We start from the raw sequence: 243,151 nt of genomic DNA, 5'->3' as shown, positions 1-243,151 counted from the left end.
CCATGAGTAAAATGACCCATAAAACATGTGTCGCACATGCCCTTTTCTATATTTTGTTTTTGGTGACCTGACCTGACCTGACCTGACCTTGACCTTGACCTTTGAATGACATTGTGTGCAACGAATATTGTCTTGGTAGTCTAAGAACACGTTTTGGGCAATCAGTCTCAGTCCATTATTCGGCAACTACGGTGCAAGGCCGATACTGTAGAAACTTGTATTTTGTACCCTTGACCTGACCTCGACCTGACCTCTGACCTACTTAAGCAAAAAAATTTGGGCTCTTAAGATCCGCCTTGTTGAGAGCTTTCGATTGCCGTTTTCCCCGTCTTTCTACGACCATCGGTTCGGAAGTTAGACAGGGGGGGCAGAATCTGCCCCCCCCCCCCCAGCAGGGCGCGTATGGCTGAATAGCCCAGCGGGGCGCGGGTTAACTTATTTATCGAGATAGCGGGATAACCATGCCGGATGCCCTCGCCTCCTGTAGGCCCAAATGTAAAAATGGTCGGTTTTCGTCAGTATTTTATTTTAGTGATGTATGCGACTGGTTTACCGGATGGACTCTGTGAGAAGGTGACAACACAATCTAACTAACGACAACTTGAGACCACAGGAGCCGGTGCAGTGTCCACTAGTGACGGGGGAGCCGGCCGGCGTCACTGCCGGCGATAGGCAGTGACGGGGAGTGCTGGCGGGCACGGTACTCCACCGGCGCCAGGTGGATGATGCCGACATCGCAGAGGGCACGGTCCGGTAGGCATGGGTGACTGAAGTTCCTGATCAGCAGCGGCTGTTTTAAAATAACATATGCCTTTGGGCTTTGGTTCGAAGTACCTAATCAGCTCAGGCTGACTCTGAAGCGCGAAACTGTGACTATAAAGGGCAGACTGAGTGACGCGTATGGACAGAACAGAAATGCTCGAATTGGATCAGTCGGATGAAGACAATCAAGCGTGAATGTCTTGATAGAACAAATGGCATTTCCTAAAACAGTCTGATAAAAACATCGCCTTGTTATTGACGGCGGATAGCGGCCAATGAATGTCTGAGTGCTAGCTCGGAGCCTCCGACTCCGCTGATTGCCCTGTCAGGGCCAGACATTGCAATCTCACTCCAATATATCAGAGCGTGAAATGATTGTGTAATGGGCTCTATCGCCTGGAGAAGACCTGTGCTGAGTGTAAATCTGCCTTCAGAGCTTAGGTGGCGAGACAGCATGGTTCACCCAGCGCTAGATCACTATCAGAAACTGGCAAATAGGATTGTTGTTGGAAGTACAATGGCTCTGGAAATGTTCGCTGCGAGAATCCCTCGGCAGACGGTGGCTGAAAAAGCACCCTGTCAAGGATCAGCATCACGCCTGCCGAGGGCGGCAGAAGACAGCATTGTGCCATCAGCTGGGAACCTTGAGCCGGCGTGACTTTGTGGTCGGAATCTGGGTGAAAACTCTTCCTTTTGTCGGCGACCAGTGACCGCACACCGAAGAAGATGGGACGCCTGTCACCTGAAGGAGGCCGATCTCCCGTCGCTCCTCTAGACCGGCAGCCGGCTACCACAATATTATGGAACCGGAGGTGACACAAGACCCAGCACTCGGCCAGGTTCCGACAAAAGACTCCGATAAGATCCCCTGGGCGTGCGTGGCGCCGGGGGCCGATCCTTTGTCGTCGTGTGGCGGCCGGCGCGGGCGCACGGTGCGTTTCGCCACCGTTCCCGGGCGTTCTCAGACCGATGCGCGCGGCTCGACAAAGCGGGCCGCCCGCCGGCTGCGCTCCGCGCCGGACGCTGAACCGTCCCAGTTGCGACAGACCGACGACCGCGCAGCCACTGCGGCTGCGCCGGGGGTAGAAGGGCCGGGAGCTGAAGCCGCCGGCCTGGCCACCGGCTGCGGTGAGAGATGGTCTCGTTTGTGGCCGCGGATACCTCGGTGGGTCTTGCTGCGGGTCGTCGGTGGGTGTTTGTGGCGGTGTGTGATGGCTCTGGGTCCATGAAATGGTACGCGCAGTTGATTCCATGCATACGAGATGATGCGGACTCAGAGGCTCCCCTGATAGCTGTTCATGGTGGGGGGGGGGGGGGGGATTTTGGTGGACTCGCTTTCCATGGCATGTGCCTCACATAAGTACGAATTAGAGGCTAGAGCCGTTGAACTTTGAAGTGCGTGGAAGTTTTACAAGCATTTTGTTTCACTGTAATCCGTTTTGATTATGCACGAATGACATGGGTCATGGGAACAATAATCGTGTTAGCATTTAGCGTCATATACAATCTCGTGAATTATTGTGCTAGTTTATTCGGTTGGTGGGTTTTATGGGAAATACAAAACGCAGAAGAGTCATCTGAGCCTTCATTGACCTGCCAAGAGTTTGCTGTTCTTTGTCGAGCTGCAACGGGGTTGCCCAAGTCAAACGTAACATTTCCGGCTGTCTAATACCTCAGAGCAACACCGATGGGTTCTGATTCATACAGACCAGTCACGCTGTCACTGAACCGTCCCACCTTTCGGCACTTAGTTTCACACGTGAGCGGCTGCTAACCATGTCGACACCGGGACATGGGTGGCGAAACGATGTCCGATTTAATTAAACCGCTTCAGCGGATGGTCCCGGGTCACTGCCCGCTTGTTATTTGTCATACTTTATGACTTTAGTAAGTAATTTGCCAATAACATGGCTGTCGTCTCGGCTGGTGACTGCCATTGTGGGCCGACCCGTGTCTGAGAGAGGTCACAGGATCAGTGGCGACTTGCTGTCAGCGTAGAACGCGTTAGTTCTCACGGCCCTGGAGGGACCTCCGGCGTCCCACGCGCCTCAGTCGCCTCAAGTGGCTTCGCTTCACCGGCCGTCTTTACCTGCCGGCGCCCCGGGAGGTTCGGTGGCTGCTGGTGGCTTAGATTCCGTCACCGGGAGGCCATCCGCCGTGACCGTGAGGGAGTCTGCTCGTGACCGTCTCGGGGTGATGGGGGTTCGCTGGTCACCGCGGGCTCGTGAGGCAGGGCCGTGTGCAGGGCGTTTCACCACTGAGTTGGGGTCGAGGTCAGGGCGACCGGGTCACGAGAGCACCGGACCGGACACGGGACCAGATCTGGGCCGCGGACGTCTGGGCCGCTGAAGATTCATCGGCGAGATGAACAACATGGGACTGAAGAGACCGCCAACATCTCGGATAGAGCCGCTATTGACGAACGTGGTCTAAAATTCTAAAGGTGGGCGTCCTTCACAACGGTGACCCACTGCGTGTGGTAATAGTTTCAGATCTGTGCGATACAATTGATCGAATGCGTCTATATGTGTGTGGCCTTCGCAGCGACTATGGTCCAACAAGCTTTACACGTGGGCGAGGATAACCTTCGGCACATTCAAACATGCTTTACAACGTCGTATGTGATTTTCTGGCATGCCATACTGAAGTGGAATGTCATCAGTCATCATTCGAGGCCGATATTACATTGCAGTTGGCCCGACCATCGATCATATCGCTTGATAACTATGAGGGCTGCGGTATTAATAATGAATGCCTCAATCAATAATGATCTCGCCGAATGCTGAGACGGAATTCGAGCCGTGAATGTGGACGTGAGTCTCGGTTCCTGTTGACCTACGTATAGTTGTCGCAAAAAGAGAACACGCCGATGTCGTTATCAAACAAAAGCCTTGCGTTCTATTCAGTCCGCACTGATAGCCACAGGCCGACATAGCTGGAATAACGCCGTGGTGATTATACGTTAGCAACATCAGCCCACCTGCCTCGTACGCAAGTATCACATATCAAACAAACCAGCACCATTCCCTGATTTCCCAGCACCGCTTCCGAGAGGCCGTCACAACAGCATCATCTCATACCTTCAATAATTAATCGGTGTTCTTCTCCGCGCCACGTGATTCAAGCACCGCGCGGCTCGCGTCTAGCGGCACACGGAGCACTTTCTCCCTCCGTGGAGCCGCAGGTGCCGCGGTTGGATTCCGACCGGCTGGCCGACCGGCAGCCTCCGCCACACCCCCAGTCTGCACCGGTGCTGGGCCCGGCGGGAACCCGGTGCTCCAGTAGCGGGCCTGCGGTGTATCCGCCCATTGTTGGTGCCACGCTCCGGCGCCGCCACGCTTTACGACGGAAATCGAAAGTGATCGTTGCGGGATAATGTTACCACTAATTGCGGGACCCCTGAGCGTAAAACTAAATGGATTTTGATGTCCATGTGCTTGTGCATCCTTATCATGTTTGTCTTATTATTGCTATAATTCCGGTAGGATATCTCAGTTGTTTTCAAATAGCGATGACCCCGTTTGCAGTCACGGGCTAGGTATTAGCACTGTGCAATAAGCAAACCCCTCCCATCACTCGCTGTAACCAGAACTTTGTTTTGAAGCAGGATATGTGAACATTTGACTTAAAATTAGCATGTATCATCGAATTATCCCGATTACCTGTATGGCACCACAGGCACCTACCCAATGAGTTAGGACTACCGACTAGTAGCCATAGGGCTGCGCAACAAGCTTTAGCTCTGCCACCGTGCCGGTGCCCAGCCTACCGCGGACTCGAGCTCTGTCGGTCTCTCCATTTAAACATTTTAGCGGTAAACCTGTGTAAAAAGGTTGGAAAAGCAATAGTGAATTGATTGCGTTTTTAAGCAAGTGTCATCAGATGCCAGGTGGGAGCAGGGTCAGTCGTAGGTAAAAAGCAGCAATCCTAATTCCTAGCAGCCTAAGCGATTTCGCTTTCGTGTAATACCTAACTGATAACTGATACCTAACTGTTAAATTCAACCATCAGCCGGTCCCGTAGCTCAGTCGGTAGAGCGTTGGACTCTGCATGGTGAGAGCACTCGTTCCTGGTTATAACAGTCCGGGTTCGAAGCGCAACGGGCGCTTGACGTTTATGGGTCTCATGACAGATATAGTTGCGGTTGGTGGCAGGCCTTAGCCAGGCGAAGTCAGTGAGGGGACCGGCCGTGCGCGGCTGTGTGCGTACGTTAAACTTTGGACTCCAAATCCTGCCATAGAACCGGCATTGCGCGATTGGAGGGTAGATGGCAGGGTCACCGGCAACCGCAACAAGTTTCGCTTAGCGGGGGCTCTGTCTATGAGAGTCCTTCCATTCAAAAGGTTCGGACTAAATTAAAAAGTTTTGTCCATAAAAATATGGAAGTGTTCTATGGACATATTTTAAAATGATTATCATTTCTGGTTCATACCCGTCTATTTTTCAATTAATCATACATATTCGAGTCCATACAACGTGTAAAACGATCAGTTTATAATTACTGGCTGTGTATTTTATTTGTATCACTATTTTGAAACAAGCGCGCCAGAGATGGATCAAAAGTAGATAAACATTTGCTTTGAGGCGTGTCGGCGCTTTAGTATTTCATTTAGTATTTGATTGGCCTTGATTTGATTTCCTTAAATGTGAGGTAAGTGAATGGTTTTATGTGTTGATTTACTATGAGTTTAATTGGAAAATGATGAGGAATAATTCTGTGACACTTATAAGAGCTTCGCTTTTCCAAGTTGGTGATAAAATACAGTAGTCGGGCGACACGCCGGTCGCCGCGTGACTCGCCGGGTCAACTTGAACTGTCAGGACGCGGTCGTGGCTGGTGCCTTGTGTGTTATATTTGCTTGTGTGTATGTATGTTGATGTATGTATGTATGTATGTATTACCATCACGGACAATCCACACCGGGCGTGGCGATTACAGTCCACATCAAGCCTTGCATCAACAGCCTTACAGCCTTACATCAACATTGCAGGTTGATCATGAGCATGGTTAGTACGTCTCCTTTCTGTACCTTTGCCAGCCAAGATCCTGATTTTTAGGGTACAAGATTGGATTTACAATTCATATTTTCCACCTTCTTTCAGCACTCTTTGCCCTGCTGGCCTGGATCTGAGACATTGCTGAAATAAGTCCAGCTTTATGATTTAATATCGTAAGATATTTCTCACCCATTCCGTTTAATCTTTGTTGAAATAATATTGCAATTGGGCAGGTATCTACCTATGTCAATACATAGCTTGAACTACTATGTAGACTGCTTAGTGAATATGACTCATACTCTGTGTCAGAGTGAAAAGCTCTATAACCCCCTTTTTTCAATCATCAATATGTACATTGTATGACGTATGTCATTATTGATTTAGGTAGTCATTTGTTACTGAACATGGCGCATACTAGTTGTGACTGATAACAATCAAGATTCAGCTAGGTACTCAACAATTGGATATATTTTTCACCTGTATATTTGATGTGATCTGTGCTTGAATTCACATCATCCTCTTTTTGGGGGGAGGGGGATTTGCTATAAATCAGATTCTTTTTAAACATGAAGTTTAGATACAGAAAAAACATTCCAGATAAATGTGACAATGTATACAAAGCTGACCCATATTATGAGCTGGGGTTATTCAAGTCTTTTGGCTACTGTTGTACCAAAATGAATAGCATCCTGCCCGATGTTCATATTTACCGCTAACTTGTATTATATCTGTACCTGTATAAAATTATGCATTGTTTTGTACTGATACTGTTCAAGATTCACTCACAGATTATCACTGGCAAATAGCATCAGTGATCAAACAGTGTCCACAGTCAACATATTCATGATCCAGTCTTTACTTTATTTTTAGATCCAGGAGCTCTGCACTTTCCACAGCATTTGTATTATTTTACTGGCAGTGACCAACATTTTGGATAACTGCCAATAGCCATCACCATCCGCTGCCTCAGTATGCCAGAAAAGCTGATCCATCAATATCTCCTCCTTACCATTGTTCGAGTGATGCTGTCACTTTCTGTTCCAACTTCCAACTCTCACAGCTGACAATCATGGGCCAAACAATTCACATGTTACTGTCAAGTGTCAGCAATCCTGCATGATGCATCCTGAACCTTAATTTCTGCTCCATGTTAAATGTCATATTGACCTCACAGTGCAAAATCCACCTTAGACTCCACTCTCCACAGACCAGTGGATTAAAAATACTCATGCATCCTCACTCTAACACTTGGTCCCTGACCTGTCAGTCACTAACACCCCGTTTTCTGCCTTTCAGATGGGGGCAGCACGTGCAGCGGGCATTCTGGCGGCGGTGGTAGCAGCGCTGGTGCTGCCACCTGCCGTGCTCGGCCTCGACAACGGCCTGGCACTGACGCCGCCCATGGGATGGCTGGCCTGGGAGCGCTTCCGATGCAACACAGACTGCATCAACGACCCCAAAAACTGCATCAGGTAAGTCGGACCCGACAGCCGCGCCGGGACACACTCGGACGCTGCTGGCTCGTGGTTGGTCGTGAAATAGGCTACGTGCTTGGCTACCTACGTGCCACCTGCAGCCTTTCGGCCGTACATTAGCGTTTACACTTTCATTCATCTGCATTGCCATGCATTGCTAAGTATATTTTCCTATCCGCATGCTAGTTACACAGCAGAACCCTGGAAAATGGATTCGGACTCAAGCATACCCCCGCTTTGTGCCAGTGCTCATGATCCAGGCGTTCTCGTGTCGCTAGTTCCGGTTCAGAGTCCCGCTGGCTCTCACGGTCGTGATCATGGGTACGTGACTACCGGATGGCTGGCGGAGCTGGCCGACGCGGGCGAGGCAAATTCGCAACGAGCTGCAATGTTTCGGTGCTGTGTTCTGACCAGCGCCATTAGGACGTGGAAACGGAAGAAAACGACCACCGGCGTAGTTTTATGATCTGTCCAATCACGCGAGGTGGTAATCGGGCAAGATCATTTTTGAAAACAATGAAGATAGATATGAACACAGCAATGAACACATTTCTATTTTTCAGTTTTGTGCTTAATTTATTGTATTCATTTAGCGAAATAAAACATTAAAAAGCGCATTTGATGGCGCATCGGCTCAATAGCAACTGAAATTGAAGCCTCCGCCATACCCTGCCTCCGCAATGCCACCCCGTCGTATCCCAAAATTTTAACTCCTAGAAACAAAGGCGCGTGCTTTTATGACACATCAGCTGCAGGGAATCAGGGGCAGATAATTACGATTCATCAAATATCATTCACCTAGTCGTTCTGTCATGCCTACTTCATCGGAAAATTAGGATGAAGTCGTTGAACTAGATTCGTCTCCCTTTATCGTCCGTATCAATCTAGAGATGTAATCAGTCGCCGTAGCGTCGCCGCCTCGCCCTATCTCTGTGCGATCGTCAACCCCCTGCAGGGGCCACTCCAGATGTTACCCCACCTCTACAAGCCCACCGAATGTGCACTACATGGCCGGATCAGATTAGCCCGGTATAACGGCGGTGATTGAGCCGCCTTACGCCACTCCCGTCCGGCCCGTAACCCGATACCCAACAGCGGAGTGCCGGAGCGTGCGCGGTCGCCGCCGGGGTCAGCTGGGTCACCGGCAGGGTCACGGGCGGGGTCGGACCGCCGCCGGCGCCGGCCTTGACTCCGGCGACCGCGTGACGGACGCCCGTTGGAGGCGCTCCGCCGGAGTCGGTCGGTCGGTGATGTGTGGTCTGTTGTTGGGAGGTTCAATTGGTAATTACCGCCGTCACACTCCGTGGGGATGTCACCTGTCACCACACCGTCACCAATTGTCACCGGCGTGTCACCACTCGCGTTAGGTCACCGCCCGCCTCCCTGCCTCGGTTGCCTCAGTCGCAGCCGCCGCCGTGAGCCGCTTGCCTCCCGTCGCGTCGCCGCATGCCGCGTTTCAATATATCGCCGGCGCCGGCAGGGTTGTCGGCTCTCTTTGGGCGCACGCGCCGGCTCTTGATGGATTGCCCTCTGTTGGGGTGGGTCGGCCCGGTTAGCTCGGTTACAGCCGCCTCATTGTTGATTCAGTCTGCGGCGGTCCGCTGCGGCCCCGCGCTGGTAGACGGCGAGGCTCCATGGGCCGCGCCGTGGCGTTTGCGGCGGTGTGCGTAACTCGATGAGCCTTTGTTACGAGACTTGTCGAAATAGAGGGATGGGAATTATCATACAGATTGAATACGGATGTATGAGCCGCTTTAATCACGCGTTGACAGGTCCATTGTGTCTGTGAGAGGCCGTTGGACGGGGTGAATTTTCATCGTTATTCAGTCGTGAACTGTGAACAAGGCGCTGTCAAAACCCCGACACGGCTCGCTGACTGGCGACCGGTGAGGGCAAACAGCTATGGGTAATTTCTTCGCAGAGTAACGGTGATTTCAAGGTGTCAATTTTACCGTCTTCGCCACCCGCTTATCTTCAGCCGAACACGACTTGAAGCAAATGGTCTAATTATCCCCGGCAAATTACACATAATTTAGGTAAACGGCGTCGGTAACTGCTAATTAGAAACAATCTGCTGCTGCCTCGGCAGTCTATTTTCGTTACCAAATTGATAACCCCGCTCTGAAACTGAACCGAACATTTGGAGCTATTGCTCAACGGATGCATTCTCATTTGGACGAATAATTGGTGAAAGGCATGATTGCTGGCTTAGGTGTTCGGCTTTGCTGCTCTGACCTCTGATTCCCGATGATTGTGCATTATGGTAATGGGTGATCTAGCTGACCAAAATGGGCTGATTGTTGATATGAATGATGTGCCTTTCTTCACGGGCTTTGATATTGTTTCCATGGTAATTTACATTTTGACACACTCAACGTTATTTTGTATGAGTGGGGGGGGGGGGGGAAATAAAGTTGTCCCCGTTTGCGTTTTGTGTGATATCTCCGAAACCTCATAGGCTACGAAATTGAAACTTGGTATAGCTTTAAATGAATATCTAGGCCATAGGTGTTTGAGGAAAGTTTGGTGGTTGTAGCGCTTAAGATGACGTCACAGTGGCGTCATAAAGTTTTGTCGTTTTCTAATATGGATAGCTTCTGATGTCACTGAGCGTGAAGCTCGACGCCCGACGGTAACTGAACTAAACAGCACCTGCTGTCATCCTGACACATTCAATTATGTACACTTTAAACTAGTTCCTGACCAGTGATCGGTCCTTTATATTCGGTCTCATATCGACACCTTTTTTTCTAAACCCCACATTTGTTCTCCCGTGAAGTTCAGACAAGTTGTTTAGAAACCTTCAAAAAAGGTACAGTCACTCGATTTTTCTCAAGTTTGTCTGTCTTGGCAGGTCAAGCAATGCCAGAGCAAGCTTACGAACACACAAATTTGATCAGGACCGGACGATTGGACACTTCTAAATAGAGATCTTTCGTGCTTCCCGGAAATTCACCGGAGAACAGATGTGGGTTTAAAAAAAAGGTGTCGATATATTGGACACATACTGAGGAAACGAAGAGACGCAAATATATAATTGGACTGCTGACGTCATTGTGACGTCATTTTAAATGGAATCGCCACTAAATTTGGACACAACTTTTGCTAGCTATTCAGGAAGATGTGTGCAAAGTTTCGCTTCTATATTTCTTCGCATCACGACGATATCGTCGGAGGAGTAAGGGGGCAATTAGTTGCCCCCTCACTCCCCCCCAGCGGCCGGGGGTGGCGAGGAGGCCCAGCGGCCACCGGGTTAACCCGCGCCTCACTGGGATCTGCGTATAACACGCTACTACTCTGAAACTACTGGGCCGATCGTCAAAATTCAAACGGCGTCTGAAAGCCCCGGAAAAACTGTCGAGCGAAATCTAATCTCATTGACCTCGAGGTCACCGATGACGTCACAGGTCAGGTCGAAGTAAAAATTATTAGCATTTTGGCTTGTTCACGTTTTGGGCTCTGGCCGCCGTCTTACAAGTCAGATCAGGCTCATTTTTGGTTCACACACTCGTGAACAGATGCTCTAGATGCCCTGAGGGTACCAAACTTGTACTTTGATTTTCAGGTCAAGGTCAGGTCATCACAGGTCACGAAAATATTATATCATGCGTCGGTCACGTAACACATGTTTTATGGTCCATTTAGGCCAAAGATTTCGAATTTGATGTCATCTGTGTCATTTGAGGTCATTTTGAGTCGAATTTAGCTGAGGTCAGGTCACTTTCAGGTCAAAAAAGGTCAAATTTTGAAGTTATAATTTTTCAACAGAAAAGGTATCTATTGGATGCAGTTTGAGCTCAGGAACACGATGGTGCTATTTATATTGGCGTACGATGTCAAATACGTGGTGAAAAATTGATTTGAAAAATGAATAATTGTGAATTTTTTGCAATAATGCGTATAACTTGGCCATTTTTGAAGATATTTAGCTAAAACTTGCTAGAGTTAGTCATAATAACGCGTTCTATCACACATATTCCGTTTTTTTTTTTCGAAAAGTCAAAAACTTTTTGAAAAAATGTAAGAATGTAAATTTTGAATTTTATTATAAATATTTTTTTTCTTCGAAATTTTCAAAATTTCGAAAATCCGAGGTAGCAGTTTGATAGCGCAGTCTATTCTGAGTCCTCTCATGCAAAGAAATTGGATCTAGCTTAAAAACTGAGCCCTTGGGAGCGATTGCCGTGGTTCAATGTTTTGCGTCGAAATCGGCCGAACATGACGTCACTCTGACGTCATTTCCGGCCGACCTATGGTAGCTACGAAATTCAAATTTTGACACAAGGTGTCAAATTGATGTAGCCGAAGGTACTGAAAGTTTAGCGTCGATACGTCAAGGGGTTTGGAAGTTACTGCAGAAAAACGGGAGGGGGGCTATAAATAGCCCCCCCCCCAGTGGGGCGCGGGTTAAATCTCAAACAGAATATTGGTGCGAAATTACACATGCTGAAAAAGACGTGCCACCAAGTATCAAGCATCTAATGCCATTGTTGATACTTGTGAAGACTGCAATTAGATATTGTCAGTCTTCATTGACATTCAAATGAACACGTCAAACGACGTTTACATTTTGCTCGGTTTCAATGTCATAAAATGGTCCAGCAAACAGACGGCAAGGCGACGGAAATGAAAGGATGCAGAAGTGCAGAGCGATGCACGTAACGTGTGCTAACCGGGCATTAACCCTCGCCCATGTAGGGGGGGGGGTTGGTGCAACCCCCCCCTGAGGTTTTTCGGAAATAGTGCAAAAACGGCGGCGCGCAGCGCCGCCAAATTTTGGGTATCTTATGGGGCAAACCTTGCGCATCTTTTGATAAAAAAAAATTTGACCGGGTCATGTCAGGTCACGGAGTTATGACGTCACAAAGGGAACAGCCTCCGGCCGGATTTTCACAAACTGAGTGCCAACGCCCGAGGTTTCCTGCCGGTGGTACGGACATCGGTTGATGGATCGTGATGAAACTTCCCATGCATGTTGGGGCAAGTATTGGCTATCATATGGTATAAGAAACTTGACCGGGTCAGGTCAGGTCACGGAGCTATGACGTCACAAGAGGAACAGCGTCCGGTACTATTTTTGAAAAGCGCCCGAACCACTATTTTGCTAATTCTTGTCACCTCAATGGGAATATGCAGCAATATTAGCTTCTATAGGGAGCAAATGGACCTTCCAAATCCAAAAATACAATCAGATTTCAAAAATTAAAATTTTGATTTTTCGAATTTCTGCCGCCGACTGTGACCTTGCCGACTTCCGGCGCTCCCAACGCGCCATTTTTAGAGCTAGGGAAACGAAATACATACCAAACGATAGAGAATTGATCAAGAAACACGATAGTGAAGGTTTCAAGTCGATATCTCCCATCGTTTTGCCGCAATCGCCGCGGAAAGTCGAAAAAAGTCTATTTTTTCGAAAATTTGACCTTTGACCGGTCAAAAGTAGGTCAAATGTTGACCTAGGACCAAAAAATATACCACCAATCGCGAGATCTCGGCGAGAGCAATCCGTTGGTCTTTTCCGCTAAGCTCTACGACGCTCCGTTTTCAAACGCCAAGGGGGGGGTCGCACCAACCCCCCCCCCCCCCCCCTGCATGGGCGAAGGTGGCAGATCGCCGTTTACGGGCGAGGGTTAAAGGAGCCAGCTTCTATTGGACGTCGCATAAAACTCCTTTCTGTGCACCAGGAAGCATGTCTATTTTAACAAGTTGTGTTTGTCCAAAATTAGCAAACACATTTCAGCAACGTTACGACCGTATTGAGACAGAGTTGCATTTCGGGCACTTTGGCCCCATATGACCTGAATCGCTTCCATCCATAGTTCTGTCCGTATCATTTTGAAGACATTTGTTCTCATCGCTTTGGTTGGATAGATTTTCGAAGTCAGAGCCCGTGCGGTCCACAACGTAGTGTGAGGCCCACACCACCCTCGTCGTAATCTAGAAATTTCAGGGAATTTTGAGACATCGGAAGTCAAATTGTTCCTCTCTTTTGCCAAATATTTCGTCTTGTACTTTCCACGCGTAAGAAGCAGTAATCTTCAATCGTAATCGTAATCGTAATCGTAATATATTTGGAGGCACATCCACTAGGTATAAGGTGGTTTTTACGCACCCGAGTCAATTACAATGCATAAGACACATGAGATAAAAATAAAATGAATGAGATGTAAAATCACTCTCCAAGACAGACAGTCAACCAACACTCATACATATATAAAACACCGCATACCTTCACCTTTCAATCATCTGGCCAAGCCTCAATGAGCAGTAACTTCTTGAGGTTACGCTTGAAGGCGTTTCCGCTAAGACACCGTAAATCAGGAGGCAGCTGGTTGAATGCGCTGCTACAGAGTGCTAACATCCGTGCACCAGAGCATGTCCTGACTCTGTGGTTTTGAAGAAGGCCAGTCTGGCGGGTCTGGTACTGAGTATTGACATGCGAAAACATTGCTGCTATGTCGGACGGCAGGCCAGTCTCTAGGGCAGTTTTGACCAAACACAGTCTGTGATATCTCACAAGCTGTGAGATAACTGATGATATCTTCAAACACATCAGTTAAGGACCTCTACATACCACGAGTAAACAGAGGTATGTACTTCGCGAATATTCAACTGTACCGTTAGCTCCCTCTAACCAGGCGCGGATACAAGGGGGGGGCCATGGGGGCCATGGCCCCCCCCCTTGGCCGATTTTTTTCAAAAATAAAATAAAAAGTTAAAAAGTTAAAAAGCTGAAAAGGGGGCCTCCTGAAAATAAAGTGGCCGAAATCCGATGAGTTTTTTTTTTTAACCTACCCACTTAGTTATTTCTTAGAAGACTAGCTGAGAAGACTTCTTTGTTAGAAGATTGGTAAAGCTTTTCATAACTTGGAGGTCTCTTATACTCACAGAGATGACCACTTTTACAGGGCCTCCTAACCTGCACAGAGGGCCTCCAAGCCTGCACAGATGTTGAGATGTTGCCTGAACAGCTAGATAAGCTCAATAGACGCAGTCTTTTTTTTGGGGGGGGGGGGCCCAACAAGTGGGAAGATGGGGCCTCCAACAGGTGGGATTATGGGGGGGGGGCCTCCTGGTTTCTAATGGCCCCTCCCTTGGAGATTTTCTGGATCCGCCCCTGCCTCTAACTGTCACTCTCTCACCCACCGCCACCTCTCACCTCACCCGCAGTGAGAACCTGTTCTTTGAGATGGCTGACCGTCTGGTGGCTGACGGCTACCTGGCTGCCGGCTACGAGTACATCAACATCGACGACTGCTGGTCGTCCCGCACCCGTGGCGACGACGGACGGCTGCGTGCCGACCCCGAGCGCTTCCCCAGCGGCATCAAGGCGATCGCCGACTATGTGAGTGTGATGAACAGAGGGCAGGAGGCGCAGGGAGAGCATGATGGTGGGCTGGTTACCGGTCAAACCTTCTATCGTTTTATCAAATGTAAGGAATGCAGAGTCCAAGCTGAAGATATTGGCCGGACTCTCGTAGGATGAATGTGTCATCCTGGCGATTTGTCATAGCATGTGTCATTGCAATTTGTGAAACCGATTTTACGTGTTTATCATTATCAGAATTTTATCCTGGAGAAATCACAGTTGACGTGGTCGGTTCGGTGCCAAAGAAAGACAAAATCAGTTTCTTGTAGCCCGAGCTGACGTCTCTAACCCAGATAACCGATTCCACACAAATTGGACCCGAGTGATGGCACATTCCCTTCTGCTCCCTCTGCCAGGTTCACTCCAAGGGTCTGAAGCTGGGCATTTACGGCGACTACGGCAACTACACGTGCGCCGGCTACCCGGGCAGCTTGGGACACCTGCAGACGGACGCGCAGACGTTCGCCGAGTGGAACGTCGACTTCGTCAAGTTCGACGGCTGCTACGCCCACCCCAAGGACATGGATAAGGGTGAGTGCGCGGGCTGCGTGGGCGGGAGTCTGTTCGAGGCTCGAACAGGCATGCTGCTTAGTGTTGAAAGTAGCTGTTTTAGGTTTTGTACAAAACGATCATTGTATCGTAATCTAAAGAATTGTAAACAATCATACGTATTCACTTTTTTCAGTAAGACATACCAGCTGCTATGTCGCCGGTACATAATTATATCGTCTGACCATTCTCTGACGACTCGTTTGACCGTGGTGGTATCGTATTTTCTCTGACAGGGTACCCGGAGTTTGGGTTCCACCTGAACCAGACCGGTCGCCAGATGGTCTACTCGTGCTCCTGGCCCGTCTACCAGATCTTCAGCGGAATGACGGTATGAAACAGGGGCGCGGGAACTACTTTCCGACTGGGGGGGGGGGGCACACCATAATAGAGATTAACCTAGGATACCCCCAAATCTAGTTTTCTCACCGGTTTTAGGCCACTTATTTTTCACCCCTCGGCTTTTTCAACAAAAAAAGAAAACATTTGCAAAAAAAGTGTGGTATTCCGTCTCAAAGCTGTGGGGGCACCGCCCCCACGGCCCCAGAGTTGGGGGGCAAGCTGCCCCCACTGCCCCCCCCCCCCCCGGCTCCCGCGCCTATGGTATGAAAAATCGCGGTGAAACTGGCATGTGGTCAGGAGTCATGTCACGTCATGCCAGGACCGTAGTCAGTTTCCGTCAAAGTTCAGTACTGTGAGAATGCTATCGCACTGAGGAGGTTTAGCATGATTTTGGATTTTTAACCATGAGCTGGTTTTGATGTTTATGTAAATATCATATACTTACGACTTGGTTGTTACAATGGGTGCTTGTTATATGTCATCACGTTGCCGAGCATGACAAGCCTGACTTGACCTCTAGGCTCTAAGAACGTCACACTGTTCAGTTTCGAGGTGGTCCAACGCCGTCCGTTCCCCTAACTGCCGATCTAACCACTGACATCCCCCACCCTCTTCACAGCCCGACTACGCGTCGATCGCCAAGCACTGCAACCTGTGGCGGAACTACGACGACATCCAGGACTCGTGGGCGTCGGTGACGACCATCATCGACTACTATGGGGACAATCAGGACGTCCTGATCCCGCTGGCCGGGCCCGGACACTGGAACGATCCCGACATGCTCATCATCGGTAGGTGGCTGCGGGAGAGGGAGGGAAGGATGGATATGGAGATGGAGGGAAGGAGGGTAGTGGACAGAAGGACATCGACTGGGGTTCTTGCCAGAACTTAGAGTTGCTTAGTGACTAGTGACGTCAGCTGCAGATTTTGTGGCTGTTGGTGCTTTGTAGAGGTTCTATTGCATCAGTCATTTCGGCTAGACTGTCGTTCATGCCATTCAAAAATAAATAAGGCTTAGTGCTGAAAAATCTTTTTTTTTTCATCACTCCATATGGATACTTGTATGTTGTCTTTCAGTTCATGTATATTGTAACCATGACATTACTCTCTCTCACTTTTCGACCCGCTGACCGCCCCCGCGCGCCCCCTGGCAGGTAACTTCGGTCTCAGCTACGAGCAGAGTAAGGCGCAGATGGCGCTCTGGGTGGTGATGGCGTCGCCGCTGCTCAGCTCAGTCGACCTGCGCACCATCGGACCCGAGTACCGGGCCATTCTGCAGAACCGCGCCGCCATTGCCATCAGCCAGGACCCGCTCGGCATCCAGGGCAAGCGCATCTTCAAGGTGGGTCACTACACTACCGCGCCGCCGCTGAGGCGGGAGGTGAGATGAGGTGGACTTGGAGTCGCTGGTACTTGGTGGGAACTGGCTGAATAGCGATGGTGGATGAGCTGGCGCGAAGCATATTGCTGTAATGTGAATTATTTTGAGCAGCAATAGCTTCCAATATAAGCTTTGAGATGAAAATAAGAGTTTACTGTGCTTTCTAACTAAACTGGGATGTTATTTTACTGTGAAATTGCCTGATATTGCATAGTGACTGTGGGCTAGCAATCGCTGAAGAATAACGACAGGCACTCATTTAACCAGGCTACCTGCACCTTCACCTCAGCAAACCTTTACCCGCAAACACCCCGAGTAACACCCGCCGCCCCCACCTCGCCCCCAGGACAAGGGTATTGAGATCTGGGCGCGTCCGATCACACCCGTGGTCGGCGAGTACTATTCATACGCCATTGTGTTCTTCAACCGGCGTGTGGACGGCACTCCGAGTCAGGTGTCGGTCACCATACACGAGCTGGGCATGCTAAACGCCGCTGGATACAGGACAGAGGTGAGGAGAGGGAAGGGAGAGAGAGAGAGAGAGAGAGAGAGAGAGAGAGAGAGAGAGAGAGAGAGAGAGGGGAGAGGGACGGCACTCCGAGTCAGGTGTCGGTCACCATACACGAGCTGGGCATGCTAAACGCCGCTGGATACAGGACAGAGGTGAGGACAGGGAGAGAGAGAGAGAGAGAGAGAGAGAGAGAGAGAGAGAGAGAGAGAGAGACCCCTCTAACATGTCATATCCCCCCCCCCCCCTCTGTAGAACGTGTTTGCCGGGCCGCCGGCCAGTCGCGTGTTGTACCGACCCCCTCTGACGTGCGCTATTCTCCTCTACAGGACGCGTTTGCCGGCCAGTCTTACGGCGTGTTGTACCAACCAACCCCTCTGACGTGCGCTATTCCCCCTTTGTAGGATGTGTTTGCCGGGCCGCCGGCCAGTCGCGTGCTGTACCGACCCCCTCTGACATCATCATATTCCCCCTCTGCAGGACGTGTTTGCCGGCCAGTCGTACGGCGTGCTGTACCCGGCCGACCGTCTGAAGGTGGATGTCAACCCGTCCGGCGTGGTACTGGTGCGCTGCAGCGCGGTACCGGCGCGCGCGTTCGGCCGGCCGCCGCAGCAGCAACTCCAGAGAGGCGGACGGCCCTTCTTCACCACGACTCGCCCCAGGTTCTTCTGAGGTGAGAGGGGGGCGGGATTGGGAGAGATCGGAGAGGGATGGGTGGGATTGGTGTTCGTGTGCGTTGAAGCGGTGATATAACTGATAGCTGTCTTCTGTATTTTTTACTCGTAGTTAACCAGCATGCTCAGTTAAAAACAGTCGTGTACCGAAGAGTTGAAGTTTCTGGCGGATCCCTGACGCACGTTACGTTTCTCGCCCGGTATCTAATGGTTTTGTTATCTGTTCTCAGATTTTCAACGTAAGAAGAGATTATGAGGTGCTAGCGCTCTCCGTGTCGAGGTAATTGAATACATTAGATCGTGGGGTCACTTGCAATGCATTTGAAGAGTAGTGTAGTCCAAAATGCTTCTAAAAAAAAATGCGTAATAAGGTATAGTCGATGTCAATGCCTTCTAATGTAAAGACATTGTTTTGGTCACTTTAATTGATACAATGACATCAATTTTTGTAACGTATATTCATTACCTTCCAAGAGTAGGTATTGGATTCGTCATTGGTGCCCCAGCTAACCCGCGCCTCCTCTCTGTCCGTTTCAGACCTCGGCTACGGTCTCGTCGCCGGGCTGTCCACCAGACGTGGTCTGCCGACCCGCGCTGTCTACCAGTCGTGAGACCGACCCGTGCCTTACAACGGTACCGACCCCCTGGCCTGTGTGTGGCGTTCCCCGGCCCGCCGGACTGAGTCGGCAGAGCGCGCTGGGGACTGATAGTTGGTGCTGCCTCGCGGGGCTTGTCCGGTCTCCCACAGGTTGGAGCTGCAGGCTGCCATGCCGTCATTCATGTGCATCGTCTACTTAATCATTGTTCGATTCTCCATTGCGTGATGTGAGCGGTGCCTTGCACGTATTCAGATAGTGTTGTGACGCGGTGTGAGTGTGAAATGCTACGGATAGTCTTATACGGGAGGGAATATGAATTGATGTGACGCTTTTGTAGGTAATTGAATTCAGATCTGGAGATTACATTGCTCATTCCATTGCTGATAGCACGTGAGCATGCGTTGGTGAACTTTATCACGTGTGTTGAGTGGAATTGTACCAACATTCCGGTATATTTGTCGACTGCTGACCCGTGTGAACTAGCGCTGGACAGGCAGGCTGTTGTGTACTGTGTCGTGGCTTAGCAATACACTAGTGGCTGACACATCCGTGAGGGCTCTGGACGAACGCTATACGTTCAATGATCAGGCAGTTAGCAGAGTGAATTGGTATTTGTACTGTCACAGACGATCTCTATGACATCCACTACAAAGTAAACCCACCACATTGCTATATATGGCTCTGCGCTTCGGCTATAGGGTGTTAAGCCAACATCATTACCGTACGCTGCATATGAAAAAGAATGTATCGTCTTGGAACAATGAACTGTGCTGGGCCGGTCTATACTGCACCTCAACACTGTAAAGTGTAAATTTGCACTCGTAAATTGGGAAGGCCACATCTGTTAAAATATCCGGCAACGTAGGTGGGTAGGAGGCAGGCCTATATGAATGCAGGTCATTGATCGGGCTCGATTACGAACAATTCATGTGAAGTGACGTATGGACTGCTATTCAACGAGCTGCGATCGGGATCACATGGGTTGTAAAGGACTTGAAGAGGAGCGGTTCATCAAGCCAACAGGCTAGCCTCCGGGCTCCCAACGTGTGAGCGTGATGCATTGTGATGTGTCACGATTGGAATGTTACTGCCGCCTACTGCGCTTGACAACGGCGATTGCGCAAGTTTGCGCGCAGTTAGGGACCGCTTACGTGGATGTTTCACTCTTATACGGGTCCTTGGAACATTACTCAGTCTGAGGGTCTTAGTTTACACGTGCAGAAGTGCATTGCCATTACACGGATCTCAGTAGCTGGACAGATGCACTCAAACACAGTAGCACTAACAAACAAACACAGTAACACAGTAGCACACCACACAGGACAGCAGCACTCAAAGCTCGTACTAAGAATTACCTAGGTGACCAGGACAAATCGTCAGGATCTTACTTTTCACGTACATACGCACAAGGTAGCATCTGCATGAGCGCCGAGCGGCGACCTGCGATGCAGCGATGCATTGAGTTTGTTTCTTGTTTTGTTGGGTTAGGCCCTTTCGGTCTGACGAGACCATTTTAGAGCCGGAAGGATGATAGGAATAAGGGGGATAGGAACATTGGTCTGGGCGGGCACCCTATTGAGTGGTGACCTGTCGGGACTGAGCATCACGTGGACAGGTCGCCCAGGCGCCACCCAGTGCAGCCCCTGACGGTCACCGAACCAGGCTACGGGCCTGCTTCGGTGTCGAGCTATCCGCGTGGGATAAACTTGCCGTCCAGCCCGGAACAGGGGGTGGAATGTGGAGGCGTGGGGGAGCGGGATTTGACTACGTCTGATGTCACTATCCTGACTCCTGAGGATGGATATGACGGAACGGAGGAGCGGAGGAGGCGTCACTTTAAAGACGTGTCCTGAACGGAACGTTTTTTTTTGCAAATGTTTTCTGTTTTTTTTTTTTTGTTGAAAAAGCCAAGGGATGAAAAATAAGTGGCCTAAAACTGGCGAGAAAACTATATTTGGGGGTACCCTAGGTTGATTATGGTGTGCCCCCCAGTCTGAAAGAAGTTCCCGCGCCCCTGAAGGGTGGACTACTGCCGTAGTGCTGACGGCGCCCTCTCGAAGGCCCAAGCCCTATCCTCAGTCTTGCCAGGGGTCTTGCTTTGAGGCCGTCCCCCCCCCCAACTGCGGCAGCCAGTGTGTGCGCACGTGCTCGTTCCAGTCAACAGCCATCCAATCAGAGACGACACCTCTCGTTGCTTGGCCCCCTGCGGCCACTAGAGGACGCTCTGTCTGCCCCGTGTCCCATTCAAGGTCACATGCGTGACGGGGGGGCGCGGGGGTTTCTCCAGTTTCCTCAAGTTTCGTTGTGCCCGGCGGGTGTTTGCATTGCGTTAGCGCAACGCAACCGCGTGTGATATGTGTCGGGAAGAGTGTGTGAGTGGTGATTGATTTAATTAATTAGCCAGCGTGTGTTGACGTGGAAGTGAGTGCTCCACACGTGGTTGTGCCGCGACTCGTGAATTGTGATCCGTTGAACGCGCCATCACCGCTCCAGTCGTGTTTTTTTTTTCTGGCTGTGACGCGTGTTCAGCGAGTGCCCAGTGATTCGCCGGCGGAATACCATTGAGTGGACTGGGACGATTTATCATTTCAAATGCGTTGCAATTAGTGAATTGATAAATGAAGGGTCAAGTCGATATGATCGCGGCAAGTCGCGGTGGGAGGTGGGAGGTCAACCGACAACCGGGCTCCAACACAGGTGAGTCCTCAAGATCATGCATGTCCAAGCGATATTGTCCTGAGGCTATTTGCACCGAAAATCCTAGATCTAAAGGTGGAATCGATTTTTTTTTTGTTCCTTCCTGGGCCCTGGCCAACATATGGCATTTTCTCTTGCACCAGCTCGGGCAGCTCTGCATAGCGGCTCGATAAGATGGTAGGTAAGTACATACTTACCTAGTACCTACCCAAATTGTCACGGTCGAGATCAAGGCAGTATATACCGTCGAGATTTTCGAGTGGGCCAGGGTGTATGTACGGTGCAAGAAAATCTAACGAAATCGTTGTCAACCTATAATTCGGTGTAACAGCTGAGCAAGAGGCTTTTGCAACTTACTTGCAACTTGCACTGGCAAGTACCAGGGCTGCACAGTGCACAGTCGATGGATTTTCGGCGGTTCCGACTCCGACTCCGACTTCCAAAAGCCAACTCCGACTCCGACTCCGGGCAGAACTGTTGACTGCGACCAACTCCAGTTCCGACTCCGCAGACCTGGCAGAGCTGCGGCCTGCGGAGTCGATGAATTTTCGGTAACTCCGACTCCGACTCCTGCTCCGGCCTCCGGCTTCCAAAATCAACTCCGATTCTGACTCCGGTCAGAACCGACCGACTCCGAATCTGACTCCGCAGCCCTGCGTAGCTACTGCATATGATGCCACTGGGCACTGGGTCATTTGAGGTCGTCGGAGTTTTTTAGTCGATATCATCATTGTATCACATTGATGATTGAGATAGCGTGCCGGAAACTGGACGAACAAACTCAAAGTGAACTGTGAATCGACCATGCTGTACAGCTCGACCTGTTTGCGCCAAGGTCCAGACCTGACTGGATTTGACCTAACATCCTAACCTTGACTGGAGGTCAACGCTCAGATTGACCTTTCCCCGGTCCAAAGCCTATATCGTGACGGGGTTGGGTGCGAAAAACGCGACGGTGTTCAATGCCTTTGCTCTGCGATTATTTTCGTCAGGAGTTCGCAAAAACGTCTTTTGGGCGCTTGACCTGATTGGCCCAGAGATCACCGGTTGACCGCACACATTCACGGTATTACGAGATGGTCAATAGTTTTGCATAAAGGATCTCTCAAAAATCATTGACGCCGTCCAAATCACGTCACGGTTGTGCCTTCAACTTAAGTGCGTCATTTGTATTAGCACTGTTTCCCAGCGTTCACTCCTGCTGCCGCCCCTTCCCTATCCCGATGTCATGCCATCAATGATTCTGCCACCTATCATAATGAAGCGATGTTGATGGTTTGACTTTATTGAAAGTCCACATCATTAAGTGCATGCCATTTTTTTCAATCCATTTCACAAAGTATCGCAGCGAAAGTTTCAGTTGCACGAATACCATCACGGTATTCGTTAAAAATGTGGTGCGGTCACAAGAAGTGTGTGCATTACTGGGTGCCGTCCAGTTCACCACTGTTCTGCTCTGGGCTGTGTGCGATGTCGCCGTCGAAGCCCTGCAGGGTTCCCATCTGCATCAGGATGATGATGTACGTCAGGACGAAGCTCAGTATCTGTAAAACATAGCGCCACGTTACCTAATTGTACGGTCATATTCGTTGTTTCGGCTCTGATAGTCTGATTGCCATGATTTAGTTTTTTTTTTTACCAAACGGACTTTTTATCTTTCGCTGCTCAATGGTTTGCTAAGATAACAAATGAGTCAAACTGTTAGCATTGTCACTGAGCCCACCATTATCTTCAGAGTGCTGAGTGCAGACTTTATGATATAATGCAAATTGTAAGATTTATTTGATGCTTTGGATGCCAGATAACATTCACATCACATATTGCTACTCACCGAAAGAACATTGGACTTTTGCAATGCGAAGAACCCGATGACATCCACGCAGAACGGGCGTTTGGTTTTCTGCAGCAGGGATTTGCGCTGTCGGTTCGCTCCTTTGCTCAGCTTCGATCCGCCCACATCGACGAGTGCGTCTGTTAGGGCTGAATTCTACGGATGAAGGGAGTCAGTCATGGGATGACATTCATCGGAAAAACATAGAAGCAAACGTCGAACGGTAAAAGAGCTCAACCGGCATAATTTGCAACCTCATTAAACCGTAAACTTATTTATTTCTAACGACGCTTAACACACACTATGCAAGGCCTTAAGAGCGCCAGTGGAGACAACCGGTGTCAACATTGCCGTCGCATTACCATATGAAGCGACCAGAGTGACTTACCCGATCCATGACGCCAAACCCGTGACTTACCCGTTCCATGATGCCCGAACCGTCCACCGAAAGCAGTATGGCGCGGATCAGGAAGAGGCTGACGTACACAATGACAGCGACCGCCTGAACCATTACCAGCTGATTGCAGCGCACCGACAGACTGAATATTAGCTGTCGGCAGATACAGGCAAAGTATCGGTCAATACAGTCAGATCAGTGACAGGTCAGCCGCCGTGCCGGTTACTGCGCGAACGGCGATCATTAGAATAGGGAGAATACGAACAAAGGCTGGCTGTTGAATGTGACAATGATCTTCGCGTATCATGATGGTCCGCTCAGTAACCTAGAACCACAGACAAATACATAATATACGCCTATTTTGGCTAAAGTAATCGCTTCACTATTTCCAGTGAGTAATTGATGAGGTGTTGAAAAAGACAAAGTAAGCTGCTGTCATGGTCCGATCAAGCAGGCATCTATGCGATATGCCTTTGATCTGTTCTTACACCAATCACGTAGTAAGCCGCGAACAGGATCGCCGATACGGCAGCGGCGTGCGCCATGAACAGCGACGTCCCACAGACCTCGTTCACGGACTCCAGAAAACTGCCAAAAGAAACACGATCGACGCGATAGCAGTCACTGTGTGCTAATCCCGCCAAAGATAAAGGACCAAGAAGAGTTCTCAAGAAAAGCTGAAATGTTTCGTGAAATGAATTAAGTAAGCGGTAATGTTTTACGAGGCGAAAGTATGGACACAAAATCCTGAATTTCATTCTCGCGGCCACTCACCTGCGAACGTCTGAGTAGTACAGGGTGGCGAGCTCCAGTGTCCTCTCCACCGAGTCCGTGGTCGGCTCCGCCGGGCCCTCCTCCCTGCCGTCCGGCCAGTCCCGCGGCACCTGCGCGCTCTTCGTCTTCAGGTTTTCGGAGACCTCTATACGCACCAGCCCGTCACCGTCGCCCGCCGGCCGGCGCAGACCGTTCTGTTCCTGCTGCGAGCGTCTCCGCTCCGTCGGCAGGGCCCACCTCCCGTCGACGCCGACGCGCCTCTCGGCTGGTCCTGTGGTGGGTGTCGGTTTGGTGCCGTCGGCGGCGACGGCGCGACGCCGGCGATCGGCCGGGGCGCCGCTCACCAGCTCTGTGATGGCGCACAGGTGGAAGCTGATGGCGTCCATCCAGATGTAGCAGCACGAGTCGAACGTCACCGCCAGGCAGCAGGAGAAAAATATCAACACCATCTGCCGACGAATGAAATGCATACCTACATTATGAATGCTTCCTTCGTAATGCCTAAAAGAATAAAATTGTAGACATTCTGGGCGCCATTCCATTTGATGCGATAAAGTGGAATGCGACTGTAATGTTGAAATTATTGGTCAAAGGACTGACTTGTCAGATTAGATTACTTTATCTACAAACTTCACAGCCTCTCGAACTTCCTACTCGCTAGAACACACCAAAATACAAAAGGAAAAGGAAACTAACAAATCAATAATTAAACAAACGATTTTGATTGACTCGGTGAAGTCGATGCTGAGCAAGAGAGGCGACATGAGAGCAAGGGAGTTTATTGATATAGATGCCCCGTCACTCGACACATTTTCAGTTGTTGTTAGATTGCGTCAATATATAGTCCGTTTTTGCTATATGGTTGATGATTCTACGGAGGCCCAATCTTGTCAATATTTTTTTTTTTCGTTTGAGGTACTTCTTTCATAAAGTGTGTTAGCTTTAAGCATTATCCGTATTTTCCTTATCAAGCGCCTTTGGGGTTTCCAGACAAAATAATGACCATTATCCATCGTCAATATGGCTTGAACGCCGAGTTTTCAATAAGAAAACGAAATGTCAAACTGAGTGCAAACGGCCAAGCGCCTCGCACCACTACCCATACACTACACAAGTCCAACTATTGCAACCTATCACTTCTCTTCAATTCCGATTCCATTTATAACCGCGATAAACATCCTTCAGCAATTTACAAAATAATAGTCGCCATCGTGCCGAACGCACTGGCATTCAGGTCTGTTGGTATTACAACAATGGCTGCGCCTCTTGGCCAATGTTTACCCAGCCCGTCCTGGGGTGACACGCTTCTGGGCTAGGTGATGGCCTGCAAACATGGTCAACATGGGTTCCGCTGCCCATCGCCGTCACAAACGCACAGGCTGGATGGCTACTAATTGCGTCTCTTTCCGTTTGTTTGGTGTGAGGTGACTCGAAAATGAGGTGTAGATGTGAAGGTGTTGTGACCTATTTGCTGTCGTATAGTTCGATCTATAATGCATGCGTGAGGAAATACGCAAACAGCTACATGCACTGCTTCACTATAGGGTCAGTTCAGAAAGCTCGCAATAGAGGCAACGCCTCCAACTCTCATGTAAAGCTGATCACAGTTTTAGCCGTAATTAGGCAGGTTGAGACAGTAGGTAAATGCAGCAAAGACCTTTTGTGAATTTTTACTCTACATTGAATCATCATATAATCGTAAATCGTTTGACATTAATTTGTTATAAAGTTAATTGTAGCTAATGAAGTTGATTTACCTATCTAATTTTAACTTTTTAACGATTTATCAGCGAACGATTTGTAATTGACCATTTATGACGTCTCGAGGGTAACGATGTACGAAAGGCTGCTGCATTTATTTCATCAACAGTTTTTTGTCACGCAGGCCTACCAATTGATTTTGAAAAAAGTTTAACTGGTGTGTCATCGAACCCGATACTTACCGTCCAATAATTATGAAAACTCGTGGTTGGCCTTCATAAATGATAAAGCCCGTGAAGTTACTCCGACTTGAGAATAGTCTACTTTAGATAGGTGCGTTTATAACCGTATGTTCATTGTGCAAGTGAGGTGAGCCTGTGTGACTGTAAGGTCGTTGTGCAGGTAAGGAGTGTCTGTGGGTCATTGTGCACTTCTGCAGGTAAGGAGATTCATTGTGACGGTCCGCACCTGGTAGGCGATGACGATCCAGTAGGCGGGCGGCCGGTGGAGCAGCTCCGGCACGAACATGCTGACCATGTAGTACGGGTGGTGGAAGCGCGCCGGCACCAGCAGGAAGCAGTACCAGAGCGCCAGCGCGCCGGCCGCCAGCAGCCAGACGAGCAGCAGGCGCACGTGCAGCCGGCGCCGCCAGCCGGGACGGGGCCGGCCGGCGCGCCGCTCCAGCCGCGTCAGAGCCGACTCCAGACGCAGCAGGCTAATGGCACAAAGACATAGAGTAGTGAGAACCCGGAGGTAGCAAGTTTACACTGCCTACGTATCCTGCGTGCTTATGCGTATTCTACAGCAGACGCATATGTGTGACCTGGAACAACTACTGGCAAGTTGTGTAGGCACTGTGTGGCGCAAGCTCTGAAAATAATCCAGCCAGAACCGGTGCCCGTTTTCGGAGCACGCCTCCTCACCTTTTACGGCGGCGGACGAACACGGCCAGCACGGTGACGGACTGGACGAGGAAGCCGTACTGGGCCCCTGCCTCCAGCAGCCGCCGCACGCCGTCCGCCTGTATCGGGAACAGGAGCATCCCGGCGGCGGCCAGGGCGAACACGGCCACCGGCAGGGCAGCCAACAGACAGTGGTGGCGCGGCAGCGTGCGCCACTGCACGCCGCTGAACGTCAGCCAGCCGCCCACGGCCAGCGTGGCCACCGTCAGCCGGCCGTGCTCCGGATCGCGACCGTCCTTCTGTGGGTGACCGGTCGACGTGCCCATGGCGGTCCCCAGAGCTGACCGTACCGCGAACCTGGCCAGGATGGCCCCTAGAGATGGAATGAACGGGGGAGGACGTCAGAGCCCTAATTTAATGTGCACTGGCCACTGGCCAGAGCTTGCTTTGTTGTGGTAGAAGACACTGTTCTTGTGGCGTCATGTTTGTTGCAAGGGCAATGGGACTACACTAGAGACAGTAGCGGCGTAACACCTTCAATTAACCCTAGAACGCCTAGGGGGGGGGGGGTTGTATCAACCCCCCCCCCCCCCTGAGGTTTTTTCGAAGTGCACGCTAAACGGCTTGTCGTAGCGGGCTGAAATTTTCAATACCCTCTGGAGCAACCTTTGCGCATCTTTTGCCGAAAAAAATTGATCGGGTCATGTCAGGTCACGGAGTTATGACGTCATAAGAGGTACAGCCTCCGGCCGACAGTTACCAAACGTGTGCGCCGAATCCCTAGGTTTTCTGCCGGTGATACCCACATTGTTTGATGGATCATGATGAAACTTCCCATGCATGTTGGGGCAAGCATTGGCTATCGTGTGGTGCAAGAAAATTGACCGGGTCAGGTCAGGTCACGGAGTTATGACGTCATAAGAGGAACAGCGTCCGGTACTATTTTTGAAAAGCGCCCGAACCACTATTTTGCTAATTCTTGTCACCTCAATGGGAATATGCAGCAATATTAGCTTCTATAAGGAGAAAATGGACCTTCCAAATCCAAAAATACAATCAGATTTCAAAAATTTAAATTTTGATTTTTCGAATTTCTGCCGCCGACTGTGACCTTGCCGACTTCCGGCGCTCCCAACGCGCCATTTTTAGAGCTAGGGAAACGAAATACATACCAAACGATAGAGAATTGATCAAGGAACAGGATAGTGAAGGTTTCAAGTCGATATCTCCCACCGTTTTGCCGCAATCGCCGCGGAAAGTTGAAAAAAGTCTATTTTTCCGAAAATTTGACCTTTGACCGGTCAAAAGTAGGTCAAATGTTGACCTAGGACCAAAAAATATACCACCAATCGCGAGATCTCGTTGAGAGCAATCCGTTGGTTTTTTCCGCTAAGCTCTACGACCTTCCGTTTCGAAACGCCAGGGGGGGGGGTCGTAACAACCCCCCCCCCCCCTGGTCGTTCGTGTTATGAGAAATGGCCTGGTCGTGCGAGGGTTAAAGGGACCCTCCCACCTTAACATTAGATTTGAGTTGAGATAGCCAAATTGGTGGCCATGGCCTGAAAATACCGGTTTGGGCACTCACAACATTGAAAAATGCTTTAATTCGGAGATATCGAATTTCAAACTTGCAGTTTTCTGATTCCAAGGGGCTAATGCATTGGTACGCCCCCTTAGAATTTGTGACGTCAGCGGAGATGTAACGATTTTAAATCTTTTACTAAAACGTTTGGTAGCACGCGGTGGTATATGCTGCTTTGCGCGCAACAAATGCCGCACTTTCAAATAAAGTCGCTAGGAACAGCAGAGATCCCAAAAAGTAAACAAAAGTAAAAGTCTAATATCTTGAAAACCGGTGAATATTTTTTGATGAAATTTGGTAGATATTCGTTTTTGCTCTTTCTGAACCGAGCAACATCACTTTCATGCCAATTCATTAACTTTTTTGAAGGTGGGAGGGTCCCTTTAAGGGGGGGGGGGGGGGCACTGCCGACTTTTGGTCCCATTCTTTCCATGCAACGCCCATAGGGCTAATGTTAAAATGCCAAAATCAAAGGGGGGACGGTGCCCGGTGCCCTCCCCGTTCCGCCGCATATGACACTATAGATCTGGACTCCGGAGACATTGCCTTTTCTAACTATGATTTGGTCAATGCAAAAAAAGACACCCAGGTACCCTTTTTCCCCACCCACCCGCATTTTGGCCACCCAAATGGGTGCCTGCCATCAGAGGAAGTTGCCTTCCAACGACCGACATCGACGCTTGTACTTTGGCACAACGACTGAGCGATGGCTACGATTGGACAACTAATAGCCGTTTTCACGACTGCTATGCATGGTGCACAGTTAAGATAATTTTGGACTACCTAAAACACTGAAATAAATTCATGATATGAAGATGGTTGTTGCGGTGCAGATTTAGTCAAATTTGGTGCATTTGCCAGATAACCCGTTTGCGGCTAATAGCGTTTTCACGACGGGCTATCTGGCGAATGCATCTAATTTGACCAAATCTGCACAAAAATATTTTACAAAAAGATCTTCATATCAAAAATTTATTTCACTGTTTATCAAAAATAATGTCTGATAATCTGAAAAATGAGATATGTGTAACCATCTGTGCAGCTCAAACTGATAACTTTTGAGAAACACACTGAACCTAATTTGAACAAATCTGCACATAATGGCGCACGAAACGTGTACCAGATAGCCGTCGTAAAACGGATATGCACCTAAATATATTTGGCAATAGGTTGTCACGAATTATTCGAGTACTAACCTTTCGTTTTGAAGGCTATACGTATGTTAGTTTCACTCATTGAAAGACTCGGTTGCCGTATAGCTTTTACATGTGAGTGCAGCGAAAGTGAAAGTGTTTCCCCGAATTATTGTTCAAGTTCCAACTTTTCTTCTCTCTCACAAAAAGTGAATTTTTAACCTGAGTTTCTATAGAAAAATAAATAGCACGGATGCGAATCTGGCCGAGGCGCCGCGCCGTGCGCCCGCTGAGCCGACTGCGCGTGCACTGGCTCCGGTCATCCACACCCAACCGCTCGTGCACTGGCACTGGCCGTCCTGCGCCCGGGCCGCCTCTGTCCCTCCGCGGCCGCCTCATCGATCCACCCGAGACGGACGCACCCAGACTCAATAGCCGCTCACCACAGAAATTATCGGGTTATTGTCATCGTCATCGTCATCACCGCTCATGAACCGACCAAGTTACCAGCGAAACGGTAACTTTTTTACCCGATCGTTGCCGAGATCTTCAATTCAATATACAGGACGTAGCGCCAACAAAGACCCTTGCCTGCTCCAAAATGAATTGATGCAACAACTATTTCATGCTGCAACATAAGAACTCTGTAAAAGTGGATTTTTCTGAGCATAGGCGGATCCAATAATGCTGCTCTTATAAGACGATACATAAACAAAACAAAAACAAGACGTTTCTTCAAAGGATATAGGATCAGATTTGTTTCCTTTCACGCTCCTGTTACCTGTGTAATTAAAAACAAACTTTTCCTCATGCAATGTCATAGACCTCTGTACACCGGTGTACAGAGGTCTATGGCAATGTGTACCCAAGGATTTGTTTCCATTCAAGGGAAAAATCAAAATTTCACTAAAAATGTATGCAATAATGCACAAAAGCCGGTTTTATGAACAGTTCTTGCCAAATCAGAATCACTCAAACATGTACGTACCTAACTCTTTTATTCAAGGATATCCCGATTAGAGTTTTTATGTACTAAGCTTCTGCTGTTGGAATTCCGCATTTAGGTTGGTTGCTTTCTAGCTATGTTATGCAGAAATTTCGCTTTTTATTTGAACTATCAACTAACTAACCACCTTCAGCGTATTCATAATTCAGCCATTACCCTGCACCGTTAGCCCCCCCCCCCCTTCCGCAAACAGCTGAAGAGATTTTCTCAAGCCAAGCTCCCAACCAGCGTGCTGTGCTTCTGTTCCTACATTATGTCACGAATGACGTTCAAAACTAAATCCGACCTCTGAAATGACTGACTCTGTCCCGCTCCGTCCCACCTCCAAAATGACCTCTGACCTCTGAAAGGACTGAGACCCGGTCCCGATCCGTCCCACAAGACGGTGGACACTGCCTCTGACTTCTGCCTCCGTGTGCGCTGGAGCAAGTGTTTTCACATTCCTCGCTAGTTCTTAGCGTTCTCCAGTCACTGGCATTAAAAAAAAATAAATTTAGCTCGAATGTTTGAATGGACGGATTGACAGAGCCGCAGCTTACGCTAAGCAGAGCTTGTTGCGTAGACCCCGACCCCTATCGTCCGATCGCGCAATTCCGGGTAACGGGAGGATTTAGATGCCAAAGTTTAACGTGCCCTTCAAAGCCGGACATGGGCTGTCCCACTCCATTGACTTCAACTGGCTGCGGTGGCTCCCACCAACCGCAGACCATCCCCGTCAGGAGTCTCAAATATCGAGCGCCGGAGCGACTCGAACCCGGGCACTCTATACCGGGAGTCCAGCGCTCTACCAACTGATCTACGGGACATTTTCGGTATTCACCTGAAAACCGCCGTGACTCGATGACCTCCTGGCCCGAAAGCGGGTCCTAAGCAGCCTCGCAGATTTCGCGACATCTATAACACAGCGTACAGCGCTCTCCAGCGGTGGTTTGCTGCACCACGGCAGCCGTGGCGCGGCGAGGCAGACCAACCTATCAGGCATATGTTATGTCGATGGGGAATTATTGACAGGCATTTTTCATTGGTATGCGTGCAGTTAATATTTGATGTATTTACAACATTAAAATGGATCCCACTTTACACAAAAATTCACCTGACGCATAAATCTGAACAATTGGCAGCATAATCTGATATTGCACAGCATTGCATTCAGCAGCCGGACATCTGTCGGTATGGCAGCAGCGTCACCTACCGGACTTCGCCTATGCACACAAACACATGCCAAGGCAAGTACTCACAGAGCTGCAATCCTCATGCATTCACAGCACACCCGAGCTCTCCATCCTCCGGGTCAAGCCATCCTCATTCTGGATCACACACCTGTTTCGAGCTATTGTTTACCTATTACCCTACTATAGACAACCTCTTGAGAGCGGCCCCGGCACGCCCTTTGACCGTCTGTTTGACCTCTCCAGCCAACTGTAGGTATTCGTGCCTTTGATTCCATAATATATATGTAGTAATTGAACTCCTAAGAATCTCATCGAATTTTCTTCAGTCACATTTTACGCCTAACTAGCTTGAAACAAAAGGAAAAATATAATAATGTGGAACGGTATCCGCCATAAATGTATTTGAAAGAAGAAAGGCTAAGAGATACCTAAATAGTGCTTTTATAATCAAGAAGGCATTTAAATTGATGATATACTTACCTACTTACCTGAGCAATAGCATCCCCAATAAAAATGTTTGCCAAAACTGCTCCAGTGTGACACTATAAAAGCAGTGCCTAAGTTTCTGGCTAGATCTTTTATTTCAGTCGCTCACACCGATCCAAAATCTGGCAGCTCCACCAATCACGCCATGTCGACGAGCTGCAACTTTTCCCAACAATAGCCGTGTTTCAGGCGGGCTCAGGATTGCACGCCGCCTGTCGACTCGGCTCTAATGATGTCCCCGGTCGGCTCAGAACGCACTGAGAACGAACTCGTAAACTCAACCCTGCCCGGAATGGCCGTATTAAACTTTATTGCTGATATGCCGGAAATAAGGCATGCTATTGATCGCTGGGCTGAACCTTCAGCGTCGGCTGGCTACCCTGGTCACCTCATTTACTTCCTAATGGTCAGAAGTTTGCTGTAGTTCACTCCTGTTATCCAAGCCAAAGTTTGTTTTTGAAAATGTCAAGGGTAATTGATAACTAGTGAGTGTGTTGATCGGCTTGTATTTTTGGGCGGTTGACACGTCTTTTACGATAGTTTTTTATGGTTTGTGAAACGTCATTACAAACCTTCATGGCTCTGTAATGGTGGTACTGAATAAACTTATCATCTCATCATGCCATATTGGAAGCCAAATTTAATTTCTGTTGAAGTAATACAAGAATTTAAAATGGAGTTACTTTTATAAGTTGTCATTAAGCTCAAAGATAATCACGCAACGTACACTTTGGACAGAGTATTCAACATTTTGTCCGCAGCATCATGCACAGTGCGCACACCAGGCCTACGTCTCGACACCTTGGCCCCTGGCTGTTCCCATTTAATTTTCTCAAGTCATGACACCAAATGGATTAAGATCACGAGTGAATACCACTAAGGCGATATGAGCTCACCCCCACTGCACGCGCGCCCCTCTGAGGGACCTCCCGTCTTCTGACCAACTCCTCAGTCCACTCTACTGGCGGCCATATCCTCCCGTGATGCGTCACAATCCGTCAGAGGCGGCGGCGGCGGCGGCGGCGCGTCAGCCATCGGTCATGTCACCGGCCCGGCCGAATTACCCGCCGCTGTTACCCAGTCGACCGTGGCCAGCGGCCGAACCGACGCACCGCTGAGTTATGCGCCAGCTTCCCGCTGCCAGCGGAGATAAGACCACCAATATGTAACTGAGCGGAACATCGGTCAAACTAAGCACGAGCGGCTCTCATGAACAGGATGCGGCCGATCGTCCAACTCCGGTAGTGGGCTCCGCCGAAATGGCGCTTGGGGAGGTGGGTGGCCGGTATTTATTGAAACACGTTTTGTACAAGCTTCTTATCAAAAGATTCGGTGAAAATAAAGATTCATATCGGCTAAGTCGTTGCGCTAGAATATTCTCCTCCTCTGAATTTGGTGGTGTATGGATTATGGAAGTTGCACCCAACTGAATAATTTGTTTTCCTTATTTCCCTTCATTTTTTAGAGAATGATGTAAAATATTGCTTAATAATTTAGCTTCATTGAGGAAGCGCCAACAATATCACGTCCGTTGAAATAAAGGAATGTGCGACACGGCTGTCACTTTCAAAATCGTCAACGTATTTCAGCCTATCAAATCCAGAACACGCTGATTATTTTCACTCTCCAGTTTGCTGCTCTGATTGTAAACTTCACTCAGCTGCTATGGCTGAACAAAGGACTGCCTCATTCATCTCTTCTGCGCCCACTCATCACATTTACCCTATAAATATTGTCCAATTGGACGATAACATCACATAAAAACGCAGTTTCGATCGGGCTGTCCGCTAAATGAAAGCCACTCGATCGCCCCGAGGGACAGTTCATATCGGATCTTAATCACAGCCGCCGATCGGGCCGGGCCTCCTCGGCTTTCGTCCCGCCCGGACCGGCGCTGCCGACCGCGCCCTACCGCGCGAGACGGTCCGCTATGGAGCGGCGGGGTATCGCGATGGAGTGCAATTACTCGGCGTTGTTCGCTCGCTCCGATGGCTCGCCGGCCGATGAGTTGCGAGAGATTTATGAGACGAGCGGTCAGTTGGCGAGTTGAACTGCCGGCGCTCAGCGCTAGTGGTCGACGGAGATTGTTTGTGAACCACTCAACAGTGCAGGCAGAGAGTTCGTGTACCGGATGAGTTTCATTCTTTATTAACCCAGACATGTCCGAGCGATTACGTTCGTGGCTCATTTCCTCCGAAAAAGGGGCAACGCTCTTAAAAAATGCATTTAGAAACAAAGCTGTCACATCGCTCGCCATACTCACCGGGTTATACCCTCAAGGCAAAAAGCATCCGCACCAAAGTCATAGCTTATTCAATATTCAGTTTGCGACCATTGGAGCACGCCCACCGGAGGTGAGGTGACCGAAGGTGACCGAGGATGGCCGAAGGTGACGGGGGTTGACCGGAGGTGACCGCTCCCGGACCGGCGCCGGTCATCGCCCCGTGTACCGTTCCGCGGCGGCGCGTGTCCGACTCTGTCCACATCTCGGCGGCCATTATGACACCTCAGGCCGGGGCTGATTCCATTTCCGCCCGCCGCGAGTGATGCCTCCCCGAACGATCGTTGCTGACGCCACCAATTTGTTTCGGTCGGCCGCCGGCATGGCCGCTTCCGAGGCTGGCCTCCCGCTGAACTGCAGGCGGTGCTGTAACGGAGCGTTTGGAGCAGGTCGCGCCCAGACCATTTCTGATAGTTTTTTTTTTTTAAATAAAGATGTGCTGTGATGTATGTTCTAGCTGTTGACGACTCATTAGCTTCATCATTGGTATGCATGGTCTCTAACGGGCGATTCAGCGCTCAACTGTGCTACTCAACTCAACTAAGTTGGGCAATGTTCGTCGCCTCTTGCTGTGCCATTCTACGACTGACTGTTGACTCCAGTGGCCCCCGGGTGGTCCTCTTCCCTGCGACCCAGACCTCTAAGCACGCTCCTCTGTCTTGGGTAAGCCGGCGCCGGCGTGGCGACATCTCATGGGCGGCCCTCACTCATTTCCTTAATTTACCGACGCCCGGCACTGGCCGACGGCTAATGTGACTCGGGAATCCGCTCCTGAGCCCCAATAAGACGCTCACAGCCGGGACAGCGCTCCCACGAGACCATCAAAACTTGTTCTCGCCAAAAGTTGGCGAGCTGCTGACGCGTCTCGTGGATTTGTGTGAGCCCTCTGGTCAGCCGCGGTCATAAGGATTGGCGGCCTAAAAGCTTTATGATTTTCTGTCGCTAAGGATTTCAACATTTTGACGACAAAATATACCCCAATACGCAAACATTTTGAAGACTGATTAACGTTGCTGGCTTTTGATACGAGTGAGCATCTAGTGAAATAAAACGGTTTAATTTCACAATGTGTGTGCGATAACCACGCGTAACTCTAGAAATGCTTTCAGTACGAGTAATTAGTAAATAATTTTTAATAGTTGTTGAAACTGTATCTTAATCGAGGTGTGTTGACGAGTAATTAGCCGCTCCCATTGGCACCGTGCTATGTATGTTTGAATGGGTAATCAAAATCTAATCATCGATGCTTGCAGTACATTCACCCACTTCACTAGAAGGCAGCGCCGTAAAGCTGCCATTTAAATCAAGCTCAGGCTGTTCTGGGTAGCGTTTATTGTTTACGGGCGCTGACGGCTGCTGCGATTCACAGGCGCTGCAACCACTGCTTTTGAACCACTTCATAGCGCGAATTGGTGCGAAGGTGGGAAGTGGTGACCAGAAAGGTAAAGGCCTCCGATGATATTTCAAGGAAAATCAATCGTCCTAGTGGCAATGAGAATGGAGCATACAAGTCTGGGCTCCTCTTACCCTCAAAAAGCATCCGTTTTTGCGAGTGAAGATATTTAGAAGAGACTTTTTTCTAAAGAGAGGCTACAAGTATTGCTTCTGATTTTTACCCGAAACCATATAACTTTTAAGATTGCCTGAGAGGCAAGGACAAAGCAATGCAGAATTTTCCATTTTCTTATAACTGTTAATCCTTTTCATAGCTTTTTTGAAACTGAATTCAGTTATGACAAATGTAGTTTCTTTGTGAAATGCTAAACGTGCATTTCTTGGTCACCCAGCAGTAGCGTTCCTACTTCATCATAAAAATGGTATTGCCGACAGTTAAAACACGACTTTCCGAACGCAATCTTTAGCCCAATAGTATCGCTAAACAAGTTCATATGAGGGTCTCTATCTCCCTGTCTGTCTCTCCCTCCTCCCTCCCTCCCTGTCTCCCTCTCTTTCTCTCTCTCACTCTTCTTTCCTGTTGGCCCACATTTTTCACGCATTTTTTTTTTTCGATTGACCCGCGCCTTCATTCACCTCTGTTCCTGAAAGAAACGTTTTCCTCCCAGCATGTTCGTTCTACAGCGTGACCACGACTAGTAGCCGGCAGGTTTTCAAGCCCAGTCGTGGTGGACACTCAATTCTCCTCTCGCGGCGATCAGACTGGAGGGGGGGGGGGCTGGGCGCCGGGCGGGGGAGGTTCGGATCGGGAGGCGTCGCCGTCTTCGCACCAGATCCAATCTACTAAAACGTCCGCCCGGGAGGGAGACCTCTGCGTCGGTCGGTGTGAGCGAGCCACCCCTATTCGTCTCAATTAGCGCGGCCAATCCGGACGCCGATAAATAAGTGAGCCAGTGAAACAGGAACCGGCGGTCAGCGGCGCCGAGCAGCGAGCGGCGGAGGTCACAGACGGTCCGAAGGAGGGTCACAAGTTTGGCAGGTCTAAATAATCATGACATAGTCGTAAACCCGTCTGATAATTGATGCTGATTTCGTTGATATTTTGAGTTTCCCGGCCAACCGCCCAGAGTTGATGAGGGATCGGCTGGGGGCCTGACGCTCTTGTAACAGCCTTCCTGTGCTTTGCAGACTGGATTGATTCAGCGGGGCATTAACCCGCGCACCGACGGGGGTCTGCGCCAACTTAGTACCGACGGGGGGGGGGGGGGGCGGATGACCGCCCCCCCCTGAGATCTCGAGAACGAAGCAAGATAGCGACAAGCGGTAAATGGCATCGGATACGCACGGTCAAGATCTACAATTTTTACAAAGGTCATTTTCAGGTCAGGTCAAAGATGACGTCACAGGGGTCGAAAAAGTCAAAATGGCGGCGCTAAATATGGAGAGAGTTTTTCTCAAATAACTTTCGAATTAGTCAAGATAGGAACAAACTAAGGGCATCATCGTGATCCTCTCGTCAATCCGCATCGAATGATATATATGTTGACCTCGAAAGGTCAAGGTCAAAGGTTGACCTCAGGTCACGTGACCTCGAGGTCATCATGTATATCATTCGATGCGTCTTGACGAGCTGAACACAATGAGACCATCCACGCGTCTGTATCTTGTTCCTGTACGGAGTTATTGGCCAAAAACCTTTGGTGACCTTTGATGACGTCACATGACCTCACAGCTGCCCAACAGCAAAACAGACCTCAAGGTAGTGAAGGTTGATCGTATATGAAGTCATGTATGGTATATGGGGCCATTCCGACCCGTTTTAGTGGTAAAAACAGGGAGTTGATTTTTCCCCCATTGACTTATAATGGGGAGGTCGCGAAATTGACCTGACCTTAGGTCACCGATATCAAAATTCCGAGATATACAAATTGTAGCTACTAATGACCTAATAATATCCTGCGACTTTCAAAGGCCTCCGACATCTACTGTAGCTCTGGCACGGTGACAAAGTTGCAAAAAAGTGACTTGAGGTTGGGTCATTCAAAGTGACCTGGTGACCTGACCTTGAAAGGTAGGAGGTTCAAACTTGCACACCATGTGTGAAATTGATAAGGGAATAGTCATACCAAATTTCGCGGCGCTACGCGCCGCGGTTTTCCCGCTATTCGCGAAAAACCTCAGGGGGGGCGGATATCCGCCCCCTCCCGTCGGTGCGCGGGTTAATGACCTAGTTCGCAGAATATCACGAACTAGGAGTGGTCTACAAAGGCAATTCCATCAAGGCAAGTTCTAAAAGCTGTCGAGTCCATAACAACTTTAATGAATCTATTCACGGTTCGACATTGCAGCCGACTGGGAGCGCGCCGCTGTTAATGATCCGGAAAGGCGTCGGCGCCAGAACGCCCAGCGGAAATCCTAGGCCGTCCTCCGCAGCTGCAGCTGCAGCTCGTCAGTGTAGGAGCTGCATGCAGTGCAGCTCCTACTCAGTACACAGTGCATTGATGTTTGGAAATTCAGCCGTCCCCGTATCTTATGCAGAATGGATCTAACGAGCTTTCGCATTGTTTTATCGTTTATTTAATTGTATTGCAAGTAAGAAACAGATGGATGTGATAGATTTACAAGGTTTATTTATATTGTATGCAAATTTATCCCAATCATTTGATTTTGTTTTCTCAGAATAATTGATGATTGTGTTTGCGTTTTATTTTCATAACTTTCCATGAATGTTGTTTTCCACATCTTATCGTAAGCATATGCATTCTGATGTGCATCACCCACAACACAACTCTACTGGGTGGCGTAGAGTTTCTCTCCTCCCTCCAACCGATGCATTAATTGCCTGCCAGATGGATCTGTGTCCAATATGGCCTCCGCCGATCGCTGAAGATGGATCTCGGATGCGGGGTTATTGGATGGTAATTTGTCGTTGGCATCCTTATTACAGAACTGTCAGGATTAGTTAGGGTACCATTTTTTTATCCTTCGCTGAATTATGTTTGATGCCCTTCCTCCCTCCCATCCCTTATTTCTACCAGCCATTTGCTCTTAGTCTTCCTTCTTTACTCTCGCTGAGCTTCCACCGTCAGTTCTAGTTATCACTACTTAGCTGTGTTCCGGTCTTTACACTTGCAGCTCATCAAGTAGGGGAGAGTGGGGCAATGGCGACACCATAAGCATTTTGCTCAATAGCTTAGCTATTTGAAGCTATTTTATGGTGATTTTGACTGTGGTTATAGCCAAAGGAATAGGCTTTCAGATAACACCCAGTTTTAGTATCTCAGATCACTGATGACAGATTCAGAGCCTACGCGAAAATGTGGTGAAAAATGGAGGTGCAAAAAAGCGAGGGGTAATGCCGGCCACTAAGTGCAATAGCACAAAAAGTCGAAATATTGTCACTGGTATTCATCCTTAAACCGTTCTTTCGATGGAAATTTAAGTGAGAATTAAGAAACGACAATTGTATTCAGCAGTTAACAGTGCACTGCACTGCAACACAACACTGCACTCGCTGCAACACAACAGCGCGGCGCCAACAGAGCAGCAAACTAACACAACCGTAAACAGCAAGCAAACTAACACAGCCGTTAACACAGCAACCCGAAACGTTGAGCTTTAACGACAGAAGTCGCAAACAAAACCGCGTGGAGTCATTCCGGACACGTGTCCGGTATTACCCCGAGGTCAGCTTTATTTTAAGAAAGCAGGCAGCAGTCAAAGGCATTGCGTCGCAAACGCCTCACATCCAGCAGTCGCCTAAGAAAGGCTTAATTGAAGGTCATTGCAAAGCAACACTTCTGAAAATGCGTTAACACATTTCACAGTCAGCAAATAGATGCAACAAAAATTAAAAATCAGAAACGAAAAACACATTTAACGCTATAAAAATGAAAATAATGGAGCTACCGTGACAAACTTGCACCACGTGCTAGAATGGCGCTCAACTGAAATGTAAACAACATCAGCTGATTAGTGATGGACAAAGTACTCACTAGAGATGGGTGGCCGGCATTACCCACCGTCCGCCATTGCCCCGCTCTCCCCTATCCTAACATTTCAACTTTGTTTTGCCTGAGTGCTGATAGTCCTGCGCTGCGCATGCATGTAACTGTAAGGAGTTATATGCTGTGGTACTCGGTAGTTTTCTTTATTTCTGATGAATCAGAAATTTCTAGCTTCTTTGATCTAATTTTGCCTATTTGATCACGAACAACAGTCGTGCAATGCATTTTTCCAGCAATATTCCAGTGCTGTCTACATAGTTTGAAATTCAGCCGCAGCACTGGCACAAGTCGCGAGTGTTCCGATGCTTCCTTTTTGGTGTGGATTCTGTCCAAACAAAGTGATTTAACACCGCATTAGAAACTCGGCAATGCGGCAGTAAGTCTACTGCTGACAGCTGGACGAGTATCAGTCAATAAATAAGTCTCCTTGGACAGATACTTTGTTTGCATTTCATTGTGCCGCTTCAATTTGCCTGCACCGTCACGCTCTTCTCCGTGCTCCGTTCTGCTCTGCTCTGCTCTGCTCCTCTCTGCTCTGCTCCTCTGCTCTCCTCTCATCTCCTCTCCTATCCCCTTTTATCTTTCTCCCTTCCATCTTATCTTCTCCAATGTTTATCACTAGTGTCTAATTTGTATTTGCCCTTTCCTCTTTCTCTTTTTTCTTTTTCCTAGTGTTCTCATCGTTTACAGTTCCGTAAGTACTTTTACAAATCGATATAAAAAATGCTTTGAACTAAAATGTGAATACATTTTATAAATGTGAGAAATATTTGTAAAAACAATGTATCACAATATCAATGCATACAAATATATCTTGTATAAAATGCCAGATATGTCTTATGTTATTTTCAGTTTGAATGAACTGGCCCGCCGCCCGTGCACCTTATTTATTACCTAGTTATGCCCATTTTAAAATACGGCTGTGCTCTGCCTAGGCCTGTCTCTCGTCGCACTGTGGATATTCTGTCATGTCTCTTTCCGTCTCCTTCTCAGCAGTCTCGCTGGTCGCCTCTTTCGCAGACGGGAGCAGCAAAAGAGTGCTGTGACGTGCCTCTGTGTAACGACTGGTCTCCTCTGTGTCTATCTATCAGTCATCAGTCTCGTCTGTAGTCTCATCTGTCAGCTGAAAGTGACGTCCGTCTACGTTTGATGACATTACATAGTATGACGTCTTTCGCCTTCAGTCTGTCCTTAGGTGTATCATTTGTGGCAGTTACTGTTGTGGGTGCGGAAGTGTCTGTCTGTCGTCTCTCGTCTATCATCTGTCGTCTCTCCTCTCTCCTCTCTCTCTCTCTCTCTCTCTCTCTCTCTCTCTCTCTCTCTCTCTCTCTCTCTCTCTCTCTCTCTCTCTCTCTCTCTCTCTCTCTCTCTCTCTCTCTCTCTCTCTCTCTCTCTGTCGTCAGTTTAGTCCATCCTGTCTCGGACCCGTCACGACTGTCTGTGGCCGAGTCCCTCCCTGACCAGTCGACACTTCCCTGAGCGATATTGCTCGGTCACATTCCAATATTGTCCAGCGTGGGCAGGTGTGGCGTGACAATTGGACTCGGACTATGCACTGTGTAGGAGTTAGCAAACTGTGTGTGGGAACTGGCAAGACCCCTGCCGTCCTTATGACTTGGTAAGTACGTAGACCTCTGTATATGTTTTGTTGTTATGTTATGTTTGAGACTGTTATGGCTATGAGATGGTGGAAGCGCAATGGATAAAAATTGGATACTGATCAAGAGGAGTGCGTGGCTGAAAATGATTCATAACAATCAACTAATTTTCCTGACACTTCTAAGGCACTCTTCAAACTCAAGACCTCTCAATAAATGATGGATGAAATTTGCGCGAAATGCCCCACTGAGAAGGTATTTAGCTCATTTTCGATGGACGGATAATTAAATGCCCCGCTTTTCTTAGAAAGTTTGAAACACAACATTGATTGATAGCCTAAGTTATTTGCCGCATTAAAGGGACTGTCCCACCTTAACATTAGAATTGAGTTGAGATAGCCATCTTGATGGGCGTTCTTTGAAAATCAGAGCCGTGAAAACCGTTTCTCCAGCAATTACTTCATCGCAAAGAAATTTGTGTTTGATTTTGACATCTGTGCAAATAAGTGCCACAATGTATTGGTATTGGCACTTAAAACCTGTGACGTTTCCGCCTTTTCCGAAGTTTCTGTATCTGTCGACTTGTTTTTATCGAAACCTTGAAAAATAACAACGCCTCTTGGAACAGCGCCCATTCGTTCCGGTGCCACGAGGTGGAGAAATAAATTGATATGCCAAACTAATTCTAATAGTCTTCTAATTCTTGTAGTATTTTTATTTTTGTATTTAAATAGTTAAGAGGCCGTCCTAAATGTGACTGAAGAATGCAAGAGCCATGAACTTATCAATGGCAGGTGTCAAGTTCAAGTGTGCAACTCAAACTCTCTAAAATTAATCATATAGTATCAAAATGATAAATGATTTGCTCACTGCTGTTTCAACTCCATAATCAAGACATGCTCTGAGGAGTCCACAATCTATTGATGGTGACAACTAAGGAAGAGACAATGAATGTTCACCTTTTTATTTCTGAGCATCCAAGACGACTAACCTTGAGGCGTTAAACATTGATAATACCCTGTATGCTGAAGTGTGGGTGGCCTGAGGTCGACCATGCCTAGTAAAGAACTGTTGTTTGTGTAAACACCATGCAGAGGTGTTTTGAAATAAATTTTAGTGATGTAATGTTTCATTCTTTGAACTGAGTTGCTGATGGCGGATGAAAGCGGAAGTGCTGCATGTTGAATAAGAAATGCTCTGTTGTGCTTTTAAGCTTATGTTAGATTTTATAGATGGCTTAGTTTTCCTGCAGATTTCATCTTAAAGCTGTCAATAGTGTTTTACCTTTGTTTCCTGGGAACAGATCCAGCTACTAACATGAGCATGGGACTGGGCCTTTGTACCACAGTCGCTGCGCTGCTTGTCAAAACCTAGGTAATGTGCCTTGTTAGGCCATGCTGTGCATTTTTTAAACCTTTAAGAGTACTTTGTGATCATTGACACACATATTGCACCTGACAAACAGCAGCAAAACCACACCCCATCCTTACCTCTGTGCAGTGTCACCCAACAGACAACAGGGCTTCAAAACAGGCAGGTTCCGCATTCAAGTCGCTTCTTGCAACTATGTGACTAATGTTAGGACAATAGACGTGCTGTACAGGGAAGGCGTGTTCTTTGTAGCTCTTGAAAAATGAAGTCATGCCTAAAATTCAGTTAAGAATATTACAATTACAAATAACTTGGATAAAAGTTGCTAAACATGAACTCTGACTGGTCAGTTGAAATGTCTTGAGTCAGTGAACCACGCCTGGGCTGGAGGTGGTCAGTTCCCTGACTTGCGCGACCTCGGGCAGGAGCTGTGGTACTTGTACATGGACAAATTGAATAGATGCTAGCCTAGATCATGTCGTGGCCGCAGTCCAAGACATGTTCACTAGTTGCTGTTGCTGCCGCCGCCTGCTGCTGCCCTGCGTACCGGCTGGCAGCTCACTGCTGGACTGTTTGCGCGCTGCAGGCATCCTACTGGACGAGTGGGGTGGGTCGCAGATCTTTGAGAGTGAAACGTTTGGTCTATGTAAATGTAGCTGAAACTCTTACAAATAATCTAATAAAAAGGTAAAATTTCAGAGGACTCCATTGGTGTCTCAGTGGTGACAATCAGAACTTGATCAGAACTGTTATCATGCTGAATGCTGAAAGAAACTGAGAATAGGGCTGAGCTGGTGGGCTGGAATTTAATATGCAGGCTTACAAGGACCCCAGTTAATCCACAAATTTGTCAGACTTGCCTGTAGGCAAATTTATGCAGATGAAATGTTTCTGGCAGATAGCCCTGAGGCAAAATGCTATTCAAGTTTGTTCCGCAGCTCGTTGCGTTCCACAGGAGCCACTAAATCAGAGTCACACAACTCTGCCAAATGTGCTGAAAGGCCACGATTTTTCCAATAGGTAGGTATATTTATTATTTTTCACAGACACAACAAAAATACAAATGCAGTTCACTACAATTCATTCTGCTTCAATTACAATTGCTGGAATGTGTTTTGCAGACTTATTATATTGAATCTTGAACAGACTATATTATATTACTCTGCTCATGGGCCCAGGCCAGTACTGCAGAGTATGGCTCGCAGGTCGCCAAGGAGCACTGGCCCAACTCCCAAGCTCAAAATTGACACAAACCCTTCAAACAGAGCCCGAAAATTCACACCAAAGGGGGCTGAGGCCTGAGAGAACACAAAAAATGCACCAAACCCCAAAATGGCCAGTCAAAATCTGCACTGACCTCAAATCCCCACAATGCTACACATCTGCACCACAGCAAGCCAAATTCGCACCCCGCTACACTACATCCGCACCACACTAAATCAAATCCGCACCACACCACACTTATATCCGCACCAGACGAAGGAGTCCGCACTGACAAAATCTAGACAAAATTGCCCTACTTTGCAGTCTGGCTCATGGCTATATCCATTGTGATTCTTAGGTCTGATTATTGAAGTTGAGCTCACTTCCATCATTCATGTGCCCAAAACATTGTGGGCAGCATCAATAATCAAACATCATCAATATCTTGCTTTTGCTTATTAGGGAGCATTCTATAACCTTTTGAAAATGATAAATAAGGCCTTGTTGATATTCTTTGCAGTTTGCGACCTTCTTCTGGACAAAGTTCAAGCTTCAATTTTCCAATTTTCATTTCAATCCTTTCCATGAACATGTTTACCAATTTCCTGAGTTCATGCGCAATGTTTGTACTATTCGCGGCAGAAGCGTAACAAAACTTTGTGCCACCGATTTGGCAGCTAGGAAAAAAAACTTTGCCCGTTAAAAAAACAATCATATGACGTAATCGATCCAAAAGCTTTAAATTGGAATTTTTAAACAATTAGCCAACTATGGGCCGAATGTTTGCCAATTTCGTGTAAAGGGGCCCATAATCTATGTCTTGCAACACAAGAACAGTATATCAAAGCAATTTTTTGAAGGTGGGACAGTCCCTTTAAAATGAATGTGTTTAACTTTGAACCATTAATTTCAGCTTTGTCGTATATTTCTCATCAATGGTATAATTCTGGTGAAGCACCGTCTCCACATTTTGCGCATTTAAGTAGAAGTTGAAATGCATAGCCTATGAAATTTAAATTGCTTGTAATACTACTTCTGCGGCCGTGAAAACAGGAATAAAACAGGCGAAATGTCCGTTTGTGCGGTTAAAGCCCGGTTGGAAGGCGAGCTCAAACCGCTTCCTCTATTGTCGTCTCCCCTTTGACGAGCTGGTGGCTTTGCCCTCCTCCCTGTGAATGGCGGACCTCATTGACCGCCCTTTGTCCCTGTCAGTGACCTCTGCCCGACACTCCATCTCATCAACTCGGTACTCGGCGGAAACTGTCCGGCGGAAACTGTCTCCAGCGCCCCGAGCTCCCTGTCACAGGGCCACAAACGCATATCGCAAAACAGTAATCACTCCAGCAATGACGGCTGTGTAAGGTCATTGTCCGCGCTCAGACTCGTACAAAGGGTTGATAATTCCCAGTTTTGTAATTCGATATTCATAACGAGCATTTGCGATGAAATAGCTCTGAGGACGACCCATTTTCTTCTGATTGAATGTCGCGATAGAAACCATTCGCAGTATGACCACCCTTTTTATTCGGTCATCAACACTAGCTTAACCCGCGCCCTGATGGGGGGGCATTTTGGCCCCCCTGTGGTTTTTCTTAAATAGCGCAACAACGGCGGCGCGCAGCGCCACCAAATTTTGGGTACCTTACCGGGCATCAATTTGACACCTTCACACAAAATTTCAAGTCACAGGTCACCTCAGGTCAGGAGTTATTGAGGTCAAACTGAGGTCATGTTCGAGTAAAAATGAGCAAAAAACATGACATCTTGAAACGCTCACCAATTCTACAGTTAACAAGCAATTTTAAAGTTCTTTATGTGGTTGTGTAGAAAAAAGACGGCGCTACAAAACTGCCATCTCGGATTTTCGAAATTGTGGGATTTTGACCCCAAAAAATAAAAAAAAATTGATTTTTTTAGAAAAACTCAAAAAAAATCCAAAAAATTTTCGAATTTCGAAAAAAACGGAATATATGTGATAGTCCCTGCGCTCTTCGATATACATACCAAATTTTAGATCGATACCTCTTTTTTGGCCAAGTTATAGCGAAAAAAACTGTTAAAAATTGATGACGTCAAATTTTTGAACTCAATTTTTAGCCATTCTAGACCTCGTAGCGCAAAACGGAGACCACCATTGAACTTTTTATGCAAAAATATCAACTTTGAAATTTGACCTAATTTGACCTGACCTTGACCTGACCTTGACCTGACCTTGACCAAAACGTGACCTAAGCTGGCCCTAAAGTCTGTCTGACCCACATAATCGCATTTGTCATGTAAAATGGACCATAAAACATGTATCACACGACACTTTCATATTGTGACCCCCCAGTGACCTGACCTTTGTGACCTGACCTGGTATCAGTGACCTCAAATAGCAAAATATGTGTTTGAAGATCATTTCCCCATCGATGATTTTCAATGAAATGCATTTTACTCGATTTTATAACGCATTTCTTGAAATGCCTGTAAACGGTGAAAATTCGATCTTTGACCTGACCTGTGACGTCATCGGTTTGACCGAGGTCAATGAAATTGGGTCACAAGGTAGTTCTCCGTTGGGGCTATCCAACACCGTTTACCGCTTGTCGCTATGTTGCGTGGTTCTCGAGATCTGAGGGGGGGCCAAAATGCCCCCCCCCCCCCCATCAGACCGCGTTGCTCGGCAGACCCCATCTGGGCGCGGGCTAAGCGTGATAATTTAGCTGTTCTCCGTCTCTTCACATCTTTCTCCAGATCCTTGTGTCTTCATGCGATGAATGAAACCACCCGAAATCGACCAGTATGACACCTCACCATTTCTGTCTTATACTATTGCACCGATCGTGCAAGACCATCACCTCCATTGGCATGGCGGAAGGGCCTAATCCATGGGAAGGGTGAGGGCACGGCCTGCTGACCCTCGCCACCACACTCGCCCCTGTGATGTATGCCGAGGTCACGGGGGCGCCGCTGGCGACGGGCCAGGGTCGTCGGCGGCGACGTTGCCACGTTCCGGGTGACGCCTGCTGAAGTTATTGTCTGGCGACGGACCGCCGACGGGGCTGCTTGTCGCTAATTACCGCCTGATGGAGTGCCAGTTAATGTCGGCCTGGAGAAGGAGTGGTGAGGGGCGCGACAGACGAACCGGGAGACGGATGGAGCGGCCAGGCAGATGTGGTCCTACAGACGGATGGAGCCGCCGGGCAGACGTATAGTCCTACACAGACGTCCTACCCAGACGGATGGAGCGAGCGGGCGTCATCGGGCTGGACCTCGGGGCTCCAGGACAAGGCAGAACTTCATCCAAGTCGGACTGTTGTGGCGAATACTGTTTCAATGTCGCCGTATAATCCGTCCTAATGGTGGATATTCAGAGCACTCTATAACACTGCCAAATAAGGAGCGACCACGATGGACTGTCAGCAGAAATGAACCATTTTTTTTTAGATTTAGTCCGAACCTTTTGAATGGAAGGACTCACAAGGACAGAGCTGAACGAAACTTGTTGCGTTGACCCTGCACCCTCTACCCTCCGATCGCGTAATTCCGGTTCTATGGCAGAATTTAGAGTCCAAAGTTTAATTATCTTCTGGATAAGCAATTGCTGTTACATCGCTCAAAGACTCAAGACATCCAACGAAGCCCGTCCTCTGCTGTGTCGTTCAGGGAACGCCTCCCACCCACCGCTCCATCGCGCCGACCCGCGGACCCCACCGCAGTTTCCGGAAGCCGTGTCGTTACTCTGCCGGCCTGCTGCGTGGGCTGTAAATGGTGCGTTAACGACACTGGTGTGGCACAACGGCGCGGCCGGTAGGACGACCAAACGACTCATTCACCTGTCCCTCACCTGTGCGTCCGGCTAATAACTCGGTTTTCACCGAACGAATGAATCTTCTCAAACGACCCCGTGGGGTCTCCGGAAGGCTGCCGCCCCGTGTTTCCCTCTGAGCGGACCGTTTTACCTTGTCTGGCTCTCCGCAGTCGTACCCACAGCAGCCGCAGACCTGTCGCGGGTGACTGGGACCGTCTTTACAGCGGACCAATCGGCCAAATGGCGGCGGGTGGCCGGAGTAGCGCGTGGGGGACATTCGGGCCGCGGGGGAGGCAGATCGGAGCCGGTCCGATCGCCAGTCATCCCTTCGATCGACTGCGCCACTTGGAGTACTGCTGGAGAGGAGAGGGGTGGTCGGTCCCGTCGTATGACGAAAATGCCGTGGACCAAGGCACTGCCGCTGCATAGCGATTGAAGCTGTTACGTTTTAAGATGTTGATTTTTTGTGCCTATTTTTGTTTCATCATTTATCATTTCTACCTTTTCAGCTCCGGAAGATGTCACGGTTACGGGAACCAAAGAGACGCACCACGTTTTTTTAACTTTCTTATAACCACTTGAGCGATGATATTGACAATTTTTTTTCAGGGTGAACTATATAATGATGCAGTAAGGAATAAGTTCCGACCAGCAACTAACACTGAGTACTCAACAACATGGCATGAGAAAACACGTCTCCAACATCACATGATTAATATATCTTGGCTGCCAGATTTGCGCTATATTTATCGGATTTACAGTATTCGCTCAACTAGGCCGAGCAAAAACTCGTCAAGACCGTTTTTCGTTCCGCTTTTCTGTTCTAATTCGAATACGATTATCAATACAACTGAACCGTGAACGTGGTATGCTTTTGTGAATTGTTCACGATGATTCGCTGTTTCCGCCGGAACGGATTGGTGCCATCTTTTCTCATCGCCTGAATGTTGTTTATAATACGGCTGAACGAAATTTATTCCGCCTTATTTTCTTTGCGCGCCATCCCGTGAGGCAAAAGCCGGCGTAAATGTAATAACTGAGTGGCTCGGGCCGGTATCTGATGTATTCCGCGGTGGGGAATGTGTTCCGGGCGGGGAGCCGTAACCGCCTCCCCCGAGAACAGGGGCGGCCGGCGGAAAAATATTCAGCCTCGGGGCGTGTTTTTCCTCGCCTGGGGGCCGGCCAGTCTGCCACCCGCGGAAATAAAAAACAGGTGTAACGAGCTGGCCGCCGATGCTTCTGTGGCCCGCCGGACACCCCTGCTCGACGTGCAAACTGCCAACAATAACACCGAGAAGATGTACGTCCGATGGACGGCATAGTCCGCCCCGGAAAAAGGCCATTCTTCGCTTATGGTGACGGCACGTCAACAGCGGACGCTACCGCCCTCCCCGGAGCAGCCCGCAGTGTATTTTTACTGAACCTCAGGGTGATGGAGATAACGAATAATGGATGAGAAAAATAATGGCTCCGATATGCTCCAGCACGTTATCTTCAAGAAAAGTTGTGTGTGATTTCAATACTTTTTTATGCCAGATAGCGCTTCTAATGTCTTAACCCGCGCACCGACGGGGGGGGCGGATATCCGCCCCCCCTGAGGTTTTTCGCGGATAGCGGGAAAACCGCGGCGTGTAGCGCCGCGAAATTTGGTATGACTATTCTCTGATCAATTTTACACATGGTGTGCAAGTTTGAACCTCCTAACTTTCAAGGTCAGGTCACCAGGTCACTTTGAATGACCCAACCTCAAGTCACTTTTTTGCAACTTTGTCACCGTGCCAGAGCTACAGTAGATGTCGGAGGCCTTTGAAAGTCGCAGGATGTTATTAGGTCATTAGTAGCTACAATTTGTATATCTCGGAATTTTGATGTCGGTGACCTAAGGTCAGGTCAATTTCGCGACCTCCCCATTATAAGTCAATGGGGGAAAAATCAACTCCCTGTTTTTACCACTAAAACGGATCGGAATGGCCCCATATACCATACATGACTTCATATACGATCAACCTTCACTACCTTGAGGTCTGTTTTGCTGTTGGGCAGCTGTAAGGTCATGTGACGTCATCAAAGGTCACCAGCGGTTTTTTGCCAATAACTCCGTACAGGAACAAGATACAGCCGCGCGGATGGTCTCATTGTGTTCAGCTCGTCAAGACGCATCGAATGATATAAATGATGACCTCGAGGTCACGTGACCTGAGGTCAACCTTTGACCTTGACCGTTCGAGGTCAACATATATATCATTCGATGTGGATTGACGAGAGGATCACGATGATGCCCTTAGTTTGTTCCTATCTTGACTAATTCGAAAGTTATTCGAGAAAAACTCTCTCTATATCTAGCGCCGCCATTTTGACTTTTTCGACCCTTGTGACGTCATCTTTGACCTGACCTGAAAATGACCTTTGTAAAAATTGTAGACCTTGTCCGTGCGTATCCGATGCCGTTTACCGCTTGTCGCTATCCTGCTTCGTTCTCGATATCTCAGGGGGGGGGGCGGTCATCCGCCCCCCCACCCCCCGTCGGTGCGAAGTTGGCGCAGACCCCCGTCGGTGTGCGGGTTAAAATTGATATTGAACGTAAGGCGGTCGTCAAAAAAAAAAAGGAAGAAGAAAAACTGTATTGCTACTCGACATCCAGACATAAATTTAAAGTAAGTTTGGACTAAAGCATTTTGAATTATAGTTTAGTGATAGGCATACATAGCCTTTACTTTACGTCATTCACTTCAAGTGATGTCCGAGAGAATAGCAGATGCGTGAGGCGTAAAAACCTAATGCTTATACGCAATGCTAGCAGGCTAATTTGTGGCATCTTTTCAACACACGGTGCCAGCTCTTTCAGCTGTCCTGTTCTATTCAATCCAATCAGCCCCTCACACTTTGTCCGACACTCCGGGCCTTTATGTCGCTCTGATGAAGTTCTCAGCTGATTGGGCACCATTGAGCTGCTTGTCACACGGCTTGTTTTCCTCACCGCCCGCCCCTTCTTCCCGAGCTGCACGCCTCGCGCGCACTGCAGAAATCCGGGGACAATGCATACCTCTGCAGCGCGGCTGCGCCCGGGCGCTGCACTGCTCCCTGCTCACCCGGCTACTCACAGGTCCGCCTCCCCTCCTCATCAATTGGCCGGATATTTAATCAGTAGCACACAGAACCACTAACGCACTCACACACACGGTCGTCATCAAAGCGCCGTCGTTCGTCAATGGTCCGCACGCGGCGCACCGGCTCGGTTGGCTTCCCTCAGAGCACCGGCGCACAGCGGACGCCAAATTAACGGTATTACCATGACGCGCACTCGGCGATCAAATTAAAAAAGTTGAACGGAAACTTTGTTGGTTCGACCGGCTGCATCGGCAAGAGGATGGAAATTAGCGGGTCGCCGCGCGTGCTGCCGAGTATTGTGGTGGGCGCGCCGGGGAGCATTGAGCACGGCGGGCTGACTTTAAGAAGAGCGGATTCTCTTGGCGGGGGTCATTATAAAGCATAATGGTGGGAGATGAGGCGCTGCGAACGATCAATAGCGGCTGCAGATGCTCATTGAGAGCCGCCGCCAGGCGTGCGGTGGTTTTTGACTGGACTAGTGAGAATATTGCGGAAAAGGACAGATGGAGACGCATAACCAAGCGCTGTTCATCACGTGTAATCAATGCCACCTGATTAGAAGCAGACGCTAGCATTCAAATTCAAAATCAGTATTCAAAATCGCTGCTTAACGCTCCACAACATTATCCACCGACTATACATAGATTCTGAAAATGACCGATATCACAAACTGCAGAATGCATGTCGTCAAATTCAAGAGTCGAAACCTAGCGCCAAACCGGCTCGAACCGGACTGCTACCACCTCAACCATCTCGTCGTAGTCTTTAAAACCCCACCTCTATATAGCGGATCGCTCCCCCTTCGAGACTCTCTGTGTCCGCATAGTTTGTCGTGTTGGTTTGGATTCCTGCGTCGTTCTCGCTCCCCCGGTCCGTACTTTTCTTCCCGAGGGAGGACCTCACACCGGCACCCCACGCTGACAAACACACCAAAGGCATCCGTCCAACCCCTGCCCAGGGCCCCAGTTCTCCCCTGGCTACCGCGCACAGTGACGCCCCCGCGCCACACGGCCCCACCCCGGTCCCTCTTGAGACTGATTGGAAACTGCAGGCGAGTCCCGGCGAGCAGCGGGCGGGCGATCTTCTCTGTTGTCCTTTTGTGGATGATATCAGTTGCAGCCAGTTGTATGTCCGTCAAGGAGTTGGGGAGAGCCTTTATATAGCCTTCGGGGAGGGGAGAGAGGGAGAGAGGCGTTGGGATGTGGGGGACGAAGGAGACTTCCAGTTGTAAGTATGTGACAGAGGCTAGGAAAGAGAGGAGGGCTCAAGTAAAGGAGGATATCCTCTCCTTCCTTCCTGTCTCCCTCCCTTCCTCCTCCCTCTTTATCTCTCTTTATCCTTCCCTCCCTTTCTCTCCTCTCTCTCTCTCTCTCTCTCTCTCTCTCTCATCCTCTCTCTTCTCTCTCTCTCTCTCTCCTCTCTCTCTCTCTCTCTCTCTCTCATGTCCCTCCCTACTCCCTAGCGGCACCTCTCTTTTCTTGTTGTTGTTTCGTGCCTGGTCCCGCTCTTGCCGGATCGAGAGGCAGACCAGGCACTGAGGGAGGAGGCTCTGGACTAGACATGAAGTAGAGAGGATGCTTCCGTCGTCGGCGCCCCCCCCCCCCCCCCCCCCCGGAAGTGTTCTCGAGATGCGTCAGGGACAGCCTCTGTTACGGGCTCCACAAACAGACAGTCATACTCACAGCTGAGGGAACACGCCTACTGGGGTGGCGAGTCTGTCTGTCTGTCTGTCTGTCTGTCTGTCTGTCTGTCTGTCTGTCTGTCTGTCTGTCTGTCTGTCTGTCTGTCTGTCTGTCTGTCTGTCTGTCTGTCTGTCTGTCTGTCTGTCTGTCTGTCTGTCTGTCTGTCTGTCTGTCTGTCTGTCTGTCTGTCTGTCTGTCTGTCTGTCTGTCTCAGTCAGTCTGTCTGTCTCAGTCAGTCTGTCTGCCTGTCTCAGTCTGTCTGTCTGTCTGTCTGTCTGTCTGTCTGTCTGTCTGTCTGTCTGTCTGTCTGTCTGTCTGTCTGTCTGTCTGTCTGTCTGTCTGTCTGTCTGTCTGTCTCTCAGTCTATCTCAGTCTGTCAGTCCGTCTGCTCAGTCTGTCTCACTCTCAGTCTGTCTATCTGTCTGTCTGTCTGTCTGTCTGTCTGTCTCAGTCTGTCGGTCCGTCTGTCTCAGTCTGTCTCAGTCTGTCTGTCTCAGTCTGTCGGCCCGTCTGTCAGTCCTTATCGCCGGCCGGAGCGAAGCGTCGCCCGCCGGGACCGATCTGCTGCCCTGTCCGATCGTAAAGAGGCCAATTTGACTATTCGCCATAAACTGCTGGAGGCATCTGACCACATGGCCGCTCGGGCCGGCGGCGGCGGTCGCCCTCAATCGGCCCCTGGGGCGCTGCGGCTGGCCGGCCCCTACTTCCAATTAGCTGGACAGCGATGGCAGTGGCGGGTCGTGACCGCAGCCGAACGTCTCCAGGCCACCGTGCCGTATGGAACGGGAAGGGGAGGGAGCGGGAGTCTGGGAGGCCGCGCAGGGGCAGGGCTGGGGAGGAGCGGGGAAGCGATGGGGACCGGTCACGGGAATAGAAAAACAATCACTGGCCCGCTCGAATGCTTATAAGATTATGTGATGTTAAGTCTTCGGATTGCACGATGCATCACTACATACACACGCGTCAGTGATGTCATTCAAACTTTTGAAATTTAAATTTAAAAAAAATCTTAGTTGCGTGTGCGTCCAATGACTGTTCTTCGTTTGTTGAAATGAATTCGGTTATTATTACTCACCGATTATCCTCATTTCCGAAAATGGACTCGGAGACATTTCCACACCCAACAAGATACTGTAAAATTTAGCGATGCTTAAATCGTTCATTTGGCACTGATTGGTCGTGCTGAACTTTGCTTTGTGTCGTTCGTGCCACACTAATCATTTGGTTCCGCTCGGAACAGCAGTAGTTTGCGTGCCGTTATGCACCATTTCAATGCGTATGGCAGAACTGATATCATTTACGGTATACCTGAACTGCCTGATGTCAATATACGGATATAATTTACATACGGATGTTTAGATGGCAGCTCTTATCTGGTGATTCCATAAAGAGCTTTGTTGACATCCTGCGATCGTGTAGTTCACAGTTTGATCTGTTCATTGGCATCGTCCTGCGATCACGTTGCATGCGGAGAAACAATTAACCTTCACTTACAAGGTCGTAATTTTTGTACAATTATTGGAACTAGACACGCGCTAGTCAGGCCAAATAAAGGCATTCAATGGTAAATTATGTTATAATGGTTAATGTTTCATGAAATGTGTTGGGCTGTTCGACATTCACAAATTCTTAGATGCTTCTAAATGACTGTGGCCTGAGGGAAAGCCGTCGTTCTATTCGAGGAAGTGCCGGTGTCACCTTTTGGATGAAGAACTGCTCTGAATATTTCATTCGAATTTTAAAGGATGTCCCGAGTAGATCACCAGGCTGCTAAAAAATGTCTGCTTCCGAATATGTCATTCGATTTAGGTGCGTTTTTTTTTTTGGGGGGGGGGGGAAGGGCGCCCGGGACAGTAGAATGTCCGAAAATATATGTTATATTCTATAGACCCAATGCCTCCATCCTTGCCACACCTTACATGTTCTCCTGTTCACCCGAACACCTCCCACGACCCTTGTGCACGAGCTCCCGCTCATCACGTGCCGCGCCGCGTGCGCCTCACATGTGCCACGTCCGTCTGTGTCAACACGGTGGGCCGTCCGTGGTGGCCCTGGCTGCCGCCCGGATCCTCACTTTTCAGTGTTTGCTGACGGCTGCAATGCTGCTGGAACAGATCTGTGTCTGCCAGATCCTCACCAACTCTACTGTGGAAGCGACAGACTGCTAGTAAACATGACATCTACAGCTACTTACTGACGTTTTAATGATCGCACTGAGATGCTGCACACTGCACTCTGCACACTGCACACGAAGTTTGCGCGATACGGACCATCCGTGGTTCATTCACCTCACCTGCGCCTACCTTGTGTACGTGTACGAGTAGGCGTGGGTGACCCATTGTCAAATGGTCAATTCTGCGTGACATGTTGGCTATGGCGTGCTGGCTGAGGTGTACTTATGCACTTATCGACGGTCGTGGCTCATGTCCGCCCATCAGCTGTCGGTCGGGGTCCGTTTTGCGTGCGTCGCAGCGCCACTCTCCCAAGCGGTTTAATCATGGCTTACGGTTGGCGTTGGGCACCGGTAACCGGAATCGGGCCGTGACTTAGTGCAGGCACGGCCCATTACAGCCCGCTGCCATCGGCGCGCGCCGCGGCACGGGCCAGCGGCCTGACTTCTGTAGGGGCGACACGGAGCCAGCGACCAGGCTCTGTCACTGAACTACACTGAGCCAGCGACCAGGCTCTGTCACTGAAACACGGAGCCAGCACCAGGCTCTGTCACTGAAACACGGAGCCAGCGACCAGGCTCTGTCACTGAAACACGGAGCCAGCGACCAGGCTCTGTCACTGAAACACGGAGCCAGCGACCAGCTCTGTCACTGAAACACGGAGCCAGCGACCAGGCTCTGTCACTGAAACACGGAGCCAGCGACCAGGCTCTGTCACTGAAACACGGAGCCAGCAACCAGGCTCTGTCACTGAAACACGGAGCCAGCGACCAGCTCTGTCACTGAAACACGGAGCCAGCGACCGGGCTCTGTCACTGAACTACACGGAGCCAGCGACCAGGCTCTGTCACTGAACTACACACAGCCAGCGATCGAACTTGCTGCATGCCTTACCTACCTGTACGAGGCTCACCTCTGGATGCGGTTCATAGTGCGCCAAGCCAGTGCCCCTAGCGACGTGAGTTTGGTAGACGCTAAGACGGGGCTGGTGAGCCGGTGTTCTGAAACTACATACTCGCCACTCGGCGTGACAGCGATCAAAGGACAAGGCTCGGCGCTTTGCAGTCGTGTTCGGTTTTCATGGAATAAACCAGCGATATTTTTTTCTTCAACGATTTAGATACAATTTTCTACAATTTTCCTCTTATGCTGACTTTGTCTTTTCATAAGCATTTTATCAACTTTCGAGAGCCGGGAAATATGAACAGAAGCTGCTCAGATGGTTGATGCTTATACGCATGCCCGTTTGTAAAAAAGTAATTTACCAATGTCTGCCGTTTTTGACACGTTCTGTCATCATCCTTGCAATTATGTAGGCTGTAGCACTTTTCAGGAGGCATTCAGCTCTCACATGGTTCAAGTGGCCGACTTTAAACGTAATAAACGTAGCAACCCATGACATAATTCATCTCATTCATCACAGAACGGGGTTAATGGGGTACACGCTATCTTAAATGACTCGAACGTGCAGCTGAAAATCAATATCATGGGCAGTAGTTAAAGTCAGCCTAAAATGCCTTCCTTTCATTAGTGTGACATCGACCGAACGTTGAGAATTTATTGGAGAATGATATTGATTTCACTGGTGTCATCAAGACACTGCCAAAGACATTTGGAGATTCCTGCTCCCTGGACCTAGCGGTATCAATGTAATCACATGGACCATGGGGAGGCAAAATTTAGGGAAAATGTGGTGTGATGCACCGTTGAGGTTTTTTTTCCTTTGATCATTACCTATTTTCTATGCCAATTATTTCGCGTCACATCTGCTCATTTTAGTCCGCTTTCTATATTTTGACTTATGGTTCAGTTGTCTAGATGTGCTCGTAATACGATCTGACAGTGTTTTTTTTTTTTGGGGGGGGGGTGGAAGGGCGGAGACACGGTGTGTGGAACAAACGGGTCTCTGCCCTCTGGCTGGGTCAGTGCAGTGTGGGGAGGCTACTTCCGTGGGGAGGGAGGCGCGCACCGTTCGACTGGCGTCAACAGATAGGTCCCGGGGTGCCGTGAAATTGACGGATGGCCCCGTCACGGCACGGCTTCATACACACACCAGCTGCTGCGGGCGGCCTAGGCAAACCGGCCGGTTACCGACCCCGGCCAAACGGCCGGAGAACATACTAGTTAGGGACGCCAGAAATAGACCAGCTGTGCTGGCTACTGGGCAGTGCAGTGCATGTATTCTTCGCAGTGCAGAGATAAGGGCTAACAGCTTATTTGCCATCAGATTATCTTGTGAATGTGCCCAACTATCAACTATGTCATTTCATTGACGGTTCTGATCAGACCTATTAGTACATAATCAAAGTATTTTGAAACTATCATTCACTCATTTCGTTAGGCCGTCTGTTGATGTCTAGCACAATTCAAATTTGTATGTCTCGGGGACTTTTTTATGTGAAGGTACCCTAACCGATTACTCCCACTCGCTCGCTTCCTTTCCCTGGAGGCCCGGGAGGCCGCCCCGGTCTGACCGGGCCGAGGAGCGGCGACCACTAAACGTCACCGTCCCGGCCATTCCCGGAGCTCAGCGACGCAAAATTGAAACCGCTTGGTGATGCAAATTTATGAGGAGAGCGTCGGCGGCGCTCTCAGCCGACTGCCATTTGACCGGGCATTTGTACGTGACCAGGACTGCAGCGACGGAAGGAAGCCGCCGGCGAGTTTGCCCGGAGTTTCCCCGGCAACTCTTCACGCACACCTACCTGCATTTTTATAGAGCATATAGAGAGAATCAAAGAACAGGTACTGCGTGAAGAACGTCAGACAAAGTCATTAATGGCTTTGGTCCTGTCTATGCTCCTATTTACATGAACGTTCTTTTTTCATAAATTTATTATACTATTGCATCTTTATTTCTTTACCTTAAGTGACGTTTCTAAAAATAAATTAGTCAAAAAACAAGCGGACATATAGGACAAATCCAGCCAATGTTCATTAGTACCATTGAGGATAGCATGGGATGTGAATTATGACAGTGTGTGGACTGGATGTAAATCGAACACTGCTGCGGCATCTTCCTCCAATTCCGTACCGGACACCAATGTTTGTCTGTTTAGTCCGGACAGTTTAGTATGCAGGATCAGCGTGATATCGTGACCACTGGCGAGTCGTAGGGGAGATCCGTGTAAGACGCCCAGGGTCGGTAAGAGGCCCCATCGCTTTTTTTACCAAACCAATAATGTTATTTATTTTTTAATATTCTTGTAAAGCAGAAGCCCTCTTGAAACAACAACTCACGAAACCTGAGGTATCAGGTGCGTCGCAGCGACTTTTGGTAAGCCTGTTTCTGTTTTTGCCCCTTTACTTGCTAGATATATGCATTTTTATCACCCTTATATCTGAAAAAACAATGGCTATCAAATACAATCTTCTCTCATCGAAATTGTCACATGTTAGCTTCAGAATAGACCATGTTCTGGTGCGCTGCAAATGTCTCATAAACCATAAATATTGTGGACGTTAAAACACTGTATTTTTTTAAGAGGCCCTCCCTTCGAGGATGATAAGACGCCCCCCGATAAAAAAAACGCCCCCGATGCTAAAACGCCTGCACCTGCGGCAGGCGTGGCATTCTTTTTTCAAGGAGTTTGTTTTTGTTTCTTTTTTCTGTTTCTTTTCTTAGAGGTTATAGGTACAATTTTCGTTGGTCATCAGCGTTTGGTTGTGCTAGTTTTCGCATTGTTCGAGCGCTTTGGAAGTGTTATTGGTTTCGATAACACCGTATTTGCTTAGCTTTTCGAAATAAAAGGCCTTGCAGCTGTGTTCGCAAAGCGTCTTTTACAAGTCGACTTGACTTTTAAAACGCCCGAGGGGGTTTTAAGACGCCCGAGGGGGTCTTACCATACCCATAGTGTGTAAGAGGCCCTTTTGCAACTTTTTCCAAAATGTTAAAGTTTACGGTTTGTGTACCCCCTAGATTCATTTTGAATGCAAATATGTATGGGAAAATGATGCATGCTCACAGCGCATGCACACGTTAGCGCTTAAATATTATCAGTTGTCTAAAAATAGTAACTGAGCTTAAGGGGGGGCCTCCTGCACCACTCTCCCCTACTGAGCACCCCGTCCGCTCCCCCCCCCCCCAGGAGCTGACACAGGGGAGAGCTCAGACGCTGACAGAGCGAGAGAGGGAGAGGGGTGCGCGCCGCGATGGGACCGCCGCACACCGCCGGCGACAACTAAATTAAACTCAGATTTCTCTGGGGATCCTGGCGGAGACATTATCGGCCAATAAAAGTGGCAGACGGAAAAATGGCTGTCTGTTCTGGTGAGCCGCGCACAACTCTAAGACGGAGACGGTGAGAGGGGTGTGAGAATGGGGCGTGATGAGCGGCGCGGGGATCGGTCAATAAGAAGTGCAGTGACCAGCCGGTGACTCTTATCTCCTCTCCTTTATATGTGGAGTGCTGGTGAAAAGTCGATAGAAGCCGGACGTGATCTGGCCACCGCACAGTGGGGATTTTTCCGATCTAGCACGTCTTTATTCGTAGAGGGCAAACCATAGGTAGAATTGTAGCCAGATTGTGCACAGATGTTGGCTGGTGTGTCCTGGTGAGAATTTTACCTGTAAATGTGCATAATCAACATAGTATAGGGGGTTCAATTGGACCCCCCGCTCAGCCGTTTGGCCCCTGATCAAGCTAGAGCTTCGCGGAAAAGTCAAGCGTGCTGCCTATGACGAAATTAGGCCGAATATATCCAATTTCAAAGTCCAAGGTCATAAGCTGACTTTCCAAGTCAGTTTAATGACCCAACTAAAGTTGGGAAATCGAGACCTCTTGAAACTTCGCAAAGTTAGGGTGTTACGGGGTATTTTGGGGTGCTGATCACGAATTTCATGTTACTTTTGATCACAGACGATGTCTTTATGCATTTAGGCCAGGTCGGGTCAGGTCAGGTTAGATCAATTAGTAGGCGTCCTGCCGGCCATCCATAGAAGTGTCACCTACTACTGATAGCTTCGTAACATGGAACGAAGGCACTAGAACTACTTCGTAAATATTCAAATGGCTGCTAAAATCGAAATCAGCACCAAAAACTACCCTAGAAACAAGTAAAACTCGAAAAAGTGAACCAAGGTCATCAAAAGGTCAATGACCTTGACTTGACCTTCACGTGACCTTGACACCCACCATTATGCATGGCACCAACATCATTTCACATATTTGAACGTTTAAAACCACAAAAAGACTGGAAACCGCGGATAATGTGACCTGGCATACGCCGAATCGCGATTCCGGCCAAACATGGTCTCGAGAAATATGCCACAGGTCAAAGGTCAGTTGGGTCAGAGTCATGAAATTTTTAGGTTAGATGTAAAATTGATGATCTCGAGGGTACCGAAAGTTTCGGCGCGATCGGCCGCTTTTTGCGCGAGTAATTTGCGGAAAACCATGGGGTTTTATCCGACCCCTTCCCCCTCCCCCTCCCCACAAGTGCGATGGTTAATAAGGTTACGGTATGTATAATTTACGCTTGTCATCCTATTCCTAATGAATGTGTCTCAGAAAATATGCATCATATAAATCACGAAGTAAAATTATTCGCCTATGTCCGGAACATACCTACATATATCGTGCTGTTTGCCCTAGCGCTCCTCGAGTGGGGTGTTAAGATACTCTAATGTGAATATTCCGTGTTCAGGCAAGTTTCGGCAGCCAAACTAGGCGTTGTCTTGTGCAGAAGAAAGTGGCGAATTCGATAGGATATATTTCGGAGTGGAAAAGTGTGGAGAACATTGTTGATTTCCTACATTTATTTAGAATACCATTCCTTCAATATGGTGTCTGTAAGGTTTTTTTGTAAAGGGCATTTTTGTGACCTTAGTGAGGTTGTGGCATACTTTCTGTTTGCCATTCCATTCCTAATAAAGGTGCCTTTCAGACGATATGCAACCTTAAGACCTCGCAAGATTAAAACCAACAGGACAGGACAATGAAATTGAGCTATAATTTCGGGCCTTGCTGAGCCCATTGAGTAATCATGCATGAGTGTGAACTTTGGGCGCATTTTTCCTAGTTTTGCTGTGGACATACAGATAAAACAATGGCATATATGAAAAATTCAGACATTTCTTAGCCCTACTGACACAAAAAATAAACAAAAATCCAAAAAATATTTTTTGAATTAATAGGCGCTAGATCGGAAAAATCCCCACTGTGCACCGGCCTAAAAGGCTTAAATCAAACTTAATTTGAGACATTCAGAAGAATTGCACACAGCTTTGGCATACGAGTAGTTACTGGAATTTTAAATACAAAATAAAACATCGAGTATGTCATTATGCAGAATGGCTCACAATAAAGTATAGTTATTGAACTTCTAAATACAAAATAAAACAGAGCTGAAACTAAGTGCCGCTTATCTTTGACAAGGGAAACAAGGGAAGATGTGCATTAGGCAATATGCAACTAGATTGGCTAGATGACAATATGGAAAAGGATAAACAGTTTCTGCTCTTTGTTTTCCCCAAGATCATTGAATACTCATGTGGTGCGTCAGTTCATAGCGTGCTTTCCGGATTATCTCACTCCTACTGTCGCAGCCTTTACCTGTACCTAATTAACCAGCTTACACTGTTGCAAAGGTCGGCTATTACAGCCGGAAAACTCATCAAGTGTCCGGTGGTTCCTCAGGAGGCCTCAAGGCGTCAATATAGAGATCGCCGCTGTGGTCAGCCGTGCCCAATATGGCTGTCTCACAGTTGTATACATACCCAATATGGCCGTCTCCTGTTGTCCCCACCCAATATGGCGTCTCGTCAAGCGGCACTGTGTTCCCCGGGGTGTGGCGGTTCGCAGTTGAAGACGTATTCAGCGGAGGTCGCCAGTCGTAAAAAAATGCCCGATGGTCAATACCCGAAGGTTGTTTCTTCATTAGACAAACACTATTCTTTAGAATTGTGTTTTTCTATTGAAAAACAAACTGAGGGTGTTTCCATTTCGGGATAGGATTCGTGTTTGGTGCAGCGAATTGGGGCACCTTGCACCGTTTGCACACGAACCGATAGATTTTGATTAAATTTTCAGGGCAGCTGCCCCCACAGATTATCTACCACGAAACACCCTCAGCTAAGAATATAATTATTTTTCTTGCACGTGGCACGTGCACGTGTTTTAGGCCCATAGGCTTCAACATTAGGTGGATTTTCGGCATCGCATTTCTCGCAGACGGGTGCTTGTAATGCGATGGGCTTCTATGTGCTGGGTGGCCGCCCCGGCATCTACCATGAGCCGGCGGCGCCGTTTCGGGCAGCTTCGGGAAGGGGGTGCAAATTGCACGTGCAGCCGCCATTGGTTTAGTGTTACGAAATGTGCCAAAACGGGTTTTCTCGATTTGCTCAAAATCGGCTCGATAGATTTTCTTTGTTTTTTGAGTACCGGTAGTCGGTCAGTAGGTTCGTTCGTCAATGTCAATCGCTTGAAATATAATTAACTTTTTTGCACGTGGCACGCGCACAAATCTTCACGTCTTAAGTCAATGGGATTTCTTGAAAAAATTACTTAAATCGATTTTGCTCAAAATTTCCACGTTAGATGTTAAAAATGTTTCAGTATGATATGCACCCACATGTCGCCTACCAGGTGGCATAGGCCATATATGGGGCGATTGAAATGCACGTGCACGCCCCGCACTTGTTTGAGGGGACCACCTCCGTGAAAATTTTACCACTGCTGGTATGATGGCCTGTGCCGCGCAAACAATGCGTGCCAGCGGAACCAATCGAGGTCAGTCGTCAAAGGGATGCTCTAGGATAGTTGTACACCTCATCACGTGGTGCACGTGTTTTCGCACGTGCGCCACGTGGGTGTAGCATTTTGGGATAGGTAGCCATTGGTGCATAATTAGGCTCAGGTGATAACCTCACTGCATGGGTTTGAGCCAGAGTTCCAAGTCGGTTGCGATAATGACCATTGGTGTTGGGTCTACCACGTGTCAAACACGTGGCCGCCCGGGGTTCTCCATTCCGGAGATATTGTGACCGATAGTGAGGTAAGCCCTTATTTAAAGATTGGCCAAGTTTGATCGGCCGCTGGGAGACAATGGTGGCGCACCCGAAAGTCTACCAATGGGCACTGACGACCCCTTTCATCTGGTACAAAAGGATGGTCGCTTTATGTCTTTAGGCCACACGTGGCACGTGGCACCCCACCTCGAGTGACCACGTGCACTCTCAATGTAAGGCGTTTTGGCCATAACTTTGCCATTTATGGGCCGATTTCGACGAAAATTGCAACATTGATGCATTAAAATGACCTGTGCCACAAACGGCGCTACGAATACAACAAACTCATGTGCGTCGTTTTTGTCTCTAGTGCGCCACTTAAGCTACAGTGGCTAAAAGTCGAGGAATATTACGCGTATTTCTTTCAACGGGCCGATTTCGTCGAAACTTGCAACGGTAGTGCACGAAACTAGGCAGCGACACATATGAAGCGAGACAAAAACAGGCTGTTTGTGCGCCATTTTTGTCTTAAGTGCGCCATTAAATGCCTAAAGTGGCTAAAACTAAAGAATCTCATCATTTTCATGCATTAATAAATTACTGTGAGGTATGCATGTAACGTCTCGCGCCACTTTGGTCTTAATTGCGTTAGCGTTTCGGGCGTGTGATTTGCGCGTTTTGCGGTGTTTGCGTTTTGCGGCGGGCGGGTGTTTTGTGTTTTTTTGCGGTGTTTGTTTGACGGCGGGCGGACGGGCGATGTGGGCGTTTTTTGCGTCTTTTTCGGTGTTAAGTTTTTTTCGGTTTCCGGCGGCCTGGCGCTTTTTGCGGTGTTTGCGTTTGGCAGCGGGCGGGCGATTTTTTAGGCGTTTTCGGTTGGTGTTTAGCGTGCGTGCGATGCGGGCGGTTTATTGTTTGCGGCGTTTTTGCATTTTTTGCGGTTAGTGGTGGTCGTGCGATTTTTTCGACGTTTGCTTTGGCGTTTCGGACGTGCGTTTTGCGCGTTTTGTGGTGTTTGCGTTTTGCGGCGGGCGGGTGGGCGTTTTGTGTTTGGCGGCGGGCGTGCGGGCCATGCGGGCGGTTTTCTTTTTTGCGTCGTTTACGGTGTTCAATTTGTTGGCGGTTGGCGGCGGTTGGGCGCTTTTTAGGCGTTTTCGGTTGGCGGTTAGCGTGCGTGCGATGCGGGCGGTTTTATTTTTTGCGGCGTTTTTGCGTTTTTTTGCGGTTTGCGGCGGGCGGGCATTTATTTGTGTGTTTTTTATCTTCTTGCGACATTTGCGTTGGCGTTTCCGGCGTGCGTTTTGCGCGTTTTGCGGTGTTTGTGTTTTACGGCGGGCGGGCGTTTTTTCACAATTCAAAGTCCCAACCTTCGGGCCGCAGCGCTGCTCGAAAAGCGCTGCCCTCGAGTATAGCTAGGCCTAGAGCGACGAATCCAGTGATGGTAATCCTGGGTCGACAAATTGGACGATTTGTGAAATCTGCGCACTGAAGCAGATCGACAGGATGCTCAGTGATGATATGAAATGCCTCGACAAGTCTGTTTGGACGAACTCAATTGAGTGAAAATGAATAGTTATTGGGCGCCAGTTGTTCTGAATGTTGCTGATGTTGCTTGTTTCTTATTCTCTTCATTTTTATTGGAAAATAGTTATTTTACCTTCGATTGAATGCTATTTACCTAAACGTCTATTTTTACTCTGATAAGCTAGCTCAGCTTTAGTCGACTTTGTGTCATAGGCATGCTTTATGGTATATAAACCGTAATACTTGCGTGGCAAATACACCTATGCACAGACATATTTTCAGTTTTTTTGTCATCTCATCATTGAGCAGCCCAAAACAAAGCTTCAATATCCTTTGTCCATTGTTTGCACTTTGAACATTTTTGGGACATTTTTCATCGAACTGAACAGTAGGTAACTCTTCCTCAGCCGAAGTCAAAGCAGCACAGAAGCCAGAAGGCACGTCATCTTAAATTGGGTGTCTTCCGTATTTGAACTCGCGTTCTCTGCTACCATTGCTATAAAACGGTGGTGACTGGCGCTTTTGTCCTGCTAAAGCAATTTGCCTGGCGCTGCTGTTGTTCCGTCCCATCTCCGTTGTTCGCGGAAAATGAATGCAAATTCCTCACTTAGTCGCGCCGCGCTCGAGTCTGTCCTATTCAAACAGTCCGCGAGCAAAAATAGCGTCCTGTCTCGGCGAGTCGACTTTCATGCGGTGCTTAATGGGCCCCGCGGGCCGAATTCGGGGCGACACCGGCGCGCCGCGCCACGACCAAATGGCCGCTAAAGGCGCGCCCGCCGTCCGCGCCATTAGCATAAACGGCGCGCCGTTTTCGCGCGCACTCTTGGCGCCTCCAGAACTCGCTTATAATGTCGTGCGGGAGCTGTGTCCCGTGTGATATGTGACCATCAGTAGCAGTCTGATGTCCCGCTATATCAGAACATTGTTTTTGTTCGCAAAATGCTCTGGGGCTGGTGCTTTGATGACCTTACACCAACAAAGCCAGAAATGTGTTCGAATTCATCCCACGAAAGTGACGCATTTTTTTATTCTGATTGACCATGGCTTATTGAGATAATGACGGCAACATGAACAATGAACATGTTTTAGTTATCTTAATGGATTGCAAATGCATGGCATTCCACTCGCTCAAAATATGCATATAGCATGCCATACAATACAACTCACAGTTTTCTGCAGACAGCGCGGCGCCTCTCCCCCCCGGCACGTCCGGCGCCGTCACCCCGTTTTCAATATCGGCAGTCATCAGTCACCGGCGGGACGTCATTGGGGAAAAACGGACCGCCGGCGGACCATCAGGTGGCCGGTGGTGAATTTCGACCAGCCGCTACACCCAGCCCCCGTTCACGAGCTTCAGAATTCCTTTACCGTGACGTCATCACGGCGCATGAATTTTCCTTCACCCATAGAAATGCATGCAAAGCATGGTGTGTTTCAGGCGGGCTAAGGAGAAATCTAAGGCCTACATGTGTTCAAAAGACGTACCACTAGGCCAATGGATTCGTCTCATCACGATGAATGGGGTTGAAATCGAAACATTCGGCCTATATTTATCTAAAATGGGCCAATCAAATGGTCCCTGCAACTCATAATGAAGGATTTCCTCTGCGTTGAAAAATTTGTTCCAAGTGTTTTTTATCAGCGACAGGGGAAATCCTTCACAATTGCTACCAGATTACTACCATATTCCCTCGCATTTCCGTTGCGCATTGCCTCACAAATCAGAGTTTTGTGAAGTTTATACTAATTTAATTGTCATATTTTGGCTGATTTTGGCGATTTTTAATTATTTCAACGCAGCATGGATCACGTAGATCTAAAGTTTGCTGAAGAATGTGGCTTTTGCTTGGTTATTATCAAGTTATCTGTGATTTGGTGCGTCGTGATCGTAGCATTATGTAAAATGCAAATTATTAAATCAATTTTTGAAGTAAAGTTCACATGAAAAACCAATAGTTCAAGCATAATAATTGTTTAAACATAATGATGCAACATGTGTCTCCGAGATGGAACTCATATTTCAAATGAAAACTGAAAATGGAAAACAGAAGTGGATTTGCGGAGTCACTGGAGATCACAAAGTGCTCTTGATTGTTGGTAGTTGAAGATGTTGAGAGAACTTGTGAATCTGCATACCAGGTCCTCACTTGTTTGATTGTTCAAAGCTATTTTAATTCTCATAATTGTGTGTAGTGACTGTGCACACTGCGTAGCACATATAAATGTGCAGGTGGCTGGTGCCTGGTAGGTGGGTTGAACTTCGGAGGTGCGGATTTGGATGTCAGTTTAAAATTCATGGTTATGCCTTGTAGAGTAAGCTCTGCTGTTATTTTTGTCTTTTAATTTTGTTGTAGGTATATCTAATACAGCTGTTAGATTCATTTTTATTAAAATGCTCCGCCAGAATTTGCACATGTTTCATGCATGAATGGCTAAGTTTGGGGCATTTATTCAACTCTGACTGCTAAAGTTTTTCAAAGGCACATGGCACAGCATGACTTCGGGTTAGATCAGCTGGTACCTACCTGTTGACTTTTTTCTATTTTTGGTGGTGATGTGTTTGCTGTTTGCCTTTTGCAAGGTGGTCAATGAAATAAAATAATGCATTATTTTGGAATGTTTCCTTAACAGAAGCCAGGAGCCGGATTGATGTGTGCTGGCGAATGAGATGGTTCAAAAGCATTATCTGATGTTTTTCAATGTGCACAAGCCATAACATCCCTTTCATATGCTGAACTTTTAAATAGCTTCTCAGTCTCTGTCATTTTCCTGAAATATTGGTGTAGATAAGAAATATCAGTACCTACTCAGAAGTACCTGCCTTCTGCTGAATAAATATTTCATTGGTTGAACGAAATATGCAGGTAGCCTTATGATGATGTAATGTGAAATTTTATTTCTATAAAACTTAGAAAATGAAGTTCTAATTATGCATATATGCATACATTTTTTATGACTAAGAAAGTTTTCCACAAGAGTAGGTAATATGAGAAAGCCTATAAAATGACACATTCTGAAGGCTCAATGCTGTCAGAGTGTTGCCTCAAAGAAAAACTGACTTGCTGGGTTACGAATATTTCTCTATTTTAATTATTAAATGTAATGTACAATACATTGCAGTGAAATAACAAAATAGTGCAGCAAAATAGGATTGGTGACGATCAAACAACACGCGCGCCATTGACGTCTGCAAAAATTGCTACCAGATTGCTACCAAATCCGTGACGTAGCTACGGCGCCTTTATTTCCCTAGTGAACCAACCTGAGTAGTAAAGTAATCTTGGCTACACCACTCTGTGTGTATACATCGCAGAAGGCGGGAGGGAGGGAGCGGGGACAGGGTGGGCGATACAAGATTGATAGGAGATGGGGAGTGGAAGAGAGTAGCCACACACAATAAGTAAAACCATCAAGTATGGCCTATGGGAATGGCTTATGTTACCTCGAAGAGATATATATGAAACAAAATTAAGCGGCATTCTTAGTATAGCTGAGCTGTTTGCGGTCATGTGTCACTGATAGGAATTCAAATTGATGCAGCCTGTAGGATCTGCTTACAAAATGTCGTTGCTGTATGTTGTCTGCTTTGCTAGAAAATTGCCACGTTGCCTTTATCCCGCCACATGTCTCGCCATCACATCCAGTGTCCTTTAGCGCCTCTCGCCCATTTCCAATGGCGATTGACGATGGTGAATCCCATTGCTCTGATTTACTCTAATGAAAACCTGGGTCAACCACCATACCATTGACCTGGCAACTGCATTATTAAAAACCAATCGGAAGAACTGGTACCCGGATCGCATTACTGTCGATCCAATTTATGTTGCAGCGTGCATGGATCAAGTTACTTGCACATAATCACACTTGACTGGTTTAACTATCGTTGAGCCTTCATTTCTCGGACGAACGAGAATGCATAGCATTTAGTGACGTCTCTTTGCAGTGTGTTCTGGTAAAAATGCGATCGGAAGACACATTTTCCAGCCCTGCCATAATCCGTTCTGATTCTCTGAGAAAACCGCTGAGGCTGTGCGTTCCTGATAAGTCATCCGTTTTCCACTCCTTTCAGCCAATTCTTTTTTCTTTTGCGGCTCTCACTCCTCTCTCTCTCTCTCTCTCTCTCTCTCTCTCTCTCTCTCTCTCTCTCTCTCTCTCTCTCCTTTCGTCTGTCACTGAACCCTGGCTGACTCGGCGGTGGCCTGACTTTCTTCCGTCTTTCTTCCGTATCATCCCGGGGTCTCCCATCCGGGTGTGACCTGCCCTTCTCCCTACCATCACCCGTCCTGTATATCCTCGGTACAGGGGTCCACGACAACCAGGGGAATATATATTACTGAACGGCTCTGGGAAAGAAAAATGGAAACCGAGGTCTTTAAAAAATTGTAGGCACGAGGCGTAGCCGAGTGCCGGAGATTTTTTGAAGACCGAGGTTTCCATTTTTCTTCCCAGAGCAAGTTCAGTAAGATATTTCCCATACGTCGTTTAATATCTATTCAGAAACTCACAATTTAATTATTGAAATCACCTTTTTTAAGATTTTTATCAAAAAATCACCAGAACTGTAGGTCATCAACCCGTGCCGGAAAACAGTGCAGGAAAGATCACGTGCAAATGTTTCCCGCACGGCTAGGATAATGCTAAAGGGATATCTCGGCGTATGGGAAATTACTGGACCGACTGTCAACTGGATTATTCAGCCGCACACAGCAGGGTCACCGGGAACAGTCATACATTCCAGAGCAGACCGGGACTTTGTGAACTATCAAAAAAGCCGTCAGGCGGTTACAGAGAAACGAAATGATGGCGCGAATGATTTCCTGTTGGGATATGTTGTGTGATATTCTGTCAAGATCTACTCATACAGACTGCATATCTGCATTTTATGGGTGGAACGTAGTGGCGGGGAAAGACCATGTCAAGACAATGGTCTAATGTTTTCCAGTGAATTACTTTAGGACACGCCTGAGCGAGTGACATGATGACTTCAAAGAAACATCTGCAGCAATATGTAATCCCTTCCCTGTCACCCTGCTTCCTGGCAGTCACAGGCAGGGACGCATCCTTTTTCTCTCCATGTCTCCCCACCGACCCTTGTCTCGTGTCTCAGTCACATTGTACTGTGCACCATGTTTTCCACTGAACGCCACATGTGCCACTTGGCAGTGTCGCCGTTCAGTTACGGTGGGGGTTGGGATGGGGAGGGGGGTCTGCAGGGTGGTGACAGTGGGACGCTCATTGGTTGCTTTATGGACAGCCAGCAGATTAATGTTTATGTATGGTCTACTAGTGTCATTCGCTGCAGATGTTGGACCACTGCACTGGGTCGTCATGATGAGTACGCAACAACGAAGGAGGCAGTGATGACGACGGTTTCGATTAAGCTCCTGGAATAAGTTGATGGTTGATAATCGAATACAAAAAGTTAAAATAATGAAATAGATGTCACATACGCCCACCAGTATAGGTAGGTAGATAAGTAGTGGGCAGATTGATAGTAGATGACTGTGAACACCTTCAGTGACACCAGAGTGGGTACTGGGTGGTTTCGTTTTCTGTCAACGTTGCCAGAGGCTGCAGTCACCGCCGCCCCCATTGATCCCAGCTCAGCGGGGCGGGAGGCGGCACCTGTCCGCGGTCCCGACACGCCGCTTTACGACAGGCCCGCTACCAGCGTGTCCGATCGATCGCGCCGCTCCGGTCTACCCGCTGATCTGCCGCCGGGTCACCGGGGTCAGGTCGGGTCACCTCAGGCACACCTCCCCGGCGCGGCTGACACGCAACTCAGCCGGAGGCTGGCGGCCGCTGACAGCCCGCTCCCGAGTTGGTCAGTTGGTGAGCGTAAACATCGCCGGCGCCGACTGTGTGCAGCGAGCTGATGGCCAGGAAGAGGTGATGTTTCAACTGTTGGCAGCCAGTTTTGACAGTTGTGGGGTCTGGGTGGTTTATGGGGTGCCAGCGCGGTGTGAATTGATGTGGTCGACTCATCTGCATGGGGTGTAGGAGGCTACTTGTCAGGTGAAGTGGAGTGCATCAGCTGTCAACACTACAGAATAAAGTTAACCCTCGCCCCGTTGGGGGGGGGCCATTTTGGCCCCCCCTGTGGTTTTTCCTGAATAGGAAGAAAACGGCGGCGCGCAGCGCCGCCAAATTTTCAGTACCTTCCCGGGCATCAATTTGACACCTTCACACCAAATTTCAAGTCTTAGGTCACCTTAGGTCAGGAGTTATTGAGGTCAAACTGAGGTCATGTTCGAGCAAAAATGAGCAAAAAACATGCAATCTTGAAACGCTCACCAAATCTACAGTTATCAAGCATTTTCAAAGTTCTTTATATGGTCTAGTAGACAAAAAGCGGCGCTACAAAACTGCTATCTCGGATTTTCAAAATTTTGGGTTTTTGACCCCAAAAAATTCGAAAAATTGATTTTTTTTTGAAAAACTAAAAAAAAATCCAAAATTTTTTCCGAATTTCAAAAAACCGGAATATATGTGATAGTCCCTGCGCTCTTCTATATACATACCAAATTTCAGATCGATATCTCGTTTTTTGGCCAAGTTATAGCGAAAAAACTGTTCAAAAATGATGACGTCAAATTTTTGAACTCAATTTTTAGCGATTCTAGACCACTTACGGAAAAACAAAAACCACCATTGAACTCCCCGTGACGAGCTGCATCGATTCGATACCCATTTTATGCAAAAATATTAACTTTGAAATTTGACCTAATTTGACCTGACCTTGACCTGACCTTGACCTGACCTTGTCCAAAACGTGACCTAAGCTGGCCCCAAAGGCTGCCTGACCCACATAATCGCATTTGTCATGTAAAATGGACCATAAAACATGTATCACACGACACTTCCATATTGTGACCCCCCAGTGACCTGACCTCTGTGACCTGACCTGGTATCAGTGACCTCAAATAGCAAAATATGTGTTTGAAGAACATTTCCCCATCGATGATTTTCAATGAAATGCATTTTACTCGATTTAACAACGCATTTCTTGAAATGCCTGTAAACGGTGAAAATTGGACATTTGACCTGACCTGTGACGTCATCGGTTTGACCTAGGTCAATAAAATTGGGTCACAAGGTAGTTCCCTGATAGGGCTATCCAACACCGTTTGCCGCTTGTCGCTAGGTTGCGTGGTTCTCGAGATCTTAGGGGGGGGGGGGGCCAAAATGCCCCCCCCCCCCCCAACGGGGCGCGTTGCTCGGCAGAGCCCAACGGGGCGCGGGTTAAAATGATGGTGCATATCTTCAAAGTTCGTAGCTGTGGAATGTCATTATTGCACAGGTTAGGTGACCTGAATTTGTGTTAGGCAGCTCCTATCCAGCTTTCCTATTTACCTACCCCACCTTCTAGAGACGGAACTAACGGTTTTGGGTGAAAGGAATGTGCAAATAGCAATAATTGACAGGCTATAAAATAGGAGTATCAGCAACGAGAGGTATACAAATTATTCCCTAAATTTGACTTGATAAATATTTGAATGGAGCCAATATGCTGCTAATAAATACATCCATCAACACAGACCCCATTGTGTCGAAGAATATTTGTGCTCGTAGAGCAGATTATCAACGGCTTTAGAGGAGCAGCAAACATCCCTTCCTCGCTGTTTGTGGTGTAATCCTATATCGATCACTGGCTGAATCGCTGGCGGACTGTGCGGGCGGACTTTTCTTTGGTCCGACACTCGTCCACCCTACAGAGTGACAGTGTCAACAATGGCCGGCCATTTGGCGCGTGGCAGTGACAGCTCTGAGCGGACGCTGGACCGCCCTGTAGGGAGGAAGGGGCGGTGTTGGACCCTCCCCCTGTACGGAGGGAGGGTCGGCTGGGAGAGGCAGATGGTGCTGGACAGTGTCTGTGGGCTGCCGGCCAAGAACGGTTACCTACCTACCCCGGGGGAGGTAGATGACCAACACCAATGGTCACGGGGACTGGCATGGACATAGGGCTAAATAGGGTCGGGTGATAACGGTCTGGTGTTCTGTAAGAAACACTCCAGCTGTACGAGTCTTACGCCGTTCAAAAGCTAAGCTCGATGGGAGTCGTCCAGAACGTTCTTAAAATTTGAACATTGTTGCTGTTTCAGCGACGTTTTACGAAACATGCTGATTATTCTGGGGCTGGGCCCTTCATACATTTGTCTCTTACCTACAGCAACCATTTGCATTTGGCATCATCATACCTTCGTCCAGCCCACCGTCGTCCCTCACCCCCTCGGCGCCGCGTCCCGTCGGCTGCTCTCGTCACCCTTCCTTTCCCTCCTCTCCCCTCCCCTCCCGTCCGCTCCTCAGTCGCGCGCCTCGGGGCCGAGCCGATCACGTGACCCATCTCGGAGCCGCAATCAAACCGTGTTTGCCTGGAGCAAACAGCCACCCGGCTCGATCGCGATTGGTCGCCCATCGGGACGGCGTGTGTCGCCGTGGACGGCCCGGCGAGAGGGGTGAAAGATCGACACGGCGCCGCGGGGGAAGATGGGCGCGACAGCATGGTGCAGGGGGTGGGGGGAGAGAGAGAGAGAGAGAGAGAGAGAGAGAGAGAGAGAGAGAGAGGGGGGGAGGGGGAGAGAGAGAGAGAGAGAGAGAGAGAGAGAGAGAGAGAGAGAGAGAGAGAGAGAGAGAGAGAGAGAGAGAGAGATGGCGCATGCATTGAAGTATCAAGTAAGTAATGTCTACCGATCTTTTCATTTGCCTGACCACTGCATCAAGCAGTACTCCTCAGCATGATGTCAAATTGGAAACAGGTGTTTCAGTCGGGACGAAGATCTCTTGGAGTTCTCTTCGTTGGACCGGTACATGCGTTGGTCGTATGGTAACAGAACCACACACAATCATTGAAACAGCTCGGCGTCCGCCATGGGTATTTTCAGAGATGCTGTGCTGGAGCCTGGAACCTCGCCAGATACTGCCTTGTTGTCCATTACGTTCGTCGGAATGTAGCCTGGCCATTGCAGCAGGCATCGGCTCCGGCTCCGTCTCATTCACCCCCACTGAGATGTGGAAAACTGACCCAGTGATGTAATGTGGCGAAGTTCGTCATGGGCCCGCGAGGGCAGTGTCAGAATTGTTGAACCGTACCCGGTGACATAATGAGACACCTGAGAGGGTCCCGGTCGCTGGGTGTAGTTGATTTACCGAAGTGCATGCCTATGCATCCTCAGGATGGTTGTGGCATATCACATAAAGCATATCGAATGATTGTATGGTAAGTGATATTTCGATGACCGGTATCCAACGGCATGAACTAGGTATACATTGCATGGAAATTTGACACTACATAAGGCAAGGCACAAATTTGGTGGAGACTGGAGAACATTCGCTTCCCGCTTGTCCTCCCATTCAATCAGAGTGAAGTCCCAGCCGCCACTCTGAAACAGCCGGCCAGTGACCTCTCCCCCTCCAGCCGGGTGACAAATAGTGCTCCCAGTCATACCTGTCCCTGCCGGACACGACAGGGCGGTGGGCCAGTGGTGGGGTCCGTTTACGACCGCTCTGGACGGCACAGAGAGCCCATTGCCGCCCAAAACTGGAGACCTATAAATTATTTGGCCACCTATGCACTCTAATTGGCACTCCCTCCGTGTCTTAAATAATGCACGGGTGACCCGCGCTGAAGAAAGAAAATTGTAAATCAACCCAAAAGTACCATAACTGTCCACCGGCCCTATTCTCGTGGAGCGGTAAGGAATTAAACAGTGGGTAACTCTGTTTATATCTAGAGTGAACTCGATGAACTTCTGCCGCAAAAGAGCGGTCCAGCGGTAGCTTCAACATTAGCTTATCTAGTGTCTACGTCCACTCCTTTGCTTAAAACTTACCCCAGACTCTTCAAATATGAATGACTAGGTATTTACTGTGGTGACTCTGTCCTCGAAAACACACTTACCTCGCGACGCACTCGGCCAATTATTATTCGGGAAAATCGATGACCTTCTTTCGGCACAGTAAATACAAGTTGGGAATCATAAGCCTGTGCCGCGTCCACGGCTCCAGACGGAAAAAACAGCCACCACGCGATATCTTTGGACCGAATGAACTTCATACTTGAGCCCATTGGGCCAACTTTTTGTACAACTTTTTCAATTTGGCCGGCTAACAGTTCGATAGGCACGTCGTTAATTTCGAGGCACCATAGCCGGCGCCACTGCTGGGCGCTGGCGCTGGCGCTGCAGCGCGGCGCCGGCGGCTGCAGGCCCCTTTTGAACGAGGGCTGGGAAGCCATGGCGCTCCGGCTCTGCTAGAGTCCGTCTGAACGGTCCTTTGATGGCTCGCTGGTAACAGTGCTCCCACTAGTTGATTAAATCTCCGGCCAATTGATGGCAGTCGGGTGGCTTCTGTCGCTGTGCTCCGAAAATTAACGGCGGCTAGCAAATTAGGAATGTTTTACGTTCTAACCGCCTTGCGCGGTATACCTAGTATGGTGACATTTTGTTCTTTGAACATGAAGTACCTACAAAACTCATCAGTGCTCCTCTTTGCGTTTTGCTGAAGCCGTCACATGGAAGCCTCGCAGGCGTCACCCTTCCCCGTGCCGTCGTTATGTAGGATCCCCGCTGCGGCAGACTCTGGCAGTGACATCTCCCTCGGAGGACCCCCGCCGCGGCCGTCCCGGCAGGGGAGACGTGTTACAATATTGCCGTTGCCGAGGAGTAAACAGAGTAGCGACGCATTCTTGGCAGCCGCCGCCGCGGCCGAGCTGCCCAGGTGAAACATGTTCGGCGCTTGCCGCACCCGTGTTCCCTGTCCGAGCGAAGCCACAATGCCGTCTGTATTTCGAGGCTGGCGCTGTTTTCTTTTCAGCAGATGAAAACAGGAACATTATTTCGTGGCGAAAACAACCGTGTGTCAGATGCTTCTGAAGCGGGATTAAAAAAGAACATTATTTAAAAATCGCTCTAGGTTAATGGCGTGCTGTGCAGAGGCGTAAGCGATGCACACTAGCGCTATGCTCGCTCAATGGGCAACCTGTTGGCGCGCCGGTCCCGGCGGGGGCTGAAAATGACCTGTTGACACTTCGCCCGCCGGCAGGACTCCTGCTGACGGCGGCGGACACCGCATCAAGCACCGCTTTGCTCCCGCCGCTGCCTCGCCATCGGACCCGACTGCCGCCTCATACTCAGCAGACTCGCGGGCCCGTCAAACGGCTGATCGCTCGGTGTGAAACCAACGGCGCATGGCTGGAGCGGTAAGGATGTCGCTCTCTCTCACCTGGCCGTGCCAGTCGACCCATGCATGCTCCCATCGACCGGGGTGGTCAGCGCGCGCCACCAACGCCGCCAACGCGCCGCAGTCGTCGCCGACAGTCGGAAAACGTCGGCAGCGACGGAGGCGGCGGTGGAGCACGGTGGACAGCGAGGACTTCAGAGACTGTCCTGCTGTCCTGCGCAACGTCGAAGGTAACACCAAGGGCGTTTCTTCAGACATGTAGTCTCCAGTCGCTTCTGAAAAGTAGTACGGATAATTAAGATCCACTGACACCAGGAAGTACTTGGAGTCCGAATTCGTCATGAACATTTCACCAATCTGACCGGGGCTCCTACCACCTGGGACTCATTGATGGTGTAGTGAGCCGCGCCTGTTCGTGTCAGATAACCTCTCAGCGCCGGGTCGGCAACCCCGGAACGTCGGGTCAAGGCCGCCGCTGCCGGCTCGGCCGCGGCAGTGGATTCAAAGTGTATTGATTAGACAGCACTGCGGGCTGGGTGCCGAGCCTGCCTGCCCTGCCGGCTGGCAGCGGACGAGAACGGCCACGGGAGGCCAGCTCGACTTCGGGAAGACTTGGAGCGACGCAACATCGGACGGTAATCGCACCGACATCAGACAGACATCAGGGCGATATCGAACAGAGACCGAGTGGACTTCAGTTCAACTTACTGCTGCGAGCGAACACCGGTTTTAACGGTCTGCTCTTCTTTCGGTTTTAGCAGGTCAGTCATTCACTATGTCATATGACACTGTAGTTTATGCAGGATTATCTATGTTTGTGCTATTTCAACTGCAAATAACTACGCCCTTACCTTTATCAGGACGAGTTACAACAATTGATTGGTCAGAGGCAAACTTCTTCAATAACACTACATCTGTCTTAGAGAAAATTGGAGAAAACACTCTGGAAGGTCTAAAACCATTGTAAAATCGAAAGGCTTCTTACTGATCGTAAGTTCTGCTTGACTTCTTGAAAGGTGAATCTTGCGGCGAGCGGGAGGTGAGCGAATAAAGTAGATAAGGCGGGAGGTATGTCGATAAAGTAGAGACAATTCTGGCAGACCGTTCTAAGTTCTCTACTGCAAATATTTTTAGTCCGAAAGTCTAAATGTTTCCTGTCGTCATTTTATCTCTTTTTCTTTTATGTTGCACATTCCTTGCGCTATTGAACGTTTGCATTCAGTTCCTAGTTCAGCAGTTAGTTCCGTTTCAGTTAGGCTCTCACCTTACTCGTGCACGCGTGTAGGGTCCGATTCTTCATTACAAGAACGGTCTGTGCCGATTGCGCTCATAAGTGGCACACCGTTTGGGACCAGCTAGATCAGTGACACGCACGTCGCTCAAGCTGGTTGGTCGGTTTCATGCTGCAAGTGCGCGACTCACTCGCAGGCCACATTGTCGCGCCCCCTGATCATCGCTATAAGACGTTAATCATCTCACTGGAAACAGCCATACGAGTACTGTGCAGTGTGCTGAGACTTGGCTGTAGTAAACTAGCAGATGGCGCTGTTAGTTGTCACATGCTGTTTGTTAGATGGAAGATACTGTGCGCTTTCTTATAATTTGTATCGAAAACTGCGTTTTAGATTTGGCTCTTACCCCAATATTGTTTTGTTTTGGATTGATAGAAAAGCGAGCTCAATAGGGGCATTTGGGGAATTATGAGTATCGCCCATTTGGGACTTTGCCACTTATTGAGCGACAGACTCTGAAGAAAAGCTGACGCTGATGATGCTTATTTGATGGCCTATAACGACCGTATTAGATCTGACGGTTCTTCTGCACTGTCATATCAGTTGTTGGACTGGTCAAAAGCTACTATTTTGACCGGTATAAAGTCAAGTACGCGATCATGAAGCGTCGATCATCGTATGCAAATTATAGCATCAACGAAATGTCCAACAAAAAACCCTCAAATTTGGTGGTCCGTCGTCAATTCCTGATAATATCTGAGGCCTATGTAGCTAAGCTTCCTGTTGTCACAGCTTCAATAAAACAGCATCAAGTGCACCCATCACTTGAATTGAGAGTAGAATGCCTACATATTTCACTTTACATTTGTATGCTGAGGCAACAAGTACAGAACCATCTGGGATGTATGTTTTGTATCGATGTTTGTCGAGCGATTTAATTTCAATGCGACGTCCTTGATGTTTTATGTCTGACAAACTCAACGTAGTAATAGAACTAGTCCGATATATTATGTTTTGGATCAAAGTCTCCTTTTTCAATTTGTCGTATGTCAACTTCAGCATCACAGCAGTACAGAACCGATTCCCGCCGTTTTCGCTTCGGCGACTGTTGACTGACTTGGCTTCCGTGTGATCTGCTAGCAGCCGTTTTTTTTCTGCCGCTCCTGTGATGTCTCGTGACGGGCGGTCCGGGCCGTCACGACCAGCTCGGAGGGACCGGGGCGGCCGCGCGGCGGAGGGGGCTTCGCCGCACCCCGGGCGGTCCGCTCCGGCTGCGTCCCCGTGGGGGTTTCTGGCGGCCCCCTGCTGCGAGCCGCGGGGCAGGCGCTGTCAGATTACATCCCGCCCGGCCGCCGCCGGAAGCCGGACGGTGCCTGAGTTCAGTGTCTCTCGCTCTCTGTCTGCCTCTGCGGCAAAGGAGCGCATCCCACTTCCCCTCCGACCGGTCTCCGAACCGAGTTCGTTTCCTTCTCTGAGAGCCTTCCGGTGACGAGCTGCAACATTTATTGTGGCTCGACGTGCCGTCCAGTTCGTTAGAACAGGATATCGTGTAGATAAATCAACAGAGAAATGATGCCTCCGGAGCAGTCGCAGGCGGCCGCTGCGTCAATTTGTCACGACTGTTTGGGGAGCTGGCCGCCTGTGACGATCGCTTCACGCGCGAGCGCCGAGAGCAGCTCGGTCTCCGTCTTTGCTGTGCGCCGCGTGCCTGCCAATGGCTTCTCCTTTATTCGCGCAGGCCATTTTTCAGGCGTGCGCGCTCATAAAGAATAACTGGCCGGAGGGCCACACATCTCCCGGCCGGTATTGCCTGCCAGCCGTCTTTACAGCGGCAGTGCATGTTCTGAATATGGAGCGGTGCGGCGGTGCGCGGCGGTCTGGAAATGGACCGGCGCCGGCGGCCTGACGAGGTCGGGAGTCGGTGTCACGCTGGAACAGACTGTGCTCCGGGGAGGCATTGCACCGGTCTCGCAAATGGCCATTTTGATTTGCTGTGCTATTTAAAAGGCGGGCGCAGTGAGCTGTGTAATTTTGTCGATTTGGCTAGCCTATTTTTGCGGTCACTCAGATCACAGTTCATGATTTGGTTTGGTTCAGCTGAGAACAATAGCTCGATCTCATACGAATCAGGATTGAATGCAGTTTTAAACCCGTGAAATGTGAAACTCTTGGATCTTAGCCGGCAGCTCCTCATGTATGATCATTGCTATGCAGGCACAATTTATGTATAGCTGAATAGCACTTTAACTTGTTCTTTCCTTGAACGCTGCTTGGTGGCCCGACTTGAGGGAGCCTGCTATATTACTCTGCACTTTATCTTTCATTTCTGTGAAGCAGGCGGCGTTTTTTGCCGCCGCGGATGGGATGGACGATTGCTTCCCCAAAATAAATCCCCAGATAGTGCCAGTTTAATTTACTTGTCATCCCTCCCTCCTTTCATTATCCGAGGATCAAGCCTTCCGCCTGGCCAGGAGGGGTAGTGTGCGCTTTTGCCGGCCGCTAGCCCGCGCGAATCATCTCAGAAAATATGACGAAGCACAGAAAACCCAGAGTAACCACTGTTGACTCACTGCACCTAGCAAACGGCACAGAAAAGCGCCCGATGAAATAACTGTTCATTGCGTACAAATTGGACACGGTGGAAATTATTATCAATGAAAAGACAATGGGGTCATCAGAGCATTATTAGCTAGATGAATAATGTAATAAAAAGTATGACTTCCGCGCATATGTGATAAGATGCAATGCTGTGACCATTGTGTGATCGTGCCATCATATTTTCCACAATTTACATAAAATATGCAACGTTTTTTTTTCGGTTCAAAACTCTTTGAACTATAGGTATTGCTCCAGCTTTGTAAAGGTCCGCTATCGGGTCGACAGAGTCCTCGGCATTAATAGCTAACCGTGTTTTGACACATTTTTGAGTTCGTTTGCTTTGTATATTTGCCTTTGATTGAGTGGGTGCTCAAGCCGCGTGCAAGCCGCTTTGAATTGACGGAGCCCGCAGAGGTGTTTGTACGCGGTACTTCAAACGGACACCGTGTCACAATCGCTTCACGGGTACGGTGGGCGGCGCGCCGGCAGACACTTTTATGCATCGATTTCCTCACGTGGTCGATGCTCAATAGGCGGACCAGCAATGATAAAGCAGGCGGCCGGTGGGTGCTTTGTCGGTGATCGGCCCAGCCTTTATGCGTCCTACTGCGACAAAATGGCTGCTGTGTCATATTCACTGCATCGTTTTCAGCACTTATGCCATGCATTTCTGAGAGAGCCGGTACGATAAAGGAAGAGGGATAGGAATGTCCTCTGTTTGCAGCGAGGAGTGATAGCACGTCAATATAGACTCGACATAGATGGCATTGTTGGAAACTTGCTGCATATTTTTTAAAAGAAATCGCACGTTATGTAATTAATGTTCTGTGGAATCAAACTTGCAGCAACTTAAATGAAATATGCAGCTTTGATTTGAAAATCATGCTAAAATATTAATAAATACTAAGGGTGTTTCATTATTCAAGCGCACTCAATTCGTGCGCCAAAGACGTTTTTTTCATTTTCCCACACATTCGGCTTTGAATGATGGTACCCATATACTCCCATGGCTCGCCGAGCATTGTAGCGTATATCCGCAAAGCCTGTCGGTTTCATAAACCTCGGCGCGCTCGCGGCTGAGCGAACACGGGCCAGTCTATCGGACAGTGTTTCATTCGCCGAAATCCCGCGAGATCCGCGGCTTCATTGGCCACTGGACATGGTCCTAACATTAGGCCGAAGCTATGGCATGAAATGCCGCCGGACGAAATTGGCTTTCGGGACATATAGCGAGCGGCAGGCCGCAGGGGGTGGTGCCGGGCTGGGCGGGACGGGGGGTATCGACCACCGGAACAATCGGGCCGAGCCGAACCGCGTCAGCGCGCCGCCGCCAGCCGCGGTCATACGCGGTCAGCCGCACTCGGCCGAAACCGACGCCGCCGCGCAGAAAATCGCCCATCGGCGGCGACGATTACGGCTGCAGCGCGTCGGAATCGCCGCCGCCTCGGCCGCCAGCGCCGCGAAGGCCGCGATCCAATCGAGTGCAATTTATAGCCGCTGTGTGTCATTATCGTAAAACAATCGGCCCTAATAACGACCTCAGCGACAGAGTTTTATCTCGGGCCGGCCGAGCGATGATGCCGGATCGGTCGAGGGCTCGCTGGGGACGAGAGCAGTGCCAGACCGCTGCACAGTCGATGTTCGTAGCAAAGTGTTTCGTGATAGTGACAATGCTGGCTAGTGGCTAATGAACACTGAAGTGTTAGGCAAAACGGATATTGGTGTCGCTTGATTATTTGCAAAACCATTGAGTGCTGTTATATGTGTAACCGAACCGAGATCATTTCTTTCCATTACATTTAGCCTCATGCATGGACTGTCTCTTGTAGATCTTTGTATCGTGCTATTCACCCTTTGACTTGTCTCCTCTTCTTTTATCCAAAAGTCCCTCCGGTCGTGTGCTAAATCTCTGTGATTGGCACGCACGCATGCTCTGGTGGTTTGTGGGCCGTGTGGGCTCAGGTGGCGGGATATTAAAGGGTCATCGATCATGCAGAGAAGCGGTATCGGCTCGGAGCCGCAGCTGTGCTGTGAGGCACGTTACGGAGCGACTGAGTTCAACAGTCGCGGCGGCTCGCTGGGTGCAGAGGTGAACCACGAGGCAGGCTGGCTTAGTGGTGATTTGGTTCAGCTCTATCAGCATGTTTGTTGCTCTTACTGGATATGATAAGGTTGTTGGATGATGGATCATAAAGCCGTTTACGTTATAGCTACCTGGCAGAGGTCCAACAGTGGTCAATGCTTCTGCTGCTTTGCATGGTAAAACAAGGCAAACAGTTCCAGAACGCCCAAAGTCATGAATAACTATGTGGCGTAGATAAACACTTGATCGATCGATCCGCCAATGCCAATGCTGGAGCTCCTGGACGTCTTATCACACTAGGATTACCGTGTGGCTTCGGGGACTATTTGGCTTCTGATCTTCAGACATGACCCTCACGCATTCCGCGTTTCGGCATTCCAACAGATCTGCACGATCCCATCCATCCTCAGCAATCCGCGTGTCCGCCTCCGGTCCTGGTGGTCGCTCTATGTAATCGATGTGTGTGTGTCTGTGTGTGTGGCGGTCTGGCTGGTCGCGTGTCCGACCGTCTGTCTATATTCTGGGGGGCGGTACGGCCCCGCCTCTCGGTCACGAGCGGCGGCCGCCAGGCGTGCGGGGGTCGAGGCGGTGCCGCCCCCGCCCGACCGCCGGGTCTGACGGAGGGATTACCGTCAGTGGGACGAGTTGACGTCTTAGACTCAGGTGGGGAGTGGGAGAAGGAAGAATTATGGGATGGAGACTGGAGAGCAGAGAGAACGAAAAGGAAAGAAAGAGGGTGAAGGATTGAGAGAGGGAGAGAGAGAGAGAGAGAGAGAGAGAGAGAGAGAGAGAGAGAGAGAGAGAGAGAGAGAGAGAGAGAGAGAGAGAGAGAGAGAGACGAAAAAGAAATATAAAAAATTCCACAAGAACAAGCTACGCTTAAGGGCTACTGAACGTTGAAATAGACATCAATCTCGTTACGTTCTCTGTCAGATATCCCTTTAATTCTCCATTGAATCAATTTGTGCAATAAGCCTTCGGCAATATCTCGCAGAAAACGCACACGAGCCGTGGCGAGGTCCATACATCTTCATTGTTGCGGCTCTATGAGGGAGCAGCTGCTTCGATTGGCCATAACTGGCGTATGAGGGCGAGGTCATGGACTGTGGCGGGCGCTGATCGGTCCCGCGGGCGCCGCCCGGTCACGCGGACTGGCTCGTTAATCCTCATTAGCTGGACAGTGACGCAGTGTTGCTGGTGAGCCGCCGGGGGCCCGGTGAACCGGGGGCTGAGGTGCAGCCTGCGATCAACACGTGCGGGTTTGGAGTGGGTGGGGGCTAAACGGTGTTCAGACGGTATGGACCTTGATTGGTGTCAGAAGCGGTACTGGATAGATTTCGCTGGCCCAGGGTCATGCCGCTTGCCGCTGGTTGCTGTGCTGCTTGGAAAGGTAGCTGAATGATTCACATTGCACAGTGGACCCTACCGTTCGTCTACCTTTCAAGTCTACTGTTCATTGAGTATCATGGCCATTGGCAAGTGCAAATGTTGGAGCTATGACCACAAAAAAATGATCCACGTAGTGCTCAGGGGCCATTACTTCACGACTTGGGTTACACGGTTCATTCATCTTTTGACATTCTTTGCATATTGCGTTTTATCAGGTTTGTCCGAATCCCTTTAGAATTTAGTCACCACAGTGCTGAATCCCTTTAAGAATGTGTATCCACGTGTATTAAGTTAAAAGGGTTAATGGGCCGTGAAAACGTTTACTTTATATTTATAAGCGGACTGGATTTGTTCAGATCACTGACGCAAAACTCACTTGGATGTGAAAATCTCCCTCACCAGCACTTTTATATTTTCTCGCTGTCACATAAATTTACTCACGGCATGGTCTAACGTCGTTTGGCACGTTCCAAACGAGTGGAACAATGCATAATGATCCCCAGCATTTTATGCAAATTTCTGGCGTTGGAATAGTCTGAGTTTGAAAATGGAGACGAAACTGCGAGGGAGCAGCCCAGCTGACGTGACGTGGAAAATGGCAGCGCTGTTTTATTAATCGCCGCCTTATAGTCTATTAGGCCTCCGCATGATGAGCGGGTTTATGAATAATGAAGGGGTGCAGGCTGGCGGATGGCGGCGGCAGTGTCCAAACTCCGTGTTAAGGCTGAGACCTCCGCTAACAACTCTCCGCTAAGCTGTGTTTTAACCGCGACATACGTGCCAGAACCTAACTAACTCTCCGCTTCCTTACTGGCGTTTGTCACTTCACCTGATCTTGGTTTTGCGTGTCGTTACCATGCCCTCTAGCTGACAGCCCAGCTTCTTGTCAGTACCTATTCGTCATCCGGGTAAGCGCCAGGTCAATCTCGAATGGTTTGGTGTGTTTTATTTACCTGCGCTGATAGATATTTAGTAAAGACTGTCTGTGTTACATCTCACCGGTGTTATTAGTGGATTAGAGCGAATTGATTAAACATTTCAATATTTTTGTTAGCCATATCACTCGGGCTTCCTGTCAATCCTTAGGCCCGTTGCGCTCGTAAACTATATACGTGCGCTGGTCTGTGGCCTGTTTTTCACACCTCGCCGCCAAAGAGAGGCGCCAGCTGTCCCTCCGGCATTCAACGGCCATTAACTTGTAAACACTTCGCTCCGGCCGAGCACTTAAACCGTGCAATTTGTTTCTCATCGATCTTGGCGCCTGACATTATTAATGGCTTTTCGCACGCACATAGATGTCTTAATGTCTATCCCGTGTTGAAAACAACATCGAGTCGAGTCTGGCTGGGACGGAGGCTCAACCGGAAAATAACTCTTTCAGCAACGTTTCGCTGACGCTTTCGACTCAGCAAGAATCACTATTAAAGAAATATGATATTTCAGTTGGTCCAATATCATAGCGCTTTGTGAAGCAATATTGCTTAGGAGTTAGGACCTTAGGCAGTCAGAAATAATGAAACGCCCAATTGTAAGCGTGCAATGTGCATGCTATGAATCATATTCTGACATTATTGTGACAAATATGCAACGCAGTTAGATTCTAAATTTATTTTCAGTCATTGCTCACAAGCAATATACAAATACTTCTCGTGTTTCCGCCCTCCCTCTGCATTTAATTAGAAATTTACAAACGTATTTCAGGCATTCCTAGTGATCATTTTTCTTGTAGCGCCCCTCGCCGTCGCCATCTGCGTTTCACCCCTGCGACCTTGGTGGGCGGCCCGCCGGTCTGCTAGGGTCCCCTCCGGGCGCGCCTGCGTCGTCCCGTTATGATCTCATAATTCGTTTCCGTTGTCTGGGGAGTATTGACCCAGCTGACGCGCCCGTCCCGTCTGCCGGTGCCACTTATCATCGCACGCCGGTCGGGCCACGTCGCCGACCGTCCTCACGGCTCCTCCTGCAGCCGGTAATGAATCGCTATCAGCCTGTTTAGCGGCTCAGCCGGCCATCAGCAGCTGATGACAGAACGCAATCAGCTGATAACGCCGTTATGAGCAGCCGCGCTGTATCAAAATGGCATCGGAAAGTTTATGGTCCACGGGAGATCTGACGAGGGCGCGATGACGAACAACGCAGCGGAAATGTTGACAAAAATTCCGACGATAACGAGTCGGCTCATAACGAGGAGCGCGGTGGAGGAGCGCCCCGGGCGGTGTCGCTCGCGCTGCGTGCCGCTCGGTTTCGAGCCTCCGGCGAACTTCTGTCTGTGCCAGTTCCTGCCACGCTCCGGTGCGCAGACACGAAGCTATTATTCTCTGCTTTCGTGGCAACACGAACGTGAGAATATGTCAGCCACTGCGAGCGCCGCCTTGTTCTTCAGGGCCGAGCGACTCCGGCTCGGTCGAGAGCGCGCAAAGAGGAGAGGAAGCGAGGGCGGGGGAGAGTGAGCCGACCTCGCGGGCGGAGCTCGTGCTGACAGCTCCCATTTCAGAGCGGACGCGCCGACCGCCTGCCCAGAGCCCGGTGTCGGCCCAGATTCTCCCGCCTGGGGGCCGCCGTGGCAGCGTGTCGGATACACACTGAGGAGCAGCTGTGGCTTGGGGCGGACCGAGTCGGGGTCAGGGCAGCTGTGACCCGCGAGAGGAACGAGCTCAGCGTTAGAGGACTCGGTTGAAACGGGTGGTTGACCGAGAAAGGATGGGGACAGAGCGAAATGCTTTGGACAGAAATAGATAACTCCCTTGCTTGAAGTAAGATGAGCATTGCTATAGAAAGTGAGTGTGCTGTTTAACATGGTGACTGGCTTTTTGATCATTTCGTGTTGACATGTTGATGGATTTAATTTGTATATGACTGCCGGGTGGTTGTCTTTTTCATTTCGTCGTGCCCTGTTAAAATAATGAACTTTCATCAGATTCGCATTTGTCGTGCCATTTTAGTCTGATATATCCAAAGTAACGGTCCTTCTGGCGGATGCCGTTTTGGCTCACCATTCCAGGGCTCTCTGGCGTCAGCTTGGTGGGACATCCCCAGCTCTCGTGTCTCTCTGTCCTTTCTTATTGATGGCTTTCAGCCCCTCTGAGGATATCCACTCTCAAGCTTCCTTTAGCTCAACATGAGATGAATTTATGCTCGGATATAGCTCGGCTGTGGAAATGTTGCCGGGTCTGATGGTGCTGCTGAATATCGCTACAGCTTATTCATCATTCATCATTTGGACCAGTAGCCGTTCCTAGAAAAGAAATGTAACATTGCCACTAAATAGGCGCAGGCCAGTCTCTTCTCCGCAATCGTCATTCGTCACAAGCTGATGTGGTCGCCCGCTCCGTTCCGTCCATTGTTATTGTTTTTATTGCAGGTCTCTCGCGGCCGTCTTTTTTCGGGTGGCCGCGTCCTTTGCCTTTTCTGCTTTGCCATTTCTTTGCCAAACAGTGCTTATGAGCCTACCGTTGTGGTGTCATGGTGTAACGGATATGGCGGCATTTCTTTTTATAAATACCAAATAATTTTTGTAAGTTTAGCGCTGCTTCGTTACTGCAGATGCATGCCGGTGCTGGAATTGGAATCAGGTCAACGCTGAACAGTGAACAGTGAAGGCGGTAACGGAGCACTGATACCAAGCAGATCACCGCATCGTGAGCACCACATACGTGCGTACGATACATGCGATCGGTTATTGGTGCTGGTTGCGTAGCCAACTCAGTGACGTTAGTCTCCAAGTCATGACCAAGCGTGCCTAAACTCATGAAGCAGCATCGCCCACCGAGGTACCGCGGGGTCTGTGTGTAACTCCTGCATCATCAGGCTCACTGAGCGGGCCTAAGACGGGTGGCAAGGAGCCCGTTTCGGCGGAATGACCGAGGCTGAACGCATAAGGCAGTCTCGTCATCTCGCGAAGGTCGTCCTCGGTTTGAGAGGGTGCCATAAGCCGGGCAGTGTCAGGACTGAGTTGGTAATCTGGGCCCAGTATCCGCGCGGGGGCGAGCTCACTCAGCGTGTCGACAGCAGCTCGGGCCCCGTGCTGCGAGTGTTGTGAGAGGTTCCCGGAAACTTAGAAAGCCTCTCTGAATGTCGCACATTCGGTGGGAAAAGTCCAGAAATCTTTCGCATAGGCCTTAAATATAAATAGTAAATTATAGCCGTTTTCACGTCGACCATGTGGTACACATTTGGTGCAGATTAGGTGGAGATAAGGTGCAGATTTGGTCAAATAAGTTCATTGTGTTTCTTAAAAGTTGTCCGTTTGGGTTGCACAGATGTTATAGAATTCATTTTTTAAGTAATCAGACATTATTTTCGATTATAACGCTGAAATAAATCCATGATATTAAGATATTTGTTTTAAAAGAGCTTACGTACAGATTCGATCAAATTAGGTGCATTCGCCAGATAGCCAGTCGTGAAAACGGCTAATGTGCACACTGCACGTACACATTCACGCGATAAAATCATAATTATTGACACAGTTTCGGAATTTTTCACTTTTGATTAATTGATCTAGCGTGCAGAAATTAGAAAAATATCGAGATTTTATGACTGGCAACCAGTTTTCGCTACCTAACTATGTGTAATAGGTACAGGGTGCGGAAAAAGTTTTGTCATATTTCCGCATTTCCACAAACAAGTGCAACCTGAGCAGCTATATTTTATAAAACCACCAAATACTGGTTTGCCACATCTTACCAAGTGCTTTCACTCCCCCCTCACTCAATATAACCCCCTTCAGCGGCTATAACCTTCTCCACACGGGGGCGGAAAGACTGGCATGTTTTGAAGATGTAGGCGGGGTCCATCGCCTCCCACGTCTTCACGATGTGCGCCTTGAAAAGCCTCTACATTGGGATGGGACACTCCCTGGACCTCCTCCTGCAATACGCTCCAGATGCCGTAGTCGAGGGAGTTCAGTCGGGTGACTGAGGGGGCCACATCTCCTTGCGCCAGAGATGGGCCTCCATCCGAGCTCTTCCGTCAGCTTCTGCTGGGTGGAACTTGCAGTGTGCACAGGCGCTCCGTCCTGCTGGAACACAAAATTGCCATCTGGATAGGTCTCCAGGATCCATGGGATGACGTCATTGTCCAGCAGACGTTCGTACACCGCCCTCTTCACCTTTTCATTGGCGTCAATGAGGCTCATTGGGCACTTCTTGCCGTCCGAACCCACCACGCCGCGCACCATCACCTTGTGTGGATGTTTATTCACCGGATTGAATCGAGCCATCGTATCGACAGTCTCCCCTGCTCGTATTTTGGCTTTAATGCGCATGACTGTTCGCCAGGTGACTCCACATTTTGCCGCAACCTGCTTATCGGTCATGCCCGATTCGGCCGCCCCGCGCAGGCACCCAGCGACGAGGCGACGTTTAGCCTGCCTATTCATGACTGACCGTGAATGGCTGGTAGTCTCTGCCCTCCCGCCAGTTGGCTAGGTCACCGAAGGTTACGCCTGCGGCTATTCGCTGCCCAGAACTCAACCGCAGCGCGCGTAGGCGAGCTTATCATGCATATGACAGAACTTTTTCCGCACCCTGTATAGTATGCGTAACCTACATATAGGTTACGCAATATGCCTCGTGCTGAGCGTTTGAACCTTATTTTGTAGACTTTTGGTTGAAGCCCAAAACTAGTTTCCTCATAAGGCACATCGTTAACCCTCGCCCTGGCAGGGGGGGGGGGGGGTCGATGCGACCCCCCCTAAGGTTTTTCGAAGATAGCGTAAAAACGGCGGCGCGCCGCCAAATTTGGAACAGCCTATGGGGCAACCTTTTTACATATGACCTGAAAATTTCAGGTCCGGGTGACCTTGGATCAGGTCACCAGGTCAGAAAAACCGGTACAAGGTCATGGTCAAATTTCAATTTTCTTTTTACACCTGTCCAACTCGCAGTTTTAGACTGATTTCCTTCAAACTTTCAGGATGTGCTTAGTTCACCGAGTTGTGTAACATATAGTTCGTTTTAGGTCAATGACCTGAGGTCAGTTAGAGGTCATTGCGTCGTAATGTTAAGCCTATGGGAAAATACTAAATTCGGAAAATACTGGAGATATCCGCTTCGTTCCATCACTTTTGTGCTTTAAAACCACAGTACTTAACAGCAGGTCACTTGGTGCTTCTTTGTTTGGTGTATTTATCCATGGGTGAGGTCAAATGAGGTCAACTGAGGTCAAATGACGTTTTTGCCAATAACTTGAGACATAATGACGCTAGAGCTAAGAAAATGGTGTCATTGTGTTCCTGGTGACCAGCCGAATCGAATGATATGCGATATGATGCAATTTGGTTAACTTGAACTTAATTAATTAATTAAAGTTTACTTAAAAATTAAGAAAAACTCTAAGTACACTTAAGCAAGCAAAAGTATATCATTCGACGCGCCTTGACGTGCTGAGTTCACTGGTGCTTTTGTGTTTGCTCTATCTTAATTAGATTAAAAGTTATAAGCGAAAAACTTTTGACCTGTTTTTAGCGAAATTTTTACATTTATACCCCCCCAAACCCCCCTAAATATTGACCTAGAACAACCAAATTTGTACAGGGGCGAGAACTCCAGGGGGTCCACCTACCTACCAACTTTGGTGTTTCTAGGTGCCATAGGAGCCAATCGCGAGGGGGGGTCGCATCGACCCCCCCCCCCCCCAATTAGATTTAGTTCAGGAGCGTGCAGATAGTTTGGCGTGGGTCGATTCTGACCGATCTGTTTTGGCTCTGTCAAGTTATGGCTTAATGTCAGGATTTTCTTAAGCTGGTCATCATGGCGAAATTAATGCTCACTTCATGAATGATAGATGACATACCGTGATTCTACTGTCATTTATGCAGACCCATGTCCCAACATTATACGGCACTCATAAAGTTTATTACTACTTTGGTTCATAGTTTACAATAAGAAAGGCCTTGCAATGTCATAAAGCTCAAACGAACACTTCATCTGCCAACCAAAGTAATCTGTATTGCTTTCCAACACTTTCAACGTCCTGATCGTGGTACCGCGGTAAGCTTTTACGATGTGTACTGTACTCGTTTTACTGCAATGCGTGCATTAAATAATGTTTCCTTTGTTGCCCTGGGATAAATATTAAACGGGACTGACATTTAATTGTTGGGCGGTTATAGTCATAATTCGCACAGTTGGCTGTAGCGGTTGGAATAGATAGCAGGATTACGATGATAAAAAGTCAGCGGGCGCCCATCATTTGTCTGTGCGGGTCGGCGATATATCTGGCTTAGATGATGTCCTTAGCCATCTGCCTGGGTATTTCCGACACCGTTTTCCATGTCATAGTTCCTGTTATGATTACCTCGCTATCGCTGAATATGCTCATATATCTTCATTCTTAGTAGGTATTCTTAGTAGGTATTACCATTCTTAGTAGGTATTACCTTTGTTCGTTTTTTATGATCCATTCTTTGGATATTGAGAAACGGTTTAACCCCATCTACGGTGCAATATTTTATCGAACTATGATGTCAATCTGTAATCCTTAAATTCCTAGCTGATTAGGTACAGGGTTGGGCAGATAAATTGGGACAAATTTCAACTTCCTGTAAAACGACTATTTTTTGAGCGATTAAGATAATTTTTGAACATAAATATAGGCTAATGAATACTTTTCCATGTTATGCAGGCTGCGTTGTAATTTTGAGTCGGCTGGTCACAGAACGTGGGCTTAAGCAAGCCACTATCACCTTAGTCCGCGCGCACATGCATGCCAATACTCTAACTATGCTCCATCAAATGGCTGAAAGTGGTGTGTATCGAACAGACGTAAACGTTGGAGGAAGAGATGATATTGACTCATCCTTACATACCTATTGCATTGACACCGGCCGCTCCCCCGGTTTTCCAGGGGGGCTAAAAGGCAAAACTCAGTTAAATCAGAGGATCCTTGCGAAAACAGTGGCGCGAGCTTACAACGAAGGTAGCCGCACCATGAGAAAGCGATATACCAGCACCTCAAACATGTACTCTTGTGCATTGATGCATATTAACCTGTTAACATAGATATTGAAGCAGCTGTGACGTTAAAAAGATTGTTTCCTCTTGAAGGGCTTGGAGAAGCCAGCAAGCACGTGCAGGTCTTTTTCGACGATGGTATCCCCATTACCGAACATATGAACAACCGCAAACACCATGTAACATCGCAACCAGCCCCGAAGACGTGATCTTAGTTCCAAAAAGCATGCAGCAGACATCGGTGATGGCATTCCACTCGGTGACTTCTGACGGTCACATGGGGCCCCCTTATTTTACGGAATCGGGAGGGGGTTCGCCATTACAGAGTACCTAACCATTATTCCGGCAGTTTGAATCAACAAGATGGAAGAAGGCAACATCCTGCATGGATTGATGCTCTTCGAGGAGTCAGCTCCCCGGCATACAGTAAATTAAATACAAAATCTCCTGAAACGGAGGATCCCGCAAACTGTACCCAAGGGAAAATGCCCCCTTCCTCATTAAACCTCAGCCCACACAAGTTCCGGTTGCTGGGGCGTTTTTGCGGGTGAGTCTAACGAACGTCTCCATGTGACTGTAGTGGGCCTCAGCAGTGCCAGTTGGCTACAATTACGAGCCATTTCAGACGGAAGATCTCGCCGCGCGTGCGGCCAGTCCAGGCACCAATAAGGACTGATGCAGGTGGACCACGGTGACCATATTTGGTGATAAATGTGTAAAATTGGTGTGACAATATGTGATCCAAATTTGAAATGCCTATGTTTACAAATTTCTAAGCTACGGCGTTCTAAATGCAAATATGTATTTTGTCCCAATTTATCTGCCCAACCCTGTACACCGTCATTTTTCGCCGCTACTGCCCGGCAGTTTCCAGTTGTTCGAGTCCCAGTTGTGGGCCCAGGCCCCGATGAGCCTTAACGGCAGTGTTGATGTCACCCCGTCATCATCCACCTGTCTCTGTGACGGCAATTGACAGCTGTGGCGGCCGTGTTTTGGCGGATGGCCGGTCACCCGACCCGGCGCCGCAGTCCATCCGATGATTAGCCGCCCCCCGAGTACCTACCGGCGCGGCGTCCTTCCCTGCCCCGGGTCCCCACTCCCCAGCCACGCTTTGATCTACCTTGCGTTCACATTTTCTTCTGTGCTGATCCGATATCCTGTCCGGGGATTTAGTAGCTCGGATTCCTTTCATCTGTCGCGCGCCTGCCGCGGCGCACGCCGACGTCCCGTCCCCGACCTGCGGCGCTGTCGTCAGTTTGCCAGCTCGCCACGAGCGCTGCCTGCGTGCGATGTCTAATTCCGGCGGACGACGTTTGCAATTTCGATCCCGGTCCGGTGTGGTGTAGCCTTTAAATTCGGCCGGCAAAAAATCCCCGACTCACGGTCAGCCGCCCGTAAAACACTACAAACAGTGTGGCGGTTGGAGAGCGAAAACGTGTCGATGGGCGTCTGAAACGGCAGCGAAACGCCGTGGACGCGACCCCGAGCTGCTGCGCAGAGGTCGATGGGGTGCCACAGGAGCAAATTCAATAATGTCGGGTTTAAGGTCCATAAACGTTGTTTGTTACTCTCGGAGAGTTAGCAGGAAGCGTTGGAGGCTCACAGCGGCGGGTGAATGTTCACTGGAACGGGGTGTCGTTTTACTACCCCTGCCGCTGACCGGGGGAAGGTATCGGCTAGGCTGGGGAGTGGGGTCGCGGGGAGGGTCGGCGGTGAGGAGCGGGTCGCGGACGCCAGCTGCGCTCCCCTGTCCCACCGCTCGTCAAGAGCCACTCGTGTCGTGCTCCGGCAGCTGCGGCGGCAGTCATGGTAGCTCACCCTCTCTCACCTGGCCGTGCCGGCCGGCCGTACATGCTCCCATCGACCGGCGGCCGGCGCGCGCCACTGCCGCCACCGACGCGCCGTCGTCGTCGACGGCAGTCGGACGGCGGCGGCGGCGCGTGGCGGCTGTATCGGAGCGGCCCCCGGGAGCAGCGGAGCGGCGGAGCTGCACCTGAGGACTGCAGAGCGCGCACGGTGTGGGGAGAGGACAGTGGGGAGCTGGGCGGTGAGGCTGCCGAGGCGGCTCGTACGAACGGTGCAGCTGAGAGTGGCAGAGACTGGACGAATTGGGAGAATCTACATTGTGCTGATATGATAGTGACCTGAGCAAAATCGTCATTGGAGTGACTTACAGGTCAGTAGATAAAATGACAACTAATTGAGCATTTTCTGTGTTTAATAATGGATTTTCCCCGAAGCCATAGGCTACTGGCTAATCGGTAAAATTAAAAAAAAGCTAGAACTTGATAGGTAAACTTTCGTTTTCTGGTATTTAGTTAAATGCCTGTAGTTTGAAAGTATTTTACTGGAACTGTATTATTTTCTAACAACGTTATTTTTTTTCTGGGATTTTGACGATGGTTAATCGATATGCAAATGCATTGTATTCATCATTACGTAACATGCATTCTTTTGATTTAGTTTTGTCATTTGGCTTCATGGGTAAACGCGGGAACACGTTTGTTATAAATGCCTGCAAATATTTAACATGATATATATTGCTTCGATACACAATTCAGAGTCGAATAGAAGTTGCGTGTTCTTTTATGAGCCCATACTTGCAGATGATATGGGCGATATGTTGCGACGGACACTGTGGCCTGCGGGTTCTTATAGGTATGCTAGCAAAAAGCTATCAACGCGTGATCTGTCCTTTGCAGAGAAGCGATGTGCGTTTTGTTAGGTTTCATGTCACAGGTCAAGTCGACAAAAATAAAATGTTTTGAAGCGTATATAAAAATCAAAGAATATCAACTTCGCAGCTTGTTGTTGATTAGTAGCTGAGTTGTTCAGCTGTTGCATTGTGATCAGTTGATCGAGTGACGTAATGTTGAATTTATCGATCGCTTTATTCCACGAACCAGTGGCCTCGGCTCTCTGTGAGGTGCATATGTATCGGCTTCTTTCTCTATGAGTTTTTAAAGTAATTTTATCGTTCCAAAGTAACTTAATTTTGGCATTAATCTTGGTCTTTACTCGATGACTAGAATTAGACGGTTGAGGCCTAATGCCGGAGATGGAGCTGTTGCGGTCTGTTTCTTGTTTAACAGATAATTAGTGCCTAATTTCGCCTCTAAGAGACAAACACATTTAAATGCGCATCATCCTATTTATACATTGCATTGGTCTTCATGTTTGTTAACCCATCGTCTAAAAAGCTCGCTCGTGCCACGTAATACCGATTCTCCATCCGCTCATCAGTGCCTCTCTGAACTTTGCGAGATCAACTAGATTTTATTCGTGCATGACTCTGCCATTCAAAATTGTCATAACTCTTCACACAGAGCGGTGCTCGTAGCATTCTGACTTTGGACGGTGCACGCTTGCAGGGACGGCGGTGACGGCGGGGGCCGTGGATTCAGAAGCCGGGGAGGGCGGAGAGTGATGCCCGCGGGAGGCTGGGAGGGCGGAGAGCTGTAGCCGGGACTGGGGAGAACCGGAGCCGGGAGCCGGAGAGGGCAGAGGACTGTGACCGGGAACCGGGGAGGCGGCGGAGTCGGAGCACCACAGCGCCGAGGGCGGTCTCCCCCATCGGCGGGGCGGTGGCGCCTGTCAGACCTTGTCAGGCCGCGTTAGACGGCGCACAGGGCCGTCAGCAGATGCCCATCCACCGGCCAATTCGGCGCCGCCAGTCGGTCTCAATTTGGAGCCAGTCGCGGGGCGCCGACACCAATCTGCATCAGCAGCGCCGCTGCTGCGTCAGTTTCGTCGTCCAGACGCTGTGTCCTGCGCCGCATTTGTCGATACAGACGGCCGGCCGGCCAGGGAATAATAATGCGCTCGCCGGCGCTGTCGCGCTGTGTCCATTTCTCAAACGGCCGACCGGTAACTCGATCGGACTTCGCGCGGCTGGTTCAGTCCAAGGAGAACGCCCGGGTATGTTCACTGTCAACTGCAGCCTCTATCACTTAGCGAGTTGACTAGAGTAGTTGCTGAGGACGAGCCAGAGAGGTCCGTGGGGCATCTGGGCCCTGGGGTAATGGCGGGAATCGGTAGTGAAGGGTTAGTCAGAGACCAACCAGCTTCTATAGTTTCTAAGCGTTAGACATCCGAGGTCAAATATCGGTATCGGTTTCATATCCGAGTTGAAATGTCTGGAATCGGGTCGGACCTCGGAGGTTAAATGCCGAAAACGGACATCCATTGTCGGGATCGGGTCACATATCCGAGGCCTACTGCCATGATTCTATCGGACCGTCTGCGGTCAGCTGTCGGGATCGTCGGACCGTCTGCGGTCAGATGTCCGGATCGTCGGACCGTCTGCGGTCAGATGTCGGGATCGTCGGGCCGTCTGCGGTGGTCGGTCTGCCGCCGTCCGGTCGTGCTACGGCCATTAGCCGGTGCTCGCCAGCGTCGGCCCGCTCGGCTAATGGCAGACGGAGGTCGCCGCCGCTCCAGACGCGATGGATGGCCCTGTTTTTGCCAGCGGTCTCCGATTGACGGCACGGTTTGCCCTCCTCTCCGGTGGAGCCAGCGCCGGTCGACCTCGCGTCGGATCCGACAGAGGCTCAACGACCAGCGGCGGCTCTGCCAACAGCCTTGTGAGAGCTCTGTTTAGGAGGTTTGTACCCACAGTGCCAGTTTTTTGTCACTAAATGAAACAGATTCCGTGGTGCTGGAGTTACTTTGAATCGACGTCGCTCTGCTTGATAAAATCGCTTTTAGACCCGACAAAACTTTCAGAAATTAAGCTATTTCGATTTTAAATTTGAAACATAACATTTTTATGTTCTTTTACCTATTAGTACGTTTACGTTTATTAGTTACGTTTTTTAGTACGCTGTTTTCTGTCGAATTAAATCCTTATTTTCTGTTAAAAAACGGTTTCCCCAACTATTACAATGTAAATTATTTGGCGTCCAATTTCATAAAATGCCAGAACAATCGCTCAAAACGGAGCCAGCATTTTCCGTTCTGCTGGTGCGAACATTGCGGTTCCGGGAAAATGAGTTGACTCTCCATCATAGCCGTCGGACATGGTCTGAATGGCCCACTCACTTGGCCGGAACTTGTGTGACGTGAACGCACCCGAGTCGGCGTCATTACATTAGAGTTCGGCCCATCACGGTGGACCAATGCACTTACTGGTGACAGTCTCGAGTGTGGCGCGTCTGTGAGCTGTCCGCCCTGTGACGGTCGGCTGTCACACTGCCCTGTCCTGACAGCTGTCCCCGAGACAGACAGACCGGGGACCGCGGCCGGACCGCCGCCCGCGCGACCACAGACCCGTGGTGAGCGCGCTCTGTGCGTTGCGTGACCAGACCGGGGGGGATTACCTGTCTTATAGGGCCTCCGGCAGCCGCCCACCGAGCTCCAGCCACAAGCGAATCATTTTTATGGCGCCGCCCCGCGCGCCGGCTATTGCCTGGCCTCCCTCTCCGCTCCTCTTTCTCTGCTTCCTCTGTCTCTCTTTTCACTCTGCTTCTCCTCCCTTCTCGGTCACATTCTCACTTTCACGCTTGCCACCTTCGCATCTCTTTTTGCGGCCATTGAACAAAGAAACGGGCTTGGTTTCCCGTATTTTTCGTCGAGGCGGAACCGCGGAATGTGTTCGACAGGGGCCAGTGATCGGGTGGACCATGGTCGCTATGATCCGCCGCGCCGCTCTGCTCATGCATAATGCAGAGAGCGCCAAAACGTTTTGAAATCGTGCCCACCATGCACGCCGCGTGTGGTGTGCCCGGCATGAAATGCATGCCGGCACTACAGAAGTGGTGTTAGCTCGGAACGCTGAGAAGATGGTATGATGGACGACGGTAGCGGCATTTTCCAGAAACTGGATCAAAATTATAAACGGTTTGACTTTGAACTTGTAAAGTGAGACTTGCAATGTTCCACAAGCACTTGATGATGTAAGTGATATGAAATGGATATTCTACGGGAAGGTTATCTAGCTAGGTGCCATGACACATCCAATCTGGTTAGCCTGCGACTAAGTCCTGATCACTATTTGGATTGAACGCTTCGAATAGTTCTAGAGGGATAGCTTGGCCTAATCGAGTCTTTTGGAATGAGGTATATCTCGTAGCGGACGTCTTTCACGTCTCGTTTTATTTCTCGCAATTCATGACAAACTTCATGGTTTTATGGTGTTTCTGTTTTTCTTTTCCTACAACTGGGAGCGACGCCTTTTCACCAGAACTTCAGCCTACATTTCTCACATGAGCTATCACCGGATAGTAAACCGCTGTCGGCGGTCGCCAGGCCCAGTTATTCTGCCAGTCCGACTGCCGCCTTTGCTGGGACGTCCCCGCTCAGGACGGCGGTGACGGACCCGGGTGCCTTATGGTGTCGGCCGACTTCTCATTAATATAGAGCGAGCCAGGTGTGCGCGCTGATGGTGCGATTGGCAACCGACCACTCTCCTCTCCCCTCCCTCCACCTCTGTTCCTGATCCCCTCGTCCTCAGTGTCCCCAGCCAGTCAGAGGACCAGTGAGCCAGTCGGCAGCCGCACCGGGCGGAAACCGAGCCCCCGCTCGCGCTGAAGAATGGCACATCCTCAATCGCGGCAATCGCTTAATCTCGGCCCGGACCGATCACGAGAGGAGCGGTTTTTGTTGGTCTACAAAAGCGCGAGATGTCAAGGTTCGAGGTCACCGCTTGACTGAAGAGCTCCCGGTGACGGGGCTGAAATGGAAGTTTTAGAACAATCGTCGTTGATGAACTTTTTTATCAATCCGTTCGTCCTCTACAGAATTAATTCAAAAGAGTCGACATCCTCCCAGAGTTTAACTGTTGCCTGGATTGTTCAAAGTCTGGAAGACTTGACCTGTGAGCCTGAGTCTTCAGTTGCCCCTGTCACATGTCACTGAAGTATTTGCATTCGGTATTTTAACATTAACTCTATGGCGTTGCTCCGTAGGAATGACGTAAGTACCCTAAGTTAACCATTGGAGCGATACCAAAAAAAATTGTGGAAGTGACACTCCTGGTTCATCTTCATTGTTTTTTAGAAGAGTATGAACGAAGAAACTCTGATAATTCAAAGTCACAGGTAGCCAGGACAGACTGAAGTGAGGCGCGCAATAGCTTGGAAGATCTTCGTGGATGTTTGTTGTTATACCATGGATGAGATAATACTGGCAGTTATACCAACACAGGGGTGTTGAAATGCACCTCTTTTGTTGCAATTAATGTATGAATATCTTCATAACTCCGCGAAGATGTCCATATCCGAGTGAAATTGCATCTCGGGTCTAGAGGTACGAATTTGACTTACGAGTACATCATCGATTGCTTCAATAGCGAGCCAGGTAAAACGCTTTGCATATATTTGAATAACAATTGTCTCCCTCCCTCCATGGCTTCCTGGACCGTGCGCCGTACCCGTCGTTATTGGCTATGGCTTCTGTGACGATTGGCCACCGTATGGGTTCTAATAGTGTCACCCCGTCACATTTCATCAACTGACCGTGCCCACTGCGGCCCGGCGCTGCAGCACTCGGCGGCTCCTTCCTCTAACACCACCTCCGGTATTGAGTATCAGTAAATGTTTTCTCCGTCTGGCGATTAATCCTCTCGGTCCCCAATCACTCGCGACTCTAATCCGGTTCCTTCTGAGCTGGTATTTGGTGGTGGCAGACGTCTGGCGCCCTATCTCGGTCTGCTCGCACCAGACGAGTCCCGTGATCGGAGACTTAACCCTTATCGCGCGCGCCGGCGTCGCTGCGGGGGCGGTCACCGTGCTGTGGGGGCGGACAGACGGTCGGTCAGATCGGCATGGGAGGAACTGACAGTCGTCCTGCGGTGGACGTATGAGAGAACCAACAGTCGTCCGATGGTGGATGTATGAGGGAAAACCAACAGCCGTCCAGTGTGTGTAGAGGAGCCAGTGGTGAAAAAGGGCATGTCGCCAACATCACTCGATGCTCTGAGGTGCCTGGGTCAACATTGTTAACCATCATTAAAATCTCTTATGTCAGCATTTAGCAATAATACCGAGTTACCGAGATGAAAGACGCATATATTTATGGTGCTTGAACCATGAACATTTGATTTGGTCTTCTAACTACTGCTTTTTCAACTTTGCCAAAGTCGGCATTGCACAAGTGATTTAATAAAGAAGGGAAGCGATTGGCTAATGGCTTCAAAGACGGTCCTCCCACTTATTCTGCTGATATCCCATGATTTCCTTTATTAAGCTCGTTTTCACTTTAATTTTAGTTTATTTAATTCATCGTCGACGGGGACACCCCATTTAATTTCCCTTACTTATGCAGACTAAGTGGATGCTTTGTCATAAGAAATCGTCCTCATCTGCGTGTCAGCTGGACAGTGTCACCGTGTTCGTGCCGCTTTACGATATCGCATATCATATAAGAAGTATTATTGCTGGCTCATTTTCACAAATACTAAGCATCATTAGAAGCTCTGTTGCGATCGTTTAAGTTTATTCCAGCTTGCATTTCGTCCATAGTATGCTGTTTGGCGTTATTGAAGGAAAAAAAGAGCCTTGATTATTACTGTTATTGCGTATTGAAATTAAGCTGGATATACGAGTATGGGCTCATGGAAGCTTTTAGCAGGTGAAAATGAGCATTGTTTATCGAAGCTCCTATTGGAAGTGTTTTAACGGAGATGCAACGGATTAGAAGTCCTTCAGAATACAACATCAAAAGGATGGGAAAGGGTGGGGGTATTGATTTGCCCATGTCGTCCTCTCAGCGTGGCTTACCATGATTAAACTGTAGGGATATGTAAACCAAATTTGTTCGTCAATTTGATGCTTTGTTGTCCTTCTTCACAATCTTCATAGATAGTGGATGGATAAAAAACAATGCGTTTTGCGGCTTATGTGTTACTGGCATCCTGAGCTTAGTCTATGTAGTAAGTAACAATAACTTAACCCTCGCACGACCAGGCCATTTCTCATAACACGAACGACCAGGGGGGGGGTTGTTACGACCCCCCCCCCCCTGGCGTTTCGAAACGGAAGGTCGTAGAGCTTAGCGGAAAAAACCAACGGATTGCTCTCAACGAGATCTCGCGATTGGTGGTATATTTTTTGGTCCTAGGTCAACATTTGACCTACTTATGACCGGTCAAAGGTCAAATTTTCCGAAAAATCAAACTTTTTCAACTTTCCGCGGCGATTGCGGCAAAACGGTGGGAGATATCGACTTGAAACCTTCACTATCGTGTTCCTTGATCAATTCTCTATCGTTTGGTATGTATTTCGTTTCCCTAGCTCTAAAAATGGCGCGTTGGGAGCGCCGGAAGTCGGCAAGGTCACAGTCGGCGGCAGAAATTCGAAAAATCAAAATTTAAATTTTTGAAATCTGATTGTATTTTTGGATTTGGGAGGTCCATTTGCTCCCTATAGAAGCTAATATTGCTGCATATTCCCATTGAGGTGACAAGAATTAGCAAAATAGTGGTTCGGGCGCTTTTCAAAAATAGTACCGGACGCTGTTCCTCTTGTGACGTCATAGCTCCGTGACCTGACCTGACCCGGTCAATTTTTATGCACCACACGATAGCCAATGCTTGCCCCAACATGCATGGGAAGTTTCATCATGATCCATCAAACAATGTGGGTATCACCGGCAGAAAACCTAGGGATTCGGCGCACACGTTTGGTAACTGTCGGCCGGAGGCTGTACCTCTTATGACGTCATAACTCCGTGACCTGACATGACCCGATCAATTTTTTTCGGCAAAAGATGCGCAAAGGTTGCCCCAGAGGGTATTGAAAATTTCAGCCCGCTACGACAAGCCGTTTAGCGTGCACTTCGAAAAAACCTCAGGGGGGGGGGGTTGATACAACCCCCCCCCCCCCCTAGGCGTTCTAGGGTTAAAAACGCACCTATGAAGAGCTTACAAATATTGTACGAAACCTCGTGGGAAGCTCAATGACATCAGAGGCCAGAGGCAGACACTTCAGGGGTGGTCCGGTGACGCTGATGGCGTCAGGCACCTGACGGCCGGTCTGACTCTGGTGCCGTCGGACACCCCTGGCGGCGGGCCCGGTTAGCGGCGTCGAACACCCCCACTGCGGTGGGCCGGCCGTAGCGGCTGAGTTGTGACGTCTGTCGCATCGGTGGCCGGTCACCGTCCCCAGGGGAGGTCTCGGCTCTGAGTTACTCTCGACAGGTTCAGCTGCGCAGAGTTACAGCGTGGTCGGGGAACGGGGCGGCGAAAAACGGCGCTGCTCCCCCCAGCTGCCGTGGAGGGTGATGTCGTGCTACGGAGCCTTCAAATGGGAAGATGCAGAGTTAGAACAGTGGGCCATGATTACCACAGAGACGCGGCATTTCCTTGCTAGCAAATCACGGGGAAGGAAGCCCTCTTTGAAGTCCCTCATGAGTTGACTGGTACGATAAATCACTATTCAATTTGTTATTTTCACCGCAAAACTAGGTCTCTGCGTCGTCGACGAGGGACCAGCATTACTGTCAAAACTACTCTACTATTCACTAATCTCGTTTGAACTCGGAGTCGAGATGGCTTTTTCAATTCTGCCGGCGCCGGCAAAGTCGGCCGCGCCATCCGACGGCGGCGGTTCATCTTCACCCAGGGGAGCCGCACAGCTCTAACTTAGCTACTGAGTTCCGTCGCAAACGTCGAGTCGGATACGACAGCCGGCGTTTTGTACCGTAACTCATTTCGACTCTGCTCTATAATTGCTTTCTCCTTTTTGGTCGTTTTTCGTTCTCATTTCTCCGTACCGGTAGTCTCGTCTTGCCTGGTTCCGTCCTGTCTCATCCAGAAATGGATCTCTTTTACACTGCCCCGCACCATCGACCACCCTTGCATTCGCCCCCCCCCCCCCCTGCCCCCCCCCCCCCGTCGGTCGTCGGTCATCCATCGTCCCATTCCGTCGGCAGCCGTGTAACTTCCTCGGTAACTACTCCGACCAGCGCCGCAAGAAGCCGTCCCACCGGACGACGGCCGAGCTCATTGCCGAGCCGTTCGTCCGGTGTGACAAAGGGTCGACGTTTTTCCCTCGCCGACCGTTTGCGTCGGACCGGACGTAGTCGCGACGGATGGACCGTCGTGGTGCAATGGCGCTGTCCCCGAACGGTGACCGGCTCGATTTTCGACCGGCGCCTATAAAGCAGCGGCGTAACGCAGCGGAGTGCGGCGCCGTGCAGTCGGTTTGACCCCATAAGTACCCTCGTAAATCGGAGCGGTAACCAGGGGTCCTACAGACAGTGCTGCTCATATGCGAGCTACATGCAAACCAGCTGGTGGGAGTGATGCGATGTGTGAAGCGGATGTTTGGATGAGTTTCGCTGATGTAGCAGCGTGCCCCCTGTCATCAGATCATCGTTTTAACGGGGAGCAACAGTTCAAGCTGGAATGAAAGAGCTGCCTCGTGCAGTGATGTGTCGATTCCATCTAGGAAATCCTAACTCGGTTATATATCAAAGCTCACTGAGTTTCTGAACTCTGATCTTAGTGCGATAAACCGGCCGTTGTGGTAGCGGTTAAGCGATGCCCTCTCGATCTTACATCAGCGGACAAATGGCCCGAATCGCCTGCTGTCGGTGCTGGCCGAAAGGTCAGGGCTCTGTACAGTGTACACTAAACCGAGGTTCGGCTGAAAATCAGAGCCGCTGCAGGGACGCGGTTCAGTAGGTTTGATTACTGACTCGGATACGGGAGTTGTGTTACACAGTCACACCTGAAGTGTGGAAAGGTGCCAGTAGAGGCTTGATGGCCTAAGCGTGGGTAGCTTCAGTGCCAGGGGCTGTTTTGCCACCAGCCGAGTCAAGCTGCAGTGAATGTATCAGTACTGCTTTTGCATTCTCTCAGTTATATTCCACTTTTTAGCTGCCCAGATAAAACTAAGCTAAGCGAGTAAGCACAAGCGAAACTAAATCGGTGACAGTATTCCGTTAAGTTTATAAGACGTCAAAGTGCCGGATAACTGCGAGTTTGTTTGTTGAAATTTAGACGATCGTTAGCGATGAGTTCATTAGGCATGGTAGCCGAGACCGCTCGACTCGGGTCAAAGCGGATTCAGCAATGGTTGCCCGGGATCGAATCGCTTTGGCGTTCGCTCGTTTGGGCCATCAAGGATTGACTTCGAGTGGCTGCGACCGCAGCTCGAAATAATGACTGGATTCCGATGCAACCAGCCTTGTTTTCCCGTTCAATATGCCACACGTGTTATTCAAATAATATCGTGTGATAGGAATAGCACATTGGACAATATAACCCAGAGCGCACGATGCTAGGTCTGGTTTATGCTGGGCTTTATTGAGTATCGCTGGAACACATTTATTGAAACTAAAAATATGAAGATATGAAATGTAAAATATAAAATATAAAACACATCTGAGATGATGGGCTTCCAAACTGATCTCACGAAATCTGTGTGGGTTGACATGACTAGAAAGAATTGAACTAAACTGACCGAGTTAAGTTCCAAGTGAGTTGAGGTGTGAGCTGAGAAGTGAAAAGCTGCGCTGAACCTGCTCACCCACATGAGCTCGTCACAGGTCTGGTCAGGGGTTGCCGGTAACGCTGCCTGTTCTGCCGTCCTGGCCCGCTGATGACCGACCCACAGCTGACCCAGTGCCGGAGGCGCTGGCCCGGTCGATCGTTACGCTCAATATCGGACCGACGACCTTGGTTTTGACACTTCAATTTCGCCGCTGATAAACTGTACTATAGCGTTTTATTGGCTTGGAGCATGTTGTAAAATTTTCAAACTGAGTGCATTTAGGGGAAATGTTGACATAAAGATTGCTGCCTGTGGCAACATGGCTTCTATATGGCTCATGAGATACATTGATGGAGTGCTGTTACGTTGTTTTACAATGTCTCGATGATAAGGGGCTGAAAACTCGCAATCAGATGGCATATTACCTGAAAATATGGTTCTTTCTATCTATAGAAAACATCGGCGTCCTTCGCTAAAACATCGAATCTACATACCTTCCATGGACTGTTGCAACTTTACGAGGACACCTTATCTTTCATGCCTATTTAATCACATACAGCCCTTAACTTGACCACAAGGTACAACACCGTACATACTGAATCATTCCTTTTCAATTTGACGGCTGATGTGCGGACGATACACGGACAACCGACACGTTAATAGCGGCACGCGCCATGCATCAGTGACGAGTCGCGGCGCCGTCCTCGCTGTCGGCCCCGCTGACCTCGACACATTGATCGCCACGCGGCGGGCTATGTGTGCATTAGCGACAATGCATTAGCCGTGCTGAGATAATCCGGCCGACTGAATGCCACTGCGAGCTGGATCCGCGCCGCCAGATAACTCGGGTCACTGACAGTGGCTGCCATGAGTCTTTCTTTTATCGCACCAGCGCTGGCTATCATCGTCGCTATGGTACCGGCGCGGCGATGCGCTCTTCTGAGATTCTGTTTCCAGCGTGACAAGGGATAGAATGTGGCGACCACGACAGCTGCTGTGGCGATTTTCTGTATGTGTTGACACCCCGCGGTTTGGCAGCAGAGGTCAGGTTGTCTCATGGCCGAGCTCGTGACCCCGCCGCCGCCGTCTGGCGGCACTGGCGACGCCAGCGGAACTCCGGATGACCACAAAGTCACGTTTTTGTGCCGTCTTTCTTCATGAGTGTCTGCTTTTTCGCCAGCTGATACAGTTTACTGTGCGGAAAGCGACGCTGGCGCCGGAGGATGTGGGGAACAAATGACCTTGTGTCTGGAGAGTTCGTCTGGGGTCTCGGACGATGACGCAGAAAGTAATGAATCCACCCGACAACTGGGGAAGGGTGACGAAAGAAAGACAGATGTGGATGTGGATTATGGCTATGTAAATGTTAATAAAATGCAGGGTGAAGAGTGCTTTTCAAACTTCTGAACCGAAACATTATGAAAAGAGACGACAAGAAGTTGTCAACTTTCAGAAATAATAGCATGAGAGCGAGGGCGCCTCTGTAAGCCCAGTGAGGGCACCAGGGAAGGTGACGAGTCGACGTCGAGCCCGTTGCCACAGGCGCCGCGTGCCGGCCAGTCAACACCACACAACGAGCAGTCAGACAGAGGGGACCAGTGCTGGTGACTTCCATTAATCACTGGTGGGGGCTCTCACCATTTTTCACCGCCATTGGTCCAATACCGGCCGGCAGACGGACAGACGGAGGGTGTCTCCCTCCACCTCTCCCCACCCGTCCCCGGAGTCACCCACCAGTCACTGCCCTGCCGCTGCCGGCGCGGTAACTAAGTGCATAACGGGGGCGGGTCGTCGTCCAGACCCGGTGTCACCACGGCCGGCGGCGGTGTCACCGGCGCCATTAGCGGCCGGTCCGACTGCGGCCGACCGCGACGTTCATTAGGACTGTAATTACCACCTGAATCGATGCTAAAGACGGTGATAACCAAGCGCCGACAATAAATCATTGATACGACCTGTCTGCTCGGGAATACGGCATGAATGGCGGCGCTGCTGTGGCGGCGGCGGCGGCGGCGGTCCGGTGGCGATAAGCGGCGCTCCGCTGCCGGCGGACCGTGACGCGGTGCTGTGACAGGCGGGCGGGTGGCGGCGGCACGTGATATGGCTCTGTGAGTGCCGGCCGAGCTGCAGCAAGCCGACACGCAGCCGCGTCAGGCTAGCGGCCGTCGCAGGCGACACGGCACGGGGCTCGGCCGGACCGCACTGCTGCACGTCGGTGTGTGCCTCCCTCCGCCGCCCGCGGCACACCGCCGCACCCTGCCACTGCCGCCGTGGGGGCGCACCGGGTAGAATCGGCGTCCCAGGGGTCATGGAGTGAAGGTCGTGCCATGCTGAATTATGAGAGGATGAAAACAGAAATTATATAAAGAAAGGAAAACTGGTCACTGATGAGCTTGGGGGCTGGAACACGGCGGCTTAAATAATTGGAATATTTTATTTAACTTGAAAGTGACAACATGCATACATCGTCGACTTCTTTGAAACGTTATCGGGATAAGATAAAGAATGATGAATGTTAAGCCTCAATGCATAGCCCTTTGCTGTGAACCCTGATGCGCTATCTTCCTGGCGCCATAAGCTAACAGCTGCGTTTACTTTCAGAGGTTAACAGCTGGTGATTCTGCTGGCTCCATACTCCGAATGTTCCACCTCACCTCGCAGGATCTGCTAGCATGCTAGTGGTGAGTAGTTAAGCCACTTGGCCCCATGCGTGGCGAATGCCGAGCGTAAGGTAAATCACAGCGCGGCATTCACTGCTGTGGTATATGTTTCAACAGTGTTATTAGCTCTATGCTTATCGACGCTTAAATTAGTGGTTCTGAGTTTGTATTGTACTTGCCTAGTTATTACCGCAAGCGAGCGCTGCCACGTTTTAAGTTGGAAGATGGATTAAATACTGGTCCAAAATGCCTCCCTGAAATTCGCATACAAATAAATTGAAGAATTCACTGCACTTATTACCTACAACAGTATATACCTAGTGCATAGTGCAAGGCAAAAAATGTGAGCTATTAAATGTTCTTTGCACCATGAAATGCTTGAACTTTTCCTTTTCTTACAAGCACAGATGTATGGTTTGCATTCACTTATATATTTTGGCTTGGGCCACCGGTTCGATATCAATCTTTTCTCATGAATCTTGCAATTAACTACTTTGTCGATGCATTTATGGTTATATGGCATTCCACTACAACAATACGCTGTTCCACTACTGTACATATATAGAGAGGAGAGAAGTATACGGGAAAGTTTGTTGTTACCCTTTTCCTTGCCGCAAACACATAAAAAAGCAACAACGTTAGACCCAATCACCTATTGACGGATGAACCTCAATAGACACGTCATCAATCACTGTACCTACGGCGGAAGCCGCACTCAGTAATGCAACGAGGCTTCTTTAATGCATTACATAGCCGTTTTCCCCACCCTTGCCGGGTTCCCGTGTGGCCGGTCATTAGTTGCCGCAATGAGTTCCTCCATCCCTCCTGCCTGCTCCGGGGCGCGGTGCCTCGGCCATCTAATTTATACCTCCCCTTCTCGTTCTATCAAATCCGTCATGATTGCCGCTGTGACGGCCGGTCCGCCCCGACAGAGTTCCTCTAATCGGACAGCGCCCCGGCGCCCTCCTCTCACGTTGCACGTGCCAAATAGCGGCGGCTCATTTGGTGCTCATCCAGCGATGTCGGAGGCCCGGGGCGCTGCCTGCGAGCGACCCGCGCCGCTCTCTCGATGGTGCCGATAGTGTCAGCGGCATTCAGCGTGTCACGCGGCCACCGGCGGCGGGTTCATCGTGCCCTGTCTCGGCACTGGCTTCATCGAACCCCCTCCAATCACGGCAGAGATCATATTGACTGTCGTCGTTTCGGCGACACCCGTCGACAGCTCTTGACACCAGCATCACTTCGCACGCTCTTCAGGGCGGAAACGTAGCCCGCCACGTGCGATAGCTATCATGGGCGTCCCGGAGACGGTGGCTCTTGATTGAGCTCGCTCATCCGCCAAAGCCGGCCCGTGAGAGTTGCGCGAGAGCGGGGCCGTCGGGCTGGCTCGCCGGTCAATCCATCAGCGGATGTTGCGCGTCCCGGCGGCGGCCGCTGGCCCCCGGGGCACCGGCGTGCGGCGCCCGTCCGCCCCCGTAACTGCACCTCATCTGCCGATCTGCCGCCTGTCTGATCGATACAGCTACAAATACAGGCGCTGCCGGCGGCGGCGTCCTCGGTCCTCCGCGCTCCCGAGGGAGGGGGCCCGTCGCACCCGGCGCCGGGAGTGTCGCGGGTCGCGCTGACGGGTCGACGTGGACGGGTCGGCCGGGCGGCTGAGACGGGAGGCTGCCGGAGTCTCTGTTGGCGTGAGAGGAGCCGAACAGATGTTCCATTAGCCACTTAACGGGATCAGGGCGGCGGCATCCGGCGTGACACGCGCGCGCGCCTGCCGGGCTGCGCTGTCCCTTGGTCGGCCTCTGACGTCTCGGTTCTGTCGCTCCGCCATTCCGACTCCAGAATCATCCTTCCTGTGTGGCTTTCTCGGCGTTCCTGCGCGGTCTCATGGCATAGGTAGCTCTGTCGTCAGGTTGCTGAACTCTGCCTGCCGATTTTATGCCATCCCGGGGTCTCGCAACTCTGCCGAACTGATAATGATGATGAAGATGATGATTTGGGGGTTTAGGGCGTCCGGACTGCGGTGGTCATCGGCGCCCATTCCGCCGGACTTGTTGGTCACTTACTTTCGTACTGAGCTGTCTGCTCGCAGTGAACTTTCTGCCTGTTGGCGCAGGTCCCTGCTATCTCGTCATCGATGTCTTTGCTGTTTTGCGCTGGTCTCTGTCGTCTCGGTGGACTCTCTTCCATTCCGGTCTCTGGCCTCTGCCTGTCGACGTGTTGGTCTCTCTGTGCGCGTCGGTCGACTGTCAGAACTGGCAGCCGGCTTGGACCGACGCTAAGTGTGTTTGGTACCAGGTGGCTGCCGACGCGCGGCACAGGAATGCTAATCCACCGCTGCGGGCACTCCAGGGCCGCTTCTGGCCGCGCGGCGCGAGTATTTCTCCCAGAGATGGTTACTGGCCGCGTCTAACACTTCCTTTGTGGAACCACCGGCTGTGTGCGGGTCCGTAATGTGAACATCAACACCAATTGGGTAACGACGTAAGGCGAGTGTGCCAAACAAACAGCGGACAAACAGGGGTGAGCGCGCCGGCAGCTTCCCGTTCTCGCACGTGCCCTCACGTTGTATTATTGATGTTACACCGGCTCAGCGCTCGAAGGGGGTAATTTTGTGAGTCGCCAGCACGCGAGGAAACGTTACCACCAGCGCGGCTGGGGCAGTGGTCGTCTCTGTTTGACTCCCCGCTCCTTGTCTGAAGCTCGTTGCGCGGTGGCACCCCGTCTTGCCCCGTCTGTCGGGCGCGGTCGACCTGGCGCGCCTGATGGCCATTTGACTCAAGTGGGCCGGCCGGTGCCGCCCTCGGGCAGTAAGCTGGGCCGTTTCCTGCGCTGATGAATTGGTGGGGCGGGCGAGGCGGCGACATTGGCGTGGCACCCCATACCACCTCGGGTCGCCCCCGCCTGCCCCGCCGCCAGCGGTCCTGTGCGGCGCCCGTTAGCACCGGCAGCCTGCCCGGCGGCGGTGCGGCCGAACAGAACACAGCCAGGCTGACGACAGACGCGGCCCGGCCGGCGGCCGAAACGGCCCGACCAGCACGCAACTGCTGCAGAAGAATGCAGTCTTGTTGGAAATGATGCATGACGTGCGTTACGACCGACTGGTTCATTAGGGACTGCTCCCAGTATTGCCTTATTTCACGCACTTGAAAAGAATGCATTTGTAATTACTCGCCAAGAGAGAAAGTTTTCATTTTGAATGATCATTAACGTCGCTCTTGAAGGATGGCTTCTTGGAATATTTAATGAGCCCTCATCTCAAACACACGTGAGTGGATAGTCACTAATGCGAATCTCTAGATGCCATTATGAAGTCCCGTGGTTCGGATTCGCCTCGCCTCAGGGCCCAAAGGCACAGTGGCGATGCAGAGACAGGCTGGCCGGCGGTGCGGGCAGCCGGGCCCCTCGTCGGAAGCACTTCCTCGCTGGCGTTGCGTGTCGGGCGGAGAAATTTAGAGGTGCTTAGCCGCGGCGTTTGGCGTAAGTGTTTCTTACGGCCGGCAGATCGATACCTTAGAATGAGCTCGCTTGTCGAAATTACGGCCCGAATAAATTGCGCTGAAGGCAGGGAAAATTCAACAGGGCGGGGCTAACACCCTGCCCATTGGAGGCATAACTTGGAGGCAGTCTAAATCAAAAGCTGCTTAACTAGACGTCCACATGCCAATCGATCGCCTTTATTCGATGAAATAAGTCGCCATAATTGTTTAGTAGCTGAGTCATAATGATCCAACAAGGCACCGACTTTTTGCTAGATGAGTAAATGGTGTTGTCGATATGAAGCAGCGCTAATATGTTTTTACATGGGGTGACAGTCTCGAATCTAAAGTTACCCGCTACCCGCAAGTGGTCATACTAAAATGCTGCTCGCTGCTTGTCTTTGTTCTTTGTAATGCCTAGCACTTCACCAAACACTTCTTGGCACTTCCAGTTATCTGTATATGAAAAGCAATTTTTTGAGGGAAAGCCTTCACCCATAAAATTAAGTGGGCATGGCTATTTTCGCCATCCGTGTAGGGCACTGCGCGGGCGCCCAGGTTTTGCCTATTTTGCCTGTACTGGTATACTGTGCCGCTCGACACTCGTGTCCTGCGGTACAGTATACCGCGCAGGCGTTTCTCGCACCGCGCGCCAGCGCTTACTATCTGACTGCATAGACTGTACCGCAATACAGCTATACGTGAGACGGCCGCGCCTGGCCCTTGCCGCTGCGGTCAGATATGCTGTCTAATTGCAGAGTTTCCGTTGCTGGCCTGCAGGCGTGGTCTTATTTATGAACAGGAAGGAGGGTGCATGTTCCAACCACCGCAGCTGGTGTGGGCTATTCACACCAGCGACTATGTTGACCGGGCTCATGAAATATGATTAACTGCCGCTTATCGTGAGTGCTGCGAACATATTGCGGATGTGGCCGAGCTAACGTATTGTCAGAACCTCAGTGGGTAGGTTAATTGCACGTAATAGTTTCAGCAATGTTTTGACTTAACCAGTTTCTACCTTCGTCTTTATCAATCTACGTTAGATAATGCTGTTTTTATGCATTTGTATGGCTCTCACTACCTTTACAAACGATGGGGTTTTCGGCGAAATGCACCCCACCTCATCATCCTGGAAGCGGAAAGTATGTCCACCATCGGTCATATTTGCGTTCCCGTCATGTGTCGCATTTGTTTCGGGCGTCTTAGTTGGATTTGTGCGGCCTGATCCATATCGGTGTACTGTATTTCCATCCAATATGCATACATATGAAACTTACTCCCCCACACTGCATAAGCGCAATGACTTAATCAAATCACTGCTGCTCACTTACGATCTGATTACCGAAATGGACGGGGCAAACGAGATAAAAGCAGTCCTGCCCCATCATTCGTCACAGACCTGATGGCATTAGCGCTCGCGAGGGTGCCTGCTGTGGTAAAGATATCGTCTCTTCTCCAGTGAGGGACCAAACACCCTACTTTGTACTTACCGTACAGTTGCATTTTGGGCAATCGTGTCCCTAACTGGACTGGATACATTTTACTATTTGTTAAGTTCTGCCCCCTGTAACTATCGTCTTTTTATCACCGGTTTGTTGTTTGAAACGATCGTCCGAATTTCCCCGTAATACCACCAATAGTACAGCATGTTCCCCTAAATTTTGTTAATATCCTTTTGTTAAGAAACATTATTTGAATGAATGTGTGAAGCCATACCAGGCTGATCGACAGCGTGTCTATTCGACCAGCCAGCGTTAGTAATTTGGCCTCAAGTTTTGACGCTAATTGGTCCGATGGTGGTAAGCGACGATCTCTTATATCAGAGGCAAAGACCGCTCAAACCCTCAGTTTACCGCTTTGCTGGAAGCTTTATTCCTACGTAAAAGCGAAAGAGCTTTTACCAGCTGGCATTTAGAGAATATTGGCTCGACATAATTCTTATAAGTGCGACATGTCTGAACAGTATTCAGGTCGCAAAAGACAGTCGGTGAAAAGCAGGAACCATAAAACACTATTGCTTGAACATGTGAAATCATTACCAGGATTTAAGGCGTAAGTTTAATGTTTGGTCATCAGTACCTGTCTCACTAGCCTTTTGTAGCTAATTAAAACTCATTTGAATCGAGAACAAAATAGGTCACTCATTGCAAATCCTAAACACTGCTTAGACCTTTGTCCCTTGTCTGTCGGTTAGACATATTGCAATTCATTTTATATTTTATACGAATGCTTTGCAGGATCCTCGTCCCGTGATGTGCGCACATGCAAGATGCATATTGCATATGCATCCTTTCATTTTGTGATACCCTCAAGTGGTCCACTATCTCACCACATGCTGCTGCTCCAATTTATCTGGACATTAATTTCCCATGTCAAATCTGAAGCCGGCTCTGTCACGTTAGCCCACTAACAAAGCCGTAAAGATGGTAACGAGCGCGGCGCCACTGCGAGCGGACCGGGGCCGTGATTTGGCCGGTCGGCAGGGGCGGCCAGCAGTAGCCGAGTGATTACACCACCCCGTGCCAGGCGCCACGCTCCGCGGACCGGCGGCCCGCCGCGCGCTCCGCCCGGCCGCCGCCCTCCACGTTATATGGCTAGTTACTCAGGCTTTAGTAGTTGATGGAAGTCGCTGTTACTCTGCCATATTGCCGCCGGAACAGAGTTACGATGGCGACCGCGTGTGGATGGCGGAGGCAGCTCTAACGCCCAACTGCCGGACCGTTCAGACGCAGCTCTAACGAGCGATGCAGAGCAGCACTATCCGCCGCTATTTGGACCATGCATTTAGCACGAGTGCCCCGGATGTGTTCTTCTTGTATCATGCATATTGGGCCGATGCATTTCCCGTGTCTGGAGCTGCCTTCTGGCTAATGCATGCGGCGGCGGCGGACGGCGCAGCTGTTCCCTATTGTGCCGGACTCGGAGCCAGAGTTTGCCGACGGCTGTGCTGGCGGGGATGCGCCATTGTCATCCCGCCCCGCTCCCGCCCCCGCTGCCTCCCCGTCCTCGCCTTGTGTGCCGTCCCGGGCCGGTATTGTTCGGAATGACGACCGAAAGCCCACCGCGTCAGCTGGTAACTGTTTCCCCTGCTGCCCTTTCTGTTACCTGATCCCCGCGCAGCCCCTGCATCGCGCCATAGTCCCTCTTTAATCACACCGTCTTTATCCCGCTCCCCCTCTAATGTTTCTCTGCTCATTTGGAGAGGAAGCCTGGGCTTGGGCATACACTAGGCTACATTTAGTCCAGTGCAGTGAGCAGGCTTATATCCAAGCACTCTGTCAACCTTTTCCAACTTGCTGCGCGCTGTTTAATTTATTGAGCAGATCTAATCGGGTCGCATAGTTTCCGTATCGGTTTCTTCGAATAGCTGTATGCTCTCGCTAATCCCCGGCGGATTCGGGCGCTGACAGGACAGGAGTGTAACCCCTGACCTCTGACCCCTGACCTCTGACCTTTGCCTGTCTGTGTGTGGCAGTGACGCTCCGATGATGGACGGAAGGGGCAGTCAGCGGTCCAACTCGTCACCCGGCGGCAGAGGCGTGCACCGCAACAGGAGCAACGAATGGCGCCAGCGACAGTACGACAGCTCCTCGGATAACGATGAACTCGGTGAGTGCGGTCTGGGTGGGTGTGATGATATGCACTCACTCAACCTCGTATGGTGTGGTATTGTGGAATAACGATCCACACACTTCTCTTTATCCAAGAAAGATGAAGTTGAATGGGAAGACAAAATACCTATTTTTTCATCGGTAAAAATGTTATAGGCTCACTATCACATAGCTCTATCGAAATTTTGACTGTGTTGATACCATTTCGCGCGGCATCTTTATCTGTATGCCAAAAGCGAGCTTGGAAGCCAATTTACACGCGAAATGTACCATTTGGATCGGCTTTGGTTCGATCCGACCGCTGGCGAGCTCTATTTGAAATGGTCGACACGTGGCGAATCCAAGGACGCTGTTCGAAATTCGGCGAATCTGTAAAAGTGAGGCTTTAGCCGGACTGGGCTGTAAATGACAATATATGCTGCAATATGATGTGGCAGTAGTGTGATATGACAATCATTCCGCTCTGTACAGCGCTGCATGGTTAGAGTGTCCGTGCCCGTAAACCTCTGGCAGCCCTTGGCCAAGTAGATCGTGAAAATGACACACCGTCACCAATAAGGTTCACCGGTCTTTTTATGTCTTCTTCATACGACCGGGAAAATGGCGTAGCACGCGGAATCAGTAAAATTGCATTCGTTGGAGTATCGCATGTTGAACCTTTGCAGGAAGTTGTTTTCAATTACTTTTTTATACGCCAGAGACTTATTTCTTCAGTCTAGATAATATATAAATTGTTTGTTTCTTTACGTACTGACGGCTTTAGTTCCTTGGCCTGTCACGCACAGATGCTGGGATATACATAGCTGGGATATGCATAGCTACCACTGAACTCTAATATATACTGGAAGGAGCATTGGTGACTTGTTTTTGTCTATCGATTTCCGCCATGTTGTGTATACCAGAAATATAAATTGCATGTACGGTACACTGAGAAAACAGTGTCCCGATTTTCGGGCTCAGAGACCAGTTTTCGGGCTAATGTACCATATTCAAAACAGACAGCACATTTCGAGAATACTTTCTGAGCTAGCGCCACATGGGCTCATACGATCCCTTAAATCGGTATCATTGATCGCAGAAACAGAGCTCAGTCAGTACCCATTATCGGTGTCAAGCTCTAAAACTAGTCTCACTATGATACCAGTTTTCAGCCTGATCCCCATTTTCGAGCTCACCTGATTCCAGTTTGAGGGCTCAAATTGTGTGGTGAAGCCAATATTAGGGCTCACGTCATCGCTTTTCGGGGCTTTGGTAAAAGCTGGATTGCGTCAGCTGGCTGGCCAGCTGGCGACGCACGAAAGGTATTTAATTTTAGATATACCTAAGCGCGGTAGTAGGATGGACATAAATATTTCAAATGGCTTTAAATGAAAAATTGATTGGTAAATATTCATTCTTTTATATCTAGCATTGATATGTAAGAAGCTCTGCTAGCGCCACCATACGGCGCCAGCTGGCAAAAAATCCAGTTAATACCAGAGCCCGCTTTTCGTCCGATGCAGCCCCTCCTCCCCCCTCCCCCGTGTCCAGCAGCTGCGAATAAGACGAAGCCGCGGACAAACTTTTTTTTTGCTCGGCCAGCCTAGCGCCAGTCTCGAGCGGTGGGACAGTTAACCGGCAATTTTGGCCGGGATGCAAAAGTTACGTTAAACCGGTTTATGTTACCCCGGGAGCAAATAACAACGTGGGAGCCTATCTTAGGTGTGGCAAAGCTAACGGATTACTTACTTGTTGCCGAGGTGCCCAAAGAAGGTACTGGAACCGAAAACACAACATTGGTTCATGTATTTATTAACATTCATACACACAGTCATACTTGTGCAAGGTGTCAGTGTTCGGTTGTGGGGTGTAATAGCCAGGGAAAAAGTTCTATGAACTGAAAAACCCGGCGCCTATTACTTCGCAACATGGTTGTGTATTCAACATGAACTGCAAGGAGTGCAGACGACATTGCCTGTGCTAACTTAACGTCTCACGGGCAGCGCCGCGCTCTGACACCTTGGTCCCAGAAGCGGCGGCGTTTCTGACCGCAAATCGCCGGAGAGCCGGTCGACGCCGTTGAGGGGACTGAGCAGGCCGCTGCCAGCTCCACCTTCACGTCCGCGCGGCGCAGCTCGGTGTGCGGCGGCGGCTCATCGCGCGGGCCGCACCCGTCCGTCCGCTGCACGAGCCGCTTTTCGATCCGACAGCGCAACACCGGCACGCCATTGTGCTGGCTGAGCGGCGGCAGCGGCACGTAGGCAACAAAACAGTAGAAATCGATGGGCCTGGATCGGCGTTGCCAGCAACGCCGGCAGCGGCGCGGCGGGAGGCGCCAGTGCCGCCGTCGGGGACGTGTGCCCTTCGCTGCGCTCATTCGAGTTGGCCGGCCGGCCGCGCGGCGTAGTCCTTTTGACACGGTGCGAGAAGAGCCGGATGAAGGTGGACTTTTTATTGGCGTTGCTGGTGCTCACGCCGCCGGCGTCCAGTTTGGGCGGCAAGTCCGAGTACCAGGAGTCGGACAAGTCCCGCGCGAACGCCGCCAGCCGGTCGTCGTCACTGCTGGCGGCGGCCCGCCGACGGCGCTGCCTCAGAATCGGACGAGTCGGTGGTACTGAGCACCTCGCGGGACGGGTAGCTGGGAGTGGGCCGGCCGCGGCCCCTGCCAGGCCGCGCCACCTTCACCGGCGCAGCCGCCTTCAAACTGCCCTTGCTGGGCGGCGGGTTGGTCGGCGGAGGCGGCAGCGGTGCCTCGACGTCAGTCCGAGTCGCTGTCACTGGGCGGCCGCCGCGGAGACGGCTTCTGTTTGACCCGCAGCCGGCCTGGGCCGGCTCGGCGCCCTCGGCCGGCGGCGCGCGCCGTTTCGAGCGTTTCACCTTTTCACTGTTACTCTCGCCTGGTCCTCAGCGTCGAGCGGCTCGGCGCTGTTCGGTTTCATGTGGCCCATGCTGCTGGGAAACTCGGGTGGGGACAGCTTTCTGACTGGAGTGCCGTCGAAGATGGAGGAGACGGGGGTGCTCGCAGAGTCCTTGCCCAATGCCCATGATAGAGCCGAGGCTCCACTGGACGCCCAGCTTAATCGGGCTATCGCCGCCCTCCTTCTATGGTGGATTCTTCGGCCCCCTACAGCCACTAGGGCCATCATATACTCCCAGATGGCGGCACCTAGGGGATGAGGGGGGGGGGGTGTCTGGGCCACTTGTCCACCTCGTGGCGTCGCCAGCGACGCCTGCGAGTCGGAGCAAATGATTATGGGGTCTTCCTCGAAGGACGGGTGCTTCAGGAGATGTTGCTTTGCCATTTTGGGCGCCACCATCTCAGATCGGTAAATGGAGCAAATCCTCCCCGCCGCCTCCCGCAGTACCAATGTTGTACTGTCTGGGTGCTCGGTGAGGACCCCAGCGCCGCCTTCCTATTACTCCCCCGGTCGCAGACCCGTCGACCCAGGCCCACGTCGCACGCTGGGGGAGCGCTCCCAGTCACGCCTCCGCAGCACTCCTCCTCGCTGTCGCGGACGCCCCGATCGGCAGCAGGTCCAGGTGGACCGTGACGCCGTCTGTTGGCGTCTACGGGGGCAGTCTCGTGGATAAGCGCGCCTCGGCGGGCAGCGCCACTCCAGTGGTCCCACACCGCTCCCCCGCGCTCTCTCCAGCCGGTCACTGACTTCAGTCACGGTTGGGGGGGGGGGCTTCCGCCACGACGCGGCGGGTCCTCCGACGGGAGGGAGAGCGCCTTCGCCAGTAGGCGCGATGCCAGCGCATCCCTCCTCATCTCTCCATCGGCACGACGCCCGCCTCGGCCCTCACGGCGAGTCTTGGAGCATGGAAATCGGGCAGCCAGTGATGACTCATGCCACCATCAGCATCTCCGCCTCCAGGACGCCAAGATGTGTGGCCGCAGCCGCAGGCAGCCACGCCGACCCCGCTGCCCGCATGCCCAAGTAGTCTCGAATCGCTGACACCTCTCCTGAAACAAGAGTGGTGTCGTAAACTTAAACCCCTTGCTGGAGCCCGCCAGCCGCGACAACACCGCCACACCAATTTTTGTGACCCCGGAACTTCCGTCCCGAGCCTTATTTCACGGCACGATGCTACAGTGCGCTACACGTATTGTGGTATTCAGCTTCCATGGAAACATCAACTAATTTGGACGCTCAAACATGGGAGTCAGGAGTGGTTAACCCGCGCCCCACTGGGGGGGGGGCTATTTATAGCCCCCCCTCCCGTTTTTCTGCAATAACTTCCAAACCGCTTGACGTATCGACTCCAAACTTTCAGAACCTTCGGCTGCATCAATTTGACACCTTGTGTCAAAATTTGAACTTCGTACCTACCATAGGTCGGCCGGAAATGACGTCAGAGTGACGTCATGTTCGGCCGATTTCGACGCAAAACATTGAACCACGGCAATCGCTCCCAAGAGCTCAGTTTTTAAGCTAGATCCAATTTCTTTGCATGAGAGGACTCAGAATAGACTGCGCTATCAAACTGCTATCTCGGATTTTCGAAATTTTGAAAATTTTGAAAATTTTATATAATAAAATTCAAAATTTGTATTTTTACATTTTTTTCAAAAACTTTTTGACTTTTCGAAAAAAACCGGAATATATGTGATAGAACGCATTATTATGACTAACTCTAGCAAGTTTTAGCTAAATATCTTCAAAAATGGCCAAGTTATACGCATTATTGCAAAAAATTAACAATTATTAATTTTTCAAATCAATTTTTCAGCACGAATTTGACATCGTACGCCAATATAAATAGCACCATCGTGTTCCTGAGCTTAAACTGCATCCAATAGACACCTTTTTTGTTGAAAAATTTTAACTTCAAAATTTGACCTTTTTTGACCTGAAAGTGACCTGACCTGAGCTAAATTTGACTCAAAATGACCTCGAATGACACAGACGACATCAAATTCGAAATGTTTGGCCTAAATGGACCATAAAACATGTGTCACGTGACCGACGGATGATATAATATTTTCGTGACCTGTGATGACCTGACCTTGACCTGAAAATCAAAGTACAAGTTTGGTACCCTCAGAGTATCTAGAGCATCTGTTCACGAGTGTGTGAACCAAAAATGAGCCTGATCTGACTTGTAAGACGGCGGCCAGAGCCCAAAACGTGAAGAAGCTAAAATGCTAACAATTTTTACTTTGACCTGACCTGTGACGTCATCGGTGACCTCGAGGTCAATGAAATTAGGTTTCGCTCGACAGTTTTTGCGGGGCTATCAGATGCCGTTTGAATTTTGACGATCGGCCCAGTAGTTTCGGAGTTAGGAGGGGGGGCTATGAATAGCCCCCCCCCCCCCAGTAGGGCGTGTTATACGCAGACCCCAGTGGGGCGCGGGTTAAGGCCCAGAGCGTTCTGTCTGGTTTATAAAACCTTGGCCAGCAGATGTAAACGTGCTTTTTGTATAAGTGGCTTAATTTTGACGCAAAAGGGCACTAACCTTCGGCGCAAATAATGCAGAAATTTCAGCGCAAATTGCAAAATAGCTTGCGCCGAACTTCGGCGCATGACGGCTTCACGGGCGTCCGGCGTACCATATGGATGTTTTCCAGTTTGGGCTGCAGGTTTTAGCTCTAGGTTTTAGACTGTAGGTTTTGGGTTGGGTTGGGCTGGGCTGGGCTGGGCTGGGCTGGGCTGGGTTGGGTTGGGCTGGGCTGGGCTGGTTGGGGTGGTTGGGTTGGGTTGGATTAGGTTAGGTAAGTTTAGGTTAGTTTAGTTTAGGATAGATATGAATACCTATTTTTTGTAAGTTGAATTATTTTTTTCATTTTGTAGCATCATATGCCTTCCATCTTTGAACTGCCATATTCAAGCACCAGAATAAGTATGGACTTGAACCTTTTCCAGTCTGGATGCCTGTATGGAAGTTGTGCAAAATCATGCAGTTGAAGGTATTGTAACCACAAATAAGAGCTCATGACTCAAGTCTCAACTTGTCCATAATTGGTTATCTTGATGTATACTTGTAGACCCTTCCTCTTACTTGGCACACAGGCATGGTGTCACAGTGTTCTAAAATTGGATTTCAATTGGGTATCCCAATAAAAAAAATCTGAAGACAAAATGAGATAGATTTAGTCTTTCCGCAAAACTGCATAATGCCGTTTTTACCTCAGATTTTGTCAGAACCTTCACAGGATCTGAAATGAAATGATGTAGAGTAGATGCATCAACTGTCAAGTCATGCGTAACCTGGCAGCTGGCTGTTGAATCAAACTTTTGACATATTTTTTTTAGCAAAGATGAAATAAAGCCACTTGTCATATTTTTAGGATGAAAACATTTTCCCCATCATGTGTGGTTATTCACCTAAAATTCTGAAACATGGAACACTGTCATACCAGCATTCCAATGTCAACCAGCATTCCGCAGCATGCACTGAAAAAAACTTACTCCCCATTTTCTAATTTTAGAATGCCAAAAAGCACTCCTGCAATCGAATAATTTTATGACCTGGCATAAGCGCCTAAAATGGGGTGTTTTGGGGAATAAAACTAGCATATAGAATATATTTAGTATCCGAACGCTTATATTATTCGCGCTAGGGAGTAATTTTATGACGAAGGATAAAAGTATGCTATCTTTGGATAAAATTACACCAGATGATAATTTTATTAACTTGATACTAAAATTACTCCCATTCGGGGAATAATATTGCCATGCCAAAAAGCACTCCTTTTTCCGATAATTTTACCCCGGAGTAACTCCCCGGTAAAATCAAGCCCCGGTGTAAAAGTACCACCCCTGATAATGCGGGGTGATGTGATAATATTATGACCAAGTGTAAAATAAGGAATGCATTTAAACAATGTATTGAAACACCAACAATTGATTAACGAATGGTACCTGAGCATCAGCAGGTACATCTTAATTTGGACGCACTTCCAGTGATGGCGCATTGCGGCCGACAGGGACGTAATTTTGCTCCCTAGTTGAGAAGCGGCGTCTCAACTGGGAGGCAAAACTTCGTCTCTGCCGGCCGCAATGCGAAATCACTGGAAGGACGTTCAAGGTCACAACTCACAAGGGCGTTATGGTTAACACTGAGGCTAACGAATAACATCTGCGCACAGAACCACCGCCACGGATGGCAGATAAAACGAGCGTGTATGGTTAACACTGAGGCTAACGAATAACATCTGCGCACAGAACCACCGCCACGGATGGCATATAAAACGAGCGTGATCTGGGCTATGAAAGACGTACTGAGAGTCATTGGCGTACTGAGACCGCCGCAGCTGAATTAGTCATAATACAGAGGCTCCAGTAGTGTGAGCCACACGTTGCGAGTCACTTGAGCCACAGGTGAGCCACAAGTCACGAGTCACTTGAACCACAGGTGAGCCCCAGGTCGCCAGTCATTCGAAATGGGCATCTCCGATGCTGGTTCTACACTACCTGGGTAACCTCCCACACCTTCTGTGATAAGCCAGATAGGTTTACATCGAATCCCACATTCTGGTAAAGAATCTCGAACAGGGCCCTGCACTCTGCAGAGCCCCGTGAACTTTGTGTAGAAGACAGCGTGGGCGGCCGTCATTAGGGCCACGGTCTCCAACCTGGTGGCCGGCAGTTGGCAGACCACCACACCGTCCACCGATAGTTCCTCACCTGCCTGACGAACCCCGTTTCTCGGATCCGCCAAGGTGCCAATGGTTGTTCCACAACCATAGGCAAGTAGAGCTAGCAGCTCGTCGTCTGCCGTGAAAAAGAATATTGCAGTCAGTTGGCATCAATGCATATCGTACAAATAAACGTAAAGGAAACCTAGGAGAGAAACAAGGAACCGCGTTCGTACAGTAGCTGGCTATGCCATCTACAGTATCTGGAGACGATTCTTCGCTTCTTCCTGATTTCTTTTCACTCTCAAAATCGTAGTACGATGCGTAGTACGTTTGCGTAGTACGATACACTCTTACAACTAAACGTGGTTACGGAGCGAGCGAAGCGAGCGGAGTCTTACGTAGAATAACGGAAATTTCTGAGTATGAGCGGCCGGCCGGCCGGCCGGCCGGCCGGCCGTGGGGACGCTCTTCAAAAGCTAATATCTTAGGAACGGGACATCCGATTGACAAGCGGTCTTCTTTACTGAATGTCACTTGGACGTAAAAGTTCTGTGGTGTGATGGCCACCATGCGTTCTTGCCAACCACCGCACGTGGCGCGTGGTAAAGTTGGACATTTTTTAAGAACCCCCAAAATTGCAACCTCAATAACGGCACAACGGCTGGGCCGATGGAATTGAAACTCGGTACACAGTTAGGTCTCCATCACATAATTCATCTGCATGTGTTAGGGTTGGGGTGCTGCTGCACGTGCGCACGTGCAGGGGTCGTTTCCAGATCTCGAGAACGGCTGGACCGATGGCGCTCAAATTTGGTACACGGTTAGGGACCAGTTAGTAGGGTGCCGTGCACAAGTCAGTTGGGACCCATTTTGCACGTGCGCACGTGCAGGGTGCCGCTTCCAGATCTCGAGAACGGCTGGGCCGATTGTGCTCAAATTTGGCACATCGCTAGAGACCGGTTAGTAGGGTGCCGTGCACAAGTCAGTTGGAGGTACCCCCTCGAAATTTCGCACGTGCAAGGCCCACCCTCTCGCTCGCTCCGTTAGTCGCCCCATAAGGCGTTATACTGGTGCATAATTACAAAATAATTATACGCCGTTAACCCGCGCCCTGCTGGGGGGTGTTTGAACACCCCCCCTTGTGGTTTTTCGCGAGTATCTCAAAAACGGCGGCGCGGAGCGCCGCCGTTTTTGGTACACCTTATCATACATCAATTCTACACATGTTGTGAAAATTTCAGACCACGGTCATTCAAGGTCAGGTCACCAGGTCACTTGAAGTGACCTCACCTCATAAAAAGTTTCAATGTCTGTCATAGCTACACCGAGTGACTGATCGCTTTGAAACTTTCATCGATTGCTAAGAGCAATAGCATGTACAAAATGTATATCTCAGAATTTTGATATCGATGACCTAAGGTCAGGTCAATTTTGCGACCTCCCCATTATAAGTCAATGGGAGAAAATTGAAATGCGCCTCTTTTGGACGAAAGACATTATAAACACTCCCAAACACCAAATTACAAGTGGTTTAGACACACTGAACATGAAAATGGTGTCCGTGACCCATGTTTGTGCCCTGAGGTCATCTTAGGTCACGAATGGTATCTAACAGTTTTTCGCAAATAACTTTTGATAGAGGCATGCTAGAGCGATGAAAACGCCTTATATGTGTTCAGCTCGACTATACGGATCGACTGATATGCAACATGACCCTTTCCGGTCAGGTCATGACCTTGACCTGAGGTCAAATTTTCAAGTTGACCTTTCAAGGTCAAGTTATAGTTCATTCGATGCGTCTTGACGAGAGGAACACGATGCCGGTAAAAGTAAGCTCGTACAAGGCTTGGGTCAAAAGTTATTGCAGAAAAACTGTTTCCGAAAAAATCGGCTATTTTTGCAGTTTTTGCCCCCTGCAGGCAAAACCGTTGACGTTAGGTCAAATCTGAGCGAATTACTCAGAAAGGGCGTTAATAGGGCTATCAAATGCACTTTTCCGCGGCGCTGTAGCTCTATTGGTTCCCGAGTTATGCGTTAGCTTCTTGGAAATTTCCGACATTCGACCTGGAAATCGGCGAAATTTTGCCTTCAATGACCTCTGGCGACCTGACCTTTGACCTGACCAAAAAATTGACCGAAGTAATTTCGTCATTATTTTTTACGCTCTTTCGAACGCCGCCTTCCGCGTATCGCTACGTGGCCCAGGAGCCGAGTTACAAGGGGGGGGGGGTGTTCAAACACCCCCCCCCCAGCAGGGCGTGGAAATCCAGGACCCCCAGCCGGGCGCGGGTTAAAATATTTCAGTGAAATAAGAAATTAGTACCCGATGTTCCGCTGTCATGGTTAAGTATGGAGTGCAAGTAGGTATCAAACTGCATGTAACTGCGGTATATTTGGAGACAATGAAGACAACCATGAATGGAGACAACCTGAATGGAGACAACCATGACTTTTCAATATCACTAGAGTTAAACAACACTTTTTGACTAATAGCAAAACCAACGACGTTTGGCTGTCCAAAGGTGAGGTACAACATGTTGTCTCCCGCCCGTCGTTAAAGTGCCACCTTTTTACGGTTTTCGGTTTAAAACGGTTTTTCAGTAGACCTGACCCACCTATGACCTACCCTGAAGTCCGTTTCGCGAAATTCGTCCTAGTTTTCGAGATATCCGCATTCGAACTTCACATTGATGCCATCACAAAAAGTGTGGGAGATGGGATTTTAACATGGTAATGTTACATTCTCATATTCCACACATTTGTGATGGCTTTAATCTGAAGTCCAATTGCGGATATCTTGAAAACTAGGCCGAATTTCGGGAAACAGACTTCAGGGTAGGTCATAGGTGGTTTAGGTCTAGTGAAAACCGTTTTGTGTAAAAAGGTGGCAGTCTTCCTTTAAGCCAAAAAAAAAAAAACATCATGAAAATAAACAGTTGTCCTGCCCTCTGCTATTAATGTATTACGCCATTGGGATATGTGAAACGTCATTTCTCCATCGTGCAGGAAGAAGCATGCGTGGGAAATACCTTCCTACACTTGGTCTTGGCTAATGTTTTGGCCTGACCTCGTATTTATCGAAAATACCTCGGGCCTAAATTTACATTCGCTAAAAAAAAAATCAGTCAGCTCTAAACATTATTCCAGCCCTGGCCAGGAATATATTGTCTACGATGATCGGCTCGAGCCCAGTTATATAGAAGAAGATTATCCCCCCCCCCCCCGGCACGATTGTTGCTAGCGGAACACCTCATCCGAAAAGGTGTGCTTGTGCCCGTTCAAAACTCACCGTCTTTGTCGGCCGGCTCCACGTTTATCATCGTCTGGGCATACTTCTTCGCGGTATGTCTGATTTTGTGCAGGACATGCTCCTTCACGTCCTCCTCGAGCCCCATGATCATTCCCAAGTCAGTCCACACCTGGAAACATCGCAAAATCACATTAATGAATGGAATTAACATCAAGCAACATCAAGTGAACATTATATCATTGTGGAAGGTCAGGTTAGGTAAGTTACTCCAGCTCACAAAAAGTTTGAAAGCGCGCCACGTCAAGTGTCAACCTCTGGTGATCTTTTACCTGATAAAAATGACTGGAATGCTTTCGTCATGGTTTGTGACAAGATTCCCAACTCCGCCTTGAGCGGTTCGTTACGGTTACGTTGCTTAGGACCCGCCAAGTTAGATGGGAGGGGGGAGGGGGTGACTTCCCAGCAGGCGGTAGAAAAACCAGAGGGAGGGGGTTAAAAATTATACAAATTTTCCAGATGTTTTCCTATCCAATGCTGTTCCCCATGATAGCGCGGATATAAAATGGTGCCACTAATTATATAGTTAGTTCAGTTCAACCATCCCCCGTTAACGAGTTTCAAAATTCCTTTACCGTTACATCACGCTGCCGCGCTGGCGGGAAAAAGTTCCCACGCATTCATAATACATAGGAAGATGGTGATCATCTGGGTCAACTGGCGAGCTTATAATTGGGACGTTTATAAAAAAACACGTTTACATGAATGTTTGAAGCCCCGTTTCTCGATAATCCACCCTTAAAAGGCACAGATGTCAAATGTGACATTTTAACTACACCACGCTTACGCATAGCCACTGTGACGTCACCGTGGCGGTCAAATTTTCCTACTGAACTACCCTGTTAGTAAAGGAATCTCGAGTTCAAACACACATAACATTAGACAAGACGTTTAAATACCGAATAAAGCAACACTTACGGCAGCTTCGCTGTACATATCCGGGAATATCTCCTTCATTTCCTCGACAGTCTTCCGGTTTCGGTTGCTCGTGAGGCATATCCGCCGAACCTCGAAGGAATCTTTGAGAACAGATGTCTTGTGAGTGACATCGGCGTGCTTTAGCTTGGCACTGAACTTGGCGGTTTCGGTGCAGATGCCTAGCTTCGACTTCTTCGTTTTGGGAAACATCCCCGGCATCCCCTCTTCAGCTGCCGCACGCTTTTTCACAACGATGCCCCTGGCTCGTCTTTCCGTGTCGATAACGGCGTTGCTCAATGCTCAGTGGCTTTCGACAGTTCTTGAATCTGTTCCGAAGTTTCTGTCGGAAGCTGTTCTTCCGCAGTGTCACCTTTGAGAAAGAAAAGAACCGTTTTTTTTTTTTAATTTCATGGACAGCTTTATCAGGCAGTGAACACTGAACAAGATATAAATACGTTCATTAAACGTGTTTTCTTCTATCGTGATATTGGGAGGATAGAAACAACAAAAAGTAGATGTCCGGATATGACCGTTTTAACAATTTGTTTTTGTTTGTTTGTAACAACAATTTGTCAATTTGTTTTGACAATTTGTCTTCCAGAATTTCATCATCGCGGAAATCTTCGTCCGCAAATCTACGTCAACGCATTTCTTGGATTGTATGGTCATACTACGGATTACTGTAAAGTCATACTAACAAAACACAAAGTATACAGTAATTTCAGCTTACCTTCGAGGACTGGGACGCTTGCTCGGTTCTCTGACAGAAGCCTTGGTTCTGACGACTTGAGCACAATGGCGGTCGCGAATGGTCGCGAACTGAAGAGACGTTCCGAAAATATTATTCTTGGAATAATACTGTGCTGGACGAATAGATTAATCACTTTTAGATTAGTTATGTCACAACGGAATAGGATTATCAAGAAAGTGATACAGTATTGCTTGAAATACGCTCCCGAATACTCCCGAAGAATAATGTTAGTAATGCTACCACATAATATTACTCCATGGTTATAAAATTATTGTCCGGACATGATAGTTTTATCACGAAGGAAGTAATTTTTACACCTACATGAGAATAGTTTTATTCTGTCGCGTCAATTTATCAGCCGTAATGGAGTATAAAAATTACCCTAATTACTCCACAGCGGTTTATTTTTATGCAGTTTTGATAAAAGTACTCTAGCTGTCAATTTTATTACCATCTCATGGGAGTTCATTACAAATATATTCCAATGACCTTGTTTATCACTGTGAACTATGCTAAAATTACCCCATGCCTCTTTGAGACTGATATAATTTTATAACCCGAAAGAATAAAAAGGACACGTGATAAAATTAGAAGATAAAATTACCACTTGCTAAAACACAAAAGAGATGATTATAGTACTAGGTTTAAGAATAACTTTCAAAAACGCCCTTAATGCAATGCAGAGAGTAAGAATACGCTACAAAACATAATCATTTTATGCCATTGGTGCGTGATTATTCGCCAAACTGGAGTGGAAAAACTCCAAAAATAACTCTCTAGGTGTAAGTTTTTTTCAGTGTGTTAGCAGAAGCAGCAGCATGTTATAAGTATATGAAAGATCCAAATAGGTTGTAGGTTGGTAGGTATTGGTACTAAGTTTAACTTAATAGGTTAGTAGGCAAGGTTAGGATTAATTTTAGTTGAGCATCAAGATAACCATTACGAACAAGTAACAAAATCCTTACCTACCCTTGAAAGCATTGCTTCAATCACATCATCACGAAGAACCAGACAAAATTTTTGCACATTCTTACACTATTTGACATCCTGAATCCAGATATGATGCTTTCATGTGGCGCAAATACAAGAAAAACGAATAATCAAACCCGTGCGTATTCGTATCAACGGCGCCACAATTGTAGATCAGACCTTTTCTGAACAAATGCCACCACAATTTTAATTGATAAGGGATTAAAATGGCATGAGCATCAACATCTTGATTTTTTCTAAAAGATAGCGATAACTGATAACTAATAACTTACCATTCATTTTGAAATCACGGCGGTAGGTACACCAACACATGGCACTGAAAACAGCAAAAGACGGAATGGCGGAATGTCGTATGGAGCCCTAAAACGCAGCTCGAATTGAGCCCGAAAAGGAAGACGAACTGATGCCGCTTTCGGGGCTAATGTACTTTGAGCCCGAAAAGGGCGCCTAACTGATCCCGATTTTAAAATCATACAGATTTGAGCCCTGTTTTGGCACTCATATGAGCCCTTATTCAAAAATGTTCTCAAAGTGTTTTCTGAGTGTAGCAGAGGTGCAGTTTAGTGAGAGGTACACTACTCAAAAGTGCTGCTGCTTCATGCTTGCAGTTTGATTGCAGTGATCAACTTTTCAAGACTTTGGTATACACAACATGGCGGAAATCGTTAGACATTCTGGCCCATATACGGCCAAGGCGAGTGCCTCCCCCTGATAGCTACATAGCCCCGTCTATACTCCCACAGAACGTGATCCGGGATCCCCCTGCCTATCCTGTCCCCTCTCGTCCCCGCCTGCGTGCCAGTCCCAGCCCCACTGTCTGTCTGTCATGTCTGTCTGTCACTGTCTGTCTGTCTGCCTGATCCAGTCAGGGCGGGCGCACTTGACATCCAACAGACTGCCGCCACTAGCCCGCCGGCCCTGTAATGCAATAGGCTGGGAACTGGGCCTTGTCTGGTACGTGCAAACTTAGTGGACCGACGGTCAGCGCTCAGAAACATACTGGGCATCGTCAGCTAGATGGGTGGCTGTTTTACCCGAAATGAAAGCCAAGGGTATGCTGCTCGAGCAATTTGGGCAGTAGTGTGACGAGTCATTTTTTTAGAGCATGCGATTCATTGATGATGAACGTTCCATCTTGATATACCTTGGCTTAGCATATGAATTCATTTCGCCGATCGTAAGCTATCTAACATACATTAGTAAGACGTTCGATATTACAAATCCATCCACCCTGCAAGAACAAATTTTTATAATTGCTAATTTTCAGAACAGCCCCATTGTCGATTCAATTCATCTCATCTGGAGCTGACTCCTGGGAGAGTTTGACGACGAGCGGCCACTGTCCACCGTCTCTTTTAATTAGGACTTGTCGCTCTGCTGGCGGCCAGTTCTCGGTCTGCTCAAGTGCGCTCTCCTGTAGACGATGGCTGATTAATTGGATCAGTCGGCGGCTGTTTCGCCGGATGCCATTATTCCTCCTGGTTGGGTGCCGGTAATTAGTGTGCCAGACCGGCTGATTGGTCTATGCTCTCTGTGACCGCCCCGGGCTGTTCGACCACAAAGGTTGGCGAACGGCGACCCCAGCTACCGCGGAGTCAGCGCGGTCACTGCGGAGGGGAGGGGAGGCAGGGGCTGGTGCCAGAGACTGAGCGAGCGGTGAGGGGGATGTGGGTCAAAGAAAAGAGGATGTTTCCTAATTAATGAAGCTAGCGATGAAGGATGGGATGATGGTTGCTGTGCGGCCAAATCGGACATAGTAGAAAAGAACCTGATTATTTTTACAAATTGACGCGGTGGTCTTCGTACAGCTTTTCTGTAAAATTTATTTGCAGTATCTCTTTTGCTCCGAAGTAGCTATGTCGTTTTCCTGTGCAACTGATGTCCAATGTAGCTAACTGTTAGTCTTTCAAACTCCCTTCGCCCATATTCCGTTTGTTCAGTTGCCTTTCTTTGTTGCATATTCATACAAAAGCCATCTTTATCTGCTCGGACCTGAAGCGCCGCGCTATCTCGGCAGATCCCTGGCTCGGACAGGCCGCCCGGTGCACCCGCTCCTCCCATCAGAACGGGAACGTTTCCATCCGAGCGGCGGCCAATCGGGTTTTCGACCTGACTGGGCCCGATAGGCGGCTGCCACCTAGAGCGCCGGCCCTCACATTTCACATGCATTTATACGGGCCGTCTGGCCTGCTCTGTGGCGCGGCGGCTCCCGGAGTGGTCGCGGTCAGGCCGACTCTGCTGGTAGCCTGGTGGGGGACGGTAAATTTCATTTCCGGCCGGCGCGGGTGGCTCAGACCGTCACCCCGATCATACGGACCGCTGCGTGAGGTCGGGTCAGGGACCGAGCGATGATGGGTCACTGCAGGTTACAGCGAAAAGCAGAGTTGCATAGGAGCATGTGTTGCTTCTTGAGGGAGAGGTTTGTATGAGGGTTTGCTGTAATGATGCTGTTGAATCTACAGTAATGAGATATTGGTTCAATAAAATCCGTAAAACATCGTCGATATTTATCTCTGAAGGAATTGCATAAGCACATTGTCTTGGCTGAGTGATTTTATTGTAATAGCCGAACTATCATTAGTCAACACATTATATAAAAAAAACAGAAGCTTCTAATAAGCTATAGTTCATACATAATATAACTTCTTGACAGGCTTCAATGAAGACAACGACTTCCTCAGAAATTCAAAACGCCATCGCCAGTCCACGTTTGGGAGACCTTTCGGTCGGTTGGTCGGTCGGTTAGTGGTCGGTGGCGCGCCCTGCCACCAATATAAATCACCCTTCCTGCGGGAGACAATTACAGTGCGCGTCTCGCCGCGATGGCCGAAAAAAGCGGCCGACCGCCGAGCGGGCACGACCGGCGAGATTGAGCAGAGTCGCCGCGCCGACCCTGATTGGAATTTAAAGGCGATTTCGGTCGTGAATTTCCGCAGCGGCCACTGAAGCGCGCACACAAGATGCGGGCGCTTTCCGGTCAGTGGGGCTAAACGATGTTAGTGCTGTAAACAATAATATGAAACGCGATCGAATGAATTATTTTCAAAACGCTGTTGTTTCTCATTTTTATTGCTGAGTATAATGCAATTTTAGTATGAAAGTATAGCATGGCTCTAAGGTGTGAATAAAACTAGGTTTAAGTTATTCGTAAAAATACCAGATTTTTGTAGTTTTGTGGCATTTGATGCTGCAGTGCATTGCGTCCCGTCCAAGGAGCGAGGTGGCCTGTCTCCAAGTGAAGCCATCTGGACCTGCCGCGCTCGGTCGCCTCTCGTGGCGCTGCAGGAGCGGCTGAATTATCATCGCCTTGGCGACCGCCGCCGTCCGCTGATGTTATTAGCATGTCTCTACGGACTGCCGCGGCCGGACTGAATTATTTATCGGTGCCCCTATTCTAGTGCATAATTGACCTGTCACTTCCGAGGTCTGCCGCGCGCTGCGAGCCTCTCCAGCGGCGCCGCCATCTGCGGACCGCTCAAATCAACCGACCAAAGTCCCGCGCATCTGATGGGAATTATGGAAATAACCCGGCATAAAAAGGATATTTGAGGGCGGAATTATGCCACGCAGGATGGTATGTTTGGCGAAAATTTGAGCCCCGGTGTGAATGCCGCCGCAGGTTTTGCATACAAATGGGAGTTTTGGCGGACCGGACGTCAGCGAACTGAATTCATGCCCGATCGAAAGGGCTCCAAATGGGTAGGGCCGCGAGTACTAACGGGGACCTGAGAGCCAGCCTGATTCGTTCATAAATGGCAATCTTGATTCAATTTACATGGGCTACGGTCTTACTTATGAGCCATTTAATTTAGCGCTTAATTGGGCTGGGAATGCCATTCAGCTCATTAACATTCATAATTCTGACTTGGGCCGTATTGCGAGGATATTTATAGTCCCCCGAATTAGCATGATTTGTAAGATAGCTGTTTGATTAATCGACATCGACACTCCCACGTTTCTAGGCTGATACTTCGAGCTTTGTAAATACCCAACAGAAATATATTTTATTCCAGTCCACACTTTTATAAATGGACTTCAATAATAGTTGGTTATGCAATGGTACGCACCAACAGTCGAAGCTTCTTTTGTTCAATTGAAAAATGTTATCACTAAATAAGCAATGTTTTTATCTATCCTTCTTTTCAACTGCAACATTGGCTGTTGACTTGTTTGAGTTTTTCTACCATCCACATGTATTTATATGACCACATTTACACACAGTCTGCTGCAGGCTGACGAAGGTGGGCCTGACTCTGGAGACGGACAGGGGTGGGCGGAGTGGTCGTGCGGGGCAGGGGCAGGGGCGGGCCGAGCTGTCGGCCGCCCCGGTCGGCCTCGGGTGGTGTCTCTGCCGAGCCGTCAGGGTGAGCCCCGGATTACAGGGTGTCAGCAGAGTCAGGTGGGGCAGGTCAGACGCTGCCACAGGCGCTACGCGGCGCTCCACGCCGGAGGAGTCGCGTGGCCCCAGGTCCGGCCGGCGAGGCTCGCTCGATACGCACCGGGCTGGCCGGGGACAGAGACGGATGGTGGCGCACTGGGACGCGATGGCTGGAGAGGCACAAACGGCGCGCGTGCCACACAGCAGCGGCCACCGGCGAGGGTGGATGGCACGCCGGACAAAGGAGAACGGGGTGCAAGCAGTGAATGTATGAAGCAACAACAAAGTCTTCTCAGTGCTAAAGCAGTTATTGTTGGTCTTTGGATGACGTTTGCAACCTGCATTTAAGCGTGTTAAGTGGTTTGAAGTTTTTACGTTGCAGTAATGTACCCGTTATTTAACCTGGTAATATGTTCATTATAATGAGGAGCAATATGCTTTTAAGACGGGATTACATGGTGTTCTTTCATTAATTATGTAAGCAATCGTCTCGCTCGGTTCATCCAAGACAGCCCCTAATTAGCATCCTCAGTGCATCGAATTTGTTCAAGCTCTCAACATCAGAGAATGTCGCCCTCTTCAGTAAAGTATTCCTCTCAAGTAAAATGTTTGATGTTGGTTCAACAGAGCAAAGCGTTGAACGATTCCAAGATCTCCAAAAGAGACTCGCTTAAAATTTCTTTAGAAATCAAACATCTCAAGCCTGTTCACATTTATGAAAAACGTCAGGTCCTTTAAATGTTAATTAATGCACACTCTGAGTCTTCAAAAACTTTATAACCTATGATGTTTCATACTCGCACACACTTATAACACTGAAATCCAAAAGTTGTTCATGTTGTATGGTATAACGCGTAGTGTTACCGACATCATTTGAAGTTGCCCTCCGAATTCAACGCATAGTGCCGCATTTAATTTTAATACGGTCTCGGACGCAGCTCTATTTCTCCCTGGGAAATGTAAATCCAAAGGCCTTGTCGACGGCTTATGCAGTAGTTTGATGAGTTTAAACATCACTTCAATGGTGTTCCGAAAATTTGCACGGCTGGGAGCACGAGAATAAGCATCAGCTGCTACGGCGTAAACTTTGCGTTTAAGCGGATGTGGGCAAACACCTTTTCAACTGGTAACAAAATTTTCACCGAATTTTACCTACCAATCTACCTAGTACCAAGTTATCAACCTAAACTTTCCCTTCATTTTTTTGTGGTACTGTTGGAATCGTTGCCAGGATGCCTCCCAGTTGAGAAACGGTGCATAGGACAATATTTGTTTTATATGTAAGCTTCTTCTCCGCTGTCTTTTACCACGACTTGATCAGAGGAATGTTTACTGTGTAGGTGTTAGTGGGGCCTCTTTGGCGACATGCTCATTTACTAACGTCTTGGAATGTAACCCTCAAACTCCTTTGTCTGCACAGGTCCGGAAGGCGCGGGCCCGCCGGCCTCCATCGTCCTCCAGCCGGCCAAGTCGGGTGACCTGACCTCCCGTGACCTGGCCGGCTACCCGGGGTCGTTCGGCGGCGGTCGGTCAGGCTCCACCTTCTCCAGTGAGCTGGCTGGTCGGGACCGCGCCGACCAGCTCCACTACGCCTCCAAGCCGGTCTCGTCGGGCATCTACCAGTCGCTGGGCCGGCGGGGGAGGCGAGGCCACAAACACGGCTCGCTCAGCTCGTCCGATAACAACTCGGACACGACCACGTACGCCGAGAGCGAGATGCGCTGCAAGATGGAGCAGCTGCAGAGCGGTGAGTTCCGCCGCACGGCTGCGCTGGAAGTGGGTCACCCGGCAAAGCGGCGAGGGATGTTGGACGCTTTCCTGATAAAGCGTTGAAGAATAATGCGCAAGACGTGTTTCAACAGTCGTTGAACTTAGTGTTAATAGTTTTCGAATATCTTCTTTGGTTAACTGTTCATCTCTGAGAGCGATTAAAGCTCAAAGATTTTTATGCAATGGAAACCGTAAAGGTAAACAAGCTACTTATCCGTTCCTTCTGACGGTAGACGCGGTAAAATGGGATAGTTAAGTTGACTGCAAAGGATGATATTTTGTTAATTAAAGTCTAAATGATTTTTCTGTTAGTATCAATGTCATGAGTAATTTAATATTCACGATCCAGCAGATGATTGATCATATAATTAGATGAATTCAGCGTTCGGGCATTAGATATAAGGAATCTTAAGCAAGGAAAAATAGTTGGCAGCGCTGAAAGTGGGAGAATATGCTGTGATAAGACAGCGTTTCCTCCCCGGTCCGGTCTTATCAACTATTGTACTGATAGCAATCTATGGTCTACGGGTAACGATATCGTCAAATTACGCCTTGCAATAGGATCTCATCCTCAGGGGCTCCATTTCGGTATCTGAAATTGGCTGTGCCGCTCCTACAAAGCTATCTGTTTGAATCTGGAAGTCCGGAAGGAGCCATTGTTGGCGGTGAGTTTAAACTGGTCCGTATTTTGGCTCATTTGTTTCTGGTGACTGGGAGGCTGTTATCGTCCGTCTTCCTGGCGGGCGGAGCGTCCACGGGGCGGCGAGGGCGGACTGCCGAACACTCTCTGGCCGGGGCTGCGTCTTGGTTACGGCGCTCCCCTCCTCCGACCATCCATCGAGCTCTCGGTGCTGATGGCTGCGGCCCGGCGGCGTGCCGAGAACATTTGTCTGTCGGTGGCCGCTCCCGACCGGCGCGCTGTCGCCGGCACCCCCGGTAGGCTGACCCTCTCCCCTTCAGCCACTCACTCGGCACCCGAGTCTGCCGCTGCCGAAATGTACTCGGCCCGAGCAGCATCCCAAATTGAGTTAGAGAAACCCCCGGGAAATAAATCGCTGTGAATTCGGTCTGACGTAGCCTTTTGTCCGCGCCCCGGGTGGCTATTATCGACCGCTGAAATTACTGTTTTGTCACACGGAAATTTTCGCTTCTTTGGACCGCGGTCGGGAAAAGGGTTGCATTTTATTCTGTCGCAGAATAACGGGGTTAGAAGGGTGTGAAAATGTACTCACACGTATGGAAAGTATGCGAGTGATGATAGGTTTTCGAAGACTATTTGAATATTAAGTAGGGCAGATGCAATCCCATTTCATATCTATGTTGCAATGTTTCATCGGTGACAAGAGGAGCATAATGAATAGGTACCACTACCACCGGTAGAGTGACATTGAATGATAACTGTTTTAAATACGAAATATATGGTATACCATACATGGTGAGCATTACGCTGGCAATCGTTGGCGTTAATGCCAATGCTCTGGTAAAATGACCTCTTTAATTCCCTCATAAGATGCGCACACAACACCTCACATCTGGCTTTGTGTTCAAAGTGAAACAACTTTTGATAAGTTCCGTATTTACACCGATTCTAAATTCATCCGAGAAGTTTCGCTTGACGGATCCCAGACTTTAAGAGTTTACTGTGCGTTGGCACCAAACCTACTTAAACATTGACACGGAACAGGACTTCCTCACAAGAGACGCTCCATTTATTTCTGAATTTTGCATGCAATCTCCTGATTGCCGAGCTGGTAGCATCAAAGCCAGAGTATCAAATGGTTCGCGGCATAATAGCGAGCATGATTTATTAACAAAGTTGGGACGGCAGCAGCGGCCGTGGATGATGATGACACCCCGCTGCTCTTCTCGGCTATCTCCCAGCGGGGGGGGGGGGCAGGGAAGCCGAGAGATCGTCAGCCAGCCCGGAACCTCGCCCTTGTCCGCCGCGCCGTGCCGCGCCGGCTGCCCGGCAGACCCGGCGGCGCTGCAGAAATATGTGGTGTAACGGCGGACCGCAGTGATGCCAGCTCACTCGGAAAACAGCCGGCGGCAGCGTGCGTGCCCGTAAAAGTCGCCGCATTAATTGCAGGACGTCGTCGGCAGCGGAAATCGCCTGATTAGTTTGGCGGAAACGATGGCGAGCCTGGCCGAGCGAATGGAGGCAGCGGCGGTACGGCGGGCGGGCCGAGTCGGCTAGGAACGACATTAGGCTAATAATAAAGCTGGCGAATGGCGAAGTTTGTCAAGATTTCGTCTCACGGCGTGCTGTGGATTTCAGTCAGTTACAAAATCCTTCGATCATTGCAGTCCGACAATTTTCAGACGTCTTCATTGCGAGGCAGTGAACACGTGACGAGACATTCCATGAATGATGTTCAGTCACGAGTGTGATGATGAATAAATGCTAAACGACGCACGCATGACCCGGTGTCTATGCTCTCCGTCTGTCAGGTCTGCACACTCCGCCGGAGCCGGCGCCGCCCGAGGTCCCGTCTCGCGGCCCCTCCTCTCACCAGGCGGTGCGCTCTCTACAGCGACTGCAGGCTGGCTACCCTTCCGACGGCGACGTCAACCTGCCCAGTCCGTCAGGTCAGCAGGGATTGGATTTAAAAGCCTTTGATATGTCCGAGGCTTAATGAAGCAGCTGCAGATCAAAAAGATGTGACTCCTGTGGGTCTTGGGGCTTGTCTCCATGATCCGTCTTTCTGTAGCAGGTCATGTTTGGCTCAAAGGACAATATGTATATTTCCTAATCCGATAAGAGTAACAAACATGTTAAGGATGAACGCAAGCTGGACTATGCAGTAAAATAATACGCATGTCCATTACGTCTTCCGACGCTCATATTTACCGCTGCTTTGTTGAACATGCATCACCTGACGTGTGTTTTGTATTTTCCTTTCAGAGTACCGGCTTCCCGGCAGTCCGAGGTCCCACATGGGCCCCTCTCCTCTGCGGGGGTACAATCCGAGCGAACCGGACACCTACGCCAGCCTAAACGGGGCTCAGACCAGGTCAGTCCGCCCATACACACCTACGAGTGTGTCTGCATCGGTCCGAAACTGCCCCGAGTGGTGTTATAAACGACGCCAACGATACTTGTATTGGGTAGATATTCGTGGAACTAAATATACTGTTTCGCTATTCCGTTCGAACTTCCTGTCGACAATGGCGCATAAATTCTCCGACGCTGAAATGCGGAACTGGTGCTGAAAGTGATGAGCTGCCAAATATTGACTCATCACTCCGGCTGGCAATTGAAAACCCCGCTACGAATATCAGCCGGCCGGTTATTTTCCCAAAAGAATGAGTCCAATTATGAATGGTTGGGCGTGTCGGCGCGGCAGTTGGCACCCCGTTACGGAGTGTTTGCGCCGGCCGGCGGCGGTGTACGAGGGTCGCCGAGGGCCCCGCACCGCCCCGCCGCCGTGTAAAGCGGCCTGATTTCCCACGGGGGTCGTCACTTACTGTTTGTATGAATTATTGGCTCCGGGGGAGGAGACTCTGTCGGTATCAACCCGGCGCTATCGCGCACGATAGCCCCCTGAAGGTGCACAGGCTCCCTCGACTGCAGCACTCATCGTATGGCCGGTATGTAGACTTTTTATTGAGCGAGCTGCACGGAATTGACGAAGTCGTTTGGAGGAATGCTAGGGTCTTGATTGGTGTAATTCGAGGAGGCCGCAGAAACGGTATATCATTCATGAGCTATTTGTGCTGGTTAAGTGGGCGGTAACTGTCTGGAATATTGCAATAGCACTCCACTTCCTGAAATGAAAGACTGCCACCAAGAGGTCTCACATCAAAGGCGAATAGCGCCCCACTGGGAATACGCCATTGAGGTAGCAGCGTACCGAAACTCCATTGCAATGGCGCCGCTGGTAAGGAAACCCTTTGTCATTTGCAGCAATACGATTAGAACGCACGTCGTGCTGCCAGTTGTAACACACCTACTATAGTGATATCACTAGACTTTTTGGGTTGTACGTTTATCTTGACATGGTTCTTCCTTTGACCACTTCCTGTATAAAATTCATTCATTTTGTGCACAGTGATGTGGGTTATCTATGTGTCTAACGAACAGGAACTCTTGACCTAATCACAGCTTAACCATCTCTCATTTACAAGCATTCTATCAGCAATGTGTCCCAGAGCAATTCATATCAAATTTATCAAGTTTATTGTTCAGTCTTCATGTTTCTTGGCTTATCTCCAGTCTCCACAGCTGTCGACTGACCAAAGCTCAGGCGCCCGTTTTAGATATTTGCCCTCTCCGCCCGGGGCCCTGTGCTGGTGATTGCCCCATCATCAGCAGGGCAGTTCATTAGTGCCCTCCAGCCGCTCTGGGCGCCGCCGGCGGCACTGGACGGCCCGAACTTGGGCCGCCAGCCGCGCCTGAAATTAGTCACCGGCCAGCACTGGCACCATCAATCACAATTCCGGGCCGCACTTCATTGCGCTGTGAGATGGCCCGACTTGGGACGGCCTGGAGGGGGTGGGGAGGTGACGGAGGGGGGAGTGTCATCAGGCACTGTGTCGGCGGCGCCAGCTGTCCTCCGCCAGTCGCTGATGGAGAACAGAAGCGGCAACTTCTCCGGCGGGCTCAATTTTCATCGATGGAGGAGCTTTTAAAAGTGCGGTGCTGTCACGCAGTTCCGTTAGGGGTTCCGCTGTAGGGGATTCCATTGCATAGACTGCGAAATATAAGAATAACTAGAGCTTGTGACCTGGTATTCGTGGCATATCGATTTTATAGGGTGTAGTAAGTAGTTACAACTTTACAACACTCGGCAGACGCCAATGTTACACCAACAATTACAACAATGCTCTCCATGAAGGGCATTGTGATTAAGAATGGTCTGTGGCCGTTTTTCACCTACTATTGAGTCTTGGCAAGAAATACTTAATCCAATCGCCGTTATCACATTCCCTTCTTATTTGTTATCGGTATTTGATATCCGCTTTAAGACTATTTCTCTTTTCATCACGTCTTTTCATCTTGTTTCTCATTTCACCTTCCTTTCTTTCCCATTCAGAATCCTGCAATTCGTTTTTCATCTCGCGCTTGGCTGCAGCGTCTGGCGTCTGCCGAGTGCCGAGTGCCGAGTGCGCTCACCAGCCGGCGGCGCGGGGACAAGTGGCCGAAATGAGCCGCGCTTGGCCCATCGCCAGCGCGCCAAACTCGATCACCGCCGCCATTCATGTCAATTAGCGCGCGCTGCTCGCGCTTTTTCGGAAACGCAAACAGAGTTGTATACGGCGCCGAGTACCGGTGATTACGGGCGTTCGCTGCGGCGCCGCTCTCTCAGCACGGCCTGGCTGCGGCCGTCGGCGCGGTAAACGGTAGCAGCTGCGCCTCCGGCTTCATTCGCAGTATGATGGACGCGGCTGCTGCTGCTGCTCGACCTTCTGCAGGACGCTGAACCGACCTAATCTCACGCCGTGCGACCTGCAACAATTTCTTATCGTAACGTATCGGCCGTCGTAAACATGTTATCCGGTTATTGTAGATTGAAAAATGATCCTGTTTATTTTTACACTCGGGACCAAATGTGTTCGCAGTCAACTGCTTCTTTCATCAAAGTGGAGCAGCGAGGAGATTCCGCATTCATCCGCAATATTTTCACTAGCTTGTGAACAACCCTATATGTCAACAATGCCTAAATGATCATCATATAGCTTATGCGAAGTTGCAAAATGCAGCTAGTCATATCAACTGATCACCGGTTGCGCTTGACTTGAGGTAGCGTCACAGTCAATCTGACTCACATTTGATGGCTGTTTGTCGGCCGAGGAGGCAGAACATCATCTAGTGATGAGTGAGTGGCGCGGCGAGCCACTTCAGTGACCTGTCATCCGGCTGTCAAACCCATCCGCGTCACCGGGAGACGTTTTGAAGCCGCACGTCAACTGGCTGTCAGCGCCCGTCACGTCATTCAGCTCGGCCGGGTTCCGGTGTTACGCTGAGTGCAAACAACAGATGCGCTACCCGCCGTGACGCAGAAGCTGGGTATTCAGCGGATCAGTAGACCAAACTTCTGCTTCTTTTCTTTGGACAAAACGGCAACAATGGTTTATGTGCGAAGGACACTGACTATGTTTTTTTTTTCGCAAATATTGCTTTCTTTTCAATGCGGGTTTTTATAACTTTCAACTGCTGGAGGGTCACAATTCAGCATCGCTCTTCACAGCTTTGACTCAGCGTCACTATGGTGTATCCTGTAGGACTTCACCCAGAAACCACCCCCATCTAACCCCAATTCCTCAATCTTCCCTCAGACTCGTGATGGACGGCGGTCAGAAGGGCGGCTCCTCCGAGCCGGTGATGCCGCTGGTGATGCCCGTCTACCCGGCGCAGCGCACCAATCTGTGTCACCACGTGGCGCCGCCGGCCTACTCACCCGAGAGGAACCAGCTGAAGGACGAGTGCCGCTACCGGTGCAGCTGGCGGCTGGCCACCGCCTGTCTGGCCGTGCTGTCGGTCCTGCTGCTCGCGCTCATGGCATACTTTGCAGGTGAGGAGGGCTGTTGAAAGTTATACTCGTACTTCGGATTGGCAGAGACAAAAACTACTGTTTCTTACTGACGTAGAGTAGTGCATGGCAGAGACTTACATATTGGCGCGTTGAATCAAGTGGTTTGGCTGCTACAAAAGAAGATCTTATGTAAACCCTTCCCTGAGGTTACGGTGATGGACTCGTTGAAAGGATCTATTCAAGGCAGCGTTCATGTGAGATCAAACATGAAAGCGCGACATAGTCGATTTCTAGTAGGCATTGGTTTTATTTTATTACCTCTAAACTTCTAAAATATCCACTGAACCAAATAGTTACCTTCATTTTAAGAAATTGATATGTGTGGATGTTTGACAGTATTGATTTCAAACATTACTTGCCATTGTATCCCGTTGATAGGCTAGGCTGAAAAATGAAATACCCCACCACCTAACGTAATCGCAAAGTGGACTGCATGTGCATATACAGCCCACTTTTTGCTGTCACTCGCTAGTGTACTTACGTAGCTGCTAATATTTGCCGCCAAATCGAGCACGTGCCGTCGTAACGACATTGCGGCGAGCGTGTCCATAAGTAAGGTCTCATCGTCGAAGAGTCATTACCGGTACCTAATGCATCTGGCCGGGTGTTGTTCGGCCGATGTTCGACACTTCAGTGTTGCGTGCGTCGGGCGTCAACATCATCGGGCGTCACAATCAACAGAATTGTGTTGCGCTGCTGGAGAGCTATTACATACACTTTTTGTGTTATTTGATGTTATTGCGCTATAGGTACATGGCCACAAAGAAGTTATGGTCGTAATAATAAACAGTTGTTTTGTGATAGTTACATAGGAAACACTGCACGAAAGCAAACTGGGTATGTTTAAAAGTAAATAATGGCTTATGTAGTTACGTGCGCATTATGCACGCTATGATTTATTACACATTAGATGAAACTGTAGTGCAACAAATTGGCCACATCAACATCATGTCATGACAGACTACGACTAATAACCTTTGGACATGATTATAGTCAGCATGCGCGCTGCAGCACTGACGTTTCCTCGACAATTGCCATTGAGTTTCTTCTACTGCATGTAAAGCATCTTACTTAATTGTAAGCTACCTAATGTTGAAAGTTATGGTTATCGATTCTTTTGACTTCTGTTTGCCAGCACTCAGAAGCGTGGAACATTGCATTTTATTCCGATTTGGTGGGCAGCGTCCATTTGTCAATGCTGATTTTTATCGATTCCCAAAACAGAGCGTCAACCATATGGAGGCTCAATTTAGACGATAAATTACTCTGTAATTCATTTTAGAACTACTTAAGCCATTCCAACTGCATAGCTAGTCTAACTAGTGAGTTCCTGATGTCCGCATTTAGGCGCAAATCATGTTCTCAATCCGAGTGCATACACACAGACCACTCTATCCTGTCTCAGCCTCGTAATGTTCAATCCGGACGTCTCAATTCAGACTCAGTCAGCTGGAGCACTGGGGTGGTATGGCGGGGGAGCACCGACTAACGAGACCCTCCGCTCCCTCGGGTTCACTTCAGCCTTATCAATCTCGAACGGGGGAGGGCCGGGAGAGCCGGGCCGAGTGGTGTTCATAAACTGTGCGTACACACTCGGTTTGCGACTCGCCCGCTCCTGGTGAGGCGGTAATGAGGCCCGCGTCAGACGCAGTCGGCCGAGTCGCGACACGCCGCCGTCACAGACACTTCTCGGACGAAAGCAATTTATGTTCTAGGAGGTGCTTCAAACGAAACTCGCCCGCCCTGAGAAAACGCGACAGCGTCATTCTCGAACTTAGCTAATTATTGCTGCTGTAATCTCGGTTGAACAGTGGGCCCCTATTACCGTTTAATTTGGAAGCGGGCTGGCGACAGCACGCCAGTGAACAGCGGGAGGGGTGGAGGGTCCTTCAGGCTCCGCTGCGCGCATCTTCAAACACGGCCGGCGTGAGCTATTGAACAGACTGCCGGCCTGTAAACAACTCACTCGGCCGGCGGCCGGCCCTCCGCCGGCGAGCTATATCAGTATTAATAGGAGGGCACTGCGCCGGACGAGCTGAATTAGTGCTCCACTGCGTGGAGTGACGGGGTAATCAATAGGGCACGCGTACAAACCGTGACGTAGATATGGGGGGAGGCTTTTTTGTATATGCATTGCAAAAACGATCGCCATCAGTTTGAATGGAGAACATGTTGATTGTTCAATGCTTGGAACGTTCAGCTTGAACCTTTCCTGGTTGTGTTATTTTTCTTACAAGCAAGTTGTTTATGAGTGAAGTTTACGAAATTCCTTCTTTTTAGCTGTAAACCCATGCGGCCACCTATGCGTGTGCGGCTCCGCGTGTGTTTTTGTATTCAGAAAACTCGCCATTTCGTCGACTGCAGCAGAACCACTTCCGCCGCGCGATCATAACGACGGACATTTGCAGCCGTCTTATTTGATTACAAAACGTGCTGTCTGCGACTAGCTCGCTTCATTTACAGACAAACGAGGCGTCCTGCTCCAATTGTATTAGGGCCGCGTCGACGCGTTTTTCGAGAATCTCTGAAGCACGAAAACAGTTAAACGCTGCTGCATTCGTGTGAACTGCGGATCCTGGAACTCAGCGAGTCTGCGTCCCCTGAGACAGTTCAGCTCTATGCTGCTGGGCGGGTCAGTGGAGATCTTGGCCTTTGGGTCAGTTTAGATCTGGAAGTACTGGGAACGGCTTACGCCAGATGTCACCGAGGCTGCTCCTATAGCGGATGTACTAGGACTATTCGGGCTTCGTGTCAGCTTATATCCAAAGTCACGGAGTCTGCTTTGTCCCGATGTCATCGGGCTCGAATTCGCCCATGCAGTTAGACCCAGACAATGTCTGTCTGCCCCCATGGCCGGGCCAAAGGACGGGCCGATGAAACTGTGCTGCTTGTGACAGCTGACACTGACGTCACTGACGCTTCTTTGATCACGGTCGGACCTCTAACGCTGCGGGGATCGTTGTCAGACCTCTACACTGCGCTGATCGCGTCAGACCTCTGACGCTGGACTGACCGTAGCTGGGTCGCTGCGGTCTGCGACGACCGCGCCCGTCGATCCGCGGTAATCGGTGTCCGAGTGTTTGTGTTCGATCTAGCTGACCCAACTGGACAAACAGTTCCCGAGAGCAGATCGGTGTCCTCCGGAGAGCAGCTGCTCGACCCAGTCTCATGGACGACCGGCGGCACTCTGTTGGCGCTCCAGAGAGATTCTGAGTGGTCGCCTTGGCAACCGGTCGAGTTTGCGGCCAGTGTCGTGTTCGGATGTTGACCGAGCACACAGGGATGCTGAGTTAGCAGAGCGAAGGCCAATTCCTTGCTCCAGGGTTAGGGAATCGTGGTCAGATATCGTTGGGAAGCTGTTTGTGTGGCAGTGTGACACGGCGCCAGTTTACTTCTGTAGAAAATCCACCGCATAACAATAACAAATCCGTGGAAGAACCTCTGATCCTTTTAAAATCACACGACAGGTCATTTCAGTTTGTCCGGGCTCCTTACTCCGTTATCGACGCACACGTGAATATTTAGCCATGCTATTACACCACAAGTCGCCCTCGAGCTGGTGTCTATATGCACTGACCGGTTGTCCGTTTCAGCGACGGGTGGCGGCGGCGGCGGCGCGGAGCGGTATGTGGAGCACGCGGTGGTGATGGCGCCGCCCGACAGCACCCGACACGTGGAGCTTACCACTGCATCAGGTGAGGTCACAGGTCACAGCTGGGTCAGGTCAGAAGGACAGGTCATAGGTCACAGCTACATCAGGTGAGGTCACGGGTCACCGCTGGCCGCTAAGTTAGGTCAGAACATGAGGTCACAGGTCGCCACTGCATCAGGTGATGTCACAGGTCACCACTGGTCGCTGGGTCAGGTCAGAAGGACAGGTCAGAGGTCACAGCTATATAAGGTGGGTGTGTAAACAGGTCACGGCTGCATAGATTCAGAACAGACACAGGCCTGCTGCTTCAGGTCAACAAAAAGGTCAGCATTTTGTCATTTCAGACCCCGTGCTATCTTCTTGGTCAGTTCAGGGACCAGAATATGGGTTAATATAGTTCACGCGAACGACGGAGCAGTAAAAGTAGTTTCGTTTAGGCTTTTTTTATAAGTTTGTTCAGAAACACTCAACCGACATCAACAGCGTAGTGTGCGATGGCGCCTCTCCACACACCTCTCTGTTGTATAACAGCGAGTCTTTTGTACACATCCGTCTTTTTTTCTGTCGTGCGGGCGGCTGCGGGACCTGCCAACACCGTCCCGGCGGGTCCCACCCGAACACTGCTTCTCTGACAGCCGGGCTGTGGGCGTCGCGGCGAATCGCAGTTTTCCTGACATCAGCACAAAGCCCCAGTCAGACGGGACAGCCGTGTCTCTGCTGATAGCATTGTGGCGTCCTCCCCCGCCGCCCGGAGCCCGTCAACGCATGGCAGACACACGTCCGAGACCGGAGAATGACGAGTTGTCCGCCCGAGATGTTTATTATGATAGTGTCAACAGCGTGTGCATAGCATGAGAGGCTGCCGACAAACTGTAAAAAAATGGATGTGGGGGCGTCATTATTAACGTCATATTATGCCGCTCATTTCCAAATATTGGCGTCTCGGGAGCTGCGAATGGCTGTTCGTCTTCGGCGAAGACGTGAAATGAGCTAACTGCCAGCACTGGCGGATCCAGGGGGGGGCATTAGGGGCATATGCCCCCCCCCCGACAGGAGCCTGGGGAGGGCATTCAGTACAAGTATGCCCCCCCGTTCAGACTTACACTTCTTACGCCTATAACGAGGAACTAAATAAAAATGGTTTAGAAAGCCTTCCTAGTAACTACTTTTGTGATCAGAGTCGTTTTAGTCAGCGGCGCGAGAACTTCTTCAAGACTGGGGGGGGCTGAACCATAATAGAGATCAACCTAGGGTACCCCCAAATCTAGTTTTCTCACCGGTTTTAGGCCACTTATTTTTCAGACTTTGGTCTTTTCAACAACAACAACAAAAAAAAAACGAAAAAATGCAAAAAGTGAGTCTTTCCGTCTCAGCTGAGTGAAAAAACTACCGTTCTGGCAACCTGGAATAAAGGTTTTAATCTGTCAAATGAGTTGCCGAGCCAGTGAAAGAGGTGGATTTTTCACTTACATGCTTTCTTCCTATGTGACCCACAACCCCTAATTTGGGAAGGACAAGCTGCCCAACGGTTCCTGGCCTCATGAAAAGTTGTGTGGACCGCCCCCACGGCCGCAGAATTGTGGGGGCAAGCTTCCCCCATTGCCCCCCTCCCCCGGTTCCCGCGCCTATGTATGAATCTATGAAATTAGGTATGTTGGTAGATTTCCGATTTCGATTCCTCCAGCTGGGGGGGGGGGGAGGCTCAAATACATTACGAGCCCCCCCCCCCCCCCAGCTTTTCGGCTGGGGGGCTCAGCCCCCGCTAGTCCCCCCCTCCCGGTTCCCGCGCCACTGGTTTTAGTAACCTCAATTTAGTTGTCATTGCTTTATTTTGTCTAAAAATATGCTGCTTCTTAGTTCTAACCACAGGGAGTCATGCCGCTTCAACCCTTTTGACCGTATTGTCTAACGATGGCACTCATATTGCGCAAATCATGCAGGAATCGGCCGCCGCCTATGCTTGGGAATAGGGATGGTTAGAATATGATTTACCTGTATGGCCGCAGCCAGTGCAGCGTAACCAGGGGGGGGGGGGGCACAAGGGGCGCGTGCCGCCTCATTAGATGCATGGTGCCCTATGGGCCCGAGAGACCCTGCAGTGCCAATTGGCCGCTCAGGGTCCAAGCGTGCCTTATTTCGACTGAGATAAGACCCGCAGGCCTCGTGAGGGCACCTCACAGAGTCACGGGCTCCTGAGTCACATCACACATCACACATCTCCATAAGGGCCCCACTCCGGCTTCTGAGGGCCCTGTGCTGGCCTCTGAGTGACCTTGCTGACCTATTAAGCGTCAGCTCTAATTAGGGTCCTGGCCCATACCCGCATGGAACGGCTCCACAGTTCCACACCAGTGTCTCTGAGGGCCCATAACGGCGCCTGTGAGGGTCTTACACCGGCGCCTTTGAGGGCCCAACACCGCCAATCTGAGGGACTAACACCAATATTTCTTAAGGCCCTACATCGGCGGCGGCTCTGAGGGCCCCACACTGGCGCCTCTGAAGGTCTTTCACAGGCGCATCTGACGGCTACCTACCTGCACTCTGTGGGCCCCACACTGGTGAGTCTGAGGGCTCCCAGTGACGCCTGAGAGTACCACGCCGGTCTCCAGAATCCCGCAAGGCTCCTGAAACCCTCTGCTGGCCCTTGCTGGTCTCTTGAAGACCCCTTGCCCCCATGCATGTGTCTCTGAGGAGTGAGGACTCCCACAACGATGCCTTTGAAAGTCTTCACCGGCGACTGTGAGGGCACACAGACGCGTCTGAGGGCCTTACACCGCCACCTCTGAGACACCAGTGTCTCCTGAGGCCCACATCGGCGACTCTCAGGGTCCCACACCGGCGCCTCTGGGGCCCCACACCAGTGCCTCTGGCAGCCAGCCACCGGTAACTCTGTAGGTCCTACACCGGTGACTATGAGGGCCCCACCGGCGTCTGAGAGTACCATGCCGATCTCTAAGGATTCCACAGGGCTCCTGAAGACACTTGCCGGCCTGTGAAGGCCCATTGTTGACATCATACGGCCTGTTACCGGCCTCTGAGGGCCCTTTGTCGGTCTCTGAGAGGTCCTACTGGGTTATTAAGCATTCGCATTTCGCACCAACAACTCCAAGGGCCCCACACACAGCCATCTGTGAATGGTGTGGGCTTAGCGCCACACCAGTGTCTGAGGCACCACAACGACGTCCATGTGAGGGCCTCACACCAGCACCTTAGAGGGCCCACACGGGCTCCTTTGTGGTTCCTGCACCAGTGCCTCTGAGGGCCCCACACCACTGCCTCTGGGGAACCCACACCGATACCTTTGATGGTCCCACGCTAGCACCTCTTAAGGTTCCACACCGGCAGCCCTGGGTCGGCTCTATACACCAGTCATTCTGAGGGGCTGAGGGCCCCAACGGCCCCACCAATTTTCATCGATTTCTGGCGCTGCCCGGGTATTTGTCCCAAATGCCTCCTCCTCCTGGATCTGCCAATGGGGGTCAGGTGTCCTACCATTTCTGTTTTTTTTTTTTTAGAAAAAAAACTCGTGTCAGGGCTATGACGAAAAATAAGTGGCCTAAATCCGATGAGAAAACAGGATTTGGGGGTACCCTAGGTTTGGCTCCGTGACCTGGTATGCCCCCCCCGCGCTGAACCCCTGGATCCGCCAGTGACTGCCAGAAATACTCCCGACACGATTACCCGAACTGCGCATTTGGGCGACGGCATGAAGCGTTTAGCGTCGGCCGGTTGAGCTACGGCGTGCGAAACTGCTCCATCAGGGCCGTGCCTGCGTTTCGGGCGGGCTGAGCGGAGACAGGTGATGGTAAAGTGCTCCGTCAGGGCCGTGCCTGCGCACAGGACGGGCGGGACGGGGACAGGTGATAGTACCGAGCGGGGGACTGACTGACGAAGGGTCCCTGAACTCTGAAGGCGGACGTTGCAAGCTGCGGGCGGTTAGTAGTGGGCGCGAGGTTGGATGATGACCTTGCAACTCCGGACAGTGACCGCGTGACACCGGGCGGTTACCGGATGACACCGAGTGGTAACTGGTAACCTTCTGACACCGAACGGTGACCGAGCGGTGACTGGGTGTTGACAGAGGCCGTGTCAGAAGGTTACCGCCCGACCTTCTGACACCGGGGGGCGGTGACCGGGTGTCAGCCGTCACCTGACATCAGTCGGATGTCGGTAACGACGCCCAGGAGAGCGGCGCGTCCGCGGCAGGAGGAGGCCCGCGGGAGCCATCCGGTGACTGAGCGGTCCCGCGGGCGGCGCCGGCGTCACCGACGTCATGTGTTCTCGGACGGACGTGACCCGCCGCAGTGACCTCGCTGTACTCTCTCAGTGACCCCGGCCCAGTGACCCCGCACGCTCTCTGAGCTCTGTGGCGGGTGGAGCAAATTTTCCGGAACGATGTGCTGGGTGCGTTTATTTATGATGTTAGCTAGTTATGATGTTGTGTGAAATGACATGGCTCGTTAATTACAACGACCATATATTTTTCACTCCTTATGGGAGTTGGCTTGTTTTCTGTAAAGGAAACACAAAGGTCTTATTTAAACTAATCGCATTCATAGCCATGATTTAACAAAATAACCTCCCAGCAATCACCAGATCTCGGGCACATATTCCGCCGGTCTCTGTAGCAAACAGGAAGATAATCTCCCTTCTTCGGCCTGTGAGACTGCAGAGCGTCCCTCCAGCCAGGCAGCTAAGCAGGTCACGCGCTGTTTGCCCCTGTTTCTGCTCGCTCAGGGACCTCTGCGGCGCCGCGGCTCACCGGATCGAGCCGTGTCAGATCCGGACCTATTTCCGCCACGCGCCGTGTAATTTCCGCCCACAGACGCCGTCGGCGTTATTCCCCGGACCATATGGACTGAGCGGTGGGGCGGGGAGATGGGGGCGCCGCGGTGGTGGGGTGGTGGCGTTGCAGAGATGTGGGGGGGAGATGCTATGAGAGTCAGGGCCGATATCCATGCATGGCCTCGTCTATCACTGGAGTGCTGAACGTTGTGATGGCGAAAAGATGCAGCCTGGAAGATGTACGGCGGTCTTCGAGTGGTAGTAAACATTAGTAATGCATGACGCTCTGATTACTTATTGCAATATGATGATCTCAGTCCGAAACGGGGTCGCAGCGGGCTGCAATTTCTGCGTGACAGTCCCGCTGAGTCAGCGCGGCGCGAACAAAGTTGATCGGCGTCCCAGCGGTGCCAAAGTGACTCATGGAGCGACTGGAAGACAGGGCAGTGACAGTGCCAGAGCAGCGAGACCAAAGGCGTGACTAATGCTTGTGCAGGATGGTTCAACACCTCCTGGCACTAGGCCCACTGTCGTGAGTTAACATGGCCGAGCGGCGGGTACTGGCTGGTGATTACGCTATCAATCTTTGTTCCTTGCTTCATCTTGACTGCTGAGTGCTGACGGTATCATCTCGAGCTATAATCATTGAGTGCTATAAGAATAAAACGTTCTATCTTGCTCGCTTTATTTGCTTAGGACGTGTGCCAGAATTTAGTAATGTTATGCTTTTGCTGGTGCATTGGGATGCAGCCGGTCAGCGAATTATCCCGGCCCGACTGACCTCAACCTTTCAGAGAAAAGCGGCGTCATTCTGGTCAGCCTTGGCCCAGCTGCGCCATGAAGAGCGGTCAGCCCACCAAGTTAGCAGTTCACCGTCAAAGCCGGGCTCCACCGCCGACCTGCAAATGCATCGGGCAAGATGTGACGTGGAATTGGAGGACATACCTACCATGTATGTATAGCAATTCATCCCACGTCGGAGCTGCATTTCGGAGCGGACTCGATCCTCCGAGCGGCATAAAGATAAGGCGGCCATCCGACTCGCGGCGGGTCCAAATGACCGGCTTAGGAGAGGTCTCCTCCCGCCGGCGAGTGGCGGCGCCTTTCAGCAATGCGCATAATCCGGCGGCTGCGGCACGGTCGACCACGGCCGGTCTGCCGCCACCGGCACCGTCTCAATGGCCGCAGTCCGGGCGCGTTTAGCCCGGCGCCGCTCGGCTGGCTGGCTATTCTGGTGGTGCCGGTGGCAGAGCTGAGAGCCGAGCTCTGACGAGCCGGCTGAAAACATGGCGGCCGACGGTCCGGCCCGGCAGCGCGCATTGTCTCCCGTCGCCGACACGCAACCCGGCCATAAATTAGCAGCCGCGTCCCCCGGCGGCCGACTGTCGACACCGGCTGCCGCGCCGCGCCACTGCCGCCGCCGCTCGACAGGAGCGCCACGATCGTCTCCCAGAGAACTGTTAATTGTCCCCTTTGTCTTCGGCTGAGAGCTGCGATTGGACCGAGCTCGAAATGGCTGCGTGCGTCCGTTTGTGTGTCTGTCTGCTCTCCTGCGTGCGGGGGTTTCGATTAGATGGGAGGCTCATCTGGCTTTAGACATCTCTCTTCTTTCTAAATGGAGAGAAATGGTTGTGATACGATGGATATTTGGTTTAGAAATTAGCGTTCCGATTTGACAGTCGGCCATTTAAAAGTCAAGTTGGATAGGTATTTCAGGTAGCCTGCAACACGGTGCTCTATGGTTGACCTTGTGTATCGGTACTTCAATTGAAATAGCCATTCGTGCCGATCATTGAGAGTCAGCAATCACTCTCCTGCTAAATGAATGCTGTAGAAAAGCTGCACGTTGTAGAACACTGGCGTAACGTTTGTTACGCCAGTGTTCTAATAATAATAATAATAATGTTCTAATGATAAAACAATTGCATCGGATAACAATTGCTCTCAACGACATGTAAGAATAGAAATCCCTGTTGGGATAAATTGTCGGCGCTGGAAATAGTCCAGCCAGTCTGCATCCTGATAGCCGGCTCTCCGTTAAGTGTGTGACATGAGTCGACATGAGCTGTTTGGGCGGGTCGTTCGGCGCCCTCGACAGCCGGCGGCGGCACTCCTCAGTCCTCAGCCAACTGAGCGGCGCCCTCTGAGCTCCTGTTCAGGCCGCTGGCGCAGCTCGTCGAGAGCTGTTGAACCACGATGGCCGCGCGCCGAGTGGGCCCTCGGGCCGCCCGCCGCCGGACTCTGGGTCAATGCCGGCCGTCACCGGCAGACCGTCGACAATATGGATCCGCCGCTGCGTGTGCCGGCGCACGCAAACGCAGCTGCCGCACCAGAAATGACTCCGGCTGGCCAGCCGCTCTGCGCGCAAACGGCTGAGTCGCCTCCACTAACGCAGCCTGACTGCAGTATAGACCAACGCGGAAGTGCCGAGAACGGCATCGCTGCTGATGACACCATCCCTCCTCCGCGCAATTACAGCGCTCTGGCCGGGACATGAATGCCGGCTGATTATGGCTGAGCGGAGCGCCGCGGGCAGCGGCCGAGGGGCGCTCAAGAACCCTCTGCCGTCTGTCGCACCGTCGTCGTCGCCGTCGGGCGGCTCCAGGCATCGATCGACGACTAATAGACGGATGTTGCTGCCGGGACAGATGCGTGGACATCCGTGCTTCATTAGACGGTGCACCCCGGAGACTAGCAGAGCGCTCCAGCTGCGGGGTAGACGCCTGGTGTACCGACGTGGAAGGCAAAAATCGGAATAGATGGTGTGTGATTTGGAGCCACTGCATAATTTTTTCATATTGTTGGTGTTGATTCGGGTGATGGATCCCATAATATTTGACTTCAGAGCAGGCTATATGAGGCTTGGCTTTTAGTTCGTACCTCAAGCTTGTTTTATAGCATAGCATATATTTACAGGAAAACACTGAATTTCAGTCTCGGTTGTTAATTTATCAACACTAAGCGATAACTACAGTCGGGGGATGCAGAATTGCAGGGCCGGCGCGGCGATGACGGACGCCAGGGCAATATGTTTGGTCCGTTGCCATCCGAGGCCGGTCGTTTGGTGTATCGCCGGCCGACTGAGCTGTAAAGCCGCTCAGTTGATCCGGCCGGAGGCGCGCCGTCATTTGAGCCGAGCTCTGCAGCGGCGCGGCCTATTCGGGCCGCTCGGAGCCCGCTGCTGCCGGGCCGCGTGTGTACTGCATGCAGAGCGGGGTGTGATTTATCGGACCAGTTGGCGCCGCCCGGCTCTGTGAGTTTTCAGACGGCGCAAGACGAATATCGCCGAGACTGCAGCGCCGGCAAACAGCTTCAGTCTGTTTGTCCCCACTGGAGATGCGACTTCGCGCGAAAGTGAGGAAAAATGATGCACGCCTGCTTATCGCTGGCGCATTTCATAAATGTTGGGCAAAACATGTGCTGCTACATGATAACTTTGCGTATTCCTTTAGGAACTATAGAATGAATGAACACAACGGGGTTAAATACCGATCGTTATTTCGAAAACAAAAACCGAAATGGCTTTATACGTACATATCTCCCTCCCCCCCCCTCTCTCTCTCTCTCTCTCTCTCTCTCTCTCTCTCTCTCTCTCTCTCTCATCTCATACCTACTCTCACCTCCTCATGCTTTGTTCACTATCAAGAAAGGTATTGACAGTTCTGGCCGTTTACCTGTTCATTTTTCCATGTTGATGTCATTCTCTCAGGCTTCCACACGGCCGCATTGGCTCAGACCTAGTGTTGCGGCACAGCATAACTTCAGGCGCTGCGATCCCAGCGCCATCTAGGGACCAGTGGAATAACTACCGGCGTCCGGCACATTGTGTTCTTGGGCGCTCCGGCTTACGAACGGAGTACGAAAAGCAAGTTAACGATATTCTATGCGTAATAATGGACTGACATACCATCATGATTGTTACACTGCATATTGGACGATAAATATTTGCTTGGTTGGTGGTTTGCTCAACTGGTATTCCACTTAGCTGTCGTTACCCAGGGGATACGGAGATAATTTGGAACCCAGAACGACTTGACTGACTGGTAAACCAAGGTGCTGAAACGTAAACTGATGGGACTCTGGGTAAACCAATGTGTCCCATGGCGCATCAGGCAGCACTCCTGTTTGTTTTCTCTACTTCTCCGACGCCTCCCTTCTCCCTGCTGACGGCATTAACCGCCGATATACACCGTGTTCTGACGATGTGACCTGCATCTAACCCCGCCCGTTCCCTCCATTCCACAGTGGACGTGTCGGACACAGCAGCGGGCACGCCGTCACGGGCGTCCTCACCGGTCTCTCCGCGGACACCTCCACCCGTCCCGGCACCCTCTCGGCTGACCCCAGGCGCCGCTGTCGTTCACCAGCTGGCCCCGCACGAACTGTGGACCGTGGAACACGACGTCAACCGACCGCAGGTCAGTGCGTGGATGTGGTGGAATGTGGATGGGTTATAGATTTCTCAAACAGGTGCGGATGCATACAGAGGCCTGGGGCTTACGTAGGGCTAAGTGTCTTATGTCTTGAAATTGAGCCTGAAGGAGCGCAAGCACCAGGGTGATATGGCTTTGCGGTCCTAAAGCTGGCATTACGAAGCCCACAAAGGGCATAAAGCTGCCCTCGAAAGACATCATGACTATCTCAAAGTGCACATTGCTGTCCTGTTGACGTCATAGATAGTCAATATGCCGCCCCTGCGCGGCGGGATAAATATGAAATCTTAGTGACGATGGTTTCCAACAAGACAAAATTTGACATCACGAATGGTATTCACTTAGCAGCCACTGACACGTTCAGACTCGAGCCACATCCAGTTTTGATTTACCAAAAGCATTGTGCAATAGATACGGTACCGGGTACGGAAAATTCATATGAGTGATAAGATAAACCACATGAAATCAATTAAAGTGACGTTTACAGAAAATTCGGCACTCATACAACTCTTCGTAGTGGCCTGAATTTTTACAGACAAATATTCTGTAAACATGCGGCCACTATTCTCAGAAAATGAAATGCTTGTAGGCTTTTAGTAAGCTTGTTCTCGGACACGGTGCTAGTTTTTGTGGGTTGGTTTGTGGGTGGACGGCGACACTTTGTTCCGTTACGGACGGCACACCAGACGAGCGTGGCGCTCTGACACGCAAACACACTCCCGACCGGCCGGCCGCCGGAACTGCCGTGTCGGGGCGTCGTGATTCAGCGGGACAGAGCTGGGCCAACAGAGCCATACAGTGACCTCTCGCGACCTTCCTCGCTGGAGAATCCGTAACCGCCGCGCAGGAGCCGTCTATTACCACCTCACCCCGCCCCACCTGCTCGTCCCCCCCCCCTACCTGCCGCGTGACCGGCATCCATCCATCGATGGCCTCTAAATGGAGCGGTCCGCCCGTTCGGCCCCCGCCTGGGAGCGGCCGACCCGGCCGATATGTCGCCGTCTGCGGCGTGCTGCGGTCGCGGGACCCGAGCAGGTCGCCGGCCACAAACTAACGGACCGGTCACGGCAGCGGCAAAAACGCGACCCGTTACCGACCGGCTATCGGCGGGGCTGATCGATGGGTGGGCTGCACGGGGACAAGCGGTAAACGGGGGACGAACGGTAAACGGTGACGGGTGGTAAACGGTGACGGGCGGCAAATGGGTATCTGGGACCGTAGCAGTTTACTTGGACGGTAGTGCACTTGCAGGTTACTGGGATGATGACAGGTTACTGGGGAGTTGAAACGGTTACCAGCTCCATAAACTTTAACCATTTATCATGCAACTGACAGTAATTGTTTACGAGAGGTTGGCCGGGAGGTGGTTACCGCTTGCAATTTCGAAATACCTACGCAAACTAATCATTTCATCGTCTTTCCCATCTCCCTCTGCAGGTGATGAACCTGACCGTCACGGCGCCGCTCTCTGCCAGTCTGGCCGTGTACGGCCGGCGTAACGCCGCGCCGCGCGTCACGCAGCACGAGTTCGGCGCCTTCGTGCGCGCCGGAGCGCTGGAGCGCAGTGCGCGCGTGCTGTCGCGCCGCACCGGTCGCTCACCGTTCGGCGACGAGCTGCTGGAGAACGTGACGCTAATCGAACACCTGGAGCCGGGCCGCTGGTTCGTAGCCGTGCTGAACGACGGCGAGGCGACGGTTCCGGTGCAGCTGGCGGTTCAGACGGGTGAGCCGGACACTCTGCGATGCCCGTCCAACTGCTCGGGCCGCGGCAGCTGCCGGCGCGGCGAGTGCACCTGCAGGCCTGGCTACACCGGACCCGACTGCGCCACAAGTGAGTGAAGCAGCTGGGGTCGAGGGAGAGGGGAAGATGGGGACGGGTTTAGCTGTTTATTTTATCACATGACCAGATGAATATATTTTTTATTAGGTGGGCTGAACAAGGAGCACTGATTTACTGTCGACAGAGCGCCTTGAAGCTAGTCGGCGCGGTAGCATTTGATAATGCGGGTCTAACAAACGGAGCTGAATTTATCACCGTACGTTGACAAGGGTCACGTGTTTCTGTGACACGAAGCGCATGACTTTCCTGAAACTTACGGATTCATGTGGAGGAAGTTACGAGAACCGGTGAAGTGGCGAGTATTTCACGGTGACACTGGGGCTTAATGCTAAGGCTTTAGAGGACAACATGATACTGCGCTTAGAGCTGACGATGATGAATAGAGCTATGTCTGCACAACTAATCGTTTATACGATCTACAACGTTGTGAATCAACTGTGTTGGCGAAGAAAGTGAGTAAGAACGACAACAATCCAGGGATTTTTTCTTCGCCACGCCACCACCTCATAAACCAGCCACCTAGTTATCTCGGTGTTGTTCATGTCTTGTAATTCCATCATCATGAGTTATTGCGGTGGGAGCTTTTCTTTGGCGGGCGCCGGCGGCGGACCACCATCCCACTGTCTTGTTCGCCGCGGATCGGGGCCAAAGCAAACAGCACGCACCGGCGCCGGCGACAGCGCCGGGTTCCGCGGGTAAGCCGCACTCCTGCCACCCAGCCCTTCCCACCCCACACAGCCGGGCCTCTGCGGCACGACACGGCACGGAGGTATGCCGCTGCATCCTTCGCGTGACATTCTTTAAAGGCACTAATCTGGCTGTTTCTGCGCTGTAATGCATGGAGCTCATTAGTGTAAAAGCTGGGGACTCGGCGGCGATACCGGCCAACATGCGGCGAGTGTCGAAAAACAGGCTTTGTGTTTTAGCTCTTGGCTGCTTCGTGGCGCCGAGCCGAGGGGTGGGATCACGCGGTGATGGGGTCGATATGTTTAGGAGGGGAGTGACGCGGCGGTTTCTTTTATGACGAGGGAACACGCTGTTTCTTTCCCAACAATGTGGAAGATGTTGTGGATTGTGGGTGAGCTTCGGAATGAAACGCCACACACGTAAAAGCGGACTTCTAAACGACAGCGTAGCATATTCCATTGCAACGTCTTTTGTAGCGTAAAAATAAAACATTTAAATACCATTGTAATTGTATGCTCGAACTTAAAATATAAAATATTTCTCATGCAAATTACATCAGCCTGTCTCTTTGAACGAAGTTGGACTGTTCGTGATGTGACGGTAATTGCACGAGAGCACAAGTTTGCCGTGCAGTGTCACTGCCCGCGGATCTCCCAGGAGCACGGCCGTCTACTATATCGAGCGGACCTGTACCTCGTGCCGAGAAAGTTCCAATCCAATTCAGCTCGACCCGTGAATGAATCGGGAGTCGCAGCTGACCTGTAGACGTGACGGCCATTCCATGCCGATGGCCACCTGGTCGCTCTGCCGATCGCTCGCTTAGCAGTCGACCGCAGACGAAAACGCGACCGCTTTGGCTCCAGACTTCAACTTCTGCCTCGGACGCTGATGGGGGTCCGTTTCGTTCGCGCTTGAAGAGCGGCTGAGGAGCGTTAGGCCGAGTGCCCGCGGACGCTGCGGCCGCTCCATCTGCCCCCGTCCGCGGCGGCTGCATACTGAACAGTGACCCCTGCCCCGGAGGGTGGGGTGTGGGGTACATCCGGGTCACAGCCACGCGCTCCCCGTATACCGATGATACGTCTCCGAGGAGCGATCACCAGACCCTCGGCCAGATGGGAGCGAACGGACATCGGCGACGCGACATATGTACTATGTAGTTGGGTGGTTTGAGGCTCGCATCGGTAGTAATTTGTGTGTTGTAGCTAATGTTTTGGGTAGATGAATTGAAATTGAATTGAAACCAGCTACAGTACCTATACCTTATGTCATAAGTTATGACCTTGTTTATGTTTACCCTGATTAACCCAACATAAGATGTGTATCATCTAAGGAATGCAGCTCATTTCCTTTTCTGCCGTTTGTTGATCTTTGTCTGCTCATATTTCTACTTTCTTCATCAGTTCGGCCATTTTCAGGCGAGGTCTCGCACTGCGAATTATGCAGACGGAAGTAATTTTGACGCCGTCTAACAAATAACGACCGCCGCGCCGGTCGGGAGCTGCAGCACATTTCTCGTAACCCCTCCCTCCCTCAGCTCCCCGCGACTGACACCCTCCCCTCCCTCCGTCTCCAGGCGTGTGCCCCGTGCTGTGCAGCAACCACGGCAGCTACAGCGGCGGCCGGTGCCACTGCGTCGACGGATGGAAGGGCGCAGAGTGTGACCTCCCGGCCACAGACTGTGTTATCGCTGATTGTCATAGACACGGTGTCTGTCGGCTGGGTCGCTGCGAGTGCGCCCCCGGCTGGAAGGGCGAGTTCTGTCAGACAGGTGAGCAGACAACGGGGATGGTTCTGCTAGTTGAGAGATTCTAGGGTGCGGAGGGGTTTCAAGGTGTTCGGTTTGGGTGGCGATGACCGCTTCACTGTCAGTGATTACCGGCTTGTAGGTTGGATCAACAATGGGTTTGCCTGCATTGCATGTTGTCTGGGACGTCTGCTGGTTGTCGGGTGCATGCTGCAGGCATTTGTGGAGCGACTGTCAAGCTGGATGATAACGACACATACCGAGGTGGCATAACATTGCATGCTCAGGATTTCATCACACATGCCGGTGTCTTGGACTCCCTCTTACGTTCTGAATTCTCTCACATAGTTCTGGCCCCAATCATTCCGGACTCCACCACAATGTACAAACCGTGTAGTGGCTCTAATACCGATCGATTTTCTGATGCAACTCGGCAACTGCGGAGACACCTGTGCAGATCGGACGCCGGGGGCGCAGGGGTTGCTGACTGGGAACGCTCCGGAAAGCTCTGTTCTATCTCATCACACCCATTCTTCTCATCACTCCTCCCCTCCTCCCTCAGTCTCTCTGGCCCTCCCCCTCCTCAGCTCGTGGCTCGTGTTCTCCCCCTCTGTGTGCCCCGCGCCTCCCGGCCGCCGGCGGCGGTGACTGATCCACCTGGTAACGAGCTACGAAGGCTCGTTTTGCCGTCGGACCGCCCGCCTCCTTACAGCGCCGAGAGTAAATGTGTTCGTCAGACGGCCGGCAGGATCCTCGTTCATCACCGGGTGCCGTATACAATATTTACCGTAGACGGCCGCCTCCCAGCGCCATCTATTGACGAGACGCGCATCAATAAGGCAGCCGGTCCGAGCGGGCGGCCTCGCGGTGCGCGGAGACGGCCTGAATAGTTGATGTCGCCAACAATGGACGGCATCGGGAAGATGAGTAAAATTGTATTTAGGGCCTTGAGTAAAATGTTAATACGGCCGCCGTCGGGGCCGGTAGGACGAACAGGGTAGAGAGCGGAAAGGCAGAGGGAAGGAGACAAGAGCCGAAATGAGGCGGTGATACCGCCAGAATAAAGTTCAGCCGAGCGAAATACAAGACCGAAACGAAAAGTCAGACCCATATGGCACCCCAGCGAATTGCATAAATGCGATGAAAGTCTCCGCTATGAGCAGCAACGTCGCGGTTCGAAAATAGCTCGGCGGCGCGGAGCCCGAAGAAAGCTTTGATAAGGGCATGTCGGCGGCTCGCCCGAATATCTGCCGTCCTCTAACTGGAAATTCGACTGGCGACGAGCGCAGCGGCCTCCGGGAATATTGGATTACTCTGTCCGGAGTGGGGTGGACCGAGTGGAGTTTTCTGGGTGGCTCGGAGAGCTGCAGTGAAGCAGGCGGTGGGTCCGTCGCCTGAACTGAATTGAAGTGAATTGAAGTGAACCCCTGCCGCTGGCTTTACCGCACTCCATTGTCTATGTTTATCTAGCAGTGCGCCTCGCCTTTTCCCATGCCTCTTTTCCTTCTCCCCACATCTGTCAACCAGTTCTGTCTGCCCTCCTACCACCCTCCGTCCGCTTTCCGCCTCCTGTTCTCCTCTGCCTCCAACCTCCACTGCCTCCGCTCATCCTGGCCCCCCTCACTGCACGCCCTCCTCCGTCCACCGTCCGTCCACCCTCCGTCCACCCTCCGTCCACCGCCCACCGTCCGTCCACCGTCCGTCCACCGTCCGTCCACCACCCTCCGCCCTTTCTCCATCCACCCTCCCTCCACCCTCCATCCACCGCCCACCCTCCGTCCACCCTCCGTCCACCACTTGGCATGCTGTGGGCTCGGCCGGAGCGGCACTCAACGGGACGGTATCCGGCGGCGGCCGCTGTCGAATGGTGGCCCCGATCGTGTCCAGCCGGCCTCTCTCGGGACCGCCGAGGTATAGACAGTACCTAACCTGAAGAGTTCGCCAGGGCCGCAGTGGTGTAGACAGTATCCTGAAGAGTTGGTCGGGGCCACCGATGGGGACGGTACCCAGGCGAGAGTTCGTCGGGGCCGCCGCCGAAGGATTCCCAATCCGATAGGTACCGACTTCGCCGCCGTCAGCCGGAGCTCAGTTGCTGGGTTAATGAGGTCACATGTCAGGGCAGCGTGCATGCTCCGCCTGCCTCAACAAATGGCGGCTTAGCTCCGAATGGCTGTTCATTTCTGATTGCTGGACAGATGTTACGGGGGATAATTCGGATTGATTGCCGCTGCCTTGGAGCCAGATTGCTTTGGTCGCAGCGTTAGAGATTCTGATTGATTCGCTCTCATACGATCATTAGCGAATGTGTTGTTTGCGGCTTGCTGCGTTAGTTTATTTTAAGCTTGATTGCCGGAGCCCGGAACCACTTGAAAATGCTTACAACCGTCTTCCCTTCGCGTAAAATTTATCTTATGATCAGTGTCGCGGCTGAATGCATACATATTTTACGCTGTAAATTACTGCCCACGAATTTCCAAGGAACGCTTTTGATTAGAAAGGCAACAATCGGCTTTGAAATGTTACAGGGTCGTAAATGTCGCTAATGACACTTATTCTGCCGCTTTATGTGCGTTAGAAGTTACTAATGTTTCATACACGTCATGGTGACACATCATTAGAGCGCTCGGTGCACTTCAAAGACCCGCGGACATCGCTGTCAGGCTGTGGCACTAGTGCGGGGGCCATTAAACATGCATTATCACCATCACACATTGCAACATCGTGGCATAGCCTTCTTCAAACAAACCCGCCATGGCAATAATACTAAATGCATTCGCCGTTCTTTGTTATGTGCTGGTAACCGGGGCAATAGGTTTAAATATATGGTTGTGATAATATTCTTGAATATGATTCATCTATCATTGCAAAACGTAGATATAACCAAACTGCCTTGGACTAGCCAACACAGTATCAATATTCATCCAAACCTGTACCAGCAAATGCTCCTGGTCTCGTGTCCCCAGTGACCCTCCCCTCCCCCTCCGCCAGCCGACTGCGCCGACCCGACCCCTATTCCAGTCAGATACCCCCAGTGACCCTCCCCTCTCCTCCCCCGCCAGCCGACTGCGCCGACCCGACCTGATCCAGTCAGATACCCCCAGTGACCCGTCCCCCCTCCGCCAGCCGACTGCGCCGACCCGACCTGCTCCGGTCACGGGGTGTGCACGGAGGGCGTCTGCGTCTGCCTGGCCGGCTGGGTCGGATCGGCGTGTCAGCAGCCCGACGAGAGGATCCGCCGCTGTCTGCCCGACTGTTCCGGTCACGGCGTGTTCGACCTGAGCCGCGACCGGTGCCTGTGTGACGAGATGTGGACCGGGCCGGAGTGCGCCAAACGTGAGTGACTGAGTGGGATTGTGGAAAACAGTTGTATCATATAGTACATACCTACACATAGAGGATTTCATATTGATTGGTTAGAGGGGATTATTTCAGGGAATATGATGAATGTGACTTTAATTTGTTTTTTTTTTTTTCAAAGCTGCGAACATTCTGCTGGATGCTGTTTGTGACATTCGTCTTTCATTTTTTATTTAATATTACTTTGCTGATGTTTGATATCTATTGCGTAAAGTAAAAAGGAACTACTCGTATTCTTGGAACAACCCTGCAAAACATCTTATATTTAGATACGTTTGAAGCGGCTCAAATAAATGTATTTATTATTGAAGCCTGAGTGACCTGATCCCGTTAGGTATCAATATCACTCGGCCTTGCTGCGCTTCATACAGCGGCATTTCCCGTCTCACATGTCGCTCGTGTCTCGCGATAGATAATGCAAACCACGTCGGACTGCTGGCACCACTGTCTCCGTCCAACAGTAGAACCCCTGACAGTATGTCGCTGTGACAGTGTGGTCCATCGGTCACTCCGTCCGCGGTTGGACCGCCTGTGACACGCCCTCCATCGGAGTCTGTCGGCCACCGCCCCCGGTGCCGATCAGATCGGCCGAACACGCCACTCAAACCAGCGGACGGGCCTCGCGCCCACCGTCCTGTCCCCGTGTCAATAGAAGACTCTGTTTTTGTCACTCTTCGCCGACAGGCCGCGATTTAACGACCTAACTTTGGCGCCGAGACACGCCCGAGGCGCCGTCGCCACCGGCGCCGCCCGCAGCGATAGCGACATTTTCCCACTGCCTCCCCACCGCCCGGCTTTGGTCGACGATGTCGCTCTGGCTCGCTACAGTGTCAGGCCGTTCCCGTTTTGACGGAGTCGTGTCGCCGAGCATGGCGCTCGTGTCTCATGTCGGCCGCTGCAGCGAGCGCCGTCATCTGGCAAATATCTCCGAATCCGGCGCGTAATTGCGTGCTAAATTGTGATAAACCGACGTCTCGCCGGCCGGCGGGCTACATCAGATGACGCTTCTAAGCCGGGCTTAGCGTCGTGCGCCGGCACAGTGCACCGGGGCGACTGTGTTGCGACAGACTTGTGCGCCAGGTCGTGAGCTGTCCAGACCATCAGAGCTCAGTGCTGCCAAAGTGCTGCTGACATGAACGGAATCGTGACAGTGACGGTGGTGTTCAGTGTTCACTGAGGTGTATTCCGAATTAATGACTGTATTTTTGTTTCAGCTCGGTGTAACCTGGACTGCGGCCCGCACGGCTCGTGTCAAGCGGGTGACTGCGTCTGCGACCCGGGCTGGAACGGTCAGCTCTGTGACCTCCGCACGTGCGACCCACGCTGCAGCGAGCACGGACAGTGCAAGAACGGCACCTGTGTCTGCCTCCAGGGATGGAACGGACAACACTGCAGCATACGTGAGTGCTCCAATATTGGATTTGACCATGTAGGGACGGGGCAGTGTTCCGATAGCTCAGCAATATTTTTTTATGAAAATGCTTTTTTATTTTGCGCTCAGATGATATGAAAGTGCAGCACATAAATGTCATACTATTTTTCAACACAGCAATGCTTATTTACAGAGTGCTTGTCCGTGGATTCAATGTCAGGAGACTGATGGATCAGAATGAGATATTTGCTTACCACGAATCCTGCAGGGTATACCACGATTTAATCTTAGCCGTATTGAAGTTGCATTTCTATTGAAATCAATCCTATTAAGTCTGTTTTCAGTGCGTTTCCTCGAACTTTCCATTGCATTGTGAGTTTGCCGAAATGCACTATCCGTGCATTACCCGACGTTGGTGCGTTTTGTGCGTCCAGCTGTGTTCACTCGGCACGGTTCGTTCGGCTAATGCAGGGGCCCGTTTTTACTGCTCGCGCTATCTCTTGAACGTTAATGGACGGACTTCCGTAATTCGGTACGGGTCGATACGAGCGGCAGTGTTGGGAACGCGAACCCGGCACTGCGCTCCCGCTACTGTTTTGTTAGGTGCGGTTTGCTTCGGTCGAGTTGGAATGCCACTCTGCTGATTGGCGAAATTAGTCCGAAGTTGGTGGTGCATGTTTTGCAAAACCGCAACCACGGTGCAGATTGACATGTGCATGTTTCAGGTTCATTGCGTGTTTACCTTGATCAAAAGCATACAAGATGTGACTGTCGTTCAATTATTCAGATATCTTCATTTGTGTTGATCGCATCACTTGCGACTGGGCGTGTAATTTTTTGGCATTTCATTCTTGTACTAGAATTAATTGACACATAATTTTACCGGAAATCGGATATATTTCAGCTTTATATCAATGTTCTTTCAAATTGGGATCGAATCAACCCGGCACTTTTGTACTTCTCTCATTATCCCTCTTTGTAAAATAATTTTAAATACCGTACGCTATATAGCAGTATAAACGATTGATTGCATCGGCTCGAAGCTCAACAACCTTTATGAAGCCTATTCCGTTCGTTGTTTGTGCGCTGCTATTCACCTTCCTGCACCTATCGCACCGCTGAATAATATCCGAATCGATTTCGTTGGCGCATAATGCCGTCCACACCATTCCCATCGGAGTGCCGACCCGTAACGATCTCCGTAGCGATGGGCCCGGCGCGCGGCAGCCGTGCCGCTCCCCGCGGAACCACGCGCCGTCTTCACGTGCAGTCCTCGTCGATAGCGACGGAACTCTGATGCGCGGGGAGGGGAGGGGGCGCCGGTCCTTTGTGCCCTGGTGTAAATCTGACAGAGCCGCCGAGTGAAGGTGAAGTGAATGGCCGCTGTGGTGTCCGCCCACTGAGAACCTCCCAGCTGCTGCCGGCGCCGCCGTCACCGGCTGATCGACGACGTGTCGCGACGGCATTCAGCGGCGCCGACGGCGACGACGGAGGCGACGGGTATCGAGCCGTCCTGTCCGTATTGAGGCGAGGAGGACCGGGGTCGGCGGCACCGACCTCCTGGGAGGCGGGCTGGGATCCCGGCAGGAGTGGGAGGAACCCCTGGAAGGATGGGTATTGAAGCATGTGGATATGTCATACAGGCTGTGACGGGAACAGGACAGGTGGGCGCCACAGGCAAAAGGTGTCGCGACCTACCACAAACAGACCATCGCCACGCGGCGGGGTGGGGAACTAAAGAATGGTACTCGAGTGGTTCGTATACGGTTCGTGTCAAACTGGACTGGTGGCACCAGTTTATTGAGTTCCGAGAAATCCTGACGCAAGAGCTGATAGATTAATCGGTGTTAACGGTCGAGTTGATGAAATGTAACGCCTCGAAGCCGATGTCAAATGATATCGACTGAGGGATGATAGGCTCTTTGCGGAACGTTGGAGTTCAGAGGAATCAATATCAGTCTGGTAATGGTAGTTGAAGCCGGGCCTTGATTAAACAAACCCATTTGTCGATGGCCTAGCTCTTGTGGTATTTCCCGCTGCGCTCGCCTAACAAAGGGTTAAAGGCGAGTGATATTGAGTTCATTAAAAATGTGTGCCCGACCGGTCACCTTTAATACCGTTGGCCGTTTGCAGCATCGATTACCCATCATCGATTTCAGTTTTACGATATTGGCTCATCGGCCATGCATGCTGCCTTCAGAGCGGTCGGCTGGAAGCGATGGAGCGGTCATTCGGAGGGCTGCCATTGCCCTGCCCACAGTAATTCTCCGGCAGGGCCGCCGCCGATTCTGCAGGAGCTCGACGGCTGCCGTTTCTTCTCATCTAATCACACATTCATTTCATCCTCACTATTGACGCCGGCCGCCAATGGGGCGATGTTTTTGTGGAGGGCCGCTTTCGGGCTCATCTCGGTCTCGAAATGGGCGAGACCAAACTTTGTAGTGCCCTCTTCGTGTCAGCCATTCTTATTGGTTGAGCTGCTGCCAAAAAGTCGAGCCTTCGTAGCGGGCCGTCTGTGGGGCCGGCCGGCTCGCCCCACCATTGATAATGTGTCGACACCATCCACTGACAAGGCGCAACATTTCTCACTGTCCGCCGGCCACCCGAGGAGATGTAAATTTAACGATGTGCCCGCCCGGACAGCGCAAAAACATCACAATGGATTTTCGACATTGTGCGCGGCGCCGGCGGACAAAAATGATTGCCTCATGCATCACGGCGATTCGCGGGACAGGGGAGCGGGTGCGACTCGGGGAACGCGCAGCCGGCTCCGCGAAGGGCTTTCAGCGGGCGGCTATATAGCCGGCCGGGCGCGCTGTTATGGCGCCGCTCCGGGAGCACTTCATCACACTGCGGTCCGGCCGACCCGGCACTAATTCACACGTCATGTGCACTGCGCTCCAGTGACGTCACGACAGCGTGAAGTGGGCAAATCAATACCTGTTGCGGGAGTTCGTTGACGATGCCGCACTGCAGTGTTCCGCGTTGTGTGCAAGCCGCTTTGCCCTTGGTTGACTTTGGAACATTATCATGGCAACCAGCCGAGTTGTTAGCAACTAGCTACACAGCATACAAATTTGATGAGTGGCGTTTACTTTGTAAGGTGGATGACGTCAAAACTATGAGACGGTGCTCTGAAGATGAATGCTTGAGTATGAAATAGACATATGAAATAGAAAATGAAATAGAGCATGAAATTAGATAGACGGCTCGGTGGCTACTCAATATATGATTTTGGAGCTAAATACGATTTTATCTCTCTCAATTTCTACCTCCCTCTTTCTACCTCCCTTTCTACCTCCCTCTCCCTCTGTTTCACACCCCACCAAACCCACGACTGACCCGTCTGTCCCCTGCAGCCGGCTGTCCGGGCGGCTGCAGCGGTCGCGGCTCGTGCGTCAAAACGGACGGCTGGTACGGCTGTGCGTGTGCCACCGGCTGGGACGGCGTCAACTGCTCCATTCCGCTGGAGATGGACTGCCGAGACGGCATCGACAACGACGGAGGTGAGTCGAACGGATCGTCGGCAGCGACAGGTGAGGTTAAATAGAAAACGGTGGGATGGTGGAGATGAGAAGAGTAAATCATAGACAGGCAGTGTCCTTAAAAGGACAATCAAAGACGATCACAATTTTTCTTGCATTAGCAAAGACAATGAGTCAGTCCATTGCCATCAGACCATAGGCGATTAGCTTAGGGTCAGCTAGTGTTGAAGATCGATCTCAGGATTGAGTTCGTAAGTACCCAGAGTGAGAAGAGGGCTCTTGTTGATTGCAAGCAATGTCCTCGGACCTGCACCTCACTCAGCCGAGCGTGGGCGGCTCTTGAGTAACGCTCTCGCCGTCCCGCGTCCTGTCTTGAGAGCAGCGTCTTCCCGGTCGGACGGGCTCCGCCGCCGGGTAGCCAAAGGTCGGCCGACAAATAGCCTCGTGAACATGGCTGAGCGTCGCGCGCTGGCAGCTGTGTGTCCAACAGGGAACGGCGCCGGCCGTTACCGATATTTACTAGTGCCAAGTACGCCGAGCCGCGCCGTGACAATAGCCGGACAGCGCTGTTAACTTCAGAATAGGCCGGCTTTTCTTTTAGCCTAAGTGCAGAGAAAGCTTTCAGACGCTGCACATTGCTCCGAGTGGAACTGTTCGACCATGACCATGTCGTCCCTGGGCACGAAATATGAGTGTCATCAACAATTTTTCCCATATGCATTTTCTGCTTTTGAATATTCTTAAAAATTGAGTAAAGCTGCTGAGTGGTGTATCTTATGGTAGGCAGACAACTGAACCAGTGACAACTGAATCAGGGACAACTGAACCAGGGACAACTGAACCAGTAAAACTGAACCAGGGACAACTGAACCAGTGACAACTGAACCAGCGACAACTGAACCAGTGACAACTGAACCAGTGACAACTGAACCAGCGACAACTGAACCAGTGACAACTGAACCAGGGACAACTGAACCAGGGACAACTGAACCAGGGACAACTGAACCAGTATGACAACTGAACCAGTGGACAACTGAACCAGTAGACAACTGAACCAGTGACAACTGAACCAGTGACAACTGAACCAGTGACAACTGAACCAGTGGACAACTGAACCAGTGGACAACTGAACCAGTAGACAACTGAACCAGTGACAACTGAACCAGTGACAACTGAACCAGTGGACAACTGAACCAGTGGACAACTGAACCAGTGGACAACTGAACCAGTGGACAACTGAACCAGTGGACAACTGAACCAGTGGACAACTGAACCAGTGGACAACTGAACCAGTGATGACTGAACCAGCGAACAACTGAACCAGTGACAACTGAACCAGTGGACAACTGAACCAGTGGACAACTGAACCAGTGACGACTGAACCAGCGAACAACTGAACCAGTGGACAACTGAACCAGTGGACAACTGAACCAGTGGACAACTGAGCCAGTGGACAGCTGAACCAGAAACAATTCTAATGTCGTACTGCGCTGTATAGGTACAAGGTAGCGCGTGGCTGTACGGACGGACTGTACCAATCTGCCGGTCTGCCAATTGATCTGTGTCAGTGTCCGTCCGAGAGCCGTACGATGGCTGACAGGGCTGACAGGGCCTGGTGGTCGCGAACTGACCGTTACGCCCACCTGGGACGCCCGAATAGTTAGCAACGTATAAATAATATTCACTTTGATGGCGTAACTCGGGACAGACAGGGCATGTAACGTGGGCTTGGCAGAGTTCAGCCCGCTTGGGTCCAGAGGAATCTCCGGTATATAAATGGATTGACTCCTCGGGCTTACATCAGGCTTGCGCCAAACGTCGCACAGCTAGGGCGTAACTACGGCTGTCCTGAGCTCGCCGAGCGCGCATACCTCCGGCAGAGCATTGGCTTTAGTCGGCGTTTTTTAGTCATACGCCGACTGCCCAAACGCTAGCTGCCTTTAGCCCAAGCGCTAGCCGACTTTCGCCCAACTAAAAATATCGGGCAAGCCTCACTTCAGCCTGCTTGGGCCCGGAGTAAAATTGCTGGCTGGGCTACTGGTTCAGTTGTGACTGGTTTAATTGTCAATGGTTCAGATGTCTCTGGTTCAGTTGTCACTGGTTCAGTTGTCACTGGTTCAGTTGTCTACTGGTTCAGTTGTCCACTGGTTCAGTTGTCCACTGGTTCAGTTGTCACTGGTTCAGTTGTCACTGGTTCAGTTGTCACTGGTTCAGTTGTCACTGGTTCAGTTGTCACTGGTTCAGTTGTCTACTGGTTCAGTTGTCCACTGGTTCAGTTGTCCACTGGTTCAGTTGTCTACTGGTTCAGTTGTCCACTGGTTCAGTTGTCCACTGGTTCAGTTGTCCACTGGTTCAGTTGTCACTGGTTCAGTTGTCACTGGTTCAGTTGTCACTGGTTCAGTTGTCACTGGTTCAGTTGTCACTGGTTCAGTTGTCTACTGGTTCAGTTGTCCACTGGTTCAGTTGTCCACTGGTTCAGTTGTCTACTGGTTCAGTTGTCCACTGGTTCAGTTGTCCACTGGTTCAGTTGTCCACTGGCTCAGTTGTCACTGGTTCAGTTGTCACTGGTTCAGTTGTCTACTGGTTCAGTTGTCTACTGGTTCAGTTGTCCACTGGTTCAGTTGTCCACTGGTTCAGTTGTCCACTGGTTCAGTTGTCACTGGTTCAGTTGTCCCTGGTTCAGTTGTCACTGGTTCAGTAGACACTGGTTCAGTTGTCCCTGGTTCAGTTGTCCCTGGTTCAGTTGTCACTGGTTCAGTTGTCCCTGGTTCAGCTGTCACTGGTTCAGTTGTCACTGGTTCAGTTGTCACTGGTTCAGTTGTCCTGGTTCAGTTGTCACTGGTTCAGTTGTCATGGAACCGTATCTTATGTGTTACACGTTTTACTATGCTGCAATACTATAGCGAATAGATCGTCAGTATCTAATAAGTGACTTTCTGGGATATGATTCGTCTCCTTAGGTAACCATATCATGTAGATGAGTCATGATGTAGATGAGTCATGCCCTATGATGCAACGTCAATGCAGGGACAATATAAAATCCACAAACGCATATGTTACAAACGATTCGCTTCTATGTGTGGCAAAACTAGTGATATAGGTAATAAGTTTGATCAGACACGATTATCTGAAACTCGGCCGAATTCAGAAATGGGAATGCGATTGTTGTGAGTCTCTGCCGCTAGATGGCAGGATGGTTGGCGCCTGAACACATGCTGTGCCGCTGGACACCGTTCAGTCGGCCACGAAAGCCATTCACTCACTTCGATGGTCATCCGAGTTATTTTATGCAGCTCAGTTCTGCTAGTTTCAGCAACACTAACTGTCCCCTTTGCTGCAATAAACGCTGGTGAATATTTTCCGGCACGCATTTCTTGCGTCTCGTTCGGGGAGGCGGGTGGCGCGGCGAACGTACTATCGACGCGCGTGCTTCTCTATTAATCGCGCCTCTGTCTGCCGTATCTCTGCGGCCCGAGACAGGCCTATTATGCCGGCGTCACACTAGATGGTGTCCCGGGGGATGGGGGAGGGGGGCGGTCATATTCCTGCTCCCGGTCACCGCGCGGCCTCCGCCGACCGAGCGGCGACCACCGACCGCCGTCGACCGCCGCCCGGGGCGCGTATTCGCCAATTGTATTACACGAATCGGCCAACCAATAGCTTGCCTCCTGAGTGACGTCAGCGTGGCGTCATACTTTCGGTCCTCGCCCTGGTGGCGTCTATTGAAGCTAGGTTTTAACTTATTGACATTTAAGCTACACGGGTTACGTTATCGCCGTGGCGGAGTGGTTAGGGTATCGGACTGGTGTTTCAGAGGTAGGTGGTTCGAATCCACTCGGCGACTTCGATTTTCGTGTCATATGTCATTGTGCGTTTTTTATACATTTGCAACGGCGTGCACCTAAGAAATCAGACGTAGGCATTCTTCTAATGAATATGTTGCAATATTTGCAGTCCAACCGATCGGTTCGGTTTCGGTATTTTCCAATGGTCTTTGTTTGTATTTGGTTTGGTAGCGGTGTTCTCATTTTCTGTGATTGACATCACTAATGCATAGTGCATACTATGCGAACGTAGCCAATGGAAAGACAAATGGTGCTGGGCGATGGCCATTCATTGATCAATATTTCTCACTGCCAATGGGTGATAGCACGCAGCGTTGACAGGGGCGGCGCTGACCTTTTGAAAGTAGGTGGGCACTTGGCAAGGTAAAGTACCTAAAAGTAGCGAAACCTAAGATAAAAAGTAAAAATCGCACGCTGGTAAGCAGGCTATTAGATAGCTTTTCGTGTAAGAATCACCATGCACAAAAAAAGTTCGGCATAGCTGTTAGCGTAATCACGGGACGAGATAATCAGTTTCCAGCCGTCAGAGCGTCATCTATAGGAGCTATGCCCTAACTTTAATTTTACATTTCAGCCGCCAGGGGGATACCTAAGTCCTCTTACTTGGAATCTAGTTAAAGTCAAAAGATTTATATTAGACGTTTATGAAGATAACTTGGGACTGGTTGTTAAGTTGCATGCTCACGGCGGGCTGTCATCAATTTATCTCTATACATGTCTTATCTGATCGATGAAATAATACAGGAATCCGTTGTCATTCGAGTGTGTTTCATAATAGCTCTTCCGACTTTGACGAATATCGACAGTGCCGTAACAAAATTGGTAGTTCAGGTATAGACTGCAACTGCAGTTCTTTTGCAACTTATTCCTTAATCAGATGAACACTTGTCAGAGATTTATTGGGCGTACGATATTGGCGTGCGAACGTAGGGGCCAAAAATGCGCGTCTACGACCGACTTCTTTTTAAGAGAAAAGAACCGCTGAAGCAAGAATCGATCCACCGACCTGTCGTCCATCACACCGAGACTCTAACCACTCGGCTACGGCGACATATACATGTCTGGTAGCCATATACAATGCAAAAATAGTCTCAACTCAAATCTAGCCTCAATGCATGCATTGTCGCGGCGGATGGCTATGACGTCGCACTAGAGATGTCGCTAGTTGATGGGCCGATTCGTGTAATACAATTGGCGAATACGCGCCCGGGGCAGTCGGGGTCGGCGGCGACGGTCACTTTGGCCGACCCATAGTCGGCGCCGGCCGGCTCATGCGATTAGGCGGGCCAATCCGGCGGATGGGCACGCTCAGAGGTCGCCCTGGAGATGGAGATGGCAGCTCCGGCTCCGGTTTTAGCTCCGGCCAAAGTCCAGAGAGCCACAAAGACGGAACGGCATAGAAGGCGCGCGAACCTTACCGCGGCCTTTCGCTGAGAGGCGAATATGCTAAAACAACAGAGCAGCACTTCGCTACAACAACAGGCCAGACGGCTTGGTATGGAAATGGGAGTCAGCATCCTGGTGGCTTCTTGAAACTTGAATATTTCTTTGTAGAAGGATGCTGCTTGTTTATGCGTCATGTGTCGACTATTAATGCTGAGAACTACATGAAGTCTTCGTCGTAGAAATTATGCTTCCTGATCCTACGTCAGTCCAGCATATTGTCTTATTTCCTAGCCCTTCTACGTGCCTATTTAATTTAGGGTGTATCGTCGAATTTTGATTTTTTTTAATCGTCTTCACTACTAAATTTTATTGGTCCCTGGCATGTTTGAAGCCGTAGGATACCAATCAAAAAAATCTGGGACGAAAACCTAGCCTGCTGCGAGCGGTTGAACGGAGGCCTGTCGGGACGGCGCCAGGCGTTGAAGTCTCCCCGTTAGTTACGCGCACACTAGCACCACGCGGCGGCTGGCGCCGTGCCGCCGCGTTCCCGGTCAGCCGTGTTTTAGCGTTCACTGACGGGTCGAGGTGATTATTCTAAGCTTTCCTAAGAAGCTTTCTGCCCCGCAGCTCATTATTGAGCAAGAATATCGCACAAACTGCATAGAACATTGACATGCAGGTTGTCGGCACATATGGAGAAGGGGATGTTTTGGTTAATGCCTCCTCTAATAGGAAGAGATTGTGGAAGAACAACACATTTCTCTTGGAAATTACTCATCCTCCTTCTTCCTACGTGCCTGCTTTAGTAATCGAAGTACCCCTATTGACTCTACGTTCTTGATTCGGCTGTCGATTTTATGCATGGAATTCCGCTATATTATATTTTCTCGCTCAATGTCCCCTGAGCTATATTGAGGCGTCACGGGACAGCAATGCTCAGCACACAACCGCAGAGAAAAAGTCAATGTGGTCATGCGTTTTGTATGCCAAAATGTGTGAGCCTTGGCGTGTACCAGCAGCCGTTGTCACCATTGTAATTTTCACGACTTTATCTTTATAAGGATGCAATTGCCCACTTCCCAGTTCCCAGACTGGGTTTGGAGATATAGTTTTACAGAAACATTTAGGAATGTCTGTAATGTAAGTTAAAAGCTAATACCGAAAGGAATCCACATATTTTCGAATTTCCTGTTTGCTGTATTGCTTAGTAAATGCCAGACGTCATGATGGCATGGTTGCGATTGATGGTATGCCGGATGGCCAGGGTACGAACTCACGGTAAGTCAGCTTGGCCGGCAGGCATCAACAGGCACAATAGTCTTACACTGATATCGTCACCCTCAGTTATTCGTCACCATTCAGCAACAAGCCCAGAGCTTCGGGCTTTGAACCATAAGGCACAGGTGTAGCAGCAAGACATTGCGCCGATTCGAAGGGCTGGAAGGGCAGCATCGCGGGGGCTGGAATGCGCCTGAGCGGCTGAGACCATCCCATTGGGACGGGGGTGTTTTGGGTGCACTCAGCCGCTCATGCTGGGAAATGCATCCAATGGAGCTCTACCCCATCCCCACCCGTTTCGAATGATTAGGCTGACCTTTAGTCTAGAACAAAGAAGGATGATGGTTGGCTGGTCCCGAGGATAGAAAGGACAGGTAATGACATCATATAATGAATTGAAGACGGCCCCGGCCCGATCCTCTGATAGAGGCTCATCAACACGTATCTCGTTGTGGACCATTTCGCTTTCCTCCACCGTGGTTTTTGCACCGACCGCAATGGGTTGGAAGATTACGATGTTCAGAAACCATTAAGGTCGTAATTGTATATTCGTTGAGTTAGGTTAGCCTTTCCATTCCATGAAGACTACTTTATAATTATTGGATGATAGGATGAGGTTTTCACTGTGTTGAACCTGTCCTACCTGCTCAGTGAACGAATATACAACGAATATACAATTACGATCTTAATGGTTTCTGAACATCGTTACCTTCCAACCGGTTCAGGTCGGTGCAAAAACTACGGTGGAGGAAAACGAAATGGTCCACAACGAGATACGTGTTGATGAACCTCTATCAGAGGATCGGACCGGGGCCGTCTTCGATTCATTATATGATGTCATTACCTGTCCTTTGTATCTATCCTCGGGACCAGCCAACAGTCATCCTTCCTTGTTCTAGACTAAAGGTCACCCTAATCATTCGAATGGAGAGCTCCATTGGATGCATTTCCCAGCATGAGCGGCTGAGTGCACCCAGAACACCCCCGTCCCAATGGGATGGTCTCAGCCGCTCAGGCGCATTCCAGCCCCCGCGATGCTGCCCTTCCAGCCCTTCGAATCGGCGCAATGTCTTGCTCCTACACCTGTACCTTACGGTTCAAAGCCCGAAGCTCTGGGCTTGTTGCTGAATGGTGACGAATAACTGAGGGTGACAATATCAGTGTAAGACTATTGTGCCTGTTGATGCCTGCCGGCCAAGCTGACTTACCGTGAGTTCGTACCCTGGCCATCCGGCATACCATCAATCGCAGCCATGCCATCATGACGTCTGGCATTTAATAAGCAATACAGCAAACAGGAAATCGAAAATATGTGGATTCCTTTCGGTATTCGCTTTAACTTACATTACAGACATTCCCAAATGTTTCTGTAAAACTATAATATCTCCAAACCCAGTCTGGGAACTAGGAAGTGGGAAATTGCATCCTTTTAAAGATAAAGTCGTGAAAATTACAATGGTGACAACGGCTGCTGGTACACACCAAGGCTCACACATTTTGGCATACAAAACGCATGGCCACATTGACTTTTTCTCTGCGGTTGTGTGCTGAGCATTGCTGTCCCGTGACGCCTCAATATAGCTCAGGGGACATTGAGCGAGAAAATATAATATAGCGGAATTCCATGCATAAAATCGACAGCCGAATCAAGAACGTAGAGTCAATAGGGGTACTTCGATTACTAAAGCAGGCACGTAGGAAGAAGGAGGATGAGTAATTTCCAAGAGAAATGTGTTGTTCTTCCACAATCTCTTCCCATTAAAGGAGGCATTAACCAAAACATCCCCTTCTCCATATGTGCCGACAACCTGCATGTCAATGTTCTATGCAGTTTGTGCGATATTCTTGCTCAATAATGAGCTGCGGGGCAGAAAGCTTCTTAGGAAAGCTTAGAATAATCACTTCGACCCGTCAGTGAACGCTAAAACACGGCTGACCGGGAACGCGGCGGCACGGCGCCAGCCGCCGCGTGGTGCTAGTGTGCGCGTAACTAACGGGGAGACTTCAACGCCTGGCGCCGTCCCGACAGGCCTCCGTTCAACCGCTCGCAGCAGGCTAGGTTTTCGTCCCAGATTTTTTTGATTGGTATCCTACGGCTTCAAACATGCCAGGGACCAATAAAATTTAGTAGTGAAGACGATTAAAAAAAATCAAAATTCGACGATACACCCTACTATTTATGTTGGTTTTACCATCGCTTGTGTGGTTAGAAAGACGATGAAGTTTGGTCGTCTCTGCAGCCACTTCCGATAATCTTACGTAATAGGTGTTCTTCCGCCTTCTGCGGCTGTTACTGCCAGTGACGTGCCGCCCTCTCTCTTTATGTGCAGACGGAATGAAGGACTGCAGTGACTCGGAATGCTGCTGGGACAGCAACTGCCAGAACAGCCTCATGTGTCTGATCTCCCCCGAGCCGGTGGACGTGCTGCTGAGGAAGCAGCCCGCCCGCCAGACGGCCTCCTTCTACCAGCGCGTCAAGTTCCTCATCGAGGAGAAGTCGGTGCAGGACTACGCCGATAAGGACGAGTACAGCGAGAGGTGGGTGGGCCAGTGACGTCATTCCCAGCGGCCGGCCAGTGACGTCACTGAGCGCGCGTGGGGCAGACGCCTGAGTTCCGCCTGTGCCAGTTGAGTTTCACCGCACTCCGGCCGCCGCCGGCCGGCGCGCCGCCGCAGTTACAGACTCTTGGTTCGACTCAGTTTAATCGGCTGCCATATTGTCTCTTTCTAAAATGGCAGCCATGAATACCAGCTGAGATTGCACCGTCTGTACAACTGCCTGATATTTGCCAACTGCGAATGAAATAGGCCTTGCTCAATGATACGACTGCATTGCGTTAACCCTCGCCGGCACAGGCCATTTTGAGTCCTTCGACGGCACAAGGGGGGGGGGGGTTGGTACGACCCCCCCCTCGCGTTTGGCCCCTGATCGAGCTAGAGCTTCGCGGAAAAAACGAGCGTGTTGCCCGTCACGAGAGGAAGCCGATGATACCCAATTTTAAGGTCCTAGGTCATCGGGTGACCTTCCAGGTCAGGTCAATGACCCGAAAACCGGGAAAATCGGGACCTGTTAGAAAGTCGTAAAGTGTGGCTGCTATGAGGTTTTCCGGGGTGCTGATCACGAATATCGTGTTAGTTTTGATCAGAGATGATGTCTTTAAGCATTTAGACCAGGTCGGGTCAGGTCAGGTCAGGTCAACCGGTAGGGGTTGTGACGGGTATTCGTAATGCGTGTCAACCGCCTCGGACAGCTTCGTAACATGTTACGAAGGCACCAAAACTACTTCGTAAATGTTCAAATGGTTGCTAAATTCGAATTCAGTTCCAAAAACTAGCCTAGAAACATGTAAAACTCGAAAAAGTGAACCGAGGTCACCCGAGGTCACCAAAGGTCAATGACCTGACCTGACCTTCAGGTGACCTTGACACCCACCCTAATGCATGGGAGCAACATCAAATCACATGTTTGAACGTTTGAAACCACGAAAAGCTTGCAAACGCGCGGCTAATGCGAGCCGACATGTGCCGAACCGCGATTTCGGCCAAACATGGTTACAGAAAAGAGGTCACAGGTCAAAGGTCATTGGGGTCAGGGTCATGAAATTTTCAGGGTAGGTGTAAAATTGATCAATGCGAGGGTACTGAAAGTTTCGTCGCAATCGGCCGCTTTTTACGCGAGTTATTCGCGAAAAACCTTAGGGGGGTTGCATCAACCCCCCCCCCCCCTGTGCCGGCGAGGGTTAAGGTTCACTTCACTACTTTGCGTAAGTTTGCTGCCGCTTATTGGCTTAAACGTTTTAGAGTATGTGGCTTACGTAACATTCGCCTGCAGCATACTACTTGAATGTCATTTATTGCTTTGTCAAACATTATATCGCGCAATTTAAAGGAAGGGCATGGTTAAAGCGGCGCCTTGCACAACCCCGACTAAAGGCAACGACCAAGCGACGCATACACATTTATATTTCGGCAGCTTGTTCAGCATCAGTTTCCGCATAGCTAGATTGCAAAACGAATCAAAGGTTATGCTGTCACTCTCTTAAGAACTTACTCAGGCCCCTCTACTTAGCCAATATTGTCACACAAGTATTTTTTCTGGTTGGTGCTTAACCGATTAGTAATTATGGAGCTATTTTAGAAAGGGATAATATGCATCCGATGTTTATTGCAGTTTTACATTTGTGTTCTACTCCCCACACAGGAGTTTGCTTACGTTGAACTTCAGCCAGCGAGACCATCGATAGCTCGTCGTGAGCGGAAACCTTGCAGATCCTTCTCCTGTCTTGCACTGTATCTCTGTCCTCGTCTAATGTTGCTTGCTATATATTTTCTTCTCTAGTTCTGTTCTGTCATCAACGCGCTGGCAGCTGCTCTCTCTTCTCTGTTGTCATCTTCGACTGCACTGGATCTATTGTTTACGTTGTCAAAATAACGCTAAATGCAGCGCTGCTGCTGAAAAAAAACTTTGAATGCCGGTAATTTGTCAGTTTCTTGCAGTAGTTGGCTTTGGGCACAGGACGGACGGTGGTGTGTCGTATGATAAAGAAATTCGTTACGAAAATCGTTACACTAAGCTTACTTCAAGGACGATGTGCCTTGAAATTACCTCGGACATTCAACTATCGTAAAATGCGTTAACCGGTGATCAAGAAAATTAATCAGATTTAGTTCTTGTTTTAGTTATTGACTTCTGCAATGCTCGGCTCTTGCAGCTTTATTCTGTCATCTCCCAAAGGATTTCCTTTTGGAGCTTTCATAGCGTGAAGTTTCTTCACTAATCTTGCTTCTGTCATTCTTTTCGTCACTGATCTAAATCAAGATCACTGACAGCTCCCGGACTCTTGTTGGCCGGGCTCAGCACCACCGTCCGTCGCCGATCCGTGTAGCCACAAGTGAGGCCCGTCGCGCGCGTGTTGTGCCGTCCTGTCCGCGTCTCGTGTGTCTCCTGTGTGTGCCCGTGCCCGCCCGGCGCCCCGCCCGGCCCGGCCGGCGCCACCCTCGGTAACCTGTGCCGGTGTCTGTTCACGCAGTCGATTCTGGAGCTCGTTCGAGCCGCGGTAAGTCCTGTCCATTCGTCGCCCCGGAATGCGTGTCCGTCCGCCGTCCCCTGATCCTCGACCGCAGCTGCATCCTGATACCACCATGCCCCGCTGATGTCGGGGGTCTCACACTGACGCCCGGGCGACGTCGTGTCACGTCCCGGGCGGACATGCCCGGGCTCGATTCCCGGCTACACTCTATTTTCAGCCGACATTCTTGGTGGCGGCATTTATCCTTATATATCCCTTGTATTGGTGATTTTTATACACTTTTCAGTATCGGCCCTCTCTGGTGGCCTTTTAATTTTCTTAGTAATGTTCAAGCACGTGAATTTTCAGTTACTTAAATTGGTCCAGCAACATGCGTAAACGGGCTTGGTAACGCCTGTTTTCGGCTTGATATCATTTGATTTCTCGTTACGATGTAATTTTAGATACGTGATTGTGATTCGAGACATCTTGATGTTCTTCATTATTTACTGGAATACATATATTACATACTACTGCTGTTAATGATATCGCAGAATGATAAATTGATATGAAAATATGTTGACGAAAGTATCATAAATAAATCTTTTATGCAAGAACAATTGATTATATCAGAACTATTTCATCCTTTTGACAAAATAGCATAACAATTTTAATAATACGTGTTGATAACATTCCCAAAAATATGTTCACTTGGCTGGATAACTTTAAAGAAGAACAAAAATACTAAAAGAATAAACCACAATTTGAAGAAAAAATAAATTTTTATGTTCTAAGCATTCAGCCAGGGCAGTTTGTTGCCAATGTCCGGCTGCCCGTGGCCGGTCCCCTACCCCTGTATGACGGCTGTCTGCCCTCTAGGCGTGTCTCGGTGATCCGCGGCCGACTGGTCACATCTCAGGGGCTCGGCATCGCCGGCGTGCGCGTCAGTGTCAACCGGGACACCCGCTTCGGGCTGACGCTCAGCAGGAAAAACGGATGGTGAGTAGAAACCGAGGGGTGCGTTCGGGTGGGGAGTAGAGCCGAACAGGGTGCGTTCGGCTGCGTTTAGATCCTACTCCACCCCCGTCGGTTGGTTGATTTGTAGTTGGACGTTGTCGATGATCAGTAAAAGGAAAACTGTGTTTTCCAGAGTCTTTACTAGTAGAGCGTTGCCATACACGGTTTATTTGAGCAATCCCGATGCTTTTCCATCGCTCGAAAGGCGACTGGAGTGCTCCATTTCAGAGGTGGTATTGCTGGATAAAATTCACCGAGGCCGTGCTGCGTGCCATAACTCGGAGGTTCCCCCGAACCATTTCCACGGGACGATTCGATTTATCCCGAGTTTGTACTGGATGCGATCGGCCGCGCGGACGAAAACGGCTGCGCCCGCCGCGCCGGAGCACTTTGCAGTCCATACTGAGCATATCGATCGGGCAGGAACGGCTCCTTCGCTCTGGGCAATGGGCCGACAACGGTGGCCGCCGCCGCCGGGACGGCACGTGAATCTCGCGACCCTCTGCGGACTGTGCATTATGCAGACTGGTGGCTCTCCCGGCCGCCCGGAGAATGGCTGAATGGGTGACTGGGGAGCTCGGCAGCCACTGGACGGCCCGCTGGCATCCTATTGTCTCCACCAGGAAATTCGAGGCATAGAAAACTTTAAAAGCCCCCAGCGGTACACGAAACTCCACTCGAACATGTCGCCAACTTGCCTTTGGCCTCCCCTTTGGTCCGTCCGACAGGCCGGGCGTTTCTATTCGGTAACGAAATCCTGAATTGGCATTCGGTTGGTTCAACTGAATTGGTCTAGCGGAAACTGTGACTCGCCAGCTGACGGGGATTGTATTCGGTTTAAAAGTGGGTCCCAGCCGGTCGCCGCGTGGTGCCGCCTCGGCTGAAAAGTCGACTCAGCCTCGCTGCGTGGTGAGGCCAGCTTGGAACCGGCAGACGCCTGGGAGAGTAGGCTGTACCGCAGCACACACTACGGTGGTAGACTGCGCCGCACGACACGCTGGTATCGCTGATGCATTCCAGGCAGTAGGAAATCGTGATTTGTCTCTTTTTAGATGGGCCTGGCAGCTATGAGCGATGTCGTATCGACGCTGGACAGCGTTCCCCTGGCCTACTAGTGGAAAGCTCGTGTCAGGCATGCTGCGGTCTCCGATGTTAGGCTTCTTATTTGGCGAGTCTGGGCTTGTTTTACAATATTTATTTTCGTTAGAGCCGATAGCGGAAAGCTTGGGTTATCGGAGGTGACGGTAGTTATATTATTTACATTTATGTCAAGCAGCATATCTTATCGGAAACCTGCTGCCAAGTATTATAGGTAACATTTTAAAGAAGATATTTGCTATCGTTATGTAACGAAGTGAGGTCTTTCTGTCTTCAGAGAAATGGGTCATTCCGGATGTAAAACTTCCATTTCTGAGTTAATACGTCTTATGGTTGCCTGAAGATATCTGAGAGGTCTAATGATTAGGTAATGAATGTTATTATAGGAAAAAACAGTGAGCTGCTAAATTGGACTCTGACTTGAAGCTCTCGACACTCGTCGAATGCTGAATATAGTTATACCAAATAAGTCACCTCACGGTGTTTATTATGTTCAGCTCAATCACAGCGAATTATGAAAGATGATGTCTCGAGAGTCGCGCTCCTGAATTCGCAATTTGTGTTCAGGGTCCCGAACCCACTTGCTAGCTGGAATCAGGAGGACCCTTGTATCTACTATCGATTTAGACTTTCATTTTAGGAGCCGTTTTACAATTGGGTACTTGTCGTATCAACACATAATTACGTACACTGTTCGCGTGTATTCGTAAGAAGTGTTTTATTTTGTAAATAAGAATTGATGGTATTCAAGCAGAAATACCTAGAGTGTACGTTTCTAAGGTGACAATTTCTTCTTGATTTTGCTGCAGCCCATGGACGTTAATAAGGAGGCGTGACAAACGCTCATTTCTTCCCCACATTTAGCTAATGTCAAGGAAGGCGCAATTAGTGCCTGGAATGGTCGCCTCGCTGATTTATGAACTGCAACTTCTCACTGGAGAAATATATTAAATAGCGTACTAATTGTGGTGATAATGCTTTCTGAGGCAATGAGTAATGCCGGGCGGCAGTTTTCCCGTTCTTGGCTTGTGTCTCTTTGTGTGACTATGCTGCCTTGGAGTTGTAACCCAATGATTACGGAGCGAGCGAAGCGAGCGTAGTCTTTCCTTAGATTAACGGAAATTTCTGAGTATGAGCGGCCGGCCGGCCGGCCGGCCGTGGTCACGCTTTTGCGAGGCTTATATCTCAGCAACCACTTGACCGATTTACACGCGGTAATTTTTGTAGGGTAGCTTCATTCCTTCTACCAAGTATTGGACTATTCCTGATGCATGTGGGTGACCCCTTATGCACGTGCCACGTGCAAAACGAAGAGATGTCCATTTTGTAATTGTTGCAATATCTCGGTAACTACTTGGCCGATTGCGCTGAAACTTGGCATGTAGGTAGGCACCCACTAGGCACTGCATATCCATGTGCCAGAATTGGGGCGCTGCTGCACGTGCGCACGTGCAGGGGTCGTTTCCAGATCTCGAGAACGGCTCGACCGATTGCGCTCAAATTTGGTACACAGTTAGGGACCGGTTAGTAGGGTGCCGTGCACAAGTCAGTTGGGACCCACTCTGCACGTGCGCACGTGCAGGGTGCCGCTTCCAGATCTCGAGAACGGCTGGGCCGATTGTGCCCAAATTTGGCACATCGCTAGAGACCGGTTCGTAGGGTGCCGTGCACAAGTCAGTTGGAGGTACCCCTCGCAATTTCGCACGTGCAAGGCCCACCCTGTCGCTCGCTCCGTTAGTCGCCCCAAAAGGCGTTATACTGGTTAGGTATTGACTTTCGCCATGTGTTAGCAACATATATAAACCGACCACATGTTTTACATCCTTCACTAACGGATTATCTTCTTTCATTTTAAAGGGTGTTCGTTTTCTGATGCAGTACAATACTTTGCTCTCTAGACCGGTTTTTCCTCGTGATCCTCTACGAATAGCATCGTATTTCCAACGTTCCAGCCATGATGTTCGACATCTGGATCGGTGATGCCTTCACCACTCGGTCCTTCGGGCTAGACATCACGATGACGGATGACGCCCTCCTCTATCCGTCCGTCAGGTTCGACATCATGGTGAACGGCGGCGGTGCGGTGAACCTGCAGTTCCAGCGGGCTCCCTTCCGGCCCATGACCCGCCCGGTGGCCGTCGCCTGGAACCAGCTGGTGGTGCTCGACCCGATCGTGATGCTGCAAGACACGGAGCGTCCGGCGGGTGACGCGTCCACCCCGCCGCCCGCCTGTCACACCCACCAACCCGACCTGCTGCGACCGGTCATCATCAACACCTGGCAGCCCGACACCGTCATCGACGGCGACGAAATCGGCGACGTCGACGGCGCCGCCGTGCTCGTCGAGACGCAGGTCAGTCCGGGACGGAGCTGAAGCTGTTGCCTGTAGACTTTGTGACGGCCTCGACGCTCTCAATGTCTGGAGAATAGGATGGCTAAGCTCACCGCCAGCTAGCTGCCTTTCACGATGCACAACACAGAACGCTTGCCCACCTCTTATCCACGAACCACATCGGCATGCAATTATCCACCTTTGTCTCATATTTGTCTGTCGAAGCTTCATCTCGTTCTCACCCTACCCCGTCATGGTATTTGTCCGCCTGTAGCGTGACTCATCCAAGCCCAACTAACTGCGTCGATGAGCACCGCCACTCCGTCTGTGGGTCGCCTCGATGGACGTCCGGCTTCCGGCGCGCCCCGCCGGATTTCCGTGCCGGTTCCGGTGGCTCCGGGTCGCCGTTGGACCGGCACTGGTGCGGGAGGGGTGGACAGACAGGGGACGGTCGCCGGTCCTCTCACCGCCGTTCGGCGGCATCCGGCGTGTGAGAACCTCCGGCGGAGGCAGCGGCGAGATAACGACCCAAAAACGGAGTGTCGCCGCAGAGTCATCGACCGAGCGTCATGGTGTCCTCGGAGGGCGCTGGTCGACATTCGCCGCCATTACTGGCTGTTGCCGGCTATCGAACACTATAAACCTAGTCAAGCACCGCGTGGGTAATGCAGTCATTGGCTATCTCAGACGTCTGGTCAGTCTTCCATGAGCTGGCAGCGCAATTCGGTTGAAATGGATGCATAAATAATTTCTCTTGCATTGGCAGTACAGAAACTGAGTAAAGGCAGTCAAGAAACTGAATAACTGCCATGGAATCATATCATTGGATTTCGGAATGTTTTGTATGTTGCTGCTGTGCTGTCATTCAGGGCTCGCCTGTTGCGCGCCTGTGCAGTAATGGCTCGAAAATCACCCAACCCGGCATTTTGTGGGTGTTGAGACTCGAACAATCTGTACCATGTGCGGCAAAACAAGTTCATTTTGTAATTGCCAGCAGCCTTTTCATTGAGCCAATGAAGGCAATACAATTTTCATAGCTCGCTGATAGCGTGTACTTAGAAAAAAATCTTATTTTGCGTTGACATGCTTCCCATTCCAATTTTCATTTATTGACTGTATCGCATACCTAAATATGTCAATAACTTCCCTAATGCTAAGCATGTCAACTAGAGCTTCCCTTATTTCGGAGCGAGCGAAGCGAGAGTAGTCTTCTTTAGATTAACGGAAATTTCTGAGTACCAGTATAACGCCTTTTGGGGCGACTAACGGAGCGAGCGAGAGGGTGGGCCTTGCACGTGCGAAATTGCGAGGGGGTACTTCCAACTGACTTGTGCACGGCATCCTACTAACCGGTCTCTAGCGATGTGCCAAATTTGGGCACAATCGGCCCAGCCGTTCTCGAGATCTGGAAGCGGCACCTGCACGTGCGCACGTGCAAAATGGGTCCCAACTGACTTGTGCACGGCACCCTACTAACCGGTCCCTAACTGTGTACCAAATTTGAGCGCAATCGGTCGAGCCGTTCTCGAGATCTGGAAACGACCCCTGCACGTGCGCACGTGCAGCAGCACCCCAACTCTGGCACATGTATATGCAGTGCCTAGTGGGTGCCTACCTACATGCCAACTTTCAGCGCAATCGGCCAAGTAGTTACCGAGATATTGCAACAATTACAAAACTGACACCTCTTCGTTTTGCACGTGGCACGTGCATAAGGGGTCACCCACATGCATCGGGAATAGTCCAATACTTGGTAGAAGGAATGAAGCTACCCTACAAAAATTACCGCATGTAAATCGGTCAAGTGGTTGCTGAGATATAAGCCTCGCAAAGGCCGGCCGGCCGGCCGCTCATACTCAGAAATTTCCGTTATTCTACGTAAGACTCCGCTCGCTTCGCTCGCTCCGTAATGAGCGACCGGCCGGCCGGCCGGCCGTGCGGACGCTTTTGCGAGGCTTATATCTCAGCAACCACTTGACCGATTTACATGCGGTAAATTTTGTAGGGTAGCTTCATTCCTTCTACCAAGTATTGGACTATTCCCGATGCATGTGGGTGACCCCTTATGCACGTGCCACGTGCAAAACGAAGAGGTGTCAGTTTTGTAATTGTTGCAATATCTCGGTAACTACTTGGCCGATTGCGCTGAAAGTTGGCATGTAGATAGGCACCCACTAGGCACTGCATATCCATGTGCCAGAGTTGGGGTGCTGCTGCACGTGCGCACGTGCAGGGGTCGTTTCCATATCTCGAGAACGGCTGGACCGATGGCGCTCAAATTTGGTACGCGGTTAGGGACCAGTTAGTAGGGTGCCGTGCACAAGTCAGTTGGGACCCATTTTGTACGTGCGCACGTGCAGGGTGCCGCTTCCAGATCTCGAGAACGGCTGGGCCGATTGTGCCCAAATTTGGCACATTGCTGGAGACAAGTTAGTAGGGTGCCGTGTACAAGTCAGTTAGAGGTATCCCCTCGCAATTTCGCACGTGCAAGGCCCACCCTCTCGCTCGCTCCGTTCGTCGCCCCAAAAGGCGTTATACTGGTGCTAGGTACTATTCTTGCTCACATAATTTCTGTTTGGCTCAAGCATGTAATGGTGTGCCTATGACGATTTCATGTCAGTCGTCACTCGTCAATCAAATAATTCCGTTTAATGCGATTGGCTATGTTCTAGTGCATTAACAAGTTCAATGCACTCCTGAGTGAGATGCGCCGCAAATAGACACCGCGCTTTTGGTCGATTAAATTAATTTCATTGAAAGCTAGCGCCTGGGTCTGATCCCCGTAAGCGCTGAAGCGTAAGGTGTTCTCAGAAAGCAGCATCTACTACCCATGTAGTGCTAGTGTCGGGTCGCATGATTCCAGTGCCGGCAAGGCATAGGTATCTTGTGGATCGACAAATGCCCTGATGCGCACTGAACCATTTGGCTTTTGAGAGCTGCACTAAGTAATCGCCTTTGTTGCTGACCGGCCGCTTCAGGGCAGCTGCTGTGCTTACATTGACCACTGACCACCATCCCGTATATCATCAAGCTATAGAGCTGTATAGTTTTTTTTTAACATTCAGCGGCATATCCCATCAGACCATCGTCTGTAAGTAAATGAGGTTAGTTTGGACGATATGAATATCACCGGCAGGAGCCATCAATACCATCTGATAAATGCCAGACATTGAACACCTGCACTGCGGCTTTCAACGGAATCGAACATATATTCCCACGCTGTCAGCTGAGCTAATGTTCAGCTCGCGCTCTGCTGATCCCATTCTGATGCGGCCGCTGTCGGATGCAGCCGGGAGACTGTCGGCGGCTCCGGTCGCGAAGTGAGACTGACACGGCTCGAATTCGGTATGGGCCCGGAGGCGGCGGCGCGGCCGCGGCCCATCCTCGCTGATGCGGCCGGCAATGACATCCATTTGGCGAGCCGGGCCTCGTCAGATCAAGCTGTTCCGCTACATCGCACCGGTAGTGCCGCAGAAACGAACCGCAAATGCCGTGTCAACGAGCCGGCCAGATGAGATCAAACTTGAGAGAGCGGAACTGAAGGAGGGCCGAGCGGCCATCAAACATTCCATATCAGGAGACCGACCCAAGGATAAGCGTTGCCATGACTTTGCGGCGAAATTGTTTAGCGTTATATACTTCAACTTGCTATGGATACTACCGGTCCCGCCCACCATAGGCCATTCCCGTCAGAATCATGATATACCTGCTCTTATCGAGAGCACCCAGAAGCGGTGCTCGAGTCTTGACTTTTGGTCTTTAATGGCATACAACTCGAGGTATACGACGAGCCAGTGTCTTGAAAGGCCTCGGAATGAGTCCATACAGCAACCCGGAACTAAAACCTAAGTGGTTTGTCGTATGTCTGCTATCCTAGACTTTCTATACCTACCTAGTACCTACTTATTTTCATTCATGTCAATGTTTATTTCCTTTACGTCAAGCGTAACCTAACTGCATGCATATCATTCCAATAAAAATGCCTATGTCTTACTGACGAATTACCGAGCACAACTTATGCGCTTTCTTACACAGGCTAATATCTGTTCTTGTAGGGGAAACATACCACGACTTATCTCGTTAGATTTGGTCGGGCTGTGTTGTTTGCCGGCTGGACCTATACCAACCCTGGCGCGGGCAATTATGGCACAGCCCTTGTTTGCCCGGTAGGTGTATTTGCTGAGTGCAGCATCGACGACTAATTCGGTGCAATTTGTGCGGCGCAACACGAAATTGAGTTACCCCGGCTTGCCACGGGGCAAAATGGCGCCCAAGTGATACGGCGTGGCCTGCATTAGCTGCCAGCTCACGGTGAAGCTGCCCACAGTTCGCACAGCCCACACTAGATTATCCCAACAAAGAACACCGATTACTCGTTTTTCGGAAAACATTATTGTTGCAGTAAAACAACAACCGGTCTTCTTGGAAATAAATGTATCCAGTCAGTGAATGTTTTCAGTTCGGCTCGTAACTATATATCTAGCTATCCTAGAGACCAGATCCGTTGCCCTGTTGTTTGTTACAGGATCACAAGGTAATCTGTTGTTAGATGAGCACTGAACAAAAGTTAAGCTGTTGTTAGATGAACAGCTGCAACAAATGTTTGTCATCAAGAGTCCTTATTTTCCACTTTCTCTACCGTCCTCATGCCAAACGCCTTTGTCACCATTGCAGTTTACATGCAGTATCGTTTATACCTCCTTCCCCTCAATGTCCACAGGTTCTTCAGGAGTCGATCGAGATCCCCGGCACGGGTCTGCGGCTGGTGTACAACTCCCAGGACGCCTCCGGGTACCACTCCACTCTACTGATGAGGCTCACAGCCGACCCTGTACCCGAGACGCTCGTGCTCGTCCACCTCAAGGTCATCGTGGAGGGCACCGTGTTCACCCAGACGTTCGAGTCCGATCCCAACATCACCTACAGCTACTCCTGGAACAAGCGCAACGTCTACGAACAAAAGGTAAGGCCTGGCTAAGTTATGTATAGTGATTTTCTATTCAGTTCAGCGGTGCCTGTGAGAGCTAGACATTGTGTGAATGAGTGTGAATGAGAAGCGTGAGCGTCGTGATGGATCTTATCCTGTCTTGAAAGCTCATTTCTTCACTTTTCTTTATTTGTTTTGTCATAAGGATAAGTGTCCCGAAGTTCCTGCTCTTGATGCATCACTCCACATTGGGAGCTGCTGCAGAGCCACTCTCCCGGGCTGCATAGCTGCGGTTTCCCGGCAGCCAGGCTGCGGCAGCCGGCGGCGCGCTGCATCTCGTCATTTATCTGTCCATTTCCTCCCGCGTCTGGGCCGCGGCCTGGCGTGTGACTCTGTGGCGCGTTGGAGCTCTGATGTATGTCCGCCGGCGCGCGACTGCCGCCGTCTGGCACCGCCGGCTGTTCATCATGGACGGTGACAGGCACGCCCGGCTTTCAAGGGGCTCCGGCACGCCGCGGCGCGCGCCGGTCCCGCCGCCAATGGGTGCGGTGTGGTGTGGCCATTAACACCTGGTCTCGCCGCGGTCGTTGGCCACGGTGTGATGTGGCGTGCTCCACTGATGCCCGGTTCCGGGACTGGGAGGGGAAGCAGTCAGAGACTGACAGACAGACGGTGGGCGTCTGCCCGGCGCTGGGCGCTCGCTCCGTCGGCCGGCCGTGTGATCCTGTTCGTTTTCTGCCGCCGTGGATATGGGATCCAGGCGCTGCAGGCTCCGCTGGAGGCGATCTGTTATTCGAAAACCCGATACGGAAGCCCACGTGTCAGGCCAAGAGGGCGCTAGGAAATTGTACCAATGTCTGATAAAATTGGCAAACCGCTCGTGAAAACGACGCGATTGCTTCCGACGTCGGGCCGCCTGATTTCTCGCGGGGCATTGCAGTGCATTAAGGTTGCATTGCAATCTGTGTACCCGACTGCGGGTGTCATTCGTCGTTCACGCTGACTGGAGCGTGGAAGGGCGTCGCTCGCCGCCGTCGCGACCCGTCTGCGGTGTCGGGGTTCGCGATTTATCAGCGTCTAATGGCGACCGTGTGACAGGGCGGCCGTTCCGCCGGGTAGCCGTCAGTTGCGGCCGTGCGGTGGCAGGGCGCGCACCTGGAGTCGGCATGGCGCGCAGCTGGGCAGCTTGGCGATGCGGTGGGGTCGGGATGGGAGCTATGTCCTCGTTCCTACTTTGTGGTTTCAACTGCACCGCTTTTACCGATCTATGCGGCAGACTGTTGACTTTCGGTAGGTCTACAACAGCAGTTCTCGCTTGTTTTGCGAACATCACTGATCACACCGTCATTTTACAGCGCAGGCCATCTCATAATGAATCACAACGCTGCAACATTAACTTCGCATTAACCTTTCAGCGGCTCATCGCATCTTGATACTTGGCAACTATCGATCTCCTCCGACCTTTCGCTGTTATTTCCCACCGCAGCCATCCGTCCTTCCCTCCGTAAACTCACCACCCATCCAGCCTCCACATCGCGACCCCACCTGACCTCACGACTCAGACTATCGTTTTCCTGAGCTACGAGTACTCTCTCTGTCAGTCTTTCCGAGCACGTCTCAATGATCACCAGCCCCTCTCCTGCCGTGGCCGGCGGCAGCTGTGCCCTCCGGCGGTCGAACTGCACTTAGAGACTCCGAGACCCCGTCTTATCACGGCCCCAGCTGGGTTGGTTCAAAAGTCAGGGAGAGTCAGAATGAAACACGGGTCGCTACGACGCATGCCGTGGGATGAACCGTGACGTTACGCGGTGTCGTGTTAGTGTGAATGCGTGGTTTGAAAGGGCGTGACGGTGGCGTGATGATGGATGGCAGGGAGGAGAACGGGACACGCTACAGTGCCAGTCACGGGCGGTGTCGATTTCGTCGCTGTCCTATTTCTGAAGAAACGACGCGGTAATGCTAGCGTTGATCTGTCCCCATGCATTCGCCATGACGTCAAGAACAGGAGACTGGGAGCGGTGCGCTGTCGGCTCAACGGGTACGCTCTGGCTCGTCTGGGTCTCGACTTTGCGGGGCATGATTAATCTGATGTAAATCCGGCCGAACGGAAAATTGAATCGCTGCCGGTGACTGCCGAGCTGGGGCGCTGGAAACTCTGAATCGGCTGTGTCTCGCGCGGCTGGCGGGGAGCGCAGTGTGTCAATGTCGGCCGCAGTCCGGCGGCAGATGGGTGCCCCTGACAGGGCTTAGACAGTCGCACGGGTCGGGGATAGCGGAGTTCAGGGGATCTCGGATATCTTATCGACCGTGCCTGCTGCCGCCGGCGACTGGTGGTTTGAACCAAGTTTGAATCATGGACTGAACGAACGAGAAATGTGCCTGACTGGATAGCTTTCAAAGCTTGAGGAACTGTGTAGTGTAGACTAAAAGACACGTTGAGTAATGAGTGATCTACTGAGATGATTTTTGCGGCAGTAAAACATAAGTGCAATTGTAAGACGATAGACCGTACCTACTAAAACGCCATTAATTGGGCTGCACATTGATGCTCGTGGTTATAGGTAAAGAACATCGCAGGATGCATTTGCAGCATTCATGGTTAGCTACCATGTGTGCGGTGCATGTTTTCCATCGTACCACACATTAGACCAAAGCCGGTAATTAATATGGCATCTAATCGATTTTTCTGCAAGCTTATTATGCATTTTTCTCCTCACTCCACTGTTTTGGCCACGATACCTATCCGCCATCAGTTAGGTATTCATAGTCTCCGTTTCGGCGGCCGACATTATGCGAGTGTAAATGGTTGTGGAATGGTGTGGCCCACTGGTGGCGTCGTGCCGTGCCGCCAGTGATTAACGATGGCACAGATAGGGTATCGCCACGATGACGGCCGCCGCAGCGGTCGGTCGTCCACGCAGCCGCTGATGGGGCTGGCGTTGTGTGGGCTTTATCTTTTCCTTTTGGTATCTGTCCTTACTTTTCCTTTTCAAAACGGAACTTTCGTGCGTACTTATTTCGAGGATTGTTCTTCCATGTATTATTTCTCTCCCGATTAAAGGAAACAGTTCACTTTCCTGAAATTAGTATTTTGCTATGGATTTACGATTTTTTATGCTCAAAATGATCAGAAAATAAAATAAAACTTTTTTGTAAAAACAATTATTTTCTATATTTTAATATAGGACGAACTATATTCTATGCAAAATAATGTTTGACGCGGAAGCTTATTACGCGTTGACCAATCATATTGCGTAGTTCAAACCTACGCATGCTGCATTAGCTGTAAGCAGCATGCTGATTGGCTGACGATGACGTGGTTGCATTCCTGTGCAAGGCACACATTCCTCTGCAAGGCACTCTTTTCGGAACGAGAAATGGAATATCTTCGTCTAGGGTGATCGTTGAGCCGTAAAAGCTCCTGATTTGTGCTAGTCTCAGCTCAAGCTACGAAACTGCTATTCCAGTTAAAAATCCCATGTTAAAAGTGAACTATTTCCTTTAATGTGGCGGCGTGAGGTTCTCATATCGAACAGAACTGCGTCTATGGACGTGGAGTTTGCATGGATCCAACTTTCCAGTGCGATGGCGGCGCCATAAAACCCCAATCGATGCCGCTGTAGAGCCGACAGCGATAAAATCAACCGGTCAGGAATGCCGCATTGAAAGCATTCGGTAATAATTGTCCAGGTGGGAGCAGTAAATGTCCCCGCAGCATTTTGTCCGACACGAATTTACCGAGTTTGTGTGCGGTCGCCATCCTTTACGAAAACACGGCCGGTGGTCCGGCCGGGCGGCTCGTGCCGGTCGGTCGTGTTCGTGACCGAGTCACTTGCCGTGTGGGTACAGCGACCGCCGGCTCGGAGCTGTTTTCGTGTAGTTGTGACGTGGAGACATCACTCAGCGATTAAAGATTGATGCCGAGCCGCAGCAGGGAACGTCCAGTTATTCGGTTGGCCGTAATTGTATTATCGTTGCGACCTAATACACCCCTGCACGAAATCCCCGACGATTGGATATTTGTGTGCATAGCGTCATAGCGGTTTGGGCTGTTGATGGATTATCAGAGGCTGAGTATCTTTTTGGGTCTATTTAGTGGCATCATTTAGTCCTGTGGGGATATTCTTAATCAGGTACTACATACGAAACTTTTCGTTACCTAATAAATATTGCAAAAACTATAATTACTGCGTTCAAAAACACGCGATGTTGTGCTTTCTTTGCCATAAACAGTCACCTGTATAGATAACAGTTTGACAAAGAAGCCTGTACTATTTATGCTCCTACATTTCGGTACCGTCTCCCTGTCGACAGTTACAGTGATGCTCTATCTATATCATCTTACCTAATATCCATTTTCCCTTCCATTTCAGGTGTACGGCATGGCCCAGGCGCACGTCTCTGTGGGCTACGAGTACTCGGACTGTGCCGCCATTGTGTGGGACACACGCGTCCTGCCCATTCCCGGCTTCAGAATGGATATATCCGACATCGGCGGATGGAACCTAGACATCCACCACATGTACAACTTCCACGAAGGTACGGTAATCTTTGACGAAAATGGGTAAGAAAAATGAACGGTTTTGGCGTGTACAATTCACAATGGTATTACATGAAACCACAAGGCATGAAATGCATGCTGAAGTATAATTGGAAATCACGGAAATTATTGCGATGTAATTCCCTGTCTTATAGCTTCATTTTTTTTTTTATAAATTTAGTCCGAATGGTTGAATGGGCGGATTTGAGGAATCAGAGCCCGCACTAAGCATAGCTTGTTGTGCTGGCCCTGACCCCACCACCCGATCGCGCAATTCCAGTTGTATGGCAGAATTTTGTCCGAACGTTTAACGTGCCCTCACGACTGGACACGGTCCCCTCCGCTCACTCACGTTACCTGTCTTATGTGCGGCCCCTGCCACAGACACGCACGCCATTACACGTAGGAGCTAAATGTGGCCGCCCGCGCCGGGGCCTGAACCGGGCTCTCACTACCGGCTAAGCGTCGAATTCCGGCGCTTTTATCCACTCGGCCACGGAGAGGACATATTCATCAGTCATATTGCTGCGTATATGATAGCATATGCCTCTGTATACCTCTGTATGCCTCTGTACTTACATACAGAGGTATCAGAGGTCGATTAATATATAGCTAAAACTGTGCCGTGAGCTGTGGCCGGTGGGACTTATCAAGCTAGAAAACGTATTCGAGGAATGTGGTTTGTCCTTTGACCTATGAACGAAGTAGGCCATTATACGGCTAATTGCATTCTTGTAGCATACCTTCAACGATTGAGGACGAATATTTTATGGCAGTCTGAGAAGTTCGGAGTTTGAACTATTAAGTTTGATCCGTGTTTGATATGCTACTTATAGCATATGTTATAGACTAGCCAAAAGTCATGATCAAATGATTTTACAGGGCTATGTGTATCAGAAACTACTAAATCGAAACATCGCCGTCCTGCGACCGTTTACATCGCTCCCCTCATTATTTCAGGCATCCTTCAGCGCGGCGATGGCTCGTCGGTTCACTTTAAGCGCCACCCTCGTCTGGTGGACACCCTACTGGGCACGGGTCAGCAGCGTCCATTGCGCTGCCCGCCTGCCAGCTGCTCGGGCGCGGCCAACGCCAGCCGCCTGCTGACGCCCGTGGCACTGGCCACCGGCGCGGACGGGTCGGTCTATGTGGGCGACTTCAACCTGGTACGGCGCGTCACACCGGCCGGAGAGGTGTTCACCGTGGCGGAGCTCAGGTGGGTAGTCGAGGAGGAGAGAAAGAGAGACTGGCTGCTCAGATAGGTGTCCACTCCTAGGAGTGGAGAGTGAGCGGGAGGGAGATGGCTTCGGCAATAGAAGAGAGGTAGCGTAGAGTGAGTCCATGCAGGAGGTGCAACAGGAAGACGATCGCCGGGCTAAAATGGGAAAGATGAAATATGTAAAGGTGACTGTATAAAATAGAAGTGACTCGCACAAATTGTGCACCAGTGGTACACCGTAAGCCACGCCACTTTCACTCTCAACTCTAGTCGAGTTCAGTCGGCAGTGGTCCAGGCCAGTGACCGGGGACTGTTTGCTCAGAGCCGGTGCCGGCAAGTGGTGCGAACCGCCCGCCTGTTTACCACCTTCTTCCCGCACCTCAGTCGTCCCAGTGCTGCTCAGTACCCTGACGGTGTCTGGGAGCACCGCACGGCGTCCCACAACACTCCCTATAGTACCTGTCCGGCCACAGGGGCGGCAGTGCCCGCAGCGGCGCGGTGTCCCGGCGGGGATGTGTTTATTCTCCGCGGCCGGTGCCGGTTGTCGTTAGAGCCCAGCGGTGCGTGAAACTTGCCTCCTGACGGCGAGGAGAGACTCGACGGCGTGCAGATAGCCCGCCATTCTGCGTGGAAATGTAAACAAGTTTTCTTTGTGTGCGCTGGAGATAGTGGGCCGCCGCTCGGCTCCTACCAAACGCATAACGAATGGGATTAATTTCGGTGCGAGAAGAATAGTAACCGCTCTGTTGATACCCTGTTGCGTATTTATGTTGACACATGCTAAACCATGCCGGATATAATGGTCGGAGGATGACTATAACTCTGGAGTTCGTTGTGATATGGCTGAGTATGAAACGCAGTCAACGATTTTGTTTCACGATATAGCCTATAAACTATATGACGAGATCCGACCAAGATTTTATGACGCGTAGCAGTGCGGAGCATCTTCCAGCATTGGTCGTAAAAGACGAATATAGAAGCAATTATCTACGTTACTGCTTGTGCCAACAAACCCTTGCGTCTGGCGTGTTCCACAGGGCGACCCAGGTGAGCTACAACTACTACATGGCCATGTCGCCCGTGGAACAGAAGCTCTACATCAGCGACCCGGAGGCCCATCAGGTCTTCAAGGTCATCCAAATGGAGCAGGTGAGACTTCCGACTTATGAGGATTTACGGCTCCCGACCGACTTTGCACGGATTTACACGAGCCGGATGGTATTAACTTTCAAAGCTTGATATCGCCTCTCGGCTAAAAATGTTTCCTGAGTGACTAGATCCTGGTTTGAGAATAATGACGGGACGTTTTAGTATCGTCGTTACCGGCTGTTATGTCTCTGTCAGCACCGTGTGACCTCACGCTGTCCCCTCGTCACCCAGGTGGCGGATCCGTCCAAAAACCTGGAGCGGGTGGCGGGCACTGGCGACCGCTGTCTGCCCGGGGACGACACCTCGTGCGGGGACGGACGGCCGGCCGTCGACGCCAAGCTGTCTCATCCTAAAGGTAGATAACGGATAAACTTAAACACTGAAATGTAGGCGAGATACAAGCTACAACATTTGAAATGAAGGACCACCACTTGACCTTGCAACACTTGAAGCTCGCATATAAAAGGTAGATAATTGTTGTATATCCCACTGGTAGACAATCGTTCAAACATCAAAGACTATATAGCTAATAGCTTACTCGCTTGTGTTCTGGCGTGCCGTCTTTGACGGACCATAGCTTTCCGTGGATCAACACAAGAACCACGCTGAGCCAACTCGTGAACCACATTCGACCAACACCTGAACCTACGCTGGGCCAGCTCCTAACACGGCTGAGCCGTCTTTCCCGGCAGCAATCGATCTCTCCCGGGTTAACTGAAACATGCATGGGAGTCCTAATTGGATACACGGATAGCGGCCCCCATTAAACGGTAGGGACCCTCCCACCTTCAAAAAGGTTTATGAATTGGCATGAAAGTGATGTCGCTCGGTTCAGAAAGAGCGAAAACGAATATCTACCAAATTTCACCGAAAAATATTCACCGGTTTTCAAGATATTAGACTTTTACTTTTGTTTACTTTTTTGGGATCTCCGCTGTTTCTAGCGACTTTATTTTAGAAGTGCGGCGTTCGCGGCAGATGTTGCGCGCAAATAGCATATACCACCGCGTGCTACAAAACGTTTTAGTCAAACATTTAAAAATCGTTAGATATCTGCGCTGACGTCACACATTCAGAGGGGTATTCCTAAGCATTAGCCCCTCTGAATCAAAATGCTGCAATTTTGAAATTCAATATTTCCGATTTAAGGCATTTCTCGATGTTGTGAGTGCCGAAACCGGTAATTGTGAGCCAGGGACCCCATTTTGGGTATCTCAACTCAAATCTAATGTTAAGGTGGGAGGGTCCCTTTAAACGGTCTATGAATGTTGCCGTCTCGACAAGCACCTTGTGATGACCTCCGAATAATGTTGCCGATACTCAGGAATAGACCCTATGGTAATGTTTAATGGGCGATTCCAATGGGTAGTTAATTTTATGGGCCTAATTTTGTGCGATTGACAATGATTGGTCGGCGTGTGTGGGCCTAATAAAGTGACCGCGATATTCGCAAATCGTCAGAGGGCTCCGTCGTTGAGTGACTGCCGTGCATGTACGTACGTACATTGTGACGAAGGACTAAGCTGGGACGGCACGAGACTGCTAGATTAATGTCGCCTGACATGGCACGTCATGTCCGCACTTTGTATGAATGTATCCTCAAGTATACTTCAAGTTCTGTCCGTGTATATGTGCGTGTTACCTGATAGCCTGCCTTCCGCCATAAATTATCCTCTTTGTGTCTCAGCCAGGAGGGAAACTTGGCAGCACAACACACACATGTCATGTTTCCTGGCTGATGTCCCTTATCTCCTGCTATGATTTATGCCACCTGACGTATAATCCCGCATCGCCTGATTAGACCCTACCATAGACTACTCTGTATCAGTAATACTATCAGTGGAAATATCAATATTATAGCAATCAGTAATACAGTATAGTCTATGACCCAACATAACCTAACCGCATCCGATTTATTTAATTCGTCCCGATGAAGCCTGAAACTCTGAACCAGCTGAAAACATAGCCAGACTTTGAACCGAGCTTATCTAATCTGACGTGGTATCACCTCATGACTCGATGATGCCTGATCTAACTCGACGTGACCTGCTCTGACCCGATATGACCTGACGCAACCTGACCCGAAGTGATCCGCGTCCTCCCACAGGTCTGGCGGTATCGGCGGACCGGGTGGTCTACCTCGCCGACGGCACCAACATCCGCACCATCGACGCCAACGGCATCATCAGCACCCTGATCGGCCACCACGGCCACAAATCTGTGTGGCGTCCGATCCCCTGCTCGGGCTCCCTGCCTCTGCCAGAGGTGAGGCTCCGGGCTGCCTCCGGGGGAGAGCAGGCTGATCCACTCACCAGTCCCACACAGTGACACAGAACATCAGCCACGCTCAGCCGGTCCTGTTCCGAGGACCGTGTTGTGACAGCTGACAGATAATGGCGCGGCATTATGTCCTGAGCTGGCCTTAGATCCGATTAAGATAAAGCTCTGGCACGCGGCCTGCAATAGCTATTCTGAGATCAATGTTATTGCACGCAATCGAACGGGCTATTACATTTCAAGTGGGTTGTAACTCACTACGGCATTGTGGTTGTCTTGGCAGCTGACCAAACGGTAATGGAATTCCGAACGAGAGTTTATTTTTGTGTTTGTGGAATCCGAGCCATCCAAGACATATCGATGAGCATCCTTTACCATCAGTGTATCACGACTTAGCTATTTCCTGTGGATCCGGATTCCAACCTGCCCACACCAGTGAATAACCGCTGTCTCTTCCCTGCCCACAGGCTCAGCCGCAGTGGCCCACAGCAATGGCGCTCAGCCCGGTGGACGGCACGCTGCATTTCCTGGACGATCGACTGGTGCTGCGTCTGACTCCGGACGGAAAGCTGCAGGTCCGGGCGGGCCGACCGCCGCACTGTCCCCGCCGGCCAGACGCGGCCGCCTCGTCTCCTCTGTCGCCTCTCGGCACCCTCATTGACCTGGCGTTTGACGCCGACGGGGCGTTCTACCTGGCAGAGGCGGACGCCGGGAAGGTGCACTACGTCCGACGACTGGACGGCTCCGGCAGGCTGACTGTGGTGGCCGGCGCGCTGCCCGCGTGTCACTGCGAGAAGGACCAGTGCGCCTGTGAGCCCGTCACCGGGTCAGGCGCTGCGGGGGAGCTGGCCACACGGACACACCTCACTAGCGTGTCAGCCCTGGCGGCGGGACCCGACGGTAGTCTGCATGTGGCGGATCAGGGTGCGCTGAAAATCCTCCGACTGAGACATAACCTGCCTGAAGAGGGACCCGGCTTCAAGGTGATCGACCCGGTGCTCAACAAGGTCTACGGCTTCAACAGGTTTGGTCAGCATGTCGAGACCAAGGACCTGCTGACCGGCAGGTCGGTGTACCTCTTCCAGTACAGCAAGAACACCAGCTTCGGCAGGCTGAGCAAGATCACCGACTGGTCCGGCAACAGCGTGCAGCTAGTGCGCGACTACAGTAACGTGGTCAGCTCCATCCAGAATTCACAGGTCAGTGGCGCGCGTGGCTGGAAAACAGATGGCCGCCTGAGGGCTGAAGATCACGGAGATGCATGCATGCTTTTGTCAGAAAATGTCACTCTAACGAGGTACGTCAGTGTTGAATACCATCGGTAAATGTCAGTAGATCGCACACAGAGGTGGCTCACTTTTGGGATTTGTCTGACCTCAGCACGATTTCATTGTTTAACCTTTTATCAGCGGTGCCACAAAGATAAATGACGGTCTGCTGTAATCCCGCATTGGGCCACACGTCTGGCCTCTCGGAGGTTTTCCTGGATTCCTGGGCGGTCGGCACGAGATAGAGGCGGTCGCCAGGGACGCTCTGTTGCAGTTCAGACCCATGTGTCTGCTCACGAAGACGAAGGTCGTGACCTTTAAACGGGACTCCCGTCGGAATACAACTCAGGCTTTATAACGAACATCCCGAGACTGTTGCCATGTCGACTCCTGTGCCTATTCTAGACCAGACACCAAGGCTTATCCACGACCCGAGCGCGAACCCCACCTGACTGAATTATGAAACGACTCCTGACTGAACCAACCGAGTAGGCATCTGAAACAGCCTGTAATCCGACCTCTGACTCAACCCCAGACTAACATTAGACCTGGCCTTTTTACCCAACGCCGGCCTGACCTCTGACCCGATCGTTACCCTCGCCCTGCCCTCTCCGCCGCAGGGAGAGCGCTGTACCCTGCACCACATGGCCAGGGTCGGCCTGGTGACCAACTTCACCACGTCCGGCAACAAGTACCACTTTGAGTACGATCCGGAGACTGAGCTGCTGCGCTGCCGAAGCGACTCGCGCGGTGACGTCTTCCTCTACGACTACGACACCACGGGGCGGCTGGAGCAGGCGCTGACATCTACCGGCGAGCGGCTGAAGCTCGAGTCGCGCCTGGTTGCGCCGCAGCACCTCCAGGTTACCGTGGCCAGGGACGACAAAGAACCGTTTGTGGTCAATATCGACAACGCCGAACAGTCGACCACGTACACTTATGGTGAGTGGGAGAGAGCGAGAAGAGATTAGGGAAGGATTATTTTGGAGGGCTTTTGAGCTGTAAAACGGGCTCAGTGATCATCTCTTCCTTGCCTTCGAGCGTAACCGCAATGGTCAGCTTTATTTATCCACCATCTGGGTCGAAGAGCCAAGATCAGTCGCTTGGTCTGTCTCTATGCACATCAATGCTAATTGAAATATTTTCTTATTCTTTATTTTATCTAGCATTTCATCGACTTGGCCACGTCCCTTTTCCAGGCGAGATGTCTACGGTGGTGCAGACTCTGGCCAACAACACCATCGTGCTGTCGGAGCCCGGAGAGACAGACACCTACGTCACCTTCACCAAAATACAGCAGATGTCGCTCCTCTACTCGCCACCCGTCCAGGTAGAAAGAACACTGCTAAGTGTCATCAGTACCGTCGGTATCAGCCATTTTGACTGCTAACCGACGCTTACAATCGCGCTATTTCATACCCGGCTGCAATAGCTTTATCTGAGTTTTCGACCGCAATGAATAGCGAAAATATTTATTTTGTGTCGGAACCATGTTTCGAGCATAGCCAAATGCCATTTTTCAAACGATTTACATTTTTAGGGCAACGTTCCGTCGGCCTTGCCTATTTTTAACCTTTCCCCACGCCTGTGCTGAGTTTTCCATGCGTTGTCAGACGCTGGACTCGGCCGTATCCCAGCGCCGCCTGGTGAGAGAAGACATGAACTACCCGCGTCTGGAGAACGAGCTACGTCTCAGCATGGCGCCGCTGCAGGGGAACCAGATGCACGGCTTCCTGGTGACCCGTACTCTGCAGGTCAGTCTGTCGGAGTGGGATAATGACCGTCAAAATTGTATACGGTATGTTGCATGGTGCACGAGAGACTATCTCACTGTATGTGCTCCTCACGCAAACCATTTTCAATTTATATGCGTCTGAAGTGAGGCATCAGATCCCACCTGTTCCGACCTATCCGTGCTTCTATCCTCAGGATACTGAAATCCTTCTCCTCCACGCCACAACCCCCCTCCGGGCTGGACAGGCAACTTTATCTCATGCGGGCCGCTCCCTTGGAGCGGCACCGTTGCTCCCGAGGGAGCGCACCCCGTAGCCGGGTGCAGTGAGTGCCTTGGGGCTGGGTGGCCTGTCCTCTGGACGGGCTCAGCCCCGGCGACTCACTAGGGTGCCTGCCCAGACCAATGTCTCCCCCTAATTCCTATCATCCTTCCGGCTCTGCAATGGTCTTGTCGACCGAAAGGGCCTAACCCAACAAAACAAAACAAACAAACAAACAAACAAAACAGCTTCCTTGGAGCTTGGGGGGCTGGTCGGCCTGTCCTGACGGACGGGCTCAGCCCCGGCGACTCCCCAGGGTGCCCTGCCCAGTCTCCCCCTGATTCCTACCATCCTTCCGGCTCTGCAATGGTGTCATTGGACCGAAAGGGCCTAACCCAACAATACAAATGCATCCGATCAGAGATGAACGCAGCCGCTCAGCGAGCGAAGGTTTAGTTCCACTTCCATTCGATAGATGGCGATAGTTGTAACGCCTGAAGGGAGACTGCGCCGCAATGCAGAGGTCGCCTGAAGGCATGCTGTACCGCAACGCACGGAAGCTTACATTCCTGCCGCCAGATGTCGGGCTAAAACGCCTGAATGTATGCTGTACCGCAATGCAGGGACAGCTTACAATCCTGCCGTTAGATGTCGGGACAACGGCGCCTGAATGTATGCTGTACCGCAGCGCATGGAAGCTTAGAATCCTGCCGCTAGATGTCGGGGCTGAAACGCCTGAATGTATGCTGTACCGCAATGCGGAGCAGCTTACAATCCTGCCGCTAGATGTCGGGACAAAGGCGCCTGAATGTATGCTGTACCGCAGAACATGGAAGCTTACAATCCTGCCGCTAGATGTCGGGGCTAAAACGCCTGAATGTATGCTGTACCGCAGAGCATGGAAGGTTAGGATCCTGCCGCTAGATATCGGGGCTCAAACGCCTGAATGTATGCTGTGCCGCAGAGCATAGAAGCTTAGAATCCTGCCGCTAGATGTCGGGGCTCAAACGCCTGAATGTATGCTGGGCCGCAGTGTCCTGCCTCGACTGCAGACGTCTCCCGCACGGCGAATCGGGACGATTTGCCTGGCATATGCATTTTTGGAAGAATTTTGCGTGTATAGACTTCTCTTCATGTGTTTTGTATTTACTTAGTGCAATGTTTTTTTTTGTGATTGACACTATTCTGGTGCAGCGTATTACGTAATGTGACTAAATATTGAATGTTGGTAACAAACATGTGTCAATATGGAACAGACCAGATTGGTAATGCTAATTACGAGCGAGCGAGCGCAGCGAGCGAAGTGAGTCTTTTCAATATAACGGAAAAATCTCAGTATGAGCGGCCCGGCCCGGCCCGGCCTGTAACGCTTTTGAGAGGCTTATATCTCAGCAACCGCTGGACCGATTGGCCTGCGGTCTTTTTTGTTGGGTAGCCCCATCCCTTCTACCCCGTAATTGACTACTTTTGATACATCTCAGTGACCATCGTGGCACGTGCCACGTGAAAAGTCAAGGGTGTTCAAGCTGTTTTGCAAAAGTAGTGATTTTGAGAGGCTCATATCTCAGCAGCCGCTTGGGCGATTGACTTGCGGTAATTTTTGTAGGGTAGCAGCATCCCTTCTACCCAAAATAGGATACTCTCGATGTATGTGGGTCACCCCCAGTGCACGTGCAAAATACAACAATAAGAGGTGCCAAATTTGTTCCCATTTCAGTAACTCGGTAATTACTGGGGCGATTTCGCTGAAACTTGGCATACAGGTAGGCACCCACCAGGCAATGCATTCCCATGTGTTGCGGTTAGGGTGCTACTGCACGTGCGCACGTGCAGGGGGCGTTTCCAGATCTCGAGAACGGCTGGGCCGATTGCGCTCAAATTTGGTACACGGTTGGGGACCAGTTAGTAGGGTGCCGTGCAAAAGTCATTTTGGACCCCGTTTGCACGTGCGCACGTGCAGAATGCCGCTTCCAGATCTCAGGAACGGCTGGGCCGATTGCGTTCAAATTTGGCACACCGCTAGCGACCGGTTAGAAGGGTGATTTATTCAAGCCCGTTGGAAGCACCCTCTCGCCCTTCCGCACGTGCAGGGCTCACTATCTCGCTCGCTCGTTCTTCGCCCAAAAGGCGTTTTACTGGTTGCTAAGATTCCATTAGAACTCTAAACCGTGCGCTATGTACATTCAAAAAGACGCCTTTATTTTCTAGCTCCACCCCGGCTCTCCCTCGCCTCTGACCGCCCCCACTCTCCACTGCCGCAGTCGAACGGCTCGGAGGTCCTGTCGGTCGACTACGACCCGGTGACGCTGCGTCAGACCGTCTACACGCCGACCTCGGAGGCGGCGGCCGGCGGCGCCCGCCAGGTGGCCCTCAGCGTCAAGTACAAGGAGTCGGTCAAACCGGACACGTGGTCACCGGCCGGTCTGCCGCAGATGTTCGTCAGCTACGACAGGTCAGGGAGCTTACATGGTCAGATGCGATACAACTCATACCTACGTATCATCAGTTATAGAAATTTTTATTAGCTCTATAAAATAATTATAACGGTCTAAAGACCTTATAACGGCCTTTAGAGGCTACTCTTGCGAATAAAAAGTTTTCTCTTTTGGTGGCACCCGACCGCATGAATTTTTCCTCACTTTCTTTGCCTTTATTTCCTAGGAACTAAATCGGCCTCTTTTAGTCAAAGCTTCTTTGACCGAAACGTAAGACGTACAAAATACCTAAAGAAACCCGTTTCCTCATTTCGGTCGCTCACTTCGGATAGACTGCATGTAAATTTTAAAATCGTGCGTGTGTCCCCGTTTCAGTATCGGCCGTCTGGAGCAGTGGCGCTGGGGCGAGCTGACGCAGCAGTTCAGTTACGGCAGCCGCAGCGGGCTCACCCGGCGGCAGACGGGCACTACATCCGACTCGTTCACCTACGACCCCAACAACCAGCCGGCCACATTCACCCTTCCCAGCGGGCGCCAGTTCGAGTACCACTACGACAGCCGCGGCGGCTTGCAGTTCATCATCACACCGAACCGCTCGCGGCACTTCCTGCACGTCCAGCCGTCCCTGGGGTATGTCAAGTTCCAGTACGTGCCTCCCGGTGGCAGCCAGCAGCCGTGGGTGCGGCGCTACTCGCAGGACGGCCGGCTGCTGCTCTCTCAGCGACCCGGCCTGGGCGCCACCGTTCACCGGTATGACGGAGCCGGCCGGCGCACCGCCACGGCCACCGGTGACGGCGAGACTCAGTACCATTACTCCGCCGGCGGGCAGCTCGACAGGGTGCTGCACTCGGAGCGCTACTTCGGCTTCCGACTCGAGCTGTCCCACCAGGGGCCGCTGGAGCGAGAGAGAAGGCTGAAATTCGACCCGGACACCGGCCTCAGCTCGGCTGTGTTCCGATATGAGTACGACTCCCGGCTCCGACCTACCCGAATCTCGGGCCGGGTGGGTGGCCGGCGACTAACCCCTCTCCACCTGCAGTACGACCCCACCACGGGTCAGCTCAGTCAGCTGGGACCGCTGACCATCAGCCGGCCGCGGGCTAACCAGACCATCCTCAGCAGCGACGGCTCGCTGCTGAGCCTGGTGCGGGACCGGTACGGCCGGGACGCCGGTCTGACGCTGACAGTGTCCGGCCGAGAGGTCCACCGGCGCCGCTGGGAGCGGGACGCCGCCGGCCGGCTGACCACCGAGCGCATCTGGCGGCCCGAGCTGGCCGGCCGGCCCGTCACCCGCACTCTCCAGTACGGCCCGGACGGCGAGCTGACAGCTGATAACGCCGAGGACTCGTGGAGCTTTGAGTACGACCGCAACGGCAACCTGGTGGAGCTGAGAGTGAAGCACAGCAACATCTCGCTGGAGGTCAGAGTTTGATATGGGGAAAGGGGGACTTGGTTTCTGACGTGATGATTTTCTTGTTCATTGATGTGCCGTACAAAACGATCATCAAATAAAAACATCAAGTCGCATGAGCACTGCCAAATTTTCGCTTATTCTTACAGTTTCTTCATGCCTTTTGAGTATTTTGCAGGTCGTACCATAATTTGGACATAGATCCCATCTGGACACTGATCGCTTTTTGTTTGCTTGTGTCGTACTCCTCACCTTACCTGATGCCTGACCCTTCCCTCTCCCCTCGTCAGGTGGACCAGCACGACCGTCTGGTCCGTCTGGGCGGCCGCGGTCTGCGACACGACAGCGCCGGCGGCGTGGTACAAAACTTCCGCGACGACAGCTACCGGTACGACGCGCGCGGCCTGCTCAGCGCCGTGGCCAAACAGTCGGGTCTCGAGGTGCGCTACTACTATGACGAGCAGCTGCGGCTGGTAGCGCGCAAGGACACGCTCGGAAACATCACCCAATTCTTCTACGGCGACCCGCGGCACGAGCAGCGCGCCACGCATATCTACCGGCCGCGCTCCGACCAGCTGACCGAGGTGCTGTATGACGAGCTGGCGCGGCCCGTGCTGGTACGCGCCGCCGACCGCCAGTACACGGTGGTGGCCGACGCGTGCGGCAGCCCGCAGCTACTGTACGACCGGCGCGGCCGGCTGGTACGCGAGGTGTCGCGCACGGCGTTCGGCCATCCGGTCAGCGACTCGTGGCCCGGACTCTACCTGCCGGTGGACTTCTGCGGCGGCCTCTGGGACTCGGCCACTGAGCTGCTCCACATGCCCGGAGGACGGGTGTACGACCCGTTCCTCGGACAGTGGCTCACCCCGGACGTGGACGGCTTTGTTCGGAATCTGATGAACCCGCGACGCCTGCATCTGTATCGGTTTAACGGCAACGACCCCATCAACGTGCTACGACAGGACCTGGTGCCGTCAGGTGAGAGGACTCAAAACTTTATCGGGAGAGGCTTGCAGCGTAATAATCGAGGTCTGAGTTAACTTTTTCTTCTAAACCCGAGTTTTACTGTAGAAAGTCTAACACATGATGTGCTTCCGAGCATGGTTTTGACATGTTTGCTTGTCCTCGTATCTGAATGTACTCTCACTGACACTCCCCTGCTCGTGCCGGCAGACGAGGCCGGGTGGCTGGCGCGGCTCGGGTACCGGGTGGACCGGCTGGCTCCGCAGCTGACCCTGGACCCGTCCGTGTTCGGTCCGGCGCCCTCCGAGGCCGGCGACGGTCCCTGCCTGACCTCCCTGCGGCCTGTCTCCGGCCAGCTGGGCCGGCTGCGGCGGCTGCTGCTGACGCCCCGTCGACTGGGACTCATCTCCCGGGTGCCGGAGATGACGCTGCGCCGTCAGCCGGAGCCGGAGCAGTGGCCGCGCCGCGTCAGCAGCCAGCCGGGCCCGCTCGGCGCCGGCGTCATCCTGGCCGTCAGCGGCGGGCATGTGACCGTCCGCGGCCTGCCCAGCGTGGACCCGATCGCGGCAGATGTGCTCAGCACGGTGTTCGCCGGCGCCCAGCTTCTCAACATCACCGGCCACCACCACGGGAGGGACGTGTTCCACTTCGTCAAGCCGGCGCTGTGGAGTTTTAGCGAGGACGCCGCGCAGCTAACCCGACTGGCGCAGTTTAACGTCACCGAACACAAGCCGAGCAGTATCAGCGGAGAGCTCGGCCGCCGGCCCAGTCACGTGGTCGGCCTCCGCATTGAGACGCCGCACAGCGTGCTGAACGTGCACTACGGTACCACGGCGGCCGGTGAGCAGCGGCACCTAGTGCACCACGCCCGGCGAGTGGCCAAACGCGCCGCCTGGTCACACGAGCGTCAGCTGCTGCTGCACCGGCTCTCCTCGCGGCCCTGGTCGGCGGGTGAACGGGAGAAAATCATCGCCCGAGAGGGCGTAGCCGGGATGGAGTACAGCTTCCGACACGAGCCCGACCAGTACCCAGAGCTGGCGGCCGACCTCTTCAACGTGCGATTTGGCCGGGCCGGCTGAGGAGAGCCGGTGGTGACCGACACATAGCTTTAATGTGATATCTCGGCGGAGACGGGGACGGCCCGCGTCAGGTCCATATGCGATACTCTCCTCACGCGCGCGCGTCTAGCCGTTCTAGTCATGTGCGCCGGCGCGCGGCGCACCGTGCGCGGCAGCTGTGACGCGGGTGTGGCTGGTGGCGCACGCGCGACGTTCGGTGTTCGGTTGACGTGAGGCCAAAGGGTGTCTGGGTGTCCGGTCGCTGTGACCGTCTCTGCACCTCTGGGTCCCGCTGGGGACGCGGGGTCTGCACTCATTGACGTGGTCGCTGCAGTGCGAGCAGGCCGCGGCACTTCACGTCGCGAACTGTACTGGCAACACGCTGTAACAATCCTAACACTGTTGTTAGTGTACGTGTTCGGTGCGGATGTAAGCATGGATGGGTGACCATGAGAGACTGAGTGTTGTGCGGATCGCTTGGATGTGTAAAACCCCATGGCCCGAGGCGACACGTCTTTGAACTTCTGCTTCGTTTCATTTCCCGATATGTGAATGCTATGTACCGACATCGTACATTTTGGCTTATGGTACGCCAATGTTATAAAGGTTGCATGTTGTCTTTTCAACAGCGCATTTAAACCTTATATAATTATCAAATGTCAATGTCGGTGTTTTTAAGCGAATTTCATTACAAACTTGTAAATATACATATTTTCTATCGAATCACTTTTTGCATTATATTCGTAAATCTCATGTCTCATCTCGCCCGCTGGTACCTAATGGTAAAAAAAGCTCTGAGACCGGTCAGGGGACCGGAAAGGTAATGTAATCTTGGTCAGGGGCTGAGCACTCTGCAGTGTTTTTCTTTGTTTCATTTGGTTCGAACTTCGAAGCTTCATGTTTGAACGGCAAGATTGGCGGCGAGCCTTCGCTGATAGTATGCTGCGCAGGCTCGTGCCTCGTGGTCCCGGACTCCCGACCACTACCTACGGTACGATCGGGCCATGGCGGATATTGGGATACCATGTCATGAAAACCGTTTACGGTCCGTCTCACTCTCGAAAAATGCCCTGACCGATGGTATAGGTCAAGGTATAGGTACAAATTGTGGCTGCTCCCACCTATCGCAAACCACCCCCGTGGCCGTCAGGAATCTAACATGTCGAGCACCGGACTCAGACTCGAACTCGGACTCATCACTGGGAGGACTGCGACGCGGTAATAGTTTGTTTGTTTGTTTTGTTGGGTTAGGCCCTTTCGGTCCGATGAGACCATTTCAGAGCCGGGAGGATGATAGAATATAGAGGGAGACATTGGTCTGCGCAGGCACCCCAGTGAGGCACCGGGGTTGAGCCCGTCCAGAGGACCGGCCACCCAGCCCCAAGGCACTCACTGCACTCGGATACGGGTTGCGCTCCCTCGGGAGCAGCCCGCATGGGATAAAGACGTGGTAATAGTTTTTGTTTTGTTGGGTTAGGCTAGGCCCTTTCGGTCCAATGAGACCATTTCAGAGCCGGGAGGATAATAGGATATAGGGGGAGACATTGGTCTGGGCAGGCACCCTAGTGAGTCGCCGGGGCTGAGCTCGTCCAGAGGACAGGCCACCCAGCCCCAAGGCACTCACTGCACCCGGCTACGGGGTGCGCTCCCTCGGGAGCAGCGGTGCCGCTCCAAGGGAGCAGCCCGCATGAGATAAAGTTGCCTGTCCAGCCCGGAGGAGGGTTGCGGCGTGGAGGAGGATTTCAGTATCCTGAGGATAGAAGCACGGAACGGTGTGGTAATAGAAGGGCTGGGACAATATTTACCGGCTGGGAGTCCAGACTACACGTTATGTCAGTTTCGGTTCAGACAAATCAGGCCAATGCTAAAAACTCAGTCATATAACTAACATTTAGCTACTGCATGTCTTGTGAACTTTTACATAAATGATGCAAGAGCTACAAAAAAACTGTATTCAGCCATCTACACACTAGAATTGACGTCATATTTCTTTGAATGGGTATGATGTCATTAAAACTTCAAAGCAAGAAATGCAATGCGCTGATTTGAAGATTATAAATTTGATGACGTCATTCATCGACTACTATGGAAATTGGTTTGTTTTGTAGTTATATAACCACACTGTGCTGAACGGGACGTGATAACGGTGATAACATTTTTAGATGTTTTTATCTGGTTTTTATAGGCATCGGTGAGCCGTGAGGGCCGTGAGTACAAGCATTTGGGAATGAAATGGTCATATATTTATATACCTTTGGCCAAAATACCCCAATTCAACAAAGTAAAATAGAAAACGCAGTGCGATTGCTAATAGGGTGTTGCAGCAGCCACAGCGATCTCCTGACAGTTTCTTGGGGCTCGTGCAAGGCTATATATATAAACCGGCTCGTGTGAATTGTGATTGATATTTATTTTTTGGCTAAGGGTAAGGGTAGGTATTAGGTAACATGTGATTGCATGCACATGCAGTCATTTTCTTTTATTTTGGTAATCACTTTTGTGGGGAACATAAGACCAGTGACTAATCCAACAACAACATGCTAACTGGGCCCCAAGTGAACATGCTTGTTTTGTCGGTTGATGGTGAAAACGGTTGGAGGGTATCAGGTATGAGAAGTGGCGGCGGTACACATGGAGGTCCCCGCTTCAAAATTGGTTAATCCCTATAATATAGACATCATTCTATAGAGAAACTCATGTTTAGTAAGAATAATGTGGTTTCCAGTTATCTGATCGATAATTTTAAGACCAAAAGCTAACTAATCGTATTCTTACCACGATCTCGGTGGAGCCGCACGACGGTCTGTTGTCAACATGTCAATTGTTGTTAAATACCATTACGCAGAAATGTAGTATCTTCATAAAACCCAACACACTAGGGGAACTGTGGGAAACCGGGGTTTTGGGTGGGGGGGGAGTACTATTTTTTATGAAAAAGTGATAGATATACACAAATAATTTTGGAATTACGGTTCTGTATTTTTAATTTTTAATAGAAGAGAATTCGGTAATTTTCTTTTTCGGTAAAGCGCCTTACGAGATGCGCCAGATCTGTCGACGAATGATAGCGACTTTTCTGAAAAGTCTTCAGAAATGTCTCGTTCGTAAATATTTTCGTTCGTGCATTTTCTTTATTTTCGTTTTTTGGTCCGTGCATTTTTTTGTCTCTACATATTTTCATTCTTCGTCCAACATTTCTTCGCCTGTACTGTATATGTTTTCGTCTGTGGCCAACTCGTGGCGAAGCAGTGCAGTGCCGAAGGCAATGCCTTAGGAGAGATTACAGGCAATAGTAAATCAAATATTTTTAGGTTAAGTGGTTATGTATCTGGCTTCAGGCCGAAGGCCTGAAGCCTGATGCATGACCACTTAACCTGGAAATATTTGATTTACTATTGCCTGCAATCTATTCCTGCAAGTAACTATTTCCTTATCCGGTAGGCAAAAATCAGTAGGTTAGGTTAGGTTAGGTTAGGTTAGGTTAGGATTCCCGGTAGGCAAGAATCAGTAGGTTAGGTTAGGTTAGGTTAGGTTAGGTTTCTTAATGCCTGGTAGGCAAAAATCAGTAGGTTAGGTTAGGTTAGGTTAGGTTAGGTTAGGATTCCCGGTAGGCAAGAATCAGTAGGTTAGGTTAGGTTAGGTTAGGTTAGGTTTCTTTATGCCTGGTAGGCAAACTCAGTAGGTTAGGTTAGGTTTCTTTAAGCTCGGTAGGCAAAAATCAGTAGGTTAGGTTAGGTTAGGTTAGGTTAGGTTAGGACACCTCTTTGAATTTCATCGAGTAATAATCGCTTTTCTCAAATTTAAAGTTGTCCGCGCTTTAGACATAACAATTTGAGAACCTTGGTATTGTTTGTCATTTCTGGCTGCGATAAAAAATTGTGCACGCGAAACGCATCTGATATTTTTGCAGCCTTGATTGTTTATAAATTGTGTTCATCCGCCGTAACCAGCATGGCGTCAGCGTCGGTTGCGAGGGGTGAGGTATGTGGTGTTTTGGGGTCAATTTTGCCAGCTTTAAATGGTAAGCTGTTGCATTTTACTGGCAGGGAATGTTAGATAGTTGGATTATAGCATGTTGTGATACTAATTGGATTCATATAATTAAAACGAAAACGCTTGGGGACCTCCGTGTTTCCGCCCGAAGTGGCATACTGCCAAGTCTAGTCATTTGATCACCAAGAAGTTCTCTCTCTCTCTCTCTCTCTCTCTCTCTCTCTCTCTCTCTCTCTCTCTCTCTCTCTCTCTCTCTCTCTCTCTCTCTCTCTCTCTCTCTCTCTCGAGTCAAAATCTTGGTCACATGGTCTGCGTAAGTGAATTTCAAGAACCTTGATTACAATGCCCTGGATACCCTGTTTTCACCATCCACCAATTTACCTGCTCCCCGTCCCCCTACCCTCACAGGGCAAAGCTGGCATCACTTGTACTGGGGGTGGGGAAGGTGTGGTGAGCCAAGCTTTCTAGCTCAAGCTGCAATTCATATCAAGCACATGCAAATTTCATAGCTTTGGCTTTATTCAGCAAATAAGGCACACCCTACCTGCAACAAAAAGCAGGTGTTTTAGGCATTAACCTTATCAAGCAGCATGTGAAACTCATGCATACCCATTCAACAATCACCACATTCTCTCCTTTACAGAATAGACAGGTGGGCCAAAAAAGACACAGATCCACACACAATACCTATACAATTAGTACAAGATTAGCGCAACATACGATAGTGATCAGTGTTAGGTAACATTTTACTCTTCCCAGTGGGATGGGTCATGGGGTTCATCTGCTGCAGAACACAACTGAATCTGTGATGGCTCAGAGTCAGGTCAGGGACAGGATGCCCAATCATAAGACCCTTGAGTGAAAGACTCTCCTTTGGCTCCTGATTCACTGTCAAGTGTCAGTGGCACTTCAGGAATATCTCAGGAGGCTAGAGGCGCTAAGGTCTGCAGCATCAGCTGACAGCTCTGCCTTTATCAGCATTTCGATCAGACAGTGGAGCATCACCACAGGCCACAAGGGTCCAGATCATGCACAGAACTAGTGGACTCTTCCATTTCCATCCCAGAAACGAACATGAACAAACTGAGTGTTTCGAGCAACTCCAACCCTTCTACCAAAGGACCATACTCTGAGAGACGGACATGTCATTTCAGCAGCACAGGTCCTGTCGACATCAGCCAAGAGGGGACAAAGCACCCTAGAGTGATGGACATAGAGTGATGACTGTACACAAGCAAGCGCTCGCGAGGGATGACGTTAGAAGACGTGCTTAGCAGTGATTGAATAGAGGGCTAGGCGCCTTGCAGGACCATCTCCCACTGCTGTACCGGAGACCATGGGATCGTAAAGCGAGGGTAACGGCCTTCCATATGACGCCGTTATGTCGCACACTGGCCGTTACATGGGTGTAACTTTGTATACTTTCGAGGTCCCATGTGGGACCCCAATGCGAACATTTGGGACCCCAATTGTCATTTTGGGACCCCAATAGTGGAGGCCCCCGAGACGCACCAGCCACTACAAATGGAGGTCCGATGTTCATATAGAAGGTTCTCTGTATAAATAGGAGGCCCCTTAGATAAATAGGAGGGAGGCCCTGTTGGACATATGGGAGGCCCCCTGGACAAATAGGAGGCCCCCTGAACAAGTAGGAGGCCCCCTGAACAAGTAGGAGGCCCCCCGGAAAACAGGAGGCCCCCTGGAGAAATAGGAGGCTCTCTGGACAAGCAGGAGGCCTCCTGGACAAATAAGAGGCCCCTAGACAAATAGGAGGCCCTCTGTACAAATAAGAAGCTCTCTGAACAAATAGGAGGCCCCATGGACAAGTCAGAGGCCCTCTGTACAAATAGGAGGCCCCCTGCAAAAATAGGAGGCCCCCTGGACAAATAGGAGACCCTAGACCTAGACAAACAGGAGGCCCCTTTCACAAAAGGAGCCCTGGACAAATAGAAGGCCCCTTTCACAAAAGGAGGCCCCCTGGACAATTAGGAGGCCCCCTGGACAAATAGGAGGCCCCCTGGACGAATAGAAGGCCCCTGGATAAATAGGAGGCCCCCTGGATAAAGAGGAGGCCCCCCAAAAATAGGAGCCCTCTGGATAATAGGAGGCCGCTTGGAGAATAGGAGGCTTCTTTAACCAAAAGGAGGCCCCCTGGACAAATAGGAGGCCCCCTGAACAAGTAGGAGGCCCGTTGGACAAATAAGAGACCTCTTGGACAAACAGGAGGCCCCCTAGAAAAATAGCAGGCCCCTTGAACAAATAGGAGGCCCCCTGGACAAATAGGAGGCCCCCTGTACAAATAGGGGACCTCTTGAACAAAAAGGAGGTCCCATGGACAAGTAGGAGCTAGAGGCCCTCTGTACGAATAAGAGGCCCCCTGGACAAATAGAAGGCTCCCTAAACAAAAAGGAGGCCCTTCAAAAAAGGAGGCCCCTGGACAAGTAGGAGACCCCTGCACAAATATGAGACCCCTGTTCGAATAAAAGACCCTTGGATAAATAGGAGGCCCCTGGACAAATAGGAGGCCCCTGAACACGTAGGAGGCCCCCTGGATAAAGAGCAAGCCCCTGGAAAATAGAAGCCCCTGGATAAATGGGGACCTTCTGGAGAAACAGGAGACCTCCTGGACAAATAGGAGGCCCCCTAGACGAATAGGAGGCCCCCTGGACAAATAGAAGGCTCGCTAAACAAAAAGGAGGCCCTTCAAAAAAGGAGGCCCCTGGACAAGTAGGAGACCCCTGCACAAATATGAGACCCCTGGTCGAATAAAAGACCTCTGGATAAATAGGAGGCCCCCTAGACAAATAGGAGGCCCTCTGTAACAGTAGGAGGTTCTCTGTACGTACAAATAGGAGAACGGCGCTCGACCTGTAGAAGCTCAGCTGTACAGGGTGTTGCAGATAAATCCGACACTTGAGAGGCAAAATACGAAACCGGCAATGAAAGCATGAATATTGCACACACAGGCCTGGCATTTTATTCAGCACCAGTTCGAGTCATATGCTGCACTTCTACTCGATGTAACCGCCGTCGGCGGCGACGACCATCTCAAGCCGAGGGCGAAATGATTCGCACGCCTTGGCGACCGTGTCCTTGTCTACGGCGGCGAACTCTGCCATGATGGCGGCCTTGAGAGAGTCGACGGTATTGTGTGCGTGCTTGTTGGTCTTGGCCTCGATCACGCCCCAGAAGAAATAATCGAGGGGGTTGCAGTCAGGTGAGGAGGGCGGCCACAAGTCCGGCGACCAGTGGTGAGGGACGTTGTTGAGCAGCCACGCCAGCGTCGTCCTTTCCTTGTGCGCCGGGGCGGAGTCTTGCTGGAAGACGTAGGGGCGTCCGTTGGCGATCCTGTGTTTGTGTTTTGGGGAAGGCAATTGATCATAGAGATGTAACATACTGCCCAAACTTTTCATCGTGAGCATAGCACTCGAATAAACACGTTTTTTCCAAGTGTCGGATTTACCTGCAACGCCCTGTATGTACAAAAAGGAGGCTCTCTGTGCAAGTAGTCGAAGTAGGAGGCTCTCTGTACTGTACCTACAAATAAAAGGCTCCCTGGGCAACTTAGATGCTACACAAATCTGAGGTCACCTATATAAAGCGGGACTCTGTTGGAGTACCTGTTTGAATAAATTATTGTCCTGATATTCAAATTATTTAATCCTCGCCCGCACATGGGGGGGGGGGGCAGTGGTTGTCACTCCCCCCCCCAAGGTAGTTTTTTCTGCTCTGCGCTCAACATTTTGATTGCTAGAAGCCGGATGTTTCGTATAGCTGCTTCTCTATCCTTTCTTAGCGTCCACTGAAAATTTCAAGTTTCTGTGGTTTTTTGGTTTCGGAGATACTGATATGACCTTATTCTTCAGGTGATGTCATAGCCCAAATGACAAATACCCAATACCTATCTTGCGTTGGCTATGGGTCTTGTGAGCTTTTGACACTTTGATTTCGGCCTTTTTGCCAGTCTTACCTCCCACCTATCATGGAACATGTTGTTCGATGATGTAGAGATGCCAGGGTCAGGGTCAAGGTCAACCTAGATCGTCTAAAATATTGCGTTTTAGGCAAGTTGAATTTACTTTCGTGAAGTTTCATTGACTGTATTTTTGGTAAAAGCTTCTCAGTTCATGATCTCATGTAATATGGACACATTCACAATCGGTGCAAACATCAGTATACACACAGACACGCACAGACATACAAACACATATCATTGACCTTGACCTAACTTGACCTGAAATGACCACAGCCAGCAAAAACCTAGTCGGATAGTGTGACAAAGAGGTTCTAGCTGGCTTGGCACCACAATACGGCAGCGTCATCGGTATATGGTGAGCAGCACACGTGATATTCCAACGGGCAACGGTGAGCCCAAACAGCAACATTCTTTAGTTTGACCTGACCTGGAAGGTCAATGACTGACCTGATGAGATAAAATTTGGTATCATTGGATTCGTCTCTTCCCAAAGAATCTGTTGCTCTTGACCGGGAAGCTTAAAATCTTGTAAGAAAAAATTGTGGTGATGTAGAATAAAATACCTACACAAGCAGCGGACCAACCCATCATATACCGATGACGCTGCCGTATTGGTGCCAAGCCAGCTAGAACAGCTCTTTGTCACACTATCCGACTAATTTGCTGGCTGTGGTCATTTCATGTCAAGTTAGGTCAAGGTCAATGATATGTGTTTGTATGTCTGTGCATGTCTGTGTATGTACTGATGTGTGCACAGATTGGTTTGTGTTTCCCTATTACATGATATGAACTGAGAAGCTTTTACTAAACATGCAGTCAAAGAAACTTCACGAAAAGTAAATTCAGCTTGTCTAAAACGCAATAGTTTTAGATGACCTAGGTTGACCTTGACCCTGACCCTGACATCTTTACATCGCAAAACAACATGTTCAATGATAGGTGGGAGGTAAGACTGGCGAAAAAAAAGCCGAAATCAGGGTGTCAAAAGCTCACAAGGCCCATAGCCAACGCAAGATATTGGTTATTCGTTATTTAGGGCATGACATGACCTGAAGAACAAGGTCATATCTCCAAACCCAAAAGCCACAGAAACTTGAAATTTTCAATAGACGCTGAGAAAAGATAGAAAAGCAGTTATACAAAAAAATCAGGTTTCTACCTTTAAAAATGTTCAGTGTAGAGCAGAAAAACTAAATTGGGGGTGGCAACCATCCCCCCAGGTGCGGGCGAGGGTTAACCCTCACATTTTCTGGGGTCGACTAGATTCGTTGTGCAATGCTGTGCCGTTAAATTATTTTTTTTTTTCTATAATAAAGGCATTTTGTTTTATTGTCGAAATTGAAAAAGCCAGAAATTTTCGTCGATTTCGGACGCCGCGGGGGATATTTACATACAATGTCACCCTGCTGGCCTGGATCCACCAGTAGGGTCAGGTGACCTACCCTTTCTTTATCAAAACCCTCGCCGGCACAGGCCATTTTGCGTCCTTCGACGGCACAAGGGGGGGGGGGGTTGGTACGACCCCCCCTCGCGTTTGGCCCCTGATCGAGCTAGAGCTTCGCGGAAAAAACGAGCGTGTTGCCCGTCACGAGACGAAGCCGATGATACCCAATTTTAAGGTCCTAAGTCATCGGGTGACCTTCCAGGTCAGGTCAATGACCCGAAAACCGGGAAAATCGGGACCTGTTAGAAAGTCGTAAATTGTGGCTGCTATGTGGTTTTCCGGGGTGCTGATCACGAATATCGTGTTAGTTTTGATCAGAGATGATGTCTTTAAGCATTTAGACCAGGTCGGGTCAGGTCAGGTCAGGTCAACCGGTAGGGGTTGCGACGGGTATTCGTAATACGTGTCAACCGCCTCTGACAGCTTCGTAACATGTTACGAAGGCACAAAAACTACTTCGTAAATGTTCAAATTGTTGCTAAATTCGAATTCCGCTCCAAAAACTAGCCTAGAAACATGTAAAACTCGAAAAAGTGAGCCGAGGTCACCCGAGGTCACCAAAGGTCAATGACCTGACCTGACCTTCAGGTGAACTTGACACCCACCCTAATGTATGGGAGCGCCATCAAATCACATGTTTGAACGTTTGAAACCACAAAAAGCTTGCAAACGCGCGGCTAATGTTAGCCGACATACGCCGAATCGCGATTCCGGCCAAACATAGTCTCGGAAAAGAGGTCACAGGTTAAAGGTCATTGGGGTCAGGGTCATGAAATTTTCAGGGTAGGTGTAAAATTGATCAATGCGAGGGTACTGAAAGTTTTGTTGCGATCGGCCGCTTTTTACGCGAGTTATTCGCGAAAAACCTTAAGGGGGGGTTGCATTAACCCCCCCCCCCCTGTGCCGGCGAGGGTTAATATTAAAAAAAAAGATCATGGCATCCGAGCTGTGACGAAAAATAAGTGACCTAAATCCGATGAGAAAACTGGATTTGCGGGTACCCTAAATTTGGCTTCTGAGCCTCTGGTCCCCCAGTGAAAATTTCTTAGAGGAGGCCCTGGCGTAGTTCGTAAATTACCGCTTCCGCAATTGGAGGCCCCTAATTGCTTGGAGGCCCCCACTAAATGGAGGCCCCCTTGGACGTTTGGGACCCCAATGGTGATGTCAAAGTTTCACCCATGGGCCGTTACCGCGGGGATAATACGGTGTAGTACAGCTGCAAGCGACACCGCTACTGCTGAGGAACCGACGCAGCTCAGCCAATACGAGGGCCGCTCCCCTGTTTGAATGAATGTAGAGCCGGCATGCCGAAGATCGCGAACATCTGATAAAGGCACGAGGTGACCGTGGCGGTCGTCATATCTGCGCATGGGAACGCAATGGGGAAGCGTGAAAACTCGTCAGCGACAAAGAACAGATAGCGATTGATTATGACACGACGTCGGAAGAAGGCCCCTGAAGTCTATGTTGAGACGCTCAACGGGCTGGGCAGTCTTGATTGAGTGAGCTTGAGGCGGTCTGTAAAACCTTTGTTCTCACTCAGCGCAAGTTTGGCATGAAGAACTTGCTTCGGGCGTTATCAAATGAAAATGGCAGGTAGCGAGAACGGATGAAGTGTACCATTTAGGTAACGGCGGGGTGGCAGAGAGAGTTGTGGGCTCCACTAGGGTATCGGAGCTAAACGTCGCACAGTACGCTCTGGAGAAGGCATCGGCCGGGAGGTTTTCTACCTCTCGAACTTCGAAGTCGAGGGGGGTTTGAGTTTTGACTGCAACCGGTTTGCAGTCAGGAGAAAGGCTGGCGAACAACGAAGGTGGGGGAACAGAGAGGGTCGCTAGTCCATAGACACTTTAGTGGCGGTTTATGCCCCATAAACTGAACCGTTACACTGCCTGTGCTGTCGCATGAAATCTTGTCCCAAGATGAGGTCACATCACAGGGTTGGCAGGACCGACAGTTTTACAGCTGAGTAGGTAGGTACACGCCTAACCATAGAGGGTAAGGTCGACCAGGCAGTAGCGTAGCGGAGTGTTTGAACTGAAAGAACAGTGGCGGCCAACGATACAGTGTTTAGCCAATCACGCACATGCATGTTCATGGACAAGAGACTGGCCTATAAAGCTCTCGGGGCTACCAGTAACCAGCAGCGCAGTCGCACTATAGCCATCAACACGGACACGTCAGACAATGCAGGGCCACTGAAGACCACTGAAAATCGACCATTACCAACAATCGACGAAACGAAACAAAATTTACGAATTGTGTATGTAAAATTGATGTAGAACAAGCTACAGGAAATGGCAAGGCGATCCGCGCATTGCTGGTTCTCTGAACAATCGAGAACAGTCAACTGGGGGGGGGGGAGATGAGAAGGGGGTGTTTGACGATTAACACCCCATTCAGTCAATAGTGGATCCGGTGCTGAAATTGAGATTGCATTCAGCTGTCCGATACACGAAGTGAGCTTGTGCCTCTTTGTTTGAGCTAGATATCCATTGCAACCCACTCTGCGGTAGCCTATCCGGTGCCATTGCCACACATTGACGTGCAATATCTATCCGCTTTCCGTCCGTTTCGAGTTCGTGGGGCTTCTGGTCTGTTCGTTGAGTCGCTGGTCATATGTGCTCGGTCGTCACCCTGCAATGGCAATGCAATCCCGCCCCCTACCAGGCTCTGCAGTGCTCTGTGCTCGCAACTGGCGTGAGGGATGTACGACTGTCGACCCCCCCCCCCCCACAGTGTGTCCAAAATTGTAATGATGCGGGGAAATCCGCCCATAATGAAAAGTATAATGACATCCTAAAAATACAAATAAAAACATCCACACAGCAGTCACGACTCATCATAACAACCTCGAACCCAAACATCTAGGAGCAAGAGAAACACAAACCTCGCAAACTCTTACAACACGCCAAGACAACCATTCAAATACCCCAAATGCTCAAATATATGACCCAACTTAAACCTCATTTAACATCCCGAATATCAGGATGCCTTCAAAGTTTTATCAGTATTTAATACTTCTACATCATTTTCTCGTGACATAAAAAGGGTCGAAGTCAAGTTTTATCAAAATAAGGACATCCTTTCAGGCCTTTTTTCTACATCCTCCCCTAACGTAAAATGAATTTAGCCACACTGCCCCCCCCCCCCATCCTTCATGCTGACTCAGCGTGTGAGCGGCGGTCCTGTCAGCAGGCGGAGTGAGGAGGGAGAGGGACGAGGTCGAGTGGGACCCGAGGCCTGGCGGCGGGCCCGCAGTTGTGCAGGAGACGGGACCGGGCTCGTACCACCGCAGCGTGAAAGGTGAGATGTTATTCAACTGGAGGCTCATTGGAGCTGGCTGTGTGGCCAAGTGGTGGTTAACCTCTGTGAGGAGATGTAATTGGTATCTGGTCCATCTGGTCCTCGTTGTCGCGTGTGTGCCAGTTGACTGCCTGATATCCCCAAACTCGGTCTACGAAACAGCAATCAGCGATATGGGTTTACTGTGAAATGATAATTCATGGTATTTGTTCAAACTTACCAGAACTAGTAGGGCCTATGTTTGAAAGCTTTCGAAGATTCGCATTGCCACATTGAATGTCTCTGCCTGTTTTGATCAATGACGTCTTCTGAGACGTGTCACGAAACATTCGGAAGGAGAAAAAAAAATTGCATCGGCCCTTTGGGGTAAGCCTGACCAATTTTGAGGCCCCACGTCCGTAGGATTATATAGGTATCGATATTACTGCAGTGCAATAAGAGTGTCATGAGTCCTGAGATCTCAGGTCCGTAGGATGATTATTGATATCGCTGGCGTTTATACCGCCGCAGTGCCCTGGCTCATGACGCTCCTACCGTACGTAATAGGCCTTTCCAGACACATGTCAGTGACGCAGAGCGCGGGTTACAGCTAACATAGACCGTTAGCTGCACTCTGCCAGGCTGTCGCCACAGCCTACGTTCTGTGTGGGTTTTATGAGTCCAAAGTACGGGTGGTTGTCTGAGCGTGGCTCTGTGGAGGCCACTGAGGAGACCGCGCCGCTGTAAGGCGAAAGGTCACCGCGCTACCGTGTTTGTCTCGTGACTGCGGACGTGTCAACCCACAGTGAGCCTTTGGCATTTGCGGTGAGCTGATCAGTTTATTGGTCAGGACGGTATTTTGTGGCATTAAACGTCTGAGCTTTCTCAACGGAGTCCATTGCCGTCCGCTGTTGATAAATCTGTATTTCTTTTTCCAGGGAACCTAACGATATTTCACCATGAAGTTGAAAGTCAATGCTAAGCTTTTGCCAATAAAGGCATTTTACTTTTTCTTCTTTGGTGGTAAGTCCTTTTACCTACTTATCGATCATTAGTTAATTTGTTGTAGTTACCTCAAGAAATAAAATAGGTTGTAATGTAAAGGGAATGATTTAGTGAAGCGTTATCTGCTTTAATTTTCCTCTGACTGGTTATATCTCGCGCATTGGCTGCAATTGCAGTGTCATCACTGTAAACTGTTGCGTATCTTGCCTTGTATGCCCTCGCTGGTAACCTTGAATATGAGTCAGCCGTGACCCCTACACACCTGTGTTTGTTGGTGTTTTTGTGTGTCTGTGTTTACACTACGTCTGTGCTCTCGCCGGCGGCAGGTGTGGCGCCGATCCTGCCGTTCCTGCCGGTGTACGCCCGCCAGCTGGGTATCTCGGAGGTCGGTGTGGGCGCCGTCTATGTCGTCCTACCCGTCGTGGCGGCCCTGATGCGACCAGTGGTGGGCGCTATCGCCGACGCCACCCACCGACACAAGCTGGTGTTCTTCTGCCTGCTGGTGGTCACCACGGTCGGCTACATCACGCTGAATTTCCTGCCGGCCGCGCCACCGGCGCCGCTGGCCGCCGCCGTGCAGCTCAAGTGCGGCCCGGCGGCGTTTGTGAAGCAGTGTGCCGACCGCGAGGCGCACTGCCACGCCGCCCGCCTGACGGCCGCCGCCGGAGCCCGGAACGACACGGTTCAGTGCGCGCTGCGCTGTGACCGCTGGCCCGACTGCGGCACGCAGAGCGACTGGTGCCGGCCGGCCGGCGGCCAGCTGCCGCTGCAGCTCAACCTGTTCGCCCTGGACGTGGAGGGTCTCTGTCTGTACCTGCCGCTGAAGGACGTATCGGTGAACGGCACGGTGACGCACTACCCGGCCTGTGTGGACCCCGAGACGACCAATTGCAGTCTGAGCTGCGCCGATCGGCCGCTGATGAAGCTGCTGAACGGCCGGCCGGTGGACGCCAGCGCCTACTACCAGACGAGCCAGTTCTGGGTGTTCTTGGTGTTCCTGATACTCGCCTGGGACGGCACCTCAATCACAATACCGTTGGCCGACACCATCGCCTTCAAACTGCTCGGTGAGTTACGCTCTTTCCTCCCTCCCAACAGGGGCTGACAGCGTGAACCCATCTTCCTCTCTTGCCCACCCTGGAATGACAAACGTAGTGAGCTGTTCCGACATGACGTGCAGTTGTAAACACGTAATAAGGCATGTCTGTCTTGACATGAGACATGGGACGGGAACTGTCATAACATATGCTAAACAAGCAGTGATGACAAAGGGACACTCGAATGTCGTTTGTTATTGTCCTCGTCTGTCCATCTTGTTCCATGTTACGAGTATAGGTGACATGTGAACACGGTTTATCATAACACAGCTGTCACAACGTGATGAATAATGGATCACCAGTCACCGGTATCCATTAAACTGATGGAGCTCCTCATCTCGTGGTGGCTACTGGCTGGTATCTTCACATTCATAAGTCAAGCTCATCAAGCCTGCAAGGCTACAATAACGTCGAACCCGACATCTGACCCTCCCTGGCGACCCCCCCCCCCCCTCCCTCCCCTCTGTGCGCAGATGACCCGTCCAAGTACGGCTACCAGCGCGTGTGGGGCTCCTTCGGCTGGGGCATCTTCAGCTTCCTGGCCGGGTACCTGGTGGACGTGGCCAGCCGGAACAGCGACACCAAGGATTACTCGCCGGCCTTCTACCTTCTCATCGGCATGATGGTGAGACTATCCCGTGTTCGATGTCTCTCAGACGACGAAGATTCTACGTCGTCCGGCCAATCACGTTCCATAACCGCAGCCAAGCTCCCGCTGACCTTGAACGGGATTGGCCGGACGGCGTAGAATCTTCGTCGTCCGAGAGACATCGAACGCGGGGGTAGTGGCTTGTGGGACAGCTGATACTAACTGGACAGCGGACTTCAGTCGATGCGATTTGCATTCAGTATGAATTTTTGAGACTTAGACGCTGATATCATTATATTAACACTCACTGACTGGCAGGACCTGTGACACCACTCACTGGTCAATGTTCCACCTCACTGTCTCCTTTACGCTCTGCGCCGGTGCGTAGATCCGTGCTGCTGCGAATGTATCTGCCCAGCCTCAGTCAACTCTGAGTTAACCCTCCGGCCTGCCCCCTCTATAGGTGCTGAATATGATGGCCTGCACCAAGCTGCACGTCTCCGCGCTGAAGGAGGCCCGGCCGCGGTTCCTGGCCGGCCTGGGCGCGCTGCTGGTTCGTCCGGCCGTGGTTCTGTTTGTGCTCAGCTGCTGCGTGGTGGGAACCATGACCGGACTCCTGTGGACGTTCTTCTTCCTGTGAGTTACTAGTCGGGGAGTGTGAGACGTGCTGCTACCGTACTGTGATATTTGGAGGCTAGAAGTAGCTGATGTCATAATATGGAAAATGACGGTGATTTGTCTTTATGTAGAGCGCGCCAGTAGTGGAGTTTCTGTAGTCAAAAAATGTAATCATGAATATTTGTTTGTAACACCTCTTCCAGTTCAACCCTCATTTTCCTTTTAGCGATTCATTCACCAGCTGTGGCAGCTGGTTGTTTCATCATACGTTTTCGCGTAATACCTTTTCCACTCGCTAACCTAGCGCCCTCCCTACTATACAGCCACCTGCAGGACGTAGCGCTGGCCTGGGACTGCTCCGCCTTCGAATGGATCAGCCTGGTCTCGGGCCTCACGCTGCTCGTGCAGTGCTTCCTCGGAGAGGTGCCTTTCTTCTTCATCTCCGGTAAGAGATCGGAAACACCGCAGGCCGCCGTATTTATTAATTGGATGGAAAACTACGATATTTTGTACACTATACACTATACAGTAATAATGCATGATATTCAAGAATCAAGCATGTTTTTCGTGCTAACTGTTGAATGGACACTGCACAGTTGGAACACTGTTTCATTAGCATGTTGTCAGTTCGTTATTTACCGTAACAGTGACACAGGTGGTCAACAGCAACACAGCTATGCTCCGACTCCGACCTACAGCCCCACCCTCTCACACTCGTCTCGGCCGTCAGGCTGGGTGATCCGTAAGCTGGGTCACGTGTACACCCAGACCGTGGTGCTGCTGGCCTTCGGCGTCCGCTTCCTGCTCTACTCGCTGCTGAAGAACCCGTGGGTCGTGCTGCCGATCGAGCTGCTGAACGGACTGACCTTCGGCCTCTTCTACGCCAACATGGTCGGCTACGCCTGCGCCGTCGCTCCGCCCGGTAAGACGCAGACGGGGAGAGAAGGGTTGCTGATGGGGAAGGATGTTGTCGGGGGGGGGGGGGGGAATCTGACAAGCTTTCGCGCTGTCGGTTTTGTCCAGGACGGGGGGGGGGGCATGGGAGGGTCGACGTGTCCACGTTGTTTCAGGATGTTCATTGTTGTCGAACTTTATTTGGCCCTGCCAGATCCGTTGAGGAAACTGTATTTACCGGTTGTTCGCTTGGTTAGCGTAATCTGTGGTTTTTGACGTGTCGCCACTGAACGTTGGAGACAGTCCAGTCGGAGTGTTTGCAGTGTTACCACACCAAGGCCAGTGATCTTTGGCATTTATTCTGCAGGGATTGGTCGGAGCTACTTACTAGCATACCTCTGCTACCGTCAGTCATGGCGTCTAAATACTGCAGGGTCTGGTTGTTGTTTTTGTTTGTTCCCTCCAGGTCGACCTCGGTCGACTGTAGCCTGACCGCTCTGCAGGGTCCTGAACGCGGCCGCCAGGGCCGCGATAACTCTGTCGCTCCGCACCTCCTCCCGGCAGTGGTCTTGATGGTCCTGCAGGGCCTGGTCGGAGCTGTTCACTGACACACCCTTTCTACCCTCAGGCATGACAGCCACGCTGCAGGGCCTGGTCGGAGCGTCCTTCGAGTGTGTCGGCGTGGCGATCGGCAGCGGTTTTGGCGGCATCCTGTACGGCTCAGTCGGCGGCGCCATGATGTTCCGGGTAAGTATGGAGAGAAGTCGGCTCTCTACTCGTGATCACAAAGAAGAGGAAAGGATACAACACCCGCTCTTTTTTTCGTGATTTTCAGCATTGTTCCGTGGCTCCAGACCAGGTCCATGCCTGATCTTCGATGGGCAGTTATTGCAGTCCGACTTGGGGACTAGGGAATTGGGTCTTTATTGACAGGCTTTATGAAGGCTGTAAACTAATTTCTGCTGATCCCGCCTCTCCCAGTCCCATATTTTTCAAACAAAACCTTACAACCCCTGTCGTCTCCTTTGTCAGATATTCGGCCTTATCTCCGTGGCGGCGTCCGTCCTGTACGTGGTGCTCCACTGTATCACCAGCCGCTGGTGTCCCGAGCCGGCAAACTCCGGCTCCGACGCCGACCGCACAGCCACGCCGGACAGCATGCTGCGTGAGATGAAGCCCATGGACAACCGGGCGGCGCCGGAGGGGTCCGAGGCGCCTCTAGTGCCAGAAACACCCAACGGGGACGCCTAGACCGTGTGAGTGAGGGTGACAGGGTGAGGGTGATTGTGACTGAATGGCGTGGTGTAGGTGTTCATTGTTTTCCGACACCATTTATCATGGTGACAACGTTTTAGTTCAAAGGTAACAACTCAGTGACGCTCATATTCACCAATGCGTGAAACAGTGCCAGCTTGCGGCATTTGTTAGTCAATATCAGTGATATTTTCTCATTCCGTTCCAACCTTCAACACGACGCTGTATTTTCTCACATGACAATGGTCTCCAAGATTGGAACGGAATTGGAGTCGCCCATCTTAGGGACACTGAGCTTTACTTTGCCGAAGTGATCAAATACATCTTTTATAGAAAAGGATTGTGTATTGTGTGGACCCATCCCCTAGTGAAACACACAAGGGAATCCCCAAAACAGGTACTGGCAATTGACATGGCCAAATAACACCCAAGGCACACGATAAACCCATAATTTGTATCACATGGCGGTGCGACTAGCGCACCTTGATTTTCTGTCCTCCCTCTACCCGGAACAGCATATGCCAGTAGAGCGCCAGCCAGCAGTAGACCACGCCCACTGCACAGTAGAGTGACGTCATCAGCAGCGGCAGGAACGGCCACCGGCCATCCAGGCCGAGCGCCCGGTGTCCAATGACGTCATACACGGCCACGGCCGCCAGACCGGCCAGGTAGCCGGTGTAGGCGCGGCTGGGCGGGCCGGCGGCGGCCGGCAGCGCGTGCGCCGCGTACCCGGCGTGCAGACCGGCCAGCAGGAGCCGCGCCGGCGCCTCTCGGCCGGCGAACAGCAGCGGGCCGAGCGATACGTGAGCGGCCGCCGAGAGCAGCAGGTAGAGCCGCGCCTCCGGCCCGCTGCGCAGCGCCAGCACCGCCAGAGGCACCACCGCCAGCAGCACGGCCTTCTCGTGCACGTGCCAGCCCAGCAGGAACGAGCACAGCGCGCACTGGACCAGCGCGCGCAGGAAGGCGGCCGCGTCGGCCGGCCGGCGCCACAGGGTGACCAGGGCGGGCAGCATGGCGGCCGCGCTGAGCGTGAACGTGGCCGCCGGACGAACGGCAGGGAGCAGGGCGTGCTCCACGTCCTGTACCAGACCGCCGGTCATGGAGGCCGCCCCCGAGCCGGGCACCGACACACCGAGACGCCGCGCTGTCAGACAGAGACACACAGTCGTCAGACATAGAGACAGTGACTGAGTACCCGACAGGGAGACAGTCTACGATAGAAAATGAAGCTGCAGTGGGACAGATAAAGTTGGTAATCATGGATGAAAGGACTTTGAAAAAGGGTCAGGATCTACACACTCAAAATATGTTTAATGCGTCCCTAGCTTAAATTCGTCAATTCTTTTACAAGACATCAAAACCGCCTAACATATAAGCAACCCTAATTGAGTGAAGTCCAAAGTTTTCGTGCCAGATACCATTCAGCAATGCTGTCTATCCTATCACACCGATACTCACCACCGAACACTGCGAGCTTGTCAACCAGGTTATAGAAAACCCAGATGTTGGGAGCCCAGTAGGCGTGGCACAGTCCGCGTTTGAACGGGAACAGACGGGACATCAACTGCCGGACAGAGATGAACACGTTATAGGCCCCAGATGAGACATGACGAGGAATTGGACACATATAACTAATAGACGGTGCCGTAGCGTTGCCATCAAGCCCGACCGAGGGAGGGCTGCTAGGTTCGAGAGTCACCGAACCAATTGACAGGAGGATGGATGGGGATGTCGGGGAGGTAGGGTCAGGGAAAGGGTCGCACCGACTTTGGCCGTTGGTCCACCGGTACTTCCTTCCCCCGTGTATCGGTACTTTCAACAGACAGCGTGCGTTCGGCATCCGGACAATCGGGGAGAATTTTTCGGGATCAGAGAGAATTATCGGGGATCACGTTCGGTATCGCGATAACGGGGCGTTCCACGACAAATCGACAAGTGCCCTGCAGGCTGCACCCTCATATTTTTTTTTTTTGCTTAAAATTGGTCTAATGGGTTGTGATGGGCGGGGAAGCCAGCTGTGGCAAGGATTTTTTTCTTCGAACAACGGTTTCTGAGATACATATAGCCTCGGGCAATTCCTGGAGGTCGCGCTGCAGCCCTATGTTTGGCGGCCTATAACTAAAAAACTATTGGTTTTATACGATAAAAACTTTATATGATTCAACTCACAATCAACCAACAAACATTTTGGCTATCTCGGATTCTCAATTTTTGAAAATTTTGATCACGTGACCTTTTGACCTATTTTTCGAAGAGTGACCTTGATATTTTCCCCACTGAAGATTGAAGCCTTATCAATTGTCATTCATATGCGAAAATAAAAAAAGTGGCTATCGCCCTGCGTTGACCTCAGGTCAGGTCATTTTTATGACCTGTCCATTATTACGAGCAGGAGCGACAGCGAGATCTCGAGAATAAAGCAAGATAGCGACAATCGGTAAACGGTGCAGGGTACACACGGATAAGGTCTATGATTTTTACTGAGGTCATTTTCAGGTCAGGTCAAAGATGACGTCACAGGAGCAAAAAGGAAGTCAAAATTGCGGCACTACATATATATGAAGTTTTTCTCGAATAACTTTCAAGGTATCCCAGCTAGGAACAAACTAATATCACCATCGTGATCCTCTCGTCGATCCGCATCGAAACACATGTATGTTGACCTCGAAAGTCCACAACCCCTTACACCAGTTCTCAACGAAAAATAAAATATGAGGATGCAAATTTAATTTTTTATTTGTCGATATGTCGTAGAACGCCCGTAACGAGACATGCTGAAGATAGGCGCTCACCAATAATTTTCCGCCGGGGAATATCCAAACGATACTATTTTCCGGATGCCGAAGGCACGCTAAATAGCATACATGGCTCATATTGTGTTTGCAATGTGTCGAGCGTCAACCAAGAAAATACGGCATTTTTCACACCACTAACCTCAGTCGGAAGCTAAAAAAGATGCATCCTCTTCACCCAAGCACCCACTCTCCGCTCTGCGACCAACAAGAGGGAATCTTCCGAACTCACCTGGGATAGCTGGCCGAGCGCGACGAACGGCGCCAGAGACAGGCCGAACACACCCAGCACCACCAGACCCAGTTTGGCAGTGTTGGCGAGCTGCGGGCGAGGCAGCCAGCCACCGGCAGGGATCGTCACACAGTAGTTCCGCAGCAGGAACACAAAGTAGGCCGGCGCCAGGTACAGGAAGATGTGCTTCATGTTCAGCAGCACCGTGAAGAAGAACGCCGACTTGAGGAAGCGGCCCTGCGGAGAGAGGTGTGAATTTATGAGAATCGCAGGCTAGGCTCAGTTTGGTTCACAAGTGACGACTTTTTTTTAGAAGTCACTTCTCACTTGAAATGGGCACAAGTTTCGGGAGCGTTAAATACTAACACGAGCGTAGCTTTTAACGCACAATAGGTATTGTTATCCAGGAAGTACCAGAATCAACCACCAGTGTAATAAAATTGACAGCCACGACCTCATTGCAGTATTCAGCTCCACATAACGACAACATTCAGTCTGTCTGACTCCCGTCCGGTCTCACCTGCGTCATGTGCGCGTAGCTGATGAGCAGCAGTCCGATCAGCAGGCCGTTGTACTGGAAGTGGATGTGATCCACCATGATAAGACCGGCGCTGCCCAGAGTCAGCGCCGCCAGTCGCACCCGGGGAGAGGTCAGGTAGGTCCCCTGGCCGGGGACAGTGTCCGCGCACCTGGAGGGTAAATACATCACACACTGATTAGAGCGTGTTAGGTAGGTACCCCGGCCGGGCACGGTATCCGCACACCTGGAGAGAGATAGACAATAGTCATAGACCGTAGACGGGTCAAAGGGAGTCACGTAGGTCCCCTCACTGGGCACGATGTCTGTGCACATAGAAAGTGACCATATACTCAAAAGCCTACCAGAGAGAGGTCAAGTACCAGTAGCCCTGCTATACGGCTGTTCATTTTTCTATTAGGTGAAGGTGGAAGCTGCTGCTACTATGGGGGGAGGGGGTAGGCCCATATTCCCTGCTTACTTTTTTACGCCGACCAGAAGCACAAAGTCGCTAGCGATGACAGTCAGGCGTTGAAACAGGATCGTGGCTGGCGAGGCGTAATTGAGATTCTGCACCTCCAGCATTCTGCAACGTGACGTCGGCTCGGTCAGCGGGAAAAGCAAAACAATCATTGATGCCAATAACTATTGACGTATAGGTAGGGGCATAGACCTCTGTATACCGAGGTCTATGGTAGGGAACATTTGCAGTTATAGTGATCAAACATTTCTTCATTTCCTCAATGTCGGCCACCAGCTTAGTCTGTACGCTCAGCAGAATGACGCTTTCTGGCTCAGAAAGCGTCCTGCGTAATTAAGCGTAACTAGCGTCCTTCCTAATTCTGAGCAGAAAGAGTTTCAGAATGCAGATCTGCACTCAATCATATGACGTTGTAGAATACACAAACTCAGTGCCAAAGGTACCACAAGACCAAATTTTAACACCAAACATCCCATTTCGGCACAGACATTTACTAATTAAAACCGAAACATATTAGTTAGTTCTGGTCTCTGGACCACAATGATTGCATTCGACAAAACAGATGTCAGAACCGGAGCAGAATGCCTCAATTCACCAGTATATTGAATCAGTGTTGAATAAATGAGATAAAGAAATTCAAGAAAGATATGCAGCGCGGAGTTTTAGCACTAGCCTGGGGTCGAAGAAGGCGGCCAGCTGCGACAGGCAGTACTCGAACCAGGCGAACAGCGGCGGGTAGTCCAGCGTCCACTCTGACGTGCTCTCTGTGTACCATTGCTCCAGCGGCAGGGAGTGTGTGATAGCCAGCCAGTTACGGTGAACCTCAAAGTCCGTGCTGCGGCTGAAATGGGAGTAATGACAGCGCCAGCCATAGCTCTAAACTATACTTAACTTTGTGTCTGATATCAAATGGCAGTTTGTATGACATGTCACGTTGAAGGAAAACCACACTTAATAAAGCTATGTTGATATTTAAATATTTAATGCATAAGAAATGAAGAGCCACATTCACTGTAAAATGCCATTCACTCATGCCTTGTAAAAAGTCTAATGAGTGACACCCACAGACCAAGGCTTAATATGTAAAATACTAATAGAGTCCTCATTTTCATATAGAGTCTAGGGATCCCTTCAAAGAAGCACATGAACTCTTTTCATGGCATTTACATGTAGCACATCAACATCAACCATCGATGACAGAGCGGTTCAGTAGGTATACCCTGTATGGTTTTCTGCAAATAGGTATCTCCGGATTGAGTGAGCTGATCCGGCCTAGACACGGCGCACCCTTCTCTTCACCTTTGAGACACAGTTCACTTTTTCTGACACAGCTTTTAGCTCACTTTCAGGGGTCATTGAGCTATAACGTCAAACTACGCAATTTTCGGCAGTAAGCGGCGATCTTTTTGTGATCTGGATATCGATACCTGCCATTAGTGTCGCGACGGAAGAGGGTAGGCAGGGCAACTCCCCCCAAGCTCCGACCAGGAACCACCCGTACCCCTGAGATCGATGCACATCCGATGAGATTTTGGGGTCGGGAAAAATGGGGGGGGGGTAATTTTCTGGAAATGGCTGCGAAATCGGAATCCGCCGAAGTTGCCAGTTGTAACCAGAGTCGGGGTCAGAGTAATCAAAATTTTATAGCTCTTTCAGATGCATGAACAGGATTTCCTCCCCTCCATCCAGTTGTTTAGTTCAATCTGTAAAACAGGAAAGAACATGACTGATGCAGGTAAAAGCTGTTTATTCGATATTCACAATATCAAAACATTGTTTCTGTGTCTCTGACCTGACCTGTGACTTTGAGAGGTCATCAGTTACCAGTATGGATTCAGATCAGGAAAAATTAGCACATTCTCATGAAGAGCACTGAGTACCTAACTACTTTTTCTACAAAACCCAATCTCAATTTGGGAGGTAGCAAATGCCAGCAAGAATGAGTACAATGATCTTTACTTACTATGCTGGGATCAGGAGCAATTTCAAACAGCTGGTTAGAATAAATACTTCATAAATAGAGTCCATTCCTGAAATAAGAGAACGTTTGTTAATGGAAAATATTGTATTGATTTTTCTTTTGATTCTATTGATCATTACTTATCCAAAGACAAAAAAGTACCTATGACAATAATGTCTGTCAAGATTGTGTCTGTACAGGACCACAGCATTCCACTGGCATAAGTTGCAGTGCAGACTGCAGATTAACAGCTTGTGGTGTGAAATTTGTGTGGATAGCTGTGAGCCCTTGGTGATACTGTGCTGAACTGCTGTGCTGGTGCAGCATTGTCTGAAAAATGATACACAGGAGACTTACAAGCTGACAGGATCGGCCAGAGAAAAAAATTTGTGATTTCCTCCATTTGCACCCCTTAACCTTCGCCCCAGTGGGGGGCATATGTTACCACCCTGTCGCGTTTTTTGCGTGTGAATAAAAAACCGCGGCGCGTAGCGCCTCGACGCTTGGGGTAGCTTTTGGTACATCAATTTTGGACAATGTGTGAAATTTTTGACCCCAGGTCATGTCAGGTCAGGTCACCAGGTCAAGTCAACTGACCAAGCCTAAAAAAAAGTTTGCAATCATGTCCAGCCTGCAGTGTTTGTCAGAAAGGCTTTAAACTTGGTGGATTGCATGCTGTTATGGGCGCCTACAATTTGTATATCTCGGATTTTTAATATCCGTGACCTAAGGTCAGTTCAGTGGCGTGACCTTTCCATTACAAGTCAATGGAGAAAAATGAAAATGCCTCTAGATCCGTGTGTACGCATAGGAACAGTCCAAATATTTCAGAATCATAATGATTTAGTCCACTTGTGATGACCAAGGTGTCATTTTTGCTGATAGCCTCTAGACAGGTCATCCGAGGTCACTTGAGGCTACAAACAGTTCTTTGCCAATAACTCGCGATTGGAAAGAGATAGAACGCTGGGGATGGTCTCATTGTGTTTGCCTTGTTGAGACGCATCGACTGATATGCAACATGACCTTTTCCGGTAAGGTCATGACCTTGACCTGAGGTCAAATTTTCAAGTTGACCTTTCAAGGTCAAATTATAGTTCATTCGACGCGTCTCGGCGAGGGGAACACGATTCTGGCAATAGAAATGTCGTGGCTTTTTGTAGTCGAAAGTTATTGTCGAAAAACACTTTTCGTAAAAACAGCTATTTTTGGAGTTTATGCCCTCTGGAGGCTAAACCGTTGACCTGAGGTCAATATTGATAATGACCTTTTCAAAAGAAGAGTTCAAAAGCTATCGTTTGCTGTTCCATGCGTTTTTCTAGCTACCATAGTTCCTGAGATAGCGGCATGTTTTCTGAAAAATATAATGACAATTGGCAAATTTTGACCTTTGATGACCTCTGGTGACCCCAATATTGCTCTAAGGTGAAAAATGACCGAAATACTTTCAAACGTACACATTGAGAGCTATCGACAGCTTTTTACCGCGTCTTTCTAGCCCTCTTAGTTTTTGAGTTAGAGGTGGGTGGTAACATATGCCCCCCCCCCCCTCACTAGGGCGAAGTTGGCTGAGACCGCCACTGGGGCGCGGGTTAAGAGCTGAAGAAACTCACCAAACAAAACATGAATTGAAAGAACACATCCTTCTATGGCTGAAAAGTGAGACCACACAACAATACTTACCGTAAAATGGGGTGTTAAGGGACAGTTTTGAGGTGTTTTGTTATATAACTCAAGAATGGTTGGAGATAGAAGCATCAAATTGTCAGCATTTTATGTGGAATTTGGTGCTTTACATGCCTGCCACATTAAAGTTTTTAAGATTTGTCCTGCATATTATTTTTTATTATTTTTCATCACTGTCCCTTAGCACCCCAATGTGGGGTGTTAAGGGACACCTATATTATTCCAAGAAATGGTCATCAAATGCCCACAATTGGGGTGTGGAAGGGCACACAATTTATTTATTGAAATGTTTTGCATATTCTGTCACAAAACAAGTCAGGTTCATTCACCACTAATGACCTTTTTAGCCAATTACGTGTAATGCAGTTTACGCTTGTGGAAAGTGTGCTAATTATAAGGTAAACAGAACCAAAAAGTAATCTTCTGTCATCAATAAAAACCCATGTTGAAGCTTGTCACTTGTCATTATGTTGCCCTCTTTGTTTTAGCCTTTTTATGATGACATCACATTTACTTACATCAGTCTCCATTGACCCATCATTGTAAAAGAGAGTGTTGAGATGTTTTGTTACATAACTTAAGATGTGTTCGAGATAAAAGCATGAACTTGCCAGCATTTTATGTGGAATTTGGTGTTTTCCATGCCTACTTAATTAAATTATATTTAGATATTATTTTTTTATTTTTTCTTCCCTGTTCCTTAGCACCCCACATCGACCTCAAAATATGCATGTATCCGGAAAAGAGGAAGAGGATGATGAATGAATGGGTGGATTTGCACAAGTTTTTCATGAAACATGTGCAATACATGTGACAATACACCTATGCATTCATTTTCCCTGTACACCCACTAGTTTATGTGGTACACACAGAGTTTTGGAGATGTTTCAATTTTGTGAAAATGTAGCATGATTCTCAAATCCATTTTTGAACCAAATCACTTGCATGAAAAACCATACCATTTTCTCCTATGGTCAAGAGCAAAACAGTGTCAACTACCACACTGAAGTTTTTATTGAACCTTCTCAAATTAGGAAGTTAATATGACTCAAAGTTTTTCCCACGCAACTGTCCCTTAACACCCCACTGTCCCTTAACACCCCATTTTACGGTACCTATGGTACTTCTGATTTATTAGCATGAAATTATTGCATCAACAATTTTCTGTTAATACATGGTTTATAATAATAATAATAATAATAATAATGATAATAAAAATACACTCTATTTCAATTTCATTCCATCCATGAAACACGTGAGCACACACGGAACACACACCACATCACAACAGTCCCATACTTTGGACGTCAGTGCTCAATAATGCACTTTGACTGTGATGCAAACACATTTACAATATGGCATGAGTGCTGTTCACGGGCACCTGCGGTGACTGGGATAGCTGCGGTAGATCTCAGGCTGTAAGTCACGCCCACTTGTGTATGCGTCATCATGCGTTCGTCTGCGGCGGCTGTGTCAATGTTGCGCCCAAGTAACACGAATGCGCAACTGCCGCACCACTTTGTATGACAAATGGTTCCTGCGGCCGCTGCGGTCGGATCGTTTCGACCGCAGGAGATGCAGGCGACCGCAGCCGACCACAGCCGTATGACGTCACACCACCCGCCCCATCCCCACTTTCAATGACGTCATTACCCGGCTGACCGCCGAGCCGCAGCTACCACAGCTACCGCAGGTGCCCGTGAACAGCACTCTGGTTTGTGACAATATGGCATGGTTTGACTCAATTTTGAGTCTACACTGCAAACTGCAAAATGAGGATAGGTAACATCAAAAATTGAATTTCATTGCTGCTCAACGAATCACATGGCCCACATGGCTACAAACAGATTTCCATGTTGTTCTAAAATCAATGCATGCAGCACAGCACGAGGAATTTCAGCACAGCATGGGGAAATGAGCATGAGAGATAACTGACTGGTCATATACTTGCAAAAACAGGAAGCTTCAAAAACAAACTCACCTGAATCTTAAAACTCATTGACGGATGGAATATGCAGCTCCACTCGTAAATACTAAATGCAACTTAATTCTGATCCCTCCGATTCCTCGAATAAACTCGAATAAACTCGAATAAAATCCCAAAATATCGATCCGCTTCAGCCTTGGTTTCAGCGAATACAGCCAAGGCCTACAGCGAACGACTGAAGCGCTGTTCGAATTATGGGAATGCTGTCAATTTTGCCATATATGGTACATGCTTGCTAGCGTTTCTCGGCCTTTCATTGGTGTAAAGCTGGCTTCACGTTAAATTCGCCAATAAAAAGGCTTGAAAGCAGAAAGTATGCTGATCAGCCAAAGAGATCGAACAAAATTCGTCACCTGTCTTGCGCCACGTCACGAAACTCTTGCGCCCTATTTGCAATCATGACTTCCATTAAAACACTGCACAAACACGAGTCAACCCATTATTTGCCCATTATAATCGTCTAAATCGAAGCAATGTGACCAAACGGCGAACGCGGCTATCGACCTATACTTGTCTTCATTTAGGTCAATGATATGACCTCCCTGGTTTAAATTAAACTATTTTACGCTTCTTGGTCCAGGATCTAGATACTTACATTGCCTATCATAGGTAGTAGGCACGTTTTTTCGGACCATAAAAGCGTAAACGTGGCCGTGGGTCTCCACTCAAAAATTATCTTGAAATCTGAGAAGGCACGCTCTGCAATATAGTTAGACCTTGGTTGCCTTGGTTGAAATATAACTAAGTTTTTGGCCTCGCGGGGTTCTAATTGATCGTATCGCGAAAATAGCGTCAGATAATTCTCCGTTACTAAATTTCTGGCTAGTATTTTTGTGCATTTTGTCGGTCCAATATGGTCTTATTTTATTAGGCATAGAGTTCAACTGTGAAATCGAGCAGTGACCTTCACCGTCTTCACTCTTCGCTCTTGAAACCCCGACTTCAGTGCACTGTTACACTCCCAAAACAAGTCATACGTGCGAACTGCAAGCACTATCACAGTGACCCCAGACCAAGCCCCAGACACCCGTCTCGACTCAGCGTCACGTGTGACGCGTCAGCACGCGCATTGTGACGTCACATCGTGACTGTCGGCCGAGAGTGGGCGTGTCGGCGCGATCGAAGCCCGCTCCCAGCTATCGATTCCGCAGGGGGGGGAGGGGGGGCGCAGGAGGCGAGGGAGACGGTCTCTGTTCCCGGAGACGTCGCCGCCGTCTCTCTGCAGTGTGCACCCCGCCAGTCAGGCACCAGCAGTCGGCAGCCAGCAGTCGGCAGCAGCAGCCGACTGCTCTCAAAGGTCAAAGCTGTGGCATGATCGAATCGGATTGGTGACGTTTCAATCGGCTCGGACCGGCATTCAGCAGCACTCGTAGCAGCTGGGCTGTCGGTCGGAACAAAGGGTCAAATAGGATAGGAGGCCGACTTGTAATATGTACATGCAACGTTGATCGGAACCATGGTGTCCTGGAAACGACGCTGACGTCATCGGTGCTGACGTCACCAGACGACACCAACAAAGTCTCCCACTGAGTCTCCCCACGCACGTGCGGTTGGCCCCCGCGTCGTCACGTGCTCGACCAATCCGTGCAGCACGTGTGAGCAAGGGACACAGTGCCGAGTGCGCCACAGGCAGGCTGCGCTCGTGACCGTTACGGTTCCCGGCTCACACTTCGACCAACCGCTACGATCACGGGTCATTTAGGCATAGCCGCCAAATGATTAAATTATAATCGCACTAAGCAGTTCAGCCCGACCCGGGACTGGTCTGGTCTGTTTCGTCTGTTTTAGCTCTGCGACCCGAGACCCGCGAGCCGGGTAGTGTCAAAGTGGACTCAAAGTGTCAAAGCCTGGACTCAGCAGACCGAGCTGAGCGCAGACACCCCCCCCCCCTCCCCCGCCCCCGCCGAGGTCCGTCTCCGTAGACTAGCGGCTCGGCTGTGATGCGGGCAGCGATAAACACAGCGCGTATTATCCGTGAATTGAGCTGTCGTTGGTTTACGAACTCTGTGTGATAGTACGTACTGATAGAGGTCACATCGGATCACAGAGGCCATAGGCCTAGCCTAACAAATGGCAGGTATGTTTAGATCTATAAACGGCACAGCACGCATTATTTGGTAAATGAATGAAATAAGTGTCCAGACCGTTTACGTTTGTTTGAGATTTCTACAACAAATAAATGAGAGACCAGGCGCAAGCGGTCCTGACGTAATACCTAGCTCAAATACAGCGAGCAAATGCAAGAACTACAGCCGGACGTTTCAATAGCTGTGAATCACTATTCACTAACCACACATCTTTTGTAGGGAGCACAGGAAGGCCCTCAGTTCTCACTCGCAGCCAGGTCCTCGACACAGGCACGGCCTCTGTTTTGCGGGCTCTGACCTCCGTTATACCGGGGTTTTTGCACGCCGAGCCGGCTGTGCTCGGCTCTGGGCCACGGCCGGACGACTCTGGGACTGCCGAAGCGCGTCCGACGTCCGTCAAACTGAAGCACAGCGCCCACGAGCCCCAACGGAGCCGCGCCGGGCCGGTCGGACGCGAAATTGGGCTCACGCGTGCGGACACAACCACTCGGAACTCATCAACCGGCGGAGGAAGAGACGGTGCGTAGCCGCATTACTCGTTCCACAGACAGCGACAGCGCAAAGCCCGAACACCTCGTACGGAGCGTAGCCGAGTGTTGTGAAGCCAGCGATAGATGTTCATTGTTCAGTGATAATGTTGAATATATGCGTAAATAATAATTGATAGTGCAACATAAGCTAACATCAGCGGGGTTCATCATGCATCGCATAGACAGACTAACACGAAATTGCACAGCCGTTCCTGGTAATGAACGGCGTCATTGCCATTCCTAATAGCTAATAGTAGGTACGCTTTTCGCACCCCACGACCCTGGCCTGCGGGCTCTCCGCTGCGTATTTGTATCGACCGTCGGCCGGTTGCCACGACACGCATCGCTCCATGGCCTGGGTCACGGACCGTCCGCCTGCCGACTACTCATTGCCCACCGCTGCTCCAGGCTCCATTGAGGCACGCACGCGCCGCGCACACGACTCGCCGGATCCCGGAGCCGGCGCGGCGGTCGGAACGGAGCGCTGAATGGTGTGACGTCATCCAGCCGGCAGCGGCGGTGGCGGCGGCGGTGGCGGTGGCGGCGGCGGTGGCGGTGGCGACGGCGATCACAGCCCCACCCCAGGCCCCGCTTCGTCAGCCGTGGGGTCGTAGTTGAGGTTCACTGCCACGGTCGCTGAAAAAGGCACCGCACTGGGCGTAACAGATTCCCAGATAACGTGAAGTATTAGACCGCCTCAGCGAGTGTGTAACATAACTGTCAGAGAGAGACCGAGAGCTGGGGCATTCCACGATAGATCGTACCAGGCCCGTCACCCTCATCTCTCAGATTTTAATGAAAATCGGTCCTAGGGGTAATCATAGGCCCAAAAGACGCCTGGCAAAATATCAGACTTCTCAGATCAAAACTTTTTGAGTTATATTGCATTACATTTTTTTAACCTCGGTTTGTAACGGTGAGTTTGATGGCCTATAACTCAAGAACGGGTTAAGCAACCAACAAAAAGTAAATAACTTTAAGCTTGCGATGAATCAAAAATTAATATTACTATTTAAAAAATCCAAAGAAAAATTTGCATTGTTGAGCAAAAACCTTAATCTTTTTTCATTTGCCTCTAATGACTTTTGGGACCGAAATTTTTCACATTTTTATTTTTTCAAAATAAACTTCATGTCATTGCAAATCGACATGCAAAAAATTAGAAAGGTGTTCTTTCTATAAGATCCTCATTTTCCCGCAAACAAAATGGGTTTCGGAGGGGTTGATACGACCCCAGCACGCCGTTTCGCTTCTAATGGAGCTAGAGCCTCGCGGAAAAAACATGCGTGTGTGCCGTTACAATTCGCAGCGATTGGTACCCGATTTTAAGGTCTCAGGTTAACCGGTAGCGTCTGAGGTCAGGTCAAGTGACTGAAGTTACGGGTTCGGTTTTTAGTAAATAACTTCGCAAAAAATGGCCGCAAAGCCACGATTTTGGCATCATTGTGTTCGCCTAGCTCAGGTGCATCGAATGGTATACTTTTTGCTAGGGTGAGGTCAACTTAAGTAGTTGACCTCGGGTCAAGGTCAGGTCAGAGCCCCTCAGGTCACGAAGCTGGGCAAAGGGTATCATATGGCATATCATTCGATTTGGAAGGTCTTCCCGAGTCCATTGGTGGCTTTCCCGACTCTCTAGCTCCATTTGATCTGGAGTTATTGACGAAAAACTCGTATGACCCTAGTGACGTCATAAATGACGTCACGCAAGGTTAACAATGTAAAAGTGAAGCATTGGATTTTGCAAGGAGTGCATGAAATCACGATACCATGTACGTGAGATAGTTTTAGATCATTCTCGGCGCCAAAATAACAGTTTTTATATTTCCCCATTGACTTATAATGTAGTGATGTCACGTGACCGACCTGACCTCATGTTCCTTAAAAAATTCCCACCTATACAAGTTGTGTGACCTCTGGAGGACGGGTTCCGGACAAAAAGTCAAATGGTAAAAGGTAAACGGATGATTTGTCAACAGACATTACGTCAAAAGCAAGAAGTCAAAAATCTTAGAAGTCAACAGGTAAAAGGTCAACAAAGAGGAAAGTCAAAAGGCAAAAAGTCAAAAAGGATAAAACGTCAAAAGATAAAAAGTGAAATTGCCAAAAAGTCAATGAACAAAAAGTCAACTAGCATAGAAGTCAAAAGACAAAAAGTCAAATGGACATAAGGTCAAAAGACAAAAAGTAAAAACGGCAAAAAGTCAAATTGCCAAAAAGTAAAAAGAACAAAAGTCGAAAGACAAAAAGTGAACAGGACATAAAGTCAAAATAAAAAAGACGGAATACGGCAGACGCCGTTTCTTCTACAGAACTGCCGATGTTTTCAATCGTCTTCCCTCTAGAATCTCAGTCAGACGCATCGGTGCATTCAAAAGGCGTCTCCGCGCCTATCTGGCCGACGCAATGACGTAACAATGTCCAGTGCTGACACAGGTGGCGCAACGCATGCGTATGTCTGTCTTTGTAGTTTGTAATGCGCGTGTTACTTATCATCCCTCTATGTAATATTTCGCTTATCACCTTTTATATGACTCTAGGCATGAAAAACCGGCATGATACTGGATGACCTTACGATGAATACATACATACAAAAAAAAAAAAACAAAAGGACAGAAAGTCAAAGGGACAAAAAGTCAAAAAACAACAAGTCAACCGGGCATGAAGTCGAAATAAAAAGTCAAAAGGTCAAAAAGTCAAAAAGACATACATATAGTCAAAGTCCAATAAGTCAAAAGGACAAAAAATCAAAGGGACAAAAAGTCAAAAGGACAAAAAGTAAAGAGGACAAAGGTCAAAAGACGAAAAGTCAACAGGACATAAAGTCAAATTACGAAAAATCCAAAGAAAAAAAAGAAAAAATCCAAAAACTCAAAAGGACAAGTCAAAGAGACAGAGTCAATGACACCTGGGCAATTCCACGACAAATCACCTAATTTTTTTCCAATTGTTCACCATGACCTCTCCGATTTTGCTCAAATTTGGCATGTAAGTTGACCTATGGGCACTACTTCGTCCCAGTAAATTTTTAGTCTCTAGGTCACAGGGGTCATGAAATATGGGTCATGCAAATTTTTAGGTTTTCCGGAACATTGAAATATAAAGTATTTTTTATCTCTGCAACGGTTCACCGGATCAAAAAAGGTTATATATGAAATAAGAAGCGCAAAGACTGGTGCGTCTAGCAAAAATGTGAACGAAATCCCAGGGTCATTTTTTGACCCTTTGACCTCGTGACCTTTTCTTGACCCCGTGACCTTTCAAATTTGTCCTATTTTAAAAATTCTGATTTTTTCTATCAGAGATGTCTTATCCATGCTCTTAATAGTGGTATGTGATTTGGTTGGTATATCGGACCCGTTGACCTCAAACTGAGGTCAACAATGTGGTCATGACCTGACATGAAAATGACATCTGCCGAGAACGTCGAGAATCATAGGCAATATGGGTGTCATATGAAAGCTTACTTCACGGAGAATACATTGGTGGTGTTTTTGAGTAGGTATGGGCCGGGTCAAGGTCACATTAGGTCAGTGACCTAACACAGCATTGTGTTCTTTGAAGGTGGCGTATTTTATTTGTTTGGTAAGCCCAGTGATCAGCACACAATAAAAAGGAAACAAAACGTCATAAAACACCGTCTGTCTTTATTCAAAAAGCACAGATAAAATGCATTCACCCATAAACACACACTCGCACAAACACACACACACACACATACATACACCTTCTTCGAGGAAGACCTTTCAAACAAACCTCAGTAACACACGCGGTGTGAAGAACGAGTCTCAGAAGACTAGGAGAGCTTGAAGGCTGCTATGGTGTGGGAGTCGAGCGGTACAAAGCGGTGAAACGTCCTGGTACCTACTATCTACCCTTCACCGTGCGGGCACTTGTGAACCGTTCTCTTTCATTTTCGTCTTCGTTCCTGCTATTTGCGTTGCCGAAACGAAGAAGAAATGCATTTTATCGGTAAGGTGGTCCTCACAGTATTACCAAAACCATCGCATGCGCTTTTGCCATGCGAGGTGGCAAAAAATCCACTCACATTGAACACCGAAATCCTCGGCATGATGACATATATTTGCAAAGTTGTAGGTATTTGTTCTTGTACTGGGACGCTGCTCCGTCAGAGAAGTAGTGTATTTTTTAGTCTTGGGCATTAATTTCAAATGTGGGGAATAACCACTGCCTGAAATGCCGCTTCAGCTCCCGCAACGCAAATAGCAGAAACGAAGACAAAAATGAAAGAACGCTTCACAAGTGCCCACATGGTGAAGGGTACTGTCGCCGACAAACTGTCGTTCGGAGTTCTTTTGTGGTTGGATGTGGACTGTATCAGCCCCCGTTCACGAGCTTCAGAATTCCTTTACCGTGACGTCATCACGGCGCATGAATTTTCCTTCACCCATAGAAATGCATGCAAAGCATGGTGTGTTTCAGGCGGGCTAAGGAGAAATCTAAGGCCTACATGTGTTCAAAAGACATACCACTAAGCCAATGGATTCGTCTCATTACGATAAATGGGGTTGAAATCGAAACATTCGGCCTATATTTATCTAAAATGGGCCAATCAAATGGTCCCTGCAACTCATAATGAAGGATTTCCTCTGCGTTGAAAAATTTGTTTCAAGTGTTTTTTATCAGCGACAAGGGAAATCCTTCATAATTGCTACCAGATTACTACCATATTCCCTCGCATTTCTGTTGCGCATTGCCTCACAAATCAGAGTTTTGTGAAGGTTATATTAATTTAATTGTCATATTTTGACTGATTTTGGCGATTTTCAATTATTTCAACGCAGCATGGATCAGATAGCTCTCATAGTTTGCTGAAGAATGTGGCTTTTGCTTGGTTATTTTCAAGTTATCTGTGATTTGGTGCGCCGTGATCGTAGCATTATACAAATTAAATCAACTTTAAAAATTGAATCAACTTTTGAAGTGAAGTTCACATGAAAAATCAAAAGTTCAAGCATAATAATTGTTTAAACATAATGATGCAACATGTGTCTCCCAGATGGAACTTATATTTTAATTGAAAACTGAAAATGGAAAACAGAAGATGGATCTGCGGAGTTACTGAGATCACAAGGTGCTCTTGATTGTTGGTAATTGAAGATGTTGAGAGAACTTGTGAATCTGCATACCAGTCCTGACTTGCTTCATTGTTTAAAACTATTTTAATTCTCATAATTGTGTAATGTGTAGTGACTGTGCACACTGCGCAGCACATGTGCGCAGAAATGTGCAGGTGGCTGGTAGGTGGGTTAAACTTCGGAGATGCGAATTTGGATGTCAGTTATAAAATTAATGGTTATGCCTTGTAGAGTAAGCTCTGCTGTTTTTTTGTAATTGTCTTTTTTATAATTGTAACCTACAATGCTGTTAGTTTCATTTTTATTAAAATGCTCGACCAGAATTTGCACTTGTTCATACATGAATGGCTAAGTTTGGGGTGTTTATTCAACCCTGACTGCTCAAGTTTTTCAAAGGCACATGACACAGCACGGCTAGATCAGCTGGTACCTACCTGTTGACTATTTTTGTTTTTGGTGGTGATGTGTTTGCTGTTTGTCTTTTGCAAGGTGGTCAATGAAATAAAACAATGTATTATTTTTGAATGTTTCCTTGACAGAAGCCAGGAGGCGGATTGATGTGTGCTGGTGAATGAGATGGTTCAAAAGCATTATCTGATGTTTTTCAATGTGCATAAGCCATAACTTCCCTTTCATATGCTGAAGTTTTAATAGCTTCTCAGTCTCTGTCATTTTCCTGAAATATTGGTGTAGATAAGAGATATCAGTACCTTGTCAGAGGTACCTGCCTTCTACTGGATGAATATTTAATTGGTTGGACGAAATGAACAGGTAGCCTTATGATAATGTAATGTGAAATCTTATTTCTATAAAACTTTGAAAATGAAGTTCTAATTATTCATATGTGCATACATTTTTGATGACTAAGAAAGTTTTCCACAAGAGTAGGAAATGTGGGAAAGTCTATCAAGTATCAAATAACACATTCTGAAGGCTCAATGCTGACAGAGTGCTGCCTCAAAGAATAACTGACTTGCTGGATTACGAATATTTCCTTATTTTAATTTTCGAATGTAATGTACAATACATTGCAGTGAAATAACAAAATAGTGCAGTAAAATAGTATTGGCGATGATCAAACAACACGTGCGCCATTGATGTCTGCAAAAATTGCTACCAGATTGCTACCAAATCCGTGACGTAGCTACGGCGCCTTTATTTCCCTAGTGAACCAACCTGAGTAGTAAAGTAATCTTGGACTGTATTTTATTCGGTGAGTTTGTGCGACATTCGTAGCTCGCCCGCCTGCTATGTGAGCACCTGGGTTTTTTGATATTCGGCGATTTTCAGTAGTAGATAGACGTGAAGATTTCCCGTAGAGGATTTATTGAAGTATACGCGAAGCAAGAAGCGGAAGCAGTTGTGAAGAAAACCGGTAGATGAAACACGCAGACACTGAGCACCATTCACATTCGCTGTACAATCTGAAGCACTGACACTGCCCCGCCGGGCGCGGCTGCGCGCAGGAGAGTCGGTCTGCGCGCGTGCTTCTGTACTCGGTCCCCGCTCAGCCGGGCGGGGCGTCGAGCGGGGCAGATCAGTCCGTGCGCACAGCGCGACGGTCGAAGTGAGACTCTGCCGGGGTCGTACGTGACCCACATTTTATACGCAATGCTTAAGACGTGTGCAAAACGAGTGCGAACTTGCACTGCAGCGGGGAGGTGTCTGAAGGCGCCAGCTTGGCGGCCTACGTGCCTTAAAACGACGTGTCTTTAATTTATATCTCGGTCTCGGTGGCGGCCGCGGCGCTGCTACGGCTCGGCAGCGTCGGCGGCACGCGTACCGACCGCCGGCCGCGTCTGCTCGCGGCCCCGCCCTGCACAACGCCTCACAACTCATCCTGAGTCTGGACGGGGTGACGGCGGTGCGGCGGCGGGACGGCTGCAGCGAGCGGCGGCGGCGCCGCGGTGTCACGGCGGCCGGCCGGCTATCACGGCGGCACAGCGGTAGCGCGGGTTGGTCCGAACACTTTCGTCGGTGACAGGTACCAGGACGTTTCACCGCTTTGTACTGCTCGACTCCAATACCATAGCAGCCTTCAAGCTGTCCGAGTCTTCTGAGACTCGTTCTTCACAGCGCGTGTGTCACTGGAGTTTGTTTGAAAGAACTTCCACGAACAAGGTGTATGAATGTGTGTGTTTTTGCGAGTGTGTTTATATGGGTATGTGTGCATTTTATCTCTGCTTTTTGAATAAAAAAGACGTTTTATGACGTTTTGTTTCCTTTTTATTGTATGCTGATCACTGGACTTACCAAACAAATAAAATACGCCACCTTCAAAGAACACAATGCTGTGTTAGGTCACTGACCTAATGTGACCTTGACCCGGCCCATACCTACCCAAAAACACCACCAATGTATTCTCCGTGAAGTTAGCTTTCATATGACACCCATATTGCCTATGATTCATGACGTTCTCGGCAGATGTCATTTTCATGTCAGGTCATGACCACATTGTTGACCTCAGTTTGAGGTCAACAGGTCCGATATACCAACCAAATCACATACCACTATTAAGAGCATGGATAAGACATCTCTGATAGAAAAAATCAGAATTTTTAAAATAGGACAAATTTGAAAGGTCACGGGGTCAAGAAAAGGTCACAAGGTCACAAGGTCAAAAAATGACCCTGAGGTTTCGTTCACATTTTTGCTAGACGCACCAGCCTGTGCGCTTATTATTTCATATATAACTTTTTTTGATACGGTGAACCGTTGCAGAGATAAAAATACTTTATATTTCAATATTCCAGAAAACCTTAAAATTTGCATGATCCATATCTCATGATCCCTGTGACCTAGAGACTAAAAATTCACTGGGCCGTAGTAGTGGCCATAGGTCAACTTGTATGCCAAATTTGAGCAAAATCGGAGAGGTCATGGTGAACATGCCTAGGTGATCTGTCATGGAATTGCCCACCTGGATCATCAGTCATTACCAGTCATTACATGCATGAGATAACATTTACAAACAGCTGTGCACAATTAAGCAGGATGTTGCACAATATAACCTGCATCATTGAACATTGAAGCGAGACTGCCTCCATTGCGCGACTGACGGGGATTCCCATGGCCCGCAACCGCGACTCAGCTGGTCACACGGGCATGCTTGGCTGAAATCTGACACACATCCGTTGACACTTAGGTACGTGCTAGGTGGGAGCTCGCTCGCATCGTAAGGTTGTCATGAGGCAGCGTTACATGATCCTTCGAGACAACTGGCTGTCCCAGGCGCAGTTTACTGGAATTATTTCAACAAATATAGTAACCCAGAATGTTATCGATACGAAAGGTTCGCTTGTTCAAATTTCCTATATTGTGTAGGGAGACGTTTCTCATCAATTGATTCCGTCACGGGTTCTATTAGCGATTTCACACTTTTATTATAGTTCAAGCGTATTGTATGGTACAATTGGTACAATAGTAAAGCGCGTCGTTTCTTTTAGATAGGTGGAAGTTGGAACGAGAGGCAATTGTGTGATTGTCGGATTGTCCTGCCTTGAAAGGAACGCTCATATCAGCATCAACAAACAACCTGTTTCACGGACTGTTACAAATGTACTGAACCTGACGGACTGAATACAACAACTGTATTCACGGACTGCATATACAATTAAGGTGACCAGTTTTCATCGAAAGGTACGGACTGCATACAAGTAAGGTGACCAGTTTTTCATCGAAATGTATAGGTCAATTAAGTTATCGAGATGCGATTGCTATAAACACAATTTTTTTAGGACCTCGGAGCTGTGACGTCCAAAGAGAGGTGAGAAGTATAGCGCATTGTGGCCACCAGTTACTGTCCCTCTCCCTCATCTTCG

At 50.1% G+C, this 243,151-nt stretch overlaps 5 protein-coding genes across 24 annotated transcripts; 3 read left to right on the top strand and 2 right to left on the bottom strand.

The window, feature by feature from the left end:
- Positions 1 to 5,341: 5,341 nt before the first annotated feature.
- Positions 5,342 to 19,203, top strand: LOC122393073 (alpha-N-acetylgalactosaminidase-like). 14 transcript variants are annotated; one of them, XM_043388688.1, is made up of 12 exons: positions 5,431 to 5,509; positions 5,866 to 5,933; positions 7,057 to 7,232; positions 14,406 to 14,580; positions 14,961 to 15,135; positions 15,390 to 15,484; positions 16,115 to 16,286; positions 16,650 to 16,837; positions 17,223 to 17,387; positions 17,865 to 18,057; positions 18,289 to 18,338; positions 18,596 to 19,203. In XM_043388688.1, the coding sequence occupies exons 3-10, from the start codon at positions 7,057 to 7,059 to the stop codon at positions 18,054 to 18,056; spliced, it is 1,338 nt and encodes a 445-aa protein (XP_043244623.1). In that variant the 5' UTR covers positions 5,431 to 5,509; positions 5,866 to 5,933; the 3' UTR covers position 18,057; positions 18,289 to 18,338; positions 18,596 to 19,203. The 14 variants fall into 14 exon arrangements, with proteins under 14 accessions (XP_043244618.1, XP_043244620.1, XP_043244625.1 ...); XM_043388680.1 differs by lacking the exon at positions 5,866 to 5,933 and adding an exon at positions 5,702 to 5,769 and having other exon boundaries at positions 5,494 to 5,509; XM_043388683.1 differs by lacking the exons at positions 5,431 to 5,509; positions 5,866 to 5,933 and adding an exon at positions 5,342 to 5,413.
- A 3,420-nt stretch (positions 19,204 to 22,623) lies between these two features.
- Positions 22,624 to 27,285, bottom strand: LOC122393072. The gene is made up of 7 exons (XM_043388677.1): positions 26,981 to 27,285; positions 26,526 to 26,772; positions 24,357 to 24,805; positions 24,071 to 24,170; positions 23,604 to 23,735; positions 23,186 to 23,341; positions 22,624 to 22,898 (listed from the first exon to the last, which is right to left on the bottom strand). The coding sequence occupies exons 1-7, from the start codon at positions 27,283 to 27,285 to the stop codon at positions 22,776 to 22,778; spliced, it is 1,512 nt and encodes a 503-aa protein (XP_043244612.1). The 3' UTR covers positions 22,624 to 22,775.
- Positions 27,286 to 92,973: 65,688 nt separating this feature from the next.
- LOC122393071 (teneurin-m-like) lies at positions 92,974 to 204,530 on the top strand. Its single transcript, XM_043388675.1, has 32 exons — positions 92,974 to 93,024; positions 105,884 to 105,963; positions 112,894 to 113,027; positions 132,361 to 132,687; positions 135,162 to 135,299; positions 135,616 to 135,724; positions 138,990 to 139,225; positions 142,840 to 142,941; positions 151,929 to 152,101; positions 153,554 to 153,947; positions 156,217 to 156,411; positions 159,511 to 159,720; positions 160,959 to 161,144; positions 164,476 to 164,622; positions 173,441 to 173,648; positions 176,141 to 176,167; positions 176,999 to 177,118; positions 180,287 to 180,587; positions 185,287 to 185,529; positions 189,867 to 190,032; positions 190,994 to 191,249; positions 192,290 to 192,401; positions 192,633 to 192,756; positions 194,509 to 194,666; positions 195,146 to 195,877; positions 196,567 to 196,888; positions 197,146 to 197,276; positions 197,560 to 197,700; positions 200,202 to 200,392; positions 200,751 to 201,795; positions 202,077 to 202,764; positions 202,960 to 204,530. Exons 3-32 carry the CDS (start codon positions 112,904 to 112,906, stop codon positions 203,826 to 203,828), a joined length of 8,175 nt encoding a protein of 2,724 aa, XP_043244610.1. The 5' UTR covers positions 92,974 to 93,024; positions 105,884 to 105,963; positions 112,894 to 112,903; the 3' UTR covers positions 203,829 to 204,530.
- A 1,395-nt stretch (positions 204,531 to 205,925) lies between these two features.
- On the top strand, positions 205,926 to 222,302 carry LOC122393077 (major facilitator superfamily domain-containing protein 6-like). 6 transcript variants are annotated; one of them, XM_043388696.1, is made up of 10 exons: positions 205,933 to 206,014; positions 216,419 to 216,526; positions 217,444 to 217,528; positions 217,837 to 218,577; positions 219,081 to 219,232; positions 219,660 to 219,832; positions 220,138 to 220,259; positions 220,545 to 220,736; positions 221,337 to 221,455; positions 221,741 to 222,302. In XM_043388696.1, exons 3-10 carry the CDS (start codon positions 217,465 to 217,467, stop codon positions 221,957 to 221,959), a joined length of 1,782 nt encoding a protein of 593 aa, XP_043244631.1. In that variant the 5' UTR covers positions 205,933 to 206,014; positions 216,419 to 216,526; positions 217,444 to 217,464; the 3' UTR covers positions 221,960 to 222,302. The 6 variants fall into 6 exon arrangements, with proteins under 6 accessions (XP_043244633.1, XP_043244631.1, XP_043244630.1 ...); XM_043388695.1 differs by having other exon boundaries at positions 205,939 to 205,953; positions 216,416 to 216,526; XM_043388697.1 differs by lacking the exon at positions 205,933 to 206,014 and adding an exon at positions 206,183 to 206,238 and having other exon boundaries at positions 216,416 to 216,526.
- Positions 222,129 to 231,792, bottom strand: LOC122393078 (probable dolichyl pyrophosphate Glc1Man9GlcNAc2 alpha-1,3-glucosyltransferase). Of its 2 annotated transcripts, none has more exons than XM_043388702.1 (8): positions 231,612 to 231,792; positions 227,948 to 228,014; positions 226,658 to 226,825; positions 225,985 to 226,089; positions 225,507 to 225,675; positions 224,987 to 225,223; positions 223,421 to 223,526; positions 222,129 to 223,106 (listed from the first exon to the last, which is right to left on the bottom strand). In XM_043388702.1, the coding sequence occupies exons 2-8, from the start codon at positions 228,010 to 228,012 to the stop codon at positions 222,436 to 222,438; spliced, it is 1,521 nt and encodes a 506-aa protein (XP_043244637.1). In that variant the 5' UTR covers positions 228,013 to 228,014; positions 231,612 to 231,792; the 3' UTR covers positions 222,129 to 222,435. The 2 variants fall into 2 exon arrangements, with proteins under 2 accessions (XP_043244637.1, XP_043244636.1); XM_043388701.1 differs by lacking the exon at positions 231,612 to 231,792 and adding an exon at positions 230,746 to 230,768 and having other exon boundaries at positions 222,288 to 223,106.
- Between the last annotated feature and the right edge of the window lie 11,359 nt (positions 231,793 to 243,151).

Source organism: Amphibalanus amphitrite, unplaced genomic scaffold (assembly GCF_019059575.1).
Source record: "Amphibalanus amphitrite isolate SeventyFive unplaced genomic scaffold, NRLGWU_Aamphi_draft 000514F_arrow, whole genome shotgun sequence".
In the NCBI taxonomy this organism is placed as follows: Eukaryota; Metazoa; Arthropoda; class Thecostraca; order Balanomorpha; family Balanidae; genus Amphibalanus; species Amphibalanus amphitrite.
Note: the sequence above shows the minus strand (reverse complement) of the source record. Positions and strands in the feature narration are given on the sequence as shown.

Bases quoted from the DNA above. Each gene is read 5' to 3' on its own strand.
- LOC122393073 (XM_043388682.1), top strand. From the start codon at position 5,644: ATGTATGTATGTATGTATTACCATCACGGACAATCCACACCGGGCGTG. The intron at 14,581-14,960 runs GTGAGTGTGATG...TCCCTCTGCCAG, and splicing joins TCAAGGCGATCGCCGACTAT to GTTCACTCCAAGGGTCTGAA. The intron at 16,838-17,222 runs GTGGGTCACTAC...CCTCGCCCCCAG, and splicing joins AGGGCAAGCGCATCTTCAAG to GACAAGGGTATTGAGATCTG.
- LOC122393072 (XM_043388677.1), bottom strand. From the start codon at position 27,285: ATGGGCACGTCGACCGGTCACCCACAGAAGGACGGTCGCGATCCGGAG. The intron at 26,773-26,980 runs GTGAGGAGGCGT...TTGTGCCATTAG, and splicing joins TTCGTCCGCCGCCGTAAAAG to CCTGCTGCGTCTGGAGTCGG. The intron at 23,342-23,603 runs GTAAGTCACGGG...CTTCATCCGTAG, and splicing joins GTTCGGGCATCATGGAACGG to AATTCAGCCCTAACAGACGC.
- LOC122393071 (XM_043388675.1), top strand. From the start codon at position 112,904: ATGATGGACGGAAGGGGCAGTCAGCGGTCCAACTCGTCACCCGGCGGC. The intron at 142,942-151,928 runs GTGAGGTCACAG...TCCATTCCACAG, and splicing joins GGAGCTTACCACTGCATCAG to TGGACGTGTCGGACACAGCA. The intron at 177,119-180,286 runs GTGAGTAGAAAC...TCCGTCCGTCAG, and splicing joins CTCAGCAGGAAAAACGGATG to GTTCGACATCATGGTGAACG.
- LOC122393077 (XM_043388698.1), top strand. From the start codon at position 217,465: ATGAAGTTGAAAGTCAATGCTAAGCTTTTGCCAATAAAGGCATTTTAC. The intron at 220,260-220,544 runs GTAAGAGATCGG...CTCGGCCGTCAG, and splicing joins GCCTTTCTTCTTCATCTCCG to GCTGGGTGATCCGTAAGCTG. The intron at 221,456-221,740 runs GTAAGTATGGAG...CTCCTTTGTCAG, and splicing joins GCGGCGCCATGATGTTCCGG to ATATTCGGCCTTATCTCCGT.
- LOC122393078 (XM_043388702.1), bottom strand. From the start codon at position 228,012: ATGGACTCTATTTATGAAGTATTTATTCTAACCAGCTGTTTGAAATTG. The intron at 226,826-227,947 runs GTAAGTAAAGAT...CTCCCATTTCAG, and splicing joins TTGCTCCTGATCCCAGCATA to CCGCAGCACGGACTTTGAGG. The intron at 223,527-224,986 runs GTGAGTTCGGAA...TCTGTCCGGCAG, and splicing joins CGCTCGGCCAGCTATCCCAG to TTGATGTCCCGTCTGTTCCC.